We start from the raw sequence: 288,358 nt of genomic DNA on the forward strand, positions 1-288,358 counted from the left end.
AGGCAGATCAGGTGGTCTGGTATTCCCATCTCTTTCAGAATTTTCCACAGTTTATTATGATCCACACAGTCAAAGGCTTTGGCATAGTCAATAAAGCAGAAATAGATGTTTTTCTGGAACTCTCTTCCTTTTTCGATGATCCAGCGGATGTTGGCAATTTGATCTCTGGTTCCTCTGCCTTTTCTAAAACCAGCTTGAACATCTGGAAGTTCACGGTTCATGTATTGCTGAAGCCTGGCTTGGAGACTGTTGAGCATTACTTTACTAGCATGTGAGATGAGTGCAATTGTGCGGTAGTTTGAGTATTCTTTGGCGTTGCCTTTCTTTGGGATTGGAATGAAAACTGACCTTTTCCAATCCTGTGGCCACTGCTGAGTTTTCCAAATTTGCTGGCATATTGAGTGCAGCACTTTCACAGCATCATCTTTCAGGATTTGGAATAGCTCCACTGGAATTCCATCACCTCCACTAGCTTTGTTCATAGTGATGCTTTCTAAGGCCCACTTGACTTCACATTCCAGGATGTCTGGCTCTAGGTCAGTGATCACACCATCGTGATCATCTGGGTCGTGAAGATCTTTTTTGTACAGTTCTTCTGTGTATTCTTGCCATCTCTTCTTAATATCTTCTGCTTCTGTTAGGTCCATACCATTTCTGTCCTTTATCGAGCCCATCTTTGCATGAAATGTTCCTTGGGTATCTCTGATTTTCTTGAAGAGATCCCTAGTCTTTCCCATTCTGTTGTTTTCCTCTATGTCTTTGCATTGATTGCTGAAGAAGGCTTTTTTATCTCTTCTTGCTATTCTTTGGAACTCTGCATTCAGATGCTTATATCTTTCCTTTTCTCCTTTGCTTTTCGCTTCTCTTCTTTTCACAGCTATTTGTAAGGCCTCCCCAGACAGCCATTTTGCTTTTTTGCATTTCTTTTCTATGGGAATGGTCTTGATCCCCGTCTCCTGTACAATGTCAGGAACCTCAGTCCATAGTTCATCAGGCGCTCTATCAGATCTAGGCCCTTAAATCTATTTCTCACTTCCACTGTATAATCATAAGGGATTTGATTTAGGTAATACCTGAATGGTCTAGTGGTTTTCCCTACTTTCTTCAATTTAAGTCTGAATTTGGCAATAAGGAGTTCATGGTCTGAGCCACAGTCAGCTCCTGGTCTTATTTTTGCTGACTGTATAGAGCTTCTCCATCTTTGGCTGCAAAGAATATAATCAATCTGATTTTGGTGTTGACCATCTGGTGATGTCCATGTATAGAGTCTTCTCTTGTGTTGTTGGAAGATGGTGTTTGTTATGATCAGTGCGTTTTCTTGGCAAAACTCTATTAGTCTTTGCCCTGCTTTATTCCGTATTCCAAGGCCAAATTTGCCTGTTACTCCAGGTGTTTCTTGACTTCCTACTTTTGCATTCCAGTCCCCTATAATGAAAAGGACATCTTTTTTGGGTGTTAGTTCTAAAAGGTCTTGTAGGTCTTCATAGAACCGTTCAACTTTAGCTTCTTCAGCATTACTGGTTGGGGCATAGACTTGGATTACTGTGATATTGAATGGTTTGCCTTGGAAACGAACAGAGATCATTCTGTCATTTTTGAGATTGCATCCAAGTACAGCATTTCGGACTCTTTTGTTGACCATGATGGCCACTCCATCTTCTGAGGGATTCCTGCCCGCAGTAATAGATATAATGGTCATCTGAGTTAAATTCACCCATTCCAGTCCATTTCAGTTCGCTGATTCCTAGAATGTCGACATTCACTCTTGCCATCTCTTGTTTGACCACTTCCAATTTGCCTTGATTCATGGACCTGACATTCCAGGTTCCCATGCAATATTGCTCTTTACTGCATCGGACCTTGCTTCTGTCACCAGTCACATCCACAGCTGGGTATCCTTTTTGCTTTGGCTCCATCCCTTCATTCTTTCTGGAGTATTTTCTCCACTGATCTCCAGTAGCATATTGGGCACCTACTGACCTGGGGAGTTCCTCTTTCAGTATCCTATCATTTTGCCTTTTCATACTGTTCATGGGGTTCTCAAGGCAAGAATACTGAAGTGGCTTGCCATTCCCTTCTCCAGTGGACCACATTCTGTCAGATCTCTCCAACATGACCCGCCCATCTTGGGTTGCCCCACGGGCATGGCTTAGTTTCATTGAGTTAGACAAGGGTGTGGTCCTAGTGTAATTAGATTGACTAGTTTTCTGTGAGTATGGTTTCATTGTGTTTGCCCTCTGATGCCCTCTTGCAACACCTACCGTCTTACTTGGGTTTCTCTTACCTTGGGCATGGGGTATCTCTTCACGGCTGTTCAGCAAAGCGCAGCCATTGCTTCTTACCTTGGACGAGGGGTATCTCCTCACCGCCGCCCTTCCTGACCTTCAACATGGGATAGCTCCTCTAGGCCCTCCTGTGCCCGCGCAGCCATGGCTCCTTGGATGTGGAGTTAGACCTCCCGGCTACTGCCTCTGGCCTCTGGCGTGGGGTAGCTCCTCCAGCCCGCCGCCCCTGGCCTTGGGCTTGGGGCATGGGGTGTCTCCTCTTGGCTGCGGCCCCTGACCTCGGACATGGGGTAACTCCTCTCGTCACCGCCCCTGACCTCAGACGCTGGGTATCTCCTCTCGGCCGCCCCCTGACCTCGGACACGGGGTAGCTCCTCTCGGCCGTTCCTGCAAGCAAATCTAAATGTTGTTAAAACAATGTAGAAAATATGATCACATTTATGGATAACAAACACACACATTTAAACAAAACATTTTAAAAAGTATCAGTTTCTTATGTCCACACGCTTGCTTGGCATTGACTTGTAGACTTGGAGTCTACCAGACATCTCAGTTGATTTAATACCTAACCACCTGATGTTCCCCCAAATCTACTTCTTCAGTAACCTCTCCCATCTCAGTTAATGGAATGCAGCCTTTTGGTTAATAAGACCCTCAATTGTGGAGTCATCCTTGATTCCTATTGTTTGTTCTAGTTTATTCACAAATCCTCTCAGCTCTCAGAGCAGGCTCACATCTCAGCATCTTTAGTACCATCCTTACTCGCCTGGATTATTGCAGTAAGCTTCATATTGGTCCTCCTGACTCCTGCATTCAGTCTGGATGAAACTATGTTTTAGGGTTATCACATGTTTTTATGTTTTTCAAAAATATGGTGACAGATATTTTGGAAAGAGCAGATGTTTAATCTAGATAGAATTGTGTTTGTGTTGTAGCTGTGATGGTCACTAGCTGTGTGGCCTTAGGAAATTCAGTCTTATTTTCTGAGTCTCTTAGTTTCTTCATATGTAAAGTGGGTTAATGATAGCTATGCCCTAGGGCTCTCATGAAGGTGAAGGGAATTCACACTAGGTAACTAGCAACAGTCTGGCACACAGGATGTGCTCTGTAATTGCTTATTTTTGTGTTTCCTCTCGTTCATTCAACTGGGATCACGTCACACTCCTTGAAGTGGCATCGAGGTCTCCACACTTGTGATCCATCTTCTTTGAACTAGACACCTCTACCTCCTCACTCTGTGTCCCTGTGCTTCAGCTACAGTAAATAGCCAGTCTTTCCCAAAACCCATATATCACATATGCAGATCTGACAATGTTATGAGTGTCATTCTTTCACAGGAGGGTTTCCACGGCAAATATCATAGACAGATACCCAAGTGTGACATACAGTGTGGCCTCCATCTGTCCACTTGCAGGTCATGCTCTTCTTTACCTTATTCTTCCTCTTGTCTTTGCTCTGCTGCCACTTGGGCTTGGAGTCTTCTTTCCCCAATTTCTCTTTGATAGCTAAATCTTATTTAGCCTTTAAAAAAAGTGAATATTCTTTTATTGATGTATAATTTATATATAGTCAAATGCAAAATCTTAAGCATAGAGACTGATGAATCTGACAAATATATATATATATATATTTGACATATATATAAGCATACAGACTGATGAATTTTGACATATATATGAGTATGACAAATATATATGATATATAGGAGTATACATATATACACACTCATATAGATCACGATAGAAAACATTGGCATCACCCCAGAAAGTTTTCTCATGCTTCTTTCCAGGCAGTCTCCAGCCCCTACCATGATACTGATTTCTATAACTGTAGATTATTGTGTATCCAGGGGAGGCAGGGAGAACCGTAGCCTCTTATCTCACCATCTTGAACCAGAACTCTAAGAAATTTATTTGTATGAGTCTTTTCTACCTCACAAGAGACCAAGGAAGGGGACAGGCAGGGCAGACTGGTGTTTCAGGCGTGCTGGGCCAAGGGGCTGCTTCTGTTGCCCTGGAGCTCCTGCCCTGCCAGCTTACTAGAATTTTTAGATGCCTTCCATGGAAGCTTGATTTGAATTAAAGCCAGACATTCTTTTAAATATTTTATTAGTGGTTACATTAAAGCTCTTTTAAAAGAACATTCTTAAGCCTTTATTTATCTAATCATCATATCAAAATCAAACAATTAATTTTTTTAAATTAATTCATTTATTTTAATTGGAGGCTAATTATTTTACAATATTGTAGTGGTTTTTGCCATACACTGACATGTATCAGCCATGGGTGTACATGTGTTCCCCATCCTGAACCCCCCTCCCACCTCCACCCCTCCATCCCATCCCTCAGGTTGTCCCAGTGCATTGGCTTTGCATGCCCTGTTTCATGCATTGAACTTGGACTGGTGATCTGTTTCACATATGGTAATATACATAAAGCAATTAATTTTGATTCTGCTTTATAGGAAGTGAATTTAGTATTTTTGTTTTAAAGATGCATTCTCTACTGTTTAATCATCATTGTTTTTTTCTTGGATTCTGCAGTGTATCATTTGAAAGATAAACTCTTTTTTAGTGTTTCAGTTCAGTTCAGTTCAGTCGCTCAGTCGTGTCTGACTCTTTGCGACCCCATGAATCGCAGCACGCCACGTCTCCCTGTCCATCACCAACTCCTGGAGTTCACCCAGACTCACGTGCATCAAGTCGGTGATGCCATCCAGCCGTCTCATCCTCTGTCATCCCCTTCTCCTCCTGCCCCCAATCCCTCCCAGCATCAGGGTCTTTTCCAATGAGTCAACTCTTCGCATGAGGTGGCCAAAGTACTGGAGTTTCAGGTGTAGCATCATTCCTTCCAAAGAAATCCCAGGGCTGATCTCCTTCAAAATGGACTGGTTGGATCTCCTTGCAGTCCAAGGGACTCTCAAGAGTCTTCTCCAACACCATAGTTCAAAAGCATCAATTCTTCGGCACTCAGCCTTCTTCACAGTCCAACTCGAACATCCATACCTGACCACTGGAAAAACCATAGCCTTGACTAGACGGACCATTGTTGGCAAAGTAATGTTTCTGCTTTTGAATATGCTATCTAGGTTGGTCATAACTTTCCTTCCAAGGAATAAACGTCTTTTAATTTCATGGCTGCAGTCACCATCTGCAGTGATTTTGGAGCCCCCCAAATAAAGTCTGACACTGTTTCCACTGTTTCCCCATCTATTTCCCATGAAGTGACGGGCCAGATTCCATGATCTTCATTTTCTGAATGTTGAGCTTTAAGCCAACTTTTACACTCTCCACTTTCACTTTCATCAAGAGGCTTTTTAGTTCCTCTTCACTTTCTGCCATTGAAATAAGTATTTAGCTTCATCAGTTAACTTTTGTAATTGTGTTTAAAGGTTTATTAAAGTCAGTATTGTGTAAAGGCTAAGAGTGTGAAATTTGAAGCCAGATGCTAAGGTTCAAGTTCTGGTGCCATCTCTTGTTGGCTGTATGGTTTTGAGCAGGAAAGTGAACTTCTCTGTCTCATCATCCTCACTGGAAATGGGGAATAATAATAGTTGCTACTTCACTGATTTTCAGAAAAACATTTAAGTGAACTACTATAAGCACCCAGGAGAGTGGCTTGTATATAGTAAACTATCAACTATTACTATTTTCTTTGTGTTTGCTTCATCTTTCAGTTTTTGTAAATGTCTTAGAAAGTCCCTTCTTTATCCAGGAAGGGTATATACTTACTATTATTTTGAAAATTTGCATATTTGAATATGATTTTTTTTTTTTTTTGCATCTTCATATAGGAATGAGAGGAGAAGGCAATGGCATCCCACTCCAGTGCTCTTGCCTGGAAAATCCCATGGATGGAAGAGCCTGGTAGGCTGCAGTCCATGGCGTCGCTAAGAGTCGGACACGACTGACCGACTTCACTTTCACTTTTCACTTTCATGCATTGGAGAGGGAAATGGCAACCCACTCTGGTGTTCTTGCCTGGAGAATCCCAGGGACGGGGGAGCCTGGTGGGCTGCCGTCTATGGGGTCACACAGAGTCAGACATGACTGAAACGACTTAGCAGCAGCAGCAGCAGGGTTCCTGGGTAATAAATTTTTCCCTGAAAGCTGGTAAAGAACATTATATCATCTTTTAGCATTGATGGTTGCAAAAGACGATGCAATTTGTTTCCCTTGAAGGTGAATTGTTTTATCTTCTTAGATTAATTAGTTCAATAAATATTTATTGTACTGATTCTAGGAATATAGCAGTGAGCCAAACCTTGTGAAGATGGCAGCCTGATTGGGATAGGGGTGGGGAGAAGACAGTAACCCAATTACCCAGAGTTAGCTAAGCTGCAAGGCCTAAGGGAACAGTTCCCACAAGACTACCTTCAGATCTGATACAAATTGCAGGTTTGGGGTAGCTGCAAAACTGTCCTCAGATTTGATAATTTCCTATAACAACTCACAGGGCTTGCTATTCATTATACTTATGAATATGGTTTATTACAGGGACAGGATACAAACTAGAAACAGACAAAGGAAGAGACACATATGGTAGAGTCTTAGAAAAGTCCAAATATGAGGCTTCCAGTTGTCCGCACTCCATGGAGTCATGGTGATATGATCTACTCCTCACCACTATGTGTGCAAATCCATATGGAATATTGCCAACCAGGGATGCTCACCTTGCTTTTAGTGTCTGGCCTTTTTTCCTGGGCTTGATTGCATACTGTCTACCTAGCTGTCTTTAATCTCTTTTCTTTTGGAGGTTGAGATTAACTCTTTAGCTTCTAGTTCTTCTGAAATTCAGAACTGATATGGTCCAAAGCCCCCATCATAAATCAGATTGTTAGTCTGTCCAGTGATCAAAGCCTCCAGACAAAGGACATTCCCATGAGACAGTACATTCCAAGGGCCTGGAGATCACCTCTCAGCAACCATGAACAAAATCCAGACCTCTTGTTGGGTGAGACCTCTCTTTCTTTTCTACTTACCAATAAATATACAACAAATGCAGTGAAAAATAATAAAGGACGGTAAGGGAGATGGGGCTTCCCTGATGGCTCAGTGGGAAAGAATCTGCTTGCCAATGCAAGGGACGTGGGTTGGATCCCTGAGTTGGGAAGATCCTCTGGAGGAGGAAATGGCCACCCACCCCAGTATTCTTGCCTGGGAAATCCTATGGACAAAGGACCCTGTTGGGCTACAGTCCATGGGGTTGCAAAAGAGTCAGATATGACTTAATGACTAAATAACCAAAAGGGAGATAGAAAAGTGGAGGTGGTTTTTGTAGATAGGATGGTGAGGCCTCTCTTAAAGCCTGAAGGAGAAGGGGTCAGCCCTGGGAAAGTCTGGGGAAGAGCAGTGTAGGCAGAGGGAACTGCAAGATCAAAGGGATTGAGGTGGCACATAATTGGGAAGTAACAGAAAGGAGGTCATTTTAGTTAAAGACTAAAATGTGGGCACTAAGGGAGGTGGTGAGTGGCAGGAGTGGAGGTCAAAAGAGGTTTGGGAAGAGGCAGTCAGATCCTACAGAACCTTGTATGTTTTGTATTTTCTCTCGGGGAGATGATGGGAAACCACTAGAAAGATGTGAGCAGAGGAAAGACATACTATGATTTGAGCTGTAAAAGGCTTGCTTTGGGTCTTGGCTGGAGAGTAGTCTGTAGGGAGCTAGAGCGGAAGCAAAGAGCTCAGTTCCAAGCCTATATAGTTTGTAAACAAACCGATCGTCAGTTGCTCTTAAGCTATTATTTAGGTAGAAAAGAGTTTGAGGTGGTTGTCACTTTTTAAATCACATCTATAACAAGCTCAAAGAATTCTTGAATTCTAAGTTTGATTTAGTAATCACCTGAATCAATTTTCAGTTGAAATTCTGAACTGTATGAGTAAATGTTACTGTTTTTTCCCTCTTTTTTGAATATGTGTTGTATTTAAAGTTGAAATCTTGGGTACTTCGTATATGACATGATAAAAATTATGTCACAATCAACATATATAAGTCTGTGTTTCCTAACTGTGTGGTTATGTTTACATGCAGAATATAAAGTAAAAGGCCTTCTAAGAAGGTATTATAAGTAAATTTAACCTTGAAAAATGAAAAAAGAAAGGACTGAAGCAATAGGGAAGAGCAGAGGTGAAAGTCTTTGAGCTGGGTTGGTGGTAACAAATAGAGAAAAATGGGTGGATCCTGGATATGTCATATTTTAAGTGAAAAATAATCAGGATTTAGTAACAGGTTGGAGCCTGGATTCTTTACTTTAAAATGTAAACATTTAGTGCATTTATTTAGGCACGGACCATCTCTTAGTAAATTGCCTGGAGCAGAGTGACCTCGCTCAGTCTAAAATATTTGGAGAGGTTTGTCCTTATTTATTCCTTATTCTGTTGTTCTGATTTCTGTCTTCATTGACCAGATCTTTCTGATTTATTTTTTTCTCAAATGATTTTTGAAAATTTCATCACTCCTTTCCTTGCATTTTCTAAACCCTACTCAGGTTTGTCTCTCTCTTTGTTTGCTTTGTTAACCAGGAATTTTCATTTTTTGCAGTCTCAAAAGGTGGCCCTAGGGGGCTAAACATTCAGGTAGGTGGTCAATTCTAAGTCAGGGCTGATCACAGCCTTGGGGTTGGGGACAGACAGGGAAACTGGCAAAAACAACCCTGGGCCCGACTTTTCAGTAGACTGATTTTCAGGCCTTGGGATCAGGGCTGGCCAACAGCTGGAGGTGTTGACCATTACTTGTCAAAGGTGATAATAACGGTCCTATAGGTGCTCCTTCAGAGAAGGCGATGGCGCCCCACTCCAGTACTCTTGCCTGGAAAATCCCATGGATGGAGGAGCCTGTTAGGCTGCAGTCCATGGGGTCGCTGAGGGTCAGACACGACTGAGCAACTTCCCTTTCACTTTTCCCTTTCATGCATTGGAGAAGGAAATGGCAACCCACTCCAGTGTTCTTGCCTGGAGAATCCCAGGGACGGGGGAGCCTGGTGGGCTGCCATCTATGGAGTCGCACAAAGTCGGACATGACTGAAGCGACTTAGCAGCAGCAGCAGCAGGTGCTCCTTGAGTTGGCAAAAAGGATTCAGACAGCCCTGCTGCTGGAAGCAAGATCTATGGAGATAGAAAAATATATATAAAATTTAGAAATTCTCCTACTAACTGATGATGTCTATTTGTAGCTCTTCCCATCCCACTGCCTCCCAGATTCTGACCTGTTAGAAATTTGTTTTACAGCTTTTTTTCAGAGTCAACTTTTTGACTTATTGAACAAATCTACTTAACTTTGATTAATTTCTGCTTTTGTCTAACATTCTTTCAATTTTATTTGTGTTTATTTCAGTTTCTTGGGCTGGAAGTTTAGTTTTGTTTTCTAGAACATATATATCTGTACATTTATATTATATATATATATATATATATATATATATTCCATATAGTTCTGCATGGTTGCAATCCATAAGTATTGGTATTAAGATCTCACATACCTTTTATTTCTAAATCATTTGTAATTTAAATCTTGATTTCTTCTTTAATCCAAGAATTAGACGTTTATTTTTAAGTTTTCATATGCTTTGACTTTTTGTGTATGTGGTGGGAGAGGGTCTTAATAATGTGGTTTTACTTCTAATTTTTCCATTGTGATGAGTATTTTTCTCTTTCTTGGTATTTACTGAGAGTTTTTGTGTGATTCATTACATTGTCAATTTTTATGAATGTTCCATGTGTTTGAAAATAAAGTGACTTCTTTGTTTATTGGTACACAACTAAATTTATCTGAGATCAAACTTGTTAACTGTTATTAAAATCTCTAAATTTTCTGTAAAAAAAATCTATTTAATCTTCTACGATCTGAGATCTCTGTGACTTTTGTCCACTGTGCTTTTTCAATTTCTCTTTGAAATTCAAATAAATTTTGCTTTATATATTTCAAAACCACATTGTTAGGTACATAAAAAAATACATGACTAGGGCTTCCCTGGTGACTCACCTGCTAAAGAATATGACTGCAATTTGGGAGACCTGGGTTCGACCCCTGAGTTGGGAAAATCCCCTGGAGAAAGAAATGGCCACCCACTCCAGTATTCTGGCCTGGAGAATTTCATGGACTGTATAGTCCATGGGGTCGCAAAGAGTCTGACACAACTGAACGACTGTCACTCACTCATTGAATCTTCTAGGTAGATTTGTAACTTAAACGAAATACTTAATAGTCTTTACTATAATATTCTTAAATTCTATTTTGTTACTATTTCTACATCCCTTAAAATCTTTGTTAGTTTTTATCTAGATCACCTCTTTTCATGTCTTTATTTTCAGTTTTCTTGTGTCAATTTGTTTTCAGCTCTTTTAAAAATATTATACATTAAAATTTTTACCAAAAAATGATCTGTGCCTCAACTTTTATAATGGGGAAATAACATATTGGTTATAAATTGTTAATGTATATAAACTTTTTGGGGGGGCTTTTATTATATGTTTTATACATATTATGCTCTCTATTGTTTCTTTTCTCCTTTTCCTCTACAAATGCAGTGTGTCGGGTCTTTTATTTTCTGCCTTATAGTAAAAGTTTATAATTTTGTTCACATAGGTTCTGTACTTTTACTATTAAATTTGTCTACTGAAACTTTGTAGTATTATTATTGTAGTAATATTTTTTTCCCTTAATTTCTTACTGATACAGTATTTTAAAAATTATATATTTTTATATTTATCATCCATATAGCTATCTAATGAAATTATCCTTTATGAATAGAGTTTTGAAAATAGTCTTTTGGATTTTCTAAATATACAACTATATTGTTTAAATATAAACATAACTTTATTTCTTTTTTCCTAATATTTTCACTGATAATCTACTTCTCTTTGATAGGTATGCATAGTTTCCTTCTATTCAAATATCCCATAGAGTTTTTATTAGAAATGTCTTTTTGGCAGCTATTAGTAAAACTCTAAACTTTTCTCCTTTAATCTAGTTTTATGTAACATTTATTTGAATCCAAACTTATTAGGTGTGAAGCTTAGTTTATAACTTTTAGGAAGCATTTTTCTTGGCAAAGAAAATTTTTACAGGTAAAAAGGTATAATATTACTATAGTAATAATGTAATGTGACATATAATTTACTTTAGTGGTATAATTTAATAACTTGATGAATGGCCTTAATCTTGAATCTCTAGTAATATTAAGATCTGAAAGTCTTTCTTATATTTCTCAGTTATATTTACTTGATTTTATGGTGGAAAAGTATATTCCATAGCTGAATTTTGGAAGTAGTGCTTACAAATATTGATCCATAATGCATGTTTTATCTTTAATGGGCTGTTGTGATGCTCAAATGAAGAATATACATGAGGCATATCGTAAGATGTAAAGAACTCTACAATTGTTATTCACTATTATTAGAGTAGGTATCCAATTAATATGTTCATTTGATTTGATACTAACTTGGCCACCTTCACCACATATTTCCTTTTCAATTATCTATGTGCTTTTCAAAAGGGATGTGAGATTCTATACCCAGGGACAGTGGATATATGGGAATTATTTATTTAGAAATAAATTACAGCATACAGGTTTATTTGAAAGGCAGACATAGGGGTCTTTTTCATTTTTTGCTGCTGATTCTGACAACACATCTGCAGAATACATGTGTCCCAGTGGTCATTTTGGTCAAACATGAAGCTTGGCAGATGCTTGCCTGAGCCCCAACCACCTGGCAGCCCTTTGTTGTCTTGGCAAGGGTCTCCAGACTGAGAAATCTGAGGGACACATTTAATTCCAGCTGAAGGGAGGATTATGAGTTGATGATTTACTGTGAGACTCAAGCTTTACCATAGGCACCATTCAGAATGAGTAGCTTGGGGATTTGCATTCATCAGACACAAGAACCACGAGCCAGGAAGTGAATTAGAGGCTGAAGCTGTTTCACCAGCTGGTGAGACTTTGCTATTCAGTTCCATTGCAGGTAAAGAGTTGTGCTCACCAACAAAGTGCAAGCAAGCAAGCTGGCACAGACCTCTCTAGGGCCTTTGCCCACAAGGGCACTGTCTCCCCTACGAGGCAAGAGGAAGCTTAGAGGAAACATCCTCTGGTTTCTCCTAGGTTGAGTTCCATGAATCACTTCCCAAGAGCCTCAGAAAATCTCTTGCTTCCTGCTCATCAGATGTGTTTCACGTGTCAGAGCTCCTGAGAGTCATGTGGCTCCTTACAGAAAATAATACATTATTATCAAATATTAAGATTAGTCATAAAATAAATTAATAAGCAATTTTTGTTTTACATAGTATTTCATCAGTGATTAAGTTCCAGTATAAACTTAATATTGAGTAGGGCTTTCTTGTTTTATGAGATCTAACTTAAGCACACAATTCTACCTTCTAGCTACTCTAACTAAAGAAATCTGAGCATCCTCTAAAGATTTCTGTGAGTTTCCTTGTACTTGAATCCTCATGGTTACATAAACCATTTTGAGATTGACTTTACTGAAAATCAGGAGCCTGGGGATGGTGGCTCTTGGTGGTGGTAGTGGTGCCATTGAGCACCAAACAATCTAAAATCATACATTACCATCCCTGATCTTAAAATCCTGCCTCTGAGAGTTTCTCATCAATTCTTTGGCCTATCTTTACCCAAGTTCCATGATCTCATTCGCTCCTTATTTGTGTCTTCTCCCCTTATTTCCTCATATACTTTCTCCTTCTTGAAGAGCCCTGAAAACTTTGAATTCTTCTCCAATACTATTAAGTCTATGAATAGAACAGAGCATTTTCTACTTAACAGAAACTGCCTTTCGGAGCGAGTAGTTGTGATTATAAATAACAGATTTTTTTCCCCCTAGTACATCAATGTAGATGAGTGGCAACCAGTCCTGATATTTAAAAAAAGACTTAAAAGGAAAGCCCAACTTGTGGATAACCAGTTCTGTGGGGGCATAGTCACAGTAACACTGAGTTAAAGGTAAGTTTTGCAGAAAGCTTTTCAGGCAGGATTCCAGACCCTTCATAATTAGCCTACTTTTACCCTTTCTCTATTGATCTCCCATCATTGTTCATATACCTAGTCATCTAAGGAGCCAGATGCGTATAACATGGGTAAAGAGCAAAACTTGAGAAAACGTGTCCTAAAAGGAACAATTTTTCCATGTGAGAATGTGGGAATATTATTGCCAGATCGTCTGTTTTTTTATAAAAGAATCTGGAGAGTCTAATTTCACATGGAATTTCCTAATTAAGTATAAACCAAACAAAACATGTCTGAGGGTAATATTTGGAATGCAGCTGCCAGTTGCTCCATATTCTAGACATCTCTCTCTCTCTCTCTCTTTTTGTATATGCTTTTTCCACTACTAGAAATACTCTTTCTCCAGAAAAACATCTCATCATCCTTCAAGGCTCAGTTCAGACGGCATTGTTTTCCATTTTGCTCCCACAGCTATTTCCAAATATTAGTTGATTTCATTTCTCCTCCTTTACAGTCACCAAAATCCTCTCTCTGAACACCTCTTTTGATGTGTGTCACTGCATTTGTTTGCTGGTCTGCCAGTCTTTCTACACTATAAGAACCTCAAGGATAGGGACCATGTTACTCATCTTTCTATACTTTAGACCTGATAAAATACTTAGCATATAATAAGCACTGAATGGGCTTCCCTGGTGGCTCAGATAGTAAGCACTCTGCCTGCACTGTAAGAGACCCAGGTTCAAATTCCTGGGTTGGAAAGATCCCCTGGAGAAGGGAATGGCAACCCACTCCAGTATTCTTGCCTGGAGAATCCCATGGATAGAGAAGCCTGGTGGGCTACATACAGTCCATGGGATCGCAAAGAGGTGGACATGAGTGAGCGACTAAGCATGACGACAACGACAAAGCACTTGATATTTGTTGAATGGATGAGGGAAAGGGACATGATTCTGGGATGTAGGGCCTGAGCTCACCTTTCCTTCTGCTTTGCCTCTCAGATTTCTCTTTTACATTTTATCGCAATGCCTTGCATTTGGAAATTGTTATCCCTGACTTTTGGGGACAAGCAGAAAAATAGTTAATACAATCTTTGTGAAAAACTATTGTGAAAAAGATTTACTGCTTGTTTTGAGCAAATGTCTGGGCTCTTTCTTTGAAGAGTCTATTTTTAAAGAGTGTTTTACTGCATAGTCCATTGAGGGCAATGAGATGGGCATTTATTCTTGTCAGGGTGAAGGGGAATGGATGTGTGAATGAAGTAAAAGCTGGAAGTTGGGTGAAAGTGTCTAGATAGCATCTGGAATGGGAATTAGCAAGTACAATCCTACTGCTACCTTGAACCTGTCCAGATAAGAGATTTAAATTCTGCTGTGAAGTATCAGAGTATTTTCCACAGAACAGTGCCATTTAGCTATCTGAGAGTTGAATCTCCACAAGTTCATAGAGAGTACTTTTAAGAATTTAATTCCTAATTTCAGGGAGGAACAGTGTATTGGAGAGGGGAATTTAGTGAGAGATCTTAGAGAGACCTCCCCTTTTTTTATTATGCTGAAATAATTAATTTTAATGGAAAGAATCAGTAAAGATGAAGATATTATTTCATTTGGATGATATAGAATTAAGTAAAAGTGTAAGTGGTAGTCGCTCAGTAGTGTTTGACTCTTTGTGATCCCATAGTCTGGACCCTGCCAGGCTCCTCTGTCCATGGAATTCTCCAGGCAAGAATACTGAAGTGCGTTGCCATTCTCTTCTCTAAGGGATCTTCCTGACCCAGGGATTGAACCCGGGTATCCTGCATTGCAGGCAGATGCTTTTATTGCAGGCAGTGGCTTTACTGAGCCACTAGGGAATCCCTATGTAGAATTTAGATATGTGCCAAAAGGTTATTTGAGGGGAGGAATTATTTTAATAGATAATATTATTATGACTTCGAAAACTAGAAACATCTAGGGCTCAATGGCTTTAAGTACAAGACCCCCCTTTCTTGTACTTAAGATCCTCCAAAAAAAATCAAGTTTCTACACACATCATATTTTCATATAATCTGTCTAGTATGTACACAGGGGATTTCACCGTGTAATGAACAAAAGTTCCCTGACCAATGGTGTAGGTGTGTCATTTCAAATTTCTTTAGATTGAGGGTCATAAGAGTTACTATTTATTTGAGGAAAATCTTTCCTGACTTTGCTTTCCCCTCTAACCTACCCCAACCGTCAGTCAATTCCATCCCACCTTAAAAATGTTTTATCTTCCCAAAGGGAAAGTTCAAATGGCATTTTACCTGAGCATGTTAGAGAACTGCAGGGCTTCAGACTTGTGAAGTGTGGTAAGGATGGAACGTTCAGAGGAGGAAGTTGTTAACAAATACTTGATGATACTACATGATAGCTCAATAGGGAGCACGGCTCCAGGAAAACTTCCTGCCATTTGGTAAATCCCTTCTGCTGCTACTTGGAGCTCTAAAGTGATGATTAATTCCATTCTCCATCCTCCTGGTTAAATATTTTTAGCTGCTTATGAGACAGTGGTATAATTCTCTTCAGTTCAGTTCAGTCGCTCAGTCATGTCTGACTCTTTGCGACCCCATGAATTGCAGCACGCCAGGCCTCCCCGTCCATCACCAACTCCCGGAGTTCACCCAAACTTATGTCCATCGAGTCCGTGATGCCATCCAGCCATCTCATCCTCTGTCATCCCCTTCTCCTCCTGCCCCCAATCCCTCCCAGCATCAGGGTCTTTTCCAATGAGTCAACTCTTTGCATGAGGTGGCCAAAGTACTGGAGTTTCAGCTTTAGCATCAGTCATTCCAAAGAACACCCAGGACTGATCTCCTTTAGAATGGACTGGTTGGATCTCCTTGCAGTCCAAGGGACTCTCAAGAGTCTTCTCCAACACCATAGTTCAAAAGCATCAATTCTTTGGTGTTCAGCTTTCTTCACAGTCCAACTTTCACATCCATACGTGACCATTGGAAAAACCATAGCCTTGACTAGATGGACTTTTGTTGGCAAAGTAATGTCTCTGCTTTTGAATATGCTATCTAGGTTGGTCATAACTTTCCTTCTCTTGGTTCATGTTTAATATACAAGTAAGGTATTGGCCCCTGTAGCTAGTATAACAGTTGTAATAAACTATCTTTTATAGTTATTTGTGTTATGTTTTTGCCCTCTTATATAAGTACCTTTCTTGGACCTAGAGCATAGATGTCATAGGGCAGAGTCTATATCTATCATACTTCACAATTATATTCCCAGTGCATAGTGCCTGGCATATATTAGTGGAAATGAATATTCGTTGAATTAATGTTTGTTGCAGTATCTCATAGGAAATCAGGTTAGAGACTTCTGTGGATTCCTTTCACATTTGTGTCAGAACTGCCGAGGGTTTCTCAGTCCAGTTTCCCTTTACCCATGGGCACACAGGTAGACTGCATTTCCCTTAACCTTTACTGTGTGGTGCTGTAGGGTTAATTCTGATTCATGGAATGTGTGTAGGCCTGGCCCATCCAATTTCCTGTGTAAATCCTGCAAGCTCTCTCTTGCTCGCCTCATCTCTGGCCACATGCAAAGTATCCAGTGATTAAGATGACATCTAAGATGACATTTGGCCTATTGTTGTGACTGCTGCAACAGAAACACATGGTTATACAGCTATAATGGGTTCCATCTCTTAAAAAGCAGTATCTTCTCTAAAATTTCCTATTTGTACAGTGTCATAGCTCAAGAACTCATCAGTTCTCCAGATTCTGTTCTTATTGATGAGACTTTGTGATTTGATGAAACCAGACTGGGATTTGAGAGGAATATTCCTAGTCCAGGCTTTTATGGCTCCCTGGTCTCTCTGTTTGCTTCCTGCCTAGCTGAGTCTTCTGTGAAAAGTCTGGAAAATTAAGTCTAACCTCTGATATCCGCTCAGACTTCTTCCCTTATTGCTTTTGGTTAAATCTTTGTAGAAAGGAAGGGAAAGAGCTTTCCACTGCTCTTTGACAGTGGGCTACTGTTTCCCTCTTACTGCTTATGGTAAAAAGCATGTCTGTATCTTGTGCCTCTGCTGGATGATCCAGTGAGATGACAGGAGGATAGACCATTGGGAAGCTAAAATTACAAAAGGAGAATGAACCCCAATGCATAGTTGCCACATTTACTGAATTCTTACACTATGCCATGTTCTACTCCATGAACTCGGGAGACTTAGGATCTATGAGGCACAGCCATCAAGAATTCTGTAGTTTCTTAACTAGTTAAGCTTCAGATCAGATCAGATCAGATCAGTCGCTCAGTCGTGCCCGACTCTTTGCGACCCCAACCCCATGAATCGCAGCACACCAGGCCTCCCTGTCCATCACCAACTCCCGGAGTTCACTGAGACTCACGTCCATCGAGTCAGTGATGCCATCCAGCCATCTCATCCTCTGTCGTCCCCTTCTCCTCTTGCCCTCAATCCCTCCCAGCATCAGAGTCTTTTCCAATGAGTCAACTCTTCGCATGAGGTGGCCAAAGTACTGGAGTTTCAGCTTTAGCGTCATTCCTTCCAAAGAAATCCCAGGGCTGATCTCCTTCAGAATGGACTGGTTGGATCTCCTTGCAGTCCAAGGGACTCTCAAGAGTTTTCTCCAACACCACAGTTCAAAAGCATCAATTCTTCAGCGCTCAGCCTTCTTCACAGTCCAACTCTCACATCCATACATGACCACTGGAAAAACCATAGACTTGACTAGACGAACCTTTGTTGGCAAAGTAATGTCTCTGCTTTTGAATATGCTATCTAGGTTGGTCATAACTTTCCTTCCAAGGAGTAAGCGTCTTTTAATTTCATGGCTGCAGTCACCATCTGTAGTGATTTTGGAGCCCAGAAAAATAAAGTCTGACACTGTTTCCTCTGTTTCCCCATCTATTTCCTATGAAGTGGTAGGACCGGATGCCATGATCTTGGCTAGTTCAAATTTAGAAAACAGATAAAACTTTTATAGCACAGTTTGGTAATTTGAGACACCTCTCTACCAAGATGACAGTAAAGGGTTTGCTTCACTTCTGCCTCATCTTTATTTGGGTCAAGGAGCTGTTGCTACTTGGGAGTATGAGGCCAAACCCTGGCTACATCTTTGATACCTGAAATGCCTCATTCCTGGTGTGATTATGGAAACATGCTGCCAGTTCTTACTTTTAAATAAAAAAGAGGATCTATGAATGAAACAAAGCTTTGAGCACAAAAAGGGCTTAATTCATAATTTTAGTAATGCTATCAAAGGTTAATAATCATCATCTTATATGATCCAACCTCAATTTTAAAAATAGCAAATTTCATCTTGTGTTTCAATCCTGCTTAAATCTAGGTTTCTAGCAAAACTCGAGATGATAGTTAAAATTCTATGATCTATTGTTGGTGACAATTGACATGAGCCTGGGATAGGTTGTGTTAATATATTTGATGTCTCTAATTAGTCACTTGAAGACTTGATTAGAAACCAAGGGACAACATCAGTGTATTTCTCTGTTTCAAGAGATCTGGGATGATCTTGAGTTAAGATTCCCACAGGGGATCTGGATGTGTTGAAACATACATATTTCAAGGGTTTCTGCTGATTTCAAAGACTGAAGTTGGGAGAGACTCTATAGAAGAAAGGCTTTCGGATGCTTATCCTATCATATGGGCCAGTGGTTCTAGTTTTAAAATCTATTAAATCTTGCCTTAAACTACATTTCTCAGAACATGCCAGCTCTAGGGATCTCAACCTGCAACAGCTTCCGAGCACCTGAAAAATCGCTGTCATCTCTTAGAACTGCTTTTTAAAAAACATTATTGTGAGTCTGGGATTAGCCTCAATCACTTCTTACTACAGTTTCAAATAAGAATCAGAGCATTCCTATGTTGGTGAGTGTTGATTTTGGTGATGCTTTGTTTAAAAAAAAATCAGATGAGAGGCTTAATTATTAATTATTATCTGGAAACTTCCATCTATTTCAAATGTACTATAACATTTCAACAGCAAAGGAGTTGCTTATGATCAGCTAGCTGGGGCTTTGTTTTATGAAAGTTCTAGAAAAGTAGGGCTATTAGCATTATTTTAGTTGCTATCTTTGAGAGGTGTTGTTCTTATCTTAATTGCAACTTGGTAAGCTGTTTGGCTAGAATGAGGCCTGGGTCTTTTCTCAATGAGCATTTCTAACTCAGATTAGGTCCATGAGGACACAAGCCTTTCCAGGAAAAAAAGTATTTACTGGAAAAAAGGGCAATTTTGTAAGTTGGAACCCATGGAATAATATTTTCAAAGCCAAATCTATCTATCTACTTTACAGCCTCCTTGTTTCCTGTGTGAGAAAAAGAAAATAATGAGGCCAGACTTTTTTCCTTTTTCTTCTTTTAATTTTGTTCAGCATTAAAGGAGGGAACTTCATAAACATTGATTGTCATTTACAGAAAACATTCAGAAATCATGTGTGCATTATCCAGGGAATGCTAACAGTATTCAACTAATAATTTACAGGACATAAAATAAGGACAAAAACCTATTACATTCTAAAGTAATATAAAACTCTTTTTTTTAATTGTTAGGGAGTGCTGTTTTATTCTAGTATATTTATAATAAAAAAACTCAATGCTTACTTCCTAAATGACTCAGGCTGCAGTTTTACTCACGTACACAGAAATTAGGGCTTACATATTAAACAAGGAGAGAGAGACCAGAAAAGTGTAGATTTTAAAACTACGTATGTCACTGGGTTTATTTGTAGTTTGCCTTTTGCCCCTATCAGCCAATAATAATGCATGTAATAATGTAAGTTAAGCTCCAGAAAAATCAAAGCCTCTAGGAGGCATGATTTCTTTAAAAAAAGAATATAATTATTACGCTTTTTAGAGTGAATACTTTTATTTTACATAGTCTGGCAATGCAGGCTGTATGCGTTGCTAACAATGACACCCGTGCTGGTAAGAGATGCAGGCTGCACATCGCAGGTGCAGTGGCGGCTGGTAGGTACAGCCAAGCCCCACACCACATGGTTTCAACACTGGAGGACTCAGACCTCTGCTCTCTACTTGACACGTGTGGGCTGGAGCTCAGGTAAAAACATTAAATCTCTGAATGTTGGAAATACATGAAAATTATTTCTCTCAGTCCTAAAAGCAAGGAATTATTGTCAGGGATTTCAAAAATATTGGAAAGTCTCATTTAAATCTAAATATCTTTTTTATTATAAATCAATCATCATAAAATATTAGCCTTTTAAAGTTGTGTTTGGGATGCAGGAAAAGCATCAGACTCCTCAGACTTGCTCCTGCCTGTGTTGTTACAGCTCATGACACCTCCAACTTTCCTCCCTCTCAGTCTCCCCCCACCCTCCCCCAGGTTCTTGACAACATTTATTTGGTAAAGGTCAGTTATGGCTTCAGCGAATGAGTGATCTGACCTTAAGTTATTAATACGAAATAAATGTGTACAAAAATATTTTGTTCATCAGAAAGCAGAGTTTGTTTTCCTTAAGCTGTTCCTTGCAGAAAGGATATGGACTAAGCCATTTGCTACAAGGAAAGAGGACTTACTCAGGCAGCATTTTTTTTTCTTTTTAAAAAAACTTTCCTTTTTCATGTCTGGTTCAGATAGAGTTTACAGGTCTTAGGGAAATCTTCAATACAGATTCTTTGGAGCAGATTTAATTGACAGCCCTGTCCCTTTCTCAGCTGTCTTACAAAAGGAAGCGTACACTTAACACCAATGACCCATCAAGATGCTTAAACCATTACAACCAGTTTCTGAGAAGTACGTAACACGCAGAAAGGAAGCAAGTACATATTTGCTCTTTGTTGGTTTTTCCCCCTCTAAAAAAATCATTACAAAGTCTTATGCTTAAACAGAGACATAGAAAAATCAGTGTATTCACTGTCTCCAGTTATTTACAGCAAAAATTACAGAGACAGCATACATCATATTAGACCTTCCACAAGCATATATTAAAAGTAATTACATCTGAAAAAATATTTTTATTTTCCTCTACATTTCTACAATACATACTCAATTTTCTATAGGTGTAGTTTTCATTCCCGTGTGTGTGTGTGTATGTGTGTGTTAATCAGATGAAGCAGACGGTACCGTGCTTGGGGGTGTGGTCCGGAGCTTCTCTGACATACCTAGTGTGTGTCTGTGTTCGGTCATGACCCAGGCAGGCATATGCCCTCCATCAGCCACTGCCTGAAGAGTATGGTTTAACAGAAGGATCACGCTGCCCAGTGGGGGTGCACATCCCCTGCGCTTCCCCCTCCTGGGTTTATTCAATCTCAGTAAACTTGTGCTTTATTTTTGGCCATAAGAACAATCACTGAGCTGCTCTGTCTGCTCCACTGGAGGTCGTGCTTACAGTCATGCAGGAGGCAAAGATTATATGGCCAATTCGCTTCGGAGGAATTTCAACAGCTAAGGAAAAAAGTGCACAAACAGACAACCCCTATCCACTGCAAAGAAATCCATGGGCCCTCACTTCAGAACAATGGAGGACTACGTGATTGTGACTGTGGAATAAACTCTTTAGACACAACCAAGGGAAAAATAAGAACTTGCAGATCACGAAACCGCATATTTAAAGAAACGCACCGAGACTCAAAAGCATAAAAATTGTGCATTGGACTTTTAGAACAAGAAAGTGGCAAGAAATCTAATCACCTGACTCTATGAAGCTGAAAGTTTGGGCAAAACAATGTCTTTTACAAGCCATCATGAAATTATTTTCATTTTCAGATTTGTTTGCCATTTTTAAAGCTGACCTCTCACTATATCCTCTAGTCAAATATGGAAACCAAATTAAGTGTCAGAAGAGCAAGACCTCTTGCCCCTGAACCCCTGACTCTAATGTCACCCAGAGTTGTATCTGCTCAGACTTGCTGCAGTCAGATAGGCCCCAACATTGGAGTTTCAGGGGTTGTGACCACCTTCTGCTCCGAGACATGTTTGGTCTGCACTAAGCCTTGAATCAACTGACATTTACGACTCAAGAGATTGCATAAGATTTAGAAACTTTAGCAATATTTCAGCTTTAGCTGACTCTTGGATGCCCCTTTTCATTGGGGCATTTCCTTGCTAGCTTCCCACCAGACTGCTTCACTCATTTGCACCAACTCCCTGGCCCTCTTAGACTGTTGAATTTTTAACCTTAGCTTTAAACAAACATGTTTCTCTGGTCCTGAGATACTCCTCTACCAACAACCCCAAAAGGATGCCAACTCTTGTGTAAAGACGCACGTGGCTGCCCATATCAGATTGCTGTTTGGATGAGCAGTTGGGAACAGAAAATCAAATACCACTTCATCTAAAGCAGATGGTGGGACTTCCGCTCTCGTTAGAGGGGACTCTGTGCAAAGCGTCACTACAGATGCACACTTTCAAGTTACTGCTGTTCTCTTAAACGGTGGTTCTGTCAGGGCACAGATGCCCTTGTCTGAACTTACTGCCAACTGTAGTAGCTTCAAGAGAGAAAGGAATCAGGAAAATGTTATTTCTTCTAATTTCCAATAGCAGTAGAATTTTTCCTTGCTTCTATGATAAATGGAAACAGAATATAGAACAAAACTGACATAATTTGCATCTGATTGATGGCTTTGAAAAAAGCTGTTAAGTTGTGTCCTTGGAACATAAGAATTGCTTTTGCAGTCAAGTCTGGTACACATGGGACTGTAGAGAGTGAGCGTGAATTGACTATCCATGTGCAAGGTTTTCTACAAGCAGTTTAGCTTGACTGCTGGGAAGTTGTGTGTGGAGCAGGCAGCTGTGACAGGACATGAACTAATGCCTCCTGGCACCTACTGTTAATATCCAGAGTCTCTTAGATTCTATCAAAGAAATCTGTTTACCTAAGAGACCTCTGTATTGTCTGTTTTTACCTACTCAGTGGTCCAGATTCCTGAAGACACTTTTAAAGCAAGGAAAATCCAGAAAGGGTTTGTTTGTTAAATACATCTCCACCCTCAGTTTTCAATCTTTGGGGGGTAAAAGAGCTGCAGAAAAAGGAATACAAAGAGGACCAGAGTCACAGACAGGAGGGCTAGAGATGAGATGCTAGGCCAGATGTGGAATTCGTTATTCTCCTATGTTCCCTCCAAACTTTTCCTTTCTTTTCACAGACCACAAGTCACCTCCCTTGTCAGGTGGTGAATGCCACTGACTTGTATAGGACTTGTATAGGAAGCCAGGGTTCTCTGGGAGATACATATTCCTATAAATGGGGCAACTGGATCATTTGGCTCTTAGGAGATTTTAGAAAATGAAGCTAAGTTGTTCTTACTCATGAGCAATTTTTCAGCAAGTCCAAACAGAAGTAAATCCAGCTTACAGCATGAAGTTACCCCTCACTGGTCCAAAAGCCTTGTCAGAGTGGTTCTCTCACTGGCATATTTAATTTGTGTCATTTACATTTTATTGTCATTTTCCTGTTTTTTGTCCCCCCACTTCTTGGTGTACCTTTTTTAAAAACAAAACAAAACATCCCTGAGTGGATACAGTGCAACATCTGCATCAAGCAGTGATTGTCATTTACGAAGCATGAAGTGAAAAGTACAGATCCTGGGTCCTTTCTTCCAGTGCCCACCTTATTATGAATGTGTTGCAAACACTTGTGAGTCTTCATGGGGAAGGGACAAAGGTTGCATGTGGTCAAGAAAGTTGTTAACCAAAATTTCAAAATACCTCCAGAGGTAGTCACAGGAGACATTCAAAGGGCAGCTTTTAAAGGTACTTGGTTACCACTGAACACATGACTTGGCTGTCTTTCACGGGACAGATTTGGCAACTGTGGCAAAAGTTGGAAATCTCTTTTCTCAACTGCAAGGGGCTGAGTGCCTACTGGTTTCCACTGTTTTGTTCTGGTTCAGTTGTTAGCTGTTTCCTGTCCCCTCGCTTCAAAAGGTTCATGCCGTCCCAAAGAAATGATTGCACCAGTGGAAACAACACAAATTCAAATCCAGGACCTCCTGAGGCAGATGTGGGGAACAATCTTTTTCCTACCTCACCCATGGGACAAGGGAGGGAAAATTCTCAGCCACTTCATCAATTGAGTCAATTTAAATCCTCTAAGGTAAATTGGAGGAAACAAATGGTTCCCTTTGCAACTGAGCAGGAATTACAGGCTGACAATAGGAAACACTAGTCCAACTGAACAATGAAAGCAAAGTTTGACATAAGTTCAAAGCTCAAAGGGAAACGCCAAGTAGACACATTAAGCATTGCCTATCACAAGCCAATCATAAAACATACATTGCATTTGGAAACAGCTTGGTTTAATTGAGTGCCTTCCATTACCCTGTTTTCCTAGCAATCAGTAAAGTAATCTTTCCATTAGAAGGAAATATGACTCTTGGAATTAATTCTTTATACAAAGAGCTAACAGGAGTGACATTTACACCAAAAAGAATTGAGTCCCTGTAGCAGCATAATAAGCAGTCTACAGCTGTCTTCTTAGACACTGAAGGTAATTTGGTTCAGTGTAGTTAAATTAATTGAATATAACAGTAGTTGAGAAAGGGATTCATTATTTTAAAGCCTTTTTTCTCCATTGGTTTGGAATTCATCAATCATGAGGTGGGAAAAGGCTCTGTTTTCTAAAAGACAAGATGAACACTACTGTTTGATCATCAGTGAGCAGTGCTGTGGTATCATGGAGATGGCTGTCAAAGCATCCAACTTCAGGAGGGCATAAGATCAAAGACAATGTTTCCACTGATGGAAACTTCACAAAGTAGGTGTGCATTTGTGTGTGTGTGTATATGCGTGTGTGTGTGTGAGTGTTAGATGAGATAAGGGCAGGTCTTCATGAGTTGATGGCCAGGCTACACTTACAGATCATAATTTTCCCTGTCTTATACACAAAGCTCCTCTCTAGATCCCTTTTAAAAACTCTTGTTTGGGATCAAATGAGACTAAAGGCACAAGGCCTCCAAAACACAGGCAGAACAAGCTTCTTGGAATTTATGTTTTTCTGGTGATCACTTTGATTGGAGAGCAAGTGGAAAAGTGAGATCTTGTACTAGGAAATCCAAGTTGTCTAATCCTGATCTCAACTCTGGCATTCTGTACTTTTAAAAGTTGCTAAAAGAATAACCCCAGGGTAGATGGATAATGCAATTTCAAACGGCACCAGAAATAGTTTTGGCTTTGGGGTGCATTTGTTCTGTAGAATAACACAGATCTTTTATTCTAATCTATCAAGGTTTTACTAAATTTTTATAATATAACATTTTGTAGTTGAAAAAAATTAGAGGTCCCAGACTAGAAGAACATAGAAAGTCCTGCCTCCCCCTTTATTTATTGCTGCTTTTTTTTTAAACAAACTTATTAAAGAGAATGAACATAAAGAACTACTTCTTTGCTTTGTATATTCTCTTTCTACTTCTTTGCAAAAGAGATAAAATGTTTACATGAAATGGTATTAGGACCCTGGGTTCTGATTTGCTCTTTTACTCCAATTTTTTTTAGAAAAAACTGCTGGTGGTCGTAATCTACTGACTGTATTTCTCTGTTGATACAACAAGCACCAAAATCAAGTTCCTCTCACAACTTGAAATTCAAAGAAAAAAAGATGATTTTTGTGTCCTGGTGAAAAATAGGAACTATCTGTTTTTTGGTCAAAAGGCCCTGGACTCCATAATGTTTTCTGTGACCTAATTCTTAAAACAGGAAAATGACTCCAAATAGTTAATTTTTTCCCCAATATGTACCATCTTGACAAGGCTTTGATGTCATTGATCGAAACAGAGTTTTTCTACAGAGGTCATGCGTTATATTTATTCCTTTGTCAACTTATTTCTGAATTGGTACCATTCTGCTATTAACTGCAGATGAAAACTCTGGCTGGAAAAACAAAATCCTGATTGTCTAACATAAAGGTAACATATAACACAGAAGGTAAATAACGTAAGAGCGCCTGACTGAACCTCCTTTGCTAGTATATTTGATATTTTAAGCCACAGTGCATGTGTGTGTATAAGTAATAGTCATATATAATATTCTCAGATATTATATACTTATCACATACCTGCACAGTGCTTTCCAAGACAGCTACAAATTTATACATGCATCACCTATCTAAAAACATAGAAATCAGTAAGCCTATTAAGTGGAATTTTCTTAAATTATATTTGAACAATCAACAGGAAAAGTAATCATGTAAAGTACTGCTCTGTTCTTGTATATATCTACAATAAAATTCTATAAACAGTTGTTTCCCCAAACATACCTGAATAAAATTAAAAAAAGATAACACCCAGTGTCCTATATTTGTATATTTATGGTCATTTCAAAAACAAACAAACAAATAAAAGAGCCCCACTCAGGTGCATATTTACATTCTTCAAACTGTAGCGGTGAAAAATAATTCTATTAAGTGCAGGACATTCCTAATGTTGCAGTAGTGACGTTTTCCTTAAGTCTTCATGAACACATTGCTTTTGTCTTAATGGTGATGCATTCCACGACTATGAGACAGTTCGCTCGTCGCCTTCATTTGCAGACGGTGGCACAGTCAGGATTAAAGAGCTCCTTGTATAACGGAGGAAAGAGTGTATTCACTATGTCTGGATGCGATTGCTTAAATACCTGCAGCTTCTCCCCGTGCAAGTTGCAAACTGCTGTGATGGTTGGTATCTTGGCTATTAGCTGCAGAGTGGAGAGACAGGGAAGGAGACAAAGAGGGAAGCTCATTAGTGCTCGGTCTCCTGAATCAGTGTCCTTCCTGGCCCCAGATGAAGGGAACCGACTTTGGAAAAAGATGTTCAAAAAGAAAGAAGGCTCACTTTCAGCTTCTCCTTTAGAACAAAACAAAACAAAACACCTTCCTCCCCCACTCTCTAAAGAGAAAATAAAGAGCAGGAAAGAAAGCAGGACCAAGCTTCCTAGTTCATTGTTCTTATAGAAAGTATGTATGGAAGGGAGTTTAGTCTAATCATTAGGAGGAGGTGTTGGCCGGGCAGGCTGACGAAGTTGGAATCCTGGTTCTAAAATAGCTAAATGGCTATATGTCTGTGACACCCTCTATGTCTCAGTTTTCTCATTTGTAAAATGGACTTATTCATAGCATCTATTTCATTGAGTTGTTGTATAGACCAAGTGATGAAATTAATATGAAAGTGCTAAGAATACTGTAGGCATGAAACACAATTAGCTAATATCCTTATCTACCATTTCCCATAGATTTTTATAACATGAATATCAGATTTTTAGATTTGGAAGATGACAGTGTTAGAAAGGTATAGCATAAATCATATGAGGTGTAATTCACAATGATCTGGGCTGCTCTGCTGTCAAGGTCACTAGCCTGCCACTATCTCTCTAATCCTTTCCCACTTTAATGCATAAGATGAAACCTATATTTAATCAAGGGAGAATTTGGGAGGTCACTGGCACTCAGCTTCCTTGGGGAGGTGTTTTAAAAAGTCATGGGAGAACATCCACTTATTATTATTTTTTTTTGAGAACATCCACTTATAACTGTTAGGTTTTGATATGTTAGTATCATGTAAGATATAATTTTGTAAATTTAAATACCCAGAAGACGGTGTTTTAATAATTTAAAATACCCACAGTTTGTTAAACGCTACATATGTCATCAGGTTCTGGACAATTCTAGCTTTTAACACACTTATAATTCTGAAACACTTAGAATCCATCATTTAGTGTCAAAATTGCTTAAAACCATGTATCATTGTGATCAAATTACTGTGGGAATAAGAAATACTCTCATATAGGTAATACTTTTACAAAAGATAAGCTTGATGGTTCATATAGTTGACCAAAGGTACACTTGAAAGCAATGATGAAATAAAATAAACCCATCTAATCACCAATTAGGCTCACCGCTCTCCCTACCCTATTCAATAATAAGAAACCATTTCAGCCTTTGAAGTAAAGGAGGAAATAGATAATTAGTTACTTTGTGACTTTTCAAAATCAGAAATTTCCACTCTTTCATTAACTTTCCTTTTAACAACTAATGACTATATAACCACACTATGAGCCATTTAAAAATAGCACCAGGATTAGAGCTGTTGACATATTCATTAAAGGGATCTAGAACACACAAAGAAGTTTGGCGTTCAGAATTTTCAGTTCACTGCTATTTAATCATAGGGATAGAAATGAAAAGAAAAAAAAACAACTGTAGAATCTTTACAGAATGGGTGTTAAATTTTAGACTGAGAATCAGGACTTTTCAACATTATGAGGTACTTAAACTGGTAGCAGACACTTCTACTAGACACCAGAGTTCACAAACAGTAGTGTTATTGCTTATAATCTATGTGAGAAGACAGATGAATATGACCACACAATCAAAAGCAGACTGAAAAACTGTGGCGAGTGCCATGGAGGAACACTGCTAGGAGAAGTGGTAGATAATAGGATGCTCTGACTTCTGTAAGGTAGGCACTTCTGAGAAAGGACCATTTAAGCTGGGCTCTGAAGGGAGAGAGAGAGAGCTAACCAGATGCTGGGGCTGGGGGGTGTATAATATGTTCCAGGACCATATGTGGTATTAGAACTAAAAGAAGTTCAGTGTCCCTGGAGCAGTGGGTGAGCATGTTCAAGGATAAAGCTGGGGAGGCTGCATAGTCAGGTTATGCTAGGTCTCACGGTCTCTGTTAAGGTCTTTGGAAGAATTTTAAGAAAGATAATCAGAATCACATTCTGAAAGATTTGATTTGAATCCTGGTGGAAAGCAGTGTCTTTTCTATATTTTCATAGGTAAAGAGTGTACAAATGTCCACTAACTAGAGTCCCTTGGGAAATTATTCAAGCTTTCTTAACCAGCTGGTTCACACAGAAGGAGACTGTAACAATTTCGGAAAACTTCTTACACATTACAATTCTCCCTGAAATAGCTACTGAATGCATAGAGGCTTTGAAAGCTTTCTATAATCATCTGCAGTTGAACTGATGATGTGCAGAGTTCCTAAAACACCCAGATGCAACTCTGTAATGCTTGTCAATCTTTGGTGTGCACAAGTATCGCTCGGTGCTTCCTAAAAATGCAGATTACTGCAATCCACTTGTAGGGATTCTGTTTCATGAAACCTAGATGGGGAGCTCAGATTTCATGTTTGAAATACATATCCTGAGGATACTGGTGCACTGGGTCCATAGAATAGACTTTGAGAAGCACTGTTAAGAGATTCAAATCTTATAAATTTACAGCTGTTTTTAAAAATTGACAAATTCTTTATCATGTAAGAAATAGTCCTGGTAACTGAGTGTCAAGTTAGCTTCTTTTCTGGAGGCTGTTAAGAAATTATCATATCTAGAGAGGGAAGGTTTCATTTGCTTGGTTCTATTAGTTTGGTGAGAGACAAGTAATGAAATTTCCTGAGTTCCCTATAAAACACAAATACTATATAAAGAGGATTAGTCTAGTGATAAAAATATGGGCTTTCAATGAGCCAGACTGTCTGCATTTGAATCCCTGATTTGCTCTTTACAGTTGTATGATCTTGGACAAGTCACTTAACCTATTAGCTTCTTTATCTGTCAGATGACAATTATGACAATCCCTATCTCAGAGAGTTGTTGTGAGGGTTAAGTGAGTCAATACAAGCCATCTATGACTGTAATGCTTCCCTCAAGGAAAGAAATAATCAAGGTCATGTTTGTTCAGCCAAGTAACATGGAGGACAAGAAACCAGCTTAGCCCCTAAACGAGCAACCAAAATTGATTCTCTATATATTGTATGTTTGCTTCCTAGATGGCTCAGCAGTAAAGAATCTATCTGCAATACAGGAGATGCAGATTTGATCCCTGGGTCAGGAAGATGCCCTGGAGGAGGAAATGGCAACTCACTCCAGTATTCTTGCCAGGATAATCCCACAGACAGAGGAGCCTGATGGGCTATAGTCCATGGGGTTGCAAAGAGTCATACATGACAAGTGACTGAGAATACACACACATATTGTGTGTTGGGGTTTCCCCAGGAGGCTCAGTAGTTAAGAATCCTCCTACCGACGCAGAAGACACAAGAGAAGTGGGTTCAAACTCTGGGTTGAGAAGATATTATGTACTGCAGCTGGGAAACCCAATGTCAAAAGGAGCTCAGAGAAGCCTCAGCAGTAGTTGAAGGCTCAACAACTTTTTAAATAGCTGGGGTGGTGATCTAAAAGCACTTGGAGATGGAAGGGGTAGTTGATTTCCAATCATCATGAGATTTCATCATGTTTAAATAATCCCCATGGCAGAAGTAGACAGAGGGTCTAGAAAAAGGCATTTTCACACTCATCTACTCATCTCACTCTCTTATGATAAACATTTCTTGTAAGAAGGAAGATTTAGCTTATACCTACAGGGGTCTATAAGAAGAAAAATAGCTGTTTGAGAAGAGATAATAATCCTATGCTTCTTTCCAAAGGGTGGTTTTATGAGAAAACCCACAATTTTATAATTGGCACATTTGATGTTGAACAAATGGAACATGCAAAGGTGAAAACTAGAGATTGTGTTCATGTGGGCTTTCAAGCCATCATGATGCCTTTCAACATGAAGCAGGAAGTCAACAATGGCTTGATTAAAGAAGAAGAAACTGCAGAAGCACTGATAAAGGCAGGAAATACCCAGTGAGGCTACACATCCATTCGTCTTCTCCATTCACTCTTTTTGGAGTTTTTGTTTAGCTAAATCTAGATATTTGGCCTAGACTTTTCCACCATCCTTAGTCCACCTGACATCCATGCTGTATGGGATGTTTTCTCTACTCTGGGAATGGCTGACTAAAGTGGAAGCAGACACTTGGTTCAGCTGGGATTGGAATCTGGAATCAGATGGAGAGCCAGCAAATTACTTTCTAAATGTAACAACTTACTTTCTAAATGTACTTTCTAAATTACTTTGTAGTGACCTAAGGAGCTAAGAGCTAGCCATATTTCACCAAGACCAAGGAAGCAGAGAAAACTGGTATTCAGAGAGGGAGAAGAAGAAAGCAGGTTCCTAAAGAGAGAGAAACTTGTGAGATAAAGAATTCTGAAGGCTTCCCAATTTCTTGTCCCAGCATTTCCTGAAAGGGGGCTGGATTTCTGACCATAGGTTCCATCAGATTTCTCTCCATTAGTTTTATTATTTTCTTCTTGCTTTTCCTAGTGGGAGTTGGTTCTTGTTCCTTGTAACTCAAGAGTCCTAACCAATACATCAACTTGCAACTTCATGAGTGAGGAGTAACATCAAAACCTCTCTTCTGGAACTTCCCGGGTGGTCCAGTGGTTTAAGGCTCAGAGCTTCCCTGGCAGGGGGCACAGGTTCCATCCTTGGTCAGGGAACTAAGATACTGAATGTCTTGTGGAATAGCCAAAAAACAAACAAAGACCACCTCTCTCCTTCTTATAGACTATTAGTCTGACAGACAATCCCTAAAATTTCTGGGTGTGGGACCTATGGTGTATGCCAGCAAACTATAAATGACTAACATGAGTTGAAATAATCTGATCTCTCTCAGGGACTCCTCAAGGAAAGCACTCACGGGCCAAGACTGTGTATTATTTTTTGCTCCCTCCCCTGCATCTGGCACACAATACACACTCATTATACATGTAGGTTGAAGTAGAAAACTATTCCCTAAGAAAGCTGTTTCTTGAGAATTGATTTGGAATTAGAAATCTTGGATGATCTGTTGAACTGTTTTCTGTAATCTTGCCTCTTCTTACATTATTTTACAGGGTATATCCCACTTGGGGAAAGCTGAGCAGGGCTTCTGGGGTGCCTGGTCTTAACCTGGGCAGCGGTTACACTGGTATGTTAACTGCGTGATGATTCATTGAGCTAAACACTGATGAGTTAAGAACTTTCCGCACGTATGTTGTAGTTTAATAAAGTACAAAAAAATTAAATATAAAACAAATTCCTAACTAAATATGCGGAGAAGGCAATGGCACCCCACTCCAGTATTCTTGCCTGGAAAATCTCATGGATGAAGGAGCCTAGTCACTTTCATGCACTGGAGAAGGCAATGGCAACCCACTCCAGTGTTCTTGCCTGGAGAATCCCAGGGACGGGGGAGCCTGGTGGGCTGCCGTCTATGGGGTTGCACAGAGTCGGACATGACGGAAGCGACTTAGCAGCAGTAGTAACTAAATATGAAGGAGAATGGGGAGGTTCAGACCATGAGGCCACATCATCTGAGCAGGGACTCAAGCGGTGACTGGACAGACTGTGCTGTTCAAGATTAAACTGATGAATCCCAGGCCCACCTGCTAGGAATTCTAATGTGACATCTAGTGTTCTCCACAAAGAATAAGCAGGCTTCAGGAGTAAACATCCCATTATTAATCATGACATAGTCTCTCTTGATCTTACTGAGACAGCAATGAAACTCATTGTAAATGACCCTTGGCAGTTTTCAATGATCTTTCCATCAGTGTCTGCTTGCTCCATAGACCCTATCTATGAGTCAGCACAGCTTTTTTTTTTCCTAAATCTGTATCCTAATAGTGCTTACTAAAGTGAGAGTGACTAGGAGTGATTTCTTTCAGATAAAAATCTCAATTATTAACACTGTAAAGTAGGGCTGTGTAAACCTTCCCTCATATAAGCTTTTATTTAGAAACTTGCTGCTGCTACATTAGAAAAATTCCCCTCTCTGTGTTGATGGCAGTTTTGTTGTTCTGCCAGAAAGAGAAAGCCTGATAGGAATGCTGACCCCTGGATGTGGGGTTTATAAACAGTGTATGCTTTGGGACTAGAATATCACCTTAAATTCAGTAGTGTAGTGCATAGAGTACTCATTTGAATCTGCAAGACCTGGAGAAATCTATTTATTCACTTATTGTAGTGGCAGAACATCTAAAGAGTCCTTGAAACTACTGCACAGGACTGAATACTGGGAGGCAAAAGAAGATGTTAGAAGCAACCTTTGTTTTTCTCTTCTAGAGTCAAAGAATGTTATACTGAAGGGACCTTAACGACCATCCAGTCCAACCTCCTTATTTAGGAGACAAAAAAAAAAGTGAAGCCCAGAGAACAGATGGGCTGCCTCCCCTAGTCATATGGGGCTTAAAAATATATGTGTATATATGCATATACATATATACATACATATACATATATATACATAGTAAGTGATAGTCACTCAGTCATGTCCAACTCTTTGTGACCCATGGACTGTGGCTCTCCAGGCTTCTCTGTCCATAGAATTCTCCAAGCAAGAATACTGGAGTGGGTAGCTATTCCTCTCTCTAGGGGATCTTCCTGAACCAGCAGTCAGATTCTTTACTGTCTGAGCCACCAGAGAAGCCCATATATGTATATACATGTTTAGTTGCTCAGTGGTATCTGACTCTTTGTGACCCCATGGACTGTAGCCTGCCAGGCTCCTCTGTTTATGGGATTTTCCAGACAAGAATACTGGAGTGGGTTGACATGTCCTTCTCCAATATATATGTATTTCTTTTGTGAGCTTTAGTGAGAATGACCAGTGTTATCTCATTTCCTCATTTCTCCAATCCGGGATCCAGCCAAATCTAACTATTATTCAGGGTCTGCATACAGTGTATATTTTCTTATACATATAGCATTGCCCCCATCACTTGGAATGCCATACTTCACCTCCCTAAACCTCTAACTTCCATCCTTTGAAACAGCATTCATCAGCTATTAGTTCAAATATACCCATTTCTTGGATAAACATTTCCCTACAGAAACAAAGTTTCTTCTGTCCACAGCAGCTACAACAACAGCACTTACATGTTGGTTATGAATCATGTACCATGCTTATATTTGATCTCATTCAGTCCTCAAAATAACCGTATGACATCAATACTATCTTTAATCACATTTTACAAATAAGAAAACCGAGACACAGAGGTCAAGTCACTTGTGCAGAATAACTAAGCTAGTCTGATGGTTCATTATATATATGGTACATATTATCATTATGATCATGAAAAGAAGAAACTAGATTATTTATTTTTACCCCAAACAAACCAAAAAATAAATAAACTGATTAATACACAGGGGTTGAGAACTTTTAGTTAATGGATTAAAATTCCTGATTTAAAAATCCTCTCCAGGTCCAAGTTTGGTCAAAAGTATAAGGCATTGCTACTTGAACTTTAATTTCAGGAACTGGGCATGCAGAAAGTGTTTTGGAGACAGTTTTTTCAAGATGAAATCTAATGATTATGTCTGAACCCTGCACCTCACTTGAAGCCGGCTACACCTGTTCAGAGTCAAACTGGCTGGCTATTAACAGTCTTTGTCATTTGCACAGAGGCAGATCCACCCCACTTACTGAGACTATAACCCAAACCCCTGGACTTGAATATAGCAGTTGCATATGTGCACATTTTTCTGGAGATAAGCTTCATACTGTGTACCCGATTGCCCAGAGGGGTCACTCTTTTAGGGGTGTCATGGAGGCAGAAGAGCTCCATGGCTATGAAGGTGAAAGAATAAATTTCTGAAAATAGGAAAAGTATCTGTGGTATGGCGGAATAGTTTTCCTTGGATTTAAATAAAGCTGTTTATTTCTTTTGGAGAGCATGGGTTTGATGAGTGGGTGTCCCTATATGTCAATGGCGCCATTGTCCTTAGAGTATGAAGGCAGTCAGGAACTCAAGAGACTTGCCTGTCCCTTCCCTTTCCCCAACACACTTGAACCTGAGACTTAGACAAATGGAGTGACTTATGCAAAACCACACGGTCCAGAGCAGGGAGAAATGAGAACCCAATTCTCATTCCATTTCATGGTCCCTCCACATTAGTTCACATAGTGTTAGTCGCTCAGTCATGTTCGACTCTTTGCGACCCCAGGGACTGTAGCCCAGCAGGCTTCCCTGTCCATGGAATTCTCCAGGCAGGAATACTGGAGTGGGTAGCCATTCCCTTCTCCAGGGAATCTTCCTGATCCAGGGAATGAACCTGGGTTTCCTGCATTTCAGGCAGACTCTTTACCCTCTGAGCCACCAGGGAAGCCCCTGGTTCACATAACTTCCTATCAAATGATGACCGTTACAGCGAAAGGGCCACACAGAAACTCAATATCCACACATGACTAGTGGAAGCAATGCTTTGTCATTTGACTCCAGTGAATTTTATATAAGAAATTATCCTTTCTAACACTTTTTCTGATTCCCAGATTTACAACATTCTCTTTCCATAAGCAAAGAACTGAATGGATTTAACTAGACTTACTGTGGTGTTCGCTTCACAACATATCAGTTCAGTTCAGTTGCTCAGTCATGTCCGAGTCTTTGTAAGTCGGACGTGACCCTTCACAGCATATACAAATATTGAATCATTATGTTATATACCTAAGCCTAATATAATGTTATATGTTAATTATTCTTAAGAAATAAAATAATTGTATACTTTTCCCACTAAAGATGGGAAAAGGAGAGTTAAGCTGACTTTACTTGGTGTTTTAATTTTTTTTTTTTTGCTATTACATATTTTTCATCTTCAATTTCTGTCTTCTTCCTACCCGCAAATACCTCAGATCACCATCAGGATACCAACCAAGTAGTAGCAAATGGTATAAGCACAAGGGTTACTGTCTTGGGGAAGTAATAATCACCATGTCGCAGTGTGTTAGAATTTATGCAGTGTATGTATCTCATTTGAACCTATACTTCTGTATAGGAGTAAGAAATTATAATCTTCATTTTACAGACGAAAGAACCATGGTTTTCTGATAAGAAGATGATCCCCTGAAGTGGAATAGTTTTTGTCTAACTCTGGATTTTAGGGTGGTAAATATGGGGAATAAAGTCTTTGGGGGATCCAAATGCAAGAAACATTCTTCCTGCCAACATTAACTAACCAGATGCATTTATGCATACATGCTGCACAGCAACAGAAAGGCAGATGCATATACCCACAGTATCACCATTTCTGCCTAGTATATCTGAAAGCATGTTGAAGTTTTGCTCTTATCTGGGAGAAAATTGAGGTATGAAGAGCATAGGATTTGTCCTTGCCCACGTGATAAGTGACAAGTTACATCAAAGAGACTATCACTCTACGGTGTAGAAATGTTCTTCCTAGTGATGTGTTAATTTTAGCAAAATGTTACTATAATGAAGCAGCATACTTAACTCATGGAGGTTTTTTATTGTAGTACTCTGTATGTGCAAAGTAAAATCTGATAGTATTCCTAGCAGAGTCCCCCTTCCCTCTCCACCCTTTAAAATAAAGAACTTCAAGAGCAGAGTGGGAGAGTTTTAATGATAAAAATATAGAGTCGGATAACTGTCATCTGTAACTGAGGATAAGCTCCACTTCTTCGTTGCTTAACCTCTAAAAAAAACTCCAATTCTTAAGAAATTTAAGATACTTTAGGATCTAAAATAATGCTAGGTATCATTAGAAAACTCCTTATTCCTCTTATGATCATTTTATGTTGGTACATAACTTTTTCCAGAATTCTTCTAAAGGATCACTATTTTTAATTAAGTTGAATTGTGAATGAAATGCAAAGCGCTGTGCATGCAGTCTGCCCTTGAGATACTTCATTTTGAAAGAATCCCAGATTAGAGGTGAGGAGATTAGAGTTGAAGGAAAATTTACAAGGCATCAGTCTAATCTTCTACTCTGGGTAGGACTGCCATTAACAACATATCTGAAAGGAAACAAGGCAGAATCTCTAAGAATCTGACCATAGACAGGGACCTCACTCCACTCAGTGGTCTACTCTCTGTTCAGCAGTTCTCATCCTTTTATAGTTCTTCCTTATTTTGAATAAAAATCTAACCATTCTTCTGTCCAGACCAGACTCCCAAGTGGCGCAAAGTCTCCTCTTTCTTCACATGTGATTTTTGAAGACTTGTTTCCTTGCTTTTGTTCTTCAGATAAGCACCCTCAGTTCCTATAATGTGTCTTCCTCTATCTGGAGTTCAGACCCATCAGTATCATCCTTGACTAAGAAGTTATTGTGTTCTCAGCTTATTATAGTTTCCTAGTGTCCCTTTTCTCTGGTACTATTGCCTGGAAAATCCCATGGACTGAGGAGCCTGGTAGGCTGCAGTCCATGGGGTCGCTAAGAGTTGGACACGACTGAGCAACTTCACTTTCACTTTTCACTTTCATGCATTGGAGAAGGAAATGGCAACCCACTCCAGTGTTCTTGCCTGGAGAATCCTGGGGACAGGGGAGCCTGGTGGGCTGCCGTCTCTGGGGTCGCACAGAGTCAGACACAACTGAAGCGACTTAGCAGCAGCAGTGTCCCTTTTAAAATGCACACTTGAAGTTTATGCCACCTTTGGTAACCTTCAGACCTTGTTGCTGATGAGAAATGTCCCTTGCCTTATGTGACTAGCCCTCCCCTGCTCACTGGGCTCTGTCAGTGACAGGGGGTCTGTGCTTCGAGGACCTACCTTTGCCAAGGTCTCATCATCCAGGTGATTCTTCTGAATCACATGTTGAAGTGCAAAATAAATTTTTTCCTGAAGCTTCTGGACCTTCCTTGGTTCTATCAGCCAGGCTCGGTCTAAGAAAGGAAAAGGGTGGGTAGGAAGGGGACAGAAGGTAAGCTTCGTTGTATTTCACCTACCTATGTAAGTGCTGAGATTTAGACCTAATTCAAATTAGTCTAAATTGCTTCTGAAGACACGTAATTATTTTTCTAAAACAAATAGTTTATAAGCAACGCCATGAGGACAGTAATGTACAAAACACTGACAGGAAATCGGGGTGGAGGTAAGGACACAGTGATTCAAAGACCCTGCATGTGTCTTACTGTCTGTGACAGTTTACATCTCTAACTCATTCTCTGGACATATGCTTAGATTTTCTTTCAAAGTGTAAGTCAATGATTTGTGAAGAAATAAATTATAGAAGTGAAGAAAATCTATTGTAAAGGGGCATTTTTGGTATTCAGGATCTCTCTTCTTTTATATAAGCTGTTATAATTTATACACTATCAAAATGAATCAACATAACAATTAATCCCGTGTCCTCTTTTTCTATATTGAATATTTAAATGATGGCTGGGATAATCCCTCCTTTCCTTTAGCCTTTCCTACTTTCTTTTTTCTTTCCTCCCTCCCTCTCTTTGTTGTTTCATTTCGTTCTTCTTTCTTCCTAGATGCTTTATACCGTGGTGACAAAATTCTGTCCGGCATCAATGCCTTAGGTTGAAACTTCAGTGAAGAGACACCTGGAGTGTCCAAATGCTGAACAAATACTCATGGAAAAGAACTTCACATGATCCTTCTGAACACAGTTCAGGTCAGGTGAGAAACTCAATTCTGTAATCCTAGACAGGGCCAGGACAAGTCTAGCCAACAGTTAAGCAAACCCTTACGTAAGTGAGCACAAAAACCTTTAGTGACCATTGTCAATCAGAATACATTAAGTTTCCCTGCTTCTCCCTTCCCTAAACCATCCGGAGCTGAATAGACAGTAACTATTATGGCAAGAACCTGGGCGGAAGGGTGGGTCTGGCATGAGATGGAGCCTCCGCAGGCTGGAATACTGTCTTTCCCCTCTGAATATGACACTATGCCAAGGTGGCAAACATGGTATCTTGGAGTTGCTTCTAAAAGCCTCTGAGTGTGGGTCTGTGACCAGGGCTGGAACATTCCCCACCAGGTAGAATAAGCTAAACCTCATGCGTCGCTTCCATACTCTGGAATTTGATGGCTTTAGCATGTTCTTCCTAGAAAAAGGCTCATAGTTCAGCTGATTTTTCACTCATAAGAAGCATGTTTGCCTTTCAAATGGGGCAATTATCTTCATGGATTGTTTAAATTTGATATATTGTGTCTTAAATATTTGCTGCTAGGAATTTACTGATTTGCCACACACATTCCTAAGAGGACAGTGAATTTTGTATTGCTTCCTTTGAGGAAGCAGGAATCAGAGTGAAACCACCTGCCTCATCACAGACTTGCAGGCTTAGTCAACTGAACTGTAATTGATAGGAAGAAGCAAATGCAATGAGAAAATGGCAGGAGGAAAATTATTTGGCATTTGGTTGCTGCCAGAAATAGATCTTTCTTGTCACTTCTTCCGTTTGTCTTTGTGCTGCCAATTCTGGAAAACCTTCTAGGGTTTAAAAAAAAAAAAGGGAAAAGCTTGGAGGAACAACTTTATTTTAGAGCCACAAGAGAAACTGTTAGTAATAAGATACCAATTGATAACTAACTTCCATTTTTGATAAAGTAATAAAAAGACAGAATCAAATTTTTTAAATCATTAAAAAATTAAAAAATAAGTAAATAAAGTCTACCAGATACAAAGTGTAAAGGCTGTATTATGGGTACACATAGCTAGAGTGGTATGTCAACAAGTCTCATCACCAGGAAGATTAATTTCTTCCAGCCTCACTGAAAAATGTGCTAAGTGTAAGAAAAGAGAAAAGAGCAAGTCTGTAGAGATAAATGGTTTATAGAAGGAATGAGTCTCTTGACCATAAAAATGACCAGGAATGTGTCTTTCTTTCTACAGAGAAATGTTAATGACACTGCTATTCCTTGACCTCAAATCTAACCCAACAGATGACTGAATGAGCAGCTCTGACTTTTCATTCTGGTTGAGGAAGGAACCATGCATTTATGAGGATTCTATACAGTTTCAAACTGGCACATGCTTTTAAAAAGAATTTCAATGACTATAGTGCCATTTGATCTATAAATGTCACACCTTAACCTGCTTTGAAAGCTTTCCGCTGTTTATTGCATTTCAGAGCTAGACTGTGTCTTTATTATTATGAAACTCAACCCTCTTTGCAGGTGAGGAAACTGAGATTCTGAGGGGTGAAGTGTTTAAGGTCACCCAGATACCTGATGATAGAACCTGTTCTAGGGTGTCTACCACCACATCAGAGGTTCTTCCTTTTCCAGTCTTTAGTAGGAGCCATTTTTTCCTCTGCTGTCCTTACCTCCTTTTAAAGCTTCTAATATTGCTTTAAACAACAACAAAGTGGTGCCAGCATTTGCCTGAAGTAAGAACGCTAACAATAATTTGGATAGAGAGGCAAGTGAAACAGATATTTAAAGAAAAGAAAGTATGTGTTTTACTTTTTTTAATGCCTATGTTGGCTTGTTCATTCAAGTATATTTCTAAGTCTCACCTTATTGGACATTTTTTATGTGTCCTTTATTCTTAAAATCAAAATAGATCTTAGTTATAACTCAGGCCACTATTTGTCTTCATTTATCCTTTAAGAAATGATGATGCTTTTCTGAATCTGGAGTCAACCTTACCACACACCCTATTCTTGCATTTGAGACAAAATGGATCATTCAAATTAACATGAGGGTACTTTTCTTTGAATTGTCCAAAAATAGCACAAGCTTGCTAAAGAAAATATAGTTCTTTGAAAGTTTCACCAGCGAACCTTGGCTTGGGTAGGTGCAATTCATGTTAAAGATAGCAAAACAGGTTTTTTTTTTTTTTTTTTTTTTTTACCTGGAGATATCAGAACAGCAGAGGAGAACAAAGCAATCTCTTCCTCAGTCAGCTGCAAGGAACACAAATTCTTTGCAAAGTCAAATGCTTCATTCACTAAGTCATCAGAACCTAGAAAAGAAGGCAAATCAAGTGAAAATATTTGAATAGAATGGTATAACAGTAAGAAAAAGTCCCATAATCAAGAAATTGTTTAAGGTCTTGTGTAATAAGCACAAAAGAAAAATATTTCCAAGTTGCTGACCAGAAGAAATAATTTGTACTCTGCTGTGTGCTTAGTCATTCAGTTGTGTCTGACTCTTTGGGGCCCTATGACCAGGCTCCTCTGTCCATGGGATTCTCCAGGCAAAAATACTGAAGTGGGTAGCCATTCCCTTCTCCAGGGAATCTTCCCAACCCAGGGATCAAACCCACATCTCCTGTGTCTCCTGCATTGCTGGTGGATTCTTCACCTGCTGAACCATCAGGAAAACCTGAGAAGTGATTTAGTGATCATTGTGAGTGAGAAAAGTGGGCACTGTCTTGACCAGGTAATGAAAGTAAAAATTACCAATGAAGGGCAGATAGAAACAGTATACACCCATTGTAATATCCAACTGGGACTATATAATCCCACTTTAATCTTGTAAATTTGAAATTAGTTCCAACTGAAAAATTTTAAATTAGTGATTTGAGGATCCTTTAGTACGGAGATAGCATTCACAGAAAACCTAAAATATTATGTATAACGGGCCAAGGGCTGTCATTTTTAGTGGCACTTATAGGATGTCACTGGCGATGTAGGATGTCCATGGGCCTCAAACTAAGAGAATGGAGATAAAGTGCCTGTCAATAAAGTGCCTGTAATTTCCTGCAAATTTGATTGAGGAGCAAACATTCATTCCTTTTTACCTTCTAATGAATGACTCGCAGGTCAGGTGCTTAGCCGTTGTGGATCCTCACAAAACAATGCTTCATCCCTACACTGATCCTTGGTAAATGTTTATTTTATGAAGCTGGAAATATACCCAAGTTGCTTGCCAATGTTTTTCCTCCTTTCTTGAAAATCTAGCTTTGGAGATGACATGGATGTGTATCAGCTACAGGAGGGAAACACTGCCGGCCCTGGTGGACTTGCTGTTGGCTACCATATCAGCTAACAGCACAAAAGGTGAAAGGGAAGTGGCCTTCTTTGATGTCTGTGGGCAGGATATGGAACAAATGACACTGCCAATAGTTAAAACCTTTCCTGGCATCCGTCCATCTTTGCTAACATTCTTATCCACCCCATACACTGATGGCTGGAAGTGAATGACACACTTCCAGAGACTGACTCTATCCTGCCCTCCCACTAGAATGGTCTGGGGATCATTTAGGGCTAGTTGGCACCCATGCTGTTTGTGCTTTCAGAACTTCATGAATTAACAGGGAGAACCCGTGACTCTGGGTGCAAAACAAGTGAAAGACTTTCTCCTTTAAACACCTTAGTTCATGATTATAAACTTGCATAAGAAACTAAGAGGTCACCCATGGACCCCCAGTGGTCTATATGTTATACTTTGTGAAGCAGTAAGCTAGAAAGGAAAAGAAAGCCTGATCCTATAGAGTGCTTAGAATGCATCCCAGTTCTTTAGAGTCAGTTTTCATTGACTTCTGAATGAAGCATGGCTGGTATCAAGAGAGTCCATGTTCCCTTCCTTCTTTTGATATTTGGAGGCACAGTTGTAAAATCAGAGGAGTTAGATGAAACATTGGAGGCTCACCTAGTACAACCCTTATCAAAGAATGAGTTACTAGTTCTCATTAGAGAATCAGGACATTTCTTTTACCAGTTATTATCTAAGTGCAGAAACTGATGGTAGTAATAAAACTGTGTCATCACCAAAGGTGAACTCACCTAAGGCCTTGAACATCTGCATTCCTCCATATTTTCCTTCAAACAGAACAGTGTTGTTTAATGGGTTGAAGGCACGACACATTCTCACTAAAACCACTTCCAAGCAACCTATGAGAAAAAAAGTTATGTATATATACATAATATATATGTATTATATAATACAATAATAAAGACCTTACTACTGCATGTAGCTCAAGAGACATCAAAAAACTTTAAAATACACACAGACTCATAGACATACACATTCAGAAACATCTCAAGATTCCTTCCCAAGTAAAAAAGAACCATGTTACAAATAAAGCTCTTGATGCCTATGTGAGGAATGAAAGATAAAACATACTTTAAAGGTGACTAAAATGGAGGGCAACAATGTTTTCTTTGGAAGCATGCATTCTGCCCTCCCCCACCATTTTTGACTAATATTAAAGTTAGCTTCAAATTCACAGGTGATGATAAGTGGCCCAGAAAGAAGCTTTGTGGCAGGCAACTGCCGTCTGTTAACTTTTTGTAGAAGTTTGGTATTGGGAAAACTTTCACACTACTTCAGTTTTTAACACGGTCTGTTTATATTTCTGCATATGATGACCTAAGGACACCTTCAGGATGTTTCCTGAGGGTGCCGTTTATGTATTCATGTCTTTGACACAAGGGTTTCTTAAAGAGGTCAAACAAGTTTTGGCAAAATACTGAGCACTATCCACTCCAGGGAGTTATAATCAACATTCACAGATCAAAGGTTTATTGAAAGCCCATCAAGAAGTAGTTTGTTCAGCCTTGATGGGCCTAACATTTCTGAATTTGCTGTTAGTTCAATAGTGGCAAGGGCCCTTGTCTGTAGCCATAGGCAATTGTGGCCTATTTTATTCATTGTTATATCTCCAGGACCTAGAAAAGTCCCTGGCACATAGTACATGCTTAATAAATCTTTATTAACTGAATTAGTTCACTACTTCCGCTTGTCCCTCTGAATACTTACTGACATTCTGAGGAATGACTGCATGGGGCTTTTGCCCCACAATGGGGAGGAAAGTGACATCCACAGTCAGAAGTCACACATTTGCATGAGAACGTCACACAGATGATTTGCTTACACATGTGGGGTACCCCGAGGTATCCCTGGTGTCTTTCTTAGTCTGGTGTAGTATTTCTTTGTTCTGCTGATTTCTCTGCTTTCCCTCATCTGTCACCTTAGCATAGGGGCTTACATATTGGGAATTCACAAATATTAATGGACACAATGCTTTTCTGACTAAAATAATAATAGGAACCACTTATTCAGTATCTACAATATGGAAGGCACATTACCTGACCCCTTACATTCTGTGTCTCCTACCCTTAAACCAAGGTGGATTTCATCACTGCCTTGACTTATTAGTCAGTTGGAAATAACACTCTGAGACTTTGGAAGCTACATCAGAAAAATGCTATGCACTTCTGTCTTGTTCTCTTGAAATGCTAACTTTTGAAAGCCAGCAACCATGCTGTGAGAAAGTCCAAGCAGTCTGTGGAGGGGCTCACATGGATAGGAACTGAGGCCCTTCAGCCCAAAGCCTTGACTGAACTCTGAGCTGTCAACTGGCACAAACTGCTAGTCCTGTGCTTGAGCCAACGTGAAAGGGGGTCCTCCTGCCCTCAGTCACATTGCCTTGGTGAACACCACAGGACGCAGAGACAAGCCATCCCTCACTGAGACCTGCTCAAATCAGCTTTGGGAGCAAAATGAATTATTATTGTCGTTTGAACTAAGTTTTAGGGTGATTTTTAACCCAGCAACAAATACATCAAGTTCACCTTTGAGTCAAGATTTGCACCTCCTTTTTAATCATTTGGTAAAGAAGCAGCAATAACTTAGAATAATCATTTTATCTGACTCAAGTTCAAAAGCCAGCTTTGCCAGGTACTGGCTAGGTGGTATCGAACACAGCCCTTCAGTTCTTCGAATCTTTGCTTCCTCATTTATAAGATGGAAACCATATTGAGCACATGAGATTAAAAAAAGATGTCATAGGTAAACTTAAACATGTATATGTGCACTATTACATATATAAAATTATATTATTATTATTTGCTGTAGCCCTTTATGTAAACACCAGAGTGGTTCTTATTTTTTATTTTCAAAGGGGGCCGAGAAAGACAAGTAAATAGTTTTCCTGCTTGGGTAATGGCAGCTGCAAAGTGAACCACGTGCAGTTTCTTGAGGTACTTCCTAAGTGACTGTGCATGTATCAGGGAGTATGTGTGAGAGAAGGGGGAGGAAAGATTAGAGCAGAGTGAGTTTTTCCCAGTGTATTCTTGCTGCAGGCTATCCTCATTAAAATGATTGGAAATGACCACAGAGGCAGAGCTCAGCTAGCCTGGATTCCAGCCCCCCAACAGCAGACAAGTAGTACATTTTAGAGCCAGCTCAGCAATTCAGCCACCTTGACACGCTAATTACTTGCACTGCCTGTCAAGCTGGGTATCTCAACCTCCGCAATTAATAGCTCCACTTTCAATAAGCAAAATTGTATTTGACTTCAAAGGCGAGCTGAATGAGTATCAGGGCATTTTTATTACTGAGTGTTTCCTTTGGGAGTTGGCTGACAGTGTGGGTGGTAAAAATGAGCTACATAGCAGATGGAGGATTTTCTAGAACCAACCTCAGCTAAGGGTGGACCACATCCTGGTCTAAAATAGACCCTCTTCCGCCCAGCAATGAATCTTCTTGCTTACCTGACTTAAGAAGTAGGATTTGATCATTTTGACAGAGTTCCATGAAGCCTGTTATTCGCTTTGCAAACTCTACCACATACTGGATGGCGTGGGTTATCTGGATGGCACATTGCTGCCACAGTGCTTCCCTGGACTTCAAGAGAGAAAACATAGAATGGACATGGAGCCAAGAACAACTTGGAGACTCAGTGAAATACTCAAGGTTGCTCTAACTGGCGCTTACCTGTCACTTGGGGGTTAATGGTGGGCTTTCACCCCCCTTTAGAAGAGAGGTGATATTTTCTAAGATGTTGTTTTGATTTATTTGGACCTCGATACACCACAATTATCAAAGTACTAAAGCTAAAATAATGGAAATATTGCAATAGTACATAAAGATCGATATTTACAGATTTTTTTTTAATCGTTTTTTTCTCCTCCTCTCCTCACCTAAACAAACTCAAGCTCTTAGTCTGTTTTGTAAAATCAAACTCTTACACTCAGTAATAGCAATTTCATTCACAGACTTCCACAAAATTATTTTCAGTGTGTATCCGACTGTCACTAAGTTTTTTCTATGTTGTGTTCTTTTCCCAGAACTTATGGAGACTGCTTTTTGGTACAAAAAGAATTTCAATGGAAAAGACATCAGATCAAATCACTGTCTTAAGTAAAACAGAATCCAGAAATGTATTTTGATCCTTGGGTTATTTTCTTTGGAAATCTAAGTATGTTAATTCTGTTTTTTTATTGACCATAATAATACCTATGCTTTTGTCTCCTTATTCATGTAAAAGTGGTAACATTTAATTGTTCCACTGGAGAAAAATCAGTATGTTATAGTCATATATTTAGATATAGACACATTTATAAATTTTACTAAAAGTTAATTTACTGGTAGATTTTGTGATTGTGGATCTCAGTCTTGTAAATAATGTGAGTCAAAACAACAACAACAAATTCCTTCTCTTAAAACCTTCTCTAATGTACACGAAATAATCAAAATCATAATAATTATAATAAAAACAACATCCCAATTATAATAACGTGGGATGAGTTCTCCCTTTTTCCTCTGGTCATTTTTTAACATGTAGGGCAAGAAGAAAACATTCAGAATGTGTTGTTTAATATTTTTCTAGAGTAAGTTTGCAAATATTACTGCTATGATTTTCAACTGCTCTCGTTCCTTGCCTGGACCAAGGAAGCCACCAAGAGATGTCCTAACATATCCAATGTGGGCCCAGTCTCCTCTGTCACTCGAGTAGGGCACTGGTTTTCAGTCAGAGCAGTTTTGCCTCCAGATTTGGCAATATCTGGACACATTCTGGCTGTCGCAGCTACGTGGGAGGGCATGCTCCTGGCATCTAGTAGGTACAGACCAAAGATGATGTTTGACATCCTACAATGTGCAGGCCAGTCCTTACAGCAAGGGATTGTCCAGTCTGAAATGTCAATAGGGCTGAGGCTGAGAAAGTCAGAGAAGTCACAGAAAACCCTTTCGTTTCCCAGAATACCTTGCTTTGATACGCTTTGATTTCTTCGTAGGTGTGGGTCTGCCATGCCAGCTGGTGCAGCTCCTCCATGGTATACTGACACGTCTCCAAATGGGACTTAATGATGTTCTGTGCAATTCGATCTGTGAGAAAGAAGACCACTTTGAGGGTTTGTGAATAAAATCCCACTCTGCTGAAGGACGGGGAAGGCCATGGCACCCCACTCCAGTACTCTTGCCTGGAAAATCCCATGGACGGAGGAGCCTGGGAGGCTGCAGTCCACGGGGTTGGGAAGAGTTGGACGCGACTGAAGTAGCAGCAACAGCAGGAGCTGCTGAAGGAAACCTGCTGTTAATGTGTTTCCTGAAGGAATGCATTTTGAAGATACTCCACTTGTATGAACATATCTTTAACACTACTATCTATTTACACATCTCCAGACAAACTCTTTATTGCTTTTCCCCCCAAATATCATGCTTTTAATAAAAATTAACTGCCTTCTCCTCCTCTTTTTGGTCACAAAATTGGGGTCTTAAAGTTATAGTGTTCAAATAAATATTTATTTTTGAAATAGATACAAATTACCATGTTTCTTGCTTTTTGGCCTGAAAGTCTGCTAGCAGTCTTGTAACATTTGCTATATTGTAACAGTCGGCCTAAGCTCCAAATACTTTAAAATATTTTGAAAATCACTAGATCACCAGTGTTTATCTCAGAAAGGAGAAGTTGAAATATAAATGTTTTGCTTATGTTTTAATAAGGGAGGATTTAACAATAATCTAAAAACATAGTTTTCTATAGAGCAAAGAGAAGAAAATGGGGAGTGGGCAGGGATAGAAGTCAGACTTCTCCAATAGTATTAATTTTGTAGATTTGACTTTGGAACCATGTAGATATCTTCTGTAAATAACAGGAGAGGGAGATGAAATAATATTGACTCATGAGGTGATAATTTTGAAGTTAGGTCATTAGTGTCTTTATATTCTTTCAAATTTTTCATAAGATAAAGTTTTTCTCTGAAAAAGTTAAAAAAAAGAAAATAGTTTTATTCATAAAAAAGTAGAAATAAACACAATCTTGGTGGGGCATTTAGTCCAAATGAGTTATATATGGCATTGTATCTTAAATATTGATCATTTTGAGTTTCAAGGTATGAAAGTTGAGTCATAGCACCAGACACAAGAATTCTATTTAACAAGCTGCTATGAGTTCCCGAAGTTGGATGGAGCTGGAGGAAGGTCCCCTCATAATCCCTTCTGCTATTTGAACACATGAAGGTGACATCTTGAGAAACCAAAGTATGTCAGTCACTCAGTTCTGTCTGACTCTTTGTGACCCCATGGATTGTAGCCCACTAGGCTCCTCTGTCCACAGAATTCTCCAGGCGAGAATACAGGAATGGATAGCCATTTCCTTCTCCAGGAGGTCTTCCTGACCCAGGAATCAAATCCAGTCTCCTACCTTGCAGGTGGATTCTGTATCATCTGAGCCACCAGGGAAGCCCTCGGGAAACCAAAGTACTTAGGAATTCTGTAAGTGGGATGTGAGTAAAACGAAGATGACCAACTTTTTTTCCTAGTAACTGTTCTTGGCTCATAGAGAAGTGGAGTTTCTCTTATGTTGCAGGTTGTGCCATTTTAAACGCAATTTCTGTCATTCTAAGTAGCTATATTTTATTTCTTCTGCAGGAGAAATCTCAAAGCAGTACTTAGGTACCTTTTTTTTTTTTTACCTTGCTAAGCTTCTGATTTATATGTCATGAAATAAATTGAGTTTTAGTAATGTAGGGAATTAAAAAGGTAAGTTTAAGTTTCTAATGAACCTTCCAAATAAAAAATCTCATATAGCCATTGCCTGGCACATTATATACACTGAATAAATGGTAGCCACAATTGTCATTATTGGGACATTCTATATAGTTTTTCATCAGGGAAGCAATCTGACCATACAATGGAGACAAAACAGAGATATTTAATTTTGGAATCAGTGCTACTGAAGGAAGATATTTCAATATTTATTAGAGTTGTTCAATCAGAACCATAAGCTGATGGATATAGAAGAGGCTACAAAATTCTAACTTATGATTATTGTTATGCTCTATTGGATTCAGCATTGAGCATTTCTAGATTTTCATTGCTTATCATATTATAAAGATCCTTTCTTTAAAAAAATCCTATATTCAAAATTTTATTGAACATCCTCCTATGTTGTAAAACAGGGCAGGAAATATTCTATACATCATATTAAAATAGATTGGTATGTCATGGTTCATCATTTTTCAATTTCACTTGGGCAGTCTAATTACTAAGACTCTTAAAAAAACATATCTATTCCTCAGTAGGTATATAATGAAAACATAAGATTTTTATGGCTCTATAGTTTTCAAACCTTTATCTTCTCGGTGTAGTCTGTTTTCATTTTCAAAGATATACGATTTGTCAGTAATTTACAGGCTTCAGGGTTTATAAGCAAAATTACAATTGCACTCAAAATTGCAGTATGAAAAACTTTTTATCTGTTCTTTTACAACATTTCCTGAGAATTGCTGGCCAAAGTTTAAGAATTCTCTAGCTCTCTGCCACCAAAATTTAGGGTTCTATGGGATATGAGAGAAGTGAACATAATAAACACATGGGCAGATTAAGCACAATGGAAAGGTAACTCCACGTGGATGCTTTAGGACTCAGCTCAAATAAGAATGGCTTGTGTCCTCAGGTAGAATAGCCAACTGCCTTTACATTTACTTCTCACTCAACCAGGCCTTACTTCCAGTCAGGCTCACATTATGCTTATTTGAGTGGATGTTTTTACACACTTCAAGATTGTGAATTTTTCAAGAACTGGACTGCAGAACCCAACATAATGCTTTCATATATTCATTCACATGTTCACACGTGTTTTTTGAGGCAGTATTACATGCCTAGCTAAGATACAGAGTTTTAAAAAAGACCCTTTTTTTTGTAAAGGATCTTATAATAATATCTTGTCATATCTTGATATAACAAATACCATGAGTTATTGTGGGAGCCCAAAGAAGAAAATGTCTAACTCAGTCTGGGGAAGGCAGAAAAACATCCATAGAGAAGATGCCTGTTGACCTGAGTCTGAACAGGAGTTTGTCACATAAAGAGGGAGACAGACCTCAGGTAGAGGGGATGATGGAAAGGCACAGAGAGAAAACTAGCTCTGAGCTGGATAACTGCTGACATTATACTTTACATCTTCACAATCTTTACCTTTTACAAACAACTTCTCTTTGACTGAGGAAAAAAGTGAGGTTCAGAAAGAGTGAGTGACTTTAGACCCATTTTCACAAAGGTAACAAATGGTGTTTTGAAATCAGCTCTCTTTCCCAGCAAAACGTCTATATTTTTGGCAATGTAGAGTGCATGGAAGAGATGAAAAGAGGGAAAAAAGAGACTAGAGATGGACGCTGTGACTGGAGATGGAGCAGCTGAGTAAGCCAGGCCAAAGAGTTCGAATTTTATCTTGTAGCAATTCAGAGTTAGCGGAAGCTGTGAGGCAGGAGAGTGAAGTGACACGGTTGGTCTTCTGTTTTTAAAGGGTTATCCTCGCCACGGCAAAGAAGATGAGATGGCACTAAGGAGTAAGTGAGATTAACCAGGCTGTTGTGAAAAATACAGGCAATGTGAGGGATTTCTGAACAAGGTGAGAATGACAGAGACAGAGTGGAGGGGCTAGATTTAGGACAGTTCTGAAGAAGGATGCACAGGATCAGCAAGTGGAGTATGAGTGTGTGTGTGTGTGCATGCACATGAGAGAGAGAACATTACAGTAGGTACTCAGCCAATGTTTAGTTAGTAAAGATAATGTTGAAAATATCCATCTATCCATTGATCCCCTCGTTTTCTGCTTTATTTGACAAAGGATTTTAGTAAGCTAACACTGACCCTTTGTTTGATGATCTTAAAGCATTAGCGCTCACGACAGCTTTGAAGACAAACAGTAAACATGAGCGTTTATTTCCCACACCCTCATGGTGAGAAATACAAGGCAGATCTCCTTCTGACATAAGACCTGTATCAAAAAAGGCCAAGACACAGCAGCAGCAGGAGCAGTCCTTTTCCACTTCCTTCCTTGGGTCTGCAGATCAAAGGTGCTGCTGCTGCTGCTAAGTCGCTTCAGTTGTGTCCGACTCTGTGTGACCCCAGAGACGGCAGCCCACAAGCTCCCCCCACCCACTCCCTCCTCCCCGCCCTTTCCTGGGATTCTCCAGGCAAGAACACTGGAGTGGGTTGCCATTTCCTCCTCCAATGCATGAAAGTGAAAAGTGAAAGTGAAGTCGCTCAGTCGAAGGTGACCCTGTGCAAAAGCCAAATTGACCCGCTCAAGGCTCAGCAGGGGGTGGGTGCCGTCTGTATAAACCACACAGTAAAGCTAGACTTGGTGCCTAGGGAGCAAGGCCAGAAGACTCATTCTGTCCATTAGAAAGATGCATGACCATCAGAGGAGATGCTTTGTTTGAACTGAGAGTCTGCAGTTGTGAAACGGGGAGAAGGATTTAAAAAGAGGGGACAAAGGGAGAGACAATGAATACAGTATGCGAAGTTCCTGCTGGGCGCCAAAGGAACTTTCAAGAGTCCTTGCCTGGAAAAACAGAAAAGGTAAGAGTAAACAGTATGATCTCAAGGGACCAACCACATGAGAAAGTCCAGACAAAGAGATTGAGGTAAAAGAGCAGGGGATGTGGAATCTTTCTGGGCAATCACACATCCTTCATCCATTTCCCTGACTTGGATTGCAGTTGCTTCTCAAAGCCCAGGTTTGGTCGGATCCTTTAACCAGCTTGGGTTGCAGACCGCACATGCTGAGGAAGGAGTCGGCTCACACTATGCTGGGATATTGGGTCCACAGATGTATGGCCCTGATGACTGAATAATAGGAAATTCTACCACCTTCAGAGATGATGCCCATGGACTATACTCTCCTATCCCTGAGACCAGGGATGAGGCTAGAGATTTCTTAAGTGGATCTGAAAATGCAACTCCATCTTCTCAGTAGTTAAGATTTGGTTTATGTCAGTGAGACACAGGTTTGTCCATTTCACTAAGAGTACGTGGGCTGCTTTGATAGTTAATAAAATGATATCAAGGAATGAGAAAAACAATTTCATATGCTCAGCCCAGGTCATTCCTTTTCAATCATGATGAGGAGAAAAGTAAATATTGATACTGGCAAGGGAAAACCGGGTATATAATTACAAATTAATAAGTAAGTCCACCCTTCTCATTTTTTATTTGCTAATTAAAAAAAAATCTTGCTCTCACTTTCTCTCTCATCTCTTTTTTTTTCCCCATAAAATTCCTGTTTTATTTTTAGACTTTTACTGTTACACTTTCCTTGAAGGAAAGCTTATTAGAACCCAAGACTTAAAACCAATTAATAGAATTTGTAACTTCATGTGTTAAGTATCTTTACAAGATACAAAAGACAATATTTCAAATGAAAGAATAATCCTATAAATCTTTAAAATAATAGATATAGAGATATGTTTATGGCATAGATTGTGGTGATAGTTTCATGGGTGTATATTTATCTCCAAACTCATTAAATTGTATGCATTAAATATGAACAGATTTTTGTATGTCAATTATTACCTCAATAAAGAGATTTAAGAAATAACTGATGCAGGCAAATGTACTTTATAGTTTTTTGATGAAAAATACTGTTAAAATTGCTGCTACTGTTAAGTCACTTCAGTCGTGTCCGACGCTGTGCGACCCCACAGACGGCAGCCCATCAGGCTCCCCTGTCCCTGGGAGTCTCCAGGCAAGAGTACTGGAGTGGGGTGCCATTTCCTTCTGCAATGCATGAAAGTGAAAAGTGAAAGTGCAGTTGCTCAGTCGTGTCCGACCCTCAGCGACCCCATGGACTGCAGCCCACCAGGCTCCTCCATCCAGGGGATTTTCCAGGCAAGAGTACTGGAGTGGGGTGCCATTGCCTTCTCAGTTAAAATTGTTACACTTCCCTAGAAGCTTTAGAAGTAATCTTAGATCCACTTATGAGCAAAGAGAAGAGAGAAAGTAAATTTTTGAAAGGAAAACTGGAATAAAATTGATGGTAATTCTCAATAGGGTGTGCAAAAATTGTAGAACACTGGGACTGGAACTAACTTCCTTCCTCTATTTCCAAAAGGACTGTATCTAAATAATTCCAGAAGTTAGTTGGGTCACCTGTCTCTCTCTCTCTGAAACTGTAAAGTTTCCCTCCCCTACCCCAACCCCAGTCAATCTTCATTGTGATCTGTGGAATAAATCAAAGAAGTATGAAAAAAGTCCCTCCTTAAGGTATTTACAAATGGTTGGGATGGACATGAGACACACAGGTCAATGGATTTAAAAGGTTAATCATATCAGACAGTATAAAAACAATATTTTGAAGTAATATTTAAAGAAATACATGAAAAATAACTTTTATTATGTATTAATCCATATAGTAAAGCAAAGTTTGGAAAGAAGTCATTTAAATTACCTAGTACTATGTAGAAAAAAGGCTACATCTGCTTATTTTGATGAGAAGTAAGTATACTGACAAGTAGGGTGACGATTTCTTGTTTATAACCGCAATATTATAAAATGAGGACCAGCTTGCAGCTACTAAAATAGCAAGTGACCTTCTGCATCTCTGATTTCAACCACTCAGCGGGTTTTTTCCACCAAAGGGGCTTATTTTAGCTCTCACTAGACATTTCAGCAAATGGCTGCTCCAAAGGCTACAGTGTCTCAGACACGGATTGCACGGGTGGTTTCATTAGAATCCCACATCCTGGGAGCAGGGAAAGTTGAGTATATCTTTAAAAACTGCTGCTTTCAGTGTTATTACCAAGAGCACCCGTGGCCCAACTGTATCAAGGCGAGAAAGCTGAGGCTCAAAGCTATATATAGTACTAGAGGGAGTTGCATCTGAACTTCCTAATTCTTTCTCTTCCTCCTTTTTTTCTCATGAGAAAGGATGGTTTCTTCTTTGTGAACTATAGCCCCTATTCATTTTTCTCCATAAGGAATTAAACAAACAAAAAAAAACTTGGAAGTATTCTTCTTAAAATACTATATATCAGCCTCAATCGAAATGATTAATGAATTTTTAATTTATAACTTGCCTTAAGGATCTAGAGAACCGCTCAATTCCCTGTTTAGTTTATACTACTAGTGTGGAAGTGGAATTCTTAGGGGATTCGCTTTGAATTAATGCCAGGATATCTCTACGGACTTGCTCAAGGCAAGTTTTAAGTGCCTGCATTAGATTTTCAGAATATCAAGACTCCTCTGAACCCACACACTGAGGCAGTAACTCTAATACATTAGAACAATTGGTTTAAAGGTGGAACATTTAACCAAGTGTGCATTTTGTCATTTTGACAATAGACTCACGGTTTTATAAGCTTTCTGTCATTAAATAGAACAAGTCTACTGGTTAGGGTGTAACAGGCGACAGTGTCAGAGAGGACAATGTTACTTTTAAGGCCTTTCTGATTTTTCTAATCTCTATTTAGAGATGAGTATTTTGGGGGCATAAGTAGAAATGTGCTACCAGCATAGAAACATCAATATTAAAGCTTAAAACAGCCATCTAGTAGTGATCCATAACCTCAATAGGAGGAAGGAAAGATTTTCAGCACATATTTCAAGTTCTTTAAATTTTTTAAAGAAGAATTTGGGGCCATGAATAACCCATAACTCATTTGTTTGTTCGGTTTCAAGGTCCAATCACTCATTACTCTCTTACCAGTGAATTAGGAAAGCTTCAGGTCTCCTTTTCAAACAAATTCTACAGCCAATTATTATATCAGAGAATGGCATAACTGATTTTTACTTCATGTAGGTCTTAAGCAAAATGCTTTTAAGGTTCTTTAGAAAGATATATTAAGAAAATATAAGATTATGTTATTACCTATAAAAATGATAAAAATGTTTTATCACATTTTTAAAACACAATTCAATAAAACATTAACACAGAGAAAAACAGTGAAAAAATTGGATTAATGCTACAAGTAATAATACCTGGGCAAAGACTGCATAAACAGATTAATAAATAAAATGGTTAAAATTTTATCAACTTTCAGAAAGTTCAGGTGAGAGCATTTTAAAATTAAGAAAACAGAAACTAAACCAGAAAGAAAAACTGAAAGAATCCATATGGCATTTATATTTGGAGTATATCCAAAGGGAAAAAAGACCATAAGCAGCAAAACAAATTAACTGTCTAAAAGGGTGAATTCTTAATAATTTAACAATGGAAAGCTGTTTTGGAACACAAGTGTTTTGTTTCATTGCAATAGTGCATGTCTAGTTTTAGAGAAATTACAGTTCCCTTTCTTCAAACTAGCTAAAAAAATTAAGAAAGAACTTATTATAAAATCATTATCATTCAAAATTAAGTTTCATAGTAAAAGACCTCATTCACAGAACAATCAGAAAAGATTGATTCAATGCCCTAGAAATGGGGAGTTCTAAGGAAGTGTCTTGTTAAGATGGAGGAAGCCAACATGAACCCCTTTAGGCTTGAAGTCACTTAACATCCTAAAGTCTTAGTTTCTTTGGGCTTGATTTTCCATCCACAGAAAGTTTTGGCAGCAGTGGTATTTTCTAAGGGCTGTGTAAAAGCATAGACTTGAGTCTGAGGGGCTAAATAGGAATTTCTCTTTGATTTGACTGGTGAAGGAGAAGTTTTGCAGAGTTATGGAAGATAGGAGTACAGCTCACAGTCTTAAAAGTAAAGAGACTTAGAACAAGCAAAAACAACATAATCTTGAGCCCATGAAAATCTTTACCACTCTCTTTTAGAAAGTGCACCTCCCTCTCCACATCACCCAAAGGACACTCAGCAGGTCACAGATGATGGAAGCCTAATTATGAAAATTGCCCAGGGCCATCATTAGGATTGACTTTTACTATTTGGATTTTGCTGACATATGGATTGACCGTTAATTTAGACAGAAGCAATCCCTCCCCAACTTTATCCCCCATTTAGAAATGTAGCCAATATAATTCTGACCTTTAGGAATAACTAAATCAGAAGACATCTTTGGAGGCAATTATTACACTTTCAAACATTTAATCTAAATATTTGAAAGTCACTTGATTGCTTAAATAATACATTTCATTCATTGACTAATGTTTTAAAGTAAGTATTTTCTAAATAGTCTGGCACCAAATGTTCCTAGAACAAACATGTCTGAAAACCAAATAGCAGTTCCACAATAGTCTGCATAAACAGGGCTCAGATTTAAAAAGTAAATTTCTTTTTCTCAGTAGCGAGGGTATATTGTCACATATCCTTATCTATAGCTTACGTCTAAAATAAAAGTCTTTCCAGCTAGAAACATTTTCAACAGGCTTCCCCACATTTGTAAACATCACAGAAATAAATTCTGTACTGGTTGGGAGAGAGCCTGTTAAGTTGGTTGTGTACTATGGTAATGAAAATTGGAGAAGGAAAAGGCAACCCACTCCAGTGTTCTTGCCTGGAGAATCCCCGGGGCAGGAGAGCCTGGTGGGCTGACGTCTATGGGGTCACACAGAGTTGGACAGGACTGAAATGACTTAGCAGTAGCAGCAGTATGGTAATGAAAACCAAAATGTATCAAGCTCCAACAACTCCTACCCATCATTTGACTTTTGTTATGGAACAACATTTCTGTGTTCCATAGCTTATGTGGTATTTTAACTCTTGCCAGTTCTTCCCAAAATAGGTGTTTGAAAATGTGGCCAATGAAGGACCTATTCACCCCAATCAGTGGAAGAGCTATTCAGAGCTATTTCGGAGAGTCAGTGTCAAGCTTGCAGTGCTGGGAAGTACTAGTGAACAGAGGGGCTGTTTCAGAGGCTGTCTGATAAGCATAAACACTCTATCCTTCAATAAGTCAGAAGCAGAACCTCATGAAATCTCCTTTCCTCTTCCTTATTGCAGAATATTTTATGTCTATTATGGCTTTTGAAACTGAGTGTAGAAAATGGAATTGGTTTTCCCATAGCTTCCCAATAGCACTTTTTTTTTGATTGGTGGATTTTAAAGTCTTCTTAGGATGTCCTGAGTCAAAAATTAATTCCAAACTGGTATCTCCAGGAGAAATCTACTGAGGAAGGTCAGTTTCACACAATTTCAACTCAAAACAGAAAAGGTGATTTACCTAAGGTAGTGAATGCTAGCATGCAAGGAAAGCTGTACTGACAGAGGTGTGAGGATGTCATGGCTAATGTGCATACATATGCTATGAGTAGATACACAGGTTTATAAGTACTTCAATTAAGCATAGAGGTATGTATTTCTTATGATGTAGATCATTTATATATATATATACACATATATAAATATACATATATATATATATATGAATCATTGCACTGAGCATGATAGGTGAGTGACTACAACACATTACTAGGTGACCTTGGAGATTTTTTACGTATTATTTAAGGATATCTAGAAAGATATGGATTTGAATAAAAACCTAGGAAAGAACTATGGGCTTCCCAAGTGGTTCAGTGGTAAAAACAATCCACCTGCCAAAGAAGGAGGAGGAAATGGCAACCCATTCCAGTGTTCTTGCTGGGATAATCCCGTGGGCAGAGGAACCATGTGGGTTATAGTCCATGAGGTCACAGAGTCGGACATGACTGAAGCGACAGAGCATGCACACAGGAAAGAATTACAGTGTCCTTTGTCCTGGGATGGTCTAAAATAATTCATGACCATTGACTAGTTAATATAGTTATGACCATGGTAGAGATCCCAGAAATGTGACAAATTGAGTTGCATAGCCCAGCCCCCACACTCATGCAATTTCTTTTTTTTTTCTTTTTGAGATAGAAGATGGGATTCTGGAAATAAGCAGCCTCTTGGGATGTAGTGCATGGATAGTTCGCTACTCAGAGGTGTCAAGTAAATCCCTCTCAAGTAACCAAGGTCACCTGGGTAGGCCTGGGGCTCAACTAAGAACATATCTTAGTCTTTTGTCCATTTTTTTCTTTCAAGAGGGAGTCAGGGAGGTGATCAGAAGTGGGCCAGGGAGGACAGGTGGATTGACCCTGAAGCTGTATCCATACAAAAGCTTACTCTTTACTTTGATTGTACATAAACTTGGGATGGTTTGGGATTGGTCACCACCCTCTCCTTGGGTAGCTCCAGGTTGTCCTTGATTTTGATTTTTTTTTTTTTCCCAAGAGCATGGGTGAAGAGAAGAGGCTGGTGCACACTTCTGATGTGACTGTGGTTATTAACTGTATAGTTGACAGGACCATTTCACCCATGGAAACTTCCTATGGAAACTCCCACCACAGACAGTTATTTCAGCATCATTCAGGATTGCTTAGTTGCCTATAAGTCCTTTTCTCTCCACCACTGTACCCTTCTCCTTGGGAAGCGGCTGTAAAAAAGGGGATATTTGTGCATAGGCCCAGAGTGTCCACCAGGAGGTGGGAGAACCATAATCCTTCAAAATCATTTAGTCCAGCGGCCTTATTTTTCAAATGAAGAGACTGAGCCCCAGAGAGCTGAATAATTTTGAACAAGTTCACATGGCTAGCATGTGGACTAAGGATTTCCTAAACTGTGTTTGGGTGAGGGTGACAGGAATGTCCGATAACAATGGAAGTTCACAAGAGGTCTTCCATCAAGGCGAAAAAGGAAAAACTAAAGACACTGGATTTTCATTTCCCTAACCTGCCTGGAAAAGCCCATGGACGGAGGCGCCTGGTGGGCTGCAGTCCATGGGGTCGCTAAGAGTCGGACACGACTGAGCGACTTCACTTTCACTTTTCACTTGCATGCATTGGAGAAGGCAATGGCAACCCACTCCAGTGTTCTTGCCTGGAGAATCCCAGGGACGGGGGAGCCTGGTGGGCTGCCGTCTGTGGGGCTGCACAGAGTCAGACACGACTGAAGAGACTTAGCAGCAGCAGCAACCTGCTTGAATGGTTTTCCTCACTGATTTAGTCTACTTTCATTCATTTTTAAAGACTTATTAGGCACTTGCTCCTAAATTGAATGCCTATGTGTGTTTGATACAGGTGCCACCAGAAGACATAGAAAATACATAGCTGGAGTTAAACTCTATTCTCTGTACCATTTCTGAATGAGCAGTTGAATATGCATAATAGATTTAAACAGTTATAAAATATTTACCTCAAAAAGCCTATGCCATTGAAAATGCTGCCTTATGACTATAGCACTTTCATGGTGTTCTTAGTAAAGAACAACTGAAACACGATCAAGTTTTATAGAATTTTCCCCAATAAAACAGCACTAGAAATATCTTCCATGTGTCTATTTAGCTTTGATTAAGAAAAAGTAGTACATCACAGGGATTAGAGCACCGTTAGGCCAATCCCTTTTTGTAAACTTCTGTATTAATACACAGCTTCTGAATAGAAGAATTTGCTAAAAAGAGGTTTATTTCTATTTTTTGATGTTTAAAATTCCAGGTTTCATAAATAGAACACAAAAGGAATAGGAAAGTAAATCTATAGTTAAGATTATATAGGAGGGATCAATGAATTCACATTTCATTGTCCATCTGGAGAGAAAATTACTGAACAGCAAACTCAGACGATATATGTAAAAGGCAGTCTATACCATTAGCATTGAAGCTAATTTGATGGATTCCCCTCCCCCCATTCTTAAAAGCACATTGATTGGCTGGGTGAATTGTCTTGTTGTCTGGTACCTCACAGATACACTGTCAATCATCTGTGAGCTTAAATGAGCTTTCATTAAGAGTATTAGTCCTGCAGAATCTTTCACCTCATCTGAAGGCTGTGGTGAGGGAGCTAATGCACAACTTTCCACTTTCTTCCTCAGCTTGTTTGCCAGTCTGCCTCTAGAAAGCTTCCTCTCCCTGCCACCAAGCGCTGCAAAATCTTATTTGTAAAGATAAACACATGCACCATGCCAGCTTGAGATGAAATTCTTGCTAAAATCAGGTAAACCTGATGCCTAATTATTAATTTGCAGCTTCCTTTTGCCTTTTTCTTAGCTAGTGAGGGGCTCCCTTTGATGGGAAGAAACATAGTTAAGAGAGGGTTTTGCTGTTATTCTGACCTGGGTTCACTGGCTTACTCTGCTTTTAATAAGTTTTGTAACTTTTGAGACTCAATGTTTTCACCTGCAAAATGGATATACAAATACTTATATAACAGGCATAAGAGGGTTGTTATAAGCATTAAATATTGCTTGGCACCATGTAAGTGCTCAATAAAAGGTAATTACATAACCTGTAACGACTAGGAATGTTATTAGGTAATAAGGAGATGAACACCTATATGATATAAATTATATTGATAATAACAATGATGATGATAAGGCTCATGCAGGACAGATACTCTTCTAAGGATTTTCAAATATTAACTAATTTAATCCACATACACAGGTTGGGGTTATTCTTGTCTCAGGTTTAGGACTGAGACTCAGCTTAGGTAAACTGACTGAAGGGAAAGCCGCAGCCAGGTTTTGAACTCAGGCAGTCCGACTGTAGAATCAAAGTTCTTAACTACTGTGCATCACTGGTGCCCTCCTGCCCACAGAGACGGTTATGGTGCTTTAGTGAAATGAATGGCAGTCTTTTAGGTGGTGCAGGGAAGCACTGTGCATTGCCTTGGGCTTCCCTGGTGGCTCAGACGGGAAAGCGTCTGCCCGCAATGCGGAAGACCTGGGTTCGATTCCTGGGTCGGGAAGAGCCCCTGGAGAAGGAAATGGCAATCCACTCCAGCACTCTTTCCTGGAAAATTCCATGGACGGAGGAACCGGATAGGCTACAGTCCATGGGGTCGCAAAGAGTCAGACACATTGTCGTGGCTCCGGTTGGTATCTCCCTCCGACGCGCGGAGGAGTTTGTGTCCACTAGATGGCGTTGCCGTTTTAACGAAATGGGAACCAAGGCGATGCTTAGGCTTAGGAGCCAGCTAAATTTGAGAGCTCTCGGAGGACAATCTAATCACATCCGTAAAAGTCGGATGGAAGAAACCTCCAAAATTTACAGCAGATCTAGGGATCTCGAAAGACTAATAGTATCTTGAAATGAGAAAAATAAATGCTAGTTTATTTTGGGGTTAATGTCTGTGTAGAAAATCTATCTGGATAGATTTCGAGATTCTCTAGTTCAGGCCAGAAGGAAAATGACCAGGGTAGAGTTACCTGAACTTCATGTTTTTGGCTGCAGTTTTCTTCCTGTAATACCTCCTACTGATTCTAAATCGCAAAGAAACTGTGATTTAGAAATTAAATCATGAAGATTTTTGAATTCTTAGAAATCTTTCCTTTTTCTGTATGGAACAGAAGACTGCCCAACAATTGTCTCTGCTTCCGTATGTTTTAAACATGTGTTCCAGATCAGTAGCAAACTCAGGCACTCAGATATTAAGTAGGATAAAAGCCAAAAATGGTGCCTAGTTCTTTTCCTTTTAACATGTCCTCTTGGAAAGACTGAGTGACTCTACTTAAACAGATTGTCCTCTATTGACTGACAGTGCAGTTTGTGAACATTAAGCCCAGAGCAAATAGTAGGGTAATAGATAAGCACAAGAACTCCAGAATCAGATAGCCTGGGATGGAAGTTGGCTCTATCCTTTAGTAATCAAAGGATATGGGCAGGTCATAAGACATCTATGAGCCTATGTTTCCTCATCAGTAAAATGGGAATAACAGTTTTACTTATGTTTGTGAAAATTAAGTGTGTGAAGTGCCTGTGACATGGTCCCTGCTGAAGTAGAGAAATCTAATGAATATTTTTGTTATCAACGCTGATGGGCAGTTTTCTACGTCCCTCAGCTGTGGATGTTGTTACAAGGGCTTTGTCAACCACTTCTTTGCTCCCTGCCATAGGCTGAATTGCTGAGAGAGAGAAATAACGTTTCAGGTTTTGTAACTGTGTCACATCACGTCTTCCTCAGCCAGATGGGAGAAGTAGCCAAGATACATATGGCATGTCCTTCGTTATGTGTTCACATCAACTTTATTTAAAACACTCGTAGGCTTTGGGCTCCTACTCACTGTTTAGACAGAGAAGGTGACTGAACACGTGGTGGATAAGTGGAAACAGCTCAGAGCTACTGAGCGCTTACTGAGTGCCAAACGTGGCTCTGTTTTACATGTATGAACTCGTTGAATTCTTACAACAATGGTGAGATCTATGAGCTAGTACTTTTTGAGAAACAAATAGAATAAGCAAACTGGGATTGAGAAACTTGCTTTCCAGCTCAGATAATAGGCCACAGATCCAGGATTTGAATTCAAGTGGCCTAGTTCCTTTTTTTTTTTTTGGCCATGCCAGGGGCGACCTTCGTTCCCCGCCCAGGGATTGAACCTGCAGTGGAAGTTCCCCTGCAGTGGAACAGCAGAGTCTTAATGACTAGATCACCAGGAGTCCGCAAGTGGCCTGGTTCTTAACCACTCTTCTCTGCTACCTCTTAGGGAGAGATCTGAGGAGGCCTCAGACTTCTGAGCTCCACACCGCTTTCCCCGCACTGAATACTGCAAAGAAGCCTGCTAGAGCCACTGCCTGTGAGCTCCTCCGGGACACTGTTCACAGGCAGCTCTGTTACCCAGGAGGTAATGTGTTAACCTTACATCCATATTTTTATGGCAATTACTGAATAAAATCAACCAACTAGACATTTAACAGACTCTTAAGCTTAATAGGGTAAAAGAGTTGTGAGGAGAGAAGACAGAGCACATAGGCAGATGCACTCTTGAACACCACTCCTTTGCAAGGATGCTGCCAAAGCAAGAGGGTAGTGTTGCTCAGGCAGCTGTGCCTGGGACTTGCCCTGCTCAGTGGGGCTTATTTGTTGCTCTTCTGTAACTACAGTTTTTTTTTTTTTCACTGAACTCTAGATTTTATTTGGATTCCACCAAGTTTTTCAAGTCCTGTTTACATTCCAGATCCAAGGTGGACTATACTCTTTTTATTGCCAGTAATTCGGACTTTATTCCAATGTAAAATTCTTGAATTGAGATTTACAAGAGCCTTAGAGGTCTTCTGGTCTATCCTTCTGCCTCTCTACAGAAGGAAACTGACATTTGTCCCCAGTTATCTTAGAGAGTTGGAGCCCTATTCATTCACTTTCTTCTACATACTGCTTCTATATCCCTTAGCTATTTCACTTTTAATAGCATCACTTTGAACACTTGCTGAAATTTTGTTTATACCAATAACATTTTTCCTTCAGTGATGAACCCAAATCCAACAGATAGCATCTGTTCTTTACACATAGCATCTATTTATAATTTCTTCTTTCTTCCTTTGCTTGAAATAAACTTTTATGGGCCTTGGGAACAATGACAGTTATCAGACTATATTTTAAAATCAATTAGTTTTCTCATTAGAAGTCATGAAAGCAAGTAATTCACCTTAGACCTAAGAAAATGATCTTATGAAATAGGACCAAGGCCACTTCAAAGTAGAATTTCCAAAAATGTTCTGGAAGATTTCTACTTACCGATTTCGCTCATTGTTATCCCTGGTGCTAACTGCCCGTTGTTGAAAGAGCTATAGGTAAACAGGTTGGGTACGGACGTGAGGTCATAGATAGGTTCTTGCTTTATCTGCTTGATTCCAGTCATGTCAAGTCCTGACTGATCGGGGGACGGCTGGCCGGAATCCACGTTGTAATAACCCTCGGACTTGGGCAGGTCTATGACGTGTCCATTGGCATATGTGCCACTGGCCTCATTGTTCAGGTTGCTGAGGCCATTGCTGATGCTGCTGCCATACACCCTGGCGAGGGCTTCTGCCTCCCCACTCTGCTGCTGCCGCTGCTCCTGCAGCCGCTGCTGGTGCTTCTGCACCTCAGCATACAGGCTGTCTCTTTGCTTCTTGGACATCCTCCCAAACTTCACAGCTGGCGGGAGACAAAAGTAGAAAGTGGCACTTGTGGTTATCTCTCTCATTAACCACTGGGAGTTCAAGAGCTCACGATGACTGTCTCCTCAATATAAAATGCACAAAGTCCAAGTCCCAGAGCCCCTGAGTCCATTGGTTTGCACTCCACGTTTGCTAAAAGGTTATATTCAGGAGTGTCTGCCTTCTAACCTCATGGCAATGAGAAATACATCTATGAGTATTTAAATGTCTTCCTAGCTTAGACTTAGTTCTCACTATGCACATAAACCATTACACATTTCCTTGTTCTTTCTTACTTGTGGGGAAAATAAAATTCACAAAAATCTCAAACTACCACATAGTATCTATTCAAATGCCAACCAACACTCATCATTAACTTTCCTCCTAAGTGTTAGGATTTCTGGATTGTCAGCTAAGACCCTATTATTTCACTATTTTCTAAATAGCAGGTTGGGTAAGACCAAGGATGTAGAACAGGGTGAGAAACACAATTTTAAGTAAACCACATCATTTGCCTTCACTTCTCTACGTCTGAGTCTCTATTTCTGCTTTGCAAATAAGTACATCTGTATCATTTTTCTACATAGGAACGTTATTACACAATATTTGCTTTTTTTCTTTCTGACGACTTCACTCTGTATGACAGTCCCTAGGTCCATCCCTGTCTCTACAAATAGCACAATTTAGTTCCTTTTAATGGCTGAGTAATATTCCATTGTATATATGTACCACATCATCTTTATCTATTCCTTTGTTGATGGAAATTTAGGTTGCTTCCATGTCCTGGCTATTGTAAATACTGCTGTAATTGTAGTATCTTTCAAACCTCTTTCCAAACCTCCTTGCTTTAGATTTCTATACACTCTAGGTGAAACGGGCTTCCCTGGTAGCTCAGCTGGTAAAGAATCTGCCTGCAATGCAGGAGACCCCAGTTCGATTCCTGGGTTGGGAAGATCCCTGGAGAAGGGATGCCTGCTCCAGTATTCTTGGGCTTCCCTGGTGGCTCAGATGGTAAAGAATCTGCCTGAAGTGCGGGAGACCTGGATCTGATCCCTGAGTTGGGCAGATCTCCTTGAGGAGGGCATGGTAAACTACTCCAGTATTCTTGCCTGGAGAATCCCCAAGAACAGAGGAGCCTGAGCATCTAAGCACACTAGGTGAAACAGGTACTGTAGTGGATTGCCTGCTTTAATGACCCTGATGCTTTTTGCCTATGTGCCTTCTCTTTCTCATATAAATTTGCAATGCCCTTTCACTCTGTGCAGGCATCCTGCTCCACCCCTTTGACTCAGGGTCATGCTCTGGGCCCATGGGATATTGATGTATGTAAGGTTCCCTGGTGGCTCAGGTGGTAAAGAATCTGTCTGCAATGTGGGAAACCTGGGTTTGATCCCTGGGTTGGGAAGATCCCCTGGAGGAGGACCTGGCAACCCACTCCAGTATTCTTGCCTGGAGAATCCCCATGGACAAAGGAACCTGGCAGGCTACAGTCCATGGGGTCACAAAGAGTTGGACACAACTGAACAACTAAGCATACACACGCACAAACAGAGGGCTTCCCTGGTGGCTCAGTGGTAAAGAATCTGCCTACAATGCAGGAGTCACAGGGGACACAGGTTTGATCCCCGGGTCACGAAGATCCTGTGGAGGAGGGCATGGCAACCCACTCCACTATTCTTGCTGGGAGAATCCCCATAGACAGAGGAGCCTGGCAGGCTACAGTCCATGGGTCGCAGAGTCGAACACGACTGAAACGACTTAGCACGCACGCATGCACGCACACAATGCAAGCAGAGACTTACACAATGCCTGTGTGAGCGCCTGAACTAGACTGCTGGAGGATAAGAGATATGAAACACAGCAGAGCCATCTCAGTCAAAGCCAGCTACAATTAGGAGGGTTGTAGAACTAACCTGCAGCTGATAAAAGATGTGGGAACGAACCCAGACAAGACCCTACATTTGTCAATTTTAGGTTCAGAATTCTGCTGTTAACCACGGACCTCACAATCAAAGCTAGCAGTGTCAAATAAGTATGCTGCCGAGTTCTTTGCCCTGGTAAATATCTGAAAACTCACTCAATGGTGAATAGTTATTCCTCTTCCAAAAAACTGACTTATCAAGCCACTGAACAACTTAAATATTTTCAAAGAAAAAACTTAAAGTTCCACTACATTTTGAAATTATCAGGCTTCATCCTAAATCAAGGATTTTGCTGACAATGACTTCAGTATTAGTTTAGAATAAATTTTCCATTCATTTCAGAAACACAGATGAGCCAAATTTTCAGTTTTATGTCCCTTTCTATAGTAAGTGGTGACATATTTGGGGAAAAAAAATTACAGCACTTGGCAAAATAAACTTACTGAACTTTCCTGATAAATAAAAAATTCCTTCTCACTATTTGTAAATACATTTATTGTATTCATAGGCTTATTTTAGCAAAGGCTATATTACTATTATATTTTCAAGCAGCAGCATTCTTCTTTCCACTACCCATTAATCAGTACAACACGTGTTTTAAATGTTTGCCCCTCTCAAATTTGAATTATTCTATTAATGAGATTCACTTGAGTATGGAGGCAGCCTCTTGTTAAACTGCTAGCTCTCAAAGAAACTAGCACAGTTCTGTGTACATTGCAAGTGCTTCATAAATATTCAACAATGATAGTATTTGCTTGTGATGTGCTCTTAAGCCTGATTTTGATCCCACACTAGCAAAGAACAACTTTATGCAAATATATCGGAAACTTTTTCAGGTCTACCTGAAATGGTAGGATTCCAAATGAAATGTCAGTTTTTTGGAGTAATTATAAAACAAAGTTGCAAACTCTGGGAGATGGTGAAGGACAGGGAAGACTGGTGTGCTGCAGCCCATGGGGTTGCAAAGAGTCAGACAGGACTCAGCAACTGAACAACAATGATAAAACAAAGATAGTACTTCTTCAAAGATTGCTGCTTCCTACCACACAACTAGACACAAGCTTTTTTGTTTCAAGAGGAATTCAGTTGTTGAACTTATCATCTATGACTTTCCATAGTCATTTTTAAAATTATTTTATCTTTGGCTGTAAAGTTCTTTATGTTTATATCACACTACTTATCAAGGAAACCGGTCTTAATTTAACATTTAAATGTCAAGGATATGCCTTTTTTGTAGTGCTTTAAGATTTGTAGAAATAATCTGATTCTGTCTACCTAAAGCTAGTTATAATTTTGAAATATTCTTTCTCATCCTCCTCAGGTTCTACTTCGATAGAGCGTCCTGTGATGATGGAATGTTCCCTGTGCTTTTGAGTGTGGTAGTCACAAGCCGAATGTGGCTTTTGAGCACTTGAAATATAGCTAGTATGACTAAAGAACTGAATTGTGAATTTTATTTAATTTAAAAAAAATTCATTTGAAAAACTTTTAATTGGAGGATAATTGCTTTACAATGAATGTCGTGTTGGTTTCTGCCATATAACAATGTGAATCAGCCATGATTATGTACATGTTCCCTCTTTCTTGAACGTCACTCCCACCCCTCACCCCATTCCACCCCCTAGGTTGTCACAGAGCACTGAGTTGAGCTCCCTGTGTTATATGACAACCTCCCAGTAGCTCTCTGTTTTACATATGGTAATATATATGTTTCCATGCTACTCTCTCAGTTCGTCCCACTGCTCCTTCCCCTGCTGTGTCCACAAGTCTAAATTTTATTTAATTTTAACAAATCTAAAGTTAAATAGTGACATGCGGATACCATATTGGACAATGCCATGCTGGATAAGAAGAAGCCAAACCTGTGACACCTGCCCCTGTAGGCAGCTTTCATGTTTTCATGCCATTTGGAGGACACATACTTAATTATTGCAAGGGAATTACCATGTTTTCCCTTTGGGGTGCAGTTTCTTCCTACTGATACAAAAACTTTTTCTGTTCATTTTTTTTTAAGTAGTACTAATACAACTGGAAATAGTTTACACTGAAGATTCCTAAGCTAACATTTGTGAAGGGTCCACTTTAAAAAAGAAATAAATACAATGGTGGAGAAGATTCAGTGGGTATACACATGCCATCACTTCACACACACATGTACATGCAATACCTTCCCCCTTTAATACACATAAACACATCTGTGTTTGCCAAGTGGATTTGACTTTTGATTCTTTGCCAATGCTAAATTTGAGCAAATTTGTTACTGCTGAGTTTGTCTTCTACTCATAAACCTGCTGTGGCTAATCCACCACTATAAAAGCTGAAATTCAGGAGAGAGTGAAAGTCCAGTGGAGTCAACAGTTATATCCAGCTGTCTACTAGTAGTCATGTTGCTTCAGTGACCGGCTATAGTGAAGTAAATATTCTTAGAGACAAGCATAACTTATAGAGAGTAAATGAAAAAACATAAAAATGAAGATGCCACTTTATGTCTGAGGGAAGCTGAATGGGGTGTTAGGTAGAAAAAAGTTTGATGTGAGACAACTTACTGTGGCTGCTGGTACTACTTCTAAAGCACTTTGAAAATGCTTGCTTCATCTGCAGAAGGTAGCTATAATAAATTAGTGGCAGACGACATTCCACCTCTCATTCTTGAGCCCTTATAGACATGGCTAATCAACCATAACCTCAGGACTTTGTAATCCTTTGATACCACATACTAGGCATTATCAATCAATAGGAGATAAACCCTATTTAGCTTCCCAGGTACTGAACTTGATAGACCTGTGTGTGCTAAGTCATGTCTGACTCTTTGCGATCCCCTGAACTGTAGCCTTCCAGGCTCCTCTATCCATAGGCTTTTCCAGGCAAGAAATACTGAAATTTTTGCCATCTCCTACTCCAGGGGACCTTCCTGACCCAGGGATCAAACCCATGTCTCCTGTGTCTGCTGCACTGGCAGGCTGATTCTTTAACACTGTACCACCTGGGAAGTCCATTTCCAAGTATTAGTGTGACTTACTTAGTTTATAAAGTACCCTTTATATTCAAGGCTTATAACAAACTCCCTCTATACAAATGATAAAGAAGAATTTGTTTTCCCTTAGAGAGAATCATTTTTTCCTTCTGTTGTACTTCCTTCTCCTCATTCCCAACCACTTCTATCACCCCTTAGTATTTCTTCTCATCATCAGTTTGACATAAGACATGTTTAGGAGGCAATTTGGATGATGTTCCTGGAAGCCTCAGGGTTGTTTCTAGACTTAAAATCAAGAAGAATCATTATTCTTAAACCTTAGCATCCTTAGGTACTGTATTGCTTTTACTTGCATAGAAGTTTATGCTGCAGTAAATTTCTTCCCCCTTGAGAAGGAATTGTGGCTCTATCCACAAGCAGTCCTTCCCCTACCAATATATTTCTTTTATGTTGTGAGATTCAGATAATCTCTTAGATTTTGTAGGCTGATGTCACTAAATCTGCCTTGGACCAAATACCCATCCCTTGTCCATGATTCTGCTCACTAGCCCACACCAACGTGATCTCTCATTCCAAATACATACTTCCTTATATTGTGGGAAGAAGCACTGTTTCTCAGTGGGTTAGTCTGTCTGTATAATTGTTAATGGAGCTTTTCAGATGCTGTCAATTATTATGCCACTTTCAAATTATAAAAATGAAGTACAAAATCATCAACTCAAATTCCCACAGAATTTCACTAAATAAATTCTAAAAATCATTTAACCCCTACCTTATACTTTCTTCACTTTAGTAATGTATAAGTACACAGGGCTACAAATTTACCCTACAGAGTAAATGTATGTGATTAGCAAATTTAGAAAAACAGACAAAAAGATCGGCTAATGGAAAATTTTTGCAAACAATCTCTGTAGCTCTAGAATCTACCTATAAACTGAAGGACTCAATATCAGATTATTTTAATTTTTTGAGTCAAATATATCTTATTGGTGTACTTTTGTGCAAGGCAAATTTAGGTGAGCTAGAAATTAGAGAAATGGTAAGAAAAAATCAAGATGCAACTATCTGGAGAAGGCAAGCTAAGAAGTAAACAGTGTATATGTTTAGATATCTTGTAAGCAGAGCTAAATGTATCCAAATGACTAAAAGCCCTGAATTTATTTAATAGCTTATAAAATCCCATTATACTAAGAGACAGTGAAGGCAATTAGCTAAATTTCTTTAAAATCTAGAAATATTGCTTTTTCCTTTTTTGGTCCATACCACCTTGAACTTCATTAGAGGGAGTGTGACCAGAGACACAGAAATCACAACGATTCACATAAAGAGAATAAGTATCAGGGACTTTGTCTGGTCTCAGGCTCTACATAAAAAATAGTTTCATGATTCATTCAGCAAACACTTAGGTGCCTGCTTTTACCCAGATCCTGAGGATTCAGTGGGAACTAAACAGAAATGACCCCAGGACTCAGGGCTGTTCATAATCCAGTATAGGAGTGCTATGGCCAGTGTCAGTGAAAAGAATTTGTTTAGCTGAATACTTAAAAATGGAGGCAAAGCTAGATGAAATTCTTTGTGTGAGCTTATTTGTCCTCTTCATTAATCTAAGAAGGTGCCAAGCCACCCATTTGGGTTGGGTGTGATGGTAAAGTGCGCACTTGAGTCTATTCTGAGAAGGACACCATCTACACAACCCTTCTAAGACATGGAGTTCTGCTACAGCCTCTGCTATCTTCATCTGAGTAGGCCACATTCATAATGGAGCTTTTGGGTTTCCTATAGAAGCAAGTTTTGTTCCTTAGCATCTCCACATAATAAGCAACTTGTGCACTAGTCAGATTTACCCAAGTGGGCCAGGTCTGCCTGGAACTTTCCAGTTTTAGCTCAGAAACTCTCACATCCCAGGAAATCCCTCATTCACAGAGAAACCTGGACAAGTGGTCACCTTTCACCTAATCCAGTTAGCACAGGTTGTTCGGTGAGATACAGGAAAGTCTTTCCTTTCTTCCTATCTCATAGGCAAAATTATATATTCATATGCTCTTACTTTTCCTCGTAATACACTGCCAGCATGTAGCTTTCTTTACTTTGGATCCCCAATTCTCTTTGTCTAGAATTCTTCCAACCCTTTAAACAGATTCCAGCAAAGCACCCATTTGAAAGCCTTTAAGTAAGAAACAGGAAGGCAACGCCTTACCATCTCTTGACATTCCTAGAGCAAGACACTTCTGCAGTCGGCAGTGTTGGCAACGGTTTCTGTTGGTTCTGTCAATTAAACAGTTTCTCTGCCTCGGGCAGGAGTAAGAGGCATTGTTCTGCTGGCTTCTCCTAAAGAATCCCTAGAGGGAGAGAGAGAATGGGAGGGAGGTAGATTTATGAGAAGGGACCATTAATATATACTACAGTGAAAGTAACTGACTTCAATTTTTAAAACTCTTTGGCTACCTCTCCTTGGACAGCTTCCAGACATTTCTGTTGGAGAAAACTTGGACTCTGCCAAGATATGAAGGTATCATTCATTCATTCATTCATTAATATTTACTAAAGACATCTTTGCTGTTCTGTGTGAAGTAAAACAGAACCGAGTTCCTGCTTCCAGAGAGCGGTGGGAAAAGAGTGGCAGAGGAGAGTGTCACATACAGCAAAACTTGTTGGGGATAATGCGTGCGTGCTCAGTTGTGTCTGACTCTATGATTCTACGGAACATAGCCCACCAGGCTCCTCTGTTCATGGGATTCTTCAAGGCAAGAATACTGGAGTGGGTTGCCATGCCCTCCTTCGGGGGATCTTCCTGACTCAGGAATTGAACACATGTCTCTTAGGCTCCTGCACTGGCAGGCAGGTTCTTTCCCACTAGCACCACCTGGGACAATAACACAGGCTTATGTCAAGGCTGTGTGAGTGAGGAACTTGGGGTACTGAGAGTGTGGGTTCAACACATACCACTATCTTCTTAGTTTTTCAGATGCTTTTTCATTCATTTGGAAATGTTTGTGTTTGGCCAGAATGTATCTGGAAGGTTGTATTTCTAACCAATGATGTACCTTAGAGTCAACCACATCTTTTGAATAAAGGAAATACGGTTTATAAACTGCCAATTAAAAAAAATAAACAATAAGTAAAAGCTGAATGAATGCCCTCTGCTTGATCTAGTTACTGAGTCCAAGCTCTCTCTGCTTGCAGCAAGATAGGCCAATAAACCCAGGAGACGAGGTGTTGAGGCAAGGAATACAACTTTATTTGGAAAGCCAGCTAACAGAGAAGACGGTAGAGTAGCATCTTGAAATAACCATCCTGTTGGGCCTGGATGCCAGATTCTTTTATGGATCAGAGATGGGGGGAGGTGAGGAAACAAAGTAAGAAGGCAATTTAATTCTTGCAGCTATCTCTTAGACTGGCAAGCCTCAGACAGGCAGATGTGTTAGTTTCACTTCCTTTCAGTCATTTCTTGGGTGGTGTAAAATGGAATATCTCCTGTCATATCAATAAACAAACATGCCACAGTTCTCTGTGATTCTGGTCCCCCAAATGTGAATTTCGGAGCCAAGCCATGTTGGTGGCCATTTCCCAAGCAAAGAACTCAAGACTGTCCCAGTCCTTCACAGGCAGGCAGGGTCAGGCTATCTTCCTGTGAGTCAAACAAAGGCACCCTGGCCCAAGGGTGGGGGGTGTTGGTGAGGAAGGTGTGTCTCCCTGAGGCAGGCCATTATGTATGCCTCTAATAACAAAGGGGCAAAATAAATACTAAAGCCACAGAAGTAGATCCAGTATGGAGTCAAAATTAACCCATTCCGGTTACTGTCTGAGACTATAGTGAAATAGGAGGTCCTCAAGCAAGTAAGTTTAGGTCTTTCTGGTACAAAATGAACTGCCTTGGACCATACATCACCCTTATAAATAAATCCACAGCCAGCTGAGTTTATTTATTTATTTATTTTGTCTAATTCTTTGGCTACAATCCACGTTAGTTATCTTAGCAAAAATCCTAAATAAACATTTTCTCCAGAGATACGAAAGTTTCCTTCACCCTTTCATTTACCTATTTAATGTTTTCCCCATCACTCCTTGCTCTTGAATTGCAAAACAGCAAAGGTGCAAAGTGCTACAAACAAATAGATTAACCAAGAGAAATGTCAGGAAAAGATAACCTATAGTATTGTCTCTTGGAAGCAGGAAGCCTAGAAAAGGTTCAGGAGGGCTGACCAATGCCCACGATGCCCATCTTGCTGAGAGGTCTGGAAGTGGACACCTGACTTCTTCTGTCAAACAGCTTCCATGTTTCCTCAACTATCAACTGGAGGATAGAGCAGGGCTGGGACTAGGGTGAGGGTGGTGAGGCAACCATCCTGATCACATATTTAAGGGTTGCCCAAAGATGTGGCACTCAGAATAAATATTTTAACACTGATTTTAAATGTTAAGAATCAACATTAATGCACACCCCTCAAAAATTTAAATAAAAGCAGAATTAAAATTATCGATTTTCCTTTTGTCTTGGGCTTCCATATGGCTTGGCAAAGCACTGCAACAGAGAGCTTGGCCAATCTTGTGAAAAACTCAGAAAATGAAGCGTGGCCAAGTATCTCCTCTCTAAGGTTTTGTATTTATAAGCCCCAAGCCATTCAACAACAAGGACTAATTTTGCCCCCATAGTTCCAAGTGTATTATTTATTTAATGGACCAGTGGTGGCAAAATAAGATATCCAACTGTCCAGTTTGAAAGAATTCATGGAGCCCTTAAACAAGAGATCACATCCAAGCCCCCAGGGATTGAAATGATGTACTTCATCTACCGTGAAAGCTGTCAGAAAGCATAACCTCAGTCCATTGGTCCTGATTAAAGATGACTTGGAATTTACATTTTACAAAAAAAGTGTGCGGTTTTTATCTGTGGATACTCTAAGTGCCACTTAGCAAAGGAGTTGACAGAAAAGACTTTTTTTTGAAGTCACAGCTACAGCCCTAATTTAAGGCCAATTTGACATTAATTGTAAGGCATTTCTTGCTTATCTGTTGCTCATTATTGCAAATGAGGTTTTTGGCATGAAAAGGAGATTTCGTTTTAAATTTTTATTGAATGAAAAGGAATCTGAACAAGTGCATATGCTGAAATGATGTTTTTTAATGTGGGTTGCTTATGTTGACCTGAAAACAGGATTATGAAAATTCAGAGACTGATACTAAATGTGCTGACATTGATATCTTATTCTGAGCAGAATTTCTTGAGTTTGCTATTTGGAGAAAAATGTAGCATATTTACAAATGTGGGTTTTTCCATGAAATAAAAAACTTTGTGTGATGTACAATGTCATTTTGACTAAAACCTCAGAATATGCTTCAAAATAACAACACAAGTTCTTTGAATCTGGGTTCCTTCTTTAAATAGAAAGGATGACAGGAACCTAAACACTCATTCTTGGCTATTAACCTGTTGGAATATATTTGTTAAGTAGTTCAATAGTTTAAAAATTACTGCCTAAAACTGTTTAGCTCCTTAGCATGACCACAGATTCATATTTTGAAATCAGACATTTTCTAAATCCAGCTGTAAACAATGAAACAAAACATTTCCACTTTGACAGTGGTCTAAAATCACCATCTCCATGATGATGGTGTTAGTCACTCAGTTCTGTCTGACTCTTTGTGACCCCATAGACTGGGTCCTGTCAGGCTCCTCTGTTTATGGAATTCTCCATGCAATAATACTGGAGTGGGTTGCCATTCTCTTCTCTAGGGCATCTTCCCAACCCAGGGATTGAACCTGGGTCTCTGGTATTGCAGGCAGATTCTTTACCATCTGAGTCACCAGGGAAGTCCTTTATTTTTTTTCCATGGATAGTGTGTAAACTAGACCAGAGCTCTTAAAATTGTATAATAAACCAACACAGTGGGGTTGATTTCACTGGAGAGGGGTCTGATTCCCAAATTATTCCTTTCTATGAAGAAAATTGTCTATCTGCTTGCAGGAAGTAATAACTTATTCTAAGAGAGTAAAAAAATTGCTGATCTGTAATTTTGCTTTATTATTTCATGAGATAAGTTGAGGCACATTAAGGTGGATAGCATGCAATTCTGAATTATAGGCCTGCAGAAGAACAGAATAAAAGGCACATCTCATGATGTTCAAATATGGATTATTGTTTATCACCTCTAAAGCAGGTTGGTATGTTGCTGCGTTAGTACATTTGTGTTATTCTTCCCCCTCTGCATTCCCTCTCCTGACTTTATTTTCATTTATTCCTTTTTTCCCCTTTCCTCCCAGTTTCAATTCCAGAAATTATACTTCTTCGAGACTGTTATGAAGATACTGCCAATTTTTCACATAGCATGACTATCTGAGTTTCAGTACATTTTGTTTCATTTATATCTGAACGTCTTATAAGATTAAGGGTGGTTCTTAGAATCTGTGATTGTGCCACATCTCCTTCATTCTACTGACCTTAAATTAATGATTCATTCAGCTTGCATCTTTGATTGAAAATATAATTGCTTTTGCCAATAACTTTGCCAGTCTATCAATTTCCCTTCCTGGACTGTAGCTTCATTTCATTTGTTCTGGTTACACAGTGCCCTTTTAAATTAGTTGTAGAACTGTTTTCATTTCCCCTTGATATTTAGTCTCTCATCTTTCCTACCTTCTAAGGATTGAATTTAAACATTTACTCTTAAATTTCAAATTTCTCTTATTTCGGATTAGTCTATATTAACTGCTATTCCTCCAGTTTTAAGATTTTAAAAATCACCTTGCTTATAGGAATTGGAAGAATTAGTTGGATTTGTCATGGAGGGGAACACTGGACTGAGAATGAAAAAGAAAAAGTTTGTTCATGTTCTCTCATGAACTAGATCAGTGATATTGGCCATATGACAGAATCTTGTTAATAACTCAGGACCTCTTTGATGAAATTGAGGCAGATTATTTTTAACTGACAAGAGGTTATCTGCTCCACTTTTAAGATTTCATACTTCTAGTTTTTTTTTTTTTCTGAAATATGAGAATAAAGGATAGTCACAAGCATATTGCAAATGTTACTTTGACTGCTTTCTCAAGCAGATAAATAAATACAGGCCCATTAACTTATAATCTTTATTTTAAATTTTAATGTTGATATAAATGTGCTGGAGTTTACTGGACACAAGATGTTAATACAGCACATCAGTATTTATATTTTGGTACATGTGAATAACTGAGGCTTTTAAATAGCAATCCGTTTCTAAGCAGCTCCTGATGAGTTAGACAATGACAAAAAGGTGAAAGGCCAAATAACAGAAAATCAACCCACCCACCACCAAGCAAGAATTCCTGAGTGTCAGCAGCAGGATAAGAATCCTTTAGCAGGCCTTTCAAGAGCTGTCACCTCTTGCATCGTGAAGCACACAGACGCCTGAGGCCAGCACAGACGCTGTCAGCTGTGCCTTGTTAGTGCCCGTACCTTGCAGCCTTCACACGTGATGACTCCGTAGTGGATCCCAGAGGACTTATCGCCACAAATTTTGCATGGTATCACTTCAATTTGTGCTGAAAGGGGAAAACAGACAGTTTTGAGCTTACAGAGTTGTCTTCCTTTCACCCCCACATCTCCCTCCTCACTTCTCCCATGACTCAGTGTGGAAGACTCAGTGTTCGGGGTGGGCGGGCTGTAGGGTCATCTATTCTATCTGAATGGCTTCCCTAAGCTTCTTCTAAGTAACCTGGTGGTTGTCAGTCCCCCAGTCATGTCTGAGTCTGTGACCTCATAGACTGTAGCCTGCCAGGCTCCTCTGCCCATGGGATTTTCCAGGTAAGAATACTTACGTGGGTTGCTATTTCCTCCTCCAGGGGATCTTCCCGACTCATGGATCTAACCTGTGTCTACTGCGTCTCCTATATTTGGCAGAGGGATTCTCTATCACTGAGGCACCTGGGAATCCCTTTCTAAATAAAGGGCATCGATTTACATTGTTTGTTTTGTTTTCCTTAACCTAGAAAATGTAACCGGGGACTAGAAGTTTTCTAAACTTTTGGTTTCATTGTTTTTTCCTTTTCAAACTTCATGTAGTGTGACTTAAAAATCTCTTGAACCTGTGGTTTTGGTTTTCTTTTTGTATTTCAAACTTTAAGTCACTGAGAATGATCACATTACCTTTTTCAATGATATTTTAAATGAGCAAATAAAGCAAAACTGGAAGGGGTAGAGGTGATTTCATACACTAAATGGCTGGAGGTTTACTTGTGAAAATACCAACGAAGAATCTGTCCAATATTTATTGAGTATCTATATATCCACTAAAATAATAAAGGCTGTTGACATAAGATATACTAATGACACCAATTATCTAATCAATAAACCAAAATTAATACATGGAGATATCAAGGAAAAAATGATAAAGCATATGGGTACATGCTAAGTCACTTCAGTTGTCTCCATCTCTTTGTGACCACCAGGCTCCTTTGTCCATGGGATTCTCCAGGCAAGAATTCTGGAGCAAGAATACAAGAATACTGCCATGCCCTCCTGCAGGGGATCTTCCTGACTCAGTGATCAAACCAGAGTCTCTCAGTCTCCTGCACTGGCAGGCAGGTTCTTTACCACTAGCACCACCTGGGAAGCCCAAAGCATGTGGGTACTATCACTTCAATAGGACTGAAACAATTTCACTGGAGATAAAGAGATTTTGATTTTGAAAACTGTGTAGGAAGTGTGAGGCAAAAGGTATTTCTGCAAGCAGGATGGAACGGAGATGGCCCCGAATGATTGTGGCTTATGATCACTGAGACAAGCAACTTGCCTTTAATGGAAACTTGGGTCATAAAATTGGATAGAGGGAGTGATATCAGATTATGAAGTTCCTGGGGATCAGGCAGAAGAATTTTCACCTGACATCACTGGCTATAAGGAATCAAAGACATGAATGAAGAAGTGGCAAAAGTGGTGGTTTGGTTACTTTAGAAGGGTAAGTTCGGCAGGCTGACCAGAAACAAATGGAAGACAATTAAACTTCCCAAGCTGGGTGTCAGGAGCGCAAAGCGTGATTACCTTACTAGCAGGACAAATGCAGAAGCAGCAGCAAATAGAAAGATAGACCAATAGAAGAAGTGAGAAGATAATGAAAGAGGTGGAGACTGGTGAAGAATCAAAGGTGACTTATGGCTTCCTAGCCTTCAGTGTAGGATTAAATAGAAGACTTGACATAAATGGGTGGTTGGTAGGGCAATTCCTTTGTGGAATATGGTAGGGCATAGGATTTACATTTTGCACGTGTGCAATTTAGTGTCATGCCTTACAGAACACGTATAGAACCTCTTAGAAAGATGATTTTAAGTCATCATCTTTGAGGTTATGGATGAATCCATGATATAAACTTTATTTAGAAGGTAGTAGTTCCCATGTCTCTGATAGTATTCTCAGTGTTGTTAAAATTATACACACTAGGAAGATCTGCTATTCCCACTCCCAATTTAAAATAATTATGCAAAGTATGCTTCAAAATGCTTTATACATCAATCTGCCACTTGGATGCTTTCATGCAGTTTCTCACCCTTGAATATGCAAAACAAATATGCAATGACATAACCCTCTTTTTCTTACCATTCTACTTTAAAAAATAATGTAGCTTTAAGTATTAAAAAATACTTAGCTTTAGGGAAGTACAGTAAATTTTTTAAATTAAATATTTCAGAATAAGTTCAAATCATCTTTATAAGCAAAAAATTCAGTGTTATGTCTCTATTTTTCAGATGAGAATACTGAGGATTTAGGTCATTAATGATGCTCTTAAGGTGACTTGGGAAAAAAATATGGAAATTAGCTGCTTGTCCTGATAGTTCATTCAGTAACCCTTTCACTGCCTCCCACAAAGATAAAATACAAACACAATTTTGAATTCCTATATTATTCAAATATAGCAGTTAAAGAGATAAAAATAAAAATATCAGAAGAGGAGACAAATGCAAAGAAAAAAAACTTACTAGACTATTTCTATTTCCTTCTCTTCTTATATATGAACTAGTATTTGTTTTCAAAATTTTGTGACATGAAAAAAATGTGAGATTTTATATCATTCTGTTCTATTCTGTTCCCCTGGATTCCAGTCCCTAATCTGTTAATGATTGGACCAAGGAAAAAAAAAACAACTCTGATCTCATTTTTTGGTTTAGAAAAGTTTAGCTGACAAACTTCATAGATTTGTGAGGATTAAATGAGTTATTTTCACCTTGTAAATAATAAAGAGCTACAAAATGTCAGTCTTCATCACAATCAAAAACATCATCCTTAGCTGGTATTTCTGATGCTTTTGAACAAAAAATATAAGACACATTCCTTTATTAAAAATCTTACCATTAAAAAGCCCAAATGAATGACACTATAAGTTATTTGTACTTTTTTTTTTTTTGAGTAACATTTCCATCTGCGGATTTTTTTCAGTGATTGAAAAACTGACTAAAAATGCCAGGTATCCATTGTACAGTTGTTAGGCTTATATGATATTAAGTCAGAGGCACTCTTCGCATAAATTACTCCCCAGGGAGTAACTTACACGTGGGGAGAATCTGCTTCAATAAGTTCTTAATTATAAAATGATCTAACTCTAAAGGAAATGAAAATAGAGGTAATTTGCCCCCTGGGGTGAGAGAAGATGTTTTGGAAAGCCACAAAGGTTATCTTACACAACTTCGGAAATACAAATGGGATAAGGAATGATTCGATAGAGCATCTGCATATTTATACATATTTATAATTCTAGCTCAACATGTAATCCTGAAGAACCATAAACATTTCAACGGTATTTTTAAAGAGAAAGAAGTCCCTGAAAAGTGTATTTGTGTAAAGCTGTATGTGGGAAGGGAGTTACCAGTTTGGAAAACCTACGACCATTTTTATCTACTATGGTAGAATAGATCGTCTGAGGTTTTTATAGGTGAAGGTGAATTTCAATAATTTAAAGCATGAATCCTTCTCCTTTTCTCTCGTTTAAAATGCACTGCTTTGGAGCTACAGCTTCATAGTTCACACTATGTGTTTTATAAAGCACAGCTCCATGGCAGGGTATTTCAGACACTAGGACAACACATCAGATCATTGCTTCAGTGTTTGCCATTTCTAAGCATCTTGCTGCTATACTTGCCATCATTTCCTGTGTGACTCTCTTGCAGTGGCTGCAGATCTAATGACAAACTATTTATCGTGGTTTCAAAGTGGATATCTAGGGAGGATTTGGTGGCCTGGACCTCACCAGCTGTGACAATGATGGTGATAGAGACTGAGGAGGAAGTTCACTTCCATACTTTTGCTGGATTTGTGGATTAATTCAACAGCAGCTTCTGAGAGACAAATTTAGAGGGGTTGAAATGCCCTGAGAGATGGCTTGAGACATGCACATTTATCAGGTTTTCAATTTCTTATATTGTCCTTTCACTTACATTTTTCTATGGTAAAGCTTTGCGGAGATTAGAGTTAATTTTTATTTACCAATTAAACTTTTTTCTTTATAAAAGTGATCCTATATCTTTTCTTTGGAAATGATATTCTTATAGTGCAAAAGAATGCCAGGGGAGATGTTATATAATTTTATGTTTTACTTCATATTAGAATAATTTATGATGTACAACTAACTTAATATCCCCTGAGTTGGCAGGCAAACCCTATTCAACAATCGAGTAGTAATCCAGATTTGTCTCCCTTTTTGAAGATGGCAGTTCTCACCCTGGCATACTCCTGAGGGTCCTTCCTAGGGAGCCTTACCGCAACACCACTCAAAGTCACCATGCTTTTCATTCTTCCTGCTTCTCAAAATGTACATATCTTTAGTTCTTCTCCTTCAGAAGCCCCTGCTGTAATACCAGGTATTAAGGTTAAATAAACTAATCCAGGCTAATGAATTAACTAGAAAAATGAATCACTTTAATACATCAAAATACCTTAACTGTTAAAAGCATCCATCAGGAATCATAGTGATAATGGGCCTTTTAGGTACTCTCTGTTTGGAGGCAACATTTTTTACTGTGTGTACTCCTGTGGCATTCCTTTCTACCATGCCAACTCTTATACCTCAACCCAGCCATTTTTATATTCTGGGCATTTAAAATCCATTGAGGACAGACTCCAGGTCATACTTCTTTTTAAATATTTTCTATGGACCCTGAAAGAGAATTTTTCTTACTCTTTAAAGCAGTTAGTCCTAATTTTTTTCTTTCAATACAACCAACAGATTTAACATGCCCTTTTATGAAAGAGTCTTTAAGTAATACTGATTTTCTGTATTTGGGATGAGGAGAAGAAATAAAAATCTCTCAAGATTGAAGTGGGTATGTATTTTGAAAAAGGGCCCCAGGTGATTCTGATATGATAAAAGACTCCCACTGAGAATTAAATGAATCAAATTATTAACAAGGTATTCTTTGTAGCACATAAACCATCGGCAAAGGAAGTAAAATCTTGGGATAAGGCCAGAATCTGAGAATACTAAGGAGTGACCCGTAATTCTCTCTGTATTTTCTGGCTTTCATTTGGGGGCTATACTTGCAGCATCTTTTGTTTTCTTAAGGGAAATAAGAATCATCTACCCAGGCTATGATAACTTGCAGTTCTGGACACTAGGTTTGCCTGTCAGATCCTGGTTCCCAGAATTTTACAGTTATGTTAAAATTGGACAGTGCAGGAAGAACTCTTAATGCCTGAGTGAAGCCCAATTTGCATATGTAAAAATTTCCAATAAAGATGACCATTTTGGTTAAAAATCTTTTTGCAGATGGTCTCAGTAGCCCAAGTTGTATCTCCTACTCAAATTATATCTCATCTATCATATGTGGCCAATCTGAATTAAAATCCCTGTTTGTACTCTTCTTCTCTCTCACTGGCAGATTAAGTATTTACCTCTAATAGGTACAAAACTTTCTGCTATCAGATAGCAACAATCCCCAAAGATGAAGCTGGTATTCCTGAAATCTGGTTCCACTGTAACTTTGATTTATCAGAAAACAGCCTGAAGATTGGGGTGGGATGAAAGTGTAGACAAATGACACCCTCAGGAAAAGAGTAAAAGCCTTTGAGCTTTTGTCTTTGCATCATGCTATGTGGTGATTTGAAGAGATTCCTGATAGTAGATCAGGTTTGTGTTCTCATTTATCTCATCAGGGCACACAGCATCTTAATCCCAGCATCCTGCTAAAATACCAAATATAGTGCGTGAAATTCAGTGTACTTTAGTTCCTACTGGAATGCCCTCACATCTATCAGCATCGGGGTTCCTCTTTCTTCTCAAGCTCTTCTCTGTATATTCTGCGTGGTGGTCTCTGTGAGCCCTCAGTTCCATTCAGTTGACAGACAGCTTTTGAATGATCTAAAGATGACATTTACTTTTATATCACTGTATTTCTCTAAACTGTATATCACTGAAGCTAGAGTTACAAAAACCTTACTATCATATGATAATGGCAAAAAGTGATTTTTTTCAAAGGCATAATTTATAGGATTATCATGAAGGAAGTTGATTTATCTTTTGCATTTGAGCACTTATCCTTGAAGAGCTACTTGCCCTCAGACTCCCCAGAAGAGTGAAACAAGAGAGAACGAGACCAACAAAGAACGAAGAAAGAAATTAGTATTATTATTAGTAGCGTTATTGATAAAAAGTTAAATATCGCCTTGGAAGCAAAGCAAATCACTTTTATAAGTCATAGTGGTTTCAATTAATTTCCATTAAGTACATCTTGTCCTGTCAAAGTTTTAATTATAATGAGCTAATGTGTGTGTAGGACCTGACATCATTCAGATTGAAAGCAGCTAATTGTGTCCAGCTGTAAATATACAGCTAAAGTGTCCCATGCCCACTCACAGTGGGGTCTGTAGACCAGTGGAAGGACCTGGAGCATGTTAGAAATGCAGACTATCAAGACTTGCCCGGGCCAATTGCAACAGAATTTGCTTTGTAACAAGCTTCCAGAACAGCATTCAAGTTTGAGAACAAATGTTCTATGATGTCCAGGTAACTACAGTTGTAGGTACTATGAGAACTGATAGAATTTTTAATTTCCCTGACATTATGGGAAATTAAAAACTACACAGGATTCTGGGAAAGCAGATTCTGCTATTGTCTTTTAGGCATTTCTCTTTTGTTCAAAAGGCAGTAGGACAATTGAAGGATTAGTTACAAAAAACACTGGTCATTAATTGACAAGGCAGAAGAAAGAAAAGCCAGTGTATGTGTATTCCCAGAAACATCCCGCATTACTGTAATGCATACCCAGTGTTCATTTCTCAGGTTCTTTTGCAGATTTAACGACTGTCGGCTGTGCCTGCATCTTTTGCGTGTTGTAACACTGCGTGGTGGTGTGTTCTCCCTCTACTGTGGACTTGCTCTTAGTTGCTCTGGCTGCTAGTTTTACTCTCCCAATACTCAGTTCAAAAATGTCTCGCCTGAGAAGATGAAACAACAGTTTTTCTGTTTTAAAAATTGAATCACACCAAGTTTGCTTCTTTTGTGAAAGGTAAGACGGTCAAGTGACATTTGAAACAGAAACGAACTCATTTTAGCTACCCATGGTAATTCTGGGAATAAAACATTTGAAAAGCTGCCCCATCTCATGGAGGCAGATTAGTTAACACAGAATTCAACAGTCATGATGGATACTCATCACATTCCTCTCCTCTATCATAACGCTGTCTTGAGACCTGCTACTCAGAGTGCGGTCCCTGACGAACAGCGATGTGGCGTTGCCTGAGTGCTTGATAGAAATGCGGGCACTTAGGTCCTACTCTAGACCAATGTAATCAGAATCTGCACTGTTAAAGAATTACTGTGATGCATATGCACAGCACACTTTGAGAAATTCTGAAAGAGAGAAAGGAAAGATATTCTACAATTTAACTCTCAGGGTGTCTGTCTCCTAAGCTACAATTCTCTGTGAAGAGAACTTTATGTAAGACAAAAAGGGCATGTTATCTGTTTTGATAGCTGTTCTCCATTTATAAAAAGAAGAAAACAGCATTTTGCTTCAGTGAAAAAACTTGTCTCTCTTCAGTTCCTTAATTTTTTCTGAGCCCTTTTCTCTAGTTTTTGTTTAACTGAAAACTTCAATAGCAAGTTCAGGTTTATGTAGAACCAGCTTCACTGATGGCTGGCAAGACGGAGAAATTCCACACACCAGGTCACATGGATGATTCAGAGTGACCAGGCAGAGTTCACTCCCTGGAGAAAAATTCAAAAAATTCTCCATTCAGAAGATGAAAAAATATAACTTTTCTATGTTAAAAATCTAATTGCATTCAGAGAATGAAGAGAAGTCACAGACTGAGACAAAATACTGTAAAATACGTATGTGATAAAAGACTCATACGCAAAATATTCAAAGAGCTCTTAAACCTCAAAAACTGGGCAAAAGGTCAAAACTGACATCTCACCAAAGAAAGATGCTCAATATTATATGTTGTGTATTAGTCACTCAGCTGTGTCCTACTTTTTACAACCTCATGGACTCTAGCCTGCTAGGCTTCTCTATCTATGAAATTCTCCAGGCAAGAAGACTGGGGTGGGTTTTCACTTTCCTACTCCTGGGGATCTTCCTGACCCAGGGATTGAACCTGGGTCTCAGGCAGATTCTTTACCATCTGAGCCACCAGGGAAGCCCATCATATATTATTAGGGAATTACAAATTAATATTTTAATATTAATTAGTTAATATTAACAGTGAGATGCCACTACACAGTTGTTAGAATGACTGAAATCTAAAAAAAAAAAAAAAAGACAATACCAAATGCCGGTAAGGATGCAGAATAAAGGGAACTTGTTGCTGATGGGAAAGCAAAATGGTACAGCCACTTTGGAAGACAGGTTGGCAGTTTCTTACACAGCCACATGATGTTACCATATGACTCGGCAATTCCTCTGTTAGGTATTTACAAGTGAGTTGAAAACTTATGTCTACATAAAAACCTGCAAATGGATGTTTATGGCAACTTTATTCATAATTACCCCAAACTGGAAACAAACAAGATATCCTTCAATAAGTGAGTGGATAAACCCACTATGGTACATCCAGACAATGAGCTATTATTCAGTGGCTAAAAAGAAATGGGCTATCAAGCCATGAAAAGATAAGGAGAAACCTTATATGCATATTGCTCAGTGAAAGAAAGTCTGAATAGGCTACTTACTATATAACAGCCTGGAAAAGGCAGAACTCTAGAGACAGTAAAAAACAAACAAACAAAAACAACAGCAGTTATCCCAGCTTTGGAAGATAAATAGGTGAAACACAGAGAATTGTTAGGGTGGTGAAACTGTTCTATGGGATACTATAATGATGGATACATGTCTATGCATCTGTTGAAACTCATAGAAACCCACAGAACAGTACAATACTAAGAATGGACGTTAATCTAAACTACGGACATAGTTAATAACAAGTCAGTATTGGTTGACTAATTAATTGGTTCTTTATTATATCACACTAATGCAAGCTATTAATAATGGAGGAAATTGTATATGAGAGGGTGGGTAGACTTCCGCTCAATTATTCTGTAAATCTAAAACTGCACTAAAAATTCTAGTAAATATTAAAAATAATTGAATTACTGAAAAGTGCTTCTTTTAATGGAGGTGGTGAGAATTGTCTGAGACAGCCCAGCAAAGGCAATTCAGCAAACATTTGTTTTAGGTCACAGATATATGCAAACCAACTTTCTATCTTCAAAGTGAGTACAATGATTGTACAGCCGCACACAGGTCTACATGACCTTAACACAGGGCAGACAGAAGAATGCTTAAATAAACCTGGAAGAAGAAATACATTGGTTTCAACCAGAGAAAACCGCAAGACTTGGCGGATGAGGTGGCTTTTGAGCCAGGTCTTAGAGAGAGAGCAGGGTAGTTAATGGAGTTAAATGAAAAATAAATAGTAGCAGAATTCTTTTAGGATTATCAAATAATTATGCTTTTGTCTGTAGGCACATATGTCAGGTTGAGTCATAAATTTGCCACCCTTTTGTGCAAGGAGACAGGCAACACTGCCAGTTCCTTGTGATTCAACCCAGTTTTACTGTTCAGTATGCTCTAAGATGTGGTTCCTATACCATGTTCTTTTCAAGAATATTTGAAAAGGCCAATTAAAAGGGATATATATTAGAGAAATATAAAAATAAAGCCACTAAATTATATATCTGAAGGTAGGATTTTCCTGTCAGTCCAGTGGTTAAGACTCTGAACTTCCCATGTAGGGGATGCAGGATCGACCCCTAGTCGGGGAACTAAAATCCCACATGCTGTATGACACAGCCAAAAATAAAATCAATAAGTAAAAATAAAAAAATACACATATATATTTGAAGGTAAGGGATTCAAATTTTGAAAAAACAACACTAATTAAATACACACACACACATATACAGACACTCACACACACCCAAAAAACCCCAAGCAACTGAAAGTACACAGTGGGGTGGAAAGAACATGATATTAGTTTCTCACTCTTTCCATTGATAGAAACACTGAAGACTATTCCTGAAGTTCTCAGAACTTTTTCAGAGAATTCAAAAATAAGAAAAACATGTTTCTTTCTGCATAATGGTAAAGACTAAATCCCTTAAAGTGTTTTAAAAAAAAAGACAAGGCAGGACTACAGAGGAAAAGATGAAGACAAAGTCTAAAATACAGTGACCAAAATCCAATTCAATGCCTTTGTTCTTGAAAAGAGAAAACTTCGAAATAAATGTGGCATCTCATCTTGTCTCTCATGAGATACCTGGGGATTATTGTCCTACATGAGGACGATGTCCACGTAAGAGCAGAATGTTGGCATCATAGTAACATTCTCCTTACTAATGTAATAAAAGCTTGATTTAATTGGCACATAATGTCCTACAAGTTGCTTGGATAGTCAAAAACTGAACAGTAGTATAATTTATCCCTCTTTCATATTTACAAACACTTCTGTTTTTTTTAGATGGCTCAGTGGGTAAAGAATTTGCCTGCAATGCAGGAGACTAGAGAGCTTGATCTTTGGATCGGGAAGATCCTCTGGAGGAAGAAATGGCAACCCATTCCAGTATTCTTGCTTGAGAAATCCTGTGAACAGAGGAGTCTGGTGGGCTACAATCCATAGGGTCACAAAGATTCAGGCACACCCGAGCAACTAAACACACACACACAATGTGTTTTTCAAACATACCTTTAGCCATAGATACAGCAAATAATTACATAAAGTTTAGACCATGGTGTAAATGAGATATTTATACCAGTTTTGTGTGTGTTGGTGTGGAGGAGAAGAGGATGAAATGGATGAAGAACAATTACTATCAGTAGCCCCAAAGACTTCCTTTGTCATCACAGGATTGATGTAGGGGAAAATTTGTATGAATAGGCAGTCCAACATGTCATGAGGGATCTTTCACTTAAGGGAGGACACTTGGACATCAGTGATCATTAATCCTATAAGAGCTAAGATTTTAGGAACTCATTTTTTGGATTAACTTCAAGAGATTTGATTTTGTTTTTAACATAGTGCTACAAAAGTAAAATACATTATAAGTTTCTGCATTGAGATTACATAAACATCATTTATGTCCTAGCAAACTTGCAATTAAGCCTGTATTGTTTCTGAATTGAATCTTAAAAAACATTATAGAATTGAAAAGACAACCTTAATTTTTATTTCTAGAGATGAGAACAAGTTTGGAGGTTTTTGGAGAAAGAAATCTTTGGGTTTAGTTCATCTTTACATAGGCAGCCTGTTTCAAAAAGGGAGACACTTAGAATGTAAAGGAATGTATTCTCATTTGCATGTAGCACCAGGAATTATTTTAGAGGTAAAATGATAATTTAAGATGTTACTCCAGAAGCTCTCCCTTATGATTTCATCCTATTATAAATGTCATAAAGCCCCTACATCAAGGTAGGCAAAGGTTTAGCTACCCAACAAATGTAGAATTATTAGTACCCATTCCCTCGAAGACTGAAGTGCATTTCTGCTGATACCGCACACTTTCCCTAAAGAGATTACCAGCATAATCCTAAATATTATAGGACCCAAGCTATCTTATTTTTGAGCTCATCAGATCCAGCATGCTGCACGTAATCCCTAACAGCTTTATTCAGTGTTTACGTAAGCTGGTGAAGGAGTTCCATGAACAACGATGACCAAGTACTAAGAACAGACACGGTGATTTTCACATTCCATTTTCACAAGTTTCTTTTGAACTGTTTTTCTACAAGCAGCAAATTCATAATCATTGCTTGATAGCTTCTAACAGTATTTTCATGGAGATGTTTATGGTTGCTCCATTTGTTAGCTGTATTTCTTATACATTAATTTCTACCAAAGGCATTTTGATGCTACCAGGTGGTCTAAATTGGTAGGAAAAAGCGTTTTTTCTTTAGAGGCTTGAATTATTCAAGGCAGAAATATGTATTTTGGGGGGAAATAATAGAGGAAAAATACTGGTGAAAACCAGTTGCTAAGCACAGCACCAAAATTTTCTACTGTAGTAACTGGAAAAAAACCAAAACACCCTGCAGGTTTAATCTGGAATATTCCTTTTAATTCCACTAAAATTTAAGACAAAATTAAAATATCTGGTTCTCTTTGCAAAATGTAAGGCACATTTTTTTCATATAGTTCATTTAAAAAATGAAGTGTGTGTGTATATGTGTGTGTGTAAGTACCCATACACATATAAGCTCCCAAAATTAAATTCTGTGTTTGATGTAATTTTACAATAGAGGACAAGTTCATGTTGTTTTAAAACACCAAATCAAGGGAGAAAGGGACACTTATGTTTACCTGTTAGCTTCTTCTAATTGTAATTCAGACCCAAAGAGGATTAAGTACATAGATGTTAATACGTCCAGTGTTATTAATTTCTAAACAACAATAGCAACAATATCCTGAGTAAATCTGTCAGTAGGAAGGATAAATATTTGTCTAAAGACTCCAATGATGTCAGAACTACAATCTGCTTGTAATGGCTTATGTCATGAATAAAGTCCTTAAATATATATTTTGACATCAGTGAATAACTGCCTTGAAACAATATCTATTCTTTTCTAAAAATACAGGCACTAAAAAGCTCTAGTATTTTGAAAAAATGTACTTCTGAGTTAATATAATATTTTAGGAGTTTTAATTTGCTTAGTAACTTTTTTGGAACAGTTGTTAGGTTATATTATTTGAAACAAATGATTATATCAACTTACATTTTTATATTTCCAACTGTAGTTCTAGTACTAGCAAAAAAAAATGGCAACAAATTATGCATCATATTGCCCTGAAATATTTTTAAAATAAATGCACATAATCTATGTTATGAGATGATATGTGCTTAGGGAACTATGTATTAACTTATGAAAAACTTAGAAGAAAAACTCAAACATAATTCACCTGACTGCTAATAATCATTCAACCAAATAGAATTGTTTTGAAAACAGATTTCTTACATCTGAGAAAGTGCCTGCTATTATATATTGATAAACTGATTTTTTTTTTTAATTAGAAAAGTAAAATGAACTTAACAACACGAATGGCAAAGGGACAAAATTCTGACATGGATGTTCACACTGTTAACCTCATGTTAGTGTAATGGGCCACACGAATTCAATCTCAAAACTTATGCATTTGGTTATTTGCTCTAGGATATGATAATATTTATATACAAAGATGTTCTCCAGTGTAAAATAAAGCTTGAGTCACTTGTTTATCATATGCATGCTCAAGTCAAAATATTTCACTGTTCCCACACTTAGCCATCACTTTATTTTGCCGAGAGCTTATACATGCTTACTGTCTTGGCTGAAGGATAGTTCGTACAGCTAAGCATCAGAAGAAAGAAGAAAATGCAAAACTCACCAGTGGCGTCAGCTTTGGTTTTGAGCTCGTTCTCACACATTTTGATGTTGCAGTTAAAAGTCTAACAGGAAAATATTGCACTTTTCACTAGAGGTCTAACGACTGTCCCTATGTTACCCCACAACGAGAATCCCAACAGACTGCATTAATGAGATTAAATGAAAGAGGAGTTAGAGGCATCAACTGTTCCGTTTCATTAAGAGAGGGTGAAGGGCTACCCAGGCCAGGAAGGCAGGAGGGGGAACACTGGTTTTTCTTTTTTGAGACAAAAGAATGCAGCACTTGCTAGATCACAATCAGAAGTTTAAGAACATCATTTTCTCCCGCCAGAAGTATATAGCTGCTTACAATTTCTGCATTTCAAAATTCTCCTTTGCTTTCCTCCCTTTGGAAACAGATCCAATAGGCAGATGCCACGTCACAGAAGTTATTTCTGATTATCAAAGTAGAATATAAGTTTCTGTCCGATTAATTTGCTCCAATTATTTTGGATCCTCTACTGAGTGAAGTCCGGGGAGGGAAGACTGCATAAAGGTAGTCAATATTCCTGTTTTCCCAAATATTGGGTTGTAATTGTCTATGCCGTGAGTATTGCACAGGCAGAGAAAAAATGCACACCATGCAGCAGAGGTAGCAACAAAGCCTGGGAACCAGTCGGGGACTTCATTCGCCAAGCATGTCTCAGGACTCCCACTTGCAAAATAAGAACAATAAAGATACAGAATTTCTGATCCTCAAGCCTTGTCATGAGGAAGGATAAATATATGAGAATGTAAAACTTGCTCTGACTCCCATAGAAAAGAGCATGATCTTTATTTGAGAGCAATATGCTCACATGAGTGCCAGCTTTATTTAACTTTTGCTTAGAGTTACTAAATTGTTTCCATGATGAGTCTCAAACGTTTCCCTTCACCCCTCACTTCCCCCGACCACCTTCAACAGTTCTCATTTTCTTTTCCCTAATCACTTGTCACAAATGATCTCTTGATCTCCTTCCTTTCTGTTCCTGTCTTCATGGAAATATTTCTGCTTTGTTTCCTGGCCCACATTGTATGGGAAGAAAGGCAAGGGGTGGAGAAGTGCTTAGAGGAGGCTGGGTAAACCCATTAAATATTATTGTCAGCACAGTAGAGCTGAGCCCAGTGGTTCTCAGCTTTGGATGCCCACTGGAATAATCTGAAGAGTTAAAAAATACTGATACCCTGGGATTTCTTTCTTATTTACCATTGATAAACAAATTGCTTCATTGAGGTGGGGCCAAGGCATCTGGAGTTTTAAACACTTCCACAGTGATTCTAATGGGCAGCCAGGACTAGAGATCCCTGAAATGTCTCTCAGAATTAAAAGAGCCATATGTTAACTGTATAGATTCCTGACCTTCACCAACTACTGAGTCAGAGTTCTTCTGAGGAAGAGCCTGGAAGCTAGAATAATAAGCCCCTGGGATTGGGGCTTATTATTATTGGGGCTTCCCTGGTGGCTCAGCAGTAAAGAAACTGCCAGCAATGCAGGAGAGTTCTGTGGGGCAGGAACATACCCTGGAGAAGGAAATGACAATCCACTCCAGTACTCTTGCCTGGAAAATTTCATGGTGGGCTACAGTCCATGGGGTCACAAAGAGTCAGACACAACTTAGTGATTGAACAACAACAACAACAACAATTTACTATAATTAGATAAATTGGGGGAAAATTTGAGGAAAGAATCTTGGATTTTGAATCAGAATATCTGGTCTTGAATTCTTGGGTAAGTTATTAAACTTTTAGTAAGTTACTAAAACATTTTTGAATCAGAATATCTGGTTTTAAGTTTTTGGGTAAGTTAATAACTTTTTCCGTATATCAGATTACACATGTCCAACATAGGATCAGAACACCTGCCCATCTGAATTGTATGAGGAGGAAAAGTGAAAGGCTTAGCACAGTTGGACATTAACTATACTTGAAAATGAATCGGCTTGCCTTTGCTTATCTCCAAGACATGCATTTTGACCATTGACTCTAGTTATTATTTGTTCAGTCAATACATATTAATTCATTATTAATATTATTTGTACAAGGTTCTGGGAAATAAATATGATGGAATTCACACTCTCATGTGTATTTAAAACCTATGGATTTAGGGACTTCTCTGGCAGTCCAGTGATTAAGACTCCACTCTTTCAATGCAGGGGGCACAAGTTCAATGCCTTGTGAGGAGCTAAGATCCCGCATGCCACATAGTGTGGCCAAACAAACAAACAAAATAACCTATGGATTTAATCCTATTTAAATTCTTCCATTGTAATTTTCTATATAGTAGCAGAAATAATATTTTAGAAGACTTGTTGGTAATAAGGATAGGTAAGAAAGCTATTTAAAACCACTTTTTAAGTCAGAAAACAAACAGATTTGGGGGATACCAAATGTTTTGTGTGTTACCATTTAAATGCAGAGGCTGAATTCTCTGTGAACTACTCAAACATTAGTCAATACTACCTTGTGTGGAACAAAGAATATAGGCACAGTTCACAGGATGCTGGGAGCCAAATCTTGGGTTAGAAGCTGATACTCCTCATGCCTCCTGAGCCTTGAAAATAAATCCAGCTCCTGCTCTGGTGAGCCAGGAAATTGGTACCAAAGACCATCGAAACAGACTCAATGGCACCTTGATGCACAGAGCATGCATGTTCCCCACAAACAAAGGGCAGGATTGGAGATAAAAGCACATGCATGAAGAGTAAATTCAGCCTGAATAAGGGGCAAATGATCAGAAAAGAAAGAACGAAATGGTTGGGATTTCTCTAGAGTTATAGCGTTATCACACCACTTTCCTGATCAAAACTTTCCAGCCCTCCGCAAGACAAACCAAATTTCCTGTTTGGTTTGGATTTTTACAGCTTGGGGCAGCCCTGTCTTCAGGTACTTACTCTGTGATCACGGCCAGAGTCATCCATCTAACCTCAATGTCTGCCCCAAATTCGTCACTTTTCTGCCTTTTCCATGACACTTCTCTTTCTTCCTCAATCCTGCTGAGGGCCTCTCTCTACTGTGCTCTAGCTACGCATATGTGTCCTATTCTTGGAGACCCAGCTCAACTCCCATTATCTCTGCAAAGCATCCCCTGACCGCTCCATCCACAGTGATTACCCTGGGCTCCTATGTCTCTGCCACTTATTTGGTCCTGGTGTTCTACATTAATCCTGTTTATATGCTTACCTTTCACCTTGACTGTAAGCTCCTTAGGGATAAAACCTTCTCTTTGTGTGTCCCTCAACATCTAGCATAGAGATTCAATAAAACATATAGAGTCCATCAGTGGGTGGTGTATTCCTGCTGACTGACTGTAGTACGAGGGGGCCATGTATGTCTCACCACCTACTCCCACCATTTCCTGTAACCTGTGTTTCACTTTGAGCTCTCATCTTTGGTGTTTATTGGCTTATTTACTTGTTGCTACTCAGTGGAGATGAGAGAAGATTAAGGAAAAAAAATCTCTTCCCTCTTTTTGCTTTTTATTGAATCATAATTGGTTCTTAGGAACAAGGAAGTTGGACCAAAAAAACTTCTCTTGATTTCCTGTTTTCCTCTAATCTACTACCTTCCCCCTCATCCTCTTTGTCAGGCATTTAATGGCCACTTTGGAGATGTCCTATTGCATTAGGTCTTTGCTTTGTCTTGTTTGGATTTCTTTTTCTCTGGTTAGAAGTAATAACATTGGAGGGAAGAAGGAGTTGATCTTCCCCCTCTCCCCCTTGATGGCTCTCCCTTGACCCCACTCCACCATTGGTTCAGTTTAGTTCAGTCGCTCAGTCGTGTCTGACTCTTTGCGACCCCATGAACTGCAGCATGCCAGGCCTCCCTGTCCATCACCAGCTCCCGGAGTCTACCCAAACCCATGTTCATTGAGTTGGTGATGCCATCCAACCATCTCGTCCTTTGTCATCCCCTTCTCCTCCTGCCCTCAATCTTTCCCAGCATCAGGGTCTTTTCAAATGAGTCAGCTCTTCGCATCAGGTGGCCAAAGTACTAGAGTTTCAGCTTTAACATCAGTCCTTCCAATGAACACCCAGGACTGATCTTTAGGATGGACTGATTGGATATCCTTGCAGTTCAAGGGGCTCTCAAGAGTCTTCTCCAACACCACAATTCAAAAGCATCAATTCTTCGGCCCTCTGCTTTCTTTATAGTCCAACTCTCACATCCATTCATGACCACTGGAAAAACCATAGCCTTGAGTAGATGGACTTTTGTTGACAAAATAATGTCTCTGCTTTTTAATATGCTGTCTAGGTTGGTCATAACTTTCCTTCCAAGGAGTAAGCGTCTTTTAATTTCATGGCTTCAATCACCATCTGCAGTGATTCTGGAGCCCTGAAAAATAAAGTCAGCCACTGTTTCCCCATCTATTTGCCGTGAAGTGATGGGACCAGGTGCCATGATCTTAGTTTTCTGAATATTAAGCTTTAAGCCAACTGTTTCACTCTCCTCCTTCACTTTCATCAAGAGGCTCTTAGTTCCTCTTCACTTTCTGCCATAAGGGTGGTGTCATCTGCATATCTGAGGTTATTGATATTTCTCCCGGCAATCTTGATTCCAGCTTGTGCTTCCTTCAGCCCAGCATTTCTCATGATGTACCCTGCATAGAAGTTAAATAAGCAGGGTGACAATATACAGCCTTGACGTACTCCTTTTCTTATTTGGAGGCAGTCTGTTGTTCCATGTCCAGTTCTAACTGTTGCTTCCTGACCTGCATACAGGTTTCTCAAGAGGCAGGTCAGGTTGTCTGGTATTCCTATCTCTTTCAGAATTTTCCACAGTTTATTGTGATCCACACAGTCAAAGGTTTTGGCATAGTCAAAAAGCAGAAGCAGATGTTTTTCTGGAACTCTCTTGCTTTTTTGATGATCCAGTGGATGTTGGCAATTTGATCTCTGGTTCCTCTGCCTTTTCTAAAACCAGATTGAACATCTGGAAGTTCATGGTTCATGTACTGCTGAAGCCTGGCTTGGAGAATTTTGAGCATTACTTTACTAGCGTGTGAGATAAGTGCAATTTTGCGGTAGTTTGAGCATTCTTTGACATTGCCTGGTAGTAGCTATTATACAGTTGTCATACCAATGTGGTATTTAGATCGTCCCTGGTGTTACAAGACATTTAGCTAGTGGGATTAAAAAGTTCCTTTAAAAATGTCTAATATTCAGGGATTAAATAGGAGCTGAAGCTTTTTAAATGAAAAACGTGTCATAAAAGAGAGGGAACTTGATTTTATTAAAAAAATAATAAAGGAAAACTGTTCCTTTTTGGGACTTCCCTGGTGGTCCATTGACTAAGACTCTGCACTTCCAGTGCAGGGGCCCCAGGTTCAATCTTGGTTAGGGAACTAGATCCCATACGCTATAACTAAGAGTTTGCACACTGCAACTAAAGATTCCATATGCCACATACTAAAGATCATGCATGCTGCAAAGAAGACCCAAAGCAGCCAAATAAATAAATATAAACAAAAAAATGTCCCTCTTTATTACTGTGGTTCTCAAATTATAGTTACCCAGGGCAGCAGGATCAGTGGCATAACCTGGGAACTTGTGAGGAATTGTTTGAATTTCTCATTTCAATTCATGTAAATTCTCAGGCCCCTTCCAAGACCTATTGACTTAGAACCTCTGATGCGGGTGTGTGGGAGTGGGGGCAACCATCTGGGTCCTCATGACCTTCCAGATGGCCCTGGTTATGCTCCTTTCTCAGAGTCATTGGTTTACAGCATGGATTTTCCAAGAAGAAGGATCCAGAGTTAACTGGCAGCTCTGTCACATCCTGGTTGTGTGCTCTGAATAAGTTATTTAATCTTCTGATGCTTCAGTTTCATTACCTGTAAAAATGGCCGTAAGACCAGGTACCTGATATAAGTGTTGAGGAATTTTTTTGTTGTTTTTCAGTTGCTAAGTTGTGATTGACTCTTTGTGACCCAATGGACCGTGGCATGCCAGGCTCTCCTGTCCTCCACTATGACATCCCCCAGATGTCTTCCATCCCTCAGAGTTTGCTCAAATTCATGTCCATTGAGTTGGTGATGCTATCTAACCATTTCATCCTGTGATGCCCCCTTCTCCTTTTGCCTTCAATCTTTCAGGGTCTTCTCCAGTGAGTCAAAATATGGTAATTCCTGTAAAGTATTCCCCTCTGTCATAGGAACAAGATAAGCACTCAATGACTGTGGGCCATCATTATCTTACTTTATGGAGAATAGAAAACATTTCATACTTTAAAAATCTCCACTCTTTTTAAGTTTCCCAAAACTTGGCTGCATGTTAAAAATCACATGAGATTGCTGGATCATAAGGCAGTTCTATTTCCAGTTTTGTAAGGAATCTCCACACTGTTCTCCATAGTGGCTGTACTAGTTTGCATTCCCACCAACAGTGTAAGAGGGTTCCCTTTTCTCCACACCCTCTCCAGCATTTATTACTTGTAGACTTTAGGATCGCAGCCATTCTAACTGGTGTGAAATGGTACCTCATAGTGGTTTTGATTTGCATTTCTCTGATAATGAGTGATGTTGAGCATCTTTTCATGTGTTTGTTAGCCATCTGTATGTCTTCTTTGGAGAAATGTCTATTTAGTTCTTTGGCCCATTTTTTGATTGGGTCATTTATTTTTCTGGAGTTGAGCTGTAGGAGTTGCTTGTATATTTTTGATATTAGTTCCCACTGCTGGGCATACACACTGAGGAAACCAGAAGGGAAAGAGACACGTGTACCCCAATGTTCATCGCAGCACTGTTTATAATAGCCAGGACATGGAAGCAACCTAGATGTCCATCAGCAGATGAATGGATAAGAAAGCTATGGTACATATACACAATGGAGTATTACTCAGCCATTAAAAAGAATACATTTGAAGCAGTTCTAATGAGGTGGATGAAACTGGAGCCTATTATACAGAGTGAAGTAAGCCAGAAAGTAAAACACCAATACAGTATACTAACGCATATATATGGAATTTAGAAAGATGGTAACAATAACCCTGTGTACAAGACAGCAAAAGAGACATGATGTATAGAACAATCTTATGGACTCTGTGGGAGAGGGAGAGGGTGGGAAGATTTGGGAGAATGGCATTGAAACATGTAAAATATCATGTATGAAACGAGTTGCCAGTCCAGGTCCGATGCACGATACTGGATGCTTGGGGCTGGTGCACTGGGACGACCCAGAGGGATGGTGTGGGGAGGGAGGAGGGAGGAGGGTTCAGGATGGGGAACACATGTATACCTGTGGCGGATTCATTTTGATATTTGGCAAAACTAATACAATTTTGTAAAGTTAAAAAAAAAAAAGAATGTGAAAAAAAAAGAAATAGAAACTCCAAATAAACTGATATGAACAAATGAATATTAAAAAAAAAAGTATACAGAAAAAAAAATCACATGAGAAACTTAAAAAAAACAAACAAACAAACATGTGATTTACAGGAGACTTAAGTGAAGTGAAGTCGCTCAGTTGTGTCCGACTCTTTATGACGCCATGGACTGTAGCCTACCAGCCTCCTCCCTCCATGGGATTCTACTGGAGTGGGTTGCCATTTCCTTCTCCAGGGGATCTTCCCGACCCAGGGATCGAACCCGGGTCTCCTGAATTCCAGGCAGACGCTTTAACTTCTGAGCCACCAGGGAAGCCCTATAGGAGACTTACTGCAGACCAATTCAGTAAGAATTTTCAGATGTGAGACCAGACATTTTTATTTTACACAAGATGCCGAGATAATTTTGATGTATGGTATAATATACTGCTGTTATATATTAAAATCAACATTGCCTTGAGAAGTGGTGTAAGATTAAATATAGGTGAGAATTAATCATCAGTGATGTCAGATATCACATTCATTATTTCCATGATTTTGCCCCAACTCAATGGCAAAAAAGCACAGAGAAATGCTGAAATTGTAGGTTCTAGAGCAGAGTTCCCAACTTGCCATGACTGACATTTGGGCTGGATAATCCTTTTCTCTGGGAGCCATTCTGTGCACTGTAAACATCCTTGGCCTCTCCACTAGAAGCCAGGATCATCCTATGGTTGTGACAACCCAGAAAGATTTCCAAACATTGCCAAATATCTCCTGGGGAAAATAGCCCCCAGCTAACAACTGTGGTTGCTTTAGAGTTTCAATATCTGGATACATATCTAGGCTTTACTGTTTAACAGCTATATTAGAGCAAGGTCCTTAACCCCTCTGTGCCTTTGTCTGCACTCCTGTGGAGGTAATAATAGTACTCAACTGTGAGTGAGTTGTGTTATGTGATTTGACAGATAAAAGAGGAAATGCCTAGAAAGCACTGAGAACAGTATTTTAAGCACAGCAAATGCCAGGACTGAATGTTCATGTCTTCCCAAATTCATATGTTGAGATTCTAACTCCCAATAAGATGGTATTAATAGGTGGGGCCTTTGGGGTTGATTAAGTTATAAAGGTAGAAAGTGAAAGTGAAGTCGCTCAGTCCTGTTTGACTCTTTGCAACCCCGTGGACTGTAGCCTACCAGGCTCCTCCGTCCATGGGGTTCTCCAGGAAAGAATACTGGAGTGGGTGTCATTGCCTTCTCCAGGGGATCTTCCGGACCCAGGGATTGAACCTGGGTCTCCTGCATTGCAGGCAGATGCTCTAACCTCTGACCCGCCAGGGAAGCCCCATAAAAAGGTGGAGCCCCCATCAAAGGGATTAATGCCCTTATAAAAAAAAAAAAATTCCCCATAGCTCAGCAGTAAAGAATCTGCCTGCAATGCAGGAGACACAGGTTTGATCCCTGAGTCAGGAAGATCCCTGGAGAAGGAAATGGCAACTCAGCTCAGTATTGAGAAATCTCATGGAGAGAGGAGCCTGGCGGGCTGCAGTCTGTGGGGTTGCCAAAGAGTCGGACACATCAACAATAAAAATCCCAGAGAGCTCTCTCCCTCTGTTTTCACTACAGAAGGATACTGTGAGAAGTTGGCAGTCTGAAACATGGAGGGTTCTCACCAGAACCCAACCATGCCAGCACCCTGATCTTGGGCTTCCAGCCTTCAGAACCGTGAGAAACAAATTTCTGTTGTTTATCATCCACCTGTTCTATCAGTCTGAGGTACTTTGGTACAGCAGCCTGAGTAGAGATCATGTCAGCTATCATGAATTTACATAGTCTTATCTTGGTTCCAAACCACTGAGAAAACTCCTTAAGTCTTTACACAAAATTTGTGTATCTGTTCAACAGTTTATCTTCTGAATAATGAATCAGAAAGACTAAATTCTCCTATATACCTTTTAGAGTCTACATCTGGTGTGGAGACAGAAGAGCAAGAGGGTGTCAGAATCATTGGAACAAGGTTCTATTTCCACCCTTTTTTAGTGATGCACTTTTAGGGAGTGGCTTAATCCTTCAGAACCATTGTTTCCTCAATTATAAAGTAGCAAAATTCATTTCTATTTCATGCATTTGTTATAAAACTTAGATAACATATGGGAAAGCATATAAGCCAGTATCTTCGTATACAGAAGGCACTTAATAAACATGTAATTCCCTTAAAATCATAGTCAATGAGAGCATAGTAGGAAGCAAGGTAGGCATAATCCCTATCACCATGGACGTGAATGACATCATTTGATCTACATTGACGAGTGGTGAAAAGGGTTTCTCCTGTCATGTTAACATTTTGTTCTGTCAAAAGTGCATTTGCTTCAGCTTTCTGAAGGGTATTTAGTTAAATCAAATATATATTTTAATTTAGTCAAAACTATACATTCTTCAGAAGGCTGCAGGAATGGGTTAATCTACTGATGATTTTGTAAATGCATCATGTATGCTATTACTCAACAGCAAAAATTGTAAACCTCCTTGGTCCCTATCCACTAGATGCCACCATCACCCCCCAGTTACGACAAACAAAAAGGTTTTCAGATTTTCAAATATTTCCTGGGAGATAATACTTATCTTGTATAATCCATTTAAGAACATTTAGCCATTTAATTTTGGTGTGGAGTAGAGTAGTGATTAGTGTCTTGACCAGTAGCTAAATTATTCTGGCAACTGAGCTTGCAAATGTTTTAACTTTGGTTCAAACCCATATTATAAATATTTCCAAGCATCTCCCCCCAGTGCTCTTACTTACTTTCCATTCAAAGGAAGGTTATACAGACAATATCACCTTCAGATTTTCAATACTCTCACTGATGACATTAGTATTAATAGTAGAATCCAAAATTCAAGTGGCAGAAGTCTTGAACCCTGGTTGCTCATTCACTGACACATTCCTAAGCTTCCTTCCAACATATAAAGTTTCAAGCTTTAAGAAAGTTAACAACAAAAACTTCCCAATATCAAGTAAAATTAGATTCCTTTCATTATAAGTGTTATTAGATTGATAAAATATATAAGGTAGATTTGGGGGAACAAGTAATTATTTTCATTTAAAAATGCTGAATTTTTAAAAAAAGACTTTATATTTTTAGAGAAGTTTAAAGTTTATAACAAAATAGAGAGGAAGATAGACATTTTCCCTATATCTCCTGCTCACACATATGCGTAGCCTCCTCCATTATCAACATTACTCACCAGAATGGTACATTTTTTTAAAACAAAGATAAACCTACATTGACACATCACAATCACCCAAAGTTTGTAGTTTACTTTAGACTTTACTCTTGGTGTTGCACATTCTATAGGTTTGGACAAGTGTATAGTGACATTTATGCAATCATTGTAATCTTATACAGAATATTTTCACAGCCTTAAAAATCCTCTGTGCTCTATTCATCTCCCCTGCTCCCACTTCAACCAGCAACAACTAATCTTTTTGTTATCTCCATTATCTCGCCTTTAATATTTTTTACATTGAGCAAACAATACCTAATTCAGTAGAAATCGAAGCTATTTAAGAGTTGAGGTGTGAACATTAGGAAAGACTGAAATCCAATTCCTTCTTGAATCTTGACATTCATTTATTCAGCAAAAAAAAACCCCAAAACAAACCAAATCATGTTTGTTGAGTGCATAAAATATTCTAGTAACTGAGTTAAATGCCTTCCCTTATGGAACTTACAGTATGTAAGCCTACTATGCAGGAAGAGTAAGAGATTTCCCTGGTTTTCATTTAGCATCTGTTTGGTTACATTCAATGATGGGAGGTTCAGCACTTTGCAAGACAATTGATTTCACTATTGCATTCTCCTCCTGAACAATCAATTATGATTTTCTCCTATCTATAGTATGCCCACAGCCTTGCTGAAATAAAAATATGATGTCTGCATTGTTCCACTGGAGTTTTCAGTGTATTAAACACTATCAAAAAGAGCTATGAGGTTAGTTTGTCATTGTTTATTACCTTGTGTATATAAGATGGACTGCCAGTAACACCACCTTACCTCCCTAGTCTTATGACTCTAGTCTATAATTTGTTCTAAGGTCTTGCTGTTGAATATCAATAGAGCATATATGTGTATATGCATATATATTTATACATATATATATAGATGTATATGTGTATTTATCTATCTGTTATAAATACTTGTCTATCTACAGTTTATATTTCTCTGCTTGCTTTTCAATGTGGGATATTTTACTTATTTCTAATCTTCTGGAAGCTTTTCAGCTCACTAGAAATCTCAAATATAGCCATCATAGGAGAAACACATCTGTAATCCCTAACAGCATTCATCTAGAGATTTCAGCACTTCTTTAAAGTGGCAAACTTCACCTCGTACCCCCCATTCAGTGGCGAACTTCGGTTCTGCCTTGATGACTCTTTTTCTACCTTCTAATCTGAAAGTCATTCTCCTGAGTGGTGGAGACACCGGTCTTAAAAATATGCAAAGAAATCGATACCATAAGAATGTTTCCCAAGGTATCTTAACTTGGACGTTGACTTCCAATAAGTTCCTTTATAAGTCTGTATATGATGAAGACTACTATTACCTGGTGCCAAGGGAGACAGCAGTAATTTTGCACTGTAGTGCTGAATATGCAGCACCACATGATGAGCTTTGATTGTTTTAATCCAGGACACAAGGCTATAAGTTGCTGCACCAGAGACCCATATTATTCTATACTCTTGGATGAGCTTCCATCCATACTAGCTCAGAATCTTCTAGCAAAACCATTTCCACCACTCAAGAGTCTTGTTTTCCCCCATTATGTTCATCAAGTAAAAAGAATAACTTCTTCTTTCATAACCATCAGTGATTTTTAACCCTCAATCTCTAGGTTTTGTCATTCATTGCTATTGCTTACATTCTACTCTTTTTTTTTTTTCCTTTCTGTACACAGGCACCAACAACATACCTTTATTTACATAAGAACCAGGTAATTCTGTCAGAAAGAATTCACAGACAGTCATTAATGCTATCCAACTCAGTTTTGTTTCCAAGTCAGCAAAGGAGTTGAGTTTCTCATCTTGTCTAAGGAACATCTTTACCAAGAGACAACTTAACTACCAGAGACAGTAAATTACTTAAAAATGTGAAAGTCCAGAAATGGTAGCATTATCTCTGCCTGCAGTCCAAGTGTGCATTAGTAGAAGGAAATTTGTCCCTGATGTATCTTACAAGTTAGAACCATGCACAGTTCTTTTCCCTCACTTATCCTGGGACATTTTATGGTATCTCACAGCCAACTGAAATCATGAATATTTTACTGAACAGAGTGAGAAACAAATGAAGAATGTAAAACCACATAAACAAATCACGTTGCCAAACTGAATGTGAATTTAGCATCCTTGAAGAACAAAATCTTTCATTTCTAACTCAAAATTGAAAACAGGAGTTTACTCTGATCTAAAGTTAAAAGCAGAAAATCCAGAAAATCAAAGCAATTATAACTAACCATTCATTGTTTTCATTTTTGGAATCCTCCAGGGTCCATAGAATTAAACAGTTATAACAGCTCGCACAGATTGAGAATTTCATATGTGCCAGGCACTTCATTAAGAGGGTTCAACACATTACTTGATTTGGTTATCACAACTCGGGGAGGTGGGTGTTAATATTCTCAAGTAGCTGGTGAAGAAACTGAGGCACAGCAGGGATGAGGGATGGAAACTTAAAGCCGTGTTGTCAGTATGTGGTCCACGGATGAGCAGTAGCAACATCACTTCCCACTCCCCTGTCCTTCTTAGATATCCAAATTCTCTGGCCCACCTCAGATCTACTGAGATGTGGTCCAGAAACTCTACGAGTGAACACTATATCAGTCTGTGTCTTAAGCAGCCCTCTAGCTGATTCTGGACTTCCCAAGTGGCTTAGTGGTAAAGAATCTGCCTGCCAGTGCAGGAGACATGGGTTTGATCCCTGGGTCAGGAAGATTCCCTGGAGAAGGAAATGGCAACCCACTCCAGTATTCTTGCCTGGAAAATCCCATGGACAGAGGAACCTGGCAGGATACAGTCCATTAGGGTGCAAAGAGTTGGACACAGCAACTGAGCATGCACGCATGCTCTAGCTGATTCTAATGAATAATAAAGTCTGAGAACAATGGTTTAGATCACTCAATTAATGATGTATCCATGTCTGTTTTGGCCTTTAAGCCCAACCTCTAAATGACATACTTAGTATGTAGCTTGTTCACAAGATTAAGTGTTATCTGGGAGCACTTCAAGAAAGCCATACTTTTTAACTCTTTATTAAATACTACATGTTTCATCTATTTGAAGAAGTCCCGAAAGCCCATGTTTCTGGACCTGGTAATTTCAGCACATGATCCCTGCAAACCAAGAAGAACTGCATGTTATGCAAGCGTTTCCCTCTCTAGTTCTAAGGAACAGACAGACAATGGGTTATCTCTTTGCTGGGGGCAATCTGGTGGACTGACTGTCTGTACTATAGAAAATACAGCATGTCACAGTTGTTGGGGTTAAATTTCCATAGAATGTTTTTTTTTTCCAGGGACACTGCTGGTCCATGGGACGTACTACCATGATTTTTTTGGTTCTAAAATCTATCTACAATCCTCTTAACCCCCATGAAATTTGATCACCTGTCATAAATCTGTGTGTCTGATTGAGAAAAGAATTGTCGCTTATTTTCTCTTTCTGCCTTTTCATCATGACATTAGTCTGGGTTGGCATTTCATCATTACTATTTTAACTCAGTATCATTAGTACCTTTGCTGTGCTTCGTGCTGACTGTTACTTCAGGACTGAATGAAAGATTTAAATTCCAGTCTCTCTGAAGAAAGAAAAAAGGAACAACAACCAAAAAAAACATGTTTATGATGATCGCTCCCTTTGCTTCCCAAGATTAAAGGGTTACTGTATAAAACTTGGAGGCTTACCCTATTTTGTCAGAACAAAGGGTAAAATATTGAATGTGGATACAATTTAGTGAATACATTCCCATCTGCCCTTCCTTTTTATTTATATTCTGCTTTTTTATCCTTGATACTTATTAGGTGTTCAATTCGCAATCTTAAGCACTATTAAGTGATAAAGTTATTTTCAAACTGTTTAAAAAGCAGTATCAAAATACTGTGGCTTTGGAGGTCAACAAAGCCTGGGGAATTTTCAGTGATAAATGTCATGTCAAAGACTTAAAAGACTTCTTTTCTTACCCTATTTGAAAAAGTTTTTTTTTTTTTCTTGGGCTGAGATAAAATCGCCAAGTAGAAATAAAGCTATTTAGCACCACCACACTTACTAACAAATAATAATTGGATGATCTGGAGGAAAAGACATTGAATTATTATCTTATGGTTGAAAAGTAAGAACTATATCCCAGGGGCTAAGGAAGTTTTCAGATGAGTAGGGCATGAATACTTAGGGAATATTTCAATAAATAAAGGACAATAATATACATCTTTGACTCTGTGACAGAAATGCTCAGAGACTGAATAACCCAATTTACCCATGCCCTTGTAGCTAATGGGCCCAAGAAAAGTTAATGCTCAGAATCTAAAAATTATCTTTTGTTTGCTAAAGGCAGTTGACGGGTGATGTGTTGGAATAGCAGCTCCCTTAGGTAGGTTTCAGAAAAGTGCTTATTCTGATTTTCTGAAGAGAGACTAAATGACCTCACTAAGAAGCTGATATTGCTTATGGTATGAAAAAGACAAAATCATTGGGACACATTAAAACAGGAAAGGATACAAATAATATTTACTCAAAAATGAATCAATGTGAAAATGAAAACAGAGCTAAGCATCAGCATTGGATGTGTCCTGTCTTATTTGAGATTCTAGATCGTTAATTCAAAAAATAACAATAGGGCATTTTAAAAAGGATCTTATGTAAATTATAGGAATATGAGAAAAACAAAATAACATTTTGTTCTTAAGATTTCTCTTCATGTATAGGAAAATAACACCAGCATGCTCTGTTCAGTTCACAGGTAGAGGAATAAACTTTGCATGGATTCACTGTTCGGGTCTCCCCAGAATTCATTTGTTGAAATCCTAGCCCCTGATGTGATAGTATTAGGAGGTGGGGACTTCAGGAGGTAATTAGGTGTAGATAGTGGAGTCCTTTTGAGTGTGATTAGTACCCTTTCAAGAGGAGACCAGAGGGCTGGCTAGCTCTTTTTTTCCTACCCTGTGAAGATACAGTGAGAAGCTGGCAGTCTGCAGCTCTGAAGAGCACCCTGACCCAACTATGCTGGTGCCTTGATCTCAAACTCCCAGCTTCTAGAAATGTGAGAAATAAACTCCAGTTGGTTATAGACCACTCAGGGTATGGTATTTTGTTGTAGTAGAGTGAATGGACGAAGACAAACCCTTCTCCCCTTACAGTTTAGCATAATAGTTGGGACAGTGGTGCTGTTCTTAGTTGCTCAGTCATGTCTGACCCTTTGCAACCGCATGGACTGTAGCCCGCCAGGCTCCTCTGTCCATGGGGATTCTCCAGACAAGAATACTGCAGTGGGTTGCTGTGCCCTCCTCCAGGGGGTCTTCCCTACCCAGGGATCAAACCCAGGCCTCCTGCACTGCGGCCAGAATCTTAACCATCTGAGCCACCAAGGAAGCCCTGGGACAGTGGTACTCAATGGTTTTTATTGTAACACACTAGAGCAAGGCAAAGACCTCGCACTATTCTCCCACTTGACCTGTTTCCACCTTCTAGTGGATTTCCAATTATCTGTATGATTATGTATTGTGATGGTTGATTTTTATGTGTCACCTTGAATGGGCTAAGAGATGCCCAGACAGCTGGTAAAACATTGTGTCTGAGTGTGTTTTTGAGGTGTTTCTGGAAGATTAGCATTTGATTTAGTAGACTAAGTAAATAAGATCTGCCCTCACCGATGTGAGCAGGAATTAGTCAACCCATTGGGAACCTGAGTAGAGAGCAAAAGGCAAAAAAGGGCGAATTCCCTTTCTCTTCTTTCATCTTCTCCTGCCCTCTGACACCTGAGCTCTTGGTTCTTAGGCTTTGGATTCCAGGCTTACATCACTGGCCCTCCAGATCTTAGGCCTTCAGCCTCAGAATGGGAGTTATACCATTGGTTGCCCTGCTTTTCAGGCCTTTGGCCTTGGACTGAATGATACCATAAACTTGCCTGATTCTCCAGCTTGCAGATGATACGCTGTGGGACTTCTTGGTCTTTATGACAGTGTGGACCAATTTTTATAATAAATCTCCTCTCTATATATCCAGCTGGTCCTGTTTCTCTGGAGAACCCTGACTGAGTTACCAGGGAAGCCTCACTAATATACATAAAGTATCAAATTTACAATGTGAGGGACTTCCCTGGCTCAGAGGTTAAAGCATCTGCCTGAAATTCAGGAGACCTGGGTTCAATCCCTGGGTTGGGAAGATCCCCTGGAGAAGGAAATGGCAACCCACTCCAGTGCTCTTGCCTGGAGAACCCCATGGAGGGAGGAGCCTGGTAGGCTACAGTCCATGGGGTCGCAAAGAGTCAGACACCACTGAGAGGCTTCACTTTCACTTTACAATGTGATCTTAGTCTGAAATCTTATCATATAGAATAAAAAGTTAGAGTTAACTATAAACTATATATAATACCATGACAATTTTGGTTTTTGAGTATCAACACTTTAATAACTCCCTGTATCCCACCAATTAAGTTACTAGTGGATTTGTCCTCGTGTGCCTGCCTGCTATGTTGCTTCAGTCGTGTCCGACTCTTTGTGACCCTATAGATTTGTAGCCCACCAGCTCCTCTGTCCATGGGATTCTCCACACAAGAATACTGGAGTGGATTGCCATGCCCTCCTCCAGGGGATCTTCCTGACTCAAGGATTGAACCTGTGTCTCCTGTGGCTCCTGCATTGCAGGCAAATTCTTTACCACTGAGCCAAAGGGGAAGACTGCAGTTGTCCTTAGTTTTATGTAAAAATGAACTCTGTGGGATTGCCATTTGCTTATACTAAGAACTATAAAGAAGGGCTTGTCATATTTACCTCAGAACTGGTCTGGAGGAATTCAAGGCCCTCCCGGTGGACTGAGGATCACACTTTGAGCCACCCCTGGTCTGTGGCATGGGCTTCAGACCTATACTCCTGCTCTAGTCCACTTAAGAGATGCATACTTGGTCAAGACGATCCACCTGTCTGCATCGAAATTTCCCCATCTATTAAATTAGTGTGATGGTTCCTCACAGGGCTGCTGAAAAGACTAAAATGGAAATTTTGTTGTAAGGTAATTGGCCCGTGGTTGGCAGATAGAAAGTAGTCAGCAAATGGTGGTCATTATTAAACATGAAAACTGCCTACCCCATAGCTAAGGCTGCCTCCCCCAGGCCAGAAAAGAGCCACAAACCCAAGCATGCTGGGTATGTGTATTGTCCTCATTTCTAGAGGTTGAGAGTCCTCCCAGAGACCCACATCTATGTTTTGGGGCTCAGTATTGAAACTCTTATGACTTGTCACATCATATGTCAAGAAAGCTGTCCCACAGAGCATGCCTTCACACATGGGACCTCATCTCGCATGCTGGTTCTTACTCCATGTAATTCTGTGACAGGTAAAATTACACCTACCAATTAATTCAGTGATAAATTTTTACCAAATGCACACTAACTGCCTGGGCCAGTGCTTCTTTATACTCACAGTTATCTAGCTCACAAGTTGCCTGTTATTTCGGGAGAGCATTATAAATGTTGTCCTTTTTATACTAATTATAATAGCAATAATAGTTATCATAAATAACAGCACTTTGTATGGCACATTTTAATGTACATTACCATGCACAGTTAAAACTTTGAAAATGTTCACCATTTAGAAATGAAACCAATTTACATAATGAAGAATTTCTTCATAAAACAGAAGGAAAGGTATTAAATAACCAGATACAAGGAAAGGAATTGCTGGCCAAACACTGGGGCTCTTCAGGGGAAAAAAAGGTACTATATAATTCAAGTGTCATTATTATTATTGTTTGTTTTTCACTCTGCATGTCTGGGTCAGTTTAGACAAAACAGCTTAGGGACATAACAGTCCGTTAGTAAGGTCAGCCGCAATGGATAGACCACCACTTGGCAAGCCCTGTATCCTGTCATCATTAATGCTTTGAGAACCAAATGCTGCATCAAACCTTTCTCAAGCACCACTCCACAACTTCTCTTCTTGCCACAAGAACTTCCACCTGTGCTGCTTTTATTTACTATAACATGCAGTGCCAAAAGGCATCATGCATACATCTTTAAAAAAACAGTCTTTGAAACAATGCAAAATTCATTCATTAAGGCAGCTCTTGGAAAAATTATTGAGTGCTTATTATATGCTGGATCCAGAAATTCAATGAATAGTTTATATAATAAGATTCACATTTTAGGATTTTTATCTGAGGAAAAAAGTACAAAATCTCAACAAAAAAGCCACAGTGGAAGACATTTTATTCTGTTGGGGCAGACAGTGGGGCAGGGTTGCTCTCCCGGGTTTGTGAAGCTTCCCCTAAGAACCAAGAGGTGGTGGTGCTGAAGGAGGGCTAGAACGGGAGTGAAGTGCACTGCGGTGGGCTAGCTGGACCCCTGCCTCAGCACGATGGAAGTGGGAATAGTTGGTGCTGGAGTGGGCAGCAGACTGTTCTGCTGACCATGAACTAAGCTAAGCATAAGATCTAGTCTTGCTTTTAAGGTGAGAATGTGGTTCTTCCTTGTCATCGTGCCAAGACTGGGGGGTTCTTTGCTTGTGCACATTTATGCCAGAAGTGTAGTCTTCTAGGAGCCGTAGGCTAGGCTGAGAGAGGGGAAAACTCTTCATTCCTATTCACCCATTAAACTACTAGGAGTTTCGAGGGAAACTGCCTGCATAACTATAATTCCTTATCTCTTTTGCTCTTAATTTGAATGTTTCTATATACAGGTGGGTAAATAGGACTTCTAGCAATGTTACAAGTTCTTCTCAATGAAAATTTTGGAAATCTCATAGGAAACTTTATTCTAAGAACTGAGATTCTTGGAATTGAGTACTGCTCTCTTTTAAAAGCTACAAATTCAATATGAGTGCCCTCAAGGGAAAACAAATATTTTACTCACATAATTAGAACTTGAATATGTATAAAATATCTCTGGCATGATAAATAAGAAATTGGCAATACTTTTTATCGCTAAGGGAATGATTAGAGGTAAGGACATTTCATTGAATACTTTCTGAACCATTAAATATTATATGTGTTATTAAAATATTCTCTATGCAAAATTAAATTTAAAATAAAAATTGTAAAATACTCTCAAAGAAACATTACTTTTAGTGGATATGTAATATTTCCTCATGTGGCTTGCCTTAATTTATTCAGTTTCATCATAAGTGGATATTTTAAGTAGTTTCTAAGACTCTTTTCTCTACTATGAAATGCACAACTCTGTTTACTTCTCTTAGATTCTGACAAAAGATATAACTAAAAAAGAAAAGTCTAGTTATTTTAAAGGTTCTTGGAAACATTGAGCAGGCTATGAGAATGCTTATCTCTTTCTGACACTGACTGTTATTTTTTTCAAAATAGCAAAAACTAAGTAAAAAATGGCCTTGTGATCCCTCAATGTTATAATACGAAAACAGACTTACTCCACATTGGCTTCTACCTGCTACTTAACATGAATTTTTAGCCCTTATTTGTTTTGTATCTGCAAAATGAAAATTACCAAATACACTGTGCTGTGCTTTGCTACCCCATGGACTACAGCCTGGAGTGGGTGGCTGTGCCTCCTCACCAAAAGCGTTACTCTGAGCAAATTATAGTTTTGAAGAGACGTCTGATCAACCCTAGGTACAAGTAGTCTTTAGGGCTTCCATGATTTTGGTAAAATCTGTACAATTTTAGTTTTATACTAGATGGAAGATAGAGTTATGGTCAATACAAAAGATACTGTAAGATTTCAGTTTATTAATGTTTCTAGTTTGTAATTCATCTTTGAAATCTTTTACTCTCTTGATACATGAGTCTATTTCAGTAAGCAAACTGTACCAAGCCATCATGAGACCCTCAATGTGGTTCCATTCACAGAGAACCAAGTGACAGATCTGCAACAAGCAGGATGACCGAAATGGTGACTACAGATGATAGCCATGTGGCCCTTGATGACTCTGTGAAGATTTCTACATCCTAACTTTCAGGACTGTGGCCAAAGCTCCTCAGTGGTGAATTAAGATTTCCCTTTATTCACTTTGAATAGGACCTTCACCTATAAATGAACAGACAGTTGTTCTCATAATTTGACTAAAGACATCAAGTCTGAAATGACCTCATTTCTGATCTGCCCTGTGTCTGAAATTTCCCCTTTGATTGTTTATTCCTTTAAGACACTGCTATCTCTAAGGAGGGCTTCCTAGGTGGTACTAGTGGTAAAGAACCTGCCTGCCAATGCAGGAGATGTAAGAGACATGGGTTCAGTCCCTGGGTTGGGAAGATACTCTAGAGGAGGACATGGCAATCCACTCCAGTGTTCTTGTCTAGAGAATCCCCATGGACAGAGCCTGGTAAGCTACAGTCCATAGGGTCGCAAAAAGTCAGACATGACTGAAGCATCTTAGCACACATGTACATCTCTAAGGAATTACTTTCAAGAATAAAACCACAGCTAGGGGGGCACCACTAGGGTTGCAAAGTGTCAGACACAACTGAGCGATTGAGCACAGGAGGGTACTGCTCTTCTGAATGTGACTTAATTGTTCATCAGTCAAGAATTTAGCAAAGCAGTGACAGAGACATGGGTTGGGTAAGTTTTAGTGGAGAAGGGGACAGGGGTATGTCTAGAGCTGTCCTGAGTGCCATTACTGGAAAGTAGTCTTTTTGAAGCAGTGGCAAAGTGTTGGCTGTCTTAGGAGGTGACATAAGACCAGGCAAGAGATGGAAGGATAAGAAGGGAATTTAGAAATTTGCCAAAGAAAATTTTCAACCCTACCACAATTTGTCTGGGACTGGTCTTTTTCCTTAATTGGTTCAAGATAGTTCTATAGCTAGCTGTTTCTAAAACAGCTTGGGTTTCTGGAATGTTTGAAGTTTACCCCATGGTCTGGCTCAGAACCCAAAATAAAGATCTGCTATGATGCAGAGTCAGAGCATGCAGACATAATCTTGGCCCTGCTACAACTCAGCCTTAATGACCTTGGGCATATCATTGACTCTTAATCCTCAGTCTAGTTAGTTACAGGTTTCTATAACACAATTGGCAGTGAACTGTTACTTCAAGTGAAATCATATTTTAAGTGTATTATAAATGTTAAAATGCTCTAAAAATATAGAATGACTATTACTGTTAGTTGCATTATTAACAATTCTCTAGGATTTTGCAAGCTTCAGGGATAGTAGAGTGAAAGAGACAGAAGATAGGTTCATAATGTTAGTAGATTGTTTTCATTTTTTGTTAATTGTGGTGACTTATACAGAACATATAATTTTTAAATATAAAATTCTTTGGCATTAACTACATTTACCTTGTTCTGGAACCATCACCACCACTGATCTCTAGAACTTTTTCATTTTCTCACATTGAAACTCTGTACCCATTAAACACAAACTCCCCATTCCTCTTCCCTCTAGTCTCTCAAAACCACCATTCTCTCTGTGTCCATAAATTCAACAATCTTATACAAGTAAAATCATACACCATTTGTTGGTTTGTGACTGGCTTATTCCACATAGCATAACGTTTTCAAAATTCATCCATGTTTCAGCATGTGTCAGAATTTCCTTCTCTTTTTTTTAAAGTTAAGTAATATTCCACTGTATGTATACATCACACTTTATTTATCCATTCATCCATTGATGAACACTCGCATTGCTTCCACATTTTGGTGACTGTGAATAATGCTGCTAAGAACATGGGAATGCTGTTTTAATTTTTTAAAACTTCATTTGTACGTGGCAAAAGCAAATTTCATCTTTTTGACCTTGGAGGCCATTTAATAAACAGTTGGCATTTCAATTCATGACATTTTTTTGTCTGATAGGAAGGATGCTTAAAGTTGGAAGGGAGGCCAGAATTTTGCTATATACAACAAAAACAAGCCTGTTCTCACTTGGTTTTATAGAGATATGTGGAAGAAGTGCAGCCCAGTTAGAAAATGTATGGTACTGGTATGTGAGCCTAAGATGTAGTCCTCTGTGGCTTAAGGAGATTCAATCATCATCTTTTTCTCTGAACTGCAGATGGAGAGTGGGCTGTCATGGCATTCAAAGGGAGATATTTGGCAGGTTTGCCCAATGCTGGAGGAAAGCAGAAAGGAAAGATTATCTTCTGGCACTCTGACTTGCAGGAATCACAGATTTCAGAGCCTACAGGGCTTTTAGAGATCACTAATCTACTACTCCTCCCCTCTACTCCAGGATTCCAACTGATTGATGGGCAATTAATAGTCTAAGAGACTGAAGTTAGATTCCTGATCAGCACAGTCCAATAAAAATATAATGCAAACCATGTGATTTAATTTTTTTTTTTTAGCAGTCATATTGAAAATGTAACAATTAACAGGTGAAAACGACTTCAATACATGTTTTATTTAACCTAGATAGGTCCCAATATTATCATATGTAATCAACATAATGAGATATTTAACTTTTTTTTACCCATACTAAATCTTTGAAATAGGATGTGCATTTTCCCTTATATACCAATTTGGATGTCAAATTTTCAACAGTTCAAATAAAATATAGTCCTATCAAAACTATATAGCTATGATTAATGGACAAATATTATATACCACTTTAGTATTTCAACTTAAGTTATAATGAATAAACATTAAATATTCTGTTTCTTAGGTGCCTTATTCTAGTGCTCAGCAGCCACATGCAGTGGCCATTGACCCAGGCAGTGCAGTTCTAGGTAATTCTCCTTTTCAGTTATAGAATCAAGGCCTGATACTTGTAGCCCTATAATTAACCTGGTGCCTGGCATATAGGAGGTACTCAGTAAATGTGTACTGACTGAACTGAGACAGATTTGAGTATTCTCATTTATTAGTCGAGTGCATTTTGCATGCCAGTTACACTCCAGGTATTATTCCTACTTCTCACAGAGCAGTGGTTCTCAAAATGTGGACCCCATGACTGGAGCATCTGTCATCACCTGGGAACTGTTAGAAATGCAAACCTTAGTGGCTCTTCATAGATCTGCTCAGTCAGAGACCCTAGGGGTGAGGCCCAGATCTGTGTTTTAACAAGCTCTCCAAATGATTCTGAGGCACGCTGAAGTTTGAGACTAATGCTATAGGGTCTCAGTTCAGTTCAGTTCAGTTCAGTCGCTCAGTCGTATCTGACTCTGCGACCCCATGGACAACAGCACGCCAGGTCTCCCTGTCCAACACCAACTCCTGGAGTTTACCCAAACTCATGTCCATTGAGTCGGTGATGCCATACAACCATCTCATCCTCTGTTGTCCCCTCTCCTCCTGCCTTCAATCTTTACCAGCATCAGGGTTTTTTCAAATGAGTCAGCTCTCTGCATCAGGTGGCCAAAGTATTGAGCCTCAGATTCAACATCAGTCCTTCCAATGAACACTCAGGACTGATCTCCTTTAGGACGGACTGGTTGGATCTCCTTGCAGTCCAAGGGACTCTCAAGAGTCTTCAACACCACAGTTCAAAAACATCAATTCTTCAGTGCTCAGCCTTCTTTATAGTTCAACTCTCACATCCATGCATGACTGTTGAAAAGGCATGACATAGCCTTGACTAGATGGACTTTTGTTGGCAAAGTAATGTCTCTGTTTTTTAATATGCTGTCTAGGTTGGTCATAACTTTCCTTCCAAGGGGTAAGCATCTTTTAATTTCATGGTTGCAGTCACCATCTGCAGTGATTTTGGAGCTCAAAAAAAATAAAGTCAGCCACTGTTTCCACTGTTTCCCCATCTATTTGCCATGAAGTGATGGGACCAGATGCCATGATCTTAGTTTTCTGAATGTTGAGTTTTAAGCCAACTTTTTCACTCTCCTCCTTCACTTTAATCAAGAGGCTCTTAGTTCTTCTTCACTTTCTGCCATAAGAGTGGTGTCATCTGCATATCTGAGGTTATTAATATTTCTCCTGCCAGTCTTGATTCCAGCTTGTGCTCCATTCAGCCCAGCATTTCTTATGACGTATTCTGCATGTAAGTTTAATAATCAGGGTGACAATATACAGCCTTGACGTACTCCTTTTACTATTTGAAATCAGTTTGTTGTTTCATGTCCAGTTCTAACTGTTGCTTCCTGACCTGCACACAGATTTATCAAGAGGAAGGTAAGATGGTCTGGTGTTCCCATCTCTTTCAGAATTTTCCACAGTTTATTGTGATCCACACAGTCAAAGGTTTTGGCATAGTCAATAAAGCAGAAATAAATGTTTTTCTGGATCTTTCTTGCTTTTTTGATGACCCAGTGGTGGTTGGCAATTTGATCTCTGGTTCCTCTGCCTTTTCTAAAACCAGCTTGAACATCTGGAGTTCACAGTTCATGTATTGCTGAAGCCTGGGTTGGAGAACTTTGAGCATGACTTTACTAGCATGTGAGATGAGTGCAATTGTGTGGTAGTTTGAGCCTTCTTTGGCATTGCCTTTCTTTGGGATTGGAACGAAAACTGACCTTTTCCAGTCCTGTGGCCACTGCTGAGTTTTCCAAATTTGCTGGCATATTGAGTGCAGCACTTTCACAGCATCATCTTTTTGGATTTGAAATAGCTCACTGGAATTCCATCACCTCCACTAGCTTTGTTTTTAGTGATGCTTCTGAAGGCCCACTGACTTCACATTCCAGGATATCTGGCTCTAGGTGAGTGATCACACTGTCGTGATTATCTGGTTCGTGATCTTTTTTGTACAGTTCTGTGTATTCTTGCCACCTCTTCTTAATATCTTCTGCTTCTGGTGGTAGAAGCAAGGTCCGATGCTGTAAAGAGCAATATTGCAAAGGGAACTTGGAATGTTAGGTCCATGAATCAAGGCAAATTGGAAGTGGTCAAATAGGAGATGGCAAGAGTGGATATCGACATTTTAGGAATCAGCAAAATAAAATGGACTGGAATGGGTGAATTTAACTCAGATGACCATTATATCTACTACTGTGGGCAAGAATCCCTTAGAAAAAATGGAGTAGCCATCCTAGTCAACAAAAGAGTCCAAAATACAGTACTTGGATGCAATCTCAAAAACGACAGAATGATCTCTGTTCGTTTCCAAGGCAAACCATTCAATATCATAATAATCCAAGTCTATGCCCCAACCACTAATGCTGAAGAATCTGAAGTTTAATGGTTCTATGAAGACCTACAAGACTTTTTAGAACTAACACCAAAAAAAGATGTCCTTTTCATTATACGGGACTGGAATGCAAAAGTAGGAAGTCAAGAAACACCTGAGAAATTTGGCCTTGGAGTACAGAATCAAGCAGGGCAAAGGCTAATAGAATTTTGCCAAGAGAACGCACTGGTCATAGCAAACACCCTCTTCCAACAACACAAGAGAAGACTCTACACATGGGCATCACCAGATGGCCAACACTGAAATCAGTTTGATTATATTCTTTGCAGCCAAAGATGGAGAAGCTCTATATAGTCAGCAAAAACAAGACCAGGAGCTGACTGTGGCTCAGATCATGAACTCCTTATTGCCAAATTCAGACTTAAGTTGAAGAAAGTAGGGAAAACCAGTAGACAATTCAGGTATGATCGAAATCAAATCCATTATGATTATACAGTGGAAGTGTAAATAGATTTAAGGGACTAGATTTGACAGAGTGCCTGATGAACTATGCAGGAAGGTTTGTGACATTGTACATGAGACAGGGATCAAGACCACCCAAGAAAAAGAAATGCAAAAAAGCAAAATGGCTGTCTGAGGAGGCATTACAAATAGCTGTGAAAAGCAAAGGAGAAAAGGAAAGATATACCTATTTGAATGAAGAGTTCCAAAGAATAGCAAGGAGAGATAAGAAAGCCTTCCTCTGTGATAAGTGCAAAGAAATAGAGGAAAATAATAAAATAGGAAAGATTAGATATCTCTTCAAGAAAATTAGAGATACCACGGAAACATTTCATGCAAAGATGAGCTATAGAGTCTAAAGGAGTCCTATTTTCCTCAGCTCTTCCTTGAGGTGGGGAGATGCTAAGAGAACAAGCATTTCTAATTTTGCAGCACTCTCCAGCAGAATGTTCTGTGATGATAGAAATATTCTATATCTGTACTGAACAATGGGCTTCTATGATGGCTTTACTGGTAAAGAATCCACCTGTAATGCAGCAGCAGCAGCAGCAGAAGATGCAGGTTTGATCCCTGGGTTAGGAAGATGCCCTGAAGGAGGAAGTGGAAACCCACTCCAGTATTCTTGCCTGGAAAATCCTTTGGACAGAGGCGCTTGGCAGGCTACAGTCTGTGGAGTCGCAGAGAGTCGGATACAACTGAGTGACTGAAAACCCACGCTCGTACTGAACAATATAGGCTTGAAATGTGACTAATGCAAATAAGAAAATAAGTTTTAAATTCTATTCAATTTTAATTACCTTGCATTTAAATTCATACAGCCTCATGTGGTTCTCTCACACACCTCTCTTACAAATAAGCATGGAGCTCAGTGACTGCAGGGACTGTTGACCTGAATCCAGAATGAGCTCAGGGTTAAGGTGGAGGCAGAATCTGATAGGTGACAATCTTGTCTTCTCCATGCCTGCTCTCTCAGGACAGAGAGGAGACAGATTCACTGAACTGCTGTGTGCTCTAAGCCCAGGATTAGGGTAACTCAAACAGCCTATAGCCTACTGTCAACTCATGACCCAGGACTTACTCTTCCAGGTCATAAGTAGAACCATGAATTCTGACAAGGAGGCCATGACACACAATAATCAAATTTTGCAATTAATAATTGCAAGGCCTTTGCCTCCTGAGTTATTACCTACAGTCAATTAAAATTTTTTTAATGGTGGAGGTTATCTGGCTGTACTTATGGTGACCTTTTTGGTTTGCTAATTCTTTTTCTTTGGAAAATCCTTTCTGGAACTGACAAATGTTTGTACTTTTGTCCTGGACCCTTTCTCTCACCACAGTTCTTGAGCAAATTACTATGATTTCCTTGACTTTGAAAATACAGATGTTTTCCATAATGACACAGAGAAAAAGGAAATGACTGGGTTTCAAGATACAAGGTGAAAAAAACCTTAGTGTCACAACTCTTATTACATAAAATGAGAGTGGATAAGAAGAAAAGTGACTTGTATTTTTTGTTTGGGTCACTACATCTTATACCTTACTTAAACCAACTCAAACCCAATGTTTCCTGGGATGTGAAGCATCTTTGATCATGTGACTGAAGAGCAATCTGTGGAGCTGGGATGTGGCTCCTGCTGGAATTTACCTGGCAAAGCAGAGGGACAGCATAGCTCCATGAGACCACTGGGTGTTATGAAAACATGCTTTGTAATTTTGGTGCACCAGAGGAGTAAGTGTGACCTTAAAACAACTCCATGTGCTAAATGTGATCCCCAGCTGCTTACTTTTCCCACAGAAAGGGAGACTTGTATGTAGCTTCAAATGTTAGAAGGTATATGATGACCATGCCATTTTCATTTATAAGTGGAACCAAAAAACAACATATTATGCACAGAGGGTATCACATAAACTGGCAAACTGGCAAAAAAAAAAAAAATTCTGACTTTAATGAAAGGAAAATGGTATAAAGCTGTTGTTTTCAATATGTCTACCTGAAACCTTCCTTAACAATATTCTCTTTCTACCTCATCCATCTAACCCTTTAATTGGCAGAGAGTAAAGTCTGATGGGAAAATAATGGTCTCTTAAATACCTGAGAATGAAAAGTAAATTAAGTTAGCACAGTGTAAAAGGCAAGTAATTACATAATGTCAATCCTATTTTATACTGTTTAGCCTTAAACAGCATATACAGAAAGGGCATGTTTAGAAGAGAGAAAATAAAACTACCTATTTAGATGATGAATGCCCTGCTTATTTTGAGCAATGAATGAGCTGCAGGACAGCTTTTTCAAATGAGCTGCCTGCACCCATGTCTTCTCTTTCTCCAGCCTGTCCTAATTTGCCCCAACTCATGACGGGATGATCTTCAGTATGAGCTCAGGATTGGTTTTTGGTTCACAGGTGTGTTTCCAAATTGGAAAACAACCTGACCACATATGGAACAGAAGAGAGTCACAGAGAACCTTGAGTTGCTGGGAGAGTGATCCACCTGGTGGGTGTCCCCAGCCTCTGGCTGTACCACAGCTAGCTTTGTGGCTTTGCATGTCTTTATTCTTATGCTTTGGTTTTATCAGCTACCAAAAAGGGACAGTCTCAGGGACTGGGTGTGTGGAATAATCAATGACAGCGACAGGGAAGTGTCATTAATAAAAAGGGGCAGGGTACTCCTATTGAGAAGGATGAGGGAACTTGCAAGGCTAAGTGGCACTTCAGGGATCAGTGGGCCAGTTTTCCTCACCAGATCCTCCATCTCTCCCTCCCATTCTTCCTTTCTTCTTTCCTTCCTCTCTCTCTCCCTCTTCTCGTCTTTTCTTCCTTTCCTTCCGAACAGAAGTACTGGTATTGTGTGTGTGTGTTTGTGTGTGCACACGCATGCTTGTGTTTTTTGCAAAAACTTCATAGAATGCAGAGATGTAAAGAAGAAAGTAAATATGCAAGTAATTCTATTTCCCAGAGGAGAAAAAACACTGTTGAATATTTAGTGTATTTTTTAAGAATTTTTCCTGACATAGTTCTGTTTCTCTCCCTTTCTCTTTCTAGTTTATGGGTGCAATAACATGATATAATACACATATTTGTACTAAATACACCAAATCAATATACTACTATATGTTGATTGTGTTTATAATTTCCATGATACTTTACAAACAGATATTCCAATTTTTCGGTGAGAATTAATTGTTGCATATTTTGTTTAACTAAAGCAGCTTCCCCCGCCCCCCGCCCAGATACCCCTATTTCTGAATATTCTTAAGGAGCAGACAAATAAGGGCCATGATTCTTCTGTTTGCAGCTTATTGGAGGCTTAATTGAAATAATGCTCAAGAACCTAGAAACAGGGGTTGAAATATGAGGAGTGTGCTGACAGCTCTGTGTCCTCAGATGTGATGGGAAATGCTGTGTATATTCACGAATGTACAAGCTTGTACAAACGTCTCATTCACGTAAAAGGCAGATAGTGGAAATTAGAGTCCATCAGAGGCAGTGTTCCTTATTTCAATTTATTAATATTATCCCAGGTAAGTTTGATCCTTTTGAAAACATATTAAAGCTGCCCATATCCCGAATTTTATAGCTTGAGCCTTTGCAAATTCCTCTAAAATGCTGGGCTGCTCTTTCAAGCACCCTGATTTTTCTTCCAGAGCCTCTCTGCATGGACAGCTTCCTACAATATGTTACATAATTTTCATTCTTCTTTTTCTGGCTATGCCAGGTGGCTTGCAGTATCTTAGTTTCCTGACTAGAGATTGAACCCTGGACCCCCAGTAATGAAAGTGTGAAGTCTGAGTCCTAACCACTGGACAGCCAGGGAATTTCTTTCATTTTTTTTTTTCAAATTGTGTTGGGAATATGATGTAACTTTCTGTGAAGACTGACTCCCTTTTAAGAATCAATTGCACTGGTATAACATTTCAAGGCCCAGGTCCTGTGAGGTGCATGGAAATGTAATAGCTATGAAAAAAAAAAAGACTCCAGACAGCAGAGCTTTTTGAGCTCTCGTGTCTATTTATACATCTCTGGTCCTCTCTTTATGGACAATCTATTGCTCTTCTGGCTGGATCAGTGCAATTTCCTGTAGCAATAGCATTGACTGCCCTGTCCCTTTACGTCTTCCATGGAGGACTTGGAAACCAGATAACCAGGCTTGCTAGAATTGTGTGTTGTTGTTGTTGTTCACAAAGTCGTATCCAACTCTTTGCGACCCCATGGACTGCAGCGTATCATGCTCTTCTGTCCTCCACTATCTTCCAGAGTTTGCTCAAATTCATGTGTGTACAGAATTGTATGTACAGTGGAATAAAATAGATAAATAAACATAGGTTCAGAATTAGGCCTACCCTGATTCTACATGGGAGAATTATGAGCTTTACTGATGAACTTGGTCACCGATTTTGACTATTTGGAAGTTCTTTTTTTTAATTAAAAAATTGAGTCATAGTTATGGTGCCTAATATATTCAATCAATAAATACATATTGAATTGAATTAAGCAAAGTTTCTGATGCATATCAGGAGAAATAACATTGCCAGATAGTTGACTTATGGATGAATGAAGGGCTATACTTGGTCACTGTAAGAAGCTGGCCAGACCTCTGAAGGGGTAGAAAACTGGTGTGACTATTGTCAGTTCAAGAATCAGTCTGTGCACACACACAAAACTTTCCTAAGGTTTGGCAAGCTCCTCACAGACTTGCCACTATAGCATCCCCCAGCTTCCTCTCTCTCTTCACCCCTCAACTGTGGATTTTGAACAGGCTCACCAGTGCCTCCTGTCATCATTTATAGGTTTTGAGACTTGGTCCTAACTATCGCTATACACCTGTGGTCTGGTTTCTCCAATTACAAACAGGTAGTATCTGCATTCCTCCTTGAAATCCTCCACTTTCACAGCCCTTAAGTCACCTATTCCTAGAGAATTTGTCCAATGAGTAGTGAGCTATGAATGTTTTCTTGACACCCTTGGCTGTTTCTTACTCTCCAGTTCTACAAATTCTACTGTAATGTCACAGGGATTCTCCAAAGACCCTGGGGTTGGAGGTGGCCAGTGTGAGCGACCTCCTAGGGCACTACTTCTTAAGCTTTAATGTTCACACAAATCACTTTTTAAAATACAGATTCTGGTTCAGTTGGTCTGGGGTGGGGCTTGAGAATCTTGAATAAATTTTTCTACTCTAGGTACTATGCTCTCTCTAGCAATAAAAGGAACCCTTGTCTTACTATTCCTAAAGTTTTGTGTTTCTTTTTATTTTCCAGGAATGTAGGAACACTGAAGCAGGAGATGGAAGGCTCCAGAGAAACTGAGTGGAGATGGTTATGGTCACTTCCTGAACTATCAAAATCTGGGCCATTGTAGATGGTCAGCCTCTTCCTATTTTGCAAAATCAAACAGAAAGCAAACCTAAAAAATGATACACTGTCAAATGAAAAAACCGACCATCATCTCTCTCTCTCTTCTCTCTCTCTCACATACCCCTCTCTAAGCATTAGAAATGATGAGAAACATATTTGGTTAAATACAGGAGTTAGGGTCTCTTCTACATTAATAAATGAAATGTATTTTATCTACTGGAATCTTGTGATGTAGACAATTTAATGTGAATACATTTGACTTCCAGCTGTCAGTGAATTTAGGTAAATCCGGCTTTGAGAAAAACATGCTTTATGTGAAAAACAATTTAAAATTCCATAAGAACATCTCTCTCTATCCTTTTTTTCTTTTATCTCAACCACAACACTTTTGGAAAGTAAGATGAATAATCAGACTAGCCATCAGGACTTTATGATCTAAGTCCACTTAGTATAGTATCCGCTATCCACATTAAATTTAGAATGCTTACAGCTTGGTTTTATGTTTTCATCATAAATCTAAAATTTCCCTTTTTTTGTACCTAGAGTGTGCGCAAGGTTTGTGTCCTCCCAAAACATCTTTTAAAGCAAAGGGACTTATTTTAAAAAGAGAATTAATGAGAAGAGCATGATGTTTTCCCCATTCAATAGACATTGACACACAATGGAAAGCCATTCATTCACATGCCTAGAGTATCATGGTCCCAACTGAAGATTTGAATATTTTTTTAAAGGCCTTATTGGGATAGTTAAATTTTAGAAGTCCAGCCTACATTAAAGTTCATTTTACAAGAGCTGAATACAGCTAGAAATTTCAGTGCTTTCTAGTGCTTGGTGGAAGGTGCCTTCATTGTTCCCTTCTTTCACTGCCATTCAGTTGGTGCTGGGATTTCTTTTAAAATACCCAAATCATGCAGAATAGGAAGCTTTCTAAAGTGAAATTACAATTAACTCCTGAAGGGCAATACTGTACTCTCCAAAATACCCTTTGGTGTCTGGTGAGGGACAGAATACAGAGATGGATGGGCCAGAGGTCTCACTCATATGACAGCAAACCGTGGACTGAGCTTACTGTGTGCAAATCTGTATGACTAGCATTTACAGGTGAGATTATGGAGGCTAAGAAAATTTCCCAGAGTCACATAACATGTAAGTGGTAGAATCAGGAATTGAGCTAAGATCGAGCTGAGGTTCAAGTGTCACAGTTATTGGACTAGAAGCAAATACTGTTATATATAACCGATAAAATATTTTATATTCCAGTTTAGGACTGGTGATTGATCCAAAAGTAATCAATCTATCAACAGCATATTTGTTTTTTTAAAAATTTAAATTCTGAGCTCAGATCAAGTATAGAAAGCTTCATAGCTATAAAGGTCAGTAGTAAAACATTTTCATCATTGCTCAGAACTGATCAGCCTTTCTTACACCCCCACCCACAGCCCACTGAGGTAGGTAATATTCATGTTACAGATGAGGAAACTGAGGCACAGAAAGAGTAAGTAACTTGCCTAAGGTCACATAGATAATAAGTGGAGGAGGTGGAATTTGAATCTAGGCAGTCTGACACAGAAGTCTATGTTCTTAGCAGTAACAGAAAGTCAGTCATTGTAATGAATGAGTAGCAAGTGTGCAAAGTGCAGAGAAGAACAGGGAGTGCATAGTAGGAGACCCACCCCGGCTTCTGGTTAGAAAATACTTCTCTGAGGAAGATGTGATGCTTGTAGAGATCCCCACCACCCCACCTGCAGCAGATCCTTGAGAGAGGAGAGAGTGGGATAGATAGGAAGGCATGTGAGAAGCCCCCCTGATGCCCCTGTCCTGTGGTTTCTTTCTTTCCTTTAAACTTTGGTTTAATGGACATGGAGATACAGAAGGAAAGCATGGAAAAGAAAACTAATATTTACTGAGTACTAGGCATTTTGCCGGAGAAGGCAATGGCACCCCACTCCAGTACTCTTGCCTGGAAAATCCCATGGACGGAGGAGCCTCATAGGCTCCAGGCCAGGGGTCGATAAGAGTCGGGCACGACTGAGTGACTTCACTTTCACTTTTCACTTTCATGCGTTGGAGAAGGAAATGGCAGCCCACTCCAGTATTCTTGCCTGGAGAATCCCAGGGACAGAGGAGCCTAGTGGGACACGATTGAAGCGACTTAGCAGCAGCAGCAGCAGCAGGCATTTTGCTAGATGCAGTCCATACAACAAATGATTTTTGATTATAACTAATGTCCTATGTGATAGATCTTGACAGCATTTAAAGAATGAAGAAGTCTGAAGCTCTCAAAGTGACTTGTCCAAAGTCCTAGAATATGTAGTTAACAAAATGAGGCTTTGAATCCAGTGCTTGTCTGGGCTTTATTACTGAGCTGAAGGGGACTCTGTTTTGAAAAAAAATGTAAGTCATGTTGAAAAAGGGGACCTCTGCAGTTATGTCCCAGTAATGGAAGAAACAGTAAAGAGACACACACAAAAAAACAGTTAAAATTAGGATTGCCAATTCATTCATCTACTACTGAAGTCCCCCACTTCCTTAATTTCACTTTTTGCCCTTCCTGTCTATTTTACAAAATTCAGTTCAGTTCAGTTGCTCAGTCATGTCTGACTCTTTGCGATCCCATGAATTGCAGCCCTCAGGTCTCCCTGGCCATCACTAACTCCTGGAGTCCACTCAGACTCACGTCCATCGAGTTGGTGATGCCATCCAGCCATCTCATCCTCTGTCGTCCCCTTCTCCTTCTGCCCGCAAACCCTCCCAAGCATCAGAGTCTTTTCCAATGAGTCAACTCTTCGCATGAGGTGGCCAAAGCAATGGAGTTTCAGCTTTAGCATCTCCTTCCAATGAATACCCAGGACTGATCTTCAGAATGGACTGATTGGATCTCCTTGCAGTCCAAGGGACTCTCAAGAGTCTTCTCCAACACCACAGTTCCAAAGCATCAATTCTTCGGCGCTCAGCCTTCTTCACAGAACAACTCTCACATCCATACCTGACCACTGGAAAAATCATAGCCTTGACTAGACGAACCTTTGTTGGCAAAGTAATGTCTCTGCTTTTGAATATGCTATCTAGGTTGGTCATAACTTTCCTTCCAAGGAGTAAGCGTCTTTTAATTTCATGGCTGCAGTCACCATCTGCAGTGATTTTGGAGCCCCCCAAAATAAAGTGATACTGTTTCCCCATCTATTTCCCATGAAGCGATGGGACCAGATGCCATGATCTTCGTTTTCTGAATGTTGAGCTTTAAGCCAACTTTCACTCTCCTCTTTCACTTTCATCAAGAGGCTTTTAGTTCCTCTTCACTTTCTGCCATAAGGGTGGTGTCATCTGCATATCTGAGATTATTGATATTTCTCCTGGCAATCTTGATTCCAGCTTGTGCTTCTTCCAGCCCAGTGTTTCTCATGATGTACTCTGCATATAAGTTTAATAAGCAGGGTGACAATATACAGCCTTGACATACTCCTTTTTTTTTTTTTACAACATTTTTTTAATTTTAGAAAATTACTAATTCCTTATACTGAGTCTGAGGGCAAATGATTCCAAGGAATATTCTGACCTCAAATATTAGCAATTTTTTAAAGGGATGTTTTTAGGAGCTCTATAGTGGAATGGTCAATGGGTTCTACCTGTGCTACTCTGTGAATGTTAATATTGTGTTTCATTTTGGAGAAAAATTATAGTCAGAATAATTTTTTGCTAAGCAGGTACATAGAGCCTTCATTTCTTTCTGAGTTCCTTGTTTAGAAAAAAAAAAAACAAACCTCATCTAATGGTCATTGCCAAATCCAAAGGAAAACAAGAAGAAATAGGAAACGTTAACAGTGAAAGCAGGCCAGAGAAATATGCAACTGTTTTCCTCAGAGGATTAAAAGGTATCTTGCTTTGAATCACTTTGTACCCATACAACAAGGTAATACATGTACTTTAGCTGACTAAACAAGATTCCATTGATAGCTTAAAAGCTCTGAGTGTTCTTATGTAATGAATATACTATTTCATGTACTAATGGTCCCAAAAGAATGAGAAATGTTTTTTTAATCTTTCCTTCAGAAGAAAAGTTAACTGAATGATGAATTAAGAGTATAATACCCTTGTTCTAAATCAAAGAATGTCCATCCATAATGAATGATGATCTGTAATAATATTACATTATATATAATGCATTTATTAGGATTAGAGGCAAATTCATTTCCATCACTAGCTTTGGCTCATAAAAGTATTACTTTATGTGAAGATAAAAAGTGGGTATTGATTTATTTTGAGGCAAATATCAAAATTTATTAACCTGAGTTTGCCAAGGTCAATATTTTCCTTATAGAGAAATATATCCATATGTTTATTGAGGCCCTGAATCAATTTTGTATTGTTGCACATATCAGGCCCTTTTAGAGTTGTAGAATAGCAAAGTCAGGTGGAGGCTTTATCCCAGTCCCTGATTTTCCAGGTGAATAAATTGATTCTCACTGAAAGGGAGGGACTTGTCCTAATTACCTCACTCACCCCACATCATGCTGGTGAGAAAGCATGCCTGCTTAGGCCTAGTGCCATATTTTTGCCACTGTATCCTCCTGCTTTCATTAGATATTTTGAAAGTGGTCTTCTAAATTCAAAGAAACCTTATTATAAATAAAATTCTGCAACATAGACTCCTGTAGCTCAGGAACCCTGGTGAAAAGGGAGAAATGATCAGAATCTTCTGACAGTTTATACAGAATTATATTAGAATGGCTTTTCAAAAAAGAAGACCCAGTGACTGAACAGGTTTATAATTCTAGCAGGAATGGCAACCAAAGTTTCATATCTCTATATACACACACATTTGGGGAGTGTCTTCCACACTAACTCTAGCCTTGGTCATGTGACGTGCTTTGGCTAATGGGTTAAGAGCAAATTTGACAGAAGCAGAGGCTTGACATGTGCTGGGACTTGCCCTCTGTTGCTGATTAGTAGGCTAGCCTACTGGAGGATGTCAGGCCAGCTGAGGTCCCCTTGACCACCCAACTCCCCAAACACCAGACAGGGAAGGCCATCCAGGACCATCCTTTCTCAGCTGAATTGTCAGTTGACTTTGAAGATCAGCTAAACTGGCTCAACAAAAGAACTGCCCAGCTGATCCACAGAATTACAATTAATAACACATATTTGTTTTTGAAAGCCCCTAAGTTTTGGGGCTTTCCTGGTGGCTCAGGGGTAAAGAACCCACCTGCCAATGCAAGAGACAAGGGTTTGATCCCTGGGTTAGGAAGATCCCCCAGGAAAGGAAATGGCCACCGACTCCAGTATTCTTCCCTGGGAAATCCCATGGCCAGAGGCTCCTGGAAGGCTACTGTCCATGGGGTTGCAAAAGATTCAGACATGACTGAGTGACTAGACAATAACAAAGTTGTTGGGCTAGTTTGTTAGGCCGTAAGGCTAACTGAGATACTTGGAGATCCATTGTGGAGTTAAATCAGATACGATTGAAAAACACAGAAAGCAACATAACATAAAATAGATAAGTGGTTCATTTCAAGTTCATCCAGGTAGTGTGGCAATACTTGAATCATTCAAAAAATAAAAACCAATCAAATTATTTCATTTTCAGAAGTGACAGATGGTCTCATATAATAGTAACTTTTAATATAGAATTTCATTTCTTCCACTGGGAAGTGGTCAGGAGAGCTGATATGAATTTTATCTGACTTGGGCATTAAAGTTCTGACCAGTGCAAACCCAAATCCTGAAACTGTCCATTCAGAGTACTGTGAGTCAACCGAGGCAAAATCCGCCTTCAATAATTTCACCTTTATTAATTTATAAGTATTCCTATCTTTCATTACACCACTGATAGCTTAGATGATGCTGTGGTTAATTTTATTGATGGGGAAAGTAAAACCCAAAGTTAAACAATCTGCTCTTCAAGGTATTACCAGCTAATGTTGGTATTAAGACAACGGACACGTCGGTTAGGAGTCGATGTCAGACAAGACTTTTGATACGGAGCAGAGGATAAAGAAACAGGACAATGCAGCTTCTCTGACATAGGTAAGAGAGGGGTATGTTGTTAATTTTATGATTAAACCAAAGTTAAAAATTGTGTTTAATTTGACCAATCTCCTGAGTGATGTTAGTACATATTATCAGGGTTTCTGTCACAATCTCTACTTCAATCTTAAAGCACATGGCAAAACATAAATAAAAAACATTTGCCAGATGCAGATAGATTTCAATTTTGCCCATGTGGAGTGGTATAACACAGAAGCAGAAATAAGTATTCCTAAAATAAAATATTATGAAAATGCATATGTAAATCATGCACACACACATACACATACAATTCTATTTTTCCAGAGTCAATAGTACAAATAAAAATAAGTTAAATGCATTTCTTTACAATATAAGTTACTTTATTAGTTCTAGAGTTTCATATGCCATTGGGATCTGTGGATCATTGACACTTTGATACATTATGGATATCTTCGGTGCTAATATCCTCTGTGGAAAAAGAGTGCTGTGTCTGTAATGAGTGAGGAGGGATGAGAATTTTGGAGGCAGTGAAAATACTCTATATGATATTATAGTGATGGATTCATGTCATTATACATTTATTCAAGCCAACACCGAGTGTGAACCCTACAGTAAACTATGCACTTTGGGTGATGTGTCACTGTGGGTTCATCCTTGGTAAAGTATGTACCATTCTGGTGAGTGATGCTGGTAATGAGGGAGGCTATGCATGCGTGCAGGCAAGAGGGCATTGGGGAAATCTCTGTACCTTCCCTTCAATTTTACTATAAACTGAAAATTGTTCTAAAAATAATTTTTTTAAAAAGGGTGAGGTGTAGATACTTTAAAAGAGTCAAATGCTCACAGACTTACATAGAGTGATAATATGCACAAACCTAAAAGAATTAGTTGAAAGCCAAATGTGAATAACTTCTAATGGGATTGGGGCAGAAGCAGTGACCGACAGGATAGTACCCACGAGGAGATTCTTCATAGTCTAGTGGCTAGGACAAACTAAGAGTTGTCTCTAGCTGTCAGCTGCACTCCGTCTAAGACAAAATTCAGAGAAAGGAGGAGGCTTACCAAGATTACTGAATAGCAAGAGATATTCAATTTCATAACCTCCCAATAATTTATAATTTTGCTTAAGAAAAATCCAAGAGCAGATACTTGCTTCTATTCTTTATGTTGTTGTCATTCAGTCACTCAGGCATGTCTAACTTTTTGCAACCCCAGGGACTGCATCACGCCAGCCTTCTCTGTCCTTTACCATTTCCCAGAGCTTGCTCAAACTCATGTTCATTGAGTCGACGATGCCATGCAACCATCTCATCCTCTGTAATCCCCTTTTCCTCCTGCCTTCAAGCTCTCTATAAAATGTGGTTATTCAACCTTTGAGGAATGCCATACACTGTTGTTTTTCATATATTACTCTTTTGTTCTCCTATATTTTTTGAAATTAGCCTAAGGAGAGTGGTTTCCAAAATTTGGACTAAAAAGACATTGGAGTAGGAAATAGCAACCCATTCCAGAAATCTTGCCTGGAAAATTCCATGGACAGAGGAACCTCATAGGCTACAGGTTCACCTGAGTCGGATACGACTGAACACACACACATACACACACGCACAGGTCAGGCAGGTTTTCAGATCATCTTAAGCTGTACTTCCAGAATCTGTTGATTGGGAGTAATCCCAGTTACAATACCCTAAATAAAGTATCTAAATGTATTGGGTTGGCCACAAAGTCTGCTCGAGTTTTCCATAAGACCTTATGGAAAAACCTGAATGAATTTTTTTGGCTAACCCAGTATCTGTATGAGATCATATTTATTCAGTCTTCAAGCAACACTTTGTGCATAAATAGATCGTATGGCTCTTCCGTTATTACCCCAGGGGTCTCTGGTTGGACCACCACATTAATGCTGAGATTGAGAGGGGCATGAGACCCTAGTTCACCAGGGCCCTGGGAGTATTGTCATTTTCAGCAAGAAGCACTTTTTTAAAAACCTTTTTATTCTTATTGGCGTATAGCTGAGTAACAATGTTGTGGTAGTTTCAGGTGAACAGTGAAGGGACTGAGCCACATACATACATGTATTCAACACAAAACACTTTATGTATGGTTGTTGCGTATGCAACAACCCAGCTTCACATCTACTGATAGCCAGTTCCAGTGCCAGAAGCTTTCGCCATTTACCCAGCGATCTCACTTTGAAGGCAGCCCCCAGGCTCGTTCCACTTCTGCTTCCCTTTTGTTTAAAGCTCCATTAGTTTGAAGGTCTGTGACAATAGTCACTGAAGAGTAAATTGAAACTGTTGCAGAGCATGTGTCTCCATTATCAATAAACAATGACTTTAAATGGAATAAAGTAATGTCTAGCCGAGTGTGTTCTTAATGCTATCCTCTGTGATACTGAGCTGACATGAAGAACAGTAGACACTTGAATCAATAGAAAACCTTTTCAATGCATTGAATGGCACCATGAAACTCCCAGACAGCTCTCTTTAGAGCCTAGCACACTGTGCTTCCTGGAGAAATAATAAGAAATCAACATTTAAGTGAGTGTTTACTTACATGCCAGTCATTATACTGAGTTAGTCACTGTTTCATTATCATCTCATTTATCCTCACAGCAACCTTATAAGTGGTTATATTTTCCTAATACCCATTTTGCATGAGGAAACTGAGGCATAGAGAAGAGAAATATCTTGCCTTGCCTAAGATCATGCAGCCAATACAACCCCAGACAGACTGGCTCCAAAGAAACTCTCCACCACTCCATCATACTGTCTACAGGGCTGCTGAAATGACACAGAAGTAATTTAAAAAAAAATAAGGCAAGGCTCATATAAATAGTAAGACTACACAGAAGATGGGAATAGACTTCTATATGATTCACTATGCTGAATCTACCAGTAATAGCTCATTTAGTGATATCAGTGGCTTTTAACTCTCAGCCTGTCCAGCTATAGTCTCAAGGTTACAGAGAAAGTTTATGATCATCAAGACAGGAACACACAGTGAGAATTTGCTGTATGATTCAGGGAACTCAAACTGGGGCTCTGTGACAGCCTAGAGAGATGGGATGAGGTGTAAGGTGGGAGGGAGGTTTTAAAGGGAGGGGACATGTTTGTACTCATGGCTGATTCATGTTGATGTATGGCAGAAACCAACACAATACTGTAAAGCAATCATCTTTCAATTGAAAATAAATAAATAAAGACTGGCACACAGAGGGACAGCACAAGCTAAGTCCTCTGCAAGGTTTCCTCGCCATCATAAGATTCCTGACAGGTAAGCTTCAATATGTACCTGCTCTACACAGAGACAACGTTTGCATAAACTTAAGCAATGCCATCAAAGTTCTCAACCTATTTCTTAATGAGTTTTTTTTTCCAGCTGAGCAAATGCTGAATTCTGCCTTACAGAGGAAAGAGACATCTTTAACTTGTAGACTTGCCCACCAGAACTGACACATAGCATATTGCAACCCAGCCAACACTGGCTCAAAAAGCAGAGAGGTTTAGAGCTAAATAGTATTTGCTCCTTAGATGCTATGCCTCAGGAAGGATAAAGCTGGTTTGTGGTCTGAATTGCTTGTCTTCTGTAACTGACAGATCATCAACCTAAGGGTACATTTTAGAAGTCTACTTGACTAGACAAAACAATTTTTTTGGCAGATAAATGATTATCTGCAGAATTAGTAAATCAAATAAAATAATGAGCACTTGGAAATATAAACAATTCCAGGATTAGGTACAGAAAACAGATCAATAGGTCCACAGAGACTGTCAGGATGTTTGGGGAAGATTGTTGGGACATGTGCAGCTTTGGAAATTGTCTGTGTGGTGCAAGCTGGACCTTTAGTCCATAAACTGCTTTATTAGCCATCTACTGAGGCCACAGCAAATTTCTTTACAGAAACACTGGCCTGAGCCCTAGAGGAACATCTACGGGTTGGAAAGTAGGTTTGTGTCTGATCTGGAAGTGTGTAATGTAAGCCTTGTAGATTTTTAGGGAAAGAGGATGGGTAGGGGGAGCTAGAGATACATTCTCCACCATTCATTTGCACATAACAGGGCCCAGTCTGTGTGACACACAGCTGCTAATGCAAGCATAGAGACCTTCAGACAAACAATCCCAGGCAGAGATATGAGCAAGACAGCCACAGTAGTTCAAGTTCTTGAGTCTTTCCTTGAAGATACAGCAGCTCTCACTTTTCTATAATTTCAAATCAAATATTGACATCAACTAAATGAGTGGATCTTTTTCCCCTCCAAAATAAGCTACTCAGATCCTGTGCTTTGTCGCTCAGTCTTGTCCAACTCTGCAACCCCAAGGACTCTAGCCTGCCAGGTTCCTCTGTCCATGGGGATTCTCTAGGCAAGAATACCAGAGTGAGTTGCCATGCCATCCTCCAGATTCAGATCCTACAACTGTTCATATTGTGTATATAAGAACCTCAGGGGATCATGGGCTTCTCAGGTGGTGCTATTGGTAAAGAACCTGTCTGCCAATGCAGGAGACATAACAGACATAAGAGAGAAGGTTTGAGCCCTGGGTCAGGAAGATCCCTTGGAGGAAGACATGGCAACCCACTCCAGTATTCTTGCCTGGAGAATCCCATGGACAAGGAGCCTGGTGGGCTGCAGTCCATAGGGTCTCACAGAATTGGACACAACTGAAGCAACTTAGCACACATGCATGCAGGAGACACGCAGGAGATCATAAGCTCAAGTACCAGTACTGTCTGAGGCTTGGGGAGGTAACATATATAGTAGAAGGGAGATAAGCACAAGAGTGGGGTGTGGTGGGGACTGTAGTGAACTAGAAAGCACACACTCTATCCAAAGGAGCAGCTGCTGCTCAGATCCAGCTGAAGTTACTGAGTAGGACTGTAGACATAGAAGCAACCCAGGATTTTGTGTGATATCTTCCAATTTTTGAACATTGGTAACTGACTCAAGTGTTTTAAAAACACTATAGGGGCAAAACAAAATAATATTGTTGGGAGCATTTGGCAGGCAGTCTGCCAATTTGTAACCTTTGTAGGGTTCTCTTCAATTTAATAATGTGCTCACATTTTTAAGTGGCACTGGAATTTGTTACCTGCCATTAGTAGGGCATGGGGTCTGAGCCATTTTTCTCATATCAGTGACAATTTCCACTGGTCCATTTACCCTCTTGGTCGAGTTCTTTTTTGTACACATAACAAAAGCCATCTGGAAGCTGATTTTAGAGAATAAGTAGGAGGCAAATTAACCCAGATAGCTAACAGGTTCATACTTTGAACCTGAAATCCTGGTCGTATTAATATCATAGCCTAACAACTTAAGCAAACTAGTCATAAACTTTTCCCATTCTCCTTAAAAGGTAATCTTATTTTGGGTGTTACTTCTTCTGACAGAATGAAATATTTCATCCATGCTGGGAAGTTCAAGAGGAGATATAAATAGACACTGAATAGACGATAGAATATTTATATTGTCACTACAAATCCAAGGAATCTGATTTTTTTCAACTGATTGATATGGCTGAGAATTTTTTATTTCGCTTCATGAGTACAGGCTTTAAGAAATAAAATAACAGTGCTATTTTTAAGATGTAAAATAACAATCTACACATGCATAAAGTGTATTGCAGGTGTCTTTGAGTTTCTAAAGCTCTAGAGAAAGAGTGGCATAAAATATACAATCAAATAATCCATTAGAGGGATGCCCTGTGTTCTAATGCCTAACGGTAGTCATGAATTCAATATCAAATAATGCTTGGCTCTCAGGGGCATCACTTCATTAAGAGAGAATTTCACCGAGAGTTACACAGACTGGAGCCTTTGAATAGACTGATACAGATACAGTTGTAGGGAGAGTGGAATATTTGAAGAGGTGCATGTGGGCTCATGTTTTATTGTTAATGCCTCTTGCTCCTTTGCATTTTGGGCTGAGGTCTGCAAACTTTTCCCTCTCAAGCCCATGGAGCTATTTCTTGTCATTCTGGTGAGGTTGTAAAGGCAATCAATTTATTGCTGGCAAACCTCACTTGTTAATAGCTTTCCTTTGATCTTAAGTTCCTGGGATAAGAGATAAAAAAACAAAACAAATCTGGTTTCCTTAGTAAATGATCTCTTTCCATCTCTATTCTGAAACTGGTCTTAGTTTTATTAATCAGCTGATGTAGGAGTGGAGCACATAGAAAATGCTTGTTTACAGCTCAAGAAAGAGTAGGCCTTCTGGATCCTATTTCACTGCCCCCACCTTTGACAACAATTTTTTTTTTTCAATTGAAGTATAGTTGATTTATATGGTGTGGTAACATTTTAAATGCCTGAGACTGCATGAAACTTTACTGTATAGATCCTTTGGAAGGAATGAGCTGACATTCTTAAGATGCTGGTTAATTTTCATAAGGCAAGACAGAAGCTAGTAATACATCCTTACTTTCACTTAGGAACCCAGAGGAGATGTGCAGGTTCTTTGGAATTCTGTGTTACCAAGGTCAGAGACTTGAGTCTCTAGGGTAGAGGCAAGGAGTCAAGCTGTTTGCCCACCAGAACATCTGGCTCCTTTTCCACAGCTTGACAGAACAAAACTTCATTCACTTCTAGAGATTCAATGGAATATTTGATTCTAAAAAGCCCATGACGTTCCCTTACTTATTTCCAGACTTACTATAGAAATTTTCCTCTCTTCTACTATAGCTGTTATAAAAATTCACTTTGCACAAAGTAACTGAGGCATGATTTATTTCAGGGACTTTCCCAAGGGAGTGTAATATCCTTATAAATCACTGGTACATTGAGTGTTCTTGCCACTTTCCTGAGCTGATTCTGAAAAATGTTTAGGACCAGGAGTTTCTTTCAGTCCCCAGAAGAGGATACAAACAGCTGCTTGATTTACCATCCCTGATGAATAAACTTTGGTGGTCTTAATTCCTTTCTTGGAAGAATAGTATATTCCTTAAAAATTATTATAGAATTCTTTTGGAGGATTAGCAGTAACAGGAAGACAGTAACATTCTCTTTTTAATTTTCCCATAGTGAAAGTAATGGAAGTTGCTCAGGTGTGTCCAACTCATTGCCATCCTGTGGCCTGTAACCCATCAGGCTCCTCTGGCCATGACATTCTCCAGGCAAGAATACTCGAGTGGGTAGCCATTCCCTTCTCCAGGGGATCTACCTGACCCAGGGATAGAATCCTCTATTCTTCTGCATTGCAGGCAGATTCTTTACTGTCTGAGCCACTAGGGAAGCCCATAGCCACAGGGAATTAGTATACTAAAAGGACTTCAGTGTTGGTTTTACACTGTTTTCTAGGTAATAATTTTGGAAAGATGATTCTGGGTACCAATCAAGGGGCAAGATCTGTGAAATAAGTCAGAGAAAGACAAATGCTGAATGATCTCACTTACATATGGAATCTAAAAAAGCCAAGCTCATAGAAGCAGACTGAAATGGTAGCTGCAGGAGATGGGGAGTTACAGACATGCAGGAGATGTTGCTCAAAGGCTATAGACTTCCAGTTATAAGATGAATAAGTTCTGGGGATCTAATGCCTAGCCTGATGGATATAGTTAATAACACTGTATTGTATAATTGAAAGTTGCTAACAGTGTAGATCTGAAACATTCTCACCATAACAACAAAATAATAATTATATAATTTATTATGTAAATAATAATTATTATGTAATAATAATAATGTGATATGTTAAATAGCTTTATTGTAGTAATAATTTTGCAATACATATGTGTATGAAATCATCACATTGTATACTCTTAAAGAGATGGGAATACCACACCACCTGACCTGCCTCCTGAGAAATCTGTATGCAGATCAAGAAGCAACAGTTAGAACTGGACATAGAAAAACAGACTGGTTCCAAATCGGGAAAGGAGTATGTCAAGGCTTTATATTGCCACCCTGCTTTTTTAACTTATATGCAGAGTACATAATGAGAAATCCTGGACTGGATGAAGCACAAGCTGAAATCAGGATTGTCGGGAGAAATATCAATAACCTCAGATATGCAGATGACACCACACTTACTGCAGAAAGTGAAGAGCCTCTTGATGAAAGTGAAAGAGGAGAGTGAAAAAGTTGGCTTAAAACTCAACATTCAGAAAACTAAGATCATGGCATCTGGTCCCAACACTTCATGGCAAATAGACAGGGAAACAGTGAAAGACTTTATTTTTTGGGCTTCAAAATCACTGTAGGTGGTGACTGCCACCATGAAATTAAAAGATGCGTGCTCCTTGGAAGAAAAGCTATGAACAACCTAGACAGTTCATTAAAAAGCAGAGACATTACTTTGCCAACAAAGGTCTGTCTAGTCAAAGCTGTGGTTTTTCCGGTAGTCATGTATGGATGTGAGAGTTGGACCATAAAGAAAGCTGATCGCCAAAGAACTGATGCTTTTGAACTGTGGTGTTGGAGAAGACTCTTGAGAGTCCCTTGGACAGCAAGGAGATTCAATCAGTCCATCCTAAAGGAAATCAGTCCTGAATATTAATTGGAAGGACTGATGCTGAGGCTGAAACTCCAATACTTTGGCCACCTGCTGCGAAGAGCTGACTCATTTGAAAAGACCCTGATGCTGGGAAAGGTTGAGGGCAGGAGGAGAAGGGGACAACAGAGGATGAGATGGTTGGATGGCATCACTGAATCTAAGAAAATGAGTTTGAGCAAGCTCCAGGAGTTGGTGATGGACAGGGAAGCCTGACACGCTGCAGTCCATGGGGTCTCGAAGAGTCGGACATGACTGAGTGACTGAGCTGAACACTAAACTTGCACAATTGACATGTGTCACTTATATCTCAAAACTAGGAGAACAAAGGGGCAAGATACCAGAATAATTTCATTTTTTTTTGAATACTCATGCAAATCTTGGCAACAGGTAACACTGGCTTAGCGAATTAGCATAGAAAAATTCATGTGTATTTCATGCATTTTTTTGAGACTCTTTGGTGTAACAGGAAAGTTTATCTCAAATTGATGATTTCCTTATCCCTTTGGTTACACTCTTATTGAGGCTTACTACAATTGTGCCATTTCCAAGTTTCGCTTTCTAAACAAAAGCCATATTAGGTGATTCTGAAATGCCTTCCAATGTTTCTTGGACAAATAAGTCTACCCAGATGGAACACAGACTCCACTGAGAGAAGTGAGCAAAGGCTGATAGACACAAGTTGAAATCAAAATCTAGTATTTTCAAAAGAGTCAGTGTTTTATAAAATACTCTCTTCTACTGCAGTGAATGTGACATGATAGGAAAAATGCTTCTCAAGTTCATGACGCAATTTACATTCTCAAGCAAACAGAACTACTTTTCCATCTCCCATGGAAAAGTATTTACCATCAACATTTTAATTGGTGCCTCAATTAAACTCTTGTGCTTGGTCACCTTATAGCTTTTTATAAGAAGAGAAAGGCCCAACCAGCAGAGTTCAGTTAACAATGCTACGATTTAGAGAGGAAAGCCTTTGGGAATTCAGCCCTTTAACAATGCTAAAAGATGCTGCCAGCAATCTAAAACAGACAAATGCAAAAAAGAAAGAAACTTAAAAAGGGAAAAGTAAAGTATGCTTTGCAATGTGTAAATCATCATTAATGTATCAGTAAATAAACAGTAGTTTTGCTATTGCTCAGCAATTTCCATCTATCTAGTTTTAAGTTCCATGCCAGATTTGCTACAAGTCAAAATTGAAAGTATTATGTACTAAATGTAAATTTTTATTTGTTAGTCTAGGTGAGGAAACAGTGGAGTAAGTTTTAGAAAAACCACAAAACATAACTTGATCAGCTAAAAATATTTATATTCTATATATGTGTATATTTATATATATTAATAGAAAATGAATATAGTTTATAAACTGGCTTGTTGGCAAGAGGTTTTCATCTACTCATATATATAAAATCAAGGTCAAGGAGTGCTCTGTTTTCTCCTGCAGATGATCGCTGACTACTGAGCTGAAGTGAGGCGGCACAGGCAGAAGGAAACGGAGAAGGACATGCTAAAACACACCATCAAGTGATAGAGGATTTATCTGGTGATGGGGACTTACGCAAACAAGTTAGGTGGACTTCAGAAGAAAGGTAGAACCCTAGTGGTGATTTTAACCACAACAGACTTCGTGCATGCATGCATGCCAAGTGCCTTCAGTCATGTCCCACTCTGTGTGAGCCTATGGACTGCAGACAGCCAGGCTCCTCTGTCCATGGGATTCTCCAGGCAAGAATACGGGAGTGGGTTGCCATTCCCTGCTCCAAGGGATCTTCCCGACCCAGGGATATAACTTGCATCTTTTTATGTATCCTGCGCAGGCAGGCAGGTCTTCACCACTAGTGCCAACTGGGAAGCCCTGTAACAGACTTCACATGGAAATCAAGTAGAAAGACCAAGGGCTTGTCCCATTTCATCTAAGTCAATGATGTATATGGCTGTAATAAGGTATCAGAGTGCCTGAAGAACTATGGATGGAGGTTCATGACATTGTACAGGAGGCAGTGATCAAGACCATCCCCAAGAAAAAGAAATGCAAAAAGGCAAAATGGTTGTCTGAGGAGGCCTTACAAATAGCTATGAAAAGAAGAGAAGCAAAAAGCAAAGGAGATAGGGAAAGATATACCCACTTGAATGCAGAGTTCCAAAGAATAGCAAGGAAACATAAGAAAGCCTTCCTCAGTGATCAATGCAAAGAAATAGAGGAAAACAATAGAGTGGGAAAGATCATAAATCTCTTCAAGAAAATTAGAGATACCAAGGGAACGTTTTGTGCAAAGATGGGCACAACAAAGGACAGAAATGGTATGGACCTAACAGAAGCAGAAGATATTAAGAAGAGATGGCAAGAATACACAGAAGAACTGTACAAAATAGATCTTCATGACCCAGATAACCATGATGGTGTGATCACTGACCTAGAGCCAGACATCCTGGAATGTGAAGTCAAGTGGGCCTTAGGAAGCATCACTATGAACAAAGCTAGTGGAGGTGATGGAATTCCAGTGAGCTATTTCAAATCCTAAAAGATGATGCTGTGAAAGTGCTGCACTCAATATGCCAGCAACTTTGGAAAACTCAGCAGTGGCCACAGGATTGGAAAAGGTCAGTTTTCATTCCAATTCCAAAGAAAGGCAATGCCAAAGAATCCTCAAACTACCGCACAATTGCACTCATCTCACACGCTAGTAAAGTAAAGTTCAAAATTCTCCAAGCCAGGCTTCAGCAATACATGAACCGTGAACTTCCAGATGTTCAAGGTGGTTTTAGAAAAGGCAGAGGAACCAGAGATCAAATTGCCAACCTCCACTGAATCATCAAAAAAGCAAGAGAGATCCAGAAAAATATATACTTCTTCTTTATTGACTATGCCAAAGCCTTTGACTGTCTGGGTCACAACAAACTGTAGAAAATTCTTCAGGAGATGGGAATACCAGACCACCTGACCTGCCTCCTGAGAAATCTGTATTCAGGTCAGGAAGCAACAGTTAGAACTGGATATGAAACAACAGACTGGTTCCAAATCAGGAAAGGGGTATGTCAGGGCTGTATATTGCCACCCTGCTTTTTTTAACTTATATGCAGAGTATATCATGAGAAATCCTAGACTGGATGAAGCACGAGCTGAAATCAAGATTGCCAGGAGAAATATCAATAACCTCAGATATGCAGGTGACATATAGCAGAAAGTGAAGAAGGACTGAAGAGCCCCTTGATGAAACTGAAAGAGGAGAGTGAAAAATTTGGCTTAAGGCTCAACATTCAGAAAACTAAGATCATGGCATCTGGTCCCATCACTTCATGGCAAAAAGATGGGGAAACAGTGGAAACAGTGGCTGACTTTATTTTTTTGGGCTCCAAAATCACTGCAGATGGTGACTGCCACGATGAAATTAAAAGACACTTGCTCCTTGGAAGAAAAGCTATGAACAACCTAGACAGTTCATTAAAAAGCAGAGACATTACTTTGCCAACAAAGGTTTGTCTAGTCAAAGCTGTGGTTTTTCCAGTAGTCATGTATGGATGTGAGAGTTGGACTATAAAGAAAGCTGAGCACCAAAGAATTGATGTTTTTGAACTGTGGTGTTGGAGAAGACTCTTGAGAGTCCCTTGGACAGCAAAGAAATCCAACCAGTCCATCTTCAAGGAAATCAGTCCTGAATATTAATTGGAAGGACTGATGCTGCAGCTGAAACTCCAATACTTTGGCCACCTGCTGCGAAGAGCTGACTCATTTGTAAAGACTCTGATGCTGGGAAAGATTGAAGGAGGGAGGCGAAGGGGACAACAGAGGATGAGATGGTTGGATGGCATCACTGACTCAGTGGACATGACTTTGAGTAAGCTCTGGAAGTTGGTGATGGACAGAGAAGCTTGATGTGCTGCAGTCCACGGGGTTGCAGAGTCAGACACGACTGAGTGACTGAACTGAACTGAATTGAACTGAAAGTATCTTTAAAAGAGTCTATTACTTCAAGTAAAATTTTAGTATTCAAAATAAAATCTTTTTACTGCACTTTATGGCACAATTTTAAGAATTGATTCATGAGACCCTTGTATCAACTGGGTCTCATAACCTACTTACTTCCTAGATTCTTTCATGCCCTGGACCTGAACACATTTCGCGTATGCTTGCTCAGTCATGTCTGACTCTGCAACCCCATGGACCGTAGACCATTAGGCTCCTCTGACTATGGGATTATCCTAGCAAGTATACTAGAGTGAGTTGCCATTTCTTTTTCCAGGGGATCTTCCTGATGCAGGGATAGAACCCGTGTCTTCTGTGGCACCTGCACTGGCAGGCAGATTCTTTATCACTGAGCCACCTGGGAAGCCTAACCACATAATATGCTGAAAGGACTGTTCCCAAAGAATACATTCAGCTTGGGTCTTAATCGCACTCTCTGTAAACTGTTACCATTCACTTTCTTATGTGAACATTTGATGGCCTAATATAATCTAAACTTTTCCTGTTCTTCCTCATCTCTTGCGTGCTCAGTTGTATCCAACTCTTGCAACTGTGTGGATTGGAGCCCATTAGGCTCTTCTGTCCATGGAATTTTCCAGGCAAGATTACTGGAGTGAGTTGTCATTTCCTCTCCCAGGGGATCTTCCCGTGTCTCCTGAATCTCCTGCTTGGCAGGTGGATTCCTTACAACTGAGCCACCTGGGAAGCCCCTGTTCTTCCTAGAACCCTATGTTTATCTTATGATCTTAGTGGTCCCTGGAATCAAGGCTGAACATTTAGAAAGAGAATTGCTCTTGGCTGACCCCTACTGGCCTAAGACTTTCAGTACGGAGAAAGGCAACAACTGTAATTTAAAAAATGCCCCTAAAGGAGGCAAAATATTTGGTTCCAATTTTGTATTTATCACTTGCTAGCTGTATGATCTTGCACAAAGCCATGTACCCTCCCAGGTCCTTAATTTCCTTATTTGTATAATGGGAGAGTGGGTATGGATTAATAGCTTCTCTAGCCAGGCCAGATAATATTTTAGGATTTCTAAGATTCGTTGACTTTGAAGCCTGCCATTACTCCCTAAGGCAAATGCAGGATGAGGTGGAAAAAAGGAGGATTCCTAAAAGTAGATTGATGGTCACCCTGCATTTAAGCTCTCAATTCTAATTTAAGATAGAAATAATTTTGAAGGCAAAAGAAAAGATACCAAGTACTTTTTTTTGGACAGAGGTGCAGGAGAATCTTGAGAATCTCTTGTACTGCAAGGAGATCAAACCAGTCAATCCTAAAGGAAATCAATCCTGAATATTCATTGGAAGGACTGATGTTGAAGCTGAAGCTCCATTACTTTGGCCAGCTGATTCAAAGAACTGACTCATTGGAAAAGACCCAGATGCTGGGAAAGATTAAAGGCAGGAGGAGAAGGGGATAACAGAGGATGAGGTGGTTGGATGGCATCAGTGACTTAATGGACATGAGTTTGAGCAAGCTCCAGGAGTTGATGATGGACAGGGAAGCCGGGCGTGCTGCAGTGCATGGGGTTGCAAAGAGTCGGACATGACTAAACAACTGAACCGAACTGAACATTCTTAAAAAGGAGATGGGACTCTTCTACAGACCATTTTGATGTTAGAGAAGAAACTAAATCCAGTTGTACAGGATGAAACTGATGAACATAGAAACAAGCCAGCACAATTCAGTTGTGTCAGCGCATAAGATACACAGATCATATAGACATAGGTGTCTTATAACCTGTATATATTGGAAGCATCTATGGCACTAACCTGGGAGGTGATGAGTGTCATTGATAAGAGCACAGACTCTGTATCCAGACCACCTAGTCACAGAAACTGACTCCTCTCATTATAGGCTGTGTGACCAGAGACAATCACATTAGTGAGACTAATCACACAGATTTAGTGTGTCTCAGTTTCTCCAGGGGTTCACCATGAGTACCGAATGCACACACACACACACACACACAAACATATATTTGCAAGTACAAGGCATGTAGTAAGCACTGCTTAAATGTTAGTTATCACTACCACATAAGAATGTTCTTAATAAAAGGTTTTTGGAAAACTACCACTCTGAAAAAAAAAAAAAAAAAGACTTTCAAAATAGCATTTCCTTAGCCCATCAATTGCTTCCATAGGCAAGGTAAAAAAAACAGGCACTGATTAAAATTTTCAATTTAAAATGAAGGTGTAAAAACTAATGGATAGTTTTCTAAACTGATATTCAGAGGTTTCCTTGTTAGTCTTATATATATATATTTGTATTATAATCATGGTGACATGTACAAGGACAGTTCCGTTTTCTCCCTCCTACTGAGTTTTCTTTTGTCCACTATGAAATCTTGAATTCCCTTTAAGTCCCTTTCTCCTTAATCCTAGCTAATGTTCTGGTCTGCCACTGTTGCCCTTATCCCCACTCTGTGATGTTTCCATACTTCAAGGTGGGCCACAGAATGGCTGGCACACAACTGGGAATTCCTGCAAGGCTTGCCAAGTTAATGGTGATTAGCTGCTGCAGACAGGGGGCCCAGACCGGTGTAGGTAGTCCCAAACAATAGAGTCTAACATCCATCCACAAAAGCTTTCATCTTCAGAACATAACCTCTTGTGAGATATAACCAGAAGTTTCAAGGTAATTGCATTTTACTGGAATCAAACTTAACAAGTATTTTATAATTAAAGATCATGCTGGTTTCCTTTACCATCACCTGCAACTTAATCATGTACTTGAAGCTTCCCACAAATAGTGAGGCTCTTTAATATTTATCGAACATCCACAATTACCTTTACATTTTGTTTCTCTGGAAACATACTCGTTGGATTGGCTTCTAAGGACGTTGAAGGAGACCATTATTTCATTAAGAATGGAGGCAGAGAAATCATAATGCTATTACTAACACAAGCTTACATTTCTCAGTGCCATTCATTTACAAAATGTGTTCACACACATTATCTCATGTGATTCTCATAGAAGTCTGTGTCCAATTTGTCTGTCCTACTCTGTGGAATATAATATTCCCTATACCACTCCATAGGGAGACTGCTCTTTATCCCTCCCCCTTCTGACTTTTAATGTGTGCAAAACTTGAGGCGGCAAATCCCTAATTTGTAGAGAGGAAACTGTGTAACTTTTTTTCTGTGTTAACTGCCCTGTCAGCTGGAGCAGTCAAATCTTTTAAAAATTGGGCCTTTCGGAACAGTTAGCCTATTCCTGGATGTATGTCCAGACACGTACATAGTTTTGGAAGCCTGCAACAGTGAATAAAGTTACTATGGGTGGCGCATTTTGTAAGCCTTCTATTAGAGCAGACTTTGATGTCAGGCAGATAGATTCAAATCACCCTTGTTCTACTTCCGATATTACCTGGTGGATTTTGAAAAAGTTTATCACCTTCTCTGGTCAGCGGAGCAGCAGTGCTAAGCCAGTGCCATGTGAATAAATAATCTGTTTAAGATAAAGGAATGTGCCTATTAAGGAAGCATAGCCCGACAGGTCCTTCAGCTGCCTCTTCCAGGGGGATGTGTCCACTGAGAAATCCTAGAACTGCCACTGAGCCTCAGCATCCTTGTTTGTAAAATGAGAGGAATAATATCTATTTTACAAAGTAATTTTAAAGGGTTAACAAGATGATTGCTTTCAAGTAGAGGCATAATGAAGGTCATCTTGCAATTGTCATTAAGACAGAGGCCTTCTGTTCCAGTCCAGGTATTTGAAGTTTCCAGACCATTTTCCACAGGGCTCAAATCAACTTTTCCAAGGATCACGACACACTTAGAGGAATTTGAATTTGTTTTCATTCTGTACTTTGTATTCCTCTTGTACAAGTACTCTTTTGCCCCCAACTTACGCCAGGCTTCAGTCCCTGATGAGTTTAGTACTAAGCGTGACTGGCACTGGAAAACTCCTTTCTGGAACATTGCTTCCTATCTTTTCTCTTTGTTCATAATCTCAAAAGTCACTAGAATTGGGAGATTCCTTCTTTTCTTCATAATATCAAAATCACCTCACTATAGGCTTTGTTTCTCAACTGTATGGACTTCGGGGCTTTTTTTGTGTGGTGTTTCCAAGTTCTAATTTCACATGATAAAGTAATCTATCAGGACATGTAACCCAGGACGGCTGATGCTTTTGCCCAATTCTGACTTTGGAAGGCTTTGTTTTTTTTTTTTTTAAATAATAATCCAGTTGCACTATAATGTGGGCAATGTTTTATGCCTAAAGACTAAACAAATACGGATGCTTTCACCAGAAACTATGCTTTATTTCCTTTTCAGAGCTCTTTAATGCTACTTTATGCAACTGTTATTAACAGTATATTTAAATGAATAGAAAAAAGATAGTCGGGGAAAATGTCTATGAGATGAAAGGGAGAAGATAATTTGAGGATAAACATTCAAGCTTGAGGTATTAAAGTGAGATAACAATATGCCAGGATATTGGCTTTTTCTCTCACAAACTCATTCTCTAAATTAAGATCATATTTTATTTATTCAATATTGTGTTTACAGAGGATTCCTGAAACTGGCTCAGGCTGGGACTGTTTGCTGATAGCAAAACGGGAGGTGTATGTTGTCTGCCCCCTTCTGGGGGAGGGGGGTCCATATGAAATGAGCTCGCCAGACAATCGGGGAACAATGGGGAGGCAGTCAATCAAAGCCATGGCTATCTAGAATGGACATCGTCTTCGTCTTGCTGGGGTGGTGCAGGTATCATAATGGAGCCTCTGTTCCTTTAAAATGCTGCTCAGATAATGGCCTGGCCTCCCACACATTCCGGGAGGGTGCCTCTAGCTTTACTGAAACCCTATCCTGACCACAGACCTTATTTCCCCTTGCAGCTTTGATACCCTGTCCAGCCAAGTTATCCTCGAGGGACGCAATTGCTGTTTCTTTCGACGCATTCCACAGTGGTATTCGAAATTGCATCGAGAGCACCTGAGGACAGAAGTCCCCCTGCCTTCCTCACCCCTTCTCTCTCATCACACACAGATAGTGTCAGGGGTTTCATTAGTGAAGTTCTCTGATGTTCATCTATGGAGACAAGCTGGCAGTTTGCTGTGGCTCTAGAAAGCCACAAAAGGAGGTGGAAACCAGACAGTAACCAGGAAATTTTTTGCCAAGTGCTTTGTCCTTGCTACTGTCTGAGGCAGTGTAAGTCATTAGCAAGCCCATGCTAATTGAATTTGATTTAATGTCAACACTGTCACCTTCACATGACATTGAAACATGTAAAATATCATGTAAGAAACGAGTTGCCAGTCCACGTTCGATGCACGATACTGGATGCTTGAGGCTAGTGCACTGGGACGACCCAGAGGGATGGTATGGGGAGGAAGGAGGGAGGAGGGTTCGGGATGGGGAACACATGTATACCTGTGGCGGATTCATTTTGATATTTGGCAAAACTAATACAATTATGTAAAATTTAAAAATAAAATAAAATTTAAAAAATAATAAATAAATAAAGTACACCAATAAAATCCCAACCCTGCTTGCTGTAATCATTAGACCCCGTTTTTCTCACAACAAAAACTCAGCCTTTGAAGGTTGTTGCATGAAGCTCTGGGAATACAGTGCTTTCCTGGCCTTCCGTGGACGGAATACATTCAAGCACCCAAGTCATCATTTAAAGTGGAACCAAAATTGAATGGGAAAGCCCACTTGTACCAATGACACTCACAAGTGGCTGATTGGTCCATCGGTGTGGGATGTGCAGTCCCCTTTAAAACAGTTACACAGATCACGCTTGAATTCTTTACAAGATGTACCAGCTAATTAAATGTCCAAAACGGCACCTCAAACTCTCTTCACAAAAAGGCCAATAGAGTTAAGATGTGAAAAAGTGCATTTAAAAACTTGCCAATCTTTATAGTAATCAAAATACAGGAGAAACTTTCATTGCTTTTATCTCAATTTACATATTTTAGAGATTGGGAAAAGCGGTGCTCCTAAATTCTTACCAAAAGAATTTAATACGAAAGAGGTGAGATCTTGGTAATTTACAATCAAAAAGTTCTGAAGGGTGAAAATTACTCCTTCAAATTCAGCTACAATTTGCTAATTTTTAAATAGTTATTCTATAAGCCATTTCCTCATGTTCTAGAAGTTCTTGTCCTGTATATCACATTTATGAGGGGAAAATTGGGAATGTACTTTAGAAAGTGGCACTGGAACTTGCTTGAATTTAACCTTGTTATGTCACACCTGGATGAGAAAACATATGAGGTAATTAAGTGAAACCTACTGAGAAAAAAAGAGGATTTCAGCTGAATTTAGCTAATTAGTCCTAAGACTGGCCCCAAGTGTAGAAGGAAAAATATTCCAAGAGGTTTTTCCTTACTGGTTTTAATTTAGCTCTGGGTAATAGCAGTGTGATTCCTCTGGTTTTGTATCTCGTTGCCCTCAAGATCATCCTTTTTTCCTCCTGTGACCTACACTTAGAGGATGATACCATCTCCTCATCAATTGCCAATGCCACCAGTGCAATAACCAGCTATCACTGTGGGGCATCTTTCTCAATGCACAGCAACAAGAGGTCTCAGCTCTCTCCAAAAATAGCCTGCACTACAGTCCCTAGCACATCCCAGATTTCCCCAATCATCCAGGCTCAGGAAAATGACTCTCTATCCCTCTGCTTACTTCAAGACACTTTCTCAGTCAACTAAAGATTGCGTTTCCCAGGACTCTGGTCTTTTCTTTAATACCATTCCCATCACTCCTATTTTTCTTTTAAACCAGTGACAATCACCTTTGTAAATGTTTTCTGTGCTTCCCCATCCCCCAAGTTAGCAGCTTGAATTTTAAAGAAAGAGAGAGATTTTTCACTTACAATCCTATGGCACAATGAGAGTTCCTCCGGGTAACTCTCTTTCACTGAACCCTAGCAAAAGTCGCAAATTGATATCTCTGGTGGAGATACAGTAGAACTTTGAGATCCTTCCCCAAGTAGGGCGAGAAGGATCCTGAGAGAGATCTGTGTTGTTCATAATAATGGGAGGTGGGAACTGGGTAAGAGCCACTGGAGGGAGGGAGAGGTAGAGATGGGGATGGCTGAGAATAGCACCCAAAGGAATCATCACCTCTGAGCTCTGCTGGAGGAGGCTGGTTCAGTGAGTACTTACCATACCTGTGCTATAGGGGGCTGGGGTTCAGCCCTGCCTTTCCTCCAAAAAGCCAAGGGCCATCTTCCAGGCTGCAACCTTCCACTGCAGAACTGCAGGAGCAGGACACCGAAAGCTGGTAACCAGCACTCTCATTTAAGGACTTTTCAATTTCAAGGTTTAAACAAAAATCACGTTACATTATGAACTGAAAAGGGAATTATGGCAAAACATTTCTCAGCCTTAGGTGACGTTATATGCTCTGTGTAGTCTAGCTGTGAACTGTGCTCAGTCACGTCCAACTCTTTTGCGACACCATGAACTGTAGCCTACCAGGCTCCTCTGTCTATGGAATTTTCTAGGCAGAAACTGGAGCAGTTTGCCATTTCCTACTCCAGGGGATCTTCCCTACAGAAATAATATTTGATTAAAATATCATAGGTAATTTTAGCAAAAAAGAGAGAAAATTTGGTTTTCTGTTTTTAATAGCAGTGGCATTTTTCAAGTAAAAATTTGAGATAGTGAATGGAGAATTCTACCCTTCTTTTTGAGGAGAACAACTATTTCTCAACCCCATTAATTAAAAATTCAGGTTTATTTTTAATAATGGAAAGGAGCAAATGCTGTAGCAAAAATACGGTCTCAATGTACTCTGCACATGGTAGTCACAATTCTCACAATTCTTACAAGTATTTGCACATCACATTACTCTAAAGGAAGTGTATAATCTGAGGGACAAATTATTTGTCATGATCCAGGGATCAAACCTAGATCTCCTGCATTGCAGACAGATTCTTTACTAACAGAGCCACCAGGGAAGCCCCTAATTTATAGTAAGAGTCTTTTATTTTGTTGAAAAGTGTTTATTTTCCAGATCTATTGAAGTTTAACTGATGAATACAATTATAAGATTAAAGTGTAGAACATGATGATTTGATACACTTATACAATGTGAAAAGATTCCCTTCATTTAATCCATCACCTCACATATTTATCTTTTTTTTTTTGGTGACCATAGTTAAAGCACAGAACCAGAGTAGAAAAGTGTTTGCCAGAGATCGAGGGTGGGAGAAATAAGGAAATGTTGGTAAAAGATGAATTTAATAGGATGAATAAGATATGATTATCTAATGTATAACATGAGGACTATAGTTGATAACACTATTGCATAACTGAAATTTGCTAAGAGAGTAATTTAACTGTTTTTAGGAAACTCTGACTTTGCTGTCGATACCAACATCAACCACACGATGTCACCAATAACTACAGCACGGACTTACAGCCTTGGGGAAGAACTTTAATGCATGCATTTCCCTATAGGTTAAATTATTTTCTATTTTCTTTCTGTTTTCTTAGAATTTTCTTCCTATCCATCAATCTAAAAAAGTTAATATTAATTTATTATTAAATTATTATTATTATTTTGTACCTATAGTATGATTCCTAGCATGTATATATTTCTAAATTTACTTTTTAAATATTGTAAAATATTTAAAATATCCTTTCAAAAGATCCATTTACTTATTAACCTTCACATATGTTATGGTGATATAATTAAAAGAGAATTTGGGAGAATTAGTCAAAGAGTTAATAAAAAGAGTTAGTCAGAGACTGTGTACTGAATACTATTTATTTATAAACAATTTGTTGAGTTACAAAAATAGGCATGTTTATAACACAGCCATACACACATACAGAATACATGGGCTATGTATAATATACTACAGACCTAATTAATATTGCCTTCTATAAATCTGTTCTTACACAATTAGAAAGGAAAGACTACTCTTACCCCTCAAAATTGTACCAGTCATACTTAATGTTTATTACATAAATCCTCTTTTTAGCATAACACCAGGTTAAATTAAAATAAAGTTCACCTCTCTTCATGAAGACATAGCCAGTCTTTTCTACCTTCATTTCTTTTTCACAAATGTATTCTGAATATACAAGTTAAAAAAATAAACATATTGTGATGGTAAGACCAATTTTTCCCTTGAAATGGCTTATCATAATATTATGATTAATTATGCAAATATGCTGGAGGCTTTTTTATGGGCCCATCAGCCAAATTCAAATACATTAAAGATGACAAATACATATTCATTTCCGCATTCAGCACATATATGCCTGTATGCAGAATTCTATTAATTTAACAAATAATGGCATGTAATGACACATTAGAAAGTGAGAAAGATTGGAACAAAGCTATTTGACAAAAGCTTAGGTAGAAATTCTTGTTATTAGAAACAACTCTAATTCTAAGGAATTATATTTATGTTGTTGGTTATTCACTATGTCATTACCAAAATATATTCTGAGGAAGAAAGGATTTTAGTGTATAAGATTGATATAGTTTTATTAGCTAAAAAAAAATCAACTGAAGTCTTATATTATTGGAATGTTTATGTTGTTCCCTTTTAAGTTGTGTGGGAGTTGGAGGGAGAATAAAAAAAGATAATCAAATACTTTAATGAGATCTGAGAAAGGAATACAAATTTCAAATGTTTCCAAATATTTGGCAGAAAGGACATATAATTGAATTTTTGATTGAATATATTGGATGTTTGGCTTTATTTATATATAGGAAAAAAAAAAAAGAAGTTTGCATTTGTATTCTGGTTGTCAAAGAGCCATACTCATGAAAAATGTTGTACATAGTTTTCTTTTTCATATGTTCCCTGAGGTATTTAAAATTTATTTATAACCAAAAAGTCTTAATTTTGTACATTATTTTTGAGATCTTCAGGTTGTTTCAAGAATGAGTGGGGGCTCTCAAAAACAGCACACATTTTACCACTGAGGTCAAGTATCTGTGGTGACTGGTCTTTCCACGCTATCTCAATGCAACACATCAAATTTGTGAAATAATCTTATCCCCAGACATCATAAAGTATAATATAAATAGTTATTACCTTTTTTCCTATGCAATAAACACTCTTGAATTGGCTTCACTTTTAAGCTATCATAATAAACTTTAGCAAAAACAGCTCAAAGTTTCTAATAAATCTTGGCTATGACTACTCTATACACATTCTTAATAATACCTTTGAATACAGTCTTTATAACAACAAAATTAAAAATATTTTTATATTTATTAAAATATAAATTATTATATATTTATAAAAACTAAGAAAAATAAAGATGAACCTTAAAAGCTAATGCTTGAAATAATGGTGACTATGTCATTATATTCATTAATCTAACCAAGACAAATTGGAGCCTCTTGATGAAAGTGGAAGAGCAGAGTGAAAAGCTGGCTTAAAACTCAACATTTAAAAAATGAAGATCATGGGATCCGGTCCCATCACTTTATGGCAAATAGATGGGGAAACAATGGAAACAGTAACAGGCTTTCTTTTCTTGGGCTCCAAAATCACTGCAGATGGTGACTGCAGCCATGAAATTAAAAGACGCTTGTTCCTTGGAAGAAAAGCTATGACAAACCTAGACAGCATATTAAAAATCAGAGACATTACTTTACCGACATAGGTCTGTCTAGTCAAAGCTATGGTTTTTCCAGTAGTCATGTATGGATGTGAGAGTTGAACCATAAAGAAAGCTGAGCACTAAAGAATTGATGCTTTTGAACTGTGGTGTTGGAGAAGACTCTTGAGAGTCCATTGGACTGCAAGGAGATCCAACCAGTCCATCCTAAAGGAAATCAGTCCTGAATATTAATTGGAAGGACTGATGCTGAAGCTCCAATACTTTGGCTACCTGATATGAAGAACTGACTCATTGGAAAAGACCCTGATGCTGGGAAAGATTGAAGGCAGGAGGAGAAGGGGATGACAGAGAATGAGAAGGTTGGATGGCATCACCGACTCGATGGACATGAGTTTGACTAAGCTCTGGGAGTTGGTGATGGACAGGGAAGCATTGCATGCTGCAGTCCATGGGGTTGCAAAGAGTTGGACGCAAGTGAGCTTTTGAGCTGAACTGAATAATAACATTTTCATTTTATTGTGGCCCATTAAATTTTTTCCGCTTGTCTATTGTGACTGAAGTAGGTTTATGTGTGCTCTATTTATACAATAATATTTCAATAGTTTATATATATTTTAAGATTGTCTTCAACTAACAATATCTTTAACACTGATACATTCAATATAACATCTCTAGCTGGAGGTATATCTCTTATGTGTTCTTTGAAAAGTATTTCTTGTGATAGGGACTTTTTTGAAATTTTAAGATTTTCAATATCATAAATTTGGTAAAAAAAAGAAGGATTTTCATAGCTGGAGAATGGCTACACTATAACTATCCAGAGGTAACTGCAAAATTATTTAAATATATATTTTGACTTATAAATATCAGTTTAGATATCGATTTTAAATGTCCATGCACTCTAGGTGAAAATGCTAATTTAAAATCACTCTAAAATTTTAAAGACAACATGCTAGTTTTTTTTTTTTTTTTTTAAGTGATTGCTACTCTTGTAAGTCATATTTATTTTGGTAATTTTTATCATTATTAGGTGATATCTCTCTAGCCCCAATGTAAAGACCTGAAAAAAAATCACATAATTTTGTCAAGTCCTTATTTTCAGAAAATTTACATAAATACATGCTACAGGCCAATATGGAAACAGAATACATTTCACCTGATTCAAGCAGCTTTGGGGAGTGCTGTCCAGTGCTGAATTTTATTTTATTTTGTTTTATTCAGCAAAACTGCAAACTTTTTAATATGTGAAAAGTGCTATAAGAGTTTGGAATAGTTTGACTCTATTTGGACTATTGACAGCAGGAAGAACTTGAAAATACTTAATGGAAATTATGTCTTAGATTATTAAACCGGAGAATTTGTACCTTTAAGTTATAGCTTTATGGCTAATGAATACACAGAAAGCTTCTGAGTTGTTAAAACCCTGAGTTGTAAAAAGAAAGTGACACTAAACTTAAGAACTTTATGACAAGTCATCTGACAGTTCTTAATATTTGCCCTGTAATTGGCCAACATGTGTTTTCTTTCATGACACTCCATTCCAAAGGAAGCACAGATATTTGCAACACATTTGAAAAGAAGCACCTATTCACTCAAATAAAGGAATATGCTGTTTCAGAGTTGAAAATAGGACTGCTGAGTCTTTATATTTTATGAGAGGTGTCGTTTCCCTTAAGACCGGCAGCAAAGTTTCAGAAAGAGGGAAAGTATGGTGCTAAATTAAGTTTCATATGTGTCACTACTTTGGAAAAGATGGCGCACATCAAAACTATTTTCTGTGGAGACCCTCATCATTTTCCCCCACGTTTATCTGTTCTTGAGGACCAGCATATTAGAGAAAACTACTTTGCATTCCTTGCTATTCCCTGCTCTAACTTCTTCCCCTTTTCCCTCTTTTGATTGTGAGAGCCCAGTTACTAAGAAGAAAACAAGAAGGTCCAGTTCAATTTGGTTTCAGACTAACCTCTGCTTCACCTTCTTTGGAACCCATCCAGCTTTCCCAGGACTTTAGGGTCTCCTCAAATAGAGGATACCTATTTGACAATTCCTTGTCCCAAATGACAATTCCTTGTCCCAAATGAGGCAGGTAATTAACAGCTTTTGTAAAACCAAAAGTAACTCACAGACCCATCCCTTCATGCAGAATCTTCTAGATTATTTTAGGTTCCCACATAGAAAGATAATTTGTATCAAGTGACAACATCAATATGGATGAATTACTGAAATACTAATAACTTCTTTGATTTCACTGGGGCTATTAACCTTATATCTTATCCCACTTTCTTCAGTAAGCTTAGGAAGCCTTTAAGACCTACAGAAGGTGAAGATATGAGGGGAGGTAGCTAGCAATGGCACCCCACTCCAGTACTGGAAAATCCCATGGATGGAGGAGCCTGGTAGGCTGCAGTCCATGGGCTTGCTAAGAGTCGGACATGACTGAGTGACTTCACTTTCACTTTTCACTTTCATTCATTGGAGAAGGAAATGGCAGCCCACTCCAGTGTTCTTGCCTTGAGAATCCCAGGGACGGGGGAGCCTGGTGGGCTGCCGTCTATGGGGTCGCACAGAGTCGGACACGACTGAAGCGACTTAGCAGCAGCAGCAGCAGCTACGAGGAACCATGGTAGAAACAGAAAACTGTGGATAATAGTATAGAAAAGATAACAAAACTAATACTGATAACAAAATAATGGAAAATAACATAAAATATTCTTAAAACATGACAAGAAATGCACATGCAACGATTGTGTGAAATACGATTATTTTGAGATTTTAACCTTAAAAGTTTAGATTTCATAAAGCTAGGAAAAGTTGAAAAGCCATAAAAGCTTTCAAAGAAAAACATTAATGAAGAGGATGTTTTGGCTAATGCATTCCCCTGATCTTGAATTTTACCATTTTCTCACTCTTTTTTCAATGTTTAAAAAGAACATTGTGATAAGGGTTGGGGAAGGACAGATGAGAACAGATGCAGACTCACCCCTGGTTAAGGTACTATTCCACCTTCCTTGATAGATAAATACATAAATGGCTGCGGTCTTTCTCATTCATTAATGCTTTTCAGTGGCTGAGAGTAAGATTATGATACATGAAGTACTTTTACAGAACTTTTTTAACAGGGAATTTTAGGGCTGGAGATCATCAGAACATTTCATTTAAAGAGCACTTGTTAGTAATCAGGGAAGTTTCATCCAGATTAAGCAATTCTGGGATTCATGTAAGAAAATGTCATCAAGGGGACTCTGTGTGTTCTTAAGTGTCTGACTCTGCGACCCTATGGACTGTAGCCCGCCAGGCTCCTCTATTCATGGGATTATCCCGACAAGAATACTGGAGTGGGTTGGGATGCCATTTCCTCCTCCAGGGGTTCCTGACCTGTGACTTAGGCCTAAATATAAAGGATAAACCTATGAGATCATGCAGACAGAATAGGTCAGTCCTATATAACCCAAAAGAGACTAATTTGGCAACATATAAGCAGAAACACTTAAATAAAAATGTATGAAAAAGATGATGCTTTTTAGGGAAAGTCATGTTTAAAGATATTAAGATGTTTTTACATTCCATTTATTGAAGAAATGTAAAGATACTCTCTATCTTACTTGACTTCACATTCTCTAAATTTAACTGTTTAGATGCCATGTGAATGCCCATAAAGTGCAGTGTCTTTAAAAACAAGCAAAATCAGGGACTTTCCTAGCGGTCCAGTGTAAAGAATCTGCCTTGGAATCCAGGGGATGTGGGTTTAATCCCTGACCAGAAAACTAAGATCTCACATGCCCCAGGGCAACTAAGCCTGTGTGCCACAACTAGAGAGTCTAAGCACTGCAAAGAAAGATCCCACATGATGTAGCAAAGATCCTAAATGCTATAACTAAGACCCAATGCAGCCAAATAAATAAATATTAAAAAGTAATAAAAGCACACTGATTGCTAAGATAAAGAGAGCTTATGATGTAGTCTGATGCTGATATGAGCCTGCGAAAGTGAAAACTGAACAGTGACCACATTCATCATTTATGTGGTTTTAATCAATATTTTATTTTGACGTGGATATGCCTCAGAAATTCATTCTTATTCCACCCAAAAATGTTAGGCCAAAGATGGAATAGTTAAGAGGAAGCTTTTGGTTTTCTCAAGAACTTTTCAGACAGTAATTTTATTTGTACAGCTTCTCAAATCAATGGATTTTTACAGAGAAGCTCCCTTCTGAGTCCATATCTTGTGGTTTGTCTTTGCAAATGGTGGGTGCTTTCAGCTGAGAGTTATCCTGATATATGGTATTTATGTCATTAGGTCCTGAACACCAGACTCAAATAACACAAAATAGGAACCACTATGAAAAGAGATTTATCAGTAACATAGGAAATTTTAAAGAGACACCTTGTTTTCTTTCCATGTATCTGACAAATGCCCATGACATTAAAGATACATGAGAGTCATCACTGTTGAAGATGATAGTGAACCAAGATTAACTCAACCCACATTGAGAAAATGAAGTAGAAAGATGTTCTGAATGTTAGCTGCCAACCAAAAAGCAGCCTAAGCCTAAGCTCCTTGTATCTTTCAGTTCAGTTCAGTTGCTCAGTCGTGTCCGACTCTTTGTGAACCCATGAATTGCAGCATGCCAGGCCTCCCTGTCTATCACCATCTCCCTGAGTTCACTCAGACTCACGTCCATCGAGTCAGTGATGCCATCCATCCATCTCACCCTCTGTCATCCCCTTCTCCTCCTGCCCCCAATCCCTCCCAGCATCAGAGTCTTTTCCAATGAGTCAACTCTTTGCATGAGGTGGCCAAAGTACTGGAGTTTCAGCTTTAGCATCATTCCTTCCAAAGAAATCCCAGAGCTGATCTCCTTCAGAAGTGACACTCTTTAAAAAAAAGAAAAAAGCACTAGAACTGAGATTGAGGTCCTTTTAATTGTTGCCTAGCAGTGCTTTTTCTCATCCAATTTTTAAAAATCTTCCTCCATTTTTACATTCTCCTTTTAAATCCTGGTGGATTCTATCTTCTTTAAAATGACACACAAAAGTCATATATGCATTCATTGTATCTACCTTTCACCAACCAAATATTTACTGACTATTGAAAGAATTGTAGTCAACTACAAAGTAATACCACAGAAATGCAAAAGAGCAAGAAAAAACAGAGAAGACAAGAGAAAAGCAGTTTAAACAAGTTCAATTCTTTTCTGTAGTATCTCTGAATGAGAGAAAATGGTGGGCTTGCAAGTTACAGCTGTTAATATTTATGACTTAGGAAACTCAGAAGTAGTAATATAGTAGATGCAAGAAAGGCACTCTAGGGACTTCCCTGGTGGTATGGTGGATAAGAATCTGCTGTCAATGCAGTGGACCTAGGTTTGATCTCTGGTCCAGAAAGGTTCTCTTAATACATGCCATGGGGCAATTAGCCCATGGGCCACAACTACTGAGCCCACATGTTCTAGAGCCCGTGCTTTGCAACAAGAAAATCCACCTCAGTGAGAAGCCCACACATCTCAACTAGAGTGGCCCACACATAGAAATGAACACCCAGCCCAGTCAAAATAAACAAAAAAAGAAAGAAAGGCACACTAAACAAGAAAATGATTTTCTTGGAAAACAATTCTACAATAATAAAGAAAACAAATCCATAGTATTAAAGAGGCACTGGCATTGTCACTGAACATGAGACATAAACAGAGATTATTATGCTTCATTTACTTTTGCTCTAAGTGAAACATTTGTGGCTAACTTCATAGCCATACACCTATCATACAGCATGATAATTATATCTGCAACTGTTACAACTACACCAGGGAGGAGAGGGGCAGAGGCTAGGATGCTGACTTTACAGACATTCAGAGGAGCTAAGCATTTGGCCCAAGGTGACTTGGCCAGAGGAGGTGATGGTAGTAATTGAGTTCAGGTTTTCCTTGTGTCTCAATCTGTCTGCTCTGCAGGAGGCCTGGGTTCGATCCCTGGGTTAGGAAGATCCCCTGGAGAAGGGAAAGGCTACCCACTTCATTATTCTGGCCTGGAGAATTCCACGGACTACAGTCCATGGGGTTGCAAAGAGTCGGACACAACTGAGTGATTTTTCACTTTCACTTTCTGATTCATAGATTAGGATTCTTTCTATTTTATTGTATAGAACATTATGCATCGAAGCTCAATGCTCTGTTTTGATTAAAAGAGGAGAAAGGAGAAATAGGAGTTTTAAATTCTGGAGTGGCTAGTCTGTTTGCCTACCAGATCTATTTTCTGCTTGTCTTTGCCTTGTTTGGGTCACAGAGTGGCTGGCATTTACGAACTATGTATCACCAGTCTTTCTCATCTGGCTTCTCCTTGTGTTCACCCATTGGGAGGCACCTACTTCTGTTCCCACTGTGCTTTGTCACAGTTTTGGCAGTGCTTCCCTTCCTCTACGATCACAGCTTTTCTCAAGTGCCCCCAACGCCAACGCCCAGTGTTCTAGCTCTAGCTTATAAAAGACTCCCCCAGGGGCATAGCTACTTTCACTTTTGCTGGTTTTAAACGCCTCTGCATCCCTTGCTGATTTCTTTAGCTCTGCCCTTACCTGTGTACATTGTCTCTTCATCATGACTCTCGTCAAGATACATCACTGTCAAAAATGCACAACTTCAATCTAATCATGAGAAAACATCAGACAAAACCAAATGGAGAGACATCCTATGAGATAACAGGCCTTTACAGTTCAAAATGTCAAGACCACGAAAGAAAAAAAGTGCAGACTGGGCAAATATTAGAGATTAAAGGAGACTAAGAGACTTAACTAAACGCAGTGTGTGATCCTGGATGGGAGTCCAAGTGAGATTTTTATATTTTGTCATAAAGAATATTCTTGATAAAATAAGTGAAATATAATTAAGGTCTGTGTATTAGGTAATGGCAGTATATCACTGGTAATTTCTTGATGTTGATGATTCTACTGTGGTTATTAAGATAATGTACTTATTGTTAGTAAATGCACTTAGAAATATTTAGGGAAGTAAAGGAACTCATGTCTTCACCTGACTTTCAAATAGAACAGGAAAAATTAGTAATGTGTACGCTGCTGCTGCTAAGTCACTTTAGTTGTGTCCGACTCTGTGTGACCCCAGAGACGGCAGCCCACCAGGCTCCGCCGTCCCTGGGATTCTCCAGGCAAGAACACTGGAGTGGGTTGTCATTTCCTCCGCCAATGGATGAAAGTGAAAAGTGAAAGGGAAGTCGCTCAGTCGTGTCCGACTCTTAGCGACTCCATGGACTGCAGCCAACCAGGCTCCTCCGTCCATGGGATTTGCCAGGCAAGAGTGCTGGAGTGGGGTGCCATTGACTTCTCCAAGTAATGTGTGTGTGTATATATATATATATACACACACTGAGAGAGAGACAGAATAGGAAAGCAATCACTATGAAGTGGTCATTGGGAAATTTGGATGAAGTGTACATTAGGAGTATTTTGTACTATTCTTGAAACTTTGCTGTAAATTAGGTTTTCTTCAAACAAACAAAAAACTTTTAAAATGAGTTTTCAAGAATTCTAGCTGAGTGTACAGTCTCATTCCTGCCAGGATCCTCACTGATAAGGATTCTAATTTCCATGTTAAACTGTATCTACTAAGAAATGATTATCCCACCATTCAACGCTTTCATTACTTCAGGGCCACATGGGCATCATGGTCAAGGGATGAGAAGAAAACATGCCACATCGCTCATCAGGTCTAAGTTGGGAGTAAACCCGCAGGAGAGTGGTCGAGGTACTTCCTAAAGCATTCAGAGACCCATCTTTGCTCTCAGATAGGATCATAAACAAATGGAAGTTTACAAATTTCTTGATATCATGGCACAAAGTGTATCACACAATGTCATGTATTACATAGCTAAAATTTTATTCAAAAAAGCAAATATCATGTTAAATAAAAAATGCATTTAACACCCTACTAAATATCATGGCTTAGCCTAACCTACCTTAAACATGCTAGGAATACTTACATTAGCCGACAGTCATGCAAAACTATCTAACATAAAGCCTGTTTTATAATAAACTGTTAAAAAAAATAAAGTGCTGACCATCTCAAAAAAAATTTATTCACACACACATAACAGATTGCAGTGGTCACAGTACATGATGAAGTTTCACTTAAGTTCCTGTTCCATTGAATCTGAGTTTGAGATACCAAGAGTAATATTTTAGCAGACCCTTATAGATAAAATATGGAGTCACATCTAACATATAATTGGGTATATAGCAGGATAGCAGATTAGAATATGAAGCACATTTGGGTGCAGTAGGTTTCATTGGGTCATGGATATGGAGTCAAGATTACTAGTGATTTGGAAGACACCATCTTAAAAGATCTAGATGAAAACCATTAGCAATATTATATATTGACATCATGCACCAGCCTCTGATACGATGCATTGACAAAGACACAGTATCACTTTTGTGATATTCTGGCCAAAAACACATATCACTTATCTATTCATGAAGAAGCATTGGTAAACCCATATCGAGTTGAGTGACATTCTACCTAATACCTGACTAGCAATCATCAAAACTGTCAAGGTCACAAAAGACTAGGAAGACTGAGAGACTCTCACTGAGAGGCATATCAACAAAATAAAATGTGGAATCCTGGATAGGATCCTGGAAAGGAAAATGGACAACAGAGGAAAAGCCTGTGAGATTTGAATATGGTCTGTAATTTAGTTAATAGTATTGTATGCATGTTAATTTCCTGGTTTTGATCACACTACTATGCTATGCTATCCTAAGTCGCTTCAGTCGTGTCCGACTCTGTGTGACCCCATAGACGGCAGCCCACCAGGCTCCCCCATCCCTGGGATTCTCCAGGCAAGAACATTGGAGTGGGCTGCCATTTCCTTCTCCAATGCGTGAAAGTGAAAAGTGAAAGTGAAGTCGTTCAGTCGTGTCTGACTCTTAGCGACCCCATGGACTGCAGCCTACCAGGCTCCTCCATCCATGGGATTTTCCAGGCAAGAGTATTGGAGTGGGGTGCCATTGCCTTCTCTGATCACACTACTGTAACTATATAAATTGTCAACATTAGAAGAAGTTAAGTAAAGGGTGTACGCAAACTTTCTATACTATTTTTGTCCTTTTATGTAAGTCTAAAATTATTTCAAAATAGAAAATAAAATCACACTAGGAATTCATTCTTCCTAATAAAACTATCACAATTCTGTCTTGAATGTTTCCAGTTCTGTGCATAAACATGGCACATTAAATCCTAAAATATTATTTTATACCAGACATAAAAGGTTTCAGATTTTAAACTTGTACTCATTTAGTTGGTATTTACAGACCAAAGTCAAAGCACGATTCTTTAGGCTTATAGTATTTATGTGAAAATAAGATATTTAGTTTGAGTACCTCTCAAGGAAATGTGGTACTTTATTCTCTATTTCACCTGATATTTCATTCCTCTTTTTGATTGTCATTTAGAACAGGAGATAGAAAAACATACAATGCTGAGGGGGGTAACGAGCAAAAATACTCTGTTTCTTATATTTCTAGTCATTGAAGGTATCCCAGGAGCTGGAGATTTCCACTGCTGTTATGTGAGTCTTTTGGTTCCATCCTTTGGAAATATGTTGAAGAGCATGGTTTATTCTCTTTCACAAGAATGGAAAGGAAACTGTATCTATCGTAGGCAACATCATCTTTAATTTGACTCAGAGGCTGAGGAATAATAGCTTCATATATCTGCTTCACAGATTGAAAGCTAAGACCATTGTCTCATACTGGATTTCAGGCCTAATCCTGATAACAGATGTATTTTCAGACAGCATCATGGCAAACAGTATACATTTCTATGATTCTGAGAGGATCATGGAAGAGAAAATGAAGACAGCATGTAGAAATGAACCATTTACATGTCTTACTTCTGATTTGTAGTGGGGCAAGTAATTTAAAAATTGTAGGTGAATTTGAAGGTGAGTCAGGCATAGCATTTATTAATACGTGGTGCTACAAAGCTCTTTGAGATACTCTGTATAAGATAACATTCTTGCGTTGCTAGAAAATTTAAGGGATTTTGGCACAGTGCTCTTAGACATGGTTTTTACACTCTACCTTGGATTCTGAGTATTTTCATTACCATACTCCAAGTACACAATAGGTTAACAATATCTTGCTTTTGAAGTTGTAAACTGCAATTTGAACTTGGTAGACTAATTTGTAAGGGAAATAGCCAAAGGAGACTTCTAGAAATAGATTCTTATTCTTAAATGAGATGATCTATGAGAACCATGAGATTCCCATATGTCAGTGAAGAACAGTGAATAGAAATGGTTAAATGAGTGCTTCCCTGGTGGCTCAGCGGTAAAAAAAATCTGCCTGCCAATGCAGGAGACAGGTTCGATCCCTCATGTGGGAGGATCCCATGTGTCACAGAGCAACGGAGCCCGTGCACCACAACTATTGAGCCTGTGCTCTAGAGCCTGGGAGCTGCAACTACCGAAGCCCATGAGCACTGCAGCCCATGCTCAGCGACAAGAAAAACCACCGCAGTGATAAGCCCATGCACCTCAACCGGAGAGCAGCTCCTGCTCACAACTAGAGGAAAGTCCCTGAGGCAACGAAGACCCAAGCACAGCCAAAAATAAATATGTAAATAAATCAATAATAAGAAAAAAGAAATGGTTGAACTAGACGAAACAAAGGCTCCAGTTCTCTTAACTTTTTTTCAAATGCCTTTGCTGTAATTTTGTAAGACATGAATTTCAAGCATATGACGATCCAATATGAATACATTCAAATAAGATTTTGTGAATAGTTTGCAATGTGGTTGTGTTCATTTACACAGAATTCTTTAATCTTTCCTTAGTGTTCCTGTTTAAAGACCCTGAAAGTCCCAACTTAGTCACTTTGTTTGTTCTTGAACAGTGCCTTTAAAAGAAGCAAGTCTTGGTTTCCCCATAAATAAGGTACGATAACAGTATTATATCCACTTTATGGAAATGTTATAAATACTTCAATATTGCTATCAGGATGTATTCATCTAGCCTGAGTAAACTTTAAAGTCCAAAGTTCCTGTCTTTCTATATATAACTCCAGCCTGAAAGATTTAGATTTGTTTTTAAATTTTATCAACTTTCTACTCTATCAATAATGTGCAAAGTCAAAGGTGAAACTGTGGCTATATTAAAAATAAAAAATAACTCCCAGAGAGAAAAAGAGCCAAGGAAAAATGGTGGTGAAGATACTGGGAATGGGTTTCATGAGCCAGAGCTAGGGGGACTGGTATCCAATAACGTCATACAATTCCAGCCTTATTTTCACATTCTGGAAGGAGCAGCTCTAAAGTTTCTGCCTACCATTAATTTCTGCACCTTGCAGTTCGGGAATCCATGTCTGGGAACTTTTTCTATCTCTTTGGGGGTTTTAAAAGCCACTACTTGGCATTCTGGTATAGAAGGTAAGTAAAACGGCTTGTTCAAAATAAATATGGTTCCTAGAGATTCTGTGCCTTGGATTTTTTGACATAGTAGTAATTTCATTTATTCTGATCACTAGCCCATGGTGATTAGCAAATCCCATGCCCTGAGTTTGGAAAATATGACTACCAAATATTATGTTTTAAAGTTGACAATCATGCTCCAAGTTAAGAGACTGACGTCTTAATTAAATGGGCCAGTCATGCTCTCCCCCAAATTTTCTTTTAATAATTATTACTAACAATGACCACTTACATGTGTCTGATTATTTACCCTCTCCAAGGGGAGTTTTTATTACAGCAGACAAGTGCTCAAATCCTTTTTAGATCTAAAGTTGGAATAACTTGCGAGCAACCAGTCTTTGTTTTCTATTGAGGTATAGTTGACATAAAACATTAGTTTTGGGTGTATAACATAATGGTATGATATTTGCATACATATGGCAGAATGATCACTGCAATAAAGTAACACCCATTACCACACATAACCACAAGAAATTCTTCCTATGATGAGGAATTTAAGATCAACTCTATTAGCAACTTTCAAATATGCAATATAGTATTACTAAGCATAGAGTCACCTTGCTGTACAGGACATTCCCCATGACACATTTATTTTAAAACTAGAATTTTATATCTTTTGACCCATTTTCCCCATTTTCCCCACCCTTACCCCACCCTACTTCAGGCAACCACCAGTTTGTTCTCTGGGTCTATGAGCTGAGTTTTTGCCTGTTTTGTTTCTGTCTTTAGATTCCACATATAAGTGAGATCGTATGGTATTTGTCTTTCTCTGTCTCTATCTTTCTAGAGCTCAACTTCGAGGATAATTGTCAGGTAACCAATCTTAAGCCTTACATAAAACTACATTACAACACAAACTTGCACAGCTCCTAAAGAGAGGAACGGCTTGCAGATCCTAGCTGTTTCCTCTTCTACTTCTTTTCATCACTGGGTTCTTACCTACCTTGCACTGTGTTGCCATGGTGTTCGTATAGTCTATGTCCCTCAGTGGACTGGGAACTCTGGAGGTTAGGTACTCCTATCCATTCACTCCATACAAGGGTGTGCTGAGTGAGGGAATGAATGCAGCTGAAGATAAAAAGTGAATCTTCATTTTTCATTAGTGTTCTAAAACCACCCTATGTATCTGTTTGAATATAGTCTTAAAGTGGGAATGAGAGTAAGATAAAGATGAATAGAAAAAAGGAAAACTGACAGAGGTGATGCGCATATCTCCAAGGGGTGCCAGTCCTAGGCCAGCAGATTCTCAGTGGTGAATAATAGCACTTCCCAGCTATGAGAGTCACCCACTCCTGCTTAGGCTCAACAAGATATCCTTTGAATCTGTAGGCACACAAACTGGATGCAGTTACTTGAGCAGTTTTGTAGGAGGTTATAATTCGATGGGAATATAACATTAATCAAGATGCCCATCATATATGGGAGATAAAATAGCTAAAATAGCATTTATGTAAATATTAAGGAAAATATGTACCCCTTGATAAAAGAGTAGAAGCACATGTGATCATATGCCAACAATGGTTTGCTCTGGAGGGTGAAACTATGATAAGTCATTTTTATTTTCTTTGTATTTTAATATTTTTTAAAATTGTGTGCAATGGTTGGGCATGTGTGCAGTCACTTCAGTTGTGTCCAACTCTTTGTGACTCTATGGACTGTAGCCCACCAGGCTCCTCTGTCCATGGGATTCTCCAAGCACTGCAGGCAGATTCTTTAATGCTAAACCACTGGGGATGCCCAATAGTTGGTTATCATATCTTAAGTTCTAGAAACTTGAAGTTTATAGGAAAATATAACATAGGCCAATAAATGTTCCTAATGTGAGTAATCTGAAAAACATCAAACATAGTGTTTTCTCCTTCTTATATAAATTAACACCAAAACTAAAAATAAGGAAGAAGAGAGAATTCTGGTCTCTATGTTTCTGTGTGTTGCAATTTGTGTATCAAGGCTACCTGAGTTGTGAGAGATGTCACGAAGAGTTCTCTGCCATTACCATGAAAAGTGAAAGTTGCTGCCATATCCATCTCTTTGTGACTCCATGGACTGTAGTCAGCCAGGCTCCTCTGTCCATGGAATTCTCCAGGAAAGAATACCAGAGTGAGTTGCCATTACCTTCTCCAGGGGATCTTCCTAACCTGGGGATCGAACCTGGATCTCCTGCACTGCAGACAGATTCTTTACCATCTGAGTCACCAGGGAAGCCCATTACCATAATTAAGGACAAAGTTCTAGAAGGCTGTCTTAACAATGATGGTGGGATTTTCTCAAAAAGGCACAATCCTTTCCTTAGTATAAATGACATATATTGAGTGCATTCATATATCTGAACACATTAGTGTATATTAGATGGGATGTTTTCAATTGCAAGTTATAGAAACCATGTCTTAACTTGGATGAAACAATAAAAAACTTTACTGTCACTTAAAATATTCCAAAGCAGAACAAATTCAAAGTACAATACCATTAGGATTGAGGTTGTTCTCTTGGCACTGCCCTCCTTTGTGTGGAAGGCTTGTTTCTCAAGTTGGTGCTCCTGATAGTTTTAAGACGGCTGCCAGCAGCAACTGGGGCCACTTGCCTCCTTACTCATGTCTGTGGAAGGACAAGAGAATCTCTCCCTCATATATGAGACAAAAGTCCTTTCTATCAATTTGTTTGGGCCAATAATGATGTTAGAGAGTGACCTGTGATGACTGGCTTAAGACTAGTTTCTGAAGCCAAACTCAGGCAAAAAGGAGGGCTTTGCGTGATTGATTTAGACTCTGGATGACAATAGGGCTTCCAAGGTGGCTCAGTGGTAAAGAATATCCATTTGCCAATGCAGAAGACACAAAAGATGTGGATTTGATCCCTGGGTCAGAAAGATCCCCTGGAGAACAAAATGGCAACCCACTCCAGTATTCTTGCTTGGAAAATTCCATGGACAGAGGAGCCTGGTGGGCAACAGTCCATGGGGTCACAAAGAGTTGAACACGACTGAGCAACTAAGCAAAACACACACACACACACAATGAGAATAAAATCAATTGTGCCTGAGTCTTCTGTACTACATGGGATGATTGCTTCTAGGAAAAAATATAGGGTGGGGTGGGGTTCTAGCAGGCAGAATAAAAGGGGGGCAATAAATACTGGGTAGGCAAGGAACAGTATCTACTACATGACTGTATAATCATGAAAAAAAAAAAAAAAAGAATCAGAACCCCCTGGAATTCATTCCAGGGTTTTAACATTAACAAACCATTTGATTGGAAAAGAGTCACAAAATTTCTGGGTTTCAGCTATTGTAGCAATAGCAGTCTGGTACAAAAATATTTCCACGGCCCCACTCAGCTCTATTATCAGATTGTTACTCAGTCTGATTCCTTCCCTTCCCCCATCCTGGCTGCCTGCTCTCCAGCACACAAAGCACCCACTACAGCATATAGGTAAATACTTTTAAAGAAATGACTTTCCTGGTGATTTTTCCTCCATTTATCTCATGGCAAATCAGCCAATTGCTATGACCCAGCAAAGCAAAACAGTGTGTGGTGCAATTATCTGGGAAATATAAGACCATCTATGCTATCAGATAAAGCAGGGAAGGTGGGCTTTGTTTCCTGAACAACCTGCCTGGTCACTGTGATGGCCCCCAAATCCTCAGATAAATGGACAGGCCTCCACTTTTCTTTGGCTGCATAACTCCAGCTCTTTGTGAATCAGGATCAAACTCCTTGCTGTGGAGATAAGATCATTTATACCACATTTTAAAAGCAAGAGTTCTTTTTGAAAGGCTCATTTTACTCTTTTAGAGTCATATGACACTCTTTCACTAACCCAGAGGGTCCTAAGACCTACAGCAGAGGCCCTTGTGTTTCTATAATAGCATATATCAGTAATAAGTATAAGATATGAATGAACTGAATTCACATAATACTTCTGTCTTCCCACAAATAGTTTTAGGAACTTACAAAAATCATTTCAACAAATGCCTTCACATTGATTGACTATACATATATGCTTAAATTTCTAAGAATAATGATTTGTATATCTGTATAAAAATTACAATGGCAGAAAACAACAAGACCACCAATTTGTAATGGAAAACTTGATCTCAATGAAAGTGAATCAAAAACTGCAAATACATGCAAATAAAGAGCCACTGATATTTTATGTCTCAACTAATTTAAAGAAATCACCAAATCACATTAAAAAAAAATGCAAACACTACCTAAATTGTGGAATCAGCTGTAAGAGCTTGTGTGGTGACTTCTCTTGAGAAATTTCTGCTGGGCTTACAGATGCTAATACTGTCTTATTTTCCCACGCTGACATCATATGCAAACTACCATGTTAAGAACACATTTGCAGAATACATAAGTAGTGGAATGAAACATTATTAGTTCTTATTTGCAGCTGCTGCCAACCTCTGAGCCCAAGCTCTAATTGGAATTACAGTGAATTTAAAAGCAGCGTCCACTCCAGGATCTGAATAACATATACAGAGCTGCCGTCCAAGATCCACTTTCTTTTAAAATGCATACTTCTGAAAACTCAAAGTTAAATAAATGCAGCCGCCCCCCACCACCACTTCATGACTTGATGGATGTAGAATTCTAAGATACTTTAACAGTTGTGAGTTCAAGTCTTTGCTAAATCATGTGTGTACTGGTTTGAGCAATAACAGATTTAAAATGGAAATGTACCATATATTTATTTATTAAAGTTTTATTTCTCTTTGATCAAAAGTAATTTTTAAAAAGCCGTTGGTTTCTGGATTTCTCACCATGAGCCAGCTCCCACTTTAAATGTTTCCTGATTACTGGCTGCTTCTCAGGCTAATAAAAGCTGCTAAATCACAGCTAGGACAAAGGTCCCCACTGTGGTGCATAAAAAAGAAGATTTACAGTCATATGCTATGCTGAACAGCCTTGTCAGGGCAACACAGTGCCCTGCGTCTGTGACAGGCTAAAACAAACTGCACGCCAGATCTGATTTCAGACTTACATAAGAGGCCAGTGGGGCTGGAGCCTCAGTGCTTAGGAGAATAAACTGGATTGGGAAGGGGCCGTGAGGAGGATGAGTGGAGGCCAGGCCTGGACGATTAACATGTGCTTAGTTTTAATGACTGATTTCCTCAGATAGACAATTCCCAATGTTGATTTGCACCTTTGCCCAGTTTTCTGTCTCACTCCTTTGCTACACTCGCAATCACACCTACCAGAAACATCACCCGACCATTGGGGTAACTGTATCGTATTTGGCTATATTAACGACTATAGAAAGGAGATGCCAGGTAAAGTTCTAGGATGACCAGATCTCTTTTTAGTGGGAACTGAATTCGTAATACCATCTTACTAGCAAAGAAAGCAGAGGGTACACTGCTATGGCCTGTTTCTACCAAATAGTCACTGGTCATCTGGATTTTCAGGCTAGTATTTCAACTATCTTTCCACTTTAGTGGGACTTTTGTATTAATTCATTCCTCAAAAAACAAACAAACAGAAAGCTTGTATTGAAGCTATGATCAGATAAATGCTTGTGAAAACAGATAGGTGGACTACTATTCTGTTTTTTTAAGTTATTCAAATTGCATCTGGAAGAGGCTGGACTTCGGGTAGCTCAACACCCCCTTCTAAGGTTTAGCTGAGGCTTAACAGGACTGGCTGTGCCTGCTCATTATTTATGCAGCTTCCAAACAACAAATGCCTGCAACTGTCCAAAAAGAAACGAAAGAGGCCAGATGCTTCAGTGAAACATACCTTTCCCTGATGTAGGATAGAAGGACACAGACAAAAAGCAATGACGATTGGGCCCAACCTGAGCTTCTCAGGTTGCAGCTGCAGAGAAAGGAAGGAAGTTCAGTTCAAGATGCAAATGTATTGCACCAGGCGGCAGGAGGTCCAGATTCTAAGCCGGTTTAGATGCTGACGAGCTGGGTCATCTCAAGCAAATCACTTTACTTCTCTGGTTCTCAGCTGTCTCACTTTTGCAATAAAGAATTTGAACAGATCAGTAGTTCTCAAACTTAAGTGTAGGTCAAGATGGATAACCTACGGGTCTTGCATTAAGTACAAAGGTCTGGGTCTGATCTCCAAGGTTTCTGATTCAGCAAGTCTGGCTGTGATGTGGGAAGGGGGTGCCTGGGAATTTGCATTTATGACCATTTCGAGGTGATGCCAAGGCTGTGGGACAGGGAACCACTCCTAAGAACTATTGAATTGGATGATTCTAAAGGATCTGCAAGTTCTGAAGGGCTCCTCATAGCTCTAAGCTGTTGTATGTTGTTTATGCCTGGGTCAAGAGAACAGAGGAGTGGTCATAACTCATCCTCCTGGGCTTTTAGTAGAAAATCACAAGATTTCAGTTTTCATGAAGTCATTTGCTTAATAATTAAAACAGAAGGTGATGACAAGTGTTCTCTGAAAGTGCAAGATCAATTTTTTAAGAAAATGGGCAGTGTCTATAGCTGTACAAATTGACTTGTAAAAACATAGTTGGAAATTCATTTGTTGAGAAATTCATGTTGATAGAATCTGTGTTAAATCTTTGCATTTATTTCTTGCATTTAAAATCATGTCTGCCAGATGCATTTCAGCATAGTGATTATAGCTTAAAATATTGTATTATATACTTGAAAGTTGCTAAGAGTAGATCTTAAATACCCTCACCATTAAAAAATAGCACATAAGTGGTGTGCTAATGCTATAGTGGCAATCATTTTGTGATATAGAAGTGTATCAAATCAACATATTGGTTTGCAAAAGGTTGCACAATTGTGCACAAACTTGTACAATGTTGTGTCAATTACATCTCAATAAAGCTGGAAAAGATAAAGATAATAAAATAATGAAATAAAACATGTTTGTTTACATAAATTTGATAATCACTGTTTGAATGTGACACTAGTTCTTCGTAAATAAGTGCTGGTCTCCATAATCACTGGTAAATCATGTGAGGTTAATTCTGGTTCTAGTTCTGTCATTGACAAAATGTGACCATAAAGTCATATCACTACTCTGGGTCTCAAAATTCTTATCTGTCAAATAAGAGCATTCTTAAATGAACGATATCTGTTTATGATTCTAGATTTCCACATATGTAAGTCCATGAAATATAAATCTGTTTTAGAACCAAAATATAAATGAAAAAAAGAGACAGACTATGAAAGCTCCATCTGGTAATGGTAGATTTAAGGATTAAAAGTGATTGTTTAAACCATTTTTCTTACCAGGACTGCTCAAAATTGGTTTTCCTGCTTTTGCTTCTGTTCCTTATCCCTCTGTAATATCCTCCACCAGCTTCCTGCTGCTCTCAGAAAAAAGTTCAAATTCTCTATTCAGGTTCCTACCCTTCACCAGCCCCATCTTCTTTAGATCATCTTTCCAGGGCTGTCTAAACTCTACAGAGACCTTCTTTCTGATCGTTGAACTTGCCAAGTTAGTTTCCTCCTCAGGGCCTTTGTACTAATAGCACTCTCTCCCTAATTTTTTAGACATGCTAAGTTGAGTCCTTCCATTGATTTAGATCTTTGAAGACCATCCATGACTACTCAGTCACTTCATCTCATGTCAACTGTATAGCACTTGTTATTGGCTACTTTTTTTGTTAGATATTTATATCTCCATTAGCTGTGTGTGCATCCATCTCCCCTTGACAATGTAAGTTCTCTTATGGAGGGAATCCTCTCTGTGGATCACCCTGTCCTTAGAGCCTGGCAGAGTGTATGGCGCATGATAGATGCTCAACATATTCAAGGATAAATGATATTATAAACATGATACAGGGGAAATTCATTTACTTTGTATAGAAACATGAGCCTACATTAACCTAGCTAAACATGTATGTTGAACATACTACATCCTAGACATTTTTCTAAGTGCTTAATTTATTAATATATTATCATAGCTTACATTTTACAAATGAGAAGATTGACTAAGAGAGAAGTTAATTGACTTTCTTAAAGTCAGGAATCCATTAAGCACATGATCAGGATTCAAACCTGGGTTGTTTTCAGAATAAGTGCTTTTAATCATTATGTTATGGGTGGTAAGATGAGGCTCCTAAGATAAGTTCGTCCCTCACCTCCCCCAAAAAATTCATGGCAAAAGACCACTGGTTTATGCTTAATCACTTCCGCTGATGAGATTCTCACTACCTCAGGATCAGCACATAGTTAGAGCTCTGATTTCTCTTATTCTGTGACTCCAAATTTCTCCTAACATTTCCCATACTCCCTGGTCCCAGTTCTACTCTTTGAGGCCAATAGAACAAGGTTAATCTCTCTTCCACATGGCAATCCTCCAGTTTTGGAAGCTACTTATCATTGCTTCCCTAAATCTTTTCTTTGCTTATCTGACCATCCCTTTATTGTTTCAGTGGCTTCCTATATAGAAACACTTTAGCCCTCTTACTATTCTGGTTGCTGTTCTATTCTATATCCTCTAAAAATTTGGTCCCAGTATTGAATACAATATTTTTCTTATGGTCTGACTGACATAAAAGAGTGAGCAAATTTTCTCCATCATTATTAATAATATAATTCCACTACTGAATGTTAACAGAATTTATGAATGGAGATTAATAGAAGAAGTAATAACTTCACTGATAGCCAAAACAGTATTCCAACTTCTACTGGGACTTTTGTATTAATTCATTCCTCAACAAACAAACAGAAAGTTTGTATGGAAGCTTTGAAAAATTTAATTCACTTGAAATTTCTATTTTGCAATACTGCAAATTCTCTCTTCTTTATTGTGTAACTTTGTGTTAGTACTATACTTTAGCTTTTAAATAAAATTAATTTCTCAAGCAAGTTAGTCATTGAAAAGTGGCACCTTGACAAGATTTTAGCTTTTAAAATTACGTTACCTCAAACTGTGAGTTACTATCAAAACAGTGGGTTGTAAAATCTTCTTAGTGGATCATAGTGTTTTGTCTCCTTAAGTTAAAAACTTATTATGGGAAATGTAAAAAATATAGAAAAAGGGACAAAAATAAAATAATGAACCAACATGTGTACACCACCTAGATTCAGCAATTATCATTTTGTAGCCAATCTCATCTCAGCTTATACCACACCTAATCCATCTCTTCCTGAATTATTGTGAAACAAGTTTCACGCATCATATCATTTCACCTAAAATTAAGAAAATATTAATATAAGCATTCTACATATACCTATAAAATTATTGTCAAATCTAAAAATAAATTCCTCAGTGTCATCATATGGTCAGTCATTATTCGAATTTTCAAGATTCTCACAAATATATTGTCTGTATAACTAACATGTAAAAAATTGAAAATAAAATATCGGAATACAGCACACACAGTAAAGGTAAACACAATTTTATGACACTTTAGTTTCATTTGTGTGCATAGTTTGTGTGTGTGTATACACTGGCTCATGTGGAAAACCTTAAACAATGCGTCCTAGTCAAAAAAAAGTTTAAAAAAGAAACTAATAAGTAGCAACATTAGTTAGCAATATTTAAATCTCTTACTGAGCATAGTTCTGACACCTGCTTGTCTTTCTCCTGGTGAAGCTGACAGGGGCCTTGGACTCTGCCAGTTCACCTGTTTATTAATTGTGAACAAATTGCTACACACTTCTGGGCCTCAGTTACCTCATCTGGAAAATAAGTGGGTAGAACTAGCTCAGCTTGTCCAAATGGTGATGTTCAGAACAATGTTCACTGAGTGTGGTATAAAGCTTTGGAAAATGTCATTTACCATACCCTCAACCTGAAGATTCATACTGCATAGTATTATTTCTAAGATCCACAAAAAACAGAATTCTCTTAATATTCAAACCTGTCTTTTTTTCCTCAGCACTTTTTTTTCTCCATAACACTAAGCAATACCCCTGGGTGATCTAGTAAAGCCCTTTCCAGTTCTAATGTTCTATATAATCCTGTAATTCAACATTGATACTGAAGAGTTAATGTTCTTATATATTGTATTGGAAAGGTATTGCTTTCATTGAAGAAAAGATACCTGTGAAGAAAACAAACTACATAGCCCTGAATTGGTGAGATTTATACCTCAAAGAGACAATTGTTTCCTTCCAGAGTTGGACCATGGATTATCCTTTGGATTGACACAGTAGTCAGGGCTTGGGAACACCAACTGATGGTGACTGTTGCTGTGTGCCCAGGAGCGTCCAACAGACAGCCTGCCACACTGCCATGCTGTCACTGCTTGCAGAGTCTGCCACTAGCCCCAGTTGTCAGGATTGAGTTTCATCCAAAGTTTGTTTTGTCACAACCATGTCAGGTTTACTGCATCCGGGCTGGCTTGTTTGCCTGCTCTGGCTTCCCAGAGATTCCATCCTGGAAACAGCACTTTAATATGCCTTTAACAGTATTCTATCTTCCTGGGCTACGACAGGGCCACCCTGTGGCCACTTTGCATTACAAGAAACAGAAAAAGAAAAAAAAAAGTTTTATTTTAAATGCACTTTGAATAACAATTAAGTTCTGTGCACAAAAAAAATCTTGGCTAGTTCTATCAAGTCAATTAGAAAATATTTATGTTGTGAAAAAAGCTCCACAATAAACTTGAAAATCAAACAACGAGTAACCAGTAACACTTTTTTTCAGGACAAACACTTTGTGTTGTTATTCCTCTGAGAGATTTTTATACATACCATAAATACCGCTAAGGTTAAACCAAACTAAATTATCTACTCTTAAGTCTCTAACTACATTGTATACTTTTAGATGCCAATATTTTCAATAATGTGAAAATAAATTTAATTTGCCTCAGCGGCTTGTTTTATCTCTAGATGGCATTGTACAACAGAATTGTATACAAGCCTCACATATAATTCAACATTTTCTAGCAGTCTCATTTTAAAAAGGGGTAGAAGGAAACAGGTGAAATTTAAAGATAATATTTCACCCAACATAACCAAAAATCATCATTTTAACATGCAAGTAACCAGCTGGCTTACTGGTAAAGAACCAGCCTGCCAATGCAGGAGACACAGGGAGACGCGAGTTTGATCCCTGGGTTGGGAAGATCCCCTGGAGGAGGAAATGGTGACCCACTCAAGTACTCTTGCCTGGAAAATCCCCTAAGAGAGGAGTCCAGTGGGCTACAGTTATTAGGGTTGCAAAGAGTTGGATACAACTAAGCTACTGAGCATGCAGCATGAAATTTATTAATGAATTTATTAATGAGCTAATTTACATTATTTGATAGTCTTTAAAATCCATTGTGCATTTTACATTTGCGGAACATTGTCAGTTTGCACTTGCTACACTTAAGTGCTCAACAGCCCACATGTGGTAGTGGCTGCCATATTGGACAATGCAGCTCTAAATGTTCATACAAGAGATAATGTCCAATAGATATTTATTCTTCAGGTTACCCTTTAGATTTTGCTGTTTATGACCAGCATATGGGATTGATCTAGCAATTGCTTTCTTCCAGAGTAGCTATATAATAAGAGGAGAGAAAATGATTTGAAGTGACATCCCTTTCTGTCAAATGTACTGTCAAGTGGTAATTGAAAGGTGGAAGGGACCAAAGTTAGCATTATCCAATTAAGAGGAAATTGCAGAGAGCTAGAAATAAAGGCTTCTCCTCCGTTAGAAACTAACAGAAAAGTAGTTCTCAACTCTGGCTAGGTGAAAGGATCACGGTTAGAGCTTTCAAAGCTTGCAGTTACCCAAACTCTACCCTTGACCTGGAGTGGTTAGGGTTAAAAAGGTATATTTCTCAGAAGTGAGTTCTTTTTTTGCCATCTTTTATTTTGTTGTATTTTAAAAACATAATTTTTTTTTCTACTTGGAAAAATTTGTTGCTGTTTAGTTTCCAAGCTGTGTCTGACTCTGTGACTCCATGCACTATAGCCTGCCAGGCTCCTCTGCCCAGGCAAGAATACTGGAATGGGTTGCCTTTTCCTTGGAAAAATACTTGAGATTAAAAACAAATCCTGCCTTTAAAACTTCAAGTGAATTAACAGTGGGAAGGTATAAAATTTTTCAAAATATTAAAGAAAATATTGATAACTATGATTTTTGAATTGGTGGCTATATAATAAATTGGTGACATTAGTGTGACCTGAAGAAAGGGAATTAGAAATAGCACATGATCTTAAATTGGAGAGTGAGACAAGCAGTCTCAAAGGATGTGGATGAAAAGGTGAACATGCACAACTTCCATAGAAAACAATTTAATGGTAGATTTCAAAAGTCTTTAAATACTAATGCTATTTAGTCTAGCATTTCCATTTTGGGGTGGTCAAAGAGGTAAATAGAGGATTTGAAGTTTAAATAAAGGATGAAAACAGCCTATAGTACATTTTATTTGAAAAAGTATATTTAATGGGCTTCACAGGTGGCGCTAGTGGTAAAGAACCTGCCTGCCATTGCAAGGAAACACAGGAGACCTGAATTCAATCCTTGGGTCAGGAAGATCCCCTAGAGGAGGGCGTGGCAACCTACTCCAGTAGTCTTGCCTAGAAAATCCCATGGACAGAGGAGCCTGGCAAGCTACAGTTCATCGGGTTGCAAAGAGTCAGACACAACTGAGGCAACTTAGCATGCATATATGCAAATATTTAATAAGTGTAATTATTTAACAAATATGATGTCTTCATTAGTATGGGCCACAATGCAAACTAAGACCATAGAAAAAGATCCTTAGAGTATTTTAGATGTAAAAGTGGGCTAGTAAATAGTATATTGTTTGTTTACAGTATAATCTCAAATTAAAAAAAAAAAAGTATATATAGCATGCAAAAAAAAGATGGGTGGAAGAAAATTCACCAATATATTCCAAGGTGTTCATAAATTTTTCTTTATACGTTTTGCATTGTCCACATTCTCTGCAATCAGTTATTACTTTTGCAGCTGACATTATTTTCAAGGTAGCTACCTGGTGCCACTTCAGGGAGCAGAAGGCCCTGCTCCCTGTGTCAATAGAGGCCCCGGAGTGGAGCAGTGCACTGTTTGTGTAGCTGTAAGCAGCAGTGCAGATTATGTTGTAAATCCACTTATTATAAAAAAAAATAAATTGCAAAATAAGAAATACTAAAAACAATGAATCTGGACAAAAAATACTGAATTCCATGGGATAAAGAAAATCTTTTCTAACTGAAAGCTCATTTCCAGTATACGGTCTGTCCCTGTGTTATCTTGGAATTACATATTTTTTACACTTCTCAGCCAATGGAAATTGCTGTTTCAGTGAAGTTGAAGTTGTAAAAATATTTCCTAAATATATAAAAAACCTAACATATTTTGTCCATAAAGGTAATACTTCTCATTTTTCAGTCATTCTCATGTTATACTCTTTGTGACTTCATGGACTGCAGCACACCAGGCTTCCCTATCCTTCACAATCTCCCAGAGCTGGCTGAAACTCATGTTCATTGAGTCAGTGATGCCATCCAACCATCTCGCCCTCTGTTAGCCCCTTCTCCTGCCTGCAATCTTTCCCAGCATCAGGGTCTTTTCTAATAAGTCAGTTCTTCGCATCAGGTGGTCAAAGTATTGGAGCTTCAGCTTCAGCATCAGTCCTTCCAGTGAATATTCAGGACTGATTTCCTTTAGGATGGATTGGTTTGATCTCCTTGCTGTCCAAGGGACTCTCAAGAATCATCTCCAACACCACAGTTCAAAAACATCAATTCTTCAGCACTCAACCTTCTTTATGGTCCAACTCTCACATCCCTACATGATTAATGGACTTTCGTTGGCAAAGTAATGTCTCTGCTTTTTAATACGCTGTCTAGGTTAGTCATAGCTTTTCTTCCAAGGAGCAAGCATCTTTTACTTTCATGGCTGCAGTCACATTCACCATCTGCAGTGATTTTGGAGCCCAAGAAGATAAAGTCTGTCACTGTTTCCATTATTTCCCCATCTATTTGCATGAAGTGATGGGATCGGATACCATGATCTTTGTTTTTTGAATGTTGAGTTTTAAGCCAGCTTTTTCACTCTCCTCTTTCACTTTCATCAAGAGGCTCTTTAGTTCCTCTTCACTTTCTGCCATAAGGGAATACTATTTTGGGAATACATAAAAGTAATACTATTTGGTGCAAAAATTAATGTCTGGGAGTAGACAACGTGACGGTAAGAAAATTCACAATAACAGCACCTACCTCATACATGTAAGCTGATCCCACCCCACCCACCATGGTCATTCTATTATTGGTAATGCTATTGCCCTGTGTGCTCATGCTAAGAAAATGAGGAGTCTTCCTTGTCTGATCTCTCACACCCTACATTCACTCTATCAGCAATTCTCTTGGCTCTTTCTTTTAAAAGTGTATTGAAAAATGAACATTAAAAAAATCAAGCCATTCTCAAAGCTACACTTTTGGTCCAAGTCACTCTGCTTTGTAACCTGGATAATTGCAGTAGTCTGCTAGCTGGTAGCCCCTGCTTCCTTCCTTCCCTTCTTTCAGCCTATTCTCAGCATAGAGAGGGATGTTGTTAAAATGTAGGTCAGATCATATCACCTAACTGCTCCACCCTGGAATGGATTCCCACTTTGCACAAGATAAAACTAAATTCCTCACAATGGTGTACAAGGTCCTATGTAATCCTGGATTATAGGAATCACTACTTCTCCTCCCCCTGTTAAATCTTTGACATTATCTCCTTGCTCACTGCTGTTCACTTAACACATCAGGTGTTCTGTCACTGATGCACTTTGCTTTTGCACTTGCTCTTTCCCCCACTGGAATGTTTTCTAGCAGATATCCACATCCCTCACTCCCTCACCAACTGGAGATCTTGGCACAAATGTCACCATTTCAGTGAGGTCTCCCTGACCATCCTATTTAAAATCATAAGCCTTTAGGGTCTACTATTAGAATTCCCCACATCAGCTGTGACACACCTGCTCTAATCTTGATTCTTCCATCATAATCTTATCTCCCTCACTGTCAGCAGAGGATCTTTTGTTCTCTGTTAACTGGCAGGTTTGTGTTTTCAAAAAATGATTAAAGAAAACAGGTTAGGTGATACAAACAAATTTTACTCAATACTTCATGAAGTGGATGGTCTCCATTTGGAGAACTGTGAGACAGGACAGAAGGCAGGAGACTTTTATAGGATAAAGAATAAAGAACAAGGAAGAGAAAAATAGAAAATATCAGACTGACAGAGGCCTCAGAGTCAATCTTGTTTGGGGTGAGAAGGAAATAAGAATAGAGCCCAGAGTTGGCTTGGTGTTTGGAAATTAGCTTACTGGATATACCTAGTCCCTAGTTAAGGAGGATTTATAGGGTCATAAAAGTTATCATGGTTTTGGTTTGCTGACCTTGTACCCCTGGCATGAGTGACTCCATCTTGAGTCTAGAAATTTATTTCAACATTTGTAATTATTAAAGCTTAGCTAACGTTATCTTCTTGCTTCTCTTACCTCTAAATCTTAATACGTCTCACCTACTTTTTCTATTCTTTCTTCCAAGGGAGATTAAAAACTTCTTATTTAAACTCATGCTCTATGCCCATGCTCAAATTCCATCTCTTCCTCCCTTCCTCTGGGCCATGTTTCACCAGGGATCTCCTCTTATATGTATTTGCTTAAAGTTTGCATTTTTTCTACCCATTTACACACATACTTAGATCTCTCCTTTTAAAATTTCATTACTACCATCCTTCTGGACTAAATACAACAATCTGCAAATACTTTGTATTGTTCTTCTCTTTTTGTTTTTATGTCTTTACTTTCTGTTAGATGAATATGTCTGAAATAAAATATTGAATTTTTCATCTCTCTGATTGAAAAACTCTGTCAATAATCTATTTATCATTGGTTCATGCTGATGATAATAGGCATATATCCCCTGAGAAAAAATGACTTTGAGGTACAATACAACTAAATCCTAATTTTCATATTGTAGGCTATTGTTCTCAAGTTCATTGTAAGTCTCCAAAAAGGATGTATGAAGTGTTTCAAAACATTTGAACTGGGAAGTTTTTTCTCTTTAGAGGAACTTCTCAACTTAATAAGAGTATTTTTCTCCAACTTACACACTTTTTCATCTCTCTGCTTTTACCCTGACTTGTTCCTCTTCTTAAGGGTACTTCACCTTTTTCTCTGATTTTCAAAGGCTTTTCTCAGACATTATCTGTTTTACAAAACTTCTCCTGATCACCTAAATTGGAGAATTGGATTTGTGTATCTACAAGAACAGAGAATGAGATAGTTATGATCATGTTAGATATATTGATAATAAACATTGCCTTGGGTTATTTCAAAGAATCCACTGGGTTAGATTTCTGTTTTTGTATCAAATATTACAGATTTCATGGATACAAAAGTCACTACATATCATTCCTAGTAGATGGAGAAGAGGAGAAGAATTCACATTTGCATAGTACATCACAATTTCCAAAGAACTTTTGGTGTGTTTCCACACTTAAACATCACAATTTCCTGTATTTGCATGTGAAGTCACTTCAGTCGTGTCCAACTCTGTGTGACCCCATGGACTCTAGCCTGCCAGGTGCCTCTGTCCATGGGATTCTGCAGGCAAGAATACTGGAGTAGGTTGCTATGCCATCCTCCAGGGGATCTTCCTGACCCAGGTATTGAACCAGCATCTCTTAGATCTATCTGTATTGGCAGGTGGGTTCTTTACCATTAGTGCCCCCTGGGAAGCCCAATTTCCTGTATGGTTAATCCCAATTTCAAGATGAAGTGAGTGAGTTTCTGAGAAGTTAAATGCTGCCCCCCTGTCCCCCTACTGCATACAATTAGTTAGTGGTCCTGCTGAGTGCAGCTTGTGAAGATCTGTCTTCAAAGTTTATGTTTATTCCTCTGAATGATGGGGAGCCAGTTGTGACACCTGCCACTCTGCAGGCTGGGTGGACTCAGTTGGTCGAGTTGGCTGGGTGAGGGGAGACTTCCTCCCTTAGGACGTTCAACATGCACAGGACAGGTATCTCAGCATCTGTTCCTGCCAAGATATGCCTGGTAAAGAACCTAGGGGACAGCTGATGGTGATGGGGCCCCGACTAAAGGATTCCTATGAGCTACTGCCTCACATGAAGGTCTGCTGATGCAGAGGCTGGAGAAAGCAAAGTAAGCACGGAGGCAGGTGGGAGAAGAGATTCTAGCTCTCTAGACAAGGGTAATTTAGCACAAACCTAGGCCTCAAGGTGGAGAAGGTGATGGCACCCCACTCTAGTACTCTTGCCTGGAAAATCCCATGGACAGAGGGGCCTGGTGGGCTGCAGTCCATGGGGTCGCTAGGAGTCGGACACGACTGAGTGACTTCACTTTCACTTTTCACTTTCATGCATTGGAGAAGGAAATGGCAACCCACTCCATGTTCTTGCCTGGAGAATCCCAGGGATGGGGGGAGCCTGGTGGGCTGCTATCTATGGGGTCGCACAGAGTCGGACACGACTGAAGCGACTTAGCAGCAGCAGGCCTCAAGGGGTCTTCCCAGGTGGTGCTGGTGGTAGAGAACCTGCCTGCCAATGCAGTAGACCTAAAAATGCGATCACTCCCATAGTGTCCGTATTTATTTACTTATTACCCACTATATGCAAATTAGAAAATTATAATGCAATAAGGGAGCACATCTCTTCTCCCATCTTTGGTTTTAATAATTTACAGGATGGAATTGTGCATAGACATCCTGTGGTCACAGGAAACTGAAGAATAGTCTTTGTGTGCTTGAATGTGTGTGCATGTGTGTGAAGTAAAAGGGCTTGCTATACCTGTGTGGGCCTTTTCCACCTCCCTCACATGGCCAGACAGAAATCAACATCAACAGCTGTGTCCTCAAATCAGAACAATTATGATAGAGAATAGAGCAAACAGAGGCACCCAAGTAAATGGCAAGCCTGAGAGTGTTTGGAGGAGGTAAGAGCAGAGGCTGAGTAATGAAGAGAAAATAAGAAGGTGAAAAGATATCGTGTCCGTTGACAGTACGTTTCACTGGCTCGTCTCCAACAAAGAGAGCCACTAGCACAATATTCTGAAAGATTCCATCCAGTTTAAGCCCTAGGTCAAGGAATTGGAAACAAAATCCTCTAGCAGTTTGAGTTTAGCTTCAAGGTATTCTATTCAATTGCAAGCCCACTGCACACCCTAGTATATACACATAGATGAAACGAGGCTTCATATCATATGTATTTAGCTGAGACTTTTCTCAATGATTTCTTTTCATGCTCTGATGAAGTGATACTCATTTTATTTACATTACTACAAACAGAAAGATTTCCCAACTCTCTTTTAAAATTCACTGATAAAAGATTATATCTTAGTTTTGTGATACAAGTGATTAGGGACATATCACTTTCAGACTCAATTTGTTTTTATTTGAACATACATGCATCATTTCACCAGTTCCAACTCCTGGGCCTCCTCTTCTATCAGTGTAAGATTTTAATTTTTGTTTATTTATTTTTATAAATACAACACTGTATCTTTATTCAATATGTTTTCATGTTATAAGTGGGTGATAAGACAATAGATGGTACTCTTCACTGTATTCTGTGCCACCTACTTTTTTATTACCTAATAAAATACTTCAAGGTGAAATTTAATCATAATCAGTCTTATTTTGTATGTGTATATGTGTAAAATAATTTAAATGCAAAGTATGCATTGTGTTGTGGCAATATAGGTACAGTTCAGTTCAGTCACTCAATTGTGTCTGACTCTTTCTGACCCCATGAATCACAGCATGCCAGGCCTCCCTGTCCATCACCAACTCCCAGAGTTCACTCAAACTCATGTTCATCGAGTCGCTGAAGCCATCCAGCCATCTTATCCTCTGTCATCCCCTTTTCCTTCTGCCCCCAATCCTTCCGAGCATCAGGGTCTTTTCCAACGAGTCAACTCTTCGCATGAGGTGGCCAAAGTATTGGAGTTTCAGCCTCAGCATCAGTCCTTCCAATGAACACCCAGGGCTGATTTTTAGGATGGACTGGTTGGATCTCCTTGCAGTCCAAGGAACTCTCAAGAGTCTTCTCCAACACCACAGTTCAAAAGCATCAATTCTTCAGTGCTCAGCTTTCTTCACAGTCCAACTCTCACATCCATACATGACCACTGGAAAAACCATAGCCTTGACTAGACAGACCTTTGTTGGCAAAGTAATATCTCAGCTTTTCAATATGCTATCTAGATTGGTCATAACTTTCCTTCCAAGGAGTAAGCATCTTTTAATTTCATGGCTGCAGTCACCATCTGCAGTGATTTTGGAGCCCCAAAAAATAAAGTCTGACACTGTTTCCACTGTTTCCCCATCTATTTGCCATGAAGTGATGGGACCAGATGCCATGATCTTTGTTTTCTGAATGTTGAGCTTTAAGCCAACTTTTTCACTCTCCTCTTTCACTTTCATCAAGAGGCTTTTTAGTTCGTCTTCACTTTTTGCCATAAGGGTGGTGTCATCCCAGGGATGGGGGAGCCTGGTGGGCTGCTGTCTATGGGGTTGCACAGAGTTGGACACGACTGAAGCGACTTAGCAGCAGCATCTGCATATCTGAGGTTATTGAACTTTCTCCCGGCAATCTTGATTCCAGTTTGTGCTTCTTCCAGCCCAGCATTTCTCATGATGTACTCTGCATATAAGTTAAATAAGCTGGGTGACAATATACAGCCTTGACGTACTCCTTTTCCTATTTGGAACCAGTCTGTTGTTCCACGTCCAGTTCTTACTGTTGTTTCCTGACCTGCATATAGATTTCTCAAGAGGCCAGTCAGGTGGTCTGGTATTCCCATCTCTTTAAGAATTTTCCACAGTTTATTGTGATCCACACAATCAAAGGCTTTGGCATAGTCAATAAAGCAGAAATAGATGTTTTTCTGGAACTCTCTTGCTTTTTCTGTGATCCAGTGGATGTTGGCAATTTGATCTCTGGTTCCTCTGCCTTTTCTAAAACCAGCTTGAACATCTGGAAGTTCACGGTTCACGTACTGCTGAAGCCTGGCTTGGAGAATTTTGAGCATTACTTTACTAGCGTGTGAGATGAGTGCAATTGTGTGGTAGTTTGAGCATTCTTTGGCATTGCCTTTCTTTGGGATTGGAATTAAAACTGACCTTTTCCATTCCTGTATGGTCAACACTGAAATCGGATTGATTATATTCTTTGCAGCCAAAGATGGAGAAGATTTATACAGTCAGCAAAAACAAGACTGGGAGCTGACTGTGGCTCAAATCATGAACTCCTTTTTGCCAAATTCAGATTAAATTGAAGAAAGTGGGGAAAACCACTAGACCATTCAGGGGTGACCTAAATCAAACCCCTTATGATTATACAGTGGAAGAGAGAAATAGATTTAAGGGACTAGATCTGATAGATAGAATGCCTGATGAACTATGGATGGAAGTTCGTGACATTGCACAGGAGACAGGAATCAAGACCATCCCCATGGAAAAGATGCAAAAAAGCAAAATGGCTGTCTGGGGAGGCCTTACAAATAGCTGTGAAAAGAAGAGAAGCCAAAAGCAAAGGAGAAAAGGAAAGATATAATCATCTGCATGCAGAGTTCCAAAGAATAGAAAGGAGAGATGAGTAAGCCTTCACCAGCGATCAATGCAAAGAAATAGAGGAAAACAACAGAATGGGAAAGACTAGAGATCTCTTCAAGAAAATTAGAGATACCAAGGGAGCATTTCATGCAAGGATGGGCTCGATAAAGGACAGAAATGGTATGGACCTAACAGAAGCAGAAGATATTAAGAAGAGGTGGCAAGAATACACAGAAGAACTGTGCAAAAAAGAGCTTCACGACCCAGATAATCACAATGGTGTGATCACTGATCTAGAGCCAGACATTCTGAAATGTGAAGTCAAGTGGGCCTTAGAAAACATCACTACGAACAAAGCTAGTGGAGGTGATTGAATTCCAGTTGAGCTATTTCAATATAGGTACATTTATATGTAAACATCATTGGCTATAATCGTCATCTTTTGGATTGATTCAATATATCACTAATATGAATGATCAATTCATAATTCTATAATCCTTTCATTTCTATTGCTCTCCACATTTTTTTTCTTTTTTTTAAAAGAGAATGGCACTTTAATAAAACCATAAAATCAGTGAGTAGATTGGATTATATAATCTTGATCATAAGGTTTTTATTTTTAAATTAAAATTCCTTGGACCTCTGAATCAATATTTTTTTCATGTCTACAGGTTTTATGTTTTTTTCAAATAGGCTCAAATGGCAACACACTCCAGTATTCTTGCCTGGAGAATCCCAGGGATGGGGCAGCCTGGTGGGCTGCCATTTATGGGGTCACACAGAGTCGGACACGACTGAAGCAACTTAGCAGCAGCAGCAGCAGCAGCAGCAGGAGTCTCATTTATTGTCACTCACTTATTACTCACATATTGTGTATCACTTTTTATTTCTTGAATCATAGTTAACACACTAATTTTATATTTTGGACATTATTATTGCAATATCCAAAGTCTCTGTGAATAGTTTTTCTGCATAATGTTTCTGTCAAGAGTATCTTATTTCCTTCAGTAGTTTAATTATTTATTTTTAACTTATATTCCCTAGAACTTCATTTGTGTGAATTCTTTGAGGTCTGAAATGAAGTCTCATTTACCAGAGAGGATTTCATTTGCTTTTGTTAGGTACCTGAGGGTACTCCTGATTATTTAAAATACACTTTTAGGTTAGATTGGGCTTCCCTGTCACACCCCTGTAAGCATTATAAATCTGGGCTGCAAATCTACCAGAGGATTACTTTGTGGTTGGTTGTTAATCCTTAAGAACGATATTTTTGCCACTAATGTGAAGGCTGAGGTATTACTGGCCCTTCCCAATTTTCTGCGGGCGTCTCTCATTAGACTCCCTATTTTGGGCAAGTCCTAAATATTGTTTCTTGAACTCTCTCCCATCCTCACACAGCCATCAAATTCAAAGCTCATGAAGGGTGGCTGATGACTTGGGATGAAAGACAACTTAAATGCTTCCCTCCCTCTCTCTCTTGTTCTGGATTAGGTATGATTATAAACTTACTGAAGAGAAAGCATATTTTTCCACACAAAACTTTATATATAACTTTGAAAATCTCTCTCACAATTTAAACACATTTCACAATTATAAATATCCTTTTCTCAGAAAACCTACAAATGTGTGAGGTTGTTCACTGAGCATTGTTTGTAAAAGCAAAAGACTGGAAGCATCTCAAATGATCAGCAATGAAGGAGTAATTGAACCAATTATTCCATCTATTCAATGGAATACTATGCAGCTATAAAAAGGAACAGATAGGTGATCTGGTAATAGAGAGAAAGTTCTCTGTACTAATCACAAAATACTTTAAGATATATTACCTGAAAAAAAGTGAAGTACAAAATAGAATATATTACATTCTACTTTTTGTACAGCAAAGAGAAAATTGCTAATATATTTTCTTATTTGCCGTATGTGTTGATTTATTTACTTAAACAAATATGCACCTAGCACTTGCAATTGCCAGGAACTCTTCTAAGTATTTTAATGAATATCAAACCAATTTGTCCCCATGTAAGGCCCTTTAGGCAGATACCATTAAACCCACTTTTGCAGATGAAGAAAATGAAGCATAGAAAGGTTAAGTAACAGGCCCAAGGTCATGTAGCTAAGAAATGGAAGGATACACAAGAAACAGATACAAATGATAAGCTGAAGGATAAAGGATGGAGCACATTGGGAGTAGATGGAGCGGGCAGAGGTAAGATAAAGGTCGCTATGTGTACCCTCTTACATTTTTTGTTTTCAAACTGTGTGGATGAATTATATATTTGGACAAGCAAAATATATAATTTTTAAAACCATCTAGCATTTTGTGTTGTTTTCAGTGGAAGATATTTAGCTTGCCATAGCACTGGAAGAGAAAATTCTGAGGCTAGCTTGTAAATCCTTTTTATTTCAGCCTTTCTTTTCTAACACAGAAATGAAAAGGATCTTCTCATTTTAATAAAATACTTTTTCCTATACCATTTTAAGTTAGAAAATGGTGATAGCTTTTGTGTCTGGGAGATGATTTAAGGGCTCCAACAAGTAAAATTGCTTTGTTTTCTTTAAAAACTTTTTTTTTTTTTGGGGTTGAGATGGATAGGTGTTCTGATTATTTAACCAGAAAATTCAAGATTTTCCTGGAATTGTGCTCGAAAAATGGTATTTTATTTTAATCCACACATGGAATTCATGGTAAAATCTGGCTCCATCTCACTGCCCCTGGTTTCCTGCCATGCTTTCTTCCTTTACCCTGCTTTATTTTAGCGCACGGCACTTATCAATAATTGCCATTTGCGTCATTTTTGTTGCTATGTTTATTTGTTCATGGTCTGTCTCCCTTACTGAATTAATGAATAAAATGCTTTGTGAAGACAAGGACTTTGACTTGCTTTTTGATGCTCTAACTCAACACACTTAGAAACAGTGGCCCCCTTTCAGCAGATATTTCTTGATGTTATCATAGAAAGTCCCAGTTTAATCTCTCTATATAAATATATACATTCAGAGGGAGAAGGTTTTTTTTTCACATTGTTTTCTATTTCTTTTATTCTCATCCAAATTGTAACCAATCTTGGAATGCAGTGCATTCATTTCCATGGTATTATGGAATTAGTTTCTCTAAGGACATTGCCTTTCGAGGGGTGTTACAAACAGAAACCAGTAACCTCTATATGAAATTTAATGCAAAACTAGAATAAATGTATGTGGTTATCTCTGACATTTACTTAAATTTTTCTGCTGAGCTCTTAATCAATTGTTTACTTTCATAAATATTGACAACATATGGAATGTATTCCTGGATACCATTCTACAGAATTTGTTCTACAATATGACTGGATCTTTCTAATCTCACAGGAAAAATAACTTTAGTTCAGTATTTATTTTTATGTTTCTATATAATCCTGAGTAAGGGAGGAGAGTGTAGCTCAGAACTTTCTTTTTGTGTTTAATTGCAATAGAGTCTATTAGTAAAGACATTTCAGGAATAAAAACAATAGCAGTCACCATTATGTTTGCTGAAATGGTCATTATTATCTCTGTCTTACAGATGAAGGAGTTGGGAATCAGGGTTGAATAGATTGTCCAAGGGCGTCAGTCAAGCTGGGATTCAAGCACTGTTTTATCTGACTCCAAAGTCCATATTCTTAATCACAACTGGATTACTTCCCTTTCACTGTTTAACTTTTCCTTTTAACTTTATTTATATATTGTTTGCATCTTTATCTTTTATTGTAAGCTAATCAAAATTATTTTATTAAGTATATTACACATAAAAAATACATGTATACATTTATAAATGCCCCCAAAGTCTTATTTTATTTGTATACTAATTGAATAATTAATAATTATTAATAAATAACTGAAATAGCAATTGAAGTACACAGTATTTATAATAGTATTGCTGAAGCACCCGCTAACAGAGGAAGCACTTTCACAATAACTTGTACAAATAGATGGCCTCTTGAAATTGTTTTCCCTGCTTTGTTTTCTTTTGTTCATCTTTAATTTTTTAATTGAGAGGGTGAACAGTGGACAAATGCAGATAAATTTCTCTAGTGTTAATATTGCTTTTCACTACTTAAAATTATCCAAGTGTGCTTGAGACTAAGACTATTGCGTGTTTCACCAGTTAACAAAAATCTTTTTATTCTGTGTCTATGCTGCTAAAATTTATCAAATGACATTTAAGACTTCAAATGGCATGAAACTAGTCAGCAATGAAGGTCTTTGAAAATGTTTCATTTTGAACTAATGAACAAAATGCTTACTTTTGAAGAAGAATGAATAAAGTTAAAATGTCATTCTTGTTTTTAAGAAAATAAACACCTGCTTGAAGATTTCGTATACTTAACCAGAGTGGAGGGTTTTATGTGGAGGAAACAAATTAGCCTTTTCAAGTTTCAGGAGACTCTATGGGGACTTTCTTTTGAGTAGACGAAAGCTAAGGGGAAAAAAATCCTTTAAAAACTAGAAAGTCACTTGCAGAAAAATATCTTTGCTTTCAGAGGCTTAACACATTAATGCTTCATTCACCTCTGTTTATTAAACAAGTAAGAGCATGTACAGTCTCTATTCTTCATATCCTCTAAGCAAAAACAGAATTTTGGGTCAGGAAGCATGGGGAAGAGGTAACGATGAAGGAGTTATGGTGGTGTTCTAGAAGACAATAGATCAGGAGAATTCTTTCAGTTCTGCTCTTAATTGGTTCTATAACTTGTCATTTAACCTCCTGGAGCTCAGTTTCCTTATTTGTAAAATGGGTCTTTCACCTGCCTTATATGTATTTCCAAATGCTTCTGGGAATCAATTCAAATAAGTGAACCGCATGTGCAAAGGAAAGAAGTTCAATATCAATATAACAGAGAATTCTTCCTTATGTGGGTCACAGAGATGTTCACACATTTTAGGAAAGCTTAAAAATTCCTCCTTTTTCTATGCAAGTTAAAAGCTTTTTGAATGGCAGATATTAAACTGCTGTCTTTATCACTGTCTCACCAGGTGACCTTGGGCTAGTTAGTCAGCTGATATTTCCCCTTTGTAGTTTTTACATCTTAAGAATTTCAGGTTTTTTTTTTTTTCCTTTTTCATCTTATGGGAACAAGTTAATAAATGACTCCAGCTACACAATCCATTTCTGGAATCTTGAAGTTACTGAAATGGTCTTATTACTACTGCAGGACAATCAGAGTGAGCAATTGGATCAAAATACTATAGTCAATTGGATTTGCTACTGAAAGGGACAGCAAAGGAGATTTTGAGTTGTTTATAATCTTAATTGACCAAATATTTGAACAAACTGTATTTTAAAGTCCCTGAAAGAGGTGAAGGATTTCAGTTTATGTATTACCAAGAACTTAGGGGAACTCAAAAAACTGGTATGCTAGCGTAGCGTTCTCTCTGTATATTATCCTACAGAAATACACCAGAGTTAATATAATTTCCCTTATTTCCTCTTACTTTCCTTCTTCTCCTTCATCATCATCATTATCAAATACTGAATTTCTACTTAATTTCAATGTAGTATCTTAGTTTCCTTAAAGCACAATAACTATGACTCCCCGTTTTTCTAAACCTAAAAACAAAGCAGTTAACAAGGGGCTAACCATGTAAACCAGAACAAACCTGAATAAAGTCTTGTCTTCTCTTAGTGAAAGTAAATTTAGTACTTATGTAACAAGATAAATTTGTTATATTTTATGAAACTTTGCAATAAATTTATTTCTAAGGTATCAGATTTTTTGCTTCCTTTTGAGATAATCAGCAACAATCCTAAAATCCTACAGTATTTATTTTTCAAGTCATTTGTTTCTAGATTTAGTGGCTTCTAAATGATTAATGATAAAATACATTTAATTCATATACCTCTAATCTACAAATTCCAACATATGCACATTACTAATAGATTTCTTTCATTAGCAAGTTACTGCCTTCCGAATTTGGATAGCTCATGAAGATGATTTCCACCTCATCCCTTGAAACATTCCCGAAGCAGCCAGGCATTTTATTTTGTGAACTATGCTTACTATGAAACAACAAAGGGAGTTTCTCTAAAATCCATGTAAATATCAAAATCACTTTTCAAAGTTTGTTAGTGGAGAGCTAAAAGTAGGAGATTTTGATTTCATGAGGGTAAACAGAATGCGCTCCGGAGAGCGCATTTCACTGGAAATAGGAGGGTGAAGACTGGAAATTTTATCCCTGGACTTTTTCATCTCTCATCCTAACCACAGCACTGGAATCTCAGAGACATGAACACAGGTCCTCATTAGCCAGAGGTTCCCTTGGTTTAGTCTCTCTGAGTAACTTAGAAGCAGGTGGGAAAAGAAATCTGGGTAGTCATCAGCCAATGGACAATGTAAATCCTGCTCCTGCGGCACAAAGATTGGTTTTTTCCCATCTCCTCTCTCTATTTTAATAAAGTGAATAGAACAATGTGTCTCTTTTTGTAAGATGCACACACCCGCGCACACACTCCTATGTTGCTCTGGGAAAGACGGCAGTTTTCATGTAAAATAACTGCATGTTTCACCTTGTTCTCCAGGGCTCCGAATTGCCAATCTTGTGACGCGCTGTCACAACTTATGCGTGACTGACTGGTTACAGAGTCTGCTGATCTATATGGAGAGGTGAGAATTTGTCACTGTGCATAAGCAGAAAGATCAGTCAGATACAGTGATAGATCTGTTCTTTGCCTGGATTCGTCTGCTGCTATATTAGGGTAGCTCGGCAGCTGCCAAAGCCAATTGTGAGCCCGGTTTTGTGGTTGAGGAAACAGAAAAAGACGAAATGATGTCCTGACATAGCCACTTGGGGTACAGTAACTGCAGAGCAAAAACATTATTGTCATCATTACATCAAAATCACTAACTCTGTATCCGCCCTGCTGGGCGCAGGAGCTATGTCAGCATCTTTTCTCAGGCACCCTGGGGAGAGTTCAGATATTGTGGCTTTGGGGTTCAAGTTAGCATCTGGGGTAGAAGTGGGTGGACAGGGTCACACAGAACTCATTCTGACTTCTTCCAGGCCTGCTAATTAGAATTAGCATTTGTAATTAAAAATTAAGCCAGCACTCTGGTGCCAGGGGCAAAATATGGTCAAATGACCCTTAAACAAGCTGCAATAGTGTTCTATGAAAATATTACAGATTTTGCAAAACTCATTAAGGATGTTAAAGACAATGTGCTCATTAGATTGGAGCATATAAAATGCGCGCTGTAGCTTATCTGCCTTTGTGTTCATTCACTCAGCTGTGTTCATTACTATTCATGTGGATTAAAGGGAGGAAAAAGAAATAAGATCAAAGAAATAATATCAAGCCATTCTCAATCATATTTAACTGGTGCCCTTTGACAATCAACCTCTATTCAGCATTCCAAATCTGAAGGAAACTTCTTTCTCAGAATGCTCTTCACTCCCTAAAGAGAGTACTCAAAGGCATATTGCTTATTCTTTATCCCTTTAGGAACATGGCCATTTTAATAACAGGAGGAAAACAGAGAACACAGGAAAGGAATACTTAGGAAATAGAAGGAGGAACTTCATCAGGACAGTCCCATTGACATTCAGTCTGTTGGAGAACACCCAGAGAAAAAATGAATAATTTTGTCAACAGATCAGTAATCTGGGTGCCACAGAGGCCACCCACTTTTTGGGTGGATTGTTCTTGCCACTACCAGACAAATCAATGAGTCAATGTGTAAAAGCGTCCATCTTTAATGGGCCCTCGGCCAAATGCACTGGGCAACACTTTTATCAAATTCCCATTTTTTTCAGTAAGAAAACAAAAATCAGAATTCTTAAAAGTCTGAAATTTTGGCAGCAACACCCACATTAAAGATTTTTAAACCATTTTTCCAAGTTTCTCCTAATTAAAGAATCATAACCACTGTAGCTCATGAATATAATAACATAGCCAAACTTGTCAGGGCTGATGCCATTACCTTCCCAAAGGACATTCAACCTTGCAACCATTTAAAATAAGCTTGATAGGCCCATCCAGATTAAATGAATCTTTTTAAAGTTAGGGGGTAGATTTTAAAAAATAAACACAACAAAATACTAAGCATCAGTGTTTGTTAACCCTTGGAGAACGGCCTTGTGATGAAAACAGAGGTGATGAGAACAGAGATGCTGAAAGTACGCTGCTACCATCTGGAAGCGTACCATTAGCGCTCTTCCAGGGAGAGATGTTGTTGTCACTGCCACTGTTAGTAATTTTTCAGGACATTTTGCAGAACATTTCAAAAGTGCAGATCTCATCATTTTCCCAGAGTGTGAGCAGCTGAATGAGGACTCCTGTAGAACTGTAAAGAAAAGTCCCACAAAATTTTGCATAAATGTGAGGAAAACCACAGGAACATTTTGATACCAACTGGATCCTATCAGTGGAAAGCATCTATCATTTTGTGCCTCATGGAGAAATTGCACTTGTGAGATAATTCTATAAAGTGAATTAGAAAGACTTTGAACAATGTTTGTGCAGAGCAGAAGTAGCAAACTCAAATGGCTAGGTAACTAGTGTAGTAAGTGAAGAAACATAGTGACCCCCCTGAGACTACAGAGTGCAAATCCATCTAGGGAGGGAAGTCACTCCTTGGTTCCAGTGGTCACCCTGTGAGAATGGAGGCCCCAAGTGCCTGCCTTTTTAGTTACTATTTTTTTTTTTTTAAGATTTTTTGATTGTGGATGAATTTTAAAACCTTTATTGAATTTGTTACAAAATTGCTTCTGTTTTACGGGCCATGAGGCATGTAGGATGTTAGCTCCGCAACTAGGGACTGAATTCGCACCCTGTGCACTGGAAGGCCAGGTCTTAACCACTGGATCACCAGGGAAGTCCCGCTCCTGATTTTTAAAACGGAGACTGGACACCTGGATTTTTGCAGTTTTCTGCTTTTAAAATTAGGACGATTTATTAAAAAGTGGGCCCAAACCGTAAACTAACAACAACAAAATCTTGGTAAGATTCACCACACCAGGTGCCATTTGTATTTATGGAGTTTGTTATCATGCTATCTATGTTTCTGGAGGGTTTCCTGAACATACATAAAGTTCATTGTTGATGCTCTGAAGGACACTGTATATCTTGAAATCAAGAATTTTACTCTCAAAGAGTACGATGTGTACCTGGGAAACCAAGTCATGCAAACAGCCCTCCAACAGTCCTAGAAAAGTATAGTATAGCATTGCACTCTTCCTTTTAATTAATAGTAATGAGTTAATTAGACTTTTCGAGGAGTAAAGACCAAGAGGAGTGAATGAAGCTGGGGAGAGAAAATAAAACCTAAGTTCAGAGTGATGCTTTGGAGTAAATATCAGACCTGATCACTGGGGAAATAAAAGGGAAAAAAAGGTTAGGGTGAAAAATCAGATTTTGAGTGATCTTCCCAGATATACATTTCTAGCTAAAGCGACTGTAGTTGGAATAGGACTGCATTTACATTTGGTCATTTCCCTTATGTGCAAAAAAGCACAGGAAAGAATTACAGAAATATTCAGGTTTCAATTTTTAGAAACTAATATTGACTATAGACATCATGGATAGCTGATCAAGAATAGGAAGTTTGAAAGAAAATTTCTGATTGCAAACAATTCTGCAGCATTATTTACGTTGTTTTATTTTTATTCAGCGTGACAGTGTGTCAGCTTAGATGAAAAGGCATGCTGAAGGTTTCTCATGGGTTTCAGACACCATATAACATTAATTCCAATGAAAAACTTTCAAGACATGACTTTAAATGGCAATGATTTTAACACTGTGAATTTCAAAACTAGGAGTTCATCATCCCCTCCACAGAAACCTGCACACCATCTGCAAGAAGACTTAGCAATCTTTATAAAAAGTTCCTGTGCAAGGTTTAAAATGTTTACACTCGAATTTTAGTGAGGAAGAGTGTAGACAGAAAAGTATCTCTGAGTTGACCTATCTGTTTTCTCTTTCAAAAGAAGATTCCACAAAAAATGTAGGGCCTGTTTTTTCTTTTGTGTATTAAAGAAGCCAAATAACAATAAAATGTAATTATCATTCTATTTAGAGGCAATTATGCAGTGGTTGTACATATCTGAAACTCAGATGTCTCACCCTAAAATGTCTGAGCCCTCTAAACTGATCTCATGACAGAACTGCATTTTATAGGGGGGATAAAATGGCCTAAGTTCAAGCTTGGTATTTCTGAAATAGAACGCCATTCACTCAGGGGGAGAAGTTCAGCTTCCCCAGGACTTTCAGATCTTTTTGTTTGGATGTAATACATAGACAACTGAGAGCTTTGGGGGCACTTTTGATCTGGCTGTGTCTATGGCCTAGTCTGAAGGTAGAATCTAGCAGGTATTGGAGCTGGCAGCTTTGGGGTTATGGCTGTGTGGGAAAAAGCAGAAAGCTTGAAACTAGCATTTAACCTTGATCAGTCATTGTCACTTTGATACAGTAATCAGTGAAATCCCCGTGTTTAGGTTGTCAGTTTACACCTACAACAAAGTGTGAGCTCACTCACAATGACTGACAAATCTGTTTCGAAGTAAACTTCCTGCCCAGCAAAATGTTCCTTTGTGTACACTTTGAGATCCCAGTGTACTGGGATTCTCTTCATGAGATGAATAGTGTCTTTAGGGGAGCACTATTTTACGCTGCAGGACAAATGTTGAGATTAATAATATAATAGTTCTAGTAATTTATGAAACAACAAAGACAGGAAGAGTTATAAATAGATTTCTGGGATAAGAACCACATTAAATGGGGATGATGAGAAGGAAGATGTCATTTAAAAATGTCTCAAGTATTCATTGAGAAATAAACAATTAGTCCATATTAGAAATCGAGTCACCTTAAGGCCAGGTAGAAGGACTGATGACCTTAATTTCTTACTACCAGGAAGAGTGAGATAAAGGAAAATGAATGATTTCAGGCCACAAGCCATCAGGTGTTTCCTGATGGTTTTCTGACTGGTCGATGAGTGCCCTTTGATTACTAGCATAAATAGCATGGTTTGACATCATCTATCTGTGTGATCCAAATGTCCCTGGATCTACATGACAAGAAAGAACAAATTTCCCCTTCAGGAGGCCATGTGGCCAATTTTACTTGCCGAACACCATGAGATTTCACCACAGCATCCACAAATTGGTTGGTATTATGTTTAATGATATGGGGTTCACTTTAATTGTTGGGGTTTTATTTGGCTTCAAATTGAGGGTGTTTCAGGCATGACAATTTTGATCTTGCTAAACCCAAAGAAAACATGGAGTCAACTGTAAATACACTCCAATTCTCAGAAGGAGCAAATAGAATCATATTTTCTTCTCTAACCATCAAAATAGAATAGGCAATAAGATTTTACTTATATTTGGAAGATGTATTTGACCTTCAACACACTCGGGTTGGAATCTGGATTTGTCTCAGTGATTTGCAGAAACAGAAAGGGAAGCTCAGTTTTCAGTGGAAATATTGAGTGCCTATAAGTTTGGGGTGAGAGAATATTTACACTAAACTGTTGGCTAGGCTTGCCAGGAGTCTCATACACTTTCATTTGATACAGCTCTTAAGTGTTACTAAATTAATATTATACCAGTTTGATAAGAAATCCTCATATTTAAAATAGAAACTAGGGAGTTAGCTTTCATTTCTTTAGGTATCATACTGTGTTACATACTGAAATACAATAATAAAACTTACAGGATCCAATACTGAGTGCTTACTATGTGCTAGGCACAACTCAAACCACTTAAAAATACTTTGTATTAGATCTTTTAAATGCATTTACAATTTTAATTTTCACAGTAGGCTTGAGCCAGCTACTATTATTATACCCATTTTAAAGATGAGAAGTTGAGGTAAAGGATGGCTCAACTTTCAAGTGTTTAAATCTCGGTGAAATATGCCATAATTCTACAAGGAGCAGAGACAAGGGAGAGGTTTTCATTTCTTTATGGTTAACCACTAAATTGTTAAATGGGACCTTAGTGTTATATTTTTCCAGCTTTGCATTAGCCATTCTCAGCTTGGTTCCTTATCTTATCTATCTTCTTCATTCTTCTATTCAGTCTTCTTGCCACTACAAACTACCCTTTTTTCCTTTTCCCGTCATTTTTCAAATAAGAAAAAAATCAATCTCCAGAAATCCTTGTTACAGTATTTCTTCCTATTATGAAGAAAAGAAATATTATCTAAAAGTACATGCATACAAATTCTCTGACAGCATAAATAAATCTTTGTTAATTATGAAATACTTGATACTTGCAAAAATGTTTCCTCCATTCCTTAACCATCTCTATGGGTAGAAAACATGGCAATTCCCCTGGAAAAAGTGGTCACCTAAAGAGAGTTCAGTCAACATTTTGATGGAAGAAGCTTCATGAATTTGAATCCTGCTGGTCTCGTCTGAAATTCCAGCTCCAACACTCACTAAATAGGTAACCTTGGGAATGTCATTTAACCTCTCTTAATCTCACAGACTCACCTAAAACATGGCAGCAATAACAGTATCCACATTATCTGACAGTTGGGAGGATGAAATGAGATAACAGATGTAAATCTCTTAGCCTAGTGCTTGGATTAGAGCAGGCACACAATAAATGTTACTATTCTCACCAGTGCAACAAAACCTAAAACAAAGCAAACAGAACCAGTACCTGGTAGCTCTTAGATCAGTGCTAGTATGACATTACCTATGAAGAAGAAAATAATTTTAGAAATACTGCATAAGAAGAACATACTACATTCTCAAGAAATCATCTTCAGCTTGTCCCTAAAAGGTATTGAAAGCCCAGTTGTACCTGTAGAGTGTAAAACTGATTTCGGTGTATCCACAGCCTATCACTGTCTTGCTGTCGTTTGTTCATGATTTAGAGGTAGAAAGAGTAACAAGACATGGGCCAGGCACATTAAATCCTGGGTTAAACATCTAGGGCTGCACCTACCCCACCGCCAGACACACTTCTGTGTGAGGTGAGATTAGGAGACGCTTGATACATTGATGCCTGGGGCCTGCATTACTAACCATAATAAACATTTCTCTTTTTTCAGTAAAGCAAATACGAAGGGAGCAGCTGCACTAGGAGAAGAGTATTTTCACAGTCACTTCTATAATAACTGCACTTTAAAAGTGTTTTCAACACTTGGACGATAAGGGACAGAGCCCACTCTATGTAGATTACGGTTTTACTCAAAGCAGGGTAATTTCCTGCTTACCCTTTCCTTCGAGGTCTCTTGGGTCCTTGCCTCCACAGAAAAATGGTCTCTTGTTTTATGTCACTGAAGTTTAGGGAAAAGGAAGTGACAGATTTGGAGTGTCTTTTAAAAGCAGATAGATAGTTTAAAAATATATGATAGCAAAGTATATTTATGGTCATCTGTTGATAGTCTACATAGATCTCAGTCTTGGAAGAGTAGCTCTGAAACTCCATTTGGAAATCATGTGAAATTACGTCATCACTTGCAACATGGTGTTAGCAGCCATCTATCTTCAAGTGCATGAAGTCGACTGGCTACCCTATAAACATGCTGCTGGGGAGATATACACACAGAGAAATATTTTGGAAGAGTGAAAATATTCTTAGTCAAAGTCTGGCCTCATTTGCAGTGACAAAATGGATTTGAAGGACAATTTCTAAACTTGTAAAAAATGCATAGGATACATTGTGCATTAGTAGGAATAGACTTGAACTCAGGCCTTGGAAATCTTAGACAAAACTGGAACATCTGTGGGCTCTGTTTTCTCTTCTGCAGAGTCAGGAGGGTTGAAATAAATGACCAAACTTGTGAATTCCAAAATCATTCTTAGCAATAATAAATGTGGCTATGTCTCTTAGTCTCCTGCATTGGCAGGTGGGTTCTTTACCACTAGAGCCACCTGGGAAGCCCATACTTCTGTTATATAAACAGAAAAATAGTGATTATCTGCAATTTCTTATGTTAATACCTCTGTCTCTCTTCCTTGCTTTGTAGAAATTACTACTATCACAAATACTATAGATGTTACTTTTTAAAAAATTGTCTTGTCTCTGTCTCCTAGAATGTAGATTTTATTAGTGCAGGGATTTTTGGTCTCTTTTGTTCACTGCTGTATTGCCAGATCTTGGAACAATGACTAGCACATAATAGGGCGCCAAGTAAATACTTTTATGGAATAAATGAGTTTTATAACTGTTCATAATTTAGTAACTTGTTTTTCGTAGCAGCGTAATGTAATTGAAGTTTCTCCTTGCCTTCTATCTGAAAAATGTTTAAGAATAAATTTCTAATTTAAAATTTGAATAATACTCATAGTATTTCACTTTGCATTACTAGTAACAAATAATGGTTGGCAGCTTATGATTTCTAGGTCCAAATTCTCCTGAGTTTTTATGGACAGCTTTAATTAATTACAATGTCTTTTCCAAATTTTCTTTTGTGAACAGCTGTAAATATGTCAACATAGAATATAAGCTGGCTTCCCTTGTGGCTCAGATGGTAAAGAATCTCCCTGCCATGCAGGAGACCAGGGTTTGATCCTTAGGTTGGAAAGATCCCCTGGAGAAGGAAATGGCAAACCCACTCCAGTATTCTTGCCTGGAGAATTCCATGGACAGAGGAGCCTGGATGCAGTCCATGGGGTTGCAAAAAGTCGGACTGAGCCACGGACACTTTCTTTTCTTTCAAGAATATAAGCACTGAAATGGACTTTAGATTTTCAATCTCAGTCTTCCACTCAGTGAGGCTTATGTTTGTAAACGGCCTGGGAAGTCAGCCATTCCAAGCTCTGCTTGAGCACGATATCGCCCAACACAACTCTCTTAGACCATTATTCCTTACTATGAGTGGAAATTTGCTTTCTAAGAACTTCAACCCAGCAGCCCTGTTTCTACCAGAGTGTCACAGAATGTCTTCTGTCTAACATTTAATCTTTACTGTCTTGTTTTTCACTTGGTGTGGGAATTGGTTGGTATATGTTGCTGTTCTTTACTGTCCTGATTGATTTTGGGGTTTTAAAGCATAAATTTCTGAAATATATGAAATATTTAATATATTTATATAAATGTATATTTATATATACTTATATATTTCATGTAAAATATATATTCTGAAATATATATATTTGTCTGCATTTTTTTCTGATCAGCCATGAATCTCTCACCTTTGCCCTAAGTGTCTCTTTTTTTTATAATAGCTGATGTATATTCTGAAACTGATCATAATTACATAATTTTAAAGAAACAGAAATCACGGCAGTAGGACCACAGATCATGGCTGCCAACTCACTGCACATCTAAGGTAATATACCTTCTCCAAATTTCTGGCACAAACTTTACTTTTTGATAGTAGACAAGACACGTGTATTGGATGTCTAAAATGTGAACTCTCGGTTGTATGAAAAAGTCATGAGAAATTCAGAGAAAGGAATATTGGAAGAAAATGGACCCGTGGAAAGGTGGCACCTTTGGTCTGCAGAGGTGAGAAAGCAGATGCCCCACGCATAAGAAACTGGAGCTCCCTGCAAGGATTACCATGACAGACTGTCCAACTGAGTCTGAAAACATCTTTAGGCTTCTTCTCTTTTGTTGCTTGAACTGAAAAATTAAATGCAGTAAGTTTTTATTTTCCTAAGGGGAAAGTGTGTGACTTAACAAAAGTAATGAATTACAAGTCATAGTGTAGAAAGATTGGGGGTCATTGTTAACAGTGGATAGTTAATTTATTGAGCCCCTCAGTTAGATTCTGATTTAGTAATCTGCACTTTGAATAAATTCCCTGATAGTTCTGATGCAAGCCAGGAGCTGCCCACAACTGGACTGAGTCCAAATCAGGCAAGTCTTTGATGGTCCATTTTGATTTTCTTATTGTGAAAATGAGTAGGTGTGATTTGTAAATTAGATAGGAGCAAACTCTACATTTTCTCAATGTCACTGTACCACATCTTATATTTTCTCACTTTTGCAAATTTTTTTTCCTTTATGTTGAAAATTTATGGATCAACTAGAACAGGTTTGCAGTTATTTTCTCAATGTCTCTCAGCCCTGGTCTGTGTTGGTATCACCTGGGATACTATTAATAGAGATTTTAATTTAGTTGCAAAATTTCAAGAAGCAAAGGGGAACACTCATCAGGGTGCTGCCAGAATGGGGATGGAAAATAAAACCAGTAGAATTTTATGTTTATTATAAAAATTGAAAACAAGTGTTCTTCGATTTGTTTATCTTCCCATGGAAACATGTGAACTGAAATAAGAGTTCCCGTACCGGCTCACTTGCTGTGTTGAGAGTGAACATTCTAATGTGTGGGTGTGGTGACTTCTTTCCCTTTTAAGAGGGACCTAGAAAGAAATTCCTGGCTGGTTTAATAATATGTGAAATGCAAGACGGAAAACTAAAGATTATTTGACAAATTATAAAAATAAATTGCTTTTTCTAAGAAAATCAATTTTTCTAGCTTTCTCTAAGAAAGAGTAAAAACAAAATTCCATCATCCTATTGCCTGGATTTATTAACTAGGCTATACAACTGTTTGGTTTCCTACTGATTTCTAAAAAGGATCTCAGAAACACAACTTCTCCCTGCCTTGATGTTAGAATTTCTTTCATATGGCATGCAAGCCTTTAGCTAGTAATGAAAAATCAATATACCCTTCAACTCTTGATAACTTCTACATTTTACTTACAAAGGATTTAATCAGTCACAGCAGGGATTATGGTACATAGTACACTCTTCTTTCTCCACTCAGTGGACAAAACTGAAACAATGCTTGTTTTCTGAAAATCAGGAGTTTATCGTTTGTATTTATTTACCAATATTTGGAATGTAGATCACGAAGTACACTCAGCTTCGAGTAAAATTAAATATAACTTGAAAGTGAAAGTGAAGTCGCTCAGTCGTGTCCAACTCTTTGTGACCCCGTGGACTGTAGCCCCCCAGGTTCCTCCATTCATGGGATTCTCCAGGCAAGAATACTGGAGTGAGTTGCCATTTCCTTCTCCAGGGGAGCTTCCCGACCCAGAGATCTAACCCAGGTCCCCTGCATTGCAGGCAGACGCTTTAACCTCTGAGCCACCAGGGAAGCCTCCTTAAATATAACTTAGTTGAGTAGTTTTTGAATACCCTGTATACCCTTAGTTTTGCACTATAGCAAATCCAAGGTAAAAGGTAATCATTTCCCTTTCTAAAAGTCTCCCTTATTATATACGTAATTAGAACCAAAGATATATTTTCTGAAAAAAAATTTTGAGAGATCATTAGGTTCTGAATGTGATTTTTTACAGTCTGATATATAAGACTATTTTTTTCTTTTTTATTGTTTGAATATAAGATCAAGGCAAATATTATAGTTTTTTGAATTCGGCCTTACATATTTGAGCTATGATGGTTGATCTAAGTTTTGATTACCAGACAAGGGAAGAATCAATAGTAGTTTAAAAGATGTTTATACATTATGCAAATAGAGATGAGACCACAGAAGTTGTTTGAGCAAACAATAGAATAAATATTTAAACATTATCTTCTCCTATAAATTAGTCGAACCTTTTCATGCATGTATTTAAATCACCAGCTCATCTTATGGGAAGGAAATGAAAAGGTCAGCAAAAAACAAAATTAATTAGTTTTTCAGCAGAAATCAAGACATTTAAATTTCCTTCAAGATCTCTTGAGATTTGGTATCAAGAGATAATAATGATATAGCTATGGTATCAATTATTTATAGCAAGTATTTCCCCAGTTTTGTTCTCCATCACATCTAGTTAATCTGAGTCCCTTTTTGGACATCACTTTTGCTTGGGTTGATTCTTAATTCTTTCTCTCTCAGAATGAATCCCACCTTTCTTCAGGCTTTTCCAGACCCAAGATAGATTAAGTCTCTTTTCCTATGACCTCCTGCTAAGATGCTAAGTCACGTCAGTCATGTCTGACTCTGTGCGACCCCATAGACGGCAGACCACCAGGCTCCCCTGTCCCTGGGATTCTCCAGGCAAGAATACCAGAGTGGGTTGCCATTTCCTTCTCCAATGCATGAAAGTGAAAAGTGAAAGTGAAGTCTCTCAGTCGTGTCCGACTCTTAGTGACCCCATGGACTGTAGCCCACCAGGCTCCTCCGTCCATGGGATTTCCCAGGCAAGAGTACTGGAGTGGGGTGTCATTGCCTTGCCCTTTGTATAAAACCTCACTGTGGCATGCACACTGCACTGTAATTACTGATTGGCTGTATCTCTGACTCTCTGCATATAATATGACCTTTACTTTATTCCTCTTTCTCCTTCAGAATCTAACACAGGTCTTGGCATGTAATATTTGCCAAAAAATATGGGGTTGACACAATGAATGAGGTCATGACAATAATTTCCATGCTGTCAATTTAAAACCTTGGTGTGCAGTACCACTGAGTTATTCTCAAGAGTTTTTCTTAGCTCAAGAATTAAAGATAGAGGATAAAACCAAAAACTGGAAAAGGTCCATTTTCATTCCAATCCCCAAGAAAGGCAATGCCAAAGAATGCTCAAACTACTGCACAATTGCAAAGCAACAGTTAGAACTGGACATGAAACAACAGACTGGTTCCAAATAGGGCAAGGAGTACGTCAAGGCTGTATATTGCCACCCTGCTTATTTAACTTATGTGCTGAGTACATCATGAGAAATGCTCGTCTGGATGAAGCACAAGCTGGAATCAAGATTGCCAGGAGAAATACCAATAACCTCAGATATGCAGATGACACCACCCTTATGGCAGAAAGTGAAGAACTGAAGAGCCTTTTGATGAGAGTGAAAGAGGAGAGTGAAAAAGTTGGCTTAAAGCTCAACATTCAGAAAACTAAGATCATGGCACGTTGGTCCCATCACTTCATGGCAAATAGATGGGGAAACAATGGAAACAATGAGAGACTTTATTTTTGGGGGCTCCAAAATCACTGCAGATGGTGACTTCAGCCACAAAATTAAAAGACACTTGTTCCTTGGAAGAAAAATTAGGACCAACCTGACAGCATATTAAAAAGCAGAGACATTACTTTGCTAACAAAAGTTCGTCTAGTCAAAGCTATGGTTTTTCCAGTAGTCATGTATGGATGTGAGAGCTGGACTATAAAGAAAGATGAATGCTGAAGAATTGATGCTTTTGAAGTGTGGTGTTGGAGAAGACTCTTGAGAGTCCCTTGGACTGCAAGGAGATCCAACCAGTCCATCCTAAAGGAAATCAGTCCTGAATATTCATTGGAAGGACTGATGTTGAATCTGAAACTCCAATACTTTGGCCACCTGATGTGAAGAGATGACTCGTTTGAAAAGACCCTGATGCTGGGAAAGATTGATAGCGGGAGGAAAAGAGGACGACAGAGGATGAGATGGTTGGATGGCATCACCGACTCAATGGACATGAGTTTGAGTAGACTCTGGGAGTTGGGGATGGACAGGGAGGCCTGGTGTGCTGCTGTCCATGGGGTTACAAAGAGTCAGACATGACTGAGTGACTGAATTGAACTGATAAACCCAAATAGCTTCAGCTGTATAATCAACACATCTAAATTATCTGGCCACACTAATTGGACTGTAATTGGAAGATTCAACAGGAAACAAAAGGTTACTTATTGTTTTAAAAGAATTAAGTTTAAAATGTGTTTGGTTTAACAGTCTCCTAGAATGAGTTGAAAAACACCTTGGAAAACATCACAGGTGATTTTTCGTTTTAACTTTTCATAACAGGGCACTAACAATACGGCTGAAGATTTTTTTTTGAATGCTCTGGCTAGAGTTTTCTATTTGTGGAATGTTTATATATATAAAGCAACACAGATATGCGACATTCTCTTAAACAAGATCTATGGCCTCTAAATACCTATTTATGCTTTGCATCTGACCCTGTTTCCCAGAGTACAAGATGGAGATATTGAAATTGTTTCTCCCTTAGTGCAATAGTACTGATAAACTTTTGCCAAAGGCAGATGTAGAAAAGACAGAAAGGACCATGACAAAAGAGAGAAAAGTATTAACCTCAAGTGGAAAGCTGTGAGATGAAAAAACTAAGAAATAGCAGAAAGCAAATAGATATACATTTGGAAGAGAATGTAAAGAGAAAATATAAGAGTTCAGCAAATCAGAAGGTGATTATAGAGAAGAAAATTTGAGAGAATCAAAGCTAACAATTTGAGTCAAACCTCAAGAAAAAGCTGTCAAATGCTTACTGCTTGTTAAACACCTTAACTCCATGGCATTGACTCTACCCTGTAAGTCAGCATGGTGTGTTAGGTTAATAAGGATTACAGATAGAGCTGAAAGCTAGAAAAGAGGCACTCACATGAATTTTCATCCCCCTCCTTTTTAGGTTAATAGTGATTTTCTGTGAAGCCCCTATTCATCAAAACATTTTCCTTCTATTCTTTCATTTATTATCTGAGTACAGTGAAAAGCCAAACAATGACTTCAGCTTACAGGTTGTTCCTTGTGAAGAATAACCCACACAGATTCTGATTGATGCTGTTTCTCTTTTTGGCAACCAGTTTAAAGACCTGAATATCAGCACCATCCTCTAGGGAAGCAAGTCACAGACAATGCATTGCATTAAATGATTTATCTTAGCAAAATCAAAGAATTAGGTTTTATCCTTATTGAAGCAAACATCCACCCACTGCTGTATTACCAGCTTGTGATCAGCACTTGGGTTAATAATGTAAACTAAATTTCTTGGCCTTTATTTGACCTATGTACAGATAAATCAGAAAATAGTGCAATAACATACTGCACAGAATTATTTTGGTCAGTATTTCCTAGAGTGAATCTGAATTCTAAGTTCTGTTTTTTAATGCTTGTAAAATTTTGATATCACTTACTTTGGATCTAAAAATACTTGATCTCAATTATTATATTAATGATGTATCAAGTAACGGGCTCAATTGAAATCAGCATGCTCAGTGGAAGTCAATAAGTTCAGCACAACACAATTCTTGAAAGATGATCCATTTCTTTAGAGAGCTAAAAATGTAAAATTGAAGACTAGCTGCTAAAATTCAGGAACTATAAGTGTTCTCTAAAAAGAAAGTTATCTGTCTATCCATCCATCCATCCATCCACTCATCCATCCACCCATCTTCTGCTTTGTTGCAACATGGTCTGAAGTGACTGCTCAATGGTTTTATATTAAATGTATCAGTGGTGTGACAAAAGAAAACAGAAGCCAGACTGGAACACAACCAAGGTCTCCTGCAGCCAGGAGCATGAATTGGGAGACATAAGGGGTAATACATAAGGAGCATATTTATGAAAAATCGTAGTATTGCAGCTACGTCACTTTACCATTTTTGTAATTTCATAGTAAACCATCCACAGGAGGTTAGCTGTACTTTAAAACGATTACAGATAGGGAAACGATGTATGGTTCCATTTCCTAGCTCATTTATTCAACATTTGTGTCGGGTACTATATTTTTCAACAGGGCTAAAATGGTGAAAAATCAGCCTTGGAACAATCCAAGATTAGGGATAAACTGTAGAAACCTGGCTCTCTTGGCTTACCCATGTTACTGACTCAGTAACTGGATGACAAGATTATGAGGTTTCGGGAGATTCCTATGAAAAAGTTCTAAAGTAGACTACTGATACCTGTGCTATTTAGTATATAGCTATTGTCCACTAGTGAAACTGTTATTTGCTGTGAAGATTTCTTTTAAAAAAAGGCTCACGGTTGTGTATGTTTGGCAATTCTTTGGATTAGATTTTAAAATCTGAATTTAATTTTGCACAACAGAGTAAACTACAACCCCCTGATTTATCCAACAAAAGGCCATGGACTAATCCTTTTGGATTATGGTAAAGGAAAAGGAACACTTTAGTTAATTATAGAATGAGTTTGCATGATTTATCATCCCTAGATCTGTTATGGAAAACTTTCAAGGGATTCAATATACATGTGGTTAGTTTTCTGGATAATGCTGTTGTTGTTACAGCTGGACTTCACCATCTGAATCATCTTAAGTTTATGATTAGACCCCTAAATGAAACATTATTTTGAATAAATCATCTTCCAAGAATAAAAAACAGGAGTTGCAGCTCAAGCTCAGTGATTAATGCAGTGGTATAATTAAGTTTTTGTTAATGGCAGAGTTTAGAAGTTGGGAAGTTGCTATGTTGATGTATTTTTTTAGCTGATAGGAAATGCAACTTAACATCCAGTTGCCCAATACACTAAATATACATTAGTCACATAAAGATATTGCTTCCATTTAACACCTTGCCTGATTAATTAAGCTGTTAAATCACGGAATTTTACCATGTATTTTGTATTCATGTACAACTAGCCTAAATGATGTGGAGCTATAGATAGTAAATAGGCCAAAGAACATGAAAGACTCTAGGGTTAATGATCACTCTTTAGCTCGTCATCAAACAAGATGCAAGATCAACAGAACAGAGAGGTTCTTGTCCAAGTCTTTGTAACCTCATGGACTAATACAGTCCATGGAATTCTCCAGCCAGAATACAGAGTGGGTAGCCTTTCCCTTCTCCAAGGTATCTTCCCAACCCAGGGATTGAAGCCAGGTCTCCCCTATTGCAGGCAGATTCTTTACCAGCTGAGCCACAAGCGAAGCCCAAGAATACTGGAGTGAGGAGCCTATTCCTTCTCCAGCAGATCTTCCCAACCCAGGAATTAAACCAGTGTCTCCTGCATTGCAGGTGGATTCTTTACCAAATGAGCTATCAGGGAAGCCCAGAGAGGTTCTAGTAGGCATAAAAGCAAGGTGGCCCTAGAAATATTTGTGACACGTTATATGAAAAGTATCTACTTGGAAGGAATGATGCTAAAGCTGAAACTCCAGTACTTTGGCCACCTCATGTGAAGAGTTGACTCATTGGAAAAGACTCTGATGCTGGGAGGGATTGGGGGCAAGAGGAGAAGGGGATGACAGAGGATGAGATGGCTGGATGGCATCACTGACTCGATGGACGTGAGTCTGGGTGAACTCGGGGAGTTGGTGATGGACAGAGAGGTCTGGCGTGTTGCGATTCATGGCGTCGTGAAGAGTCGGACATGACTGAGCAACTGATCTGATCTGATCTGATCTGATCTACTTAAGGCCAACTTTTTGAAGTGTAAATACTGCATATGATTGCTATCTGTCAGATAATCCTACTAATTATGTACCTGCTAGATTTGATATTTATTGTCTCATTTTATTCCTGTTTCTAATCCAGTGAAGTAGGTCTCAGTCTCCCATCAAACAGGTGAGAAAACTTGAGACTCAGAGAGGAAGGAGAAAAATCCCAGTAGACTCAGGAAATGAGTAGGGCAGAAAGACTTTTAGTTTCAAAGCTCAATGTTTATCTTTTTTTTTTTTTTTTCTTTTTAAAATCTCTCTGCCTTCCGCTACTACATTGCTACATCCATCCACAAAGTAATTTGGGCTCTTTGCACTAACAACTTATGTTTGTGTGGCAAAATTGCCTGTGAATGACAATTTATTAGACTTTGTGGCTGCAAAGGATGAGGAGGAATAACAATGTCTAGGTTCTGGTCTGATCCTCCCAATGATTGCCTGGTTAAACAGCTGAGTTTTTTTTTTTTTTTCCTACAGCATTGGAAAAAATATCTTTCTTCATCTTTTGTGAAATCCTTAAGGGCAGGCTTTATTTTCTCTCTCCCTCTTTCTAACTCTCCAAGTGCTATGTGCAGCAGTTAATAAAAAGTAGGCCTCTTGCTGTTGAAAAAGGATAATAAATAAGGTGTTATTGTACCTGTATCTCAGAGTCATTTTAATTGATATGTAGTTAACAAAGATGTGGCTATGATTTTGGGAATTGCTGGGAAACATGAATTAAAAAAAAAAGATCAACGGGACCAACAGGCACAGCTTGTCAGGCATGTTTTTAATTTGCATTTATGTAACTTTCCTATTTCTGGGCATCCTTGTGAGGACACATTTACAAAATTAAAAGGGAAAATTTATTTTTCCGAAATGTTTGCTGACCTTCACAGCATTGAAACCAATGAACCCGAGCTTCCGAGACAACAGACTGTCGGGAATTGTAAAGACGATTCGGGCTGCACATTGTTTCATGGGAGGCGCTCAGGCCTTCTGCTAACAGAAAAGCCTAAGTCAGCATTTACTTAGAAAATTTCTTTTAAAAGAGTTACAGAGGCAGTCCAGAAGTATCAATATTCCCTGTACAAACTCATATCTTTGTTCTGTTCTCTTGCTCTTGTGCTGTCTCTTTTTGAATTTCCTATAAAAGCTAAATTAGGTCTCAAGGGTTCTGCACGACTAAGCAAGGATCTCTTCTAGTCCATTGTGATGGAAGTAAATGTACTCAGAAGGGAGATGTACTTGAAGGGAAGGTTGAAGTATCTCCCTTCATTGAATTCCCCTGTCTCCCACACAAGTTACCCACCCAGACTTCTCTAAATACTTCCCGAGTGCATACACACACACACACACACACACACACACACTCCAACTAGCCTTCGGCAAAACTCTGCAGTAGGTAGGATATTTATCTTAAATCAGCACAACTGTTCTGTGCTCATCCCATCTCAGCTCCTTCTAGAGGGGATGGAGGGATCTTTCAAGTTTTCAGGCCCCTGAGGTCTTTCCTTAAATCCCTATGAACACCTACTCCTAGGAAAGGATTTCGGTTCAGTTCAGTTCAGGCACTTAGTCATGTCTGACTCTTTGCGACCCCATGGACTGCAGCATTCTAGGCTTCCCTGTCCATCACCAACACCCAGAGCTTGCTCAAACTCATGTCCATAGAGTCGGTGATGTCATTCAATCATCTCATCCTCTGTCATCTCCTTCTACTCCTGTCTTCAATCTTTCCCAGCATCAGTGTCTTTTCTAATGAGTCAGTTCTTCACATTAGGTGGCCAAAGTATTGGAGTTTCAGCTTCAGCATCAGTCCTCCCAGTGAAAATTCCAGACTGATTTCCTTTAGGTCAACTCATTTACCAGGATATCAATGTTATTGGGGCTTCCCAAGTGGTGCGGTGGTAAAGAATCTACCTGACAATGCAGGAGATGCAGGAGATGTGGGTTTGATCCTAGGAAGGTCCCCTGGAGTAGGAAATGGCAACCCACTCTAGTATTCTTGCCTGGGAAATCCCGTGACCAGAGGAGTCTGGCAAGCTTCAGTCCCTGGGTCACAGAATCAGACATGACTGAATGCATGACGCATGCATGCAATGTTACTGAAGCTAAATTTTTCTGTGATATTAATAATGCCTTATAATAGACTTCAAGAACAATCAAACTATTGTTTTGAGATTTGTGACTCTTATTATAGTTCTAATGAATATTGTATTTTTGGTATAGTGTAAGATACAGGACTATGTAAAAATTCACTCTAACTCTAATTAGATGGAGCCCAGGCCTGTGATAGGAGATAGATTTATTGGATTTTAGAATCACAAAGAAAATCTCAGTTCAGGATTTTGAACCATCCTGAAGTGGAATCCCTGTATGTATACCTCATAATTCTTTGGTTTGGGGAAGGTTAGGTGGCTCAGAGGTTAAAGCGTCTGCCTGCAATGCGGGAGACCTAGGTTCGATCCTTGGGTTGGGAAGATGCCCTGGAGAAGGAAATGGCAACCCACTCCAGTATTCTTGCCTGGAGAATCCCATGGACGGGGGAGCCTGGTGGGATACAGTCCACGGGGTCACAGAGAGTTGGACACGACTGAGCGACTTCACTTCACTTTACTTCACTTAATCTATAAAAGCCCCTGATCCCTCCATGAATAAAACAACTGAGAACCAACAGTGGTAACAATGTAGCAAAGTATTATCCTTAAAGGCATGTGCCCATGGACTTTGAAAGCTAGAGGGGCTCTGGAAGCAATCTTATTTAGAGATAAGAGATGACTCTCAAAGGTGCAGAGTCAGGAGCACCAAAATGCCTCCTGGGTAAGTTCTAGAACTCTTTACACTGAACCCCCAGAAGATGGACTGTCTTCGGTGAGACAGCAAATTGTCACTGTGTTGGATACTGCTTGCACAAGGGTGTGACCCACACGTTCTCAAATAAAGAGGAGTTATTTCATGACCAGGTGCAGTTTATGGTGATTGGTGGCCACTTTTAAGATGTATGTTTATAGGAGAAAGATGTTTTCAAGTGATTTTGAATGATCATCCTCTCATTCCTGATGTTCTGTGAATGGTGCTGAGGAAGATGTAAAAGGAAGATGACCCAGATCATTTCTCCAGACCAGTCACCTAGCTTTGAGTTGGCTAGGGTCAGGCAGCCTGTGAGGGTCATGCTCCCTAGGGAGGGTCTCTGAGACAGACACAACAGACCAAGAGAAGGAAATCAGCTTGCAGTATCCTGCGGCCATAAGTGAGTGAGGGGAGAGGAAGAACATATCTGTTAAAACCTGGATTCAAATCCCACTCTTCCAGGTGCTAATTGGTTGACTTTGTTACTTAATCTGTCCATCCTCCATTTTCTTCATCTGTGAAATGAAGATTAAAAAATATTGGGTTGGCCAAAAAGTTCATTCAGTTTTTTGGCCACCCTAATACTACTAATTTCAAGGATTTACTCTGATGAGTAACTGAGATAGTTAGTATAAAGTGCTTATGAAAGTGCTTGGCACATAGAAAATGATCAAAAGTATTAGCTATGATGATGATGAAAAAATATAGATAAATGCCAGGGGAACACGGTCCTTATAACACACTTTAAACAATCACTTATCTTAAAATAATGCTTTGGAAACTGCTCATTGTTTTTATGAGTACTAGGCTAGCTTTTTATTTTTGCAATTAAAAATGTCCAGAAAGAAAATATATATATTTTTTGGATTCAAATATAAGCTCATTAAATGCCTTTCAAACATTACAGCATATATATAGATATATAAAGGTGTATATATATATATGTATATATATGCCTTTGTATTTAGAAATAAGTTCTGCCTGAGAAAGCAGGTTTTGGACTGCTAACAAGGTGCTAATATCTGTACCAAAACACTGTACTTTTCTGCCAACTGACTCACTTTGTATTTAATTAGACCTTAAGATGTTGGGACAAGTAGAGTCCAAGTTACATAAGTTTCAGTTTAGATCTCTTGATGTCAGTACCTTTCATTATGGCAGAAATGCCACTGAAATTATGACTTCCCTATTGGGAATCTCAAAAACAAAATGATGAGTACAAGCATTCATTTGTTTTAAGAGGAAATAATGGAGAATTTGAGGGTTGTTTTTCTTTAATTGTATATGCATTTTGTAGGTTTATATTTAAAAACAGATTCAGATGTATTTTTGAGAAGTTTTTTTCCTAACAAAAAGCATAATTTTTACTGGGAAGAAGAAAAAAGAGCCAACCTTTTTAGATACTTGGTGAGATCTTAAAGGTTGTGTGCTAAATGTAAGAGAATATTGTACTGCTGCCATTTAAAAAGTGGTGAGCTCCTTCATAATCCACTCCCCAAGAACAGATCAACCGTGCATGACTATGAAAAAAACACCATAGGTATAATAATATTTAGTGAGATGGAATGCGGGGAAACATTGCAATTTATGTCTGGTAATTGTTGTGTCTGTAAGTTTTCCAATGAGATCGTGCTAAACAAATATAAATAAATATAAGGAGAAATAATCAAAATATAATAACAATCTTTGTGTTTCTTCTCTGAGATTGGATGCAATGCTGTGCTTAGCCAATGTGTTGAAATCACATTCACTGGGTATATTAGGACCTGTTAGGTGAGAGTGAGGACACTTATTATGAGGTAGATTTTAGGGAGATAACAGAGACATTACCTAGGCCTGCTAACACTGGCATATGCCAGACCAAGTCTCCACACATCTTTGTTTTTTATCCAGTGACCTCTAAATCATCAAAAGATACGTTTGAAACAAAAACTAGTTGTAGATTTTGATTTTTCAAATGTTTAAACACTGGATCCTCAACACTGTCAACTCAGTACAGCAAAACTTCATTTGATATCTTAACATCTCTCAATTCTTTCCTATCTAACCAAATCTCTACTTCCTAATGAAAACTCTCTGGGAACCCTGCTATACTTGGAAATTATATACCTACTATAGATGTTGATCTGAGATTCTCTGAGCCTCAGCTTTCTCATTTGCAAAATAGAGATAACAGCATGTCACTATTTTTGTGACAATAAAATAAAATCAAGAATAACAATAAACCACTCAATGAGGACTAAATACCAAGTCACTACACTAAGTACTTTATAATGTTAACTTATGTAATTCAACCCTTACAATAAACCCATGCAGGTATTTATGTTCATTTTACAAAAATTTGAGGCTCAGAGAAGTTAAGTAACTTCCCCAAGGCCACACAGTAATTAGTAGAGGCTGGATTGGAGCCTGATTGTCCACTTTAATGCCTGGGAATGCAAATTGTTCCCTATGAGGTCAAAGACCTAAGGCAGTATCTGATACATAGTAAGAGTGGAGTAAATGTTAGTTTCTTCTCTTACACAGTTTCATTTGGGGTGGTATACACACAAAATTTGTGCCTTACTATTCTGCTATTGTTTATTCTGTCTTTCCACCAGAAAAGCTTCTTGTGATTCCTTGATGATAAAATTTTGCAGAATTTGAAGGTTTTGTTCAAGTGACTTCTCATAAAGTTCATCTTAATCACTGTAACATTGACCTTATCACTTTTGACTCATCTAGTTTTCACCTGTGATGGGGGTCCTTTGGCAATGCCATACTGCACTGTATTCTTCGCTAATGATTCACATTTATCCTTTTTAAACCTCAGGGGTTCACTTCTCAAGAAAAGAGCATTTTGGAATGGTTAAGAACATAGGCTCCAGAGGCAGCCCACTTGGGTCTGAATCCCAATTTTGCTGTTTTTTCAGATGTGTGACTTGGGTGAGTTCTTATCTCTTCTGTACTTCAGTTTCCTCACCAATCAAAAGAACCAAATAATAAACACTATTTTATTATAAGGTTGCCGTGAGGATTAACTGAATCATATTTGTTAGAAATTAGACATGAACATAACACATGATAAATGCCATATGGTACTTATTTTTTTAATAAATACATTTTCTTCATTGGATTGCCTCCCACAATGACAAAATGCTCAGAGTATACTAAATGTGCAAAATATTTGTTTGTGGGTTAATTGGTCATTTCTTGAGTTACCTTTCCTTATCCATAACTAATTTGAAGTTTCAATTACTTGCATGGATAAGGTATTGAGTCTGGAGATGGGGATTCAAAGATTTTTGACTCCAAGGAGATAAAATACAGAGAAAATAAATATATAAGGAGTTACACTTAACTATTAATTGATGATTCAATATGGGGATATGTGTAAATAATGTACTACCGGCTAATTCTATTAAAATGTGGGCCAAGTTGCCTGGTACTACACTGAATTTCATCATATTCTTAATATACTATCATTCCCTTAAGGCTTGAATACTTTCACTCATTTAGTCAACATTTACTAGATGTCAGATTTTGTGCTAGGTGATGGGAACACTAAGTTCAAGACACTAATCCTGTTGTCAAGGACTTGACAGTTCAGAGCTAGGGTTAGCAAACAACTGTGCACCAAACTCTAGCCCACCACCTGTTCTTATAAATAAAGTTTTATTGGAAGACAGCCATGATAATCTAGTTATATATTAACTATGGCTGCTTCTGTGCATCAACATCAAAGCTAAATAGTTGCAACAGAGACTGTATGGGCCATACAGTCTAAGATATATACTAAAGTTTTTGGACCCCTGGTCCAGTAGAATGTACTGAGGTACCTCTTTCTTGAGTAGGATATTGTTTCTATCTCATGACTGCTGATTTTGAGGTCAGTGGTCATCCAGAACTTCTACAGAAAATTGGCACTTGAGAAACTTGGGTGAAATTAAAAAATAGCTGGTTATTGTCCAAAGCCTCTCACATATGGTTGTGCCTAATTATCTAAGAAAAGTTAATGGAGAACAGATGATTTTTCTTGGTTCTTCTTAGAGTTTGAAACAGTTGTCACTTAGGTACTCCATCTAATGAAGTTCCTAAGCAGTTATCAAGTTACTTTATTTTTTGGGGGGGGGCTCCAAAATCACTGCAGATAGTGACTGCAGACATGAAATTAAAAGACGCTTGCTCCTTCGAGGAAAAGCTATGACCAACCTAGACAGCATATTAAAAAGCAGAGACTACTTTGTTGACAAAGGTCCGGCGGCAGCAAGAACACTTGTGAGCACATCTACGACTTCCCGACTCTCTCTGAGGAGCTGATCAATTAGATGATCCCTCACTTGTATGAGACACAGACACAGTCTGACGGCTTCTACTTTGTATATGACCAGCTGGTGATGCACAACAAAGCTGACTATTCCTACAGCTGGACGCCCTGACCCCCCAAGCCACCCCTTACCCCAGGAGGGTGCTGGGCTCACAGCCGTGACCACCCCAACACTCACCTCTCAACCCCAGGTCTTCTGTCCGAGAAGTGTTGCTGAAGCTCTGAGCCCTGAGTCAGTGTTGGGAGGGAGGGTGCCTGAGGTGCCCCAGTCCAAGCCTATGCAGTCTACTCAAAGCTGTGGTTTTTCTAGTAGTCATGTATGGATATGAGAGATGGACTATAAAGAAAGCTGAGCGCCAAAGAATTGCTGCTTTTGAACTGTGGTGTTGGAGAAGACTCTTGAGAGTCCCTTGGGCTGCAGGGAGATCCAACCAGTCCATCCTAAAGGAAATCAGTCCTGAATATTCATTGGAAGGACTGATGCTGAAGCTGAAGCTCCAATACTTTGGCCACCCAATATGAAGAACTGACTCTTGGAAAAGACCCTGATGCTAGGAAAGATTGAAGGCAGGAGGAAAAGGGGACGACAGAGAATGAAATGGTTGGATGATATCACCGACTCGATGGACATGAGTTTGAGCAAGCTTTGGGAGTTAGTGATGGACAGGGAAGCTTGATGTGCTGCAGTCCATGGGGTTGCAAAGAGGTGGATATGACTTAGCCACTGAACTGAACTAAAGCAGTTATGATCCCAAGTTACTATGAACCTGTAAAAAGCAAAGCAGACACCATAGACTAGGAATCTTGGGACCTGGAGCATTCCCCTTTATCCTAGAACTATTCTAAAAGCAGACTATATAGTACATACTATATTTCTGCCAGGGATGTAATTTCTGAGGCATCTTGAAAAGTGATAGTGAAAGTGAAAGTCACTTGGTTGTGTGCAGCTCTTTGTGACCCAGTGGACTATAGTCCATAGAATTCTCCAGGCTAGAATACTGGAGTGGTATCCTTTCCCTTCTCCATGGGATCTTCCTAACCCAGGGATCAAACCCAGGTCTCCGCATTGCAGGCGAATTCTTTACCAGGTGAGTCATAAGGGAAGCCCAAGAATACTGGAGTGGGTAGCCTATCCCTTCTCCAGCAGATCTTCCTAACCCAGGAATCAAACCGGGGTCTCCTGCATTGCAGGCAGATTCTTTACCAACTGAGCTGTGAGGGAAGCCCTGAGGCATCTTAGATTTTATATTTTAAAATAAAACTGATAATTTCTCTTTAAATATATTAATGGAATCTAAATCTGAAAATGTTTTGATATCTATATCACACATTTAAAAAGAAAATCGTAAACAAGCTCTTAACAAAAAATTTTCAGTATATATTATTTCTCCTTAAATTCACACTTCCATTTCACTACCCCTATAGAATTTTATTTTAATGTCAAAATTTTTATATTTGAAAGTCTTTTATTAATTACCTGGTAATATTTCTGTGGAACAACAAATATATTATATATTTAAATTAAAAAATTTTCCCCTATGAGTACAAGTTCTGAGTTTTAACTTTCCTTCTGGATTGAATTATTATTATCACTATTGCCAAGTCACAATCAACAAAAATTTTATAATTTTATTACTAATTTTGTATTTGCTAAACATGTGATTAAATATTTAAGGGAAATTCATCTCTTAATAAGCCAGATGGGGCTTTTTTCCCTTCCAATGAATTCTGGTACCTATGCTTGTCTACTATTTACTACTAGAATGTAACGGGGTTTAGCACCACTTCTATTCCTATTTTTGTTTTTAGGAATGTAAAAATGTTAAAAATATATTCAAATAAATATGTAGGTGGAAGTGGAACAAATGTTGCTAAAACAGTTTAATCATTTTTTAAACTCCTTCTGAAATATATGCCTCAAAATAGCATTCTATCATCAAAAACTACCTTCATGATCTATAACTGACAATTTGGTTGTCTTCCTTCAATTTTGTTGAAAGCAAAGAAATAGAAACTACCTGACTTGTAAAAGCACATTTTGCCCTTTCATTAGAATTATTCACTTTCTCAGCATCCAAATCAAACTTTCAAATTGTCCTTTTGTTGCAGTGATATGCAAGTTTTTCCATCTTGGGAATCAGACATAATAAAATTTGTCTTTTGTGGAATGGAAGTGAGATTACTCGGAGAAGGCAATGGCACCCCACTCCAGTACTCTTGCCTGGAAAATCCCATGGACCGAGGAGCCTGGTGGGCTGGAGTCCATGGGGTCTCTAACAGTCGGACACGACTCAGCGACTTCACTTTCACTTTTCACTTTCATGCATTGGAGAAGGAAATGGCAACCCACTCCAGTGTTATTGCCTGGAGAATCCCAGGGGCGGGGCAGCCTAGTGGGCTGCCGTCTATGGGGTCGCACAGAGTCGGACACGACCGAAGTGACTTAGCAGCAGCAGCAGTGAGATTACTGTGAAAGTAGAGGAGCAAAGGAGGAGCCAACTTTCTCAGAGAATATGTTGGAAAACTGAGGGTGTGTAAAGTGATTCCATTTAGAAAACCTTTATATGTTTCTCAATCTTAGGGATACGGATATTTTGGGGAGAATAATTCTTTGTTTGGGGGGACTGTCCAGTACACTGTAGAATGCTTAGCTGCATTTCTGACATTCACATATTGGATTCCAGCAGCACCTCTTCAATTGTGATAACCAAAAATGGCTCCTGACATTGCTAAGTATCTCCTGGGGGCAAAATTCTCACCTGTTTTGAACCACTGCCCCAGGGGATTAAGTACACAGGAAAGAAGACTCCTTAGCAGGGAACATCATACTTGAATTCTGTCCTACTAAGTACCAATGAGTTCACAACAGTCCTAAGGGCAAATGGAGATTCATCTATCTCAGAGCATAGGAATATTTAAAAATCTTCCCACAGCCCCACCAGAAGGTATCATTTCATCCTCTAGTTCTTATATTTTGAGACTTGAATATATGTGTCAGTGCTCTTTAACATCCCTATGGATTACAAAGTCCCCGCAAGTGTTGTCAGGAGATAAATAATGGGCTAGTTTAATGAAGGAAAAATGAAGGCAAGTTGATTAATTTTTCAATATGAGTATCCTGATCTTTCCCTCAACATTTGAAGTAATGTATTTCTTACATTGGGCTTCCTTAGTGGCTCATGGAGAAGGCAATGGCACCCCACTCCAGTACTCTTGCCTGGAAAATCCCATGGACCGAGGAGCCTGGTGGGCTGCAGTCCATGGGGTCACTAAAAGTCAGACACGACTGAGCAACTTCACTTTCACTTTTCACTTTCATGCATTGGAGAAGGAAATGGCAACCCACTCCAGTATTCTTGCCTGGAGAATCCCAGGGGCGGGGCAGCCTGGTGGGCTGCTGTCTATGGGGTCACACAGAGTCGGACACCACTGAAGCGACTTAGTAGGAGCAGCAGCAGCACTAGCTCATACAATACAGAATCTGCCTGCAATGTGGGAGACCTGGGTTTGATCCCTGGGTTGGGAAGATCCCCTACAGGAGGACATGGCAACCTGCTCCAGTATTCTTGCCTGGACAATCCCATGGACAGAAGAGCCTGGGGGGCTCCTCTCACATTAGTAATAGACTTATTATTAATTTCTCACATTAATAATAGCCTTCAGAGACAAAAAACAATGTTAACCAACTCTTTATAAGCATTTAATAAGGCAAGACCCTTCATTTCCAGTGATGGAGAAAGTTTTTTAGCTGTATATTATTATTATTATTTCTAGTACTTATTGTAAATTATAGCATGTGACTTTCAAAAAGACTAGACTCTAAGGATCTTCAGAGGATGGGACTGAATTCTAGTCACTCGTGTATTTTTGACACTTACGAGAGTGCTTGATGCATAATAGGTCCTTAATAAATGCTTGGTGATGAATGAGTGAACAGTTGTGAAAATATTAAATAAGTTAATTTTTGTAGTGAGCTATTAAACTTTCAACCTTAACCCTATTATCATATGAGCTGACCTCAGGCAAATGGCTGAGCTAAAATACAGTGAAGCATAGACAAATGGTAGCCTTATTACTATGCCAGAGTAATTGCACAGTCACTGTGACACTTATCTACAGACTAACCTACAGAGAATGTGTGGAAATTTTTGAAAGTACAGAAAAAAAAAAGAAAATAATTACCTGATACCTTAATATCACAAAGTAACTTTTAATATTTTTATATGTTTGCTTCAGTGTCTTTTTTGTGCATTTTATATAGTTTGGATCATGTAATATATACAGTTTTGCATTTTCACTTTTTATTTGTTTTCAGGTTTAGTGAAGTCAGGGATGATGTCTTCCTTGCTCACTATTTTCTCTCTAGAACCTAAAACACATTGTCCAATACATATAAACATTTAATACTAGTGAAGGGTATTAGCTACATGGCAGCTGTACTCAATCGCTGAGTTGTGTCTGACTCTTTGTTACCCCATGGCTCCTCTGCCCATGAGATTTTCCAGGCAAGAATACTGGAGTGGGTTGCCATTTCTTTCTCCAGGCTAATCACAGTGGCTACATATTAGTATTATAGTAAGTACCTACTAAATGAAAGTGTGCTCTAAAGAGCATTATAGCAAAGCTTCCCTATATGGTTGAAAATATCGTAATGATGCTATAACAAATCTTTAGGTATAAGACTTGAGGAACGAATTCTTTTGACACTTTACTTCCTTTGGAGAGATTCCCAGATGATGAATTACTGGGCCCAAGAGTATGCTCATTTTTAAGTGTTTAGGCTCAAAGATTGTACTGAGCCAATATGAATATAAACACCAACTACAGAGTATGTAGTAGGCATTTATATCCAATTCATCACACCCTCCACAATTTGACAGGTGAAGATGCTACTAATATTGTTTTAATTATTTAATAAGTGAAGTTGAGCTTTTTCTTTCTAATTGTTTATTAAGCCATTTTTATTTCTTCTTTTAATAAAACAGTTGTTTACATTTGGGGGACTTTTTTAAGGTGTTAAAACTGCATTTTTAAACTGTTAAAAAAGGTACTTCATTTATCACTTTGGGTTTCCTTTGGCTTAGCTACCCAGGGCACATTCCTATTTAGTCCTGTCCTGCATATCTCACAGGATGCTGTGTGCAGCATGCAGACGGTGCCTACAGACTCTTGCTGAGAACTATAGAGCATTAAACACAGGCAAGATAGTAGTATACATTTTACCTGCAATTACATTTGTAAAGCAATGAGACTGCATCTGTCAGCTTCTTCAGGTTTATGAAATCCCTTTTTTAAATGTTTTCAGAATTTTCCTTAAGTTCAGCTACAGTGCCAGGACTGACAGAATTAATGAGTATGAAGAAATATTCCACTGTTTCTAAAAGACAGAGTAAGCACAGAAGGTATTTTTATATGAGGTAAAAAAAGGAGAATCATCAGATAAACCTACATTTTTCCCAATGTGATATTATTAAACATACTAGACACTAAATGTAAGATGAAGACCACATAGCATGGATTCATATGCAGTCCATCTTCTTTCTAATAGTATCTGTGGTCAAATGTAGTTGAATTGTGGGAGTCAGGACCATTATATAATAAGATCAATTCAAGTCCTGGAGAATAAATGACAGGGTAGGGTTGGTGTTTCAAGCTATGTTTGCATAGCACAGTTCACACGAAAGAGGCCTGAAAAATCAATAACAGTGCACTAATAAATGTGCTTTTAAAAAATGTGAATGAACTTAATGTGAAAGCATAAAAAATCAATCATATAAATGATAGCTTGATGTAAGGAATATTATGCTTCAGCCAAAATGCAAAACACAGCCAAAATGCAAAACACATTAAATTGCCTTATTGTTAAAGATGAGCAGAGCTTTGCATTTATTCAGAATTAATGTCAAATTTAATTGGTTTTTTCTTTATATTGCTGGGCACAATTAGACATGGCAACCTCTTAATGTTGTCAAGATTTTTTTCCTTAAGAAAATATTTTATGCTTGTGCAAAATAGAGAGTTGGATAGGATGATAACAGGCCCTTGATATAAATGGTATATTGATGAGACTTTCAATCCCAGTCAATCAATCAATCAAAATTAATTAAACTCAGGTAAATGGTGGTATGCTCAACACTTCAACCCATTCCTTTACTTGAAATGCTTACGGCCAAAGACAGATAACCCTCCTCTTAAGAAACATAAAAACCAGAGGAGAGAATTGACAAGCTGAGGGACAAATTAATGAATTAGCATTATAAACTATTAGGCGAACGCATGTTGATTACTGAAGAGGAATTTCATATTTTGACATCAACAGGATTTATAGCTACTTCCCATAAAATTGTTTTTCTTAAAGTAAATGCAGCTAGGTTAGGATCTTAGTGGAGGAAAATCTATAAACATGTGATTTCACTAAAAATTAGAAATCTCTGACAAATAAGACATATTTAAATGAATGAAATTAAATTTTAGAATCTGTGAGGGAATAGTTATATTCACAAAATCTTACTGTATGTAATTTGACTTTGTTATTATTTTTACTGGACAGTTTCTATTTAGAATCTGTAGATGTTTCCGTAATTATTATTGTTGTTGTTGTTTAGTCACTAAGTCCTGTCTGATTCTTTTGTGATCCCATGGACTTTAGCCCGTCAGACTCCTCTGTCCGTGGGATTTCCTAGGCAGGAATGCTGGAGTGGGTGGCCATTCCTTCTTCAGGGGGTTTTCCGCACCCGAGGATCGAACCTGCATCTCCTACGTTGGTAGGCGGGTTCTTTACCATGGAGATACCAGAAAAGCCTGTTTCCATAATACTTAATTTAATTTTTCCTGAGATTGGTAAATGCCATGATCATTATTTTAGGAGTGAAACCTGTGGAGAGCTATGGTTTACCCAAGAGGATCTTGTGATTGGATGAAATATAAAGTTTTACTACACTATTATGTATTACTTATATGGCCAAAATACTCATGAGAGATCTGGTACAAGTTTTATTTTGAGGGCCAATACTGGTCAAATGGTAGTACAGGTTGCATCTGGACTTAGCAAGTATTAATGCTGTGATTGATTAGTGATGTCTGCTGTGGATACAGAGATGGTAGAAAATAGCACAGCACAGCCTAAAAGAGAAAGCGTAGAGTAATGAAAACAGAACCGGACTCAGAGTCGAAAGCCCTTGATTGAAGTCAAATTCTGGTCTCAACTTCTCTTAACAAATAATTATGGACAAATCATATATTTTCATATTTACAAAAAAGAGGTATAGTCAACACTGGACATTTGAGAAATTCAAAAGACTATTGAAGGAATTCTTTAGGAATTTTAAAAGAAAACCACTTTTGTTGGGTCTGAGACTGTTATCTTCGAAGGAATGGGTTGTTATACATTGTAAGTACTCAATAATTGGGATTTGTTGAATCACATTTAAATTTGACCTGCTATAGACAGTGTCAACTACAACTTCGTCACATACTTTCTTTTACTTTTTGGTCATTGTATATGATATGATATGTATATATATATGATAAGATAAAAGAAAGTCCTCTTTTGACTCTAGATTACCATTCATGTCAACCTTGTTAGATAATTTTTTGGAAATCATTAATGAAATTTCAGTGGAAAAAAATCAGAATTAATTTATTTAAATGCAAAAGAACATCTAAAACTGATAAAATAAATTTTAATTTATTCTGACATGAGTGGCAGCCAGACTGACTTTTAGTAAGATTAGTAAATAAAACAAAATAAAATCAAAACACAATTGAAAAGGTATTAATGTTACCTCATTAGCATTCTTTATTATTGGTATTTCTGAACTGTCTTCAGAAAGATACTCCAAAAGCCCTGTTCCTTTAGTACTTAGCTTTTTTGTTTGTTTTTAATGACAGGAATGAAAATATACATGCAACGGTGAAAGTGCTTAGAATTGCCTTTTAAAAGTAGCCAGCATTTAAAAAAAAAAAAAAACAGAACATTGGTGGGCTGTTTGTTTTAAATTTAAGTTTAGAGCAAACTGAATAGATTAGGATCCTAAAAATTTCTATATAAATTTATCCAAAATATTTATTTAAATTATTGTCAAGAAGCACTGCACCTTAATGTGTTTTCCTGAACAAATGTTCCTCTCTTCAACCAGACTGTGTGGCATTTGCTCATATTCAACAACTGTGGAAATTTGGAACAAGGTTTCTTCTTAAAAAAAAAAAAAATGTAATTCCTTTGCTAGGTGCCAGGCACAATTCATGTACAAGTTAATAGGAAATACCATGTGTAATAATTATATTATTTGACCTGACAATGATAATGGTAGGCAACTATTCATTAGAAACTGAACATGCCTAAGTTCTTTAAACTGATGTGTTATTGTTTGATTCTGAAATCTAGCAGCCAGCAGCCACTGGGTGGTAAACTGTGATTCGAGTGTTCATTCTGGCTTAAGCTCTGTAATGAAACTTTTGCTGGGCAACTTGGAACGTGGGCTTTTATGCTAATCCAGTGTTATGGAATCTGTATGAAGCACTTTTGCCAGCCATTCCTTGTACAGGTGAAATTAAACATATTCTAAATGTGCTTTGATAAATAACTAGTTTTTATTATTTTGATTACACTATTCAGGCAAATAAAAATAATACTACTGTTGGAACTTCATATCCTCAGAATCAATTACAAACAAGAACATATTCTGATTCTATATGACAAGATTGTCTTTAAAGAGTCTTTTTAAGGGCAAGATCAAAATAGTGATTTAATGTTTACTTGTACTACGCATATTTCCATTAAAACCAGAGTAAAAAAAAATCTAGATTCAGATTTCATATAACATTTATATAAACCATTCTTTGCCAAAGGTTTGATCAACATTTACCACCCAGAAAAGCACATTGGCACAGGCATAATATGAAGTGGCGTATATGTCCATTGTCACATAACATGTGACACCATAGATAAGCACCAGAGAAAGTACAATAAGTGAGGGAAGGAGTGTCCAGAAAACAAGTTGCTTTGTTTAATAACTGATTAATCAAAACTCCTTAAAGTTAGAGGGGCCATTCTGTGCCCTCTCTTCCAACCTTTCACCTTTTCAGAAAATCCTCAAAAAAATGGGGAGTCACTTCCTGAATTTTTCCAGTTCCATGACATAAAGCACAATAGCCATTATATTATCAGGGTACGCTGCAACAACAAAAAAACATCCCTTAATCTAATACATTCCGATTAATAATCAGCACTTAAAATGTATCTATTTTTCAAGAATGAAAATGTATGACTTGTAGAAATTTGAAGATGAAGTTTATGCTAATGTGGAGGTTTATGACCAAGAGTGGTGGTTTGGCTGCCTGAAAGTCTCAAATGGTGACATTTACTTTTCTGCACTCTCTCCAGCCCAGAGTCAGGTTTTCAGTTTTGTAGGCTCAGAAACTTGATCTCACTAGTGTCTCAGAGTAGATTAGACCTTAGTACAAGGATTCAAGTTAACTAAGCTCACAAGAGCTAATGTATAATACGGGAATGCCAAATTATCATTTCAAAATGAAGAGCCTAATTGTGAATTGCAGTGGATACTTTTTTTTCAGCTCCAGCAGCAATTTACCTATAGACAGACAGTGCTAGGATGGACAAGGCCAATAGTTGTGTCTCATACTCACATTTCTGTTGCTACCTAGGAGTCCAGGAATTCTTCTTGAAATATGCTTAAGGGATAGAATAACTCAAAAGTCAGCAAGACTATTATGTTGATTTTACAGTTTGATTTTCAGAGTTCAATCTTACATCCAAGTTTCTGGAATGGAAAAGTTTGAAGATTATCACTATGGCCCTCACACACTGCTAACATACCCTATTATTTCAGTGGATTTTATTCTTTCTGATATCTAGTAATCTAAGATACTCTCTGGAGCAGATATCACTATTTTCAGGTAATGCCAGGTATTTAAGTGAAGTTGCTTAGTCATGTCCGACTCTTTGTGACCTCATGGACTGTAGCCTACCAGCCTCCTCCGTCCATGGAATTTTCCAAGTAAGAGTACTGGAGTGGGTTGCCATCTCCTTCTCCAGGGATCTTCCCAACCCAGGGATCAAACCTGGGTCTCCTGCATTGCAGGCAGACGCTTTACCCTCTGAGCCACCAGGTATTTAAGGTAATGCCTTTAACGGTAAAGAAAATGAAACTCAGTATCTACCAGACATTTCTTTATTTTACAAAGGCAAGAATTTTTCTTACAAAAACAAATGTATAAGAGCACTGTAATTTTTTTATTTTGCAAGTTACATTCTTCTTCACTGTGATATTGTCTAATTCTGTACATTTTCTTTTTGTAATTTAAGAATTACTTTAGAGCTTTCTTTTTTAAATCATCACTTGTAAATTCTTTTAGTAATAAAAGTTTTACTTGGAAACAATACTACTACTTATTTTATATTAGGATATGTTCTTTTTGGATCAGTTCTACTTCCATAAACTAAATTTCACATAACACTAACAATACAAGAAACAACCTCATTTATGATGAACAAATTAACCGAAGGACAGACTTCTATTCATCCTCAGAGGCCCATCTCAAATATCACTTCCCCTGTGAGAGCTACTTGGGTGTTTTAATAGCATCCCAACTGTATTCTGTTCTCCTCTCACTTTATCATAGATTTAACCTCACCAGTTGTCTATGTTTTATCCACGTAGGCATCCTCAGGCTCAATTTTGTGCTTCTGTTTGAGTTGATGCTCAATAAATCACAGATAAATGAATGTGAGTCACATGCATTTCTATTAGTATATATATGCTTGTAGAAGATGAAATCTTTAAGTCTGTCCCTTTCAAAATTAAAACTGAAAACTGAAACATTTAGGAAGATGGTCTTAATACTGAAGTGGATATCTTAATTTGCACTCTTAAAAATGAGCTGATCAATGAGTTTGACAAAGTTTTCAGAACAGGGGTGAATTAAGATTAATTCGTTCCAATTAAGGAAATTTGTATTTAAAAATTATATTAAAAAACTAGCCAGAAGATTAAAAGAAAATAATATTCTTCATTTTTTGCAGCCAGCAATACTGATTTATTTCATGCTAAGTAATGATTATATTCCAAGGCCTTTTAAAAAAGCTTTTGTTGTTTCTTTTTTAAAGGATAATTTTGTGCCCAAATTCAGAGAGTACCTTTTATACTTCTAATTCAATATTAAAGTATTTTATATCTACTTTTGTCACATGATTATAACATAAACCTAATGAAATGCAGGTAGTGGTGTAACTCTCTTTAAAGAAGGATGCTTCTTCAGGCAGTCATATGGAAAATTTTAAAAATATAATTTAAAGTCAACTTGTTGCAATATTCACTGGAAGAAAAGCTTTACTATGAGATAAAATCTATGTAACAATTTTCTTTAAGCATTCCATATCTTTCATATTCCAGATCTTTCGTATATGTACCAGGATATTGGGTTCACATGAATACAAAGTAATAAGCAGGATAGTAACAAAAAAACACAAGTCAGTAATCAACCAGATTATTTGCCCTTCTTTTTCTGTCTGTAAATCCACGGAATTTGAGAAATATAACCCAGGACCACAAGATGTGACAACTAATCACACACACAAAAAAATGACACCAATAAATACCCTTTTTAGTTAGGTAATTTACAAAGTCAGCATATCCAGCTAGTTAATAAAATATTTACTATGCAAAGGGAAACACGCTTAAGTTGAAGCCAATTACATATGTTCTTTCATAAGAACATGTTTTTGAACAAGTTTTTAGTCGCATGTTTTGGCAAAAGGTAACATTTATATTGACCTTTGTAAGAATATGCCTAAACCAAGAACATCCCAATGTAACTTTAAAACAAAATTAAGATACTATTGTAATGATTATCATAAAGTGAATTCTATTTCTAGTAGTTACAAAATAAGCCCTAACCAAGAAAAATGCATGTTACATTTAATATAAAATACTGTACTTGCTAAAAGTTATTTTTAAAGGTTTTAAATGCTTACTTCTGCAAGGTATTATACACCGTAGGTAAAATATACACTGAATATTATTTTTAACTCCCCAATAACCATTAATGAAATTGCACCTATTATGCAGACAACAAATCTAGGACTTGAAATATTGATGGCCACATAGATGTATTATTTTAAAGGTGGATAGAACAGGCCAAAATTCTAAGTGGCTTGCAATTCAACGTAATAATTTTGTGACTCTGTGATCACAATATTTTCTCTCAGAACCCATTCCCCAATGCCATTAGTTAACCACATGATTATTATATTTAGCTTGATTCTCTATAAATGCCATTATAACACCTGTGGTTTCCCTCATTAAAAATTGAAATGGATGGGGTCAGAGGTTGAAAGGGCAGCATATGCGCTATGAAAGAACTAGTTAACATAGCTATTATATTGGTGCACTGGTAAATCTCTTTTCTATTCATCAGATGATTAGTTCAATCAATATTTATTCCTCTATGCTCCCTTTGTCTTGTGCTACAAAGGAGACATCCTTCAAATTCATGGCATAAGCCTTGTTATCTATGAATTTGTTGCTGAATTTGAGAGGGAAAATTTTATTTATTTGGCAGTCCTAAATTCTTTGATTCCTTTTCTCTCTAATTGTCATTAGGTAGTACAATGGAGTTTTGTGTAGATTATTTATAAATAAACGCTATTAACAGTTTCTTTTCTATGCGACTGAAGTACTACATGTATCCATTTCTCCTTTTCAAATGCTCTGAAAAGTTGTTTCTGTTTCTCTAAATATGTTTGAATTTGGAAGTCTGGATTGTGAAAGCAAAGATAAGAATGATTTTCTCTCTCAAATATTCATTCTTCTTGTCTGAGTGGGTGGTTATAGGCACATACATATACATATTGTGTATCAGTGTGTATCAACAGACGCCTCCAAAGACTGCTATTATCTGCTAGGGATTCTGTTAAGTCAGAGATTCTATTCAAAGTAAGATAAATATTTGCAAGAAGCTGTAATTGGAAGATGATTACAAAATTATAGGAATAATACTTTATGTGTAGAGTGCTCATTTTATCAAACGTCATTATTCATTACATTAAAAAAGATTTATTTCATTGGTCTACTTAATTTCTGTCCCTTATTATCTAAGAATGGGAGGAATAGTGAAACTACAGCTAAGATTGAAAAAGCCTCATATTAATTATTAAGTAAAATGTCCATTCCTAATATTAACTTTTCTGTGTATTTTAACATTACAATAAAATGTTTTGTTAATGTCAATTACATAAAATTAATGGCAATATAATTTAAAGCCTTTTTTGTCTTTATGGAATAGACACAGAAATGATTTAGTCTTCAGAAATTCTCATCATAATACTAGAATGATAAATATATATATAATTTAAGTCATCTCAGTCTCTAATAACTTTTGCACTAATAATATATGTATTCATAACTTCAATTTGTTTTAATCAGGCCAAAATTTGATGGCCTTAACTTTGATATTAATTCTCGAATTTCTTCATGTAATTATTTGCAAGGCTTATATTTCTCCAAGGGACAGTGGCATTGATGTTATTGTTCACAATTTAAAACCTTGCTTCATTTATAAATTTTTAGAACACCAGCATATATAGAATTTTAAAACTTGATAATTTACTAGAGTAATTTTTAACTCTTTATTAATTGGATGCTATAGCATGTACTTTAAATAAGAGGTATATTATGCATCACAATGAAAAAAATTTAGTAAATGCATTGTGATTCACACTTTTACTTTTTAAGACTATAATGAAAAGTATAAAAACCACACATAAAGCTGAAAAAAAGTTTTACTCGTCTTTTATGTAGGAAAATTTCCTGTATTGAACCATTTAAAAATCCTGGTGCTACTTCTGTAAATGCTACTTTTAGAAAAAGAAGTAGATATTATTATACAGTTGGAATGCCATATTCATGAAGACCAACCCTGAAGCTTAATATTTTCTTGGTGTTGAAAAATTTTTGTTGCTGTAAAATTAAGTTTCATGAGTATGAAGCATTTAAATTTAAAATACAATGTATTTGCATTACATATACACAAGAATAGTTGCTTTTAAGGTTGTAAATAGTTTAGTGTCTAACAAATTGTTACCAAAATAAGTAAATGTGGACATTTCTTTTGAGTATAAAATAAATGTGTTTTTATGTTAAAGTAAAACGGCACATAAACCACTTTAATAATAAAGTGAGAAATCCTTCAAGGGTTTTATAAACAGTATAGCAAATTATACTGCTGTCGATGGAAAATCCAGGACTTGTGAGTTTTAAATGACGGCTACAAAGGAGTTTTAATCTTGTATTCCCCATGTTTATAAAGCCCGCTGCTCAAAGTTCTTCCTTTCTATTTCCATCCTGGTTTCCAATTTCTGATTATCTGAAAATATAGAAAAGTTAAAAGCCTTAAAGGTACTAATATGTACTCCAGAAGTCCAGGATGTTAAGCACCTCTATGTCAAAATACTTGCTATAAATTCACTCAGGATGTTGGGGGTAGGGGAAGGAGAGAGTCCCAAGATGTAACCACCTAAGAAAAAAAATTTTTTTTTCTGGTGAAATATGTTTTCAACAATACTTGAAATATAGCTTTAGGATTTTTCTTTGAACTGTTTGAATGTTTGCTTTTCTTGGATTATAAAGGCAGTTTAGTAATAATTACTTAATGAACAATTGCTAATGGCTACTGACAGAGATGTCCTTCCAGCAATGTTTTTTATTTGTAGGAAGTGGAATGTTGGTTAGAAATATTTAATTGGAATTTCTGGAAGAAATTAAGATCTAGAACAAGTCTAGGAAATTTAAAGGCCTGGCCGCCAGGACATTCAGAGCTCCAGACTTCCCAAGGATTGCCATACTTCTGAGAGCAAGCTGCTTTTTTCTAAAGTTAGCAGTTTATAAAAATTAACTACCTGAAAATAATAGCTGAAAGCCAGACTTTAGAAATGCCAAGCCCTATCCTTGCTTACAACAAGCGTAAAACCAGATTTCTAATCCCAGGGAGCCAGAATCACCTATTGATTGCCACGACATCTGTGCCCCTGTTTTTGGAAGCAGGGTTTTCTGCGGAGGCAGGGCTGAAAAATCCGACCATTTCAGTGCCCCTGTGTAATAAACAGCTGGCAGGCTTCCCAGCAAGGAGTCTTGAAATCCACACCTCGGCTCACTTGTTTCTCACCTATGGTCCGACCCAATTAAAAGTCCTCCCTTCCACATTCAGAAGTTACCCTTTTCAGTAATGCAATCTAGGACGCAGCATCTCTAGACCTCATGTAGTAGGTACCCTCTAGCAGACAAAGGGTGAAAGGCTTTGTGCGCCACCAAATACAATCTTCTCCGCTCCAGGCCAGCCCAGAGTAAGCCGCAGCGCTGGGGACCGGACTCTGTTCATCTGTGGGGTAGGACAATGACCTAAAGATCAGCGTCTCTTAACCCCTTTCTTACCCCAGAGCTAACCTCAGGATAAAGTCTCTTAACTCTCCTAGACTGGCGGGGGCGGGGGCGGGGGCGGGGTGGAGGCTGGGGGTCAGAGTGTGTTTGCCGGGTAGGTCCCTAAGGCGATCACTCGATCATGGACCAAGTTTGCATCGCGCCAAATGCCCTGACTCAGTAGAGTTGCCAAATGCAAATCGTGGAGAGGAGGCTGAGGCACAGACAGGGACCACTGCGGACAGAGGACGAGTGTGTGCGCGCGCGCGTGTCTGAGCGTGCGCTCTGTGGTGTGTTTGGGGAAAGGGAGTGGGCACACTGTAAAGCTGAGTTCGAAAACCGCCCCCTCCCCCAAGTAGCCCAGGCACAAAAGAAAGTTGATTCGTTTCCGCTCTCACTTGTCAAGTTCACACTCAGGTTCAGCCTGTGACTCCCACAAGACTTCTGAGTAGCCTGGCCCCTTCTCAGTCCTTAAAACAATCAACCCTGACGACGTGGGAGGGTACAGTCTGTAGGAAGTGCGCAGAGATGACAGAGGAGAGACAGTAAAGTGTAACCGAAGGAGTGTCCAGGAGGTAGAGAGGACTTCGCCACATTTTAAGGTTGATTTTTCTCCAGCACATACCCTAAGGCCCCTTGAGAGCCATCTTAAGTTAGAGCCCTCTGGGACTAGGGGTGGGAAGGTGGGCTTCCACTGCTTTCTCAAGGTGACCAGGAGGCAGCACCTTCAAACTTCCTGAGTCCCCCAAGTGGGCACCTTGGCGGATCTGGACTGTCACTGGCAAATGCTCCTTCAGGAGCAGGGTGATCAAGCTGCAGCCTACTCTTGTCCCACACTTTTCTCTACAATTTACGGGAGAGTGAGTGGCTTTTGCACCCCAGGTCCCAGTGCCCTGTTGGAGTTGAGGGGGTGTGTAGTTTCAGGCCTTCATTCAGAATGTAAGAACCTAGCCATGGGAGCAGTATTGATTGGAAGCAGAGAAGTAAGAGTTGGACAAACTCACTGCCCCAGAGAGGAGTAGGGGAAACTGAAAGGAGAGAGGTTGGTGGTGAGACAGGACAGAAAAAGGAAAACGAAGACTAGGATGTCTCTTACTTAAAGGTTCTGCACTCTCCAATTACCTAAGTATAGGTTCTTGAAAGAATCTGGTTAGTGAAGCCCCCAACCAGGACACTGAACAGGAACCAGCTCATGCTCAACGGCCCCACCACTTGTGTGTGGGTCAATCAAGACCGTGTCACCAGGATGTCCCTGCCCCTTAGCTTCAGCTACCTCCCTCCCACCCAGCTCCTTGGACGGCCTCTCTGTTCCTCTTCTTCCTTCCTTCTCCTGCCACGTCCCAGCGCCTAGCTGGCTAAACCCAGTTTCTGCCTTAGCGTCCAGGTTCGGGGTTCACATCCAGCGGAGCAGGGGGGAACATGCCCGCTGCCCTCTCCCTACGCTCCTAAAGAGGTGCTGGAAGTGTGGGTGAGAGGTGAACACAGCCGAGTGGAAGGTGATGAGTGTTGGTAGCCCAACTCTCCCAAGTTCGTCTTGGCTAGCCCACCTGTCGCGTGGGATCAGGGAGGTAGGAAGGTCTGGAATCGGCCGTTTCCAACTTTCCGTTGCCGGGGCCCAGAGAGACTGGCGAAGCAGAGAGGAAAGCAGAGAGGAGAGCTTCCCCACCCCCGCCGCCACCGCCCCGTCGCAAAGAAGGCAGAATGGCTAGGAGGAAAACCCGGGGTGGGGGTGTGGGGCGGGTGCTCAGAGACTTGCACTTATCCTCATGGCACGCGGGCATCCGGCCCACTCTCCGAGAAAAGAGTGAAGTGGCCAAGCAGAAAGTGGAGCAAAGTGGGTCTGGGCACAGCGGGCAGGAAACCTGAACGTCCCGGCACCGAAGGGGAGAAGACAAAGTGATTCCCTAAAGCAGGTCAGGCCATCCGTCCCGGTAGCCCAAAGTGCAGCCGGAGCAGGTGTTCTGCCCCTGTCCCAGGCGCGTCACCCCACAGCCGCCATCTCGCCCAGGGGACCTGCCACAGCAGTCGCTGCCGTGGGTCCTTGCCCAAGGTTCACCCAGCACCGCCTCCCGCAGCGGCCCTTTGACAAAGGAGCCTTCCCCGCTGCGGGCAGCGCGGGCTTTTATCCTGTGGAACTTTCTGCGCAAAACTTTTTCAGAATGGTGCTCGTCCTTGGGCGGCGCAGGCTCGGGCACGCGGACCTGGCCAGGGCGCAGCTCCCGCGCGAGGGACGCGCGCAGGGGACGATCCCGGAATCTGTATCTAGCCCGACACTGCTCCCTCTGCCTACCACTCCTACGAAGGGACACGTCGGCTGACCTGGACGCTGGGGGCCTCGTAACCTGAAGAATGTGTGTATCCGTCCCGACGCCTGCCCCTGCGCCCAGTTAGCCCAACCCGGCCGGCGACCGCCGCGCACCCGGCGCGGTTAGCGGCTTCTGCCCAGAGGCATCTTTCTCCCGGCTCTCCCTCCAACCCGCGCTGGCATCCGCACCCTAGAGTGACACCCCAAAACGGTACAGTACAAGTCAAGGACCGGGAGGAAGCAACTAGAGTCGTCCCACTCTCCAAAAAGCGCCTTTCCGCGTCCCTCCGGAACTCCCGGGAGGCATCAACACCTTCCCACAACTTTCTATGCCCAGGCCGTTTGCAGCCCACCTGCGAACGCGAACTCAGGAACTGCGCCCCGCCAACCTCTTTCCTCTTCGGCTGGGTGCGCCCCCCCACCCCCCTCCGTTTACCATCTGGCTTGAGTTGGCCGGACCGGGGAGACACGGCGGGCTCGCTTACCTCGCATGGTGTAGCCGCTCTCCCGCTCCGCGTAGTCATGAAGGTGCTCCCAGCCCGAACCCGGAGAGCCCAAAAATCCCGCTCAGCACGAGTGAAGAAGGTAGTCGGTGAAGAGCTGCTCTGCCGAGAAAACCATCCCTTTAGGTGGATGCCGTGGCCGAAGGGTGACGTTTGCCGCCGCCGCTGCTGTGTTAACAGTTTTGATGATGATGGTGGTGGTGACTGTTTTGATGGTTGTTTGGTTGTTTGTTTTCAGGAAGGGTGAAAAAAAAATGTGCGTGCTGGCTGGCTGGTTGGTGCCTGGGTTTTGTTTTGCTATTTTCTTTTTTCTTTCTCTTCAATGCGCTTGGTTTTTAAAAACCGCCACCGCCTCCGGCTCAGAAGATTTCTTTTGTGATCACTTGGACTGAGGAGGAGGAGGAAGGGCAGCAGCAGGAGCAGGAGTTGGTGGTGGTTTTGTTAGTTACAAAGAAGAGGGAGAAGGAGCAAGGGGAAAAAAAGGAAACAGAAAAGGAAGAAAGGCGGTGTGGATGGCAGAGCATGTGCGTTTTCACATGACATCTGTGCCTGTTAGCGGATCCACAATGTGAATTTTCACTGTTCAGTTACAGGGAGGAAGGGAGCGAGAGAGAAAGAGAGAGGAGAGAGATGGAGAGAGAGAGTCGAGAAGGGGCTTATACGCGAGGGCGGGTTTGGCTGGGACTTCCAGGCCCCGCCTCCTGTCAGAGCCGCCGCCAATCAGCGCCCGGCATCTCTTGGAAGGGCTGGGACCACGGGAGACCGGCTTGAAGGCGAGGTGAGAGGAGGGGGTTAGGACACTGGAGCCTAAGGCGGCCGGGGCTGGAACTGGACAGTAGAGACTGTCCGAACTGGGTGGAGGGGGAGGAGAAGGGCCGATAGATGGGGGCAGATCTGCAGGTGACATTCACTTCCCACTCCAGGAGGAGGGAGCGGGTACTGACTATCATAGTCCTTGGAGGGGAGAGACTCGGGGCTCTCTGGGTCCCAGATTGCTTCCCTCTCTTGTGAACCCCGGATTGTTAGTTTTGAATTTATGGCTGCCCTTCGCAGAGTCCATTTTCGGTAAACTCCGTGTGCCTGGCGGTGGTTTCCTAGGGCGGGACGCTTCAGTTTTAGTGCAAGAGTCAACTTTCATCACTTAGAGCACAACTAAAATGCAATCCCATGCAAGTAGCCCTCCTCTTCCTTTAAAACCATCTTTTACATGCTTCCTGCCTCAGTCCTAAAAATAAATAAATAAATAAATAAACAAAACAATGAGATCTCTTTTGCCTTTTAAAATAATTTTACAAAATGTTCGTGCTTTCTTTTATCGAAGAAATTGATTTTATTAGCATTTGTAGTTGCTATTTAACTAGCGTTGGGCCACAGGACTCAAGGATAAGAGCCCCAGGTAGCAGTGTGGCTACCTTAAGTGATGTAAGGTAAAAGGTTGATGCTACAAGGTTTGATTGTGTGGTGCTACTAGTGATGGCGCAGGGCTTTAGGTGGGAGGAACTAATTATTCTAGTTGCTACTAGAAGACATTTGTCTGGAGAGGTCTGACACTTAAACGTAGGTAGGTGTTGTATTCCTTCGGTAAAAATTGTCCTCTATGACCACTTATTTGTATTGTGGTAAAAATCTAATATATATATATCAAAACTGTTCCTTTTCTTTCTTTTTCTTTTTTTTTATTGGAGTATGTTGGAGTAGTTTCAGGTGAAGAACTGTTCCTTTTCAAGTTTTCTCCTCTCTTTGGGCATATTAAACAGATGATCACATCTACTTCCCATAGTGAAACTGAAAGTCACTCAGTCCTCTTGGACTCTTTGCGACCCCATGGACTGTACCATGGAATTCTCCAGGCCAGAATACTGGGTGGATAGCCATTCCCTTCTCCAGGCCATCTTCCTAACCCAGGGATGGAACCCAGGTTCTCCCGCACTGCAGGCAGATTCTTTATCAGCTGAGCCACCAGGGAATTTCTTAAATACTTTGATTAATTAATCACTCCAAAAGACACAGAGGTGAAAAAAAAATTGCCTTATCTACTCAATTTTAAGGCATTAAGGCTTCTACTCTATAGCATACCTGTTGGTAAGAGCAGGCCACATCATTGTTTAGATATCTGAATAATTTGATTTTTACTAGTATTTATTTATGTCATGTAACACAAAGTGAAACATAGAATTTGGCAATTATTTAGTTAAATAAATCACCCTAGTCTGCTGAGTAGTCCCCGACTCCTTTAAATAAAAATGGATTACTTTCTGAATCTTCACTAGTGTTAAATTAACTCAGCCCTGCTATATGCCCTTCCATTTGCAAGCCAATGTGTAATTTAGGAAAATTTTAGTATTAAGAGTGAAAGTTGATTGAGTCTTTAATTAAATGAAATGAACAAAAGGATGTTACTGTTCAGAATAGTTATTCCCTTATAGATACCTTTCCCCTAGATTTGTAATTGACACAGTAGTTAATCTTTTAAGATAATATTTAAGGCTCCCTAGTTTTATCATTTTTAATCAAGTAAAATATATTCATCATAACTACATTAAAGCAGAACTAAGTTATGCCTAATTTAGTTGCTTCATTAAAAATTACTGAATATAAAATAGTCAAGAAACAAATTGTGACTACATCATTCTAATTTTATGTGCTTTAAGCAGAGACACAGGAATATTGAAAATTCCAAAGCCTTTGTAAATATTATAATTATTATTGTTGTCATTGTTTTAGATTCTATTTCTCATTAAGGAGGAATTTCAAAATTCAAGAATTTTAACTCTTTCATCTAGTCCTAAATTTCTAAACATTTATTGAAACTGAAATTTCTTTTGACTGCTATAGCATCTGTAATTATTTACAAAGATAGTCAAAACATATATTAAAAATATTTTTTTTCTCATCCTACATATTTTTTTATACATCCTTTGCTTTGTGGGTTAACAAGGCATTCTTTTGCTTAGAACTATATTGCATATTTATTAGTCCTTCCTGAACACTTTTGAAAAATTGTTAATTAGAAATAAAAACAATTATGTTAAATCATTTTTTCAAAACTATATGCATATTATATATGTGGTAGTGCAAAAGTAGCTTATTTTCTCTTTTAGAGTGGAGTATCACGATTGGTTATAATGTGGTGATCTGGGATATTCTGTATTTTCCTAAAAATTTAAAAACCTAGTTCTTGAGTGTTACTAGTAACTTTCAAATTGTTTCAAGTGAATGGAACCTATTTATGTAAAATAAATATTCAGGATTTAAATGAAAGAAATCACATTTTCCCAAGAAGTAACAAAATACTTATGTATAATCTGTTTTTGTAACCTATCTGCCAGCAAATATCCATATTTCAAGTGGCATGGTAATATAGTAATATAATATCCTTGATCACATGAAGTTCTGTGTCCATAATTTTACTTGAATGATTATGGAACTGCCTAGATTTCTATAAGCTTTAAACTGTACTTTTGGCTCTGGGACTGAAGGATGTTGCTAGTTGATAGCTAAATTTTGATGAATTTAAATGATAATCACTAAGTCACATACACCGTATTCCATCTCAAGAAGTGATATCATTTCATTCAGGCTGCCTGCTTACCTGCTTTGTCCACATTATCACCACCCCATAAGATTTAGGTGTAGGCCCATGGAGAAATAAAGATGTGAAATATCCTTATAGACATGAAAGTTTAATATGAGCCAGCCAGTAAGGGTGACCATGGCATTCAGTGTTATAGTATTTCAATCCTCAAGTGCTCAAACCCAAATTGAAAGGAATGGTTTACTATATTCTGAGCAGGTTAGTCTATATATATCAGTTTAGTTCAGTTCAGTCACTCAGTCATGTCCGACTCTTTGCGACCCCATGAATTGCAGCACACCAGGCCTCCCTGTCCATCACCAACTCCCGGAGTTCACTCACACTCACGTCCATCGAGCCAGTGATGCCATCCAGCCATCTCATCCTCTGTCGTTCCCTTCTCCTCCTGCCCCCAATCCCTCCCAGCATCAGAGTCTTTTCCAATGAGTCAACTCTTCGCATAAGGTGGCCAAAGTACTGGAGTTTCAGCTGTAGCATCATTCCTTCCAAAGAAATCCCAGGGCTGATCTCCTTCAGAATGGACTGGTTGGATCTTCTTGCAGCCCAAGGGACTCTCAGGAGTCTTCTCCAACACCACAGTTCAAAAGCATCAATTCTTCGGCACTCAGCTTTCTTCACAGTCCAACTCTCACATCCATACACGACTACTGGAAAAACCATAGCCTTGACTAGACCGACCTTTGTTGGCAAAGTAACATCTCTGCTTTTCAGTATGCTCTCTAGGTTGGTCGTAACTGTCCTTCCAAGGAGTAAGCATCTTTTAATTTCATGGCTGCAGTCACCATCTGCAGTGATTCTGGAGCCCCCCAAAATAAAGTCTGCCACTGTTTCCACTGTTTCCCCATCTAGTTCCCATGAAGTGATGGGACCGGATGCCATGATCTTTGTTTTCTGAATGTTGAGCTTTAAGCCAACTTTTTCACTCTCCTCTTTCACTTTCATCAAGAGGCTTTTTTGTTCCTCTTCACTTTCTGCCATAAAGGTGAGGTTATTGATATTTCTGAGGTTATTCAAATATCTGAGGTTATTGATATTTCTCCTGGCAATCTTGATTCCAGCTTGTGCTTCTTCCAGCCCAACGTTTCTCATGATGTACTCTGCATAGAAACTAAATAAGCAGGGTGACAATATACAGCCTTGACGTACTCCTTTTCCTATTTGGAACCAGTCTGTTATTCTATGTCCAGTTCTAATTGTTGCTTCTTGACCTGCATACAGGTTTCTCAAGAGGCAGGTCAGGTGGTCTGTATTCCCATCTCTCAGAATTTTCCACAGTTTATTGTGATCCACACAGTCAAAGGCTTTGGCATAATCAATAAAGCAGAAATAGATGTTTTTCTGGAACTCTCTTGCTTTTTTGATGATCCAGTGGATGTTGGCAATTTGATCTCTGGTTCCTCTGCCTTTTCTAAAACCAGCTTGAACATCTGGAAGTTCACGGTTCATGTATTGCTGAAGCCTGGCTTGGAGAATTTTGAGCATTACTTTACTAGTGTGTGAGATGAGTGCAATTGTGTGGTAGTTTGAGCATTGTTTGGCATTGCCTTTCTTTGGGATTGGAATGAAAACTGACCTTTTCTAGCCCTGTGGCCACTGCTGAGTTTTCCCAATTTGCTGGCATATTGAGTGCAGCACTTTCACATCATCACCTTTCAGGATTTGGAATAGCTCAACTGGAATTCCATCCCCTCCACTAGCTTTGTTCGTAGTGATGCTTTCTAAGGCCCACTTAACTTCACATTCCAGGATGTCTGGCTCTAGGTGAGTGATCACACCATCATGATTATCTTGGTCATGAAGATCTTTTTTGTACAGTTCTTCTGTGTATTCTTGCCACCTCTTCTTAATATCTTCTGCTTCTGTTAGGTCCATACCATTTCTGTCCTTTATCAAGCCCATCTTTGCATGAAATGTTCCCTTGGTATCTCTAATTTTCTTGAAGAGATCTCTAGTTTTTCCCATTCTGTTGTTTTCCTCTATTTCTTTGCATTGATCATTGAGGAAGGCTTTCTTATCTCTCCTTGCTATTCTTTGGAACTCTGCATTCAGATGCTTATATCTTTCCTTTTCTCCTTTGCTTTTCGCTTCTCTTCTTTTCACAGCTATTTGTAAAGCCTCCCCAGACAGCCATTTAGCTTTTTTGCATTTCTTTTCCATGGGGATGGTCTTGATCCCAGTCTCCTGTATAATGTCAGGAACCTCAGTCCATAGTTCATCAGGCACTCTATCTATCAGATCTAGTCCCTTAAATCTATTTCTCACTTCCACTGTATAATCATAAGGGATTTGATTTATGTCATACCTGAATGACCTAGTGGTTTTCCCTACTTTCTCCAATTTAAGTCTGAATTTGGCAATAAGGGGATCATGATCTGAGCCACAGTCAGTTCCTGGTCTTGTGTTTGCTAACTATATAGAGCTTCTCCATCTTTGGCTGCAAAGAATGTAATCAATCTGATTTTTGTGTTGACCACCTGGTAATGTCCATGTGTAGAGTCTTCTTTTGTGTTGTTGGAAGAGGGTGTTTGCTATGACCAGTGCATTTTCTTGGCAAAACTCTATTAGTCTTTGCCCTGCTTCATTCCATATTCTAAGGCCAAATTTGCCTGTTACTCCAGGTGTTTCTTGACTTCCTACTTTTGCATTCCAGTCCCCTATAATGAAAAGGACATCTTTTTTGGGTGTTAGTTGTAAAAGGTCTTGAAGGTCTTCATAGAACCGTTCAACTTCAGCTTCTTCAGCATTACTGGTTGGGGCATAGACTTGGATTACTGTGATATTGAATGGTTTGCCTTGGAAATGAACAAAGATCATTCTGTCATTTTTGAGATTGCATCCAAGTACTGCATTTCAGACTCTTTTGTTGACCATGGTGGCTACTCCATCTTCTAAGGGATTCCTACCCACAGTAGTAGATATAATGGTCATCTGAGTTAAATTCACCCATTCCAGTCCATTTTAGTTCGCTGATTCTTAGAATGTCGACATTCACTCTTGCCATCTCCTGTTTGACCACTTCCAATTTGCCTTGATTCATGGACCTGACATTCCAGGTTCCTATGCAATATTGCTCTTTACAGCATCAGACCTTGCTTCTATCACCAGTCACATCCACAGCTGGGTATTGTTTTTGCTTTGGCTCCATCCCTTCATTCTTTCTGGAGTTATTTCTCCACTGATCTCCAGTAGCATTTTGGGCACCTACTGACCTGGGGGGTTCTCTTTCATTATCCTATCATTTTGCCTTTTCATACTGTTCATGAGGTTCTCAAGGCAAGAATACTGAAGTGGTTTGCCATTCCCTTCTCCAGTGGACCACATTCTGTATATATATATAGAGAGAGACTATTTTAAATCACTGTGAATCTTGGGGGGATATTGGCAATAATGATAATGATATTACACTTAGAATGACTGAAAGACTGGATGTTTTTAGCCTGGTTTAGGGAAGCTGTGTGGCTGTGAGTTGAAAGAGAGGTATAAAGCTTCCTTTAAATATTGGAAAAACCAGAAAAAAATTTAAGAATTCTTAATATTTGAACCTATTAAAAATGGAAAAGGTGAAGTATTGAGTTCCTTATTGCTGAAGGAATTTGAGAAAAGACTGAATGAAAGACTGGTTAAAAATGCTCAACTGTACAGATGTCTGTACTAGGCTAAAAATTGTCCCCATTATCTCCAGAATAAACTGTAACTCTTAAGTACATTCACAGGAAGGCAGCAACCTCCACCCCAGTAGCTGCAGCAGAGTTGTGCTTCCTACTGAGAATGTAGGCTCCTTGAGAGCAGGGGCCAGAATTTCCCTGGGGTTTGGAAGAGCTCCTGGTACTTCATTTATATGTATATATGTGTGTGTGTGCGTGTGTGCGTGTTTATGTTTATATATATATATGTGTGTGTGTTTGATTTTTATATTTGGCTGTGCCGGAGTCTTTGTTGTGGCACAGGCTTTTCGCTAGTTGCAGTGAGCAGGGGCTGCTCTCTAGTTGCAGCACCTGGGCCTCCATTGCGATGGGTTCTCTTACTGTGGTGCAAGGGCTCTAGGTGTTCTGCAGCATGTGGGATCTTCTTGGACCAGGGATCGAACCTGTGTCTCCTGCATTGGCAGGCAGGCTCTTAACCACTGGACATCCAGGAAAATCCTCCTGGTGCTTTATAGGGGAATTTTTTTCCCCTGCTGTGCTGTGCTCAGTCGTGTCTGACTCTTTGTGAGTCCATGGTCTGTAGCCCATTGGGTTCCTCTGTTCATGAAATTTTCCAGGCAAGAATACTGGAGCAGGTTGCCATTTCCTACTCCAGGGGGTCTTCCCGACCCAGGGATCGAAGCCCCATGTCCTGCATTGGCAGGTGCATTCTTTACCACTGCACCATCTGGGAAACCCTTTATAGGTACTTGGTAATTATTGGTTGAATGAAAACTTTTTACTCTTTTTCCACTGAATGTGGACCAGAAATGCAGCAAAGACCTCAATAAGATTTCTTCTTTCTTCAGTTCAGTTCAGTTCAGTTCAGTCACTCAGTCGTGTCTGACTCTTTGCAACCCCATGAATTGCAGCATGCCAGGCCTCCCTGTCCATCACCAACTCCCGGAGTTTCCCCAAACTCATGTCCATCGAGTTGGTGATGCCATCCAACCATCTCATTCTCTGTCATCCCCTTCTCCTCCTGCCCCCAATCCTTCCCAGCATCAGGGTCTTTTCCAACGAGTTAACTATTCGAATGAGGTGGCCAAAGTATTGGAGTTTCAGCCTCAGCATCAGTCCTTCCAATGAACACCCAGGACTGATTCCCTTTAGAATGGACTGGTTGGATCTCCTTGCAGTCCAAGGGACTTTCAAGAGTCTTCTCCAACACCACAGTTCAATAGCATCAATTCTTCGGCGCTCAGCTTTCTTCACAGTCCAACTCTCACATCCATACATGACCGCTGGAAAAACCATAGCCTTGACTAGATGGACCATTGTTGGCAAAGTAATGTCTCTGCTTTTTAATATGCTGTCTAGGTTGGTCATAACTTTCCTTCCAAGGAGTAAGCGTCTTTAGGAGAGAGAGAAGAGAAAGGGGGAAGGGGAGAAATGTTTTTTTTTTTTTTTCAGTTTAAATTCTACTAATATGGGGAAGAAAAACAGGATGTTGGAGTTTGGTTACATAATTATAAAAGAGAGCAAAATCTAGTTATTTTCATATTTATTACTATTTTCAATTTTATTCCCAGATGAAGAGTCTTCATAATTTTTTAGTACTTCAATTTCTGCTTCATTTTTAAGTATGGATACAAATTCAACAAGTTTTCAAAATGGGAAAAAAAAAAACAAAAAACAAATGTTAAAAATGTTTAGCTTGTTCCCTGAGGAATACATTGGAAAAAGTGTTACGGACCAAAACAAAATGAACTCTAATATGTGGGGTAATAAGTAAGTTAAAAAAGAGGACAGGTCCATATAGGTCAATAAAAAAGCTAATACTGAATGAGTCTCATGAGCTATCAGGCTTTCAAATATCTGTTTCTTCAAACGCCTACATGATACGTGTTATATCACCTGCCTCCTGTCCCCCATGTTTTTCTTGTTGTTGTTGTTGTTATTGTTTTAAATTAGATAAGCGAATGAGCTTCTCTGGTGGCTCAGTGGTAAAGAATTTGCCTGCAATGCAGGAGACACAGGTTTGATCCCTGGGTCAGGAAAATCCCCTGGAGAAGGAAGTGGCAACCCACTCCAGTATTCTTGCCTGGAAAATCCTATGCACAGAGGAGCCTGGTGGGCTACAGTCCATGGGGTTGCAGAAAGTCAGACATGACTTAGCAAATTAACAACACCACCACAGGAATAGAGGCTTAGAAAAGTTAAGCAACTTGTGTAAGATGACGAATCTAAACATGCTGGATTCAGGATTCAAGCCCAGATACAGTCACTAAAGTGTAAGTTCCTTGAGTGCAGGGACTTTCTTGATTTTATTTTTTCTCAGTGCCAAACTGATAGAATCTAGAATCTTACCTCGCAAATAGTGCTACTTAAAAGTACGCCTGTAAATGACAAAATCAGCATTTGAACTCTTGTCCACTGTTCAGTACCACATGCTCACACACTCCAGGACTGAAGCTAGTTATTTCAGTTATTTGCTAGAGGTCATTGAGAAAAAAAAAAAAACAAAACAAAAAAAACCAACCCATTGAATTTTGACTGAAAAAAAAAGATACTGTGAAAATTTTTATGATAATTACCTAATGCTTGATTCAGTTCCATTATTGAGTCTATGACATGACTTTGTAATAAATATTTTAGGTCATAGATAATGTAGGCCTGAATTAAACTGTTATCAGTAAAAAAAAAAAAAGATTAGTCTAGAATGTATTTAGATGTACAAAAATGCTTAGCCAAAAAACTGGAAGGAGATGCACTGACATACTAATAGTGGTTAACTGGAGGAATTAGAGGATGGGGATTATAACAATTTGTGTCATGCATTTTGCAGTGTGTTTTATTTAAAAGAAGTAGCTATTGCTCTGTGTGTGTGTGCGTGTGTCTGTGAGTGTGTGTAATGAAAAAGCTTTTTCAAGAGAAATGGGTGGGAGAAGGATGAGTACAGGGAACTTCCTTTACCAAACTTACTCTAAAGTCATTCCAATAAAAGTAAAATATATTGGGACAGAAATAGACACATAATGGAGCATATCAGAGCATACAGAAATTGATTTAAGACAATGAGGACTTTATATAAAAACAAAGGTGGAACTTCAGATTGGAAAATATGATGCATTTTAATGTGATAGATAATGCTAGATTTTTCAGATCATATACAAAAATACATTTCAAATGGATTAGAGATTTAAATGACATATATAAGTAAATATATAAAATAATAGATTACATTTTTGTATACATTTATACAATATTTTGGATGGGGCAGACTTTTCTAAATTAGGAAACAGTATTTATAAATTTATATACAATATTTATAAATTTATATTTAATTTATATACAAATTAAAAAATTAGTATTTTAAATGACAAAAGATCCCCCAAAATAACCCAAAGTGAAAATACATACAATAGCCTGGGAAAATATTGCTGCATAAGAGATTAATAGTCTTTATAAACAGATGTATAGAAACTTACAAGTGGCTATGAATTAGATAAAAAACTCAAAAACAGAGTTGGTAGGGAAGAAGGGGAAACTACCTAGTGGATAATTTTTTTAACTTGATGGTTTTTCGCTACAAGTGAACAATTTTTATTTCATGTTTATATCTCTGTTAATACTGTTAGGAACCCTGTTTCCAGATCACTTGACAGTATTTAAAATAATGTGTGTTTATTAAAATATTAATTAAAATGCAAATGTAATATTTTATACAACTTCACCTTAGCTGTTGATGCACTGTAAAATTCATTTTCAGTTTGCTACTACTCTCTATATTTATGCTTCATCAATCCAAGCTACTAATACTGTCCTATCTAGATGGGTGCCATGTTCTCAGAATTTGTCTCTTTTCCTCCATTTTGCCCCTTACTTCATCAACTTTCCTCCTGGCATCTAGAGAGGACTTCTAAAAATGTAACTCAGACAATCAGTATTCCCAATAAAACCTTTCAGTGTCTTGCAATTGCACTTAGGACATAACACACTCCTTTCTTTGGTTTAGAAAGAGGATGAATACATATTCTGACTTGCCATGGCACCCTGCATATATATATCAGAATTGCTCCCTTTTCATTCTCGATAATGTTCCAGACTGAGCAATACAAGATTGTGCATGCTTAGTCACTTTATCTTGTCCAACTCTTTGTGACTCCATGTACTGTAGCCCACCAGGCTCCTATATCCATGGGATTCTCCAGGCAAGAATACTGGAGGGGATTGCCATTCCCTTCTCCAGAGGATCTTCCTGAACTTGGGTCCCCTGCATTGCAAGCAGATTCTTTACTGTCTGAGCCACCAGGGAACCCCTAATATAAAATAGTTACCCTAATTATAAAGATCTGCTGGCTTAAGGGTCATGTTCTCAGAGAAATTTTCCTTCATCATAGCACTTAAAAGAGCCCTCACAAATAATTATTTATCAGAGCATCTCTTTGAGGTCTTTATAAAACAAGCAAATGTATGATTATATGTTTGTTTTCTCTTAGTATTATCTAATGAAGGAAATATATTAATTTATATTTACTATTATTATTAGCCCCATGCAGCAGGGACCAAATCTCTGCCATTTTGCATTAATAAATATTATATCATCAGGGCTTAGGATGAAGCCTGACACTTAACACATACTTAATGGAAGTTTGTTCAATGAATCAACACTTGGACTAATTATTGGGATTTAAGCAATGTAAATAATACTTTTTTTGTTCTCTTTGAAAATTTGTTTCACACATTTGCTGTGATTACTCCATGTCACATTATGACTGCATTTTAAAAATGCAGTGGAATATTGCATGGAATATTGCATGGAATATTAAGTTTTTCTTTCTCAGAAAATTGACATATATGGTGATTACTGGGGGTAACCCTTAACACATACTTAACACATAACACATACTTAATGGAATAGTATGGAATAATAATAATAATAGTATGGAATGGAATAGTATGGAATAATATTGCATGGAATATTCCATGGAATATTGCATGGAATATTGCATGGAATATTAAGTTTTTCTTTCTCAGAAAATTGACATATATGGTGATTACTGGGGGTATCAATTATGGAGTATAATCAAACAAATAGCAAACAAATATAATCAAAAATAATAACACATAACATAATAACACATAACATAATAACACATACTAAATAAACACATACTTAATAACACATAACACATACTTAATGTGTTATGTTATATGGTGATTACTGGGGGTATCAATTATGGAGTATAATCAAACAAATAACAAACAAATATAATATAACACATAACACATAACACAATAACACATAACACATAACACATAATAACACATAACACATACTTAATGTGTTATGTTATATGGTGATTACTGGGGGTAGCAATTATGGAGTATAATCAAACAAATAACAAACAAATATAATCAAAAATAATAACACATAACACATACTAATAATAATAATACTATTATTATTACTACTACTAATAATAACACATACTAAAAATAATAACACATAATAACACATATTATAACACATATAATAACACTATTATTATTACTACTACTAATAATAACACATACTAAAAATAATAACACATAATAACACATAATAACACATACTACTAATAATAATACTATTATTATTACTACTACTAATAATAACATATACTAAAAATAATAACACATAATAACACATAACATAATAACACATACTAACACATAACACATAATAACACATAACACATAACACAATAACACATAACACATAACACATAATAACACATAACACATACTTAATGTGTTATGTTATATGGTGATTACTGGGGGTATCAATTATGGAGTATAATCAAACAAATAACAAACAAATATAATCAAAAATAATAACACATAACATAGTAACACATAACATAATAACACATACTAAATAAACACATACTTAATAACACATAACACATACTTAATGGAATAGTATGGAATAATAATAATAATAATATGGAATGGAATAATATTGCATGGAATATTGCATGGAATATTGCATGGAATATTAAGTTTTTCTTTCTCAGAAAATTGACATATATGGTGATTACTGGGGGTATCAATTATGGAGTATAATCAAACAAAACAATAAAAATAACAAAAACTGTTTTCTGTTCCCAGATCTGCTGTTTCAGTGTGAGCTGGTATTTAACTTGTCTGAAACTCACTTTAAAGAAATATATATTTGTCTATAAAACAAAAGGATAAAATGGGATATATTAACATAATGCTTCTCACATTATAATTAATTATGCAAAATTCAGCTATTGATACTCTTTAAAATTTCCTTATAGAAAAACTGTTTCATGAATTAGCAACAGCAAATTTTTCAGTTGAGGTCAATTAGATTTTGTTTGGGCTTTCCCTGTGGTTCAGTAGTAAAGAATCTGCCTGCCAAGTAGGAGACACAAGAGACATGAGTTCGATCCTTGGGTTGGAAAGATCCTCTGCAGTAGGAAACGGCAACCTGTTCCAGTATTCCTGCCTGGAAAATTCCATGAACAGAGGAGCCTGGCAGGCTACAGCCCATGTGGTCACAAAGAGTCGGACACGACTAAGCGCACAGTACAGATTTTGTTCGCTCATCACACTTCCCAGCTACTTCTAAATAATCAATGAATGCACAAATACAAACTAATTTAGTATTTATCACATTATTTGTTATTTTCAACTTGATGCTTCCCAATTGTTTTATGATACCTTTTCCCCCTTCTTCCTTAGTTTGAACTAATGCATTTTGGAACACTCCATTTATTTTTCTTTTTTTTTTTCATTTATTTTTCTTCTATTTCCATGTTTGTTGCACATCCTTTCACTCCTCTTTTAGTAATTGACCTCAAAAATAAACATGTGTTCTTGGATTATTGGGATGAACATAAATTAGTTCCCTTACCATAATCCAGCAAATGCTGACTTTATGACACTGAACTCTATGAACCTTCCTCAACCCTCCAGGTGCCATTAATGTTATTACTGTCATTAATTCTACATATATTTTAATGCCCTTAAAATATTATTATTACTTTGTATAGTCAGTATTCTTTTAGCTGTGCCCAAAATTTAGCCTAGATAATTTCCCCTATATTGCCGTGTTTCCCTTTGGAATACTTTTCCTTCTGCCTGAAGGACTACTTTTAGCATGCTTTTTCATGTAGGCTGCTTGATTTATGTGTTTAGTCTTTGATGATCCAGAAATCTCTATGTTGCTTTACTTTTGAAAAATATTTTCACTGGTTGCCAGATTTTTTTTCACATCATCATATTTATATCATTCCATTATCTCCTGTCTTGTGTCTTTTCTGTTGAAGATTCATTTTTCAGCTTCATGGTTGTTCCTTTGAAAATAAAGTACCCTTCTTTTAGGGTCCTTTTGTAATTTACTTTTTGGTTTTCAGCTTTTTTACTGTAATGTATGCTGGTGTGGTTTTCTTTTCATTACCCTGTCTGCAGTTTGGGACATCTCTTGAATCTATGGCTTGATATCTTTCATCAACTGGGAAATTTTTGACGTTTACTCTTAAATATTGCTCTTGCCTCCTTCTGAAGGGAGATGATGCTATACACATGTTAGAGATTTTTGTTGTGTCTCACATGTCCTTTTCACTCTTACATGAATTTTCTATTCTTTCGGCCCTTCAGGCTTCCATTATGGTATTTTATACTTAGCTTCTAGTTAACTAGTTCTTTGCTGTATCTGGTCTTCATGCTTGTTGTTAAACCTATCTACTTAGTCCTTTGTTTCAGTCATTGTATTTTTTTCAATCTTTGAGTTTCTATTTGGTCATTATTATAGGTTCCTGTTATCTGGTTGAGTCCTCCAACTTGTCATGTGTTTTCTTGAAAATATGAAAATATGGTTAAAGTCCATGTTAGATAGTTCTAGCATCTGGGTCATCTGTTAGTTTTATATATTGTTTATTTACTCTCTAGAATTTTAAAATTGAAATTTTGGACACAGTCTGTAATTATAGTCTCTGGGTGGTATAAATGCTACTTTTTATGGTGGTATTTATCTTTCTCTGTTTCAGAAAAGGTTAGAATGGACAAAGAAAACAGATGTGAAGATAACTTTGAAGACTTGAGTTTGAAAAAAAATTGTCAAAAGGCATGCACACAGACCAAATGATTCAGGGCATTTTCCATTAAGATTAAAGAACTTTCTATGTGTTTCCACTTTCCAAATATAAAAATTGTTACTGGTACATTGCTGCATGTTTATAACACTACTCTGTTTTCAACTCAGTCATCAAAGTCACACTGTTATCAATACAAAATGCTGTTTTATCTCTTCTGTAGCTTAAAAGAGTAGATGGGAATCTGCATTTTGCTTTTTAAGATGTGAGACCTCATCCTTGGTCCTTACTACCACATTTCTTTCCTTAAAGAATACACAGCTAACTGTAGCTACTTTAGGGACCAAGATTGCAATCACAATATCCCTCCCTTAAAATGAATCCACATATATGTCATGGGATCTCCCTGTTTGAATGTCTGGCAGACCTGAAGCCTGACAGCATTTTGATAAATGATGCACATACATAATTTGAAAATCTAAACTGCACTGGCAGAGATCAGGAGATGTTTGTGTTAATGAAAGCATGATATTTTGGATCAAAGCAGACAAGGGAGTCTAATTTTCTCTGATGAGGAGGGCTGCAGAATCTGTTTAGTGAATGAAAAGAGAGGTTGATGCAACACGAGCTCTTTAAATAAGGGCAAAATGTTTTATCAATTCAAACCAGTTTCGAAAAGTCCATCCTCCTCTCTGGAGGGACGCTGGGAGTAAAGGCAAGAAATCAACAGGCTTTTAAAAAACTCAAAGCAGGTATATTTTAATTCCCTAGTGGTACGCTTACAATCTCAGTCAACTGGTAGAAAAATCTGAAGAAAGAAAAAGCTTTATGTTTTATTTGAATGTAAATTTTGTTCACATCAACAGCCAGGACTTAGGAGAGAAAAGAATATATGAGAGTAAGGCAATGGCACCCCACTCCAGTACTCTTGCCTGGAAAATCCCATGGACGGAGGAGCCTGGTGGGCTGCAGTCCATGGGGTCGCTGAGAGTTGGACACGACTGAGTGACTTCACTTTCACTTTTCACTTTCATGCATTGGAGAAGGAAATGGCAACCCACTCCAGTGTTCTTGCCTGGAGAATCCCAGGGATGGGGGAGCCTGGTGGGCTGTTGTCTATGGGGTTGCACAGAGTCAGACACCACTGAAGCGACTTAGCAGCAGCAGAAGGTTAGAATAAACTGTGAGAAAAGAAATGAGAATGAGGGATTAAAAATTTTTGAGAGAACTGGGAGAGGTAAACACATGTCTTTAATAGAGTGATAACTACCAGTTGTTCAGTATTTAGTGGGACATATTTCAAATTATTCAGTCTGTAATAGAGGAAAAGTTGGGCTAGAGAATAAAGATGGAGAGTAGAAAATGGAAGAATAAGGGAGAAAAAAAAGGAAGAGGACAAGGGCTGTGGAAACTTTCATTCTTTATTTGGCTTTGCTTATTGACTTCTGTGAAGAGCAATTGATTACTTTGGACTGGATTAATTCCCTGGTTTTCTGAGGAGTAGTACCTAGGTTTTTGTTTGTTTGTTTGTATTGTGACAATTCAGTCTGAAGAGTGTCCTCGCAATGGCACCTAAGTTACCAGTCCCTGTCCTTGACCAGTTTGATCTACCATGGGAAAAGGAAGTGATGGGCTTTTCTGCGTAAGCTTATGTACAACATTTAAATATGAAACCAGTATTACAGGGCAATGTTCATGATCCCCAAATAAAAGTTTCACAAAAGACTTTGTTTTCCTTTACTACAAAGTAAACACATAATCACTTATCAAGTTGTTTTATGAGTTTTTTTTTTAGAGATATTGGTAAAATTAATATTGTTCATTTGGGAATTATTTCAACAATAATGAAATCAGTATTATTAAAAAGGGCTTCCCAGGTGGCTCAGTGGTAAAAGATCCACCTGCAATGCAGGAGATTGGGTTGGGAAGATCCCCTGAAGAAGGAAATGGTAACTCACTCCAGTATTCTTGCCTGACGAATTCCATAGGCAGAGGAGCCTGGCGGGCTACAGTCCAAAGAGTCAAACACGACAGTGAGTAAACAGTGGCAGCACTATCTTAAAAAGGGATGAAAAATTTCAAACAGTGGTGAATTTACAAAAAGTATGATACATTCAAGTGATTTTTTTTTTTTTCGTTTGACGAGTTTGTTACCATTCAAAGTGTAGTGGAAATAGGAATAAAAATTGTTTTTTAGAAGAATACATTTTTTGCAGGTCACAAGTCTCAAAGGACTATGTCATCAAAGGTAGAGCAACAAAGTATGGCATTGAAGATAATCAGTTATGTTATTATCTTAACAACATGTGCAGGGGTATCCCCAGAGAAGGCTAGAGACATTTCATGTATTTAAACTCAAGATAAGTTGAGAAACAGTTGTAGGGATTTACTTAGATCTCTTGTATCTGGTATCTTTTCTTCTGGAAGTATTGGTGGGATATAAATGAAATGGATAAGTGGAGGAGTTCAGGGCAACAAGGCAAGAGTTCTTTGCCCCTCTCCAAGGTGTGAGTCGCATTCATTTCCTGTTCCCACAGATTTGGAAATGGGAGAACAATGTCCAGCAGAGGGCGCAGTGCTGGAGTCAGGCGTGCTGGACCTGGTGTAGCAGCCACCTTAAATCTATTGGTTAGAAGGAGCCAGAGAACCTGATCACACTAAGGTGGTGTTGAAAGGGGCCAACACCTTCCCTTACCTAGGTCGCTAATTGCAGACCACCAAATAAATTAACGTCAAGCCCATTGAGCTCAAAATTAAGTATATAGATCCAACATACTCATCTGCCTTAACAGCTGCTATTTAATTAATTTTTAAAATTAAATTAGAGCATGTATGAATGAAGAGTTATCAGGGAAATATCATTAAGCTATTAATTTTTTAATAGTTGCCTTCAGTCAAGAATAGTTTATTACATTATATCTCACACTTCTCATGTTACCTGTCTCTAGAATCAATTTATTTCCTGGCTTATTTTATGTTTGTTTCATTTAAATGTTAGTAGCTAGGTCTTTAGTACCTGCCTAGACATTGATATTTTTACCTTGGTAGGTTACCTCTTATGGGCAATGATAGATCCTTACATTAGCTCTCAGAAAGATCTACAGTCTCCAAAGAACATTTTTTTTTCCCCCTAAAGAACTTGGCAATAACAAAAAAAAGAGTAAATGGAAACACTAAAATGCCTAAGGAAAAGGCAATCACGTTTTGATCCTGAGGACTTTGTTGAGTAGGCAATATCAGTTCTATAAGGATCCATAGAAAAATGTGGATGATGTTTTTACAAATGAATGAGATGAAACTCAAGGGAAGGAAAAAAGGAATTATTTTTAAAAAGCAGGCTTTATGAAGCCATTAATATATTTACAGGTAGGTTTTTTTCATTCATTTAAAAATTTAATGAATATAGATTTAAGTAAAACCTGCCATTTCACTCACCAATATATTTCAACAGAGATCAAATTTTGAGTAAATTCTATCTCAAAGGCAATAAAAATTGCTAAAAGTAAAATGTTAACTAAGAATGTTTCTATAAAGTGTTCTAAGATATACATAAGCCTGAAAATAATCATTGCTCTACATAATTTTGCCATAAAATTTACAAGAATATTACAAAAGGAATACTTAAAAAAATTTTTTTTTGCCATACCCCACAGCGGTGCCAGGGATTGAACCCATGTTCCCTGCAATGGAACTGTGGTGTCTTAACCACTGGACCACCAGGGAAGCCCCAAGAACTACTTTAAAGCCAAAAAAATTAAGCAAACTAAATAAAAAACAAAACTTGACTTCCCTGATATGTTCTCATGAGCCACATTAAAATTATTTTTAATAAACTATTCTTTAGAGCAGTTTTAGATTTACAGAAAAAATGAGTAGTTAGTACAGAGTTCTCATATGTCTATCTTCCATTCTCATAACAATTTCCTCATTCAATAACAGCTTGCATTGTGTGGTAATTTTCTTTACAACTAATGAACCAATATTAATATGTTATTAATGAACTAAAATCCATAGTTTACATTAGGGTTCCTCTCTGTGTTGCATATTCTATGGGTTTTAACAGGTGTGTAATTACATATATTCATTATTAAAGAACAGTTGCACTATCCTAAAAATCATATAGATAGTTTAACTATCCTAAAAATCCACTTGCCATCAGTGCATCTCCTTCTCCTTTTTCCCTGACTCTGAATTGATGACAACCGTTGACCATTTTACTTTGAGAATTTGAAAAAACTGCACCCAAACTTCATCAGTCACCCCCAAACTTCAGCAACCTCCTCCCTGATCAGTCAGCAGCCATCAACACTGAAACAAGACCCTCCACCAGCAAAAAGATAATTATGATGCACTAAAGGTTCAGATGACAGTAATATTTAGCAATTTGCTGGTGGCTCAGTGGTAAAGAATCCACCTGCAATGCAGGGGGTGCAGTTTTGATCCCTGAGTTGGGAAGATCCCCTGGAGGAGGAAATGGCAACCCACTCCAATGTTCTTGCCTGGGGGATCCCATGGACAGAGGATCCTGGTGGGCTACAGTCCATGGGGTCACAAAGAGTCAGACATGACTTAGCAACTTAACAACAACAAAATTTTTTTTTTTAATTAAGGAATGAGTTTTTTTTTTTTTTTCCTAGGCATAATGCTATTGCACATGTAGACTACAGAAGGGCTTAGTTGCTTTGGTAGTGTCTCACTCTTTCTGACCCCATGGACTGTGGTGCACCAGGCTCCTCTGTGCATGGGCTTCTCGTGCAAGAATCCTGGAGTGGGCTGCCATTTCCTCATCCAGGGGATCTTCCAGATCCAGGGATTGAACCCACATCTCCTGGTCTCCTGCATTGCAGGCAGATTCTTTCACTGCTGAGTCACTGGGAAAGCCTCGATCCCAGAAGAGTATAAAGATAACTTGTATACACATTGGGAAACCAAAAATTCAAGTGACTCACTTGAATCACAATATTAACTTTATTGCAGTGGTCTGGAACCAAACCTACAACATCTCCAATATTTCACAAATTGCCTGTATACGAAAGCACCCAGCATTCAATTATTATGAGTCTTAATCTGTTTCCTGGCATAACTCCTCTTACCCAATCCTCCCTGCCCATAGTTTACTGAAATTCTAATTGTCAAAGAAAGGCTATTCTGTGGTATAGCTGTGTGATCAGGATTCTGTGGGTTGTAAGTGACAGAAATATCACTCAAGAACTCGAGAAAATAGCACTAGTTTGAGAAAAAAAGGAAATTTGTTGGTTTATGGCCAGAATGAGCATGGTTGGGTCTAGGACCTCACATAATACCATTTCCATCTTTCAGATCTTCCTTATTATGTATGAACTTCCTTTCAGGCACCCAGGAAGTAGTAACAATAATTACTAGACATTCTAGCCTACCTTCTACCATCTGAGTGAACTCAATGCAAATAGAGTATCTCTTCTAACAGTTTAGCAAAAGTCCCAGGTCTGACATCAACTGGCTTGGCTTGTACTGTGTTCCCATCCTTAAACCCCTGCTATGGGTCTGAATGGCAGGTCTGGAGTGTGCCCCTGGAGATCTTGAAGAGGGTCAGCCCTAGTGGAATTATGTGGGAGAAGAATCTCACCAAATGAAATCTGAGTTTGGCAGGCAAAAGAGCCCGAGTATATTATACGTTCCTGTAGGGACTCTTTTTGTAACCCTTTCTGAGGAACAGTGCAGGATTGAAGGAGAGTAAAACAATCACAGCTACTTCCGTTTGCTCTTCCCTGAGAGGAGGAACAACTCCTGAACCAACTGCTGCTGCCACATGATTTATAGAGGAGCCTCCCTGGTGGACAGAGAGGAGCTGTCACAGCCTGGTCCAGTTCCACCCCATTTCCCTGAATTTCCATTTGGAGTTCTCTGGCACTACTGGTAAAGAATCTGCTTGCCCATGCAGAAGACGTAAGAGATGTGGTTTCAATCCGTGTCTGGAAGATCCCCTGGAGGAGGGCATGGCAACCCACTCCAGTATTCTTGCCTGGAGAATCCCATGGCCAGAGGAGTCTGGCAGCCTATACAGTCCATAGTCTTGTAAAGAGCTGGATGCAACTAAAGTGACAGGACACATAAGTAGAGATAATGTTTGTAAATCACGGAAAGGCCATTAACTATGCATGAATTAAACAGGGATTTTTTGTTTGTTTGTTTTGCATTATAAGAATGCCAGAGGTTAGACAGCCAGTACAATGTCTCCATGATTCTACCAGGAATATAAGTGTCTTCTGTCTGTTCCCAGGAATTACGGGATACTGTGTAATTTTTGTCCTCAGCTTTTCCCTGGAGACCTCAAAAAATGTTCTCTACCTCCTGCATTACATCAGGAACAAGTGGAAAGAAGAGGGCAAAAGGTGCATTCCATCTCACTGTCCTCCCTGAGAGAGAGAAAAGGGGCCCTTGGCAGTGAAGAACTGGCCTGGCGCTATCAATGGGTCTTGGTGTTGCTAGGAGCTGGCCTGGCACTCACAGCTAGGCCTTGGCAACTGAAGGGAGGGCACAGACATACCAGAATTATAGAATGGACAGGATTGCAGAGAAAAGGAGTGAAAATAAAACCTTTAACTATTCACAAGTTTGGCTAGATCTGACCTTACTCTATAGTATACTACCCAAGTGGACCACTGTAAATATGACTGAAAAAAATTAAATTAACTCTGTCTGGATTATGTAAATACTCTTAGAGAAAGCAAACTGAGAGAGCAAATGGCAAAACTGTGAAATACAGTTATATTTGCAAACATGAGAACCTCGTTTTGACATTTTTCTTAAATAACCAAGATTTATTCTTTAAAAATCTAAATAACACAAGTGATACATAAACACATATGCATTATGAGAAATTCAAATAATATAAAGTGTATAGGGTAAAAATTACAATCCCCTCTCCCCTCCTCCACAATCTTCTCCTTTCATTAGCAGGAACCACTGCTAAAATATTAGTGAATGGATTACAAAACATTTCACTTTACATTCATACTCATCAATTTTAGATGCGAGATCAAGATGGTTGAATAAGAGGACGTGGAATTCACTTCCCCTACGAACACATAAACACAGTTACATGTGGGATAATTCTTGGGCTTCTCCTGGAGGCCCAGCAGTAAAGAATCTGCCTTATATGCAGGAGCCTCAGGTGACAGAAGGTTCAATTCCTGGGTTGGGAAGATCCCCTGGAGGAGGACATGACAATCCACTCCTGTATTCTTGCCTGGAGAATCCTATGGACAGAGGAGCCTGGCGAGCTACAGTCCATGGGGTCGCGAAGAGTTTTACACAACTGAAGCGACCTTAGTGTGCACCCACACAGGTGGAATAATTCTCACGGAAAACCAACCAGAAACTGGCGGAAGGATTTCTGAATAACCAAAGCTGTGAGAAAGTGACACACGTAATGGGGTAGGAAGGGAGGAAAAGTGATCAGGTTGGGACCTGTGCTCCTAGGAGGGTGCTTTGTCGCTCCGTCTCCGACTCTGCGACCCTATGAACTGTGTAGCCCACCAGGCTCCTCTGTCCATGGGATTCTCCAGGCAAGAATACTGGAGTGGGTTGCCATTCCCTTCTCCAGGGGATCTTTCTGACCCAGGGATCGCCCAGGTGGATTCTTTATCATCTGAGCTACCAGGAAGATCCCAGAGGGAAAGAGAAATTACATGAGCTAACACTTGACCTGGACGGTGAGTGGGCTGAGTCACAGCGTGGGCATCCCAGTCTTGGGGTCCTGTGTGTAGAGGACAAGCACCTTTGGCTGCCTGGAGAACTGCTGGGACAGACAGAAAGGCTGAAGACGCCCAGGCCTCGTTCATGAGGAGCACATGGTGCTGGCCTGTCACCAGCCAGGGCAGAGAGAGGGCCCTAAAGGCTGCCGCCTTGCTGTGCTCCCCATTCCCAGCCGAGCAAACCCGCCGGCCCTACTCACTCTATGCCACAGCTCAGTGCTAGACCTAGGGCAACCAGGACCTGAGAAAAGACTCATTCTAGGAACACAGAGGCAACCCAGGGGCCCAGGGGATAGCCCAGGTGGAGCAGTTGCAACCCCTCACTGACTCAAACAGCATCGCAGAAGCAGCCCAGCCTTCGGATGGTAGCGTAGCCGCGGAAATTCCCACGATTTCCTCGCTGTACTCCCCAGGCCCAGCCAATTAAACTCTCCAGTCCCTCCCTCTAGTTGCTACAGCCAAGCCTGGAAGGCTGCAGTCCGTGGGGTCGCTGAGGGTCGGACACGACTGAGCGACTTCACTTTCACTTTTCACTTTCATGCATTGGAGAAGGAAATGGCAACCCACTCCAGTGTTCTTGCCTGGAGAATCCCAGGGACCAGGGAGCCTGGTGGGCTGCCATCTAAGGGGTCACACAGAGTCGGACACGACTGAAGTGACTTAGCAGCAGCAGCACTAGATCTGGGGTGAAGACGTGACCATGGGCTGCTTGTGACAGGAGTCACAGGCATCTGTCTACACAGATGGAGCATGCGGTTTGTGTAAGTGAGGAAGCCCCACTTGCTTCAGCACTCTGCTCCTTTGGGACAAAGGCCCCAGTGCAGAGAAACACACACACTTAAAGAGAACAGACCCACCTTGAACCCATCCCTGAAGCCTGTGAGGGTGGTGACAGCCCCTGAGCAGAGAGGAAGTGCCCCCTCACACCTTATGCAGGCTTTAGCCCTTCTATTAACAGCCACACCCCCTACCAAGGTGATATTAATCCTTTGACTTTAGGCTTGGCCCAGAATCTGAACTGTATTATTTGATGTGCTGTAGATAAGAATCTGATTTATCTTTTCCTACACGGTGAATGGAATCAGAATGTGTGGGTTCTTTTTCTAGCTCTGCCATTTGCTTGTAGTTCCAAATTATTAGACTCTCTGTGCCTCAGTTTCATCATCACAAAACGTGGATAATAATTAGAATAATGCCTGGATTACTGTAAGACTTTCTTAATATATGCTAGCACCCCCAATCAAGTCCCCCAAACACACACACAAAAGACCCCAAACAGTAACAAATCCAACCACTTCCCTAGAGAATCGATACACCACATTTACTATAATTTACTACATATGCAAATGGGTCTGTTTTTGGACTCTACTCTCATTCAGTGATCTTTGTGTCTATTCTCCCTGTTTTGGTTCCTATGACTTTAACATATGTTCATCATAAGTTTGATATGTTATCATAAGCATACACTTGGATGAGTGATTTTAATAGAAGTAAGAGAGGCTATAATGAGGAATTTTGGAATGAATACATCATGTGAAAAATGGGGAAAACATATTATTTGTTCTCAAACTGGGTATAATGGACTGTGTGTGAGCCCAATGGACATTCTCCTCATTTCTATGTAGCATAATTTGGCTTTTCGTGCATTGAAGAGTGAAAAGAATTTGCCCCTGTTTTAACAACTTGAGGTTCATGCACCAGGAAGGTCTGATTACTGAAGGGCATTCACAGACGGGCAACAGAAAGGTGTGATCCTAAAGTACATACAGTTATGGGCAAAGGAGGAGACTGGGAGAAAGAACTTCAAAGCACTGCTTAGGAGCCCAAGTGTACACAAAGCGTAACAAAAGTAACTGCATGGGACTTGGGAGAGATAGACAGTGAAATCAAAGTTTGAATAGTTACTTGAACTTTTTGGTTCCCATTGTCTGGTACCTTCTAAAGCTTTTAGCTCACTGTAATAACTGATCATTTACTGCCCATGTTCCTTTTAACTTTAACTGTCCACTACAAGTTAAATATGAAGAAAGAAAAAACAGCCTGTTAAAGGGAAGATACTTATTAAAATGATTCACCTAATGCCAAATGATAGCAATAGAATTTGGGAAGTGAAGAAAATCCGAAGCCAAAATGTACAAACTGAAGCAAAAATAGTCAGATAAAATGTAAAATGTACTTAATTGTCCCAAATGATCTAGAGAATGATGTCATAAAACTTAGAAATAATATCATAAAAAGTAATATCATAAAAAGTAATATCATAAAGCCTGTTATGTTTTTTTAAAGTTACACTACATATGCCTTGATTTAATTTTGTTTCTCTTGAAAAAAATTTATCATTGCAGTGCTATTTATGACTACTGAAACTGAAATAGACTTTAGAGAGGCAATACTTTCTGTTGAACTTTCTGTGTTGAAAATGAACAAATGACCGTAAGATCTCGCCAAACCCTTCCATGCATCCTTCCCTGTGCATTACAATGATTTCTTGCCACTGTTCCTTTTCTCTTTGTACTTTTTGTAGTACTTCTTGATATTTTTCTTCTCATACCAAAACATACAAATTACACTTATTTGTAAAAGTACATTTCTAATGTGAAAGTGAAAGTTGCTCAGTCATGTCTGACTCTTTGTGACCCCATGGACTATACAGTCCATGAATACTGGGGGATCTTACCAACTCAGGGATCGAACCCTGGTCTCCAGCATTGCAGGCAGATTCTTTACCAGCTGATCCACAAGGAAAGCTCATTTCTAACATAATCTCTACAGAATTCAACTAAAATATATTGAGCATTTATGCTAGATTCTATGGCAAGTATATCATCTCATTTAATTTTATCACAAGATATTACTATTCTTATTACTCATTAATATTCTTCCAACACATTCATGTAAATGTGCCTTTTAAAAAACTGAGGTATAAGTTACTTATTTCATCTTGGTAGTTAATCTCATAGTTCTTTGGGAAGGATGGATGCTCAATCACAAATGAAATATATTAGTAACCTATTCAGTGGTTCTGTTTCACTTAGGCCTGTCCTGAATTGTCATGAAGGATTTGAGAGCTTAAAATTCTTTTCAAAAGAATTTAAAAAGGAAGTAAGAGTAAAGAAGAGAAAAATAAAGTGAATTCATGTGTATTATTGGTTCAAAGCAGCCATGAAGTGTGGTCTAGCGGAGTTTGTCAGAGGTTGGTCATGAATTTGGTGTTGAGCCAAAGCAAAGAGAGAGATACAATCATTGATTTACAACACAACCAACATTCATCAGATGAAAATAAGTAAGTTATTGATGAGAAGCTCAGTTCTTACTGGCACAGGACTTGAGAGACATTTTTCTAAGATGTTTTCATAAGGGGGATTCTGTTTGATCTAGTAAATAACATCTTCAACACCATACTTTAAGCACAAGAGATGTGAGTTGCTTTAAAAACCAAACTTATCCTTGGTGCTACTCTCTCCAGAATGATAGGTAAGTTACCATAAAACAGAAATAACTGTACAAGAAATGGACTTAAGAGTGGCAGAGAGGGTCATACATTATTCAGGTGACAATGGCATTGAGCTGTTTCACGTAAATTGTAGAGGACATGATGATAGACTTCATATACCATTTCTTCTTTCTCCTCTCTTTTTAAACAGAAAAAGCAATTCAGTGTTTTGATGGCTTTCTTAAGATACTTGGGAGTTATTAGCTGCACGGGGGGTCCATGTTACACCCCCTTCTGCACAATGAAAAAAATGACAAAATGCTATCATAGGATGATTATACATATCTGTGATATCAAAACCATAATCACAGATATTGTGGCCAGAAATGATGGCAGACAGTAGCAGTAATAGGCAGTAGTGTGTAGGTGTGTGCCTACACACATGTGCATACAGACACACATATATATTTCAATATATAGTCAGTGTTCCTTTACAAAACAGTTTGTCATGAACTATTTAAACTCAGCATTTTTGTCTCTTAGGGCCTAATTCCTTTTGTCAGATAATTGTCACTTACAACGATTATTCTGTTTTTGAGATGACTAAACATATTTCATTACTACAAATAAAGAGGCTTCATAACAAATTATTCTTTAAGAGTAAATAAGAAATTGTGTGTACTGACATCAAAAAACCCTTGAATTTCCTACCTGGTATTTACTGTTAAAAACCACAATGGGCTTTCAAACAGGTACTCATAAGAAAAAATTCTGTTTGTTTTGTCACACTTTTTCCATTAATTTAAAAACCAGTGAAAGCCTGAAAACACTGGAAAGTGTGAAAATAACCCCCAATTTTGAGTCTTCAAAATGCTCTTGGGAAGCACATTTTGTGGATAATTGCAAATGCTTTGTGAAAGAGCTGTAGAACTGCATGAGCTTCTAGATTAAGTTTATACCATTTGAGAGGACAAAAATTTTTCTTATGCTGTTTCAGGTCTTTGTTTAATAAGCCTCATCAATTTATGCCAGTGATGAAAACTTATCAGTTCAGTTGAGCAGCTCTTGTTAAATATCTCCTAAAAATCTCAAGAATTAATCAAACATCTACTAAAGTCATGAAAATTAATTAAACATCTCCTAAAAGACTAGAAAATTAGTCAAGACAAAAAATGTAATACCTTTTGTAAGCATGTTTTCTGCAAAACTTCTGTACTTACACATTGCTGGTGGCAGGGTGGACTGGCACAACTCACTGGAAAAACATAGCCTATATTACTATTATGCATATGGGACACAAGAGCTGCAAAAATGTCCATTTTCTTCAGTACACAATTTCTTCTTTGATGGACAGCCTCCGGCCTTGGTTTGATGACAAATCTAAACAGCTGCTGCTATTTCTCATATGACTGAGTGCTAAATCCTTTCCTGAGAATTTGGGCTACTTGAATTTGTGTTTGTGTGTGTGTACGAATATGTTTATCTTTTGGATCATAGCTGCCATTATTCAGTAGTCATTTTTTAGCAAACACTGTAATATATACTTTGCACATATTATCTCTTTTAATTTTTATAATAATTCTATCTAGGAGATATTATTTGGAGAAGGCAATGGCACCCCACTCCAGTACTCTTGCCTGGAAAATCCAATGGATGGAGGAGCCTGGTAGGCTGCAGTCCATGGGGTCGCTATGGGTTGGACACGACTGAGTGACTTCACTTTGACTTTTCACTTTCATGCATTGGAGAAGGAAATGGCAACCCACTCCAGTGTTCTTGCCTGGAGAATCCCAGGGATGGGGGAGCCTGGTGGGCTGCCATCTATGGGGTCGCACAGAGTTGGACACAACTGAAGTGACTTAGCAGCAGCAGCAGGAGATATTATTAAAGGACTTCTCAGGTGGTGTAGTGGTAAAGAATCCACCTGCCAATGCAAGAGATGTAGGTTTGATCCCTCGGTCGAGAAGGTCCCCTAAAGTAAGAAATGGCAACTCTCTTCGGTATCCTTGCCTGGAAAATCCCATGGACAGAGGGGCCTGGCAGGGGCAGTCCATAGGGTTGCAATAAGTCAGACATGACTGAGCACACATGCACTGATATTATTATGCCAATTTTAGAGATTATAAAATTTGACTTAAAAATATTACTTAATCTAGCCACATCACAGTTAGAAAAATGCTCTGCCGACAAAATGCTAAGTGCTGAGATTACAACATATGTAACTCTGACTGTAAGGCATATGATCTTAACTATATATTAAATAATCAGTGATTATTTTTTAAAATAGGCTGACCAATATTTAAATCTCTTGGGTACAAATCTTACTTCCTCAGATGCAGATTAAAGAACATTTAGAGTTGTCATATATGGTCTGAACCACATATAATGACACCTAATAGGAACATTCTCTCTCCTTTTTCAGTTGTCTGTATTTTTCCAAAAGCTTATTTTCCTTTCCAAGACTCCAAAATAGGAAAGCATTATCATGTGTGTATTGCACATTTTTTACTCAGAGTTCTATCTGAGCATGTTACTCTATGCTCTTTGGCTATTTGACAGGATGGATAATTCTCTTGCCAAGTCTGCAGTCCCCAAGAAATGTCCTCTACTCTTTGCTTGGTCTTAATCTTCAGATTCTAACTCAGACTTACCCCACAGTCAGTGTTCATGGAGTCTTTTGTCCCTTCCTGAGACCACCCTTCTTTAATGCCAGAGGATTAGAAGGGAATATGGAATTCTCCAGGCAAAAACACTGGAGGTTGCCATTCCCTTCTCTAGGGGATCTTCCTGACCCAGGGATTAAACCTGGGTCTCCTGCATTGCAGTTGGATTCTTCACCATCTGAGCTACCAGGAAAGCTTCAAAAGGGCATCAGATAGATTCCAAGTAATGACAGGAGACTGAGTGAGCATCAAAGAGGTCATTTCACTAAGAAATGTAATCATGATACACTTCTACAGTGAAGTGCAGTTGGTATGTTGCCATGCCCTCCTCCAGGGAATCTTCCCAACCCAGAGATTAAACTTCATAGGGACAATTTAACTTAATTTTTATTGAATCTTTTGACAGATTGTTTAACTGTTACTAAACCTATCATTTAACTGTTTATCACTTTTGCCATGCTGTGGTGTCTTAAATTATTTGTTCATTTCCTTTGCTATATAGTATTCCATTAAATGAATATGCCACAATTTATTTGACAATTTTGTTGATAGGCATTTTCCCAGGTGGCACTAGTGGTAAGGAACCTGCCTGCCAATGCAGGAGACCTAAGAGGTGTGGGTTTGATCCCTGGGTCAGGAACATCCCCTGGAGGAAGAAATGGCAATCCACTCCAGTAGTCTTGCCTGGAGAGTCACGTGGATAGGAAAGCCTGGTGGGCTACAGTCCATAGGGTTGCACAGAGTCAGACATGACTGAAGCAGCTCAGCACAGTACAGGGCTATTTTCCATTTGGGGTTGTTATACGAATTATGCAGCTATGAAATTCTTGTGCATGTCTGTTACTGGACATGTGTATGCATTTATATAGGTATGTATTTAGGAGTGGAATTTCTGTGTCTGTAGATATGTTTACATTTAACTTTAGCATATATGACAAATTATTTTCCAAGAGGTTGTTTCGATTTATCCTCCATCAGCCTTTTATGATAGTTCCCAGTGCTTCTCCTCTTCAACTTGGCATTGTCAATCTTCTTAGTTATTTTGGTGGGGGTGCACTATCATCTTTTTTTGTGGTTTGAATTTGTATTTCCATAATGATTACTAAAGTTAAGCATTCTTTCAAATATTTTCAGACCCTTTTTATGTTCCCTTTGTTGCAGAGAAGAACCAACTCTGACTCCATGTTGGAACTGTTTCTTTGACTTGGTTTTCATTGCTTTTGTTATTGTAATCATACTTAATAGCTTGCCCCAGAGGACCCTGCCCCTACACCTGCCTGTAAACTAAAGTGCCTTTGTTCAGCTCATAAGAGAGATAATCCGACCCTGCTCACCTGTGAATAGAAGAGAATTAACACGCCTCTTCCAAAGGCTGGTCATTCCCTTGGCGATGTTTTACAAGACTGAAGACCCTTTCACTTTACTTCCCACTGCTTCTCCCTCTCTGTGCTGCCTTTTGACTTTAGTTCCCTATTGCTTCTTTCCCTCTGACTCTGCAAAAGAACCTTGCATCCAGACCCTGACAATATGGTTATTTTGAGGTGGTAGTCTGCCATCTTCTCCATCAGTCAGCTCCCTGAATAAAGTCCCATCGTTGTCTTAAAACCCTGTCTTGGATTTATTGACCTATTGTGTGGTGAGCAGAGTGAGTGTGGACTCAGTAAATAACATTATCATATTAGAAGAATTATGGTTTATCCTGTGATCACAAGGCTGTTTTAATAGATGATATTCTAGATGCTTTCCTGTTAAGTTTTTAACTTTTAATTATATAATTCATCTGAAATTGATTTTTATGTATGGTATAAAGAAGAGATCAAGTTTCTTTTATTTCCATATGTGTAGCCTGTTGATTCAGCACCATTTATTGAAAAACCTGTTCTCCATTGCTCTCCAGTGCCACTCATACCACAATTCAAGCAGCGCTGTATGTGTGCATCTGCTTCTGAACTGTATTTTCTATTCTATAATGGATTTAGCTATCTTTACAAAATTCCACACTCTTAATTACTGTAGCTTTAAAAGTAAGTCTTAAAGTCTGGTGTAGCAACAGTTACCTCTATTTTCTTCTTTTTCAGTCTGGACTTAACTATTCTTGGCTTTTTGCATTTGCATACAAAGTTTAGGATTCGCTTGTCAATTTCCACACTCATATAGTGATTGAATTAAATTGATAAATAAATTTGGTGACAACTGATATCTTTATACTGGAAGTTAGTCACTCAGTCATGTCTGACTCTTTGCAATCCCATGAACTGTAGCCTGCTAGGCTTCTCTGTCCATGAAATTTTCCAGGCAAAAGTACTGGAGTGAATTGCCAATTCCTTCTCCAGGAGAACTTCCTGACCCAGGGATTAAACTTGGGTCTCTTGCATTGTAAGCAGATTCTTTATTGTTTGAGCCACCAAGGAAGCTCATCTTTAAACTATTGTTTTGTAATCCATGAACATGATATATTTCTCCATTTGCTCAGTTTTCTTTAGCCTTTTAAAATAATGTTTTATAGTTTTGTTAGGAATGTTCACATATTTGTTATGTTTATTCCCAGATATTTAATATGTTCCATGCTACATTAAATATTGTACTCATAAAATTTAATTTTCTAATTCTTTGGTTGGTACATAGGAATAAAGATGACATTTGATATTGACCTGGCATTCTGAAGCCTTACTAAACTCTTGCAATAATTCTAATAACTTTCTGTAGATTCCTTTAAATATCCTACATAAACCATCAAACCGTTTGCAAATATCACAAATCTTCATTTCCAATCTCTACAATTATTTATTTATTTACCTTATTTTAGTGGCTTGGATCTTTAGCACAATAGCAGCATATATGACGTTAGAAGGAATATAAATATCCATGATAGTAAATATTGTGCTTTTTCTACATACCTGTATAATATATATGCACATGTTTACATACATACAGCAGATATACAACAATGCAGTATATGTCATGTATATATATATGTAAAGTGGTTAATACTATGTTTTTTATTTCTGCAATTCCCTTTAATATGGCCTATGCCTATGATTTGCTTCAACTAATAGAATGCAACAGGTGTGACGGTATGTACCATCCAAAGCTAGACTTAAGGAATTTGCTGGAGCCAGCCATCATGCTATGAGCCAAGCTGTGTGGAGAGGCTAAGAGAAGGAGAATGGTCTGATCTTCTGGTCCATAGCTAGAACTTCCTGCTAGCCGTATGAATGGGCCATCTTGAGCATGGTACATTGAATTTAATGACCACACTGTTACCTGATACCACAGGGAGAGAAGATGACTCAGTTTAGCTTATATTGTAGAATTGTGAAAGATAATCAGAAGTTGATTATCACCAGATGGTCAATACCAAAATCAGATTGATTATATTCTTTACAGCCAAAGATGGAGAAGCTCTATACAGTCAGCAGAAAAAGACCAGGAGCTGACTGTGGCTCAGATCATGAACTCCTTATTGCCAAATTCAGACTGAAATTGAAAAAAGTAGGGAAAACCACTAGACCATTCAGGTATGACCTAAATCAAATCCCTTATGAGTACGCAGTGGAAGTGACAAATATATTCAAGGGACTAGATCTGACAGATAGAGTGCCTGAAGAACTGGGGACAGAGGTTCATGACATTGTATAGGAGGCAGTGATCAAAACCGTCCCCAAGAAAAAGAATTGGAAAAAGGCAAAATGGTTGTCTGAGGAGGCCTTACAGACAGCTATGAAAAGAAGAGAAGCAAAAAGCAAAGGAGAAAAAGCAAGATATTCCCATTGGAATGCAGAGTTCCAAAGAATAGCAAAGAGAGATAAGAAAGCCTTCTTCAGTGATCAATACAAAGAAATAGAGGGAAACAATAGAATGGGAAGGTCTAGAGACCTTTTCAAGAAAATTAGAGATACCAAGGGAACTTTGCGTGCAAAGATGGGCACGATAAAGGACAGAAATGGTATGGACCTAACAGAAGCAGAAGATATTAAGAAGAGGTGGCAAGAATACACAGAAGAACTATACAAAAAAAATCTTCCTGACTCATATAATCACGATGGTGTGATCACTCACCTAGAGCCAGACATCCTGGAATGCAAAGTCAAGTGGGCCTTAGGAAGCATCACTACGAACAAAGCTAGTGGAGGTGATAGAATTCCAGTTGAGCTATTTCAAATCCTAAAAGACGAGGTGGTGAAAGTGGTGCACTCAATATGCCAGCAAATTTGGAAAACTCAGCAGTGGCCACAGGGCTGGAAAAGGTCAGTTTTCATTCCAATCCCAAAGAAAGGAAATGCCAAAGAATGCTCAAACTACCGCACAATTGCACCATCTCACATGCTAGCAAAGTAATGCTAAAAATTCTCCAAGCCAGGCTTCAGCAATATGTGAACCGTGAACTTCTAGATGTTCAAGCTGGTTTTAGAAAAGGCAGAGGAACCAGAGATCAAATTGCCAACATCCTCTGGATCATGGAAAAAGCAAGAGAGTTCCAGAAAAGCACCTATTTCTGCTTTATTGACTATGCCAAAGCCTTTGACAGTGTGGATCTCAGCAAACTGTGAAAAATTCTTAAAGTGATGGGAATACCCAACCACCTGACCTGCCTCCTGAAAAATCTATATGCAGGTCAAGAAGCAACAGTTAGAACTGGATATGGAACAACAGACTGGTTTCAAATTGGGAAAGGAGTTCATCAAGACTGTATATTGTCACCCTGCTTATTTAACTTATATGCAGAATACATCATGAGAAACGCTTGACTAGATGAAGCACAAGCTGGAATAAAGATTGTTGGGAGAAATATCAATAACCTCAGATGTGCAAATGACACCATACTTATGGCAGAAAACAAAGAAGAACTAAAGAGCCTCTTGATGAAAGTGAAAGAGGAGAGTAAAACGTTGGCTTAAAACTCAACATTCAGAAAACTAAGATCATGGCATATCAGTCCCATCACTTCATGGGAAATAGATGGGGAAACAGTGGAAAAAGTGATAGACTTTATTTTTGGGGCTCCAAAATCACTGCAGGTGGTGACTGCAGCCATGAAACTAAAAGATGCTTGCTCCTTGGAAGAAAAGTTATGGCCAACCTAGACAGTATATTAAAAAGCAGAGACATTACTTTGCCAACAAAGGTCCGTCTAGTCAAGGCTATGGTTTTTCCAGTAGTCATGTATGGATGTGACAGTTGGACTATAAAGAAAGCAGAGGGCTGAAGAATTGATGCTTTTGAACTGTAGTGTTGGAGAAGATTCTTGAGAGACCCTTGGACAGCATGGAGATCCAACCAGTCCATCCTAAAGGAAATCAGTCCTGAATATTCATTGGAAGGACTGATGCTGAAGCTGAAACTCCAATACTTCGTCCATCTGATGCAAAGAACTGACTCATATGAAAAGACCCTGATGCTGGGAAAGATTGAGGGCAGGAGGAGAAGGGGATGACAGAAGATGAAATGTTTGGAAGGCATCACCAACTCAATGTACATGAGTCTGAGTAAACTCAGGGAGTTGTGATGGACAGGGAGGCGTGGTGTGCTGCATTCCATGGGTTCACTAAGAGTCGGACACAACTGAGCGACTAAACTGAACTGAATCAAAATTTGCTTTTTCTTTAAACCACAAAATGTTGATGTGGCTTGTAATATCATATCATTTACCAGAACAGAAGCTGGCATTCAAGAACTGAGTGAATTCATAAATACATGACACCCATCCCCATGCCACATTTATACACCTTTTAAAACATAGTATTGAGATGTAATGTTGATTACCTGGATATGTTTGTCAAATTTTCATATTAGGAAGGAAAAAGCTAATTTTAGATTAATGAAAGATATCATGGATGAAAATTAGCTGGATTGTTGCAAAAGAATTGGAAACTCTTGGACACACTTTGAGCCCTCTAATGCAATTACCAATTACATACATCTCTGAACATGGAGCTATCAATTAAATTTGGCCTGTAACAGACATCTTTGTTATTTCTATAGAAAGTTAAGGTGATTTATATTACAGAATTAGGCTATATATCTCTCACATAATATAAAATCAGAAATGAGCATGAATGGACATTGTATTTTATGGAGTTTAGCTGTAGTTTTGAGTCCTTATTTTTATGGAATTTCTCAAAAACAAAATTAGATTTAAGCCCTTTTCCTCTTGGTTGTTTTTCCATAGAAATAGAAAAGTTTTCTTATAAATCACAAGGAAGATGCTCAGTAACTACTGCTTAAAGAAAAAAGTTATGAAAGAAACCAGGGGCGAGGGCACAGACCAAAAAGAGAGAAGCAGAGAAAAAAAGTTAGGTGTTTAGAATTTTAAAAAATCCCAGATAGATTTTATGATATGCTCCAAATTTTTCACTGACACAATTGCCTCTTGCATAAAAAATATGGGTTTTCTTGAGGAGGTTACAAACAGGTTCTTCCAATTTTCATTTTCTCTCTGGTGTTAAAGCAGTATACTTTTTAACAGTGACAGACCCTTCATACTTTATACACTTTTCATTTTAAAGAAGGAGAAAAATTCAAGAAACCAAAGGAATATCAATAGTTATTTGACATCATAAAAGACTAAACTTTCAAGAAAATAAACATCAAAGCCTTTATTATTTTTGATAGAATAGCATCTATCTCACTTCCAAAGAGGAAGCCAACACTGGGACACATGAGATTTTTAGCATTTAAATATACACAATGTATTTCAGCATGTATTGCCCAAGGACAAAAACTTTCTCCTCCATAAACAAAATAAAATATTACACCATGTAAACTTAACACTGACAATTGACTAATTTGTCATTTAGTTTATATGCAAATTTCCCCAATTGTTCCAATGGTATCTTTGATAACTTTTCTGCTATTGCTTTATTTGATTCAAAATCCAACCAAGAATCATATGTTACATTTCACTTGTCATGTCTTTCTGGTTTCTTTAATCTAGTATGACTTTCCATTCTTTTTGTGTCTTTCATTCATGATATTGGCATTTTTAAAAAACGTCCAGCTGATTGTGCTAAAAAATACTCTTATTTTGGATTGAAAGAATCCAAGTTAAACTTTTTTTTTGGTGGAAATATTTTATAGGTGATAAGATTTCCCTGCCTCAAAATTTCCTTGCTAAATTTGATCATTTGGGTTCAGGTGGTATTGATCAGACTTTTCCATTGTACTGAATATATACCCTGTAAAGTGACACTTTGACCCAGTGAATATCTTGTTCCCCAGCGTTTCTACGCCCATTGGTTTTCTTGCTTGTGCCAATAGTTATTGCAGTGGATGCAGTGCAGTGGTTTTCTAATTCTATTGTCTGAGCAATTTTTTCATTTTTATATTGGGTTATGGTAGTACATGGGCTTCCAAGGTGGTGCTCGTGGTAAAGAATCTGCCTGCCAATGCAGCAGATGCAAGAGATGTGGGTTCCATCCCTAAATTGGGAAAATCCCCTGGATTAGGAAATGGCAACCCACTCCAGTATTCTTGCTTGGAAAATCCCATGGGCAGAGGAGCCTGGTGGGCTACAGTCCGTGTGGCCACAAAGAGTCAGACTTGACTGAGTGACTGAACATGCACACACACACACACACACACACACACACACACGCACGCACAGTGTAGTACACATGCTACTTAGGATGGTCTAAAATCCTTGCCCCTGTCTAACAGTATCCCAATTTTCTTTAGGAAACCACTGCTCCCCTATTCTCCTCCATGTGATTTGGAGCTCCTCTTTAACACTGACGATGGACCCCGATTGCAGTCTAATCCCACTTGTCTGGCCATAATATGTGCTATAAGAATGCATTTCATCTCAAGCAATTGATGAGATCAATGACTATATGTTTGCTGAAACTTCTTCAAAAAATTTTTCTCTTTCACAGGAAGCACCAGAGGTAACCATGACTCTTTCCCAGAAACTTCATTCTAGGTGTCTAAATTGCCCTTTTGACGACCCATTAAGTACCACTGTTACAGGTTTAATTGTGTTTTTTTAAAATTCATCCATTGGAGTCCTAATCCTCTACTGATAAGATTGTATTTGGAAATAGGGCCTTTAAACAGATAATTATGGTAAAATGAGGTCATGTGGGTAAATTCTAATCCAATGTGACTAGAGTCTTTATAAAAAGAAGAGATTATGACACAGACATACACAGAATAACCATGTGAAGATGAAGGGAGAAGATAGACATCTACAAGCCAAGGAAAGAGGCCTCAGAATAAAACCAACCCTGCTGGTACTGTCATCTTGGACTTCTACTCTCTGGAACTGTGAGGAAATAATTTCTTCTGTTTAAGTTGCCTCATCTGTGGCACTTTGTTATGGCAGCCCTAGCAAATTAAGTCATCTTGATGCGAAGTGTGAAACCGATGGCAAGACTCCTGCACTAAGGGAATACCCAGTGTAATCTGAGGGTCAAAGCAAAGCCACAGAAGGTAGAGCAGAGAAATACAGAGAACTAGCTCTTGATTTACAGTAAAGAAGCCAATTCTCCTGCAAAATATTGAGTTAAGGAACCAGTAAATTCTTTTTTCTAAACTATGTATAAAATAGATAAATATAAAAAACTAATGAGAACCTACTGTATAGCCTAGGAAACCCTACTTAGTGCTTTATGGTGACCCAGATGGGAAGGAAATCCAAAAAAGAGGGGATATATGTATATGTATAGCTGATTCACTTTGCTGTATAGTAGAAACGAACACAATATTGTCAAGTAACTATACTCCAATAAAAATTAATTTCAAAAAAGAATTGGATATTTTTAAAATTAGTTTTTTCATAAACAGGTAACTTTATTGAATGCTTAAAAAATCAAATGGGCAGTAAATAACTTATCCAGAACTTTAACAAAAATAAACCAATTTAAATTGAATGTATCTTCCTCAAAATACAGGTTCCCATGACATGTGAGGTATAGCCCAACAGTCCAGCCCCTTCCTGCATATCCGAGAGTTGCTAACCAGCCACAGATTATCTAGTTACACAGGGACAGACAAGCTCTTAGGAGGAGTCAGATGGAGTAGCTCAAGAGTTTCCATGGGAAAGGGTGAGCTAGTCTGGTGACCATTGGCACGGGGCGGGGGTGAGGAGTCAGTGAGGCTTCATGTAATGGATGTGATCTTTCTTACAAACAGAGGCAGAGGTGTGGTTCTGTTTACAAGCATTGTACTTCACCTGAGTATTGTCAAAGTTCAGTGAATAGAAACTGAAGAGGAAAATGTGTAGAATTTTGCTTTGCCCTTTGTTCACTGACAGCTCTCTTGTTCCTAATTTCTCCATCACATTGTACCTTCTGTTCTTACGATCAGTTATCAAACTTATTACTGTTTCAATGGCAAGGTGTGAGCATGAATTGAACAATCTGTAAGTTGTTTCAAATTTCTTAAAGCAAAATCTCTGACCTCTAGTTACAGGTTTTGATCTGCATTTTTCTTAGTTAATGCATTTGTGATGGCACTTTAAAGGTAAGTAATTGGGTGAATTAAAGGCATACTGTAAAAATTTACTGAGAATATGTGTTTGTTTTAGCTTCCCATGCTAATTAACAATAAATATATGAATCTGAAAGATTCATCTATGAAATTAATTTTCTCTCTACTATGCTAATATTTCATACTTTTAATGAAAATGACTATTCAAAGTTTACTAAAATTCCTAGATTTAACTTTGGATAACACAGAGAATTTCCATTATCTTTTGATTAAGCATTAATTTTTATTAAAAAATAGGTATTTCTCATAGTGGTTTTGATTTGCATTTCTCTGATAATGAGTGATGTTGAGCATCTTTTCATGTGTTTGTTAGCCATCTGTATGTCTTCTTTGGAGAAATGTCTATTTAGTTCTTTGGCCCATTTTTTGATTGGGTCATTTATTTTTCTGGAGTTGAGCTGTAGGAGTTGCTTGTATATTTTTGAGATTAGTTGTTTGTCAGTTGCTTCATTTGCTATTATTTTCTCCCATTCTGAAGGCTGCCTTTTCACCTTGCTAATAGTTTCCTTTGTTGTGCAGAAGCTTTTAAGTTTAATTAGGTCCCATTTGTTTATTTTTGCTTTTATTTCCAATATTCTGGGAAGTGGGTCATAGAGGATCCACTGCTAGGCATATACACTGAGGAAACCAGAAGGGAAAGAGACACGTGTACCCCAGTGTTCATCGCAGCACTGTTTGTAATAGCCAGGACATGGAAGCAACCTAGATGCCCATCAGCAGATGAATGGATAAGAAAGCTGTGGTACATATACACAATGGAGTATTACTCAGCCATTAAAAAGAATACATTTGAATCAGTTCTAATGAGGTGGATGAAACTGGAACCTATTATACAGAGTGAAGTAAGCCAGAAAGAAAAACACCAATACAGTATACTAACACATATATATGGAATTTAGAAAGATGGTAACAATAACCCTGTGTACGAGACAGCAAAAGAGACACTGATGTATAGATCAGTCTGATGGACTCTGTGGGAGAGGGAGAGGGTGGGGAGATTTGGGAGAATGGCATTGAAACATGTATAATATCATGTATGAAACGAGTTGCCAGTCCAGGTTTGATGCACGATACTGGATGCTTGGGGCTGGTGCACTGGGACGATCCAGAGGGAGGGTATGGGGAGGGAGGAGGGAGGAGGGTTCAGGATGGGGAACATATGTATACCTGTGGCGGATTCATTTTGATATTTGGCAAAACTAATACAATATTGTAGAGTTTAAAAATAAAATAAAATTTAAAAAAATAAATAAAAAATAGGTATTTCTTTATTTGCCTTATCATGCTGTTCAGACAGAGGATGAGATGATTTGATGGCATTGTTGACCCAATGGACATGAGTTTGACCAAACTACAGGCAATAGTGAAGGTCAGGGAAGCCTGGAATGGTACAGTTCATAGGGTTACAGAGTCAGACACAACTTAGCAACTGAGCAACAACAACAATCATTTCTTTGGTTACATAAATAAAAATTTACCATTTTGAGAAGAATTTTTACTACAGACAAATAAATAGAACACCTTATTAAAGCTCCTAAAAATCAAAGAAAGAGACTTATCAATCTAATACACATTTTGAGATTTACGAGTTTCATCTAGAGCCAGTACCTGGTGGAATAAATGGAAAACCTCAAAGATGTCAGAGTCATTTCAGTTCCTAGCAGACCCATGCCAACATCTTCATTTTATGACCCTTTCTGTCTCCTTAGGGAAAGTAACATATATACTAGTTGGTTTTAGGAGGCTCTGTGGTTGATAGCATAATTGCTTGGATAGGCTATCCATTTTTGCTTTGGTAAATGGGTGAAATATCAGTTAGCAGAATGCTCTTGGGATCTAAATTCCTCATATAATAATTGTGCCTAGGTGAAGTTGTTGCAGGATATTAAATTCCACAAAGTTAGGCTGCTAATTAAAAAGTGTATCTTATTTTAAACAAGTTCAAAATGTGAAAAATTTCTCTCCCAAATATTTAAGTGGGTAAGCCTTAAAAAATAATCACAATGGAATGTGCCCAACTCCACAGGTGCAACTTAGTATCCATGGATAATTCAGCAGCCCCTCTAATTTTTTCCCCGAAAGTCAGTCTTCTCCCTTCATCTCCCTAGCCCCCACCACAATGCATTTTCCTCACTGTAGTCAACATATCTTTGTAAAAATTTGTAATCACAAACTAAAACTGTTGTTGTTCAGTCACTCAGTTATGTCTGACTCTTTGTGACCCCATGGACTGCAGCTTTCCAGGATTCCCTGTCCTTCACCATCTCCCAAACTTTACTCAAACTAATGTCCATTGAGTTGATGATGCCATCCAACCATCTCATTCTCATCACAAACTAAAACTGTTATCATGGAATAAAAAGGTGATACATAGTGAGGTCTTACCTCGAAGTGTGAAACACACAGGAAATTTCAAGTCAGCCCTTCATTTGAAATTCAAGTGATACTCTGTTAAATAGAGTCATGGAAATTTAAGAGAGGGCCTCTGACTGAGAGAGTTATTCTGACTCTCCCCTAAAAAAATTGCCTGGGTTTGCAACCTTAAGCCTCTACTTTCTGAGGCCATCTGTGGAAGTTTGCTGAGAATGCCCTTCCAGTAGCTTTCTCTGTATTCCTCTTTCCTCCTGAGCCAGTTGACTCCAATCAACCAGTCATTAGCATCCCCTCCCACCAGCTCTGGCACAAGGGCTCTTCTGACTTCAGGTTTCATTGAAAGATGAGGTGGGAGTAGGGTTGAGCCCTTTGGATCCTGAGAGAGGAGGAGGGAATTGTGTTCGTGGACCCTCACCATTTCTGGTCTTAAGTTGGATTCACTAAAACAAACATTTACCGTTTGCGATTCCTTACCTCTCCTATTTTTTATAATCCTGAAAGAATTGTTGTATTTATTCCCTTAGCCTTGAATTACATCACACTGCTATCACGCCATTCCCAGACTTACTAGTTCTTATAACTTGGTCTATAAGACTATGTATTCAAATTCCTGCCATCTCTTCCATTTTCTTCTCAGCCCATTTTCCTGTCACCTCTGTGCTCTAGCTTTATTAGACTTGGCTCATTTTGAACAGTTAACTACAGCAAGGTCTTCCTAAATATTTGTGCTTAGAATGATTTCCTAACACCTCATCCTACTTACTTCACCCTGAACTCCTCTGTCTCTCTCAGGAGCCATCCTAACTACTACTCTCTGAGGCAACCCCCCTGAGAGACTGGACTTTATTCCCCTGTACATGTTCTGGAGAATCCTATGAAACTCCTTTATAGCAAATATCTTTAAAAAAAAACCTTTTTATTACAAGTTTATAATTTCAAATTTTCAGAGAAGTTGTAAGAATAGTAAGCAAAACTGTTTTTAACCAAGATTCAATTTTTGTTAATATTTTGTCCCATTAGCTTTATCATTTGTATCCTTTTTCCCTCCCCGCTTCTCACTCTCTCACATGCACACAAACACATAACACACACATATAGATAATATTGTTTTTCTGAACCACTGCAGATGGTGATTGCAGCCATGAAATTAAAAGATGCTTAGTCCTTGGAAGGAAAGTTATGACAAACCTAGACAGCATATTAAAAAGCAGAGACATTACTTTGCCAACAAAGGTCTGTTTAGTCAAGGCTATGGTTTTCCCAGTAGTCATGTATGGACGTGAGAGTTGAACTATAAAGAAAGCAGAGGGCCGAAGAATTGATGCTTTTGAACTGTGGTGTTGGAGAAGACTCTTGAGAGTCCCTTGGACTGCAAGGAGATCCAACCAGTCCATCCTAAAGGAGATCAGTCCTGGATGTTCATCAGAAAGACTGATGTTGAAGCTGAAAGTCCAATACTTTGGCCACCTGATGCGAAGAGTTGACTCATTGGAAAAGACCATGTTGCTGGGAAATATTGAGGGCAGGAGGAGAAGGGGACGGCAGAGGATGAGATGGTTGGATGGCATCACCGACTCAATGGACATGGGTTTGGGTAGACTCCGGAAGTTGGTGATGAACAGGGAGGCCTGGCGTGCTGCGGTTCATGGGGTTGCAAAGAGTCAGACATGACTGAACGACTGAACTGAACTGAACGACTTGAGTGTAAATTGCATACATCATAGACTTTTATTCCTAGATGCTTCAGAGTGTATTTCCTTAGAGATATTCTCTTTCATAACCAAAATGTACTTATCAGAGTCAGTAAATCTAACATTAATTCATTACTTTTATTTAATTATTTTTTATGAAATAACAGAAAATATATATTGGTTTCTGCTCCCTGTTTTTGGACAGAGTTCCTTATTATTTCCTAAGTGATAAGAACACTAGGAGCCTCTCTAGTTCCAATATTGATCTTTTATCTCTGTTCCTAACACAGAGCTCCTGAAACACTTATAATCTCCTGGTTTGTAGAACTGTCTTATTCTAATGAGGTGATTCTTGATGGTCTCCTGGATTAAGGCTAATAACTGGAAAGACCAAGCAATGATTAGAAGCTTGGGATTTTCAACCCCACTCTCCAATCTCTTGAGAAGGGGGAAGGGCTGAAAATGAAGTTAAAGATTGATTATGCCTATATGATAGACCTTTATAAAATTCCAGAAGTATGGGGTTTGGAGAGCTTCTAGGTTGGTGAACACATGCATGTATTGGGAGAGTGGTGTGCCTGGACAGGGCATGGACCCTTTGCCCCTTTCCCACACACTTTGCCTTACAAATCTCTTTTATCCAGCTGTTCATCTGTATTCCTTTACTGTATATTCTAATAAACTAGTATACCTAAGTAAGTGTCTCCCTGAGTTCTGTGAGCCATTCTCAGAAATTAATTGAATCCGAGGAAGGGGTCATTGGAGCCTCCCAATCTATAATCTTCGTCTATGGTCAGAAGTCACACATTTGTGTCTGGTGTCTGAACTATGGGAGCAGCCTTGTAGGAGTGAATCCTTAACCTGTGGGATCTGATGTTATCTCTAGGTAGATAGTGTCAGAATTGAGTCGAATTCTTGGACACCCTGCTTGTAGCTGAGAATTTCTTGGTGGTATAGAGAAAAACCTCTGCATATTTGGTAACCAGAAGTAAAGTGTTTTGTGTGAGTAGTACAGGAGACTCATAGGAAAGAAAGACATAGTAGGGAAGACCTAGGTTTTTTTCTATACAGATCGTGGAAAATTGAGCTTCTCCATCATACTATTTTTGCTCACTCACCTACTAGGACAGGATGCAGTCTAGGCTCATTTAGTAACTCTTTAGTCCAGAAAATATCCACAGATTTTCTTTTGTTTATTAAGAAATTGATATATATTTTTAAAGTCATTTTTTAAAAATAGGCTGATATAATTTTGGTTTTGTCTAATGTTTCATCATAGTTAACTTATGTTCCATGGATTTCCTTGATGGCTCAAGCAGTAAAGAATCTGCTTGCAATGCAGGAGACACAGAAGATGAGGGTTCAATCCCTGGGTCAGGAAGATCCCCTGAAGGAGGAAATGGCAACACATTCCAGTATTCTTGCCTGAAAAATCCCATGGACAGAGGATCCAAGCAGGCTACAGCCCATGGGGTTGCAAAGAGTCAACATGACTGAGCTCGTGATGGATGAATGGATGCTTCAAGCGAGACTAGTTTATAAGTGATACCATTAGCAATATCATCAATTTTTCAATTATTTTTTCATGTCTGTTTTCCTTGCAGGATAGAAACCACCAAGAAGGCAGTGAAAAGCTTCATTCAATTTACATGTTTAGCTCCAGAACTGACTGTAGGGCCTCCCACATTATAGGTGGTAAATAAACACTTGAATGACTGACTGAAGTGACAAAGTGGATTTTCGCTAACTTTGTAGAGCCCTGCTTGAAAGTGAGGTGCAGCTTTGCACTGCCATGCTGAGTTATCTTCTTGCTACTAAATTAAAGTGGGTCAGGGCTGGGACCCCAGGCTCCTTGTGTTGATCCAGAAATAAAGCTAAGCTAGATTTACCTTTTTGTTATAGCTTCCTCATTTTACTGTTGCAAGATGCACAATCTTCAGTGATCAGCAAGCAAGCATGGCCAATTCTGAATAGCCTCAGTGTGAGAGAATGCATATTTCTCTTCATTTTGCCAAGAAAGCTGGAGGCATTTTTTCCCCCCTCAGACAGCAATGAATGCATATTAAACCAACTGTAATTGTCTGCTAAATGTTATTTCATAAACAAGAAAACCAGAGCTAGACTTTTCCAAGCCTTTAAAATACTTGGGATACTAAAAATATCCTGTCAACCTTGAGCACAAAGCTGTCAAGCCAGAAACATTAAGCATTTCTGAAAAAGAATTCGGAGGAGGTTGGTGGAGAAACATTGAAATTCATTGTGAATCTCATTTTTTAAGAATGAGGAGGCAGCTATAACATTGATGTGTATTTATCCTAAATGAAAAGAATGAATGAATTCTACTCACATTTTAGGACACACAACTCAGTGAGATTTTGCACATTATAGAATTTTCTTCTGCTTTTCAGGAGTGTATCTGCAGTTGGTTTGTCAAACAGGTATATATCATTAGAAGGGTGAGATTAAAGCTTAAACACTGAAAGATACGCACATATCTATATGTTTATTTGTCCTGAAGTAATGTTCCTAAATGTGAAAATGTCTCAAAATGGTTTGCAGAGTTTGACAATTTTTTAAAACACTCCCATTTGAAAAGTATCTACAGTAATGAACTGTTAGTCAAAACTAAAACTGAGAAAGAAAGAAAAAAAAGAGGCAGGAATGCTCCTCACTGAAGAGTATTTTCCGCTGGGGAGTCCATTGGCATTCAGTTGTCTCATTTAATTATCCCTTGTGTGATTCAACCATTATTTATGAGCTTCTTCTTGTTCTTAAAGAGCTCTGGGCTCTGCTTGCCAATGTTATGGCATATGAGGAGGCAGGGGTGTGCGTGTGATAATGCATCGGTCCACACTGCTGGCATGTTTTCTATCTGAACTCATCAGCTGCCAAAAGGACGCAGAGCTCTCTCTTTAAAGATAAAACACTAACTGGGGTTTCAACATTGTGTGGGATTTGGCAGGCATCGCATGCTCCTGCATTATTTAGGTAGAATACAGTCCCTAAATGTGCACGGTACATGTTCAATACAAATCATTTGCATGGCATTTATACCAGTTTCTGTTTGGTATTATCTCTGCCACTTGTACTGAGGAAATGGAGTCACAGAAATAGGTTGATGTAATTAATGGAGGTGTTAAACATACAAGCCACTGAAGCATTTTCACACTTTTACTTTGAATCTAAACTTTCCTCCCGTCTTCACCCCCAGTTTGAGTTAAATAATCCATTGTGGATCTGCCTTGCTTTCTGCTGAGTTAGAATATTGGAATGAAATGCAAAATCACTAGAAACATCCCACTAGTTTTTGGATGAAAAATAAAAGAGAGGGGGCAATGACTAACAATGAAAAACACTGAAAAAATCTGGGTGATGAACGTTGCCAGCAGTACAAAACAAACCAGTAGCATTGACTGAGAATACAACATGGAGGTAAATGGTCCTTAATGAAGTTAACAGTGATTTTTATTATTAGTGGCTGAATTTGGCTCCATTTCAGACTAAGTAAGAACTCATCCCTTAATAAAGATTTCTTTTTCTGAAAATTATTGCTTCAGTTAGAAGGAATTGGTACTTAATAGCTTTTAATTAAAAGACCATGTCTAATGAGATTTTTTTTTTTCTTTTCCATGGGAAAAGTAGATCCCTAACACTGAAAAATCTCTAATTGACCAGGTCTTGAGGATGCCAGTAAACAAACTGTTTAATAGACATGACTAAGCACATTGTGGCGAACCATTGATTCTGCCAGCCCAGAACTGTTCAGCAAATCATATTCTCAAACTAGACTGGCGTAACGCAATAGATATAGCTATAATCGAAAAAATTAATACACTCTTATTCATTCTTAAAAAGGACTATGAATAACAGAACGTGCATTTTAGTGTCACAGCAATGAGTCACAGCTGTTATTGGACTGATCTAGATGAGTTTCCTTAGATACAGACTACACAGGGAGAAAGAGTTTGCATGTCTAACCACTTCTAAAGAAATATTAATGGCTTCAGTATCATCTTCAAAGAGAGTTCCCTTCCTTCTCACCATTCATAGCATTAAGGTAAGAATCTAACAAAATTTTAAGACAAAAAATTCCATTTACCATCGACACACCTGACATCTGTTAATATAATATGCAGGTTTCCTCCAATCACTGAATGAAAGGTGTATTTCAAACATATGTCAGTGATTTCAAGTTTAACTTATATGCTGTCAGAGATTCCATTATGCAATTAGCCTTTAAGATGAGTTATTTAAGGAAGTTACAAACAAGGCCACGTTTTAAAAGACTCTATAAGCTGATCTCTGTATTAATAATGTAATCTGAAATTTAGACATTGCACCTGTGATCCTTGTTCTACTTTTTCTATGAAATTGAAATTGCTTCAAAAGAATAAGTAGTTATAATGAATAATATTAATATTAATAATGGTAATATCATCATTATTTTCAATTACTTAAATATGTTCTAAACATTTCAATAATAAAGCAACTGTCAGGGCTTCTTTTTGATTGTAACTTCAAAATGGATAAAAGTCCACATAATTTATAATTATTTGTTTTATAAAACAATAATAATCTTTTGCTATTCATATGTCAAATGTAATTTTTTTATGTAAAACAGCTCTTTTTTTGAACAAGATAAGGTATAAATACTTGAATGAGTAAATAAATAAATTGTGGATAAAATTTTTCTTTCACAAAACAGTTTCAGATCAGATCAGTCACTCAGTCGTGTCTGACTCTTTGCGATCCCATGAATCTCAGCACGCCAGGCCTTCCTGTCCATCACCAACTCCAGGAGTTCACTCACACTCACGTCCATCGAGTCAGTGATGCCATCCAGCCATCTCATCCTCTGTCGTCCCCTTCTCCTCCTGCCCCCAATCCCTCCCAGCATCAGGGTCTTTTCCAATGAATCAACTCTTCGCATGAGGTGGCCAAAGTACTGGAGAAAAACGGTTTAGGTATTTTTAATTATTTTTGATGATACATTTCAAATGTGGAGATGTTAAACATACAAACCATTGAGGTATTTTCCTACTTTTACTCTGAATCTAAACCACAGAGTAGGAATGTGACAAACTCTTTTGTACCCAGTATTAGCAAATATTAATTTAACTTTTGCCATATCAGCTTTAGATATTTTTCAGCTTGTCTCCGAATACCCTTTTCTCCAGTAGGTAACACTATTAGGAAGTCGGCATGTATCCCTCTTGACTGTGTTTTATATTTTACTGCATATTTGTGTGCCTATAGTACTCTATTGTACTATTTTGATTTTAGACTTTATATAATTGGTATTCAACCACATACACCATTCTTATTTAAATGTTTACTTAAAATTTTTAACTACACAATTTGCTATTACATTTTCTAGCAAGGCTCAAATTATAAAAATCTTTGTTCTTCTGAAAAATATAAGAAATGTTTTCATGTGTTAACTACCCATTGAAAAATATACCACTTGTTGTTGAGACTTCCCCACATTTTAAACAAGAGTAAATGTTTTAGTTTTAAATACATTTGTTCCTCTTAATGAACATATGATTGAATTTGCCAACATATTTTTAGCAGGTTCTGTGATTATATGTTGCTCCTTTATTTAATGAACATATATTTATTCATTCATTTATTTAATGCTTTGTGTTCACTTTTCACTCTGCTGATGAATATCCTTTATTGATTCTCTCAGAAAGTGTCTATGGATGATAAGATATCAATCTTTGTATCTCTGTAAAGATGAGCATTTATTTTAATCTTTCTTACACAAAAGTCCAAATTCCTCTGTATTTTATCTTATCATCTATGATATTCATATCACATATCTAGGGAGAATTAATCTAATAATTCATAATATTTAAATGAGAGGCATCTAGGTCACTGCATACTTATAAAACAAAACTGAAATGAAGTGAACAGAATGTCATATTACTTTCATTATTTTCAGAGGTAGAGAAATAGAGGTTATAATTGATAATTTATATTAATATTATTTTTTTCATTATATTTGGTTCTAGTAAATCATCACTTCTGAAAACAATCACTTTTTCTTCTTTGAAGTTCTTTATTAATCATCTGTAAAAATATTTCCATAAAGATGATAAAAATGGAGTTGTTAAATAGATATATACATATATATATGCAGTTTGATTTACTACAACTGTGAATGGTCTGGAGCAATCTTGTTCTTACCCTTTTACAAATCAAAGCTCTTTGAACATGCAATTTTGCAGAGCTTGCTTTCAGCACTAGATTTTTCTCTTTGTATTCTCTAAGGAGAATTTTTAGAAAATAGAATATTATTTCTTCTTGGAAAGGTACATCACTACATAGGATATTAATTAAATCCAAAATTTTTTCTTAGAAGGATTCATTTTGTTAGAATCATATGTTTTTGTGAAGAAAGAAAAACTAAAAAAGATACACCCCGTGTCCCAGACAACGCTTACTAGCAATGTTAAGAAAGTATGTATACTATTGGACTTTATCAGCATGCCTTATCATTTGCAAAGTTGCCTTAAATTATGTTAATAAGGGAGCATTCCCTTTTGTGGTGATAGTTCATTATAGACAAAAAACTGCCTGTATTAAAGAAACTCTACTGTAATAACAACAACACAAGATTCCTCTTTGTAAATTCCTTTGAAACAGAGTTTTGCTTAAAATAATCTTTTGTAAAAGATGATGTGACTTTTAAGAAAACGATTGTAAGTTTACCGTCTTTACATTATATTAACCATTACACCTAACCCTTGTGAAATCTATCATTAAAATTATGTCTTAAGTTCATGCTGTTGGAGCAACTGATTTTCTTTTGGGGAATGCATGAACACTGAAATATATTATGCCATTAGAAAACCATGAAAGGAAACTGTACTGATATGTTATTCCCCATACTGTATATAATTCCCTCCAAGTCAATCTAAGATAAGTCTCACAGAAATAAAATTAAAAAAAATATCCAAGAATACCCTGGATAGGTTATACCTGTACAGCTTATTCTCAGAGATGTATAAGGGTACTATCATTGTAAACTGAATAGGGAAGGTTCCATAACTCTTATAAATTTAATCTGTAAGACAAAGGCACCTAAACCTTGGAAAAATGAAAAAGTAAAACTGGATGCAAAATATTATTTCTTCAATGTAAGGCACAAAGATGTTTTCTATGGTATACATTACTCTAAAGTGTATGATAGATTTGGACTGGCGAACTCTCAGCTTGGACTCAGTTGGGTTGGCAATGTGAACGTGTTCATTAAGCACACAAGAAGATATGACCGTTGCCTGGAAAGAGTCAACATGGTAAAGTGCTTTTCCTTATTCCCTCTCAATCACCTCATGCTAAACAGCCCTGAAAGGAAGAGCTGTCTATTCCTGCTACTCTCCAACCCTACCCGTTGAGTTCCTCAAAAATGTACTGGTCGTCTATAGTGTTCCAGGCATTGTGCTTGGTGTGGAGTGCAGAGGGTGTTAGGAGGAGCGACAAGAGAGCAGGTCTTCTCTTTTTAGTTGTTCGCTGCTCTCTCTGTTGTTTAGCACAGTGGCCAGCACACATTAAGGTGGCGTGGGAAGGGTTTCAAAAATTAAATATTATAAGGATTCAATAAATGAAGGAAAGTCCCTAAAGCACACTAAAAATGACCATATTTTTTTTGGTTTTCTACACTTGAGAGGTAACATCTGACTTCCTCTTGAACCTGGACTGATCTTAGTGACTTACTTGAAAATACAAAGATAGAATTAGTAGTGGGGGACTTCTGATGGTAAGTCATAACAAGTGATGCAGTCCCTCCTTGAACACATTGGAACAACTACTTTGAGAGCCTTTACACACACGTGAAGAAGTCCTGCCATTCTGAGACCACTGTGAAGACAGGTCATTTGTAGGCTCTCTGGAGGGAGATATCAGCAGAACCAAGTCTTCCAGTCAACCCCTCCAAGACACCAGACACATGAGAGGCCAGCTTAGATTGTCCAGACTAGTTCATGCACTGGTTGATATCTAGCAAGACTTCAGAGGATGACACATAGAGAAAGAAAATTGCCTAGATGAGTCCTGTCCAAATTCCTAACATGTGACACTGTGGGACAATAAAATGGCTGTTATCTTAAATTGCTAAATCTTGGTGTGGTTTATTATCATGTATGGATGTGAGAGTTGGACCATACAGAAGGCTGAGTGCCAAAGAATGGATCCTTTCAAACTGTGACGCTGGAGAAGACTCTTGAGAGTCCTTTGGACAGCAAAGAGATCAAACCAGTCAGTCCTAAAGGAAATCAACCCAGAATATTCATTGGAAGGACTGATGATGAAGCTGAACCTCCAATAGTTTGGCCACTTGATATGAAAAGCTGACTCATTGGAAAAGACCCTGATGCTGGGAAAGCTGAAGGCAAAAGGAGAAGAAAGCAGCAGAGGATGAGATGGTTAGATAGTACCACCAACTCAATGGACATGAACTTGAGCAAATTCCCAGAGATAGTAAAGGACAAGGAAGACTGGGGTTGCAAAGAGTTGGACATGACTTAGTGACTGAACAACAACAGCAATGTTATACAACAGTGGGATTTCCCAGGTGGCTCAGTGGTAAAGAATCTGCCTGCCAATGCAGGAGATGTGAGTTTGATTCCTGGGTCAGGAAGATCCCCTGGATCCTTCCTGGAGAAGGAAATGGCAGCCCACTCCAGTATTGTCACTTGGGAAATCCCATGGAAAGAGGAGCCTGGTGGGCTAAGTTTATGGGGTCACAAAACAGTCAGACATGACTTAGCGACTAAACAACAATGACAATGACAACAATACATTATACAACAATAGATAACTGGAATGGTCCTCCAAAGATTATAGTTTAGGATGGGAGTGAAGAAAAGGTAGAGAGTTTTAGAGATTTAGATGAATGAGCAGATATTTACAATCCAAAGTACTGTGTTCCTAAATCAGAGTTTTGCATAGTGGGATATGCAACCGCCTAGAGGAGAAGATGAACCCAACCTAGGAGTCTGAGTGTTTACTCCTTGGAAGAAATGAAAACTAAGCTAATGCACCCCTTCTGACAGGGAGATGAATGAAAACATGCCACATGACAGTTTCTCTGTTTTGATTTAGATTGTTTAAATTGTATTCTTCAGAGCTTGTCTGAGGGATGTTGGAGACTGGCTATATTGTACAAGGACATAAAACTTGGAATCTGGGAGTTGATTATCTAGAATTGACCCAGTGGTAGAGAATGAGGCAAAACAAGGCTTCTTTTTAAGTGTTTGATATCATGGAAGCTCTATGTAGAGGATTTCTTTACAGTATTTGAAGACCAGTATTTTGGGGCAATATCTGGAGTACTGTATAACCCTTTTGAAGCTTCCATTCTATTGTTCTCTTAAGTAAGAAGTTCATGGTTCCCTTTTAGATAAAATATTCAGAGTTTGTGAACATAGAGGTACTTAAATTAGTAATTGGGCAAGAATTGAAGATTTTTAAATTAGTGCTTCTGGACAATTACAGACATATTGCAAATTAAATTTGAAGGTGGTTAATCTGCTTTTTCTACTGTGGATAGAGCAACCTAAAATTTTAAACCATGATCTTTGCAGCATCTTTTACTTACAAATTTACAAGAGTCTACATGTTCCACAATTCCTACCTGTCCTGTAGTATTAAGTGCTCAGGTCACATTTTAGTACCATTTAACAGTTCCAGAGATCCTCATACTCGACTTCCAGTGGAGAATGAAAGCTCTGCCTCTGGGCAGCAGTGGATTCTCCCTTGAACTGGAGGTCCCTGGTGGGCTCCATTAGGCTTCATTGCAGACTTCCCCCTGGATGCTCTACAATTGTATCTCTATTGCAGCATAAGAAGAACTTACATATCTTCCTACTGATGAGTACTCTACTGTTCTCAGATGTTGAGGAGTGATCAGAGACTAGCTACTTCTTGTTCAAAGTTCAGACAGAGGGACTGAGCTTCCCTCTTCTGTGTCATTTAATTTTTTTATTTTAGTTTTAGTATGGCTTGAAATGGAGGTAAGCAGGGACAGTTTTTCAAATTGATAATTAAAGTGAATATCATTACATGATTATGACACTGGACTGGATATTTAATTACCAAAAAAGACTATTCTTGCACCAAATGTGACAAGAGTAGTTTTCAGTCTACAAGGACTAGAAGTGCTAAATCTAGAATTACTGTGTTACTTGTAAAATGTGCCTGAAATGGGGAGTGGGGGAAAAAGCTTTCTTCTTATGGAAATAAAATAATGGGGACTTTCAGAGATTGATGCTGTTGAGCTTGGGAGATAGTAAGACTCTGCCTTGTCAGAGATTAATGCTATTGAGCTTGGGAGATAGCAAGACTCTGCCTTGGCTGTAACTGAAGGCTGATGCAGGAGAGTAGAAGGACTTCACCCTAACTGGAGAGGAAAGTGGGGAGGACCTGCAATGACAGAGTAGGAAGTTCGAAGGTTGTTTCAAAATATTTGGGAATAATGACATATATACAACTAAGGAAGTAATAAAATTAATGCACTATTTTAAAATCAGCTCAAGAAGGTATTTAAGATATATGAAACTGACTATATCCCAAATGATTTTTATATGCTGTTTAATTTAGCAACACTATCAGAAAATATTAGTCCCTTTTTATAGATGAGGAGAAGGCAATGGCACCCCACTCCAGTACTCTTGCCTGGAAAATCCCATGGACGGAGAAGCCTGGAAGGCTGCGGTCCATGGGGTTGCTGAGGGTCGAACACGACTGAGCAACTTCACTTTCACTTTTCACTTTCATGCATTGGAGAAGGAAATGGCAACCCACTCCAGTGTTCTTACCTAGAGAATCCCAAGGATAGGGGAGCCTGACGGGCTGCCATCTATGGGGTCACACAGAGTCAGACAAGACTGAAGTGACTTAGCAGCATAGATGAGGAAATTTAACTGAATTGACGAATAAACTTGGCCAACATTACACACCTAGCAAGTGACAGAGTTGGAATTTGATCCCAGTGTACCTAATTCCAAAGACCTTGTTCTTTCATGAAGCTAGCCATGCTATCTAGGAATGAGTTAGTTAAACCACAGAAGATTTGGTGGGAATGGTAAAGCAATGGCAGAACTAAGAGATACCCGGAAGCCAAACTCAAAAAGTCTTGAGACTTAGCGACAGATGTGGAAAGTAAGATAGGAAGATGAGTAAAAATGAAAGTTTCTTCTCTAGGTAACTGGAAGAATGTCATTACTAGAAAAAATTTGAGTAGCAGTTAGATCAAGGAGAATATTATCCCTAAACACTTTTCTAGTCCTCAAATCCTGTCTCTCTCTGTGTGAGTTTGGCTTTCTACAGTCTGATATTACTGTAGTGAGAGGCTCACCTTGAAGTAGCAAGTACTTAGCTATTATACACTGGGAAGATAATTGGGCAAGAAGTTAATTCATTATATTTGATATGGCAAGATGGTGACCTGGGGCGAATAGGCCTGGATTAGGAACCCAACTAACAGGAGACATTCCAATGAAGACCATCAATGATACCAGGCATGCTCAGAAAGAAACCTGATCCAATGAAGAACTTTAATCTTGTTGTACCTCAGCCCATCTGTCGAGCTCATCCATCATTTTCTCCTCTGTCTTCCCATTCCTGACCTTTCTGCCCTGTGCACTGTTACTTGCACAGCTCTACATTAAGCTCTACATGTATTTCCTCAACAGACCTTTAAGCTGTAGCACTTCTTCTTTCATTAACATTTATGTAGAGAGAGCCGTGCATTGACTTAGCCAACATGTTAAAAGTAAGTTTTGTTAATCTTTATTATTGCACATATATTTCTGGAATCTTTGGATTTTAATTGACCAGTGAGGTAATTATGCTTTCAAGCTATAGTTCTATCTCCATCAAGTAAGCTGTGCTAAGTCACTTTAGTCATGCCCGACTCTTCACAACCTTATGAATTGTGGCCCAACAGGCTCCTCTGTCCATGGTACTCTTATATAATTGGAATGCTATGATGCCTGGTGTCCCTGAGAATAATCTGAACCTAGGTTTCAATCAATCTCTCCATAACTATAGACTGTTACCTCTGGCTTTGGTTTAACCATGGGCTCATCTTGGTCAGAACCATGTTAGAGTTTAAATCAGAGTCTAAACCTTGGCTACTTTCAAGGTTAGTTTCTAATATAGTTCCAAAGACTTCATTCATTTTTCCCATTCCTAAGAAAAATAGAGAAACTTGAGATAAGATTCAAGTGGAAATTTAGAAAAGGAATATAGAAAAATAATTATTGACTTTAACTTACAGGTTTTGGGCAAATAGCTTAGAAGGTATAACAACATCTTTGGGCTGCAAAAGTGAGGCAAGAGAAGAAAAAACTTGAAATCAATAGCAGTACTTAAAGTTCTATGATGAAATAGATCTCCCTTGCTAGTGACTCTGAGGTTGCCCCTTTTGACTGATGCACTCTTGCCAAGTGCTGCTTTTCAGGTGGTTAATCTTTTTTTTTTTTTCATCAGGTGGTTAATCTATGCAGAGGAAATCATGTGACCTAATTAGTTTTTTCAGAGTATACTAAAAATGTGCAGAACTGATGTGAATTGTAAAGGGTAGATACATGCAAATACTATATTAAAAACATAAATTACTTTTTTACGTTGTTCTACTTTTTATCATGACTTATTCAAAGTAGACTTTCACTGTATTTCAATTGCAACTAGTATCCTAGACAACTTGCTCGCCATTTTCACTCAAAAATCTTCCATTATTGAAAGCAAATTGAAATACATAACTTTTTATTCTCTTTGCTTCAGTCCCTTTATAAAAGCCAAGTTCACATTTATCTCAACATGGTTACTTTTTAATCTCTTACTTTATGCCTTGAGAGACAGAAAAAGAGGGAGAGGGAGAGAGGAAAGAGTGTGTGTGTGTGCGCGCGCACGTGCGCATGCGTGCAGCTGTATGCTGAGAACTAGGCCTTTTCATAAAGGAAAAAAAAAGACCTAAACACTGGAAAAATATAGAAACAGTATTCCTCTGAAAATAGTATTAATGAGCTCAATATTTATTATTTGAGTGACTGAGTCTTTCAAAGAAGTGATTATATCAAAGTACCCAAATGAAATTGAAAAAAAACTTCTAAGTTAAGAACTTTCTGTTAAAAAACATACATAAACACAACAGGAAATGGAAAGAATCCCCATCTACCAGGTATGTGCTGCACTAAATGGCTTCCATCATGTCCATCTCCTGGTGACTCCATGGACTGTAGCCCGCCAGGCTCGTCTGTCCATGCGATTCTCCAGGCAAGAATACTGGAGTGGGTTGCCATTTCCTTCTCTAGGGAATCTTCCAAACCCAGGGATCGAACCCAAGTCTCTTAAGTCTCCTCCATTGTCAGGCAGGTTCTTTACCACTAGCGCCACCTGGGAAACTCTCCGAGGTTATTAGGCTTTAAATAAAAATCCTTGGTTGTGTGTGAAAAAACAGGAGGATGAGAAGCATGGTGTGTTGGTAGCCCAGAACTTTGGGAGAGCTTCCTTTCTTGTTTAGGAACTTACACATTTTTTTATTCTCCTTGTCTGAACATGCTCCTAAGGAAAAAATTCTAGCACTAATTCACACCATTAGAAAATGGTTGCTTTTTTATAGTGTTTCTTCTGATGAGTATATTTGTATTATAACAGGGTTTACTGTTTTAAGCCATGTGGGTGAATCTTCCAAGGAGGGATTTCCAGCATCATTCGGCAGATAGAAGAGATCCTTTGGGGTAAGTAGTAAGAGGATTCAAGGATGTCACCTCCTTGCAGAAAGATTCCTGTGCCCCTCAGTGTGGCACAGGAAAGAGCTCCTGGATTGGGATGATGACTCTGTTAGTGAAAATGTGTGGTTCGATGACTCAGGGAAGCAATTTGTCCCTTCCTCCCATGTTCTGGCACTGAATAAACTCCTCCAAACCCTGACACAATCCTGGGGACAATGAGGTTAAAATATCCTATCAGCTTGTTTGGAAGGGGGGTTGCAATACAGTAGAAACTGAGTTGAGTTACAAGTTAGAAGGAATAATTCTGTGCATATTATACTCTTCAGTCTGAGACTTGGATTCAGATGCATTTCCTTCATTCAAGGAACTTATGTTCTAGGGTGTTTTGATATAATGACTTTTTAGGAGAAATAAATACGTATATATCATCAATAGGAATCTGATGATAAGAAAAAAAGTTTAATTCATTCCTTACCAGTAGCTTTCAGCATAAAAATTTCCAGAGTATATTTGTAAAAGCACACCATTACCATCTGACTATTAGCAGAGAAGAGGCTCAGTAAAATGCATACACCTGACTTTAGTAGAAGGGAGTTCTGGTTTCAGATACACTTGACTGTGTACCTTTTGATCTTCTGATGGTATAAATACATACAGGGCACTTGGGAGCTAATTAACCTAAAATCTGGTTATGCTATTCATCAGCAGATGGGCCTTCAGTTTAACTTCACTGAGGAAAGAAAATACAGTGATATCTCAATTATCAAATCACCAAAGAAGTAAATTGCTTTGAGTATACACCTATTCCTTGTTTAATGACTTTAACTCTTTTCTGAAAAACCTGCCACTAAGTGAAAAGTCAAAGCCCTATTAATTCTAGTAGGGAAATTTATGAGGAGTTTCATCCCAACTTCGGATAGAAACAGACAAACATCACTGAACAATGGAAACAATTTAATATAAGTAGGAAATGTTGGTGATGGACAGGGAGGCCTGGCGTGCTGCGACTCATGGGGTCGCAAAGAGTCGGACATGACTGAGAGACTGAACTGAACTGAATCACTTAAGACAAATACATATAAGTTGTATCTTAAATGCAATGTAATAACTAACCAAATAAATGAGACTTCCAAGTGGTTGGTGGTAGGTAAGAGAGGTGGAAAGGGGCATCCTAAGAAAAGGCAGTTTTCTTTCTACATAGTTTTATTTGTCACTTCTTCAACCTGTTTGGGAGCTGGCTAATGATTATTCTGCACTGAATGTGCACTTATGAATCATATTAGTAGATGGGAAAATACCTTCTGTCTGAAATACCACTTCTTAAAATGCATTTATATAGTGATGTTTGGGGTAAAAAAAATATCATTGTATCAAAAAAGAGTGAGATATAATAAATTTGGTGGGGTTTTTGAGAAAGTTCTTCCTCATTCTCCGGGAGAGCTCTTGGAAGTGATCCCTTCTCTCTTCTTAGGGGAATTATTGATGACCATGAGTCCTAGAGCCACAATAGACATTTCAGATACCAATGTGAGGGTGTAGCTCACCTAGGAAGAAGAAAAGACAAAAGCTCACGGAAGGAGGAAGAGCCATTGAATTAAGGCAATTTTGTATGAAGTCACTCAGAGCTGATGGCATTCAAATTCACACAAGCAAGATTCTAGACAAGGACACTGATAGAGGAATCATATCAAGGGCAAATCTAAGGGACAAACGGTCCAACAAGAACATAGATCCTAATGGGAAAAGATGCTCAATACACCATATCATGCATGTCCAGATTGGATGGGTAGGCGAAAGGAGGAAGAGGAATGCTGGGATCCAGAGACAGGTAAATATTTGCCCTCCAAATGATCATGGTAATTTTTTGTGGTTTACCTATGTAGGAAAGCTAGTTCTCACACTAGGTCAGAGGTTTGACTGTTACTCCTCAGA

The 288,358-nt window shown here is 38.6% G+C and overlaps 1 protein-coding gene and 1 non-coding gene across 2 annotated transcripts; both read right to left on the bottom strand.

Moving 5' to 3' along the window:
* Positions 1-19,572: 19,572 nt before the first annotated feature.
* On the bottom strand, positions 19,573-230,548 carry RORB (RAR related orphan receptor B). The gene is made up of 10 exons (XM_005887847.3): positions 229,959-230,548; positions 75,833-75,918; positions 70,597-70,738; positions 63,100-63,501; positions 46,670-46,791; positions 45,177-45,309; positions 42,465-42,572; positions 40,589-40,699; positions 37,552-37,664; positions 19,573-26,868 (listed from the first exon to the last, which is right to left on the bottom strand). The coding sequence occupies exons 1-10, from the start codon at positions 229,963-229,965 to the stop codon at positions 26,713-26,715; spliced, it is 1,380 nt and encodes a 459-aa protein (XP_005887909.3). The 5' UTR covers positions 229,966-230,548; the 3' UTR covers positions 19,573-26,712.
* Positions 121,968-122,037, bottom strand: LOC138989032 (small nucleolar RNA U2-30). The gene has a single exon (XR_011465277.1). It is a non-coding gene; the product is annotated as a small nucleolar RNA U2-30 (small nucleolar RNA).
* Positions 230,549-288,358: the final 57,810 nt, after the last annotated feature.

This window comes from Bos mutus, chromosome 8, assembly GCF_027580195.1.
Source record: "Bos mutus isolate GX-2022 chromosome 8, NWIPB_WYAK_1.1, whole genome shotgun sequence".
Lineage (NCBI taxonomy): Eukaryota > Metazoa > Chordata > Mammalia > Artiodactyla > Bovidae > Bos > Bos mutus.

Bases quoted from the DNA above. Each gene is read 5' to 3' on its own strand.
- RORB (XM_005887847.3), bottom strand. The intron at 70,739-75,832 runs GTACGGGCACTA...CTCTCCCTCTAG, and splicing joins TCACGTGTGAAGGCTGCAAG to GGATTCTTTAGGAGAAGCCA. The intron at 37,665-40,588 runs GTAAAAAAAAAA...TTCCTTTCTTAG, and splicing joins TGCTGTTCTGATATCTCCAG to ACCGAGCCTGGCTGATAGAA.